This window comes from Aegilops tauschii, chromosome 5, assembly GCF_002575655.3.
Source record: "Aegilops tauschii subsp. strangulata cultivar AL8/78 chromosome 5, Aet v6.0, whole genome shotgun sequence".
Classification (NCBI taxonomy): domain Eukaryota; kingdom Viridiplantae; phylum Streptophyta; class Magnoliopsida; order Poales; family Poaceae; genus Aegilops; species Aegilops tauschii.
Window position 1 is genome coordinate 215,750,271 of NC_053039.3, and position 288,358 is coordinate 216,038,628.

Genomic DNA, 288,358 nt, shown 5'->3' on the forward strand with positions numbered 1-288,358 from the left:
TTACCAGTATTGAAGCCCATGAAGACAAAGAAGATGGCGACTTATGAAGGAGACTTAATAAGAAAGCCCAAAGCCCAGAGGCGGGTTAGGGCCCATAGACATAAACCGCCATAGGCGTATGACTTGTATTGTAAGACAGGAAAGAGTAGATACCGGGCCGGACACGTTTATGAGCCGGCTGGGATTCTGTGAACCGCGGGGCATCAACCTGTGTATATAAAGGGACGACCCGGCGGCGGTTTAGGGACAAGAAACAACAGATCGAGAGCCAGGTTAAGCGTATTCGCTCCCTGGTTATCGAAACCCTAGCAATACCACCTCAAATTGGATTAGGCCTTTACCTTCATCGCAAGGGGCCGAACCAGTATAAACTCCTCGTGTCCTTTGTCCTGTTTAACCCCTTTAAGCTAACTTCGTTGCGATGGCTCCACAACTAAGTCCTCACACTAGGACATCTGCCGTGACAATTCACGACAGTTGGCGCCCACCGTGGGGCTATCGCACGATGGTTTCAGGTTCTTAGAGGGCAACTTCGAAGGGCTCAAGGGATATGCCGTGGGCCGGATGACCAAGAGTCGTCGCGGCAAGCTCTACATCGACGACGCAGGCTGGGGCCCCGAGGCTGGCTCAATCGAGTACGGGTACCGGGTCCCCTTCGGCGGAATTCACGTCTTCATTGGCAAGATCGGCGAACCGGGCCCTGAGCCGGACATCTGCACCGACATCATCGAGACGGCTCAGTGTGCAAGACCTGCCCGAGTTCAGCCCGCCATGAAGCGTGCCTTCGTGGGATTAATTAACAGTGCGGAATCTGAATTGGTATCTAACGGTGAGACGGTTGTCTATTTCGATGGCGAGTCATCCACCGGTGAGACCAAGTCATTGTACCAACTGCAAGATGGCCGGCTTGGGGGTTATTCTGATGGCGACAGTATTCCGGACCCCTGCGAGCCGCCGAACCGGGTTGCGATCTTCATGGCCGGTACACAGCCGGTACAACATTCTTCAACTGCAGCGGCATTGATTTCCGGATCAGCAGTGGCGATAGCAGCCGGGCAGGAGGCCCTGTGCGTCCGCCGGCTCAGGCCTTAACTGATTTGTTGGATAAACTGACAGCGTTGTTAACAACGGTGGTTAACCCGGCGGAACAGGATTAGCATAATGCGGCGGTTGCAAAATTGCGTGATGAGATAGCACAGGCCAAGGAGGAGCTAAGCGCAGAAAACACTAGGATGGCCGAGGAGCGGGCCACTTTGGATGCTCAGGCACAACGGATTCAGTCGGAGTCTTACCAGCTCATGCTAGATCAAAACGCTTCAAACGATGTCATGAGAAGGAGGCATCGGAGTCATCTGCCCCCGGTTTACGAGGCAAGAAATCTCTTTAACACACCAGGAGCAGGAACCAGTAACCCAGCAGTGGTAAACCGGGTCGAAACGCCTGGTACGGGTACGCCGGTTCAGCCACGCACGATGGACCCTCCTCGTCAGAACAAGAACCCGCCGCAGCACGTGCAAACGCCACCGGGTCATTACTCTAACCCTTTGGATAACATGATCGCTGCAGCGTCATGATTGGCGGCTCTCCCGGTTGAAGGAGAGTCTCCAACGGCGGTTGAAACAAGGAGGGCTAGAGAGCTCCTTCAGATAGCTTTGGTTCAGCAGCAGGCTTATTCTTACAGCCGCGACAGGATTCAATCCACCCCTCGCCCAAGCCGGAGTTATAGCAGGCGTACCGATGAGCCGGCTGTGTCAAGCAGTGGACAGAATCATAACCCTCCACGCGGACATAACCCGGCGGGTGGAGGTGCTGATGCTCAAAACATGGTGGATCAAGGTAGAGCATGTCGGGAGGCCGAGCTGGCGGCTCAGTATGCAGCCCGTCAACCTACTCCGGTTCGTTCAACAACTTTTGTGGAGCCAGGTGTAACCTTTAGGAATTTGGGCGTGCCATGTTTAGTGCCAGCTCTACGTAATGAGCGTCTGCCCAAGGATTTCAAAGGTCCTCGCAAAGTGCCTAACTACATAGTCGACTTACCTCCTGAGGCATGGATTGAGAGTTATGAGATGGCCATGGAATTGCTGGATGTTAGCGAAGCTGCGTGTGCTACGTATTTCCCCCTGATGTTGGAAGGGACGGCCCGTACTTGGTTAAAGGGGCTCCCTGCCAACTCCATCGGGTCATGGGCCAAGTTAAAGGCCCGGTTTATCCAGAATTTTAAAGACACATGCAGGCAGCCCGTGTCAATTGTGGATTTAGCCGCCTGTGTCCAAGAAGAAGGTGAATCGATGACTCATTGGGTGCACCAGGTCTCAACAATTCTGCACTCGTCGGATCGCATCAATGCCGACTTAGCAGTCTTAATGTTGGAAAGCAATTGTCGTTTCACGCCCCTGAAGCAGAAATTGGGGCGGCTCAAACGCCACTGCAATGACGTGGGGACCCTCATGGCGGCTCTGGTTAAGTATGCTGACTCTGATGGTACCAAGGACCCCGAGTTTGATGAGGAAAAGCCGGGAAAGGGAAAGAAGAGCAGCAACACCAAGGGGCAACAGCATACACTACAAAAAAATACACTTCCATGATGATACGTGTTTGTCACAGTAGGTCACGTTTTCTGTCATGCATGTACATCCATGACAAATTTATGACAGAATCAAGATAGTCATACCTGTGCTGTCGTAGAAGTGTTCCATGACATTACCAAAATTATCATCACGGAAGTGTCCACTTCCATGACGATAAATCGCGCGTCACAGAAGTGCTTTCGTCAAGGGTGACCATCATGTGGCTTCCACCGTAACGGAACGCCGTTAAGCTATCGGGTCCGGTTTTGGATCCAATAACCCGTTAACAGCCCCGACCAATGGGGATTTTCCACGTGTAAAATCATCATTGGCTGGAGGAAACACGTGTCGGCTCACCGTTGGGACAGATGTCATCCACTCATTGGACCCAAAGCGCCTATGATACGTTGACACATGGCACGGCCCAACAGAGGCCCATTCCTGTGAAAAGGCCGGCTCGTTTGACTTGGTCAAAAGGTGGCAGGCCGGCCCACGGCAAGCCTGTTAACGACCTGTTCGCATATAGCCCATTTACAGCCCGCTAACCCAGGGCCCGTTTACGGCCTATCCGAATTAGGCCCAGTAGCGTCATCTGGGCCGTCCAATATAATTCCAGCCCGTTTTAACTTCCGACCCATGTATGGCCCATGACGTCTTTTGGCCCATATAAGGCCCTTAGTAACCCTCGGCCCATTAACGGCCCGTGGTAAAACTGGCCCTAATGAACAGTGTATCACTTTATACCCATTAACGGCTCATTATTCTGTTGGGCCGTTTCCAGCCCATGTTATCTTTCGGCCTTCTCAGGGCCCATTTATTCTTGGGCTCATTTCCAGCATTCGTTTACTTTCGGCCCGTTACTGTCATTTTCTGCTTGTGGGCCAAATACAGCCCGTGGTTACAGTCGGCCCGTTTGTGGCCCGCTAATACGTTGGGCCGTTTTCATAGCGTCATCAAATACGGCCTATTAACGACGGCCCGTTATGGTCGGCCCATGAACGGACGATTTCAACTCTAGCCCATTTAAGGCCATAATGTGGTCTGTTATTGGCCCATGTTTGGCCAACCGATCATACGGCCCGTAGAAGGCCCATTGATGATACGGCCCGTAGAAGGCCCATTGGTGATACGGCCCGTAGAAGGCCCATTGTGTCTACGCCCCGTAGAAGGCCCATTGTTTCTACGGCCCTTAGAAGGCCCATTGTTTCTACGGCCCGTAGGAGGCCATGTTAACTACAGTAAATATGTAGCCCATTGTTAATGTGGCCTAGTTTTAAAAAATAGGTTATTGCGGCCACTAGCAAACCGCGGAAAAAGAACTGCACTGACTACAAGAAAACAAATAAACATGACAACGGAAATAAATAAGCAAGCAACTTACACTAGGCTATCACGGCTATTACACATATTACATCCACTGGGCATCAAAGTTCGCCACAAGTGCAAATATAGGGAACAAAGCAGCATATAAACGCCGCAGCAAAACAAGTCTAGAACTGAAACCACTTCAGAAGAGCTCAAGAAACAATATCCTGGGTACCCATAATGCTGGCAAGATGCTTAGCAAGCTTATTAACTTTCTCTTGTTTGGCGCTTAAATCCTCCAGCACTTGTTGTTGCACCAGAAAGTATGCATCTGAATTCTGCAGGGACTTCCTCAGTCCTTCGGCTTCCTGTCGCATAACATCTGATCGATGTCTTTCAACTTGAAGTTGGGACTCAAGAAGCCGAACTGATTCAGGCAGCGAGTTCGAAGAGCTGGTGCCAGCAGTAGTAGCCAGTAACTCGAACACTACATCAAGATAGGACTTTGGGGTTGTCTCAGTGTCTTCAATATAGTTTTTATCAACTTTCCTGGAGAACAACAGGGATGTCTCACTATCTTGAACCTGATCTGCATTACTTCCTTTACCATTGCATAACGGGGTACTCTTCTCCAATATTTTATCCGCGTTCTAAAGGAGAAACAAACAAACACATCACAGGTTTACAATGTAGTATATGAAACTCATTCTGGTAAACCAGTTCAGTAGTAAGGTGGACAGGATAACAGCATGAAACAAACATATATCTATGTAGTATGGTCACTGTATGGTCTATATCATTCTAGTTTATGTTGCCAAATCAAGATAGATACGGTTCGAATCATATCTATTTAAGACAAAGCAGCATAGACATAATATAAGTGTGGGAAACTACACAGCAATAACAACACTTGTAATGTGCATGGCATGAGAACATAACTGTTTATTCAATTGAAACTGAAATCAACATAGAGAAAGTTACAATAGCAAACACGTTAAAGAAACAGGTTTAAAACATACCTGTTGCGCCATTGGAGTTTCAATTGCATCCTTCAAATTTGAAATTAGTTGGTATGAGTAAATACAGTGATGCAAGAGTAAAGTAGTATGAACCATAGCTACGGAACCTGACCTGAGAACAATTCTTCTTCTGCTTTAAGCGTTGACTTGGGGTTCGGAGTGGTGGTTCTCGTGCTTTGGGCACTGCAGTTGCCTTACTAACTGCTCGTGTCACTACAAAAAAAATACACTTCCGTGATGATACGTGTTTGTCACAGTAGGTCACGTTTTCTGTCATGCATGTACATCCATGACAAATTTATGACAGAATCAAGATAGTCATACCTGTGCTGTCGTAGAAGTGTTCCATGACATTACCAAAATTATCATCACGGAAGTGTCCACTTCCATGACGATAAATCGCGCGTCACAGAAGTGCTTTCGTCAAGGGTGACCGACACGTGGCATCCACCGTAACGGAACGCCGTTAAGCTATCGGGTCCGGTTTTGGATCTGATTTCCCGTTAACAGCCCCGACCAATGGGGATTTTCCACGTGTAAAATCATCATTGGCTGGAGGAAACACGTGTTGGCTCACCGTTGGGACAGATGTCATCCACTCATTGGACCAAAAGCGCCTATGATACGCCGACACGTGTCACGGCCCAACAGAGGCCCATTCCTGTGAAAAGGCCGACCCGTTTGACTTGGTCAAAAGGTGGCGGGCCAGCCCACGGTAAGCCTGTTAACGGCTTGTTCGCATATAGCCCATTTACAGCCCGCTATCCCAGGGCCCGTTTACGGCCTATCCGATTTAGGCCCAGTAGCGTCATCTAGGCCGTCCAATATAATTCCAGCCTGTTTTAACTTCTGGCCCATGTATGGCCCATGAAGTCTTTCGGCCCATATGAGGCCCTTAGTAACCCTCGGCCCCTTAATGGCCCGTGGTAAAGCTGGCCCGTAATGAACAGTGTATCACTTTATACCCATTAACGGCCCATTATTCCGTTGGGCCGTTTCCTGCCCATGATATCTTTCGGCCTTCTCAGGGCCATTTATTCTTGGGCTCATTTCCAGCATTCGGTTACTTACGGCCCGTTACTGTCATTTTCTGCTTGTGGGCCAAATTCAGCCCGTGGTTACGGTCGGCCCGTTTGCGACCCGTTAATACGTTGGGCCGTTTTCATGTCGAAAAAAACCCGTTGGGCTGTTTTCATAGAGTTATCAAATACGGCCAATAAACGGCCCGTTATTGTCCACGAATAGTACGGCCCATGATTGGCGTAATGATGATACGCCCCGTAGAAGGCCCATGGATCCTACGGCCCGTAAAAGGCCCATGGATCGTACAGCCCGTAGAAGGCCCATGGATCCTACGGCCCGTATAGACGGCCAATGGATCCTACGGCCCGTAGAAGGCCCATGGACCATACGGCCCGCAGGAGGCCCATGGTACAACAATCCGTGTGTTGCCATAATTATTTTGGCCTTATTTCCAAAAATAGGTTATTGTGGCCACTTGAAAAACACAGAAAAAGAACTGCAGTGACTACAAGCAAACAACTAAACAAGACAATAAGGAAATAAATAAGCAAGCAATTAACGCTAGCCTATTACCGCTATTACACATATTACATCCACTGGGCATCAAAGTTCGCCACCAGTGCAAATATAGGGAACAAAGCGGCATATTACATACACTGGCCGTCAAAATTGGCCACCAGTGCAAATAAACGCGGCAGCAAAACAAGAGCATAACTGAAACAACTTCATAAGAGCTCAAGAAACGTGGTATCCACCATGCTGGCAATAAGCTTAGCAAGATTATTAGCTTTGTCCTATTTGGCGCTAAAATCCTCCAACGCTTGCTGTTGCACCAGAAAGTATGCATCCGAATGCTCCAGGGACTTCCGCAGTCCTTCCGCTTCTTGTCGCAGCACAGCTGATCGATGTCTTTCAGCTTGTAGTTGAGACTCAAGAAACCGAACTGATTCAGACAATGAGTTTGAATAGCTTGTGCAAGCGGTAGTGGCCAGTAACTCCAACACTAAACCAAGACAGGACTTTGGGGTTGTCTCACTGTCTTCGAGATAGTCTTCCTTAGCTGTTTTATCAGCTTTGTTGGAGACCAACAAGGATGTGTCACTATCCTGAACCTTATCTGCATTACTTCCTTTACCATTGCTTAATAAGGCACTCTTCCCCAATATTCTGTCAGCATTCTAAAAGAAGAAACAAGCAGACACATAACAGTTTAGCATGTACTAGTATATGAAACTCATTTCGGTGAACCAGTTCATTAGTAAGGTGGACAGGATTAAACTACCAAGTCTTCTATTGCCAAGTACTAGTACATAATAAAAGCATCAAACAAACATATATCTATGTCCTATGGTCACTGCATTGTCTTGCCAAATCAAAATAGAGACACAGTTCAAATCATATCAGTTCAAGACAAAGCAGGAGTGAAAGAATACAAAGTGTGAGAAGCTACACGGCACAACAAGATTTCAGATGGGTACCACGGGTCTACATGTACAACAACACTATTGGCTTTGCTGTGATGCTAGTAATGTGCATGATATGAGAAGTCAACTGTATACACAATTGAAATTGAAATCAACAGAGCTATTGATAAGAGCAAGCCTGAAAGAAACATGCGTGAACATATCTGCTATGCCATTGAAGTTTCGATTGGATCCTTCAATTTAAAAATAAGTGTGTATGAGTAAATACAGTGATACAAGAGCAAAGCAGTATGCACGATAGCAATCATAGTTAAAAAAGGCGCGCCTAAGCGAGCGCTTAAGTGCGCCTAGGCTCTAGGCGTTGGCGAAACGCATTGCGCATAACTACGCTTAATCTGTGCATAACTGCGCATAAGCATGCACTTTGGTCAGTAAAGCGCAAGGCGGTGGCAAAACGCGCAATTAATGCCTAGCGCTTTTTTGAACTATGATAGCAATGGAATCTTAAATTAGAACAGTTGTTCTTCAGGTTTAGGCACTTGTTCTACATGAACAGAGTACAGTAAGACACAAGAATATAGTACTTAAAAATAGAAAATGAGCTCATATACCTTACCACATTCTTGGTTCGGGACTAGTACAGAACAAGGCGTCCCCAGTCATCGTCCAGTAAATGTGTCTCAGGAGAATGTAAGGGAATTTGATGAGTTTCTTTGCCGGTAAAGTACGTTTTCTTCAGGTAATTCCGATACTGCCACCAAGCATTCTTGAAGATAGCAGAGGTATTAGCACAGGTTACCTCATCCTGAGTTTCCAAATCGGTCCTTCTCTATAGAGAAAAATGGGAAAATTTGTTGTATTATAACCATCATGGAGGTAGGATGTATGGGACAAAGCAAAGTAATTGCCATGAATAACATTACTTACACATAACTCCTGGACAAACACCTGCAACTGGCATTTTCCTTCATCTTCAGTATAATATTTCCAAGATGGGAAGATACGCACATATGATTTAACAACATCAAATGCGATAGATGCTAAACTACGACTAGCTGGTTGTGCTTCCTCCACAGGAATAGGCGTACTAACTGGTGGAGTTGGGGTTCGCCGTGGTAGTACTGGCCCTTTGGGCACTGGAGCTGCCTTACTAACTGCTCTTGTTTGGGAGCTCTGTGGTGGAGATGGTGCTGTGTCAACATGAACTGGGTTACTATCTGCTGGGGTTGGGGTTAGATTGGGTGAAGCTGGTTCTCTGTCCATCGCAGTAGGGGTACAATCTGCGGAGTTTGGGTTATGTGTGGTAGGGCTGGTTCTCGTGCATGTACAACCGGGCAATGGCGGAGCCAGGAAAATTGTATCAACAGGGCCGAATGATGTTAAAACTGCTTGGGCAGGGCCAAGCCAATGGAAAACATGCAGTTGACAGGAATTAATCACTAATTTTAGCACTATTCATCAGCAAATTAGCACTACATCTCTCCTGTTAGGGGGGGGGGGCCAGGGCCCCTGCTGGCCTCCTGTCTCCGCCACTGCAACCGGGGTGCTATCTCCACCAAGAGGTAGCACTATTTTATTTGAAGACCGTGTTTTTAGTCCGCTAGATGCTGGCATCACCCGCTCCAATTCAAATGGCTGATAAACAGGAAACATAGTTGAATGTACAGACATTGTATGAGAGACATATGCAATAGATAGTGTGGAAAAAAGAGGGCATGAAATAGTTGACATGTATATTGTTTAACTAAAACAGATAGCATGACATAATTTCACATATATGATGTCTATCTAAACTGGATAGCATAGCATAACATAATTCAAAGATATGATGAATAACTAAACAGGATCGCATGACATAATTCACCTACATGTTATCTAAGTAATTAGGATCGCATCATTTAATTCATATATGTGATTTATATGCTAAACAGAGGGCATTAGATATGATGTATGAACTAAGAACATGGTGTTGAATATTGTGTATATGATGTCTAATCTATGCAATGCAATACACCATATGCATGATATGAGCAGTATAACCGTGCCAAGTTAGAGCATACACCTCGGTGGGGGAATAGGACTGGTCATCTGTCTCTGAATCCATCTCTGAGGAGCTATCGGGACCCAACAAGAGATCTACTTCGACAGGTAGCACTGTCTGCGTTGAAGGCCTTGTTTTCACTCCAGATTTTTCAATCTCCCACCCAAATGGCTGATTCACAGGAAGAGTAGTTTAATGTACAAACATTGTCGACAAATGGAAATGTAATGAAGAAAAGGATGGGCAAGATATCATTCAAATATATGATGCCTGGTTAAACAGGATGACATTGCACATTTCACATATATTATGGCTGGCTAAAAGACACGAGACTGCACAATTCCCATATATGATATAGAAACTAAACAGGTGGCATTACAGAACATGTCTAAACTAAGCAGATGACATATATGATGTCAAAAGTAGGCACTGCAAGGCAACATATGCATGATATGACTAACATCATCATGCCAAGGTAGAGCAAACACCTTGGGGGGTAAATAGGAGTGGTCAGCGGCGTCTGAATCCGCCTCAGAACAAATATCTTCCTCTGGATTACAATCTGGAGAGGGGTGGGGAGGGTTTTCCATTGAACCAACCATGGAGCGATGTCTGCATGACATTGTATTGCCGCGCAAAACTCTTCTCTTTTTCTCTACATGTTCAGCATGACTGTGTACAATATCTGACATGCATACGGAAAAAATATGGTGAGATTATGTAAGGAGAGCATGCAGAAATTTAGAGTGATGGTAACAACCAGTGGATGGATCCAAAAATAATGATAGCAGGTTGATGATTGCTTTAATTTAATAAAAAGACAGATGATGCTTGCTTTACTATTTGTTTCCCACCCAAGATGAACAACATAGGCATACCCTAGGTGAACCAGATATTAGACAGAGATACTATTCATTGCTTCCTCGATATGTGCCCCATAACTAATTTAGAACTCAAGTTTGAACATTAATTTGGACCTGACTTGGAGTCCAAGAGGTGAACAGGACGATAAAGTAGCAGGTAATTTTAAGCAATGCATAACATAAGCAGAATCAAAAGAGTGCGGCCTCTCTTGTGGACCCGTGTACTCCTCAGGTTCATCTGCTGAGTCGATGATGGTGATGCCGTTGCGGTGGGTGCCAGCGGCAGGGAAGGAGATCTGAGGCGGCGAAAGACGGTCAGGAGTTGTGATGTCTGGTTTGGTGGATGTTTCTGTCGATGGAGCACCTCAGGTGAGGTGGACGACATCGCGGCAGGAGCAGGACAAACCACACAAAGTTCCCTTCGACACCTACCTATAACTGAAGTAATTCTGTAAGGGCTCATTTGGCTTGCATGATTCTAAAAATGCAGGGATAGGAAAAACACCGGAATAGGATAGGAATGCACATGGTAAACAGAGCATTTGTAAACACAGGATTTCTGTCAACTTGGGTGTTTGGTTTACAGGAATTGGAAGAGCAGAGGAATGCAAATAAACATGGCCAAAATAAAGTGAAACCATATGAAAGCGTGTACAGTTAGAATGTTACTCTGCCACTAATGCACTTGGTCTTGTTTTCATGCATAGGATTTTGAAAAGTAGGTCCAGGTGGATGTTTTGCTTCATTCCTTTCAACAAAATGCATGAATAATTGAATAGTAGAGTGCCATTGGAAAATTCCCTATTGATATGTTTTTCCTTCGAACCAAAATAGCCCTAATGGATCGACATGAATGTATAGTAATAAGTGATGCAACAAGTGTACAACCTCTTTGCCGTAGCCGTGTCGACCTCAACATCATTGGGTTGGTCGCTGAAGCAGTTGAGACAGAGGTGGCTGTCGGAGGTGTGGAGGAAGATATGAGGAATCTATAGACGGCGTCCAGGGCACTGCTCTGTTGTGATGGATCGTTCTGTCGTTGGAGCAGCCCCGGTGAGCCGTAAGACGTCAAGGCTGAAGCAGCACAAGACAGACATCATCAATCTCAAGTGGGATTCTAATAGCATCTCCAATAGATGATGTAAAATAGATGTAAAATTTACATCACCAAAAACCACCTGACTACAACAGATGAGGTAAAAACTGTTGACTCTGAACTTAACTGTCGAAACTGAAATTTACTGTGGAATCTGAATGTTACTGTCGTAACTGAACGCAATGGTAGCAGAGAGGCACTTGACATGTAGTTTAGGGAGGGCCTGCAGTTCATCTTCAACCTGCACCCCCCTGAGCCGCCAGCCACCACCGGCCGAACCGCCGGCCCCAGCGCCGCCTCGCCGCCTCGAAACAACTCCCCACCGCCGGTCCGCCGCCGCCCCGGCCAGCCCTATAGGCCCCCCGCCCCCACCCTGAACCCTAAGGTAGATAGTGGGGTACCTCCCCGGCGAGCCCCCGTCCCCGCTGTGGGTGGTTCTTCCTTAACTCCGGCGAGCCCCCCCACCCCCTGAAAATCGACTGACCCAAAAGTTGATTCAGTCGACTGAAGTGTAGCTAAATCGAAACAGAGCAGCAGCACGAGCGAGGGGGAGAGCAGCAGCAGCGCGAGCGAGCGAGAGCCGGAGCAGCAGCAGCTGGGCAAGCGAGCGATCGAGCGAGAGCCGGAGCAGCAACAGCAGTGCAAGCGAGCCAGCGAGAGCCGGAGCAGCAGCAGCTGGGCGAGCGAGCGATCGAGCGAGAGCCGGAGCAGCAGCAGCAGATCCGGCTGGTATGGACGCCGCCGCCGAAGGGGCCTCGCACTGGGGGAGAGCCGCCATGGAGATGTCGCCCGCGGCGCCGGCTTCAAGGTAGCCGCTCCATGGGGGTGCGGGATGGAGCACCGTCGGCGCCGGGAGGTCGAGCTAAGGAGAAGGTGCGATGCGATGAGTGTACAACCTCTTTGGTGGCGCCGAGTAGTCATCGACTTCGTCTGAGGAGTCGGTGAGGATGCTGTGGTTCTGGTGGAGCAGGTTAAGTCGGCGCTGTGGGGATGGAGCAGCCGCGATAGACGAGGCGATCGTCGGAGCAGCTCCTTGGAGGTGGAGGATGGGGCGGCTGAACCGGCGGGACGACGAGATGGACGACGGATCCTCATCCGGGGAGGTGGACGAGGGACGTCGAGCTGTTGCGGTGGACGATGTCGTCGGGGAAGAGGCTCCGGCTGGGCAGTGGTGAGGTGGCGGATGGAGGAGGGTGGGGTTTCGCGGCTGGAGCGGAGAGGTTATGGCGGCCTGGGATTTCGAATGGCAAAAAGGAGGCGATGGGAGTGGGTGAACCATGACTTAGGGACGCGCTTGTCCAAAATGTAGGGTGTGTTACAGAAGTACCCCGCACCAATTTGAACTAGCGGCCCTTTCGGCTCAGGGTTAGAAGGGGGATTTCGCGTGTCGGGATTTGGCAGCTGGAGGGAGTTTTCGCGCGCGTTGTAATTTCGGGATAGCAAGGCGCGGGTTGTGAAGGCGCCAGTTTTGGGAGCACGATATCTGAATTTTCGGGATATAACAAGGCGCGGGTTGAATTTTAGGGACAAGCCTAACGTGTAATATTGTACTTGTACGTACCAAATCAATTCACACTTCCGTCAACCAAAAAGAAAACAAAAAAATAAAACTATTCACACCACACAAAGAGAGTCTTGCCCCGTTTTACTATAAAAATGCTATTTAAAGCTACTCATACCAACAATTTAGTGCAATTAAATGCTATTCGGTAGTATGAATCCATGTTATGTCCAATTAAATTTTTTCGCTTGCTGTATAATGCATGTAACCTACTCATACCAACATTTTAGTGCATTCCAAATGTCTATACTACCACTGCAATTCAAACTGAATTTGAATTCGTTTCTCTATTTCAATAACAAATCTACAATCATGATTGTTGCCAACTTCAACCATCATTCGTGTATTACCTTAATAACACACCACATGATTACTATAGAGATAGATATGAACTATGTGTACTACATGAACTCGAATTATATTTTTTGAATACACTTGATGTTGATTCCAAATAATAGTACTAACTATATATTCATAATCTAAACCATGTTCCATACGTGTACACCGTGTTTATCACACATAGTATAGTGCCCCGCCCCCTACATTATGACAAGTATTTAGACCTGAGCTGCAAAAGCCACACATTAGCCCAAATTATGATCAATGTTCTATATGTTATACGTAGTACTAGCCAGATGCCCATGCATTCCACAGAACATCAACATGATCAAGGGGAGGCCTAATTTGCAAATATGGAGAGGGGTGTGGGTATCTTTTTTCAAAATTGCCATAGTTTCCTTCCTATTCGTCAGATATAAATCGGACGGCCTATATTGCAGGATGGCACCATAGAGATAAAATATATTATATGTAGTATAACATTTTCATAACCACACCATGTGTATCACCGTTATATATATTCACGCATGCGTCGGTTTAAAACACTATGATAAATTCTTCAAATATCCGAATCGCTTTTTATAATGAAGTATGATCTCTATTCGTCTTTTAAACCCACACAATCCTCTTATATTTGTACCTAGCTAGCGCTAACTTTCTCTCGTGCATGCAGACGCCTGCATCCCTCTAACCCTCCCTCATCATTCTCTAGCTCCATCGCGCAAATTCGTCTTTTCACTTTAGGTCGTTCACCCACGGTGTGTGTAGGCCCCCCAGCTCCTTCTTTACGGCACACATCGATCGATATGCCTCTCTAGCCAGGTGTGCCTAGCACAAAACACAAGCTTCCCCTCTTCTCTTATCACCGTCCATGCCTCACTCCCACCACTCTTTTCATCGATCTCGTACTCGCACACTTCTCCCCCTCGATATAGTATGACTCTCGCACCACCTCCTAGATGCATCCCTCTCTCTCTATCCTTCTCCTCGTGCCTCATTTGCTTCTAACACACACATGCATGTATACCGATCGATCTCCCAACATCTACCTAGGTCGACTTTAACTATTCCCCCCATCGATCGACGTATGTCACAAGTTATGTCTCTCCTTTCTCTGACAAAGGACGATTGATCTTCCTATGTAGTTATGTATGCTTACCACATCCATATCGCCCCCCTCATCATTTGTGCATGCCTCCTGACCCGTCTCTCACACGCACGTGCACAGACAGGCAGCCATCCCCTCTCTTATTGATATTGCAGGCGTGCCCTCCGGTTGTCTAGCAAGCCTGTCCCACCATTTGTTAGAAGCAACTCCACTACCACCCCCTCCAACACTCTAGCTCTGTCTCTCTCCCAACCTTATTCCTCTCCTACACATATGCATGGATGACGATCGATCTCCCTTAATACACGAGGTAGATCGATCTCCCTTAATACATGAGGTAGGCCTCTCTCCCCGCTGTGGGTGGTTCTTCCTTAACTCCGGCGAGCCCCCCCCCTGAAAATCGACTGACCCAAAAGTTGATTCAGTCGACTGAAGTGTAGCTAAATCGGAACAGAGTAGCAGCACGAGCGAGGGGGAGAACAGCAGTAGCGCGAGCGAGCGAGAGCCGGAGCAGCAGCAGCTGGGCAAGCGAGCGATCGAGCGAGAGCCGGAGCAGCAGCAGCAGTGCAAACGAGCCAGCGAGAGCCGGAGCAGCAGCAGCTGGGCGAGCGAGCGATCGAGCGAGAGCCGGAGCAGCAGCAGATCCGGCTGGTATGGACGCTGCCGCCGAAGGGGCCTCGCACTTGGGGAGAGCCGCCATGGAGATGTCGCTCGCGGCGCCGGCTTCAAGGTAGCCGCTCCATGGGGGTGCGGGATGGAGCACCGTCGGCGCCGAGAGGTCGAGCTAAGGAGAAGGTGTGATGCGATGAGTGTACAACCTCTTTGGTGGCGCCGAGTAGTCATCGGCTTCGTCTGAGGAGTCGGTGAGGATGCTGTGGTTCTGGTGGAGCAGGTTAAGTCGGCGCTGTGGGGATGGAGCAGCCGCGATAGACGAGGCGATCATCGGAGCAGCTCCTTGGAGGTGGAGGATGGGGCGGCTGAACCGGCGGGACGACGAGATGAACGACGGATCCTCATCCGGGGAGGTGGACGAGGGACGTCGAGCTGTTGCGGTGGACGATGTCGTCGGGGAAGAGGCTCCGGCTGGGCAGTGGTGAGGTGGCGGATGGAGGAGGGTGGGGTTTCGCGGCTGGAGCGGAGAGGTTATGGCGGCCTGGGATTTCGAATGGCAAAAAGGAGGCGATGGGAGTGGGTGAACCATGACTTAGGGACGCGCTTGTCCAAAATGTAGGGTGTGTTACAGAAGTACCCCGCACCAATTTGAACTAGCGGCCCTTTCGGCTCAGGGTTAGAAGGGGGATTTCGCGTGTCGGGATTTGGCAGCTGGAGGGAGTTTTCGCGCGCGTTGTAATTTCGGGATAGCAAGGCGCGGGTTGTGAAGGCGCCAGTTTTGGGAGCACGATATCTGAATTTTCGGGATATAACAAGGCGCGGGTTGAATTTTAGGGACAAGCCTAACGTGTAATATTGTACTTGTACGTACCAAATCAATTCACACTTCCGTCAACCAAAAAGAAAACAAAAAAATAAAACTATTCACACCACACAAAGAGAGAGTCTTGCCCCGTTTTACTATAAAAAATGCTATTTAAAGCTACTCATACCAACAATTTAGTGCAATTAAATGCTATTCGGTAGTATGAATCCATGTTATGTCCAATTAAATTTTTTCGCTTGCTGTATAATGCATGTAACCTACTCATACCAACATTTTAGTGCATTCCAAATGTCTATACTACCACTGCAATTCAAACTGAATTTGAATTCGTTTCTCTATTTCAATAACAAATCTACAATCATGATTGTTGCCAACTTCAACCATCATTCGTGTATTACCTTAATAACACACCACATGATTACTATAGAGATAGATATGAACTATGTGTACTACATGAACTCGAATTATATTTTTTGAATACACTTGATGTTGATTCCAAATAATAGTACTAACTATATATTCATAATCTAAACCATGTTCCATACGTGTACACCGTGTTTATCACACATAGTATAGTGCCCCGCCCCCTACATTATGACAAGTATTTAGACCTGAGCTGCAAAAGCCACACATTAGCCCAAATTATGATCAGTGTTCTATATGTTATACGTAGTACTAGCCAGATGCCCATGCATTCCACAGAACATCAACATGATCAAGGGGAGGCCTAATTTGCAAATATGGAGAGGGGTGTGGGTATCTTTTTTCAAAATTGCCATAGTTTCCTTCCTATTCGTCAGATATAAATCGGACGGCCTATATTGCAGGATGGCACCATAGAGATAAAATATATTATATGTAGTATAACATTTTCATAACCACACCATGTGTATCACCGTTATATATATTCACGCATGCGTCGGTTTAAAACACTATGATAAATTCTTCAAATATCCGAATCGCTTTTTATAATGAAGTATGATCTCTATTCGTCTTTTACACCCACACAATCCTCTTATATTTGTACCTAGCTAGCGCTAACTTTCTCTCGTGCATGCAGACGCCTGCATCCCTCTAACCCTCCCTCATCATTCTCTAGCTCCATCGCGCAAATTCGTCTTTTCACTTTAGGTCGTTCACCCACGGTGTGTGTAGGCCCCCCAGCTCCTTCTTTACGGCACACATCGATCGATATGCCTCTCTAGCCAGGTGTGCCTAGCACAAAACACAAGCTTCCCCTCTTCTCTTATCACCGTCCATGCCTCACTCCCACCACTCTTTTCATCGATCTCGTACTCGCACACTTCTCCCCCTCGATATAGTATGACTCTCGCACCACCTCCTAGATGCATCCCTCTCTCTCTATCCTTCTCCTCGTGCCTCATTTGCTTCTAACACACACATGCATGTATACCGATCGATCTCCCAACATCTACCTAGGTCGACTTTAACTATTCCCCCCATCGATCGACGTATGTCACAAGTTATGTCTCTCCTTTCTCTGACAAAGGACGATTGATCTCCTATGTAGTTATGTATGCTTACCACATCCATATCGCCCCCCTCATCATTTGTGCATGCCTCCTGACCCGTCTCTCACACGCACGTGCACAGACAGGCAGCCATCCCCTCTCTTATTGATATTGCAGGCGTGCCCTCCGGTTGTCTAGCAAGCCTGTCCCACCATTTGTTAGAAGCAACTCCACTACCACCCCCTCCAACACTCTAGCTCTGTCTCTCTCCCAACCTTATTCCTCTCCTACACATATGCATGGATGACGATCGATCTCCCTTAATACACGAGGTAGATCGATCTCCCTTAATACATGAGGTAGGCCTCTCTCCCCGCTGTGGGTGGTTCTTCCTTAACTCCGGCGAGCCCCCCCCTGAAAATCGACTGACCCAAAAGTTGATTCAGTCGACTGAAGTGTAGCTAAATCGGAACAGAGCAGCAGCACGAGCGAGGGGGAGAGCAGCAGCAGCGCGAGCGAGCGAGAGCCGGAGCAGCAGCAGCTGGGCAAGCGAGCGATCGAGCGAGAGCCGGAGCAGCAGCAGCAGTGCAAGCGAGCCAGCGAGAGCCGGAGCAGCAGCAGCTGTGCGAGCGAGCGATCGAGCGAGAGCCGGAGCAGCAGCAGCAGATCCGGCTGGTATGGCCGCCGCCGTCGAAGGGGCCTCGCACTGGGGGAGAGCCGCCATGGAGATGTCGCCCGCGGCGCCGGCTTCAAGGTAGCCGCTCCATGGGGGTGCGGGATGGAGCACCGTCGGCGCCGGGAGGTCGAGCTAAGGAGAAGGTGCGATGCGATGAGTGTACAACCTCTTTGGTGGCGCCGAGTAGTCATCGGCTTCGTCTGAGGAGTCGGTGAGGATGCTGTGGTTCTGGTGGAGCAGGTTAAGTCGGCGCTGTGGGGATGGAGCAGCCGCGATAGACGAGGCGATCGTCGGAGCAGCTCCTTGGAGGTGGAGGATGGGGCGGCTGAACCGGCGGGACGACGAGATGGACGACGGATCCTCATCCGGGGAGGTGGACGAGGGACGTCGAGCTGTTGCGGTGGACGATGTCGTCGGGGAAGAGGCTCCGGCTGGGCAGTGGTGAGGTGGCGGATGGAGGAGGGTGGGGTTTCGCGGCTGGAGCGGAGAGGTTATGGCGGCCTGGGATTTCGAATGGCAAAAAGGAGGCGATGGGAGTGGGTGAACCATGACTTAGGGACGCGCTTGTCCAAAATGTAGGGTGTGTTACAGAAGTACCCCGCACCAATTTGAACTAGCGGCCCTTTCGGCTCAGGGTTAGAAGGGGGATTTCGCGTGTCGGGATTTGGCAGCTGGAGGGAGTTTTCGCGCGCGTTGTAATTTCGGGATAGCAAGGCGCGGGTTGTGAAGGCGCCAGTTTTGGGAGCACGATATCTGAATTTTCGGGATATAACAAGGCGCGGGTTGAATTTTAGGGACAAGCCTAACGTGTAATATTGTACTTGTACGTACCAAATCAATTCACACTTCCGTCAACCAAAAAGAAAACAAAAAAATAAAACTATTCACACCACACAAAGAGAGAGTCTTGCCCCGTTTTACTATAAAAATGCTATTTAAAGCTACTCATACCAACAATTTAGTGCAATTAAATGCTATTCGGTAGTATGAATCCATGTTATGTCCAATTAAATTTTTTCGCTTGCTGTATAATGCATGTAACCTACTCATACCAACATTTTAGTGCATTCCAAATGTCTATACTACCACTGCAATTCAAACTGAATTTGAATTCGTTTCTCTATTTCAATAACAAATCTACAATCATGATTGTTGCCAACTTCAACCATCATTCGTGTATTACCTTAATAACACACCACATGATTACTATAGAGATAGATATGAACTATGTGTACTACATGAACTCGAATTATATTTTTTGAATACACTTGATGTTGATTCCAAATAATAGTACTAACTATATATTCATAATCTAAACCATGTTCCATACGTGTACACCGTGTTTATCACACATAGTATAGTGCCCCGCCCCCTACATTATGACAAGTATTTAGACCTGAGCTGCAAAAGCCACACATTAGCCCAAATTATGATCAATGTTCTATATGTTATACGTAGTACTAGCCAGATGCCCATGCATTCCACAGAACATCAACATGATCAAGGGGAGGCCTAATTTGCAAATATGGAGAGGGGTGTGGGTATCTTTTTTCAAAATTGCCATAGTTTCCTTCCTATTCGTCAGATATAAATCGGACGGCCTATATTGCAGGATGGCACCATAGAGATAAAATATATTATATGTAGTATAACATTTTCATAACCACACCATGTGTATCACCGTTATATATATTCACGCATGCGTCGGTTTAAAACACTATGATAAATTCTTCAAATATCCGAATCGCTTTTTATAATGAAGTATGATCTCTATTCGTCTTTTACACCCACACAATCCTCTTATATTTGTACCTAGCTAGCGCTAACTTTCTCTCGTGCATGCAGACGCCTGCATCCCTCTAACCCTCCCTCATCATTCTCTAGCTCCATCGCGCAAATTCGTCTTTTCACTTTAGGTCGTTCACCCACGGTGTGTGTAGGCCCCCCAGCTCCTTCTTTACGGCACACATCGATCGATATGCCTCTCTAGCCAGGTGTGCCTAGCACAAAACACAAGCTTCCCCTCTTCTCTTATCACCGTCCATGCCTCACTCCCACCACTCTTTTCATCGATCTCGTACTCGCACACTTCTCCCCCCTCGATATAGTATGACTCTCGCACCACCTCCTAGATGCATCCCTCTCTCTCTATCCTTCTCCTCGCGCCTCATTTTCTTCTAACACACACATGCATGTATACCGATCGATCTCCCAACATCTACCTAGGTCGACTTTAACTATTCCCCCCCATCGATCGACGTATGTCACAAGTTATGTCTCTCCTTTCTCTGACAAAGGACGATTGATCTTCCTATGTAGTTATGTCTGCTTACCACATCCATATCGCCCCCCTCATCATTCGTGCATGCCTCCTGACCCGTCTCTCACACGCACGTGCACAAACAGGCAGCCATCCCCTCTCTTATTGATATTGCAGGCGTGCCCTCCGGTTGTCTAGCAAGCCTGTCCCACCATTTGTTAGAAGCAACTCCACTACCACCCCCTCCAACACTCTAGCTCTGTCTCTCTCCCAACCTTATTCCTCTCCTACACATATGCATGGATGACGATCGATCTCCCTTAATACATGAGGTAGATCGATCTCCCTTAATACATGAGGTAGGCCTCTCTCCTCCTCCACACATATACCAGCCATTGTACCTCTATAGTTAATTAGGCCTCCCTCCCCCCCCCCCACCACACACCGATAGTTGAGCGCTATAGGTAGGTATCCATGCCACAGAGACAAACTGCACCTGTCCCCTCTTACGTTCCAGTAGGCCAGCCACTCTATATCTTTGACGTGGGCACACTCAAATTCGATGGCACTCTTTATCGATCACGCGCGCACACACACACACCATCCCTCTCTTCGATTCTATGGACACCTCAAGCCGATGATACCTCCACTCTCTTCTCGTGGATCGCCCCCTCTATATATGATATATCCAGGACTCTATTTCACACACATTGCATATGTTACATTTTTTGATTGACCCCACCCCCCCAAAAAAAAACTCTCACGAACCCACACACTATATCTCTCTATGTTTGTATCTCTCTCACACAACCCCACGTAGGTGGTGTACATATACAAGAAGAGAATAGGTGCACCGTGCACGTACTCACGCTTCATGCCCAGCCACACCCGCGCGGGTACACGGTGGAGCTCATTTCTGTACGAAATGGCAGCCCACGTGCTAATTTGAACGCGTGTAGCGGTTGTTTACCTACGGAGGTCGTGTACCACGCGTGCACGAAACAAAGTTCGACTTGATGCGTTGGCGCGTTATTTTTAAATAAAGTTATATCGCTCAATGGCACGTACACAGAATATAAAACGATTTTTATGGAGAAAAAGGTAGTCCGCTCCACTATATACAATGGAGCCTGCCTGCCTGGTTTGTCTCTCTTCAGAGTATCTCACACAAGGCTGCGGTGGCCTCTCTCTCTCTCTCTCTCTCTCTCACCGTTGGTCACTGATCCGGCCACATCCCGTCCGCCGGCGGAAAGGGAGGGCATGCATCGTTTCTCTGTTCGACGGCGCCGAGGTAGCACGTCCCGATCTGCGGTACACGCCGTTCTCTCTGACCAAGCTCCGGCATGGTAGGGCCTACGTCACCTGCTCGCTACCGCAGTATGGGCAGATTCCGCCCACCGCCGCTCACCTAGTTACATCCCGACGACCTCCAGGTATCCCCTTCGGCCTTGCTCCACTGCCCGTCTTCTCACGTCGCTGCATGTGGATCTTCCATAGTTCTTTGCCCAAAACGTAGCTCGTCCGACGTACTTTCCATATTGCAATCTCGTCCTCACACCGTTTTAGACAAACACAACCGTGTTGTTATCTTCCCTTAGGACAAGGAATACGCTTCTTTTTTGTCGTCGCATGTGTCATCAACTGTTATTGGCCAGTAATTGTTTCCTTTCTACCTCTTTTTTTGCAAACAGGGCTATCCATTTCACCTCGTTGCTATTGCGACCTTTTGGTGAACTGCACAAATCACTTTTTTCTTAAGAGTGTTTTGAGCAGTTCTGCCAAAATGTCACACGGGCAACGTCTCTACATTTCATTGCGACTGCACAAAGGGAGATTGGTTTTGCTCTATCCTCCTCATCCAACTCCGAGCCTAATTTTCTCCAACTAGTTAGTCTTAAGAGAGACTGCAAAGGTGACCGGCTTCTATTTGTGTGTTTATTGTTTCATCAGCAGTCCTCTATTATCGTAATCACACTTAATATCTTTGGAACAGGGACGCTCGGCTCTATTTTAGTGGAACTGCACAAAATGATCGGAATGTTGCATGCTCCAGACAACTACTTTTTTCCCAACATGCCTTGTTGATTTAGACAGAGCTGGGGGGGGGGGGGGGCGTTCCTGCCAATGAAAGCATGGATCAATTTTAATTTAACACCTTCTCACAACTTTGTCTTCAGTTGTGATGTAAATATTAGCTCTGATTAGCAAGGAAGTTAGTTTTTTATTGTTTCCGAAAGAGCATTGATGGCAAGACACACGAAACAAAAGCTGAAAGCTCACACCATTCTACAATTTCATGTCGCTGGAAAATTATTTGCATAGTACGTCAATTATGTAAACAAATGCTGGAAGCTTTATAGCATTGCCAGAAGCCTCTTCGGCATCCGGGTCCATGTGCCATGCACAAAATTATACTCCTTCATTCCTAAATATTTGTCCTTTTACAAATTTCAAATGGGCATATTTTAGAGTGTAGATTCACTCATTTTGCTTCGTATGTGTACTCCCTCCGTTCCTAAACATTTGTCTTTCTAGAGATTTCAACAAGTGACTACATACGGAGCAAAATGAGTGAATCTACACTCTAAACTATGTCTATATACATCCGTATGTAGTAGTCCATTTGAATATCTAAAAAGACAAATATTTGAGTAGTCACTCGTTGAAATCTCTAGAAAGACAAATACTCCGGAGTATATTTAAGAACCGAGGGGGTAGTGCACAACCGCATGGGAGACTCAGACCGGTCGTTGCGCCGCATTAATAGTGAGTAATGAGCAGTCAAATCATAAGCCCCACCTTTCCCACTGTAAGTTGCTCGGAAGAAGCAACCATCAATACGCTCTTCTTTGAATCCGCTCATACTACTCCATCCGTCACTGTTTATAGAGCGCGCTTCAGAAAAAGAGAAAATCTCTGGGACCAAGGCGACTAGCGATCGGCCTGAAAAATAGCATTGGTAGTTATAGCACGGCGTCTATTACTAGAGGAAATAATGCGTACACACATGCATGCAGTGCTTCCACCCCAGGTAGACACATGCATGCACTTAGTCCACTCCGTAGTACTACATCGAGAGAAATTGCGGTTACCACGCCCTAATTAATTGAGCATTAAACCAAACGCATCTAAAGTCTCTCTGGTGGTGGAAATGCATTGAGAGAAATGCATCATAATGAAGCGCGCCCTGTAAACTGTGACAAAGGGAGGAGTAGTATGAAGGTGCAAAACCAAGTACGCGTATGGCCAGTCGGTCAACGCACCTCCTCTTGGCATATCACTGACATGTGGGACCGGAGTGTGAGCAAACCGATCTCAATTGACGGCAAAATGGCCAACCCGCTGTTCCTTGAGAGAGACGAGGAGCGAGAACACACAGACGGGCTCGCACGGAGGCCAAGATATATTCGAGCATGGTTGATCAATATCATCATTACATGTTGGGCTGCCGTTTTCCGCCCTTCTCCAGAATAAATGTGTACTTTATCAAAGATACTTCTATAAAAGACTCAGTTGGTGATGATGGTGTGTCTACCATCTGTCACTTCTGACCATTAGATCTGCATCTAACGTCTGTGAGGTAAGTTGTGATGTTTTTGCAACAAGACCCCTCTTCTCTGCTATAATTTGCAGAAAACCCTGTAGTATCCAGAAACCAATCACACCCCCCTCACCTCATCGAAACAGCCATGAGGAATATATTTTGCGTGAAACCTAATATACTTTGAGTGATATATATACATCAAAACTTGAAAGTGCGTTATATCGACTAGAGGGGGGGGGGTGAATAGGCGATTTTTATGAATTCTTCACTGAGGAATTTGCGGGTGAGGAAATTCCTGTAACGCCCACGATGCGGCTATATCTCCCACGTGTCGAGGCACGACTTAGAGGCATAACCGCATTGTGGTTTTGTCGCAAGAAGGGTCATCTTCACACAATCCCATGTAATGAACAAGAATGGGATAACGAGAGTTGGCTTACAATCGCCACCTCACACAATACATAAATATAATTCATACATCATCCAAAATACACACATAGACCGACTACGGCCAAGATCCAAATGAAAATAAGATAACCCCAAATGCTAGATCCCCGATCGTCCCAGCTGGGCTCCACTACTAATCATCAGGAAAAGACACATAGTAACGACCACGTTCCTCATCGAACTCCCACTTGAGGTCGATCCCATCATCTGCACTGGCATCGTCGGCACCTGCAACTGTTTTGGTAGAATCTGTGAGTCACACCCGTGAGATCGAGACTATTTAAGCTTATAGGAAAGGATGGTGTAATGAGGTGGAGCTGCAGCAGGCAGTAAGTCTACATGGTGGCTAACATACTCAAAAGAGAGCGAGAAGAGAAGCAACGGAACGGTCGTCATCTAGCAATGACCAAGAAGTGATCCTGATCTCCTACTTACGTCATACATAACTCAAACCGTGTTCACTTCCCGGACTCCACCGAGAAGAGACCATCACGGCTACACGCACAGTTGATGTATTTTAACTGGGTCAAGTGACAAGTTCTCTACAACCGGACATTAACAAATTCCCATCTGCCTCATAACCGTGGGCACGGCTTTCGAAAGATAATACCCTGCAGGGGTGTCCCAACTTAGCCCATCATAAGCTCTCGCGGTCAACGAAGGATAAACCTTCTCCCGGAAAGACCCGATCAGTCTCGGAATCCCGGTTTACAAGACATTTCGACAATGGTAAAACAAGACCAGCAAAGCCACCCGAATGTGCCGACAAATCCCGGTAGGAGCTGCACATATCTCATTCTCAGGGCACACCGGATAAGCGAAGCGTACAGGTACCAACATAACCCAAGTTGCCAAGGGACGGTCCCACACGGTGCTCTAGTTTGGACCGGCACTCAGAGGAACACTGGCCCGGGGGTTAAAATAAGATGACCCTCGGGCTCGCGAAAACCCGGGGGAAAGGCTTAGGTGGCAAATGGTAAAACCAAAGTTGGGCCTTGCTGGAGGAGTTTTATTCAAGGCGAACTGTCAAGGGGGTCCCATAAATCACCCAATCGCGTAAGGAACGCAAACTCAAGGAACATAATACCGGTATGACAGAAACTAGGACGGCAAGAGTGGAACAAAACACCAGGCATAAGGCCGAGCCTTCCACCCTTTACCCAATATATAGATGCATTAATTAAATAAGAGATATTGTGATATCCCAACATATCCATGTTCCAACATGGAACCAACTTCAACTTCACCTGCAACTAGCAACGCTATAAGAAGGGCTGAGCAAAAGCGGTAACTTAGCCAAACAACGGTTTGCTAGGAAAGGATGGTTAGAGGCTGACATGGCAATATGGGAGACATGATATAGCAAGTGGTAGGTAGCGCAGCATGGCAAAGAACGAACAACTAGCAAAGCAAAGATAGAAGTGATTTCGAGGGGTGGTCATCTTGCCTGCAAGGTTCTCAGAGTTGTCGAAAGCTTGATCCTCGTAAGCGTACTCAACAGGTTCCCTGTTCACGAACTCGTCTCCCGGCTCTACCCAAGACAAGAACACAAGCAATGGAACCACAATCAACCACGGGAAAAGCACAAGCATGTAGCGACCAGACCTCAAATGGTCTGTGCTGCTGTGCACCAGTGTCATCCCTGGATCAGTAATGCTGACACGCACAATACAAACGGAGGATTTATAACAGAGTAGCAATCACACACTTATTACATCAAATATCTCCAAAGAGAATAAGTATGAAAAATATGGCTTAAGGCCATATTAATACGATAACAGCGGAAGACTTGGAAGATAAGTGAGTCCATCAACTCCAACGGCATCACTGAGTATAAGACCACGACCTAAGGCACCTTACTCGTCGTCTGAAAAGTCTGCAACATGAAACGTTGCAGCCCGAAAACGGGTCAGCACATGGAATATGCTGGCGATGTAACACATAGAGAATAATGAACAATAATAATGCTATACTACATGCATATATGGCTGGTGGAAAGCTCTATGGTTAAAGTTTTTGCTGAAAGCCAATTTTTCCCTACTGCAAAGGAATACATTTTATTTAACTATCATGGTGGTTGTGAAACATTGAGATGGTTGATAGCATCTCAATCCCAATTAAGTATCATCATTAACCCAACAAAATTAATTAAAGTAACATGGTGATGAGATTCACATGATAATCCAGGTACTAGATACTCAAGCTGTCCATAACCGGGGACACGGCTAATCATGATTAGTTTGTACACTCTGCAGAGGTTTGCGCACTTTTCCCACAAGACTCGATCGCCTCCGCTTGATTCTCGCACTGCATGATGTTTGAGAAATGGATGACCGAGACAAAGTCTTTCAGAAGCGTTAACTCTCTACTCTGGGTAGACCGTGCCACCTACATCCCCTACATCTGCTAGTCTACCTCTTCAAGAGCTCACACAACTTAATCAACTATGCTAGAGCCCATAATAGCTTGTGGCTGCACACGAAAGTTTCTAGCATGAATAATCTCATGATCCCTTTGAGCCTGGGTGGCGGTCCTTATACAAACAGACAACACTGGGTTCTCCAGGTGCCTCAATCCACCCAGATGTGAGTTTTAGTTGCCACCTTAAGTAAACCATTATTAACAATCTCACATCTGTCATGAATATCACTCAAACCCAATCCACGTCTACGAGCATAGCATGGCAGTATAAGCAAACGTGAAGTAACTCCCAAGGGTTTGATAAAAGAACAGGTAATAGGTACTACCTCAACTACTTCCCAATACCCACAATTTAATTAGATCCTAATCATGCAATGTTTGAGGAATAGATCTAATGCAATAAAAACTGGGTATGGAAGGGTATGATCAAAGTGTTACTTGCCTTGCTGATGATCCGCGAAACCTAGCGATTCAAAGTAACAAGCGGCACACTCCGGGTACTCTATCGCAAACAAACAAGCAAACAATAAGTACTCATCTAATGCATAGGTAAAACTCGAATGAAAGATCCAACCAGAAAGTTCAACTTAAGAACTCCGGTTTGCAAAAAGAATCAACTCGAACGAAGCAACGAAAGTCAAACGGCGAAAGAAACAAACTTCGTTTACTAATTTGGATCTAGGTCAAATTTTACAGTAACAAAAACTTTTTTGAGTAGGTTAAACGGAAAGGGAATTTCGAGACGAAACTCTAGGCGCTTGAATCGCCTGATTCCGATAAACGAGCGAAAAGTTAAACAGAATCGAAGATTCGATCAGAAATCGAGATCTAAGATAATCGCGGAAAAATCCGATGAAAAAGAAAACTGACGAACGGTTAAAGAACGGACGTTCGTTAACAGAGAAAATCCGACGAACACGTTCGTTGAAACGAACGGGTCGGTGAACGTTCACAAAATAACAAAACCGAAGAAATAAACCGATCTAGGGTTTTTTTTAAAACGAACGGGTTTTTTTTAAAACAAACCGGCAAACGGCGGCGAGGTGGTACCTCGTCGGGACGGGGCTCCGGCGGGGTCGGCGGGGGCTCGGCGAGGGGTGGCGAGGGCGGCGAGGCTCAGGCGCTCGGGGTGGTGAGGGGCGGCTCCGGCGGCGGGGTTCGGCGAGCGGCGGCGGCGGCTCCTCGAGCTTCGGCTCCGGCGGCGGGTGCGGGTCGAGGCGGGGCTCGGGGTGAGAGGAGGGGCGGCGACGGGGTATATAAGGAGGGGGGGCTGCTTGGAGGAGGGGGCAAGGCGGCGGGGCTCCGGCGTGTCCGAGCCGGACACGGGCGCGGCGGCGCTGGCGTACGCGGGGAGGAGACGGCGCGGCTGGGCCGGCCGCTCGGCTGGGCCTCGGCCCGGTCGGGCGCGGCGCGTTTTAAAAAAAAACATTCCGCCGAGAAAAAGTCGTAGATAAATAAATAAAATCCAAAAAAGATAAAACAAAATTTCCCCGTCTAGTTAGAATATTTAGAACAGGGTGAACATTTTTTTTTGACACAAAATGCAGTTTTGAAAACGTGCAATATTTTTTTAATACAATTAAAATTGCAAATAAAATCCGAATAAAATCCAATAAATGATTTTAACCTTTTTCCTCCAATATTTCAATTGTTTTGGAGAAGTCATATTTTCTCCTCTCATTAAATTTTTAATGAAATACTTTTCTGGAGAGAAAAATAATTAAAACCAAAAGTCCTCGTTTTATTATTTGATGAAGATCAAATATGAAAATTCGAGAAAATCCCCAACTCTCTCCGAGGGTCCTTGAGTTGCTTAGAATTTATCGAGGATTTGTCGAAATGCAATAAAATATGATATGCAATGATGATCTATGTATAACATACCAAATTGAAAATTTGGGATGTTACAAAGCAACATGGTGCAAAACATGAATGATATGCAAGATATGATATGCGATGCATATGCGTGCCCCGGGAGGAAAATGATGAACAAGGCAGTAACTTGGCAAAACAAGCATGCCACTGGAAAGATGAGATGATTTCGGTCGAAATCGATATAAAGATCACCGGAAACGGATGCACGGTTTGCAAATGGCAAGCAAAACAAGGAAGACACGAATCTGCGATTAACAGAATGATAGCACTTAGAATGCAACAAGTAACAATGCTACAACACTCCAACATAGCAACAAAGCATATGGCAGTAATCTACAGGAGATGCTTGACAAAAGATGAACACTGAGCTACGGCTAGATCACAACATAACAAGCTCAAACAAGCATGGCAAAAGTGCAAAAGAAATCAGGTTCACAGACTTAGTGAAATTACTGGACATGCCTGAAACAACATCAGGTAGCAATGTTCAGAGCACTAAAACAACATGCTACAGGAACTTAACATGGCAAAACAAGGCACGGAAGTATTCTAATAAATCTATATGCCAAAAGTCCCTTACTGACCATAAGCCAAAAAGGACCAGAAGATATGATGGCAACCATGTAAACACAGTAAGATGGCATGTTTATGAAGCTATCCATGGCAAGAGTAAGTACATAGCATGAGTGAATCAACTACAACAAGCTTGGCAAAATTGAATATCATGTTAAGAATCTGCCAAAAATATTTTATAGCAAAAGTAGAGCAAGATTGAGTCATGCTATGGTACTCCATAATTGCAAACAAGGGCAGGAAAGGATCAATTACAACAATATCTACAAAACATCCTTACTGAACATCACCAAAATAAGCATGGATCTCTTTGTAGCATCAAGTTTACATGGCAACAAAATAACAACAGACAACGACTTAGAGAAAACACTAAGTCCCTGAAATCAGAAACATTACGGAGCCTAGTTTGCATGCTTGTGCTAGTCACCACAGAGATCACAAAAATACATGGCATACACCTCTGTAAAGATGGCATGGCATACAACAAAATACATGTAGAGCTCATGCCCATAAGATGCACAGATTAAATGATACAAAAATAACAAATCTCCAAGTTCTGCTAAGTAACAGCGGATAATAGCAACTAGCACTATTGCACCAGAGATTTGGGCATCAAGATGGACTCAAATGAACATGGTGCAATGTAACAAAATGAAGAGCATCACAAGGCGAACATTTCAATATATTACACGCGCGAAACGGAGCTATATGCAGAGAGTTATGATGCTATGAACATGGGCACATGCTGTAAAAATATTGAAGACTTAAGAGAAATTTTCGGGGGATACGAAGTCAACCGTGGGTGCTTCACTGGATCTGGATCGGGACTTGCTCACCGGAGCTAGGGGAGGCACGACGGTCGGTGCCGGGCGCGGCGGCGCCGGCGACGGGGCGCTGGAGGGGACATGCGGCGGGCGCCGGCGCGGGATCTGGCCTGGGGCGCGGCTCGGGCGGGCTCCCGGTGGGCCTGCGGCGGTGGACGGCGGCGGGGGGGGGGGGCACGTGGTGCAGCGTGATTGGCTGCGGGGGCGGCGGCGGCTTCGTCCGGCCGGAGCGGACGCGTCCGGCGGCGACGGGAGGAGATTTTTAGGGTTGGACTGCGAATGATTTCGGGAGGGGTGCAAATATATAGGTAGAAGGAGCTAGGAGAGTCCAAATGAGGTGCAGTTTTCGCCCACACGATCGTGATCGAATGACCTACAGCATGGAAGTGACTTAGAGGAGTCTGGGGCTGGTTTTGAGGTTTTTTTTGCTGCACACATAAAAGGCATCTGCGGTTACCCGGTTAACCGTTGGAGTACCAAACGACCTCCAAATGGAACGAAACTTGACCGGTGGTCTACCGGTGGTATACCAAGGCCACTTGACAAGCCTCGGTCCATTCCGAGAATGTTCAACACCCACTCACGAAAGAAAAACCAGAGGGGTGCGCCGGAGGAGGTGGGAGCGCCGGATTGCAAAACGGACAACGGGGAAAATGCTCGGATGCATGAGACGAACACGTATGCAAATGCAATGCGCATGATGACATGATATGAAATGCATGACATGAACAAAATGCAAAACGAAAAAGAAAACGCGACCACGGAGGGAATATCATAACACATAGCCGAAAATGGCAAGAGTTGGAGTTACAAATATGGAAAGTTACATCCGGGGTGTTACAATTCCTTAGCGAAGAACTACTTGCAGCGGAATAAGTACTCAAAAGTAAACATAACAGAACACAAGCATGGTCATCATGATAAAATGAAGACAAGAACAGAGTACAAAAAGCGTAAACACAGGATAACACAGGATGAAGACAAACAGACTAAAGAAATTGAACTGAGGAAATTGAGAAAGTCTTCAGTCAAAGTCTTCAAACACAGATATGAACAAGTGCACAACACAGTTATGAGGAAATGAAAGAGTTGAGGAAATAGAACCAGTAAGCTTGGTGAAGACAATGATTTGGTAGACCAGTTCCAACTGCTGTCTCAGTTGTACGTCTGGTTGGAGCGGCTGGTATTTAAACCTGAGGACACACAGTCCCGGACACACAGTCCTCACCGTATTCTCCTTGAGCTAAGGTCACACAGACCTCGCCCAATCACTCGTGGTAAGTGTTCAGGTGACTTCCAAACCTTCACAGACTCGGTCACTCGGTGTTCCACAATTCCTCTTGGATGCTCTAGACCATGATGCCTAACCGTCTGGAAGAAGCACAGTCTTCAAAGGTAACAAGTGTCGGATCCACACAGGATCAATCTCTTCAGTGATGCTCAATCACTTTGGGTTTGTAGGTGTTTGGGTTTGGGTTTCCTCACTCGACGATTTTCGCTCAAAGTCCTCGGAGGATGGGATGCTCTCAAATGACAAGTGTCAGTTTCTCTCAGAGCAGCCAACCAGCTAGTGGTTGTAGGGGGCGACTATTTATAGCCTAGGGAGCAGCCCGACATGATAAGACATAAAGGCCCTCCAATGATATGACCGTTAGGAGGATAGATATTTTGGGACAGCTGGCGCGTAGCACAACAACGATCGGATATTTGAGGCTCAAATTCCTCAGGGCTATCATGTACCTCACTGTGTAGGCAATCCGCAGTGGTGAATTCCTAACTCCTCAGTCAGAACAAATTCCTCAGAGACCAGAAGAACTTTGTCTCTGTCACTGAAGAATATGATTGAACTGTATGAGATTTCCAATGGCTTCACTCGAAGGGATTGGTAGGTGTAGGATTTTCAGTTGAGCATCACATGGAAATTTTTCCTTAGTATTTCCTCGACCCCCTTTAGCAGTACGGTGTTTCCTATGAATCAAGAAAGAGAAAATGAAACTACGAAAACAAAAGTCTTCACGCTTCATGTTCCTCGTATGAATACCAAGTCTTCAGGGTTACACCAATTTCTTCACTTTCAAAGTCTTCAGAAAGTCTTCAGAAATCCAAAGTCTTCAGACGAAGAACTTCATTTTTAGGGGTCGACTTTCTCTGTAAATATCAAACTCCTCATAGACTTATAGACCTGTGTACACTCATAAACACATTAGTCCCTTAACCTATAAGTCTTCAATACACCAAAATCACTAAGGGGCACTAGATGCACTTACAAAACTAGAATGTTTTTCTTTGAAGTTCGTGAACATGCATTATTCTATTTTGGATCCGTTGCAACGGGCGGGCACATTTCTAGTCAAAGATTAAGAAAAATAAGAGTACAGAGGCTCCACCATGCGGTTCTAGTAGTAGTACTACTTGTACTACTAAACCTTGCGCTTGGCTCTTCGCCTCTTCGTGAAGTCGAACAATGATGGTACTCCGCATGTTCGGTACTACAGTGTATGCCTCTGGCAATCTGACACCGAATGAACTGATGCATGTCCACCGCCTGGGCGAGGGTACGTTGCATTAGTCAAAAGGCGTAAGCGAGCATCACCTTGTCCTGCAAGCTTCTCCTCGTTCTGCGAGTTGACGGGACACACCAACAAGTAGTGCTAGTCCATACTCCCTCCTTTCCAGTTAATATGGATTAATCTTTTTTGCGGGTAAATGAGAGAGCTTTATTCATATATAAGCATTCTTAGGACGATCAGCCAAGACACTGGTCACTAGGAAGTGAGGTACCCCGCAAAAAAGAAGTAGGAAGCGAGGTGTTTCATCAAGCCAGCTCTCGGCCACATTCAAAGTGCAGCAAGCACGGTTCGCACAAAGATGCGCCGCAAGGTTTGCTGACCTGTTTACATGCTGAATAACAAAAAAAAAGAGGAAATATTACCGAGCGCTCCTATTTGTAACAGGATATGAGCCAGATTAAGCGAGAATTGTGGCGAGTGTTCCATGCAATCAACTTCCATTATCACATGCGAGAACCCTCGAAGAGAACCAAATGTGTTGAATATTGCTTTATCACATTTTAAAAATATAATAAGAGTGCAGATGCTCCTCCATCCGGTTCCTAGTACTAGTATAGTACCTCTATAGACTATAGTAGTAGTACTAGTAAACTTTGCGCTTGGCTGTTCGCCTCTTCGGGAAGTGCAACAATAATAGTACTAGTATAGTGTATGCTTCTGGCAATCTGACACCGAATTAACTGTTGCACGTCCACCACCTGAGCGAAGGACAGCTTGCATTAGTCAAAAGTTTCTCCTTGTCCTGCGAGCCACCGCGCGCAAGCTTCTCCCGTCCTGCAAGCTTCCCCTTGTTCGGCAAGTTGACGGGACACAGCAAAGTAATGCTAGTCCATACTGCCTCCTCTCCGGTTAATATGGCTTAATTTCAAACGAGATAAATACACTGTTTGTCACTGTATATTTGTAAAAATACGGTCAGTGGACATCATAATACGCTCATTGCGCTCAATATATACATTTTCCGGTGTTTATACGGTCACTAGCTCACCCTGGCTGAGTATGTGTGTGCATGCACGTGTAGGTTGAGCACTTGAGCGTGACCGTGTGTGTTCCGTCGTGTGCTCGGACATGCATGCATTAGGGCGTCGCGCGCGTTTTTGCGTCCATGCGTACGTGTGACTGTTGCATACACGTAGGGGGAGTACGTGTAGGGGCCACTAAAGGAGCAGTCAAATCACACAGTAAGTTAGTCGGAAGAAGAAACCATCATTTCACTCTTCAATGACACGTACGCAATATAAAATGGTTGATATGGAGAGAAAAAGAAAACCACTATATATACACTAGCAGGAGCCTAAGCTACAAGCCTGCTTGCTTGGGTTGCTCTCTTCACAAGCATAGAACGACGGTGGCCACACCGCTGGTCACATATCCGGCCTGATCCCGCAGCTGGGGGAAGGGAACAATGTTCTGCGTAGACGCGGTCGACATCGGCGAGGGAGAAAATCCACAGTCGGTGCGTCCCAATCGGGGGTCACCGCGGTATGGGCCGATGCCGCGTCCCAACCGCCCTTCTAGCTACAGCCCGACGTCCCAGGTAGTCCATCTTCCTTTTGGAGCCGGCTTGCTCCACTGCCGCAGCTCCCCACATAGCTCCATCTCCATGTCGATCTTTCTCTACTTCTACCGGCTTCTACTTGTGATGAGTTTATGTCTCATGAACTAGTGCCAGTACTATTATTCTAATCACACTTCTTCAATATCTTTGCCATCAGGGATGCTCAGCTCGATTTTAGTGGAACTGCACAAAAGCATCGTATGATCCGAGGGTGCCAGTCGTCTTTCCTTCGACAGGTTCTACCTGGCCAGGAAATTAAATCCTGTTTAGGGTTTAGGGTTTGAGTGATAGTGACCCCATCAGTAGTTTTTCTTTCGTACACGCTCTCACAACTTTTGTCTTTAGTTGTGAAGTAAATATTGGCTATGATCTGTGAATCATTGAGATGCATCAGCATGCGTGTTAGTTTTCCTTTGTATTTGATGGAATGTTGTAACGGGGCAACCTTGGAGTAGGAATGAAAATGGAGTGGAAAGTTTCCAGTTTTTCGGAGAAAAAATGGAAACGGAGAGAAATCAACGTTTCGTTTCGTTGGATCGCGCCATCGAGCAAACCAATGTTTAAATCACGTCTGTCGCGTTCGTGTCTCACCCTCCTCCATGGCTCGACCCCACACGATCGCTCGGCATGCCACTCACCGCAAACCGAGTATACGATAACTTCCCCGCCTGCTTGTCGATGGATCGCGCCATGGAGTACTAGTACTACTGGAAGAGATTGACGAGTTGGGGAGGACATTTAGCTGTAGCACGGACTCCCAAGAACTTTTTACATGCATGTTGTGGCCGGCTATTGCGACCTTTGAACGCGGAGCAGTCGCGTGCACCAGGAAGAGGCGCAGGCGACGCTCTCTCGGCCGGCGTGCGGCTTCAATGCCGGCGCCAGTGAGAGGTCGCGTCCGCTCTGGCCGGGCATGAATGCGGCATTGACCGTTTCAGGCGGGAAGCACGCGCGGGTGATGAAGAGGGTTCGGGTTGGTCAGGAGCGGCCGTGGCAGCGGTCCGGACGCTCGCAAACAAGAGATGTTGTACGTTAATATTGTCGTTTATATAATTAACAAAGTAAATAATGTGTCAGTTGGACAAATATGATTGGAGATGGAGATGGAAATGGAACTTTACGTAAACATGGATATGCATGTCTATGTCTATGTGTGTGTGCGCGACGACTCTCGCGACCTGGAAGCGGGGGTGTGTTTTTTATCGAGTTTTCTTTCTTGGTACGTTAAAAAATTGTCTGCCAGTTTTCGTTTCTTTTTTCCGGGAACGCGCGTATTCTATTTAAAACCACTGCTATGGAGAGATTGTTTTACTCCATTATAGCCTCTTGTTTGATAGAGTTTCTCGCGTGTCGCTCTCTCACCCTCTCCATATCAAAACAAGATGACAGTGTCCACACTATCTCTCTCCTCACCGGTGGTCACGGATCCGGCCGAATCCCGTCCGCTGCGGGAGGTGAGGAGGTGTAGCATTGACGTTGTCGCCGTCAGTGATGGAGGAAGCTGACGTGCACCGTCCTCTCGGAACCGGCGATGGCGCGGGCGAAGGTCCTCCGCGCCCTTGTTCGCTGCCATCGTGTGGGCAGATCCCGCCCGACCGCCTAAGCAACATCTCGCCCACCTGAGGTATAACTTCTTGTACTGGTCCAGCTCCCCAGGTCGCTGCATGCGGGTTTTCTTCTATGCGACTACTCCCCAGCTCCCCATGTATAGTAGCTAGGGTTCGTCGGCTGGTCCAACATCACCTACTATTATAGAGGAAATGCCACTCGGAAAGTTGTCCTGATTTATGCCTCGGTGGAGGTATACATTTTGTTTCGACAAAAAGTACATGGTGGTTGTGCGGTCATTGTCCATATGCTCCTATTGCTGCTGGTATTAAATGAAGAAATGCTTTTTTTCTCGGGTATCCTGGTTTAGTTCCCATCAAGATAATCATGATGCTTCTGTTTGTTGGTGTACTTTTCATAATTCTTATTGACAATTGAGATGTCGTTGTTAATCTTGTAAAACAAAGTAACAACACTATATCCCTTTTTTATATTTTTGGAAACAGCGATGCGTATCTCCATACCCGGGCATTTCTTCCTCAATTTTAGTGGAACTGCACAAAATTGGATGGCCATTGTTGTTCCGCCTCACTGTCCTCTGCCACGTGGTTCTTCCTTCCTCGAGCTTGACTACTGAGAAGAAACAGACCACAGTGAGGATTTGTCAAACTTCATAGGTGCCTCACCCAAACTTGATGCCAAATGGATGATGCATCACCATGATGACCTATTGATGCTCATGGTTGCGCCTCATGGTTGCGTCGGCTGGTGAAGCTGATCGATTTTCAATGAAAAACAAGCTGTCTTCCATCAGTGCTCTTTGCTTGTTACCCACAAAGATGATATCCTTCGTCAGTTCACCTTGGTTGCGTTGGAGATACAGTCGTCTTTCACGTTGGTGCAATTTTATCACACAATTGGCTATGAACCAAATGTTTCCTCGAAGAAGGATCGACGTTGGTACTAAGAGCATAAGTTTTGTATTGATTTCTAAGCCTTCTCACAACTTTGTCTCCAGCTTCCCTGTAATTTTATTTGTCCAGCTATTAACTTTGATTAAAAAATGGTGTGGACTAAAAACCCGGATGGACGTAGTAGCCCTCCATTTTTATTTACGCCGCATATTAGATTTGACTGAATTCAAACTTTGTAAAGTTTGACCAAGTTTAGGCCGAACACAACAAACCATAATTATTAGAGAGGGCAAACTGTACATACTCTCAAACCTTTCTGATAATTGAAATTAAAATTCTTTATTTGTACACACTCTCACACGTTTCCGATAATTTTGCGCATGTGTGGTTGTTCACTTAAGGGAGGGAAGTGTACCGCACGTGAAGGACAGGAAGTGCGACCAGGACGCGTGGATCGTTAGTTCATCGGAAGTACTCCCTCCGTTCCTAAATATTTGTCTTTCAAGTGGTTTGCAATGGACTACCACATACAGATGTATATAGACATTTTTTACAGTGTAGATTCACTCATTTTGCTCCGTATGTAGTCATTTGTTGAAATCTCTAGAAAGACAAATATTTAGGAACAGAGGGAGTAGTAGTTTTCTTCACTGGTACGTTAAATAAAGAGTTCCGTTTCGTACTTACACAATTTAAAACAATTGTTATGGAGAGAATAAGAAAACCACTCCACTATATATTAGTCGTATACACGAGTACTATATGGACGTAGCTTCATTGACTTTAGTGCACCTGCCTTTGGGTTTATGATAGGTGGGCCCAAAATGTGGCTGGCCCACCTGTCATATAGCCAAAAGCAGGTGCAGTTAAGGCACCGGAGCTTAGCCCGTACTACAGTATATATATAAGCTGGAGCCTCAGCGCTTGTTCGCTAGGGTTTGCACTCTCCACACTCTCGCCGCACTACATATATATATATATATATATACACGCTGGAGGCTCAGCGTTCCTTTGCTAGGGTTTGCTATATTCATTGTCTCTCACCCTCTTCACCAAATCTAAACAAAACTGCGTTGTGGCCTCTGTCTCTCTCACCCCCCTCACAGACAGCTGGCAAAGGAGGCGTCCGGATCCCGTCGCACCGGGAAGGGGAGGAGGTGCAACGTTCACTCTATCGCCTTCGATGAGGGAGGCAATCCATTGCCGGCTGCGCTTTTCTCTTTCACCCAGCGCCTGTGCAGGAGGGCCACTGACCCCTTCTTCCTCGCTGCCGTACGTAGTGTGAGCAAATCTGACCTCCCGCCGCACGCCTTGCCACATCCCGACGACCCTAAGGTATAAGTTTCTTTGAAACCGTCATTGGTCTAGCTGCATGCTGATCTTTTTCGATTCTGTAGTCGAATCTAGGTCTTGGTTCAAAGAGGAAAGAAGGGTGCGGTGGGGTGGAGCATGAATCTAGGACGTGGTTCAATGAGGAAAGGAGGGAGGGAAAGTAGTATAGACTAGCTATCCAGCCGCTTTGTTGGTCAAAAAGGAAAAAGGGGGTAACCCAGTACACACATCTGTAAGGAACCCAACTCTTTGTTGAAAAGGGAAAGAAACTGGGGGGTCGGGTCGTTTGTGCAGGACTAGATTTGCTGCCCTCACATCGGAAAAAGTTTCAAAGAGAACAAATATGGGACCAACGCAGATATGCTGCTTGGCTACATACTATGCATCACCCATTTATACGTGCGGACGCACATGGTGCTGGCATGTCCCATGTCCCATCCACATGATCGTGCAGTGTGTTTTGAGATGTTGTGATACTTGTATTGGTACTGTTTTAAATAAATGTTGAATTGAAGCCATTGTATTTTAAGCAATGCCACTCTCAGAATTAACTACTGAACTATTTTAAGAGAATTTCTCTGTTAATATGAATCAATGCAACCGTTTTAGAAATGCTACTGTCCTATACTTTGTTTTCCATCAAGATAAGGTAGATGCTTCTTTTTGTGGCTGCATGTTTCATCCTCCTTTATTGGCAGTAATTGTTTCCTTTCTTGCCTCTGTTAAATCAGGGATATCTATTCAACTTGTTGCTATAGCAAACTTAAATGTCTCACCGGCGACTTTACTTGATTTCAGAGTAACTGCACAAAACGAGATTGGATTTCCTATTCGTGTTGGCAGATTCGTATGTGATCTTGTGTGCATCATGACAGGTTGGTACTTGCCTTCATGCACATGATCGTGCAGTGTATTTTGAGATGCTGTGCTACTTGTATTGGTACTGTTTTAAATAAATGTTGAATTGAAGCTATTGTATTGCTGTCTTTTCCCATTAAGTAATGAACAAAAATGGGACCAACCCAGACATTATGCTTGTTGCTTTGTTACAACAAACTCTGCATCACCCCCTTTATAAGTAGATGGAAGCACATGTTGTTGTTGCGCCCACTCTCCCCTGGAACTGTTTATGCTTTTTGTTAATCTAATGCCGTTGGTAAAATTAAGCAATGCCACTCTCAGAATTAACTACTGAATCTTATTTCAAAACTGCAACACTTGTTAGGGATTGGTGGGATTACCAATTTTGTGGCCGCATGTTTCATCCTCCTTTATTGGCCAGTAATTGATTCCTTTTTTGCCTCTGTTAAAACAGGGATATCTATTCAACTTGTTGCTATTGCGACATTTTGCTTCGCTTAATTTTGGTGGAACTGCACAATGAGACCGGATTTCCATATATGTGTTGAGATCTCTTTTAGATCCACCTCGGGCGTTGTTTCAAATCTTGGTCTTGAAAGGTCAGTACCTACTTTCCTCAGAATTAACTACTGAATCTTAGTTCAAAACTGCAACACTTGTTAGGGATCGGCGGGAGTACCATTTCTGTTAGGGATCGGCCGGAGTACATGTTTAAGAAATGTATTGTTCAGATAATGTCTCTGTTATTATATATTAGTTACAGTGTTTCACAAATGGTACTATCCCGCTTTGTAGTTCTTTCTACATGTTTAACCAAGGTATTGTTAAGATAATGTCTCTGTTAAAATGAATCAGTCACATTGTTTTAGGAATGATACTTTTCTGCTTTGTCGTTCTTTATACATGTAGAAACAAGGCATTGTTAAGATAATGTCTCAGTTACTATGAATGAATCACACTGATTGAGAATTGCTACTCTCCTGCTTTGTTTCCCATTAAGATAAGGTTGATCAGTAGATGTTTTTCTTCTGGGAGTACAAGTCATCAACCGTTATTTCTCAGTAATTGTTTCCCTTATACCTTTTGTTGCTTACAAGGATATCAAAATTAAAGCTCGGTTTTATTCCGACTTTGATTTTAGTTGAACTGCACAAAAGGAGCCAATGTGTCTAAGGCAAACTGCTGCATTAGTGGGTCTAGTTGGTCTTACCACTTTGCAGAAAGAAGCAGTCACTGTTTGCGCTACATTACACAAGGAATGATCGAGAAGCTTTACGGAGTATTAGTAGACGCTGGTGACATGACTAGTCTCCAGAGATGGCTGCTTTACTTGTGGTTCGGAGGAACACTAGGCAAACAAGTGCCCAAACAAGTACCAAGAAGCCAGGACAGGACTCCAAGTCTGTCAATGTCACTCTAAGCAACAATGATGGGGCATCTGGGTATGGTAATCTGTTTACCGTACTTTCAGTTTGTTAGTCCACCGATTGGTGGGTTGACACTGGGGCCAATATTCATGTGTGTGCTGATGTGTCTTTGTTTTCTGGCAGCATATAAATACGAAATCCACAGGGATGCTCAGCTTGATTTTAGTGGAACTGCATAAAATATTCAGATGGTTCGTGTCCTCCATAATAATACTTCATCATGCACAATACATTGAATGGTTCTCTAATCATTCGTCGTCACCTTGAGCCACCGGACTATCAGATGACCATCTCATGACAAACCCTGCCCATTCCACAATCATAGGCATTACATATTTTGAATGGGAAAAGCTTGTCAAAGTTGACATTAGTTTAATATATTGGAATTGGAAAACCTTGTCAATTTTTGCCGATTGATGTTAGCCAGAAGACATGCATTTGATATTTTTGAGTGGGACGCCCTTTGCTGTGAGCAACGTCGATCGTTTTTTCCTATTCCTGTCTTCAGTTCAGAAGTAAATATTTACTCTGCTAAGATGCATAGTCACATGAATTTCGCGAAAAAAACGTTCCCCCCGCTGTCAGCTCGGACCCACCGGAAGTGCCTCCTTGTTACACACAAAAAATATGAATACTCCCCTGCTAGTTGGGACCCACCTTGGTGGGAGGCTGACTTGTGGGCCTACTAAGTTGACGGGGACGGAGTGCTTTGTCAACTTAGTCAATATGAACGATTCTAGCTCCAGTGACCGTACGATGTCCATCCAACGGCCGTAGTGCTTCTTCAACCTCTGGTCTTGTTGCTCCAGCCGCCCAAAGCAGCGCCGGTCGTGCCGCATGCTCCTGCCTCCCGTGGCCGGCTGTGCTGCCGCGGAGGCCTCACCGCCCCCTACTATTCCCACTTCTGGCCAGGCCCTGCAGCGACGGCAGCCTCACACCGCAGCCGAACCAGTGAACCCTCGTACTCCTCTCCGCGCGGGCTTCCACTCCCGCGTCTTCCCCAGCTCCGCGTCGTCCCCTTCCTAGGCCTCGCCGTCGTCCACCACCCTGGTGCTCTCGGCGCGGCATGGTCAACGTGGTCAAGGAACGACTTCCATCGAAAGAGTACTGTACGTGGAGAGGCTGACAGCTGGGTCCACGGCCGCAGCAAGGAAGTGCCTCCTTATTACGTGCAAAATAATTATTCCTCCACCTGACAGCGGGGAACCACCGGATGGGCCACCGTATTTCGCGAAAAAAACGTTCCCCCTGACTGTTGGGACCCACCAGCTACATCTTCGCACGCAAGGAAGTGCGTCCGGGCAAAAAAAACGATTCGCCCCCCTGACTGCTGGGACCCACCAGCTACATCTTCGCAAGCAAGGAAGTGCCTGACAGTCGGGACCCACCTGGTCGAAGCGTACGTAGCGTTGTCATTCTGGTCGCGAACGTGTATGTACATACTGGTCGATGTAGAGGCGCGCACGTAGCATGTACACGTACGTACAGCGGCCAGGGTGCAAGAAAGTAAATACGGCCACGTACGTACATACGGGTGGGGTCTCGAACGCCTACTCGCGCGTATGTATGGCCAGGGCTCGTGTACATGGCTGGGTCGGAACAGAGAAACAGCGTCGTCGTCGTGTTCATGGGGAGCCAACCGGCTGGGTCGGAGTGGAATGCATCGTCGTGTTCGTCGGGAGGCAACGGAACGCGTGGGAGCCAACCGGCTTGGACGGGACACCCGATCGAAACGAGGCCTGGCATACCGCAGAACGGAGGAAACGGCCTTGTGTTCGACCGGCCACGTTTGAAACGGGATCCTGTTCATCGGGAGGGGTCTGGCGTACCGCAAAACGGAGGAAACGGACCTTCTGCGGTCGAAACAGGGGTCCTGTTGATCGGGAGGGGTGTGGCGTACCGCAAAACGGAGGAACCGGACTTGTGTTGGAGCGCTACGGTCGAAACGGGGGTCCTGTTCATCGGGAGGGGTGTGGCGTACTGCAAAACGGGACTCCAAGGGATACTGTTCATCTCCACCGTCGACCCCCTCCAGCCTCCATGGGCTACTGTTCATCCACCGTAGACCTCCTCCAGCCTCCACCTGCGACTGTTCATCCACGGGCTCCTGTTCATCCAGCCTCCACTGCGCGCTACTCCACCGGCTACTGTTCAACCAGCCCTCTCCACGGGCTCCTGTTCAACCACCCCTCCACGGGCTACTATTCATCCAGCCCTCCACCGTCTACTGTTCATCCTGCCCTCCACGGGATGGTCCTGTTCATCCTGCCCTCCACGGGGTCCTGTTCATCTAACCCCAACCGGCTCGATCGATCGGGGTCCTGTTCATCCAGAGGCAACACCACGGGGTCCTGTTCATCCACCCCCACCGGGAACTGTTCATCCAAACCCCAACGCTCACTGTTCATCCAGAGGCAGCATTGATCGGCTTCAGTTAGCAGCAGTAGCGAAGGAATCGCTCGATCGGGTTCAGTTAACAACCATCGATCGATCGCTCGGGTTCAGTAACGCCTAGCCTGCAGTGCAATCGCTCGGGTTCAGTTAGAGCCCAACGCCTCGCACCCACGCGCTGCGTGTATGAGAGAAACGTGCATCGCTCCACCCCGACCACCTACCGTAACCGGGAACACCCCGATATTTTCCTCACCCTCGCTTCTACCACGGTTTTTTCCGTCATGGACGGCCCAAAGAATGTCATGCAGCTACGTCTCCGGCCCGCCCAGGACGAAAAGCCCATTTTCTGTCATGATTTTTTGTCATAGAAGTAGGACCCCACCACATCTATGATGATACCGTGTTTTGTCATAATTATTGTCATAGAAGTGTCATAAGTATGACATAAAAAAAATTCGTTCGGCCGAAAATGTCACGGATGTGTCTTTTTTTTTGTAGTGTGTTTGGGTGCTCTGTGGTGGAGACGGTGCTGTGTCAACGGGAACTGGGTGACTATCTGATGGGGTTGGGGTTAGAAGGGGTGTAGCTGGTTCTCTGTCCAACTTGGTAGGGGTACAATCTGCGTGAGTCTGGGTTATGTGTGGTGGGGCTGGTTCTTGGGCAAGTACAACCATGGTTCTATCTCCATCGATAGGTAGCACGATCTTTTCTGAAGACCGTGTTTTTACTCCCACAGATACTGCCATCACCCCCTGCAATTGAAATGGCTGATAAACAAGAAAAGTAATTGAATGTACAGACATTGTAAGATAGACAGGTGCAATGGATAGCAGGGAAGAAAACAGGGCATGGAATAATTCACATTTATGTTGTCTAACCAAACAGAATAGCGGGACATAATTTCAAATATATGATGGCTAATTAAACAGGATAGCATGACACAATTTCACATGTATGATGGCTAACTAAACAGGATAGAATGACATACTTCAAAATATGATGACTATGTAAACAAGATGACATGATATAACAATACGATGTGTCTATTAAAGTGGTTGGCATGCCATAAATCACAAACATGCCGTCGATGGAAACATGATGGCATGATATAATTCACGAATAGAATGACATAATTCAAAATATGATGACTATGTGAACAGGATGAGATGATATAACTATATTATGTCTTTAGAAAATGGGTTGGCATGCCATAATTCAGATACATGCTGTCTATGTAAACATCATGGCATGATATAATTCAAATATATGATTTATATACTAAGGAAGTGAGCAGAGGGCAATCGCATATATGATGTGTCAACTAAGGAGATGGCATTCAATATCGTGTATATGATGTAAAAACTAAGCATTGCAATACAACATGTGCATGATATGAGTAATATAAACCTGCCAAGTTTGAGCATACACCTCAGGGGGATAATAGGACTGGTCATCTGCCTCTGAATCCTCCTCTGAAGAGCTATCTGTAACCAGTAACATATCTACTTCACCAGGTAGCATTGTCTGCTCTGAAGACCTTGTTTTCACTCCAGATTTCTCCATCACCAATTCAAATGGCTGATGCACAGGAAGAGCAGTTGAATATACAAACATTGTCGACAAAAGCAATGAGAAATACAAAAAAAAGGACGGCATGATATAATTCACATATATGACGCTTGGCTAAACAGCATGGCATTGCATAATTCACATATATAATGCCTTGCAACAAGATAGCATTGCATAATTCACATATATAATGTCTTGCAAAAAGATGGCATTGCATAATTCACATATATGGTAATTAGACACTAAACAGGTGGCATTCACACAAATCATGTCTAAACTAAGCAAATGACATAGCAATGCAAGATACCATACGCACGATATGAGCAACATAACCCTGCCAAGTTAGAGCATGCACCTCGGGGGTGAATAGGACTGGTCATCTGTCTCTGAATCCTCCTCTGAGGAGCTATCTGTAACCAGCAAGACATGTGCTTCGTCAGATAGCATTGTCTGCTCTGAAGACCTTGTTTCCACTCCGGATTTTTCCATGACCGTGCCGAATGGCTGATGCACAGGAAGAGTAATTGAATGTACTGAAATTGTTGACAAATTTAACACGTAATAAAAAAATGATGTCATGATATAATTCACATATAAGATGACTGGCTAACCAGGGTGGCATTGCAAAATTCACATATATGATGCCTGGCTAAACAAGATGTCATTGCATGATTCACATATACGATAAAGAAACTAAACATATGGCATTGACACAAAGCATGTCTAAACTAAGCAGATGACATCTTTGATGTATACAGTAAGCAATGCAAGGCACCATATGCATTATATTACCAACATCAGCATGCCAAGTTAGAGCGAAGACCTCATGGGGTAAATAGGAGTGGTCTTCTGCTTCTGAATCCCCCTCAGAACAATTATCTTCCTCTTGATTATGATCTGAAATGGGTGGAGGGGGGGGGGCTGCCTTTGCGCCCACCATGGAGCAACGTCTGCATGAAATTTTATTGCCACGCAAGGCTCGTCTCTTTTTCTCTACATGTTCAGTTCCATTGTGTACAATAACTGACATGCATAGGAATAAAACATAGTGAGATTATGTAAGGAGTGCATGCACAAATCCAGAGTGAAGGTAGCAAACTGTGGATAGACCCAAAACCAATGATAGCAGGCAGATAATGGCTCCTTTAATGTTTGTTTGCACCCAACATGAAACTCATAGTAGACACCCGAGATTAACCAGATAGTAGACAGATAGTACTGATTGCTGCCCCAATATGTACCCCACAACCATTTAAAAACTCAAGTTTCAACATAAGTTTGGACCTGAGTCGGAGTCTAATAGGTGAACACGACGATAAAGTAGCATGTCATCATATTAAGCGATGCATAACGTAAGCATACACGAAAGAGTGCGACCTCTCTTGCGGACCCATGTAGTCCTCAAGGTCATCTGCTTAGTTGATGATGGTAATGCAGTTGTCGTGGCTGCCGGCGGCGGGGAAGAAGATCTGAGGCGGCGAAAGACAGTCTGGAGAGCGGATCCCTGTTGTGGTGAACCCTTCCGTTGTTGGAGCAGCTGAGCTGGGGTGGAACACAGCACCGCAGGAGCAGGACAAACCACACAAGGTTTTCTTTGACACATATCTGTAACAGAAGTAATTGTGTAAGGGCTTGTTTGAATTTGAGGATTCTAACAATGCAGGGATAGGAAATAGACAGGAATAGGATAGGAATGCACGTGCAAAACAGAGAATTTAAAAACACAGGATTTCTGCCAATCTGGGTGGTTGGTTCACAAGAATTGGAAGATCACTAGATGCAAAGAAGCATGTTGAGATTAAGTCAAACCACAAGAAGTGTACAACCTCTTTGGCGAAGCCATGTCGATCTCAGCGTGATTGGGTTGGCTGGTGAGGATGCTCCGGCTGACTTGGCTGTCGGAGGAGGGGAAGAAGATCTTAGGCGTCTGGAGATGGAGCCCGAGGTACTGCTCCGCTGTGATGGGGGGTTTCGTCGTTGGAGCAGCTCCGGTGAGTTGTACGACGCCGAGGCTGAAGCAGGACAAGAGAGACAACGTTAACCTGAGTGGAATTCTAATAGCATCTCCAGTAGATGACGTAAAATACATAACCACAAAGTGCTAGATGTATACATCAGCCGCTCATCTTTGAACTTAACTGTCGAAACTGAATTTAATCGTCGAAACTGAACTTAACTGTCGAAACTGAATTTTGCTGTCAAAACTGAATTTTACTGTCGAAACTGAACGCACTAGAGGTGAGGCTACAAGTCAGTCGACTGACTTTTTCATCTCTGGTCAGTCGATTTTGCAGCCGTTGGATACGAAATCAAGAGCCTGCAGTTCATCTTCAACCTCCACCCCCCTGAGCCGCCAGCCACCACCGGCCAAACAGCCGCCCCCCGCCACCCGCAGCCGGTGGTGCGCCACCCCGCCCGCCCTGAAAACACTCCCCACCGCCGGTCCGCCACCGCCCCGGCCATCCCTGTAGGCCCCCCGTGCCAAGCTTTTTCTCCGGCGATCCCCACGCCACCGCCCCACCACCGCCGGCGACCACCGCGCCCACCCTGAACCCTAAGATAGATAGTGGGGTACCTCTCCGGCGAGCCCCCCTCCCCGCTGCGGCTGGTTCTTCCTTAACTCCGGCGAGCCCCCCCCCCCCCCCACCCCCTGAAAATCGACTGACCCAAAAGTCGATTCAGTCGACTGAAGTGTAGCTAAATCGGAGCAGCATCGCAAGCAAGAGCAAGAGCGAGAGCAGCAGCGCGAGCAAGAGCAAGAGCAAGAGCAGACCAGGCAGGGGACCGAGAGCAAGAGCACAGCAGCAGCGCGAGCGAGAGCTAAAGCAGCAGCAGCTCCTACTGATGTGGATGTCGCCGCCGAGGGAGCGACGTCGTGGAGGAAGTGGTCGGCGACACCGCCGTGGATGGAGCCGCGCCGTGTCAGCTCGAGACCGAGCGCCGGCAGCACTGTGAGATCGAATCAAGAAGAAGATGCGGCGATTAGTGTACAACATCTTTGGTGGCACCGATTAGGCCGCAGCTTCATCCGAGGAAACGGTGATGATGATGCTCTTCCGGTGGTGCAGGTGAAGACGGCGGTGTGGGAATGGAGGTGGCACGAAAGACGAGGGGAACGTCGGGGCAGCTCCTTGGAGGTGGAGGACGGGGTGGCTAAACCGGCGGGACGACCAGATCGACGACGGATCCTCATCCGGTACGGTGGATGAGGGACGTCGAGGTGTTGCTGTGGACGACGTCGTCGGGGAAGAGGCTCTGGCTGGGTGGCGGACGGAGGAGGGTGTGGGGCTTCGCGGGTTTTGCCGGCCTCGATGTACGAATGGGTGGGCGGATGGGATGGGAGTGGGGAACCATGGCTTAGGGACGCGCTTGTCCGAAATGTGGGGTAAGTTACAAAATTACCCCCACCGATTTGAGGAAGTTCTTTCGGTTCAGGGGTATCACGGGCATTTCGCGTGTCGGGATTTCACAGGAGGTGGGAGTTTTCGCGCACATTGTAATTTTGGAATAGCAAGGCGTGGGTTGAGATGGAGGGAGTTGTCGGAGCACAACGAGACAAAGATATATCTTAAATATTTCGGGCTAACAAGGCGCGGGTTGAAATTTCCGGACAAGCCTAACGTGTACTGTACCAAATCAATTCGCACTACAAATGTCATTCAAAACTTTGAATTCATGTTATGTTCAATTAAAATATTTCGCTACGTGTATAATGCATGCAACCTAATACTCAAATGAACGTTTTAGTGCATTCCAAACGTATATACTACCGCTTCAATATGAACTAAATTTGAATTCGTTTCTCTATTTGAATAAGATCTACAATAATGATTGTTGTGAAGTCAAAGCATTTGAATTCGTTTATCTATTTTAATAAGATCTACAATCGTCATTATTGTCAAGTTAAACCATCGTTTGTGTATTATCTTCACAACACACCACATGATTAGTCTCGAGTTACATATGAACTATGTGTACTATATGAACTCGAACTCGATTTTTTGAATCCACTTTATGTTGATTTCGAATCATAGTACATTTCAAGCTCTAGCTAGATCTTCACAAACTAAACCATGTCTCATATGTATAATGTGTTTATCACATTATGTATGGTGCCCCGCCCCCTACGCCTACAAGTATTTAGATGTGAGTTGCAAACACCACACATTACCACAAATTCAAATAAAATGTGAGAATGTTCGATATATAGTATTGTTTAGATTGTTCGATATTTAGTTGTAAGCTGCAAACGCCACACATTATCACAAATTCAAATAAAATGTGAGATTGTTCGATGTATAGTATGGTTTAGATTGTTCGACATTTAGCTGTGAGTTGCAAACGCCATGCATTATCACATTATGTTATAACATGTGCAAAACCACAACACGTGTATCACCGCTATATTCATGCATGCATATGTTTAAAACACTATGATGTCCTATTCAAATATATGAATCCACTTTCATATCAAATTATGATCTTTGTTAGTCTCTTACACCCACACAATCCTCTAACCTTTGTAGCTACCACTAACTTTCTCTCGTGCATGCACACGCCCACCTCGCCCTCCCCCTCCCTCATCATTCTATCCATCGCGCACATTCATTTTTTTTCTTTAGGTCCTTCTCCCACAGTCTCCACAACTCCTTTCCGAGACACACCGAATGATAAACCTCTCCAGCGATGTCTGCCTACAATATACACACGCACCTTCAATCTCCTCCTTTATGTGAACTTGCCTTGTGTCTCTCATACGGTCCCACACACGTGTAAAGTCTCGCCCCTCTTTTCATCGATCTCACAACCGCACACTCCTCCCCCTATCTAGCTTGTAGCTGGGCCTCTCGCACCACCTCCTAGCTCCATTCTCTCTGTCTATCCGTCTCGCCGGGCCTTATTTGCCTCTAACAAATGGACGTACACTGACCGATCTACCGCTATACATATAGCTAGCTAGGTCCTTATAACTCGCTTTTCCCCACGCGTCGATCGATCTACCTCATTAGTTATGTCTCTTCCTTCCTCCGACAAACAATGATTGATCTACCGATCTAGTTAGGTTTGCTTACCAAACACATGGTTCCCCTTCATCATGCATGGATGTGTCCCGACAGATCTGTCACGCACAGGCATACACAGAAACACATCCCCACTCTTATTGATAATATTGCAGCTCCACCCTCAGTTTGTCTAGTAGGCCTCTCCCACCATCTTCGAGAAGCAACTCCATCACCCATCCAGCACTCTACCCCTCTCCCTCCCCCTCTCTCTCTCCTCTCTCTCTGTCCCATCCTATTTCCCGTCCTTCGGTTATGTATGGATGTCGACCGATCTCCCTCAAGACATAGCTGGGTCTCTCCTTCTCAACACATATACGAGTCGTTCTACCTCTATAGTTAGGCCTCTGCCTCCCCCTCCCCCCACCCCCTCCCACACACACACACACTGATACATCGAGCGCTCTAGTCATGTCTCCCTGCCACACACAAACTTGACCTGTGCCCTCTGATGTTCCGGTAGCTAGGTCAGTCACACTATATCTTTGACTTGCACACACACACAATTTCGATGGCTCTCTTCATCGGTCTCGCACCCACCCACTTGATCCTCTCTTCGACTCTATCGATATCTATGACCCCTCCCTCTCTTCTCATGGATCGCCCGACCCTCTATATATGATATGGATAGGCCTCCATTTCACACACATTGCATGCAAAATTTTGTTTGAGATGTCATCGACACATATTCCCACAAATACATTCACGAAATCAACCTCCCCCTCAAAACAAAAAACACTCACGAACCGCACAAGGCATTTGTCTAGGTTTGTATCTCTCACACACACCCACGTAGGTGGGGGACGTGCACGAAGAGAAGAGGTGCACACACGACGAACGTACTCCCATCTCTTTCCCAACCACACCCGCGCGGGTACACGGTGGAGCTCATTTCTGTACGAAAAGGCAGCCCACGTGGTAATTTGACACGTGTACTGGTTGTCCACTAGATGGAGGGAGGATCATCTACCACGGGTGAACAAACAAATTGTGACTTGACGCGTTATGTTAAAAAAGAGGCAAACCATGTGGGGCCTACCTTAGAGGCAAGGCTCTATACACTGGAGTACTTTTGATGTGTCCCGTCAACTCGCAGAACGAGGAGAAGCTTGCTTAGTACGCCGTCTCCCCCGCCCACGGGCGCGGTGGCTCGCAGGATGAGGTGAAGCTTGCTTACTACGCCTTACGCCCGCTCCCTCGCCCACGCGCGCAGTGGCTCGCATGACGAGGAGAAAATTTTACTAGTACTCCCTCCGTTTACTCCTCGTCCCTACCTTGGTTAGAGAGATTATCATATTGTTTGGAATATATGTCCTTTAGTAGATTTCAGTATGAACTACTAGTACATACTCCAAACACTGATGTATATAGACGTATTTTAGAGTGTAGATTCACTCATTTTGCTCCGTATGTAGTCCATATTGAAACAAACGTAATAGTACGCACTCTCTCTCGCCCCTCGACCCTCGCCACGTGGTGGAAGTGCAGCAATTCATTCGGTCTCATATAGCCAAAACGATATATACTGCAGTACCATTATTGCTCGACTTCCCGAAGAGGCGACGAGCCAATCGCAAGGTTAATAGTTTGGAGATGCCAAGCGCAAGGTTTATAGGAGAACGAGTAGTAGGTGCCGCGTCATTTATAAATAAAGTTTTTTTTCTTCAGTGGCACGTACGCAATATAAATAGGTTCATATGGAGAGAAAAGGAAACCGCTCCACTATATACATAGGCAGGACGAGCCTACACGATTGCTTGCTGGGGTTGCTCTCTTCAGTTTCACACTCTCTCGCACAAAACAACTGTGGCCACATCTCTAACATCCTGGCGGATCACGTCCGCCGGGGGAAGGGGTGGATGCTTAGTGTAGATGCGATCGCCGTCGCCGACGGCGAAAACCCACTGTCGGCACGTGCCGATCAGGGATCCCCGCCATTCTCTCTCACAAAGCCGGTGAGGTTGGCTTCGTCCATTGCTCACTGCCGCGACGTGGGTAGTTGCCTCCTCCCGCCGCCCTCCTCTAGGTTGAGCTACGTCCCGACATCCCTCAGGTACAACTCCCTTTACAGCCGGCTTGCACCACTGCTCCAGCTGCCCACATCACTCTATGTGGATATTTCTCTACTTCTTTCCCCCGCACATACCTCTACTGGCTTCTACGTACTGTATTTGTGATGAGTTTATGTCTCATCAACTAGTCCCAGTAATCTTATTCTAATCACGCTTCTTCAATTTCTTTGCCACAAGGATGCTCATCTCGATTTTGGTGAAACTGCACAAAATGATCCGATGGTCAAAGGGTTGCAAACTTCATTTCTTAGGAAGCGCCGACGTTGCCAGCAAATTAAAGCCTGGTTAGGGTTTACGGTTCAAGGGCTAGGGACTGCATGGATCGTTTTTTTCTTTAGTTGTCTCTGTTTCAATGGCTAGGGACTGCATGAGTAGTAGTAGTACTGTACGCCTTACGCCCGCTCCCTCGCCCACGCGCGTGGTGGCTCGCAGGACAAGGAGAAAATTTTACTACTCCCTCTGTTTACTCCTCGTCCCTACTACCTTGGTTAGAGAGATTATCATATTGTTTGGAATATATATGTCCTTTAGTAGATTTCAATATGAACTACTAGTACATACTCCAAACACTAATGTATATAGACGTATTTTAGAGTGTAGATTCACTCATTTTGCTCCGTATGTAGCATAAAGTTGAGACACTTATTTTGGAACGGAGGGAGTACATATTTTCTATGATCTCTCAATCATTGAGATGCAATAGCATGCATGTTAGTCGCCTTTGTATTTGATGAAATGTTGCAACGGGCAACCTTGGACGCAAGATACATGTAACAGAAGCTGTAAGCTTCATAGCATTGTACTATCTCGCTGATAAATTACAGTACGTACTATACAAGTACTTCCTCCGTTCCTAAATATAAGTCTTTGTAGAGATTTCACCATGAACCACATACATATGTATATAGATGCATTTTAAGTGTAGATTCATTCATTTTGTTCCGTATGTAGTCCACCTAGTGGAATCTCTACAAAGACTTATATTTAGGAACGGAGGGAGTACTATGTAAAGAGTTAGGTGTCGCACGGTGTCCAGAAAATATGGTGATAGTGTGAGGTGGGCCATGTAATCACTGAGCCTGCATGTTTTCACTACTCTTGCACTCCTCCGCCGTAAGAATGGAGAAAATTGTAATCTAGTAGTACCTCCTTTCGCCGAAAGCGTGAGACATACAGCAGTCCTACCACCTCAGTAATAATGACCAATGAGCCGTCAAATCACATAGACCCAGCAGTAAGTTGGACGGACGAAGCAACCATCACTCTTGAATCCACTTCTCCCTTCAACGCAGGCGCCAGTGAGAGGTCGCGTCCGCTCTGCCCGGGCATGAATGCGGCACCGATTCTTTGGAGCGGCGCTGACCGTTTCGGGCGGGAAGCACGCACGGGCGATGGAGGGGCTTTGGGTGGGCCAGGCTGGTCAGGAGCGGGCATGGCAGCTGTCCACCTGTCCCTACCAGACGCCCGGAAACGAGAGGATGCACCGACTCTCGCGGCTAAATCGTACACTACACACTATCTCTCTGTAGGAGTAGGTCGATCTGTCGCTCTCTCTAACACACACATGTTGTTAAACACACACACGCACACGCACACACAGGTTCATAGAATAGGAAAATCGTGCGAGTGCGAAGCCACTGGAAGTGAGATACAAATGGAGTACGTACAAGAAGAGAAGAGGTGACGAATATTCCATCAAACCTGGACTGAGGAGTAGTACTCCCTCCGTCTAGGTGTTAAGTCATCCTACGGAAATCAGATATTCCCAAAATGTTTAGGCGTCGTCCATTAACTTCGCATCTCAATCCCCTCCTGGCCTCGTTGCTAGCGAGCATTGTTACTTAGGGAGCGTTTGGATCCTTAGCAAGAACAGTTTATAGCATAGCCGGGCAAGGTTAGGCGTTTGGAACTATTAAAATATGTTAGCTTTTGTGGGCCAGCTAGCTTGGGTGGGCTAGAAAAACCTTGCTAGCTCAGGAGAGCCAGATCGGCTCGCTTCCGACGGCAAACTTCGCGTAGTAATAACATAGACTAGTAACATATGCATGTTGTACTAGTCCAAGTTACTCACCACTATGACCAGCCTAAGCAATGTAACCAAACGCTCCTTACTCTGCCTTGTTATCTCCCCCGGAAACCCAATGCATGGAGCGCAACTACGCGTTGATCAGTCAAGAAATCAAAGTCAGCTTGCATGCGAGTTAATATGTGGCCCTGCATGGTAGCTAAAACGTCATCTCTTAGTTGTTTGGATTAATTGTTGCGTTTAGAGACAGAAATCAGGGCTTTGATTGGAGGAATGACCGGTCAAGTTTATCATTCTCCTCCAATCTGCTTGCACCTTGGTCCCGCTGCACCTTCTAACGTGACTTACTACACCTAGACGGAGGGAGTCGTACGAGATACGGTGGCACACTGACTTAGGTCGAATACAAGTGCCCAAAATTGTGTGCATGTTATAATAAGGATTCACTTAAAATAGTACGTGAGCGAACAGAGGCATCAATTGGACAGTGTTCCCGAGCAGTAGCAAGATGTGTGAGGTAAGATACACCGCTGGCGCTTATAATTTTTCTTATTAATTTGTTTGTTTCACCCTCTGACTGGTGGGACCCAACGTACTACGTGGAGAGAGGTAAGGTGACTAAGGCTGCATTATTTCTGCACCACTGTGGATAGTCTTACTACCAAAGCCACATGACACGATTATGATTTAAATCCCAATGACTCCCACACACAAAAAAACACGGCATGCTTGTCACACGAATGCAGGAATGTATAAAAGGTTATTTTCCTCTCATTGAACATAACGGGAGGGTTGTGTAGCTGGTTAGCCAGTTCGCTCGTCAAACTTGAGGTCTCGGGTTCGATAACTACACTTGAGCATAATTCGTGCCAGGAGGATTCTTTGACTGGTCAAAATGGATGGATACGGAGCTATACGATCTCGTAGTGACCGTATAATCACCTCATCACGTATAAGCTGCAGCCTCGGCGCTTGTTTTCTAGGGTTTGCACTCTTCACACTCTCTCCAGTATATATATACACGCTGGAGCCTCAGCGCTTGTAGTTGCTCTCTTCACACTCTCTCACCCTCTCCAGATCTAAACAAGACTTTGTTGGCCTCTCCCTCTCCCCTCACTGCTGGTCTGCTTGTAGTTGCTCTCTTCACACTCTCTCACCCTCTCCAGATCTAAACAAGACTTTGTTGGCCTCTCTCTCTCCCCTCACTGCTGGTCAAAGAGCCGGCAGGATCCGTTCGCCGGGAAGGGAGGAGGCTTAACGCTGTCGCTGTCGGCGAGGGAGGGAATCCACTACCGGCGCATCTGTTCACCTTCACCCAGCAGCGGTACGGGAGGGCCTCCGACCCCTTCTTCTTCGCCGCCGTACATAGTGTGGGTCGAACGGCCTCCAGTCGCCCACCGAACCACACCCCGAGAACCTTAAGGTATAATTTACTTATCCCACATGCATTGCTCTAGCTGCATGTGGGCTTTTTCTGCTTCTGCATTCAAATCTAGGTGTTGGATCAAACAGGAAAGTAGTGGGGAAAGTTGTATACCATGAATCTAGGACGTGGTTCAAAGAGGAAAGGAATGGGGGAAAGTAGTGGGAAAAGTTGTATAGCATGAATCTAGGACGTGGTTCAAAAAGGAAAGGAAGGGGGAAAGTAGTGGGGAAAGTTGTATCGCATGAATCTAAGACGTGGTTCAAAGAGGACAGGAATGGGGGAAAGTAGTGGGGAAAGTTGTATAACATAAATCTAGGACGTGGTTCACAGAGGAAAGGAAGTGGGGAAAGTACTAGTACAGACTAGCTATCCAGCACCTACGTTGGTCGAAAAGGGAAAACATTGACAAACGCAGTACACACATCTGTAACGAACTGATCTTTTGTTTTGGGGGACAAGGCTGTAGAGTTTGAGTAGGACTAGATTTGCTGCGCTCACATAGGGAAAGGTGTCTAAAGATAACAAAACTGGGACCAACACAAATATGCTCCTTGGTTGTTTGTTCTTTGTTGCAACAGACTGTGCATCACCCCAGTACATCGGTAGATGCACATGGTGCTGGTGCGTCCACTGTCCCGTGCAACTCTTTAGCTGTTGTTAATCTAAGGCCCTGTTTGGTTAAAAACTCCCTAGTCCCTACCTGCTTGGTTCCAGGGACTAAACATGGACTAGATGTTATTAAATGACATGCTAAAAGACCATGTTACCCCTAGTAATGAACTAATAGAGACAAGGTGCGATGCGTGGCAGGGGCAACTGTTGGAAAAAGTCCCAAAAAGACTCTCCCTCGGGGTCTTCTTTATTTAGTCCCAAATGCCCACTTTTAGTCCCTAAAAGTCCCTCTTGTTTGGTTTAGATGGGACTGACATGGAGTTTTTTTAGTCCCTCCACCAAAATGTCCCTGTAAACAAGCACCCTCTAATAATGCCGCTGGAAAATTGATGCAATGCCATAGTTAAAAGAAAATTACATGTTTAACGAATTTTATTGTTTATATAATCTCTCTGTTAATATTAATCAATGCCACCGTTTGAGAAATGCTACTGTCTTGCTTTCTTTCCCATTTAGATAAGGTAGATGCTTCTTTTTGTTGGCTTCTGTGTCATCCACCGTTATTGACCACTAGTTGTTTCCTTTGCACCTTTGTGTAAACAGGGTTATCTACTTCACCTCGTTGCCATTGTGACCTTTTGTTGCACTGCACAAAACACTTTTGTTTTAAGAGTGTTTTGTGCAGTTCAACCAAAATGTCATACCGACAATGTTGCTTGATTGCTTGATCTTAGTGGAACTGCACAAGAGGAGATCTTACTTCCTATCCGTGTTGGCAAATTTGGTTCAGATCTTCTTCTTGTGAGTTGTTTGAATTCCGCGTCATGAGAGGTCAGTACTAGCCTTCTTTCACATGATTCTGCAGTGTGCTTTCATATGTTGTGCTACTTGTACGGTAATGTTGCTTGATTTTAGTGAACTGCACAAATGGAGACAAGACTTCCAATCTGTATGTGCACCGCAATATCCCATTGAGGTAAGATAAGGATATTTCACAACTGTTGGCCTGCATTTTGCCACTTTCATCAGAAAATTAATGTCATTGTTTAGTGCTATACTTGTGCAACCTAATTGACATGCCAAATCTTACATTGAAGGCGAAGCTTGTCTGTTATTGAACCAAGTGATGAAGGGGAAGAACAAGCGGAAGAAAAACAAAAATCAACTCCTGGTGTTGTAATGAAGCACTGGAACTGTGATGACACAAGTAATGATATAGTTTTGCATCTTAATTTATTGCTATGGCTGGAACGAGCAATTGTTTTGCCACTGATTTGATGCCACTCTTAATGTAATACGTAATTACTCTACTTATGCAAACAGGGATCTTCTTTGAAGATACCATATATTTTAGTGGAACTGCACAAGAAGATGTTGGAAACATTAATCTAATCAAGGAGTATATAGTAAGCATGGCCACCATAGTAGATAGCAACAGATGGTTCCGGAGAAGTGCTTCATCTGTATGCTCTACACAATAAGCCTCCTGACAAAGGTTGGTACTCGCCCACTGATTTCATCCATATGATTGAGCTTTGTCATCTCTATTGGTGTTGTGCTACTTTTTAGATACCCTCATCAAAAAGTGGTATTGTCCTTGAGAAGTGCTTCATCTGTGCTATTTTAAATATTTCCTTTCCTTTTTTTCGAGCAAACAGGGATGCTAGCATTTAGTTATCCTCTTGTCTTTGCACAACAGGATCATCCTCCTCTGAAGAAGAATATGGAGTACGTGAAGTGACTAGTTCCGATTATGCCAAGATGAAGAAGCCCTGTCTATCTTCTCATCAGAAGGAGCAGTTGAAGGATGGTTACATTACCCCCCAGAAGACCAAACTAACTTCAGCTCAGAAGGACTGACAAATCTCAATTTTCTTGTTGTGATGCGCGAGTACAATGTTGTTCTAGGATTCTTTCCGGTGAGTTCCATTTTTCTAAAAGTGTGCTCTACATGGACCATGTAGGTGCCTGTTTAAACTGTCAATTCATAGTAAAGTTTGCTTTATACTAATCACTTTTTTTGTATTTGTGCAAACAGGGGTGCTCAGCTTGATTTCAATGGGAACTGCACAAAATGTTCATGAATACATCGAATCATTCATTTCCACCACAAGAAAGGAGGTGCCGATAAGTTCAAGGTGTTGCAACATATAAGGGCGAAATCATACAAGCTACGCGCGAATTTGGTTGATTTCGGTGGAACTACACAAAAAGAACAGCTGGTTTATTTAGCACGAGGTGCCATGTCAATGTCTGAACTGATGGCAAACCCTGCCCATTCCACAATCGTAGGCATTTGATATTTTGGAATGGGAAAACCTTGCCAAATTTTGTTCATTGATTTTAGCAAGAAGACATGCGTTTGATATTTTCGAATGGGACACCCTTTGTTGTCAGCAGTGTCGATCCATTTTTTCTTTATTCTTTAGTTGTGAAGTAAATATTGGCTCTGACATGTGAATCGCCGAGATGCATAATCATCGATTGTTTTGAATGTTCTCTATGAATTGCCAGGCCTGTGTGTTTGATTGCAATGTACATGAACGCTAAAAAGTTGCTCAAACTCTTTGTACTCCTTCTGTTCCTTTTTACTTCGCACATTGTGAAAGTGCATACTTTTTTCTATAAGATTGGTCAAAGTGGAGGTACTTTGACTGCAGACAAAACTTGTATGCAGACTAGAAAGGACCAAAGGGAGTACATGTGAAACTGCTGCAAACGAGGTGATCACCCTGGGAATAATGCTAGTACGTATTGTTTTGCATGTTCATCCAATGCCAGTGATACAAGAATTCGAACTAACCAAAATAAATTCATTCATACACGGTCGGATTTCATATAAACATGCCGGGTTTCATTACATTTCATACATTCTTCAACTAAAAAGGAGTGCGCTGGAGGTATAATTAATTAACCGAAGCTACCCACCTGTGTCCGGTTGAGCTGAACAGAAGCTTCAGTGACTTAACTGCAGGTGCAGTTGCATAACTGACATGTGGCCTAGATTCCTGTTGGGCCCACGTGTCAGTCAGCCAACTGCACCAGCAGTTAAGTAGAAGCAGCGTCCTTCTGCAACATAGCTCTCTGACTCCACGTCGCCGCCAAGAAGCTAACCGGCAGTCAGTGGTCAACCCGCCTAGCTTGGCTTCAACCGAGGGTAGCAGCAGTGGCCTTACTTGGACCCGAGCGGCGGAGACCTACCGTGTTCTACTCTTCCTCGTTTCTGTGTGGCGCGGTCTCGTTGGCAGCGGGACGGGGCCTCGGCGGAGCCGGCGATGTCCTCTGTCTCATTGCCGGCGGGCGGCGCCTCGGCGGAGCGGGGAAATCCTCCCCCTCGTTGCCAGCAGGGTGGGGCCTCGGCGGAGCCGGTGGTGTCCTCTGCCTTGTTGTTGGCGCCGCGGGGCCTCGTTGATGCCAGCAGAACAGGGACTCATCGGAGCCGGCATTGTCCTCTACCTCGTCCTCGGTCTCGCCAAACAGCGCCTCGCCTGCTTCATCGCCCTCTTTGTAGGCGGCCGCAGCCTCCACCACCCGCATGCGGTACCACCAGCGCTCGAGGCGGCCCTCGCGGGCGGAGTGGTACGAGTCGAGCAGCGCCTCCTGCTCCGCCCGCTCCGCGGCGATCTGCTCCTCCGCCTGCAGGTGCTCCTGGAGGAGATGGTGGTTGTAGGCAGCGTCGGCCTGCGCCTCCCGGAACTGCTCCTTACGCTTCTGCCTCACCGTGTCCATATATTGGGCACGGGCCTTGCCGATGGTCATGGTGCAATGCACCGGCGAGGATGGCGCGGAGGAGGGGGTTGGCGCCGGATCGTCGACTACCATGTTCTCCATTGGGACATCGTCGTCCTTCGGCTGCCTATCGGCCAGCCAGTCGGCAGCAATGGCTGCCATCTCCTTGTGGTCCGTCGTCCGCCCGTCCCGAAGAGCGCTGGAGCGCGAGGAAGCCATGGTGGGTAGTAGTGGTGTGGACAGGAGAATAGGAATGGATGCGGATGAATCCGGCTATGGCCGGTGCAGCAGTTTATATAGCAATGGTGGGCGGCGAAGGGACGGACGTGTGGCGCCAGAGTAGCCGCCTCGGCAACCGCTTATCATTAATGTGGGCGGCAGAAGGATGGACGGACGACACTTGTGTCGTTTGAAGGCGGAGCAACCGCATGCACCGGGAAGCGGGGCGGGCGGCGCTGACCGTTTCGGGTGAAAAGCGCGCGCGGGCGAGGAATGCGGTCTGGGTGGGCCAGGGCAGTCAGACTCGTGCTTGGCAGCGAGTCGGTCCAGCAGCCGGACATGCTGACTCGCCAGCTACCTCGCCGAGCTAAGCGACGACAATCAGACGATGGACGTAGCTTCCGACCAGGAGTCGGCGCCACTGTCCAAGCCGGTTCATGCTGTGTTCATCATAGAGCAGGTGCGGCCGCACTTCGACGCCCTAATGGCGGAGAGCTACCAGTGCAGGAGGACCTGTGCTGCAACCTCCGTCTCCTCAACGAGCACGGGTGAACAAGCGAACGACAATGCCGTCGCGGACATGTGGCCCTATGATCCTGGCTTCCCGAATGAGCAGCGGGCACTGTATCAGACCATCCGTAGGGCCCGCGAGGCCCTCTCCGTCGTCCTTCGAGTTATTGCGCTCGACGTGGCGCCGCCGTCTCGCGTTGTCAACATGGTCAACAGACATGAGGATGAGGAGATGACTTTACTTGGAGAGGATGACAGTGGGGACCCACCAGGGCCATAGCCGCACGTACGCAAGTGCCTCCTTATTAGTATATAAAACTATAATTTTTTTTGCTTCCTCCTGGTTTCCTGACATCACGGTCCCACACCATTATCAACCTATATAGTCAATAAACGAGAGAATTGCACAAGAAGCGGCCTACAGCTGGGACCAAGCAGCTCGAGCAGTATTTGTGTTTTTGAGGTGTGGGCACTGCAGAGTTTTTCTTGAGCGATGTTTAGCCCAGATATTAATTTTTCTCCTCTGAACAACAACGAAAACATCGCTGCAGCTATTAACTGGGCGGGCTGTGGCCCGTCTAGCCCAGGCCAGATATCCAACCCGGATATTAATTTTTTTCAAGCTGAAAATGGCTAGCCCAGCTATACTTTTTTTAGGAATACCCAGGCAAGGTCAAGTTGTTATTCTCCACCCCGCTGGGCTGCAAATCTTTCCTAGGAGGGATGCATTAGGCTTAACAAGAAAATGGGCTTTAAGAAATAATAAATGGGATGTAATTATAAAAACAGGGCAGTAACTATAAAAAATGCACCAAACACGTAATTACTTTATAAAATATTATTTTTGGATATTGAAAATTTTAATTTCATTAATTGTTGCGAGCGCAATGTTTCGTTCGATTTTTACGTAATATAAATTTATATTGAAATTGTATTTAATCTAACTAGAAATTTTTGGATAAAAATATTTCGGATCTCATCAAAATGTGGGAAATTTTATTGAATTCTGTTTTGAACGGTTGGTTGAAATGGGCTGTACTTTTAACAAACTGTAAATGGGCTGTAGTAAATTCCATTAGAATTCAAAAATTGGTTGCACATTCTTACAAATCTCAAATGGGCTATAAGTTCTCTGCCACACACTTGTGGCCTTACTAAGTTGACGCGTCCCCTAAAAAAAGAGAGTTGACGCGTATGCAAGGCTTTGTCAACTTATAGTGAACACACGGTTCTAGCAGCAGTGGCCGTTGGATGTCCATCCAACGGATACCATGCTTCTTCTTCAATCTCGGATATTCTAGCTTCACCCACCCAAAAAATGATCCTCCCCCTGACATTTGGGGCGCACCATTTCGGAAGCTAACATGTGGGCCTACTAAGTTGATGCGTACCAAGGGCTTTGTCAACTTACTCAATATAAACGATTCTAGCTGCAGTGACCGTACGATGTCCATCCAACGGCCGTCGTGCTTCTTCCACCTCTGGTCTTCTTGCTCCAGCCGCCCAAAGCAGCGCCGGTCGTGCCGCCTGCTCCTGCCTCCCGTGGCCGGCTGTTCTACCGCGCAGGCCTCACCGCCCCTACTACTCCCACCGCTGGCCAGGGCATCCCTCCACTCACCCACACCCCATGTTATTCTGCGGCGACGGCAGCCTCACACCGCAGCCGAACCAGTGAACCCTCTTACTCCTCTCCGCTTGGGCATCTACTGCCGCGTCTTCCCCGGCTCCGCGTCGTCCCCTTCCTAGGCCTCGCCGTCATCCACCGCCCTGGTGCTCTCGGCGCGGCATGGTCAACGTGGTCAAGGAACGACTTCCATCGAAAGAGTACTGTACATGGAGAGGCTGACAGCTGGGTCCACGGCAGCCGCAAGGAAGTGCCTCCTTATTATGCGGAAAATAATTATTCCTCCACCTGACAGCAGGGACCCACCGAACGGGCCACCGTATTTGGCGAAAAAATGTTTTCCCCCTGACTGCTGGGACCCACCGGAGGGGCCAACGTATTTCGCGGAAAAAACGTTCCCCCCGCTGTCAGCTCGGACCCACCGGAGGTGCCTCCTTATTACGCACAAAAAATATGAATACTCCCCCTGCTAGTTGGGACCCACCTTGGTGGGAGGCTGACTTGTGGGCCTACTAAGTTGACGGGGACGGAGTGCTTTGTCAACTTAGTCAATATGAACGATTCTAGCTCCAGTGACCGTACGATGTCCATCCAATGGCCATAGTGCTTCTTCAACCTCTGGTCTTGTTGCTCCAGCCGCCCAAAGCAGCGCCGGTCGTGATGCATGCTCCTGCCTCCCGTGGTCGGCTGTGCTACCGCGGAGGCCTCACCGCCCCCTATATTCCTACCGCTGGCCAGGCCCTGTGGCGACGGCAGCCTCACACCGCAGCCGAACCAGTGAACCCTCGTACTCCTCTCCGCGCGGGCTTCCACTGCCGCGTCTTCCCCGGCTCCGCATCGTCCCCTTACTAGGCCCCGCCGTCGTGCACCGCCCTGGTGCTCTCGGCGCAGCATGGTCAACGTGGTCAAGGAACGACTTCCATCGGAAGAGTACTGTACGTGGAGAGGCTGACAGCTGGGTCCACTGCCGCAGCAAGGAAGTGCCTCCTTATTACGCGCAAAATAATTATTCCTCCACCTGACAGCGGGGACCCACCGGACGGGCCACCGTATTTCGCGAAAAAAACGTTTCCCCCTGACTGCTGGGACCCACCAGCTACATCTTCGCACGCAAGGAAGTGTGTCCGGGCAAAAAAAAAACGATTCGCCCCCGTGACTGCTGGGACCCACCAGCTACATCTTCACACGCAAGGAAGTGCGTGACAGTCGGGACCCACCTGGTCGAAGCGTACATAGCGTTGTCATTCTGGTCGCGAACATGTACGTACATACTGGTCGATGTAGAGGCGCGCACGTGTCATAGTAGAGGCGCGCACGTAGCATGTACACGTACGTACAGCGGCCATGGTGCAAGAAAGTAAATACGGCCACGTACGTACATACAGGCGGGGTCTCGAACGCCTACTCGCACGTACGGCCAGGGCTCGTGTACATGGCTGGGTCGAAACAGAGAAATAGCGTCGGCGTCGTGTTCATGGGGAGCCAACCGGCTGGGTCGGAACGGAATGCGTCGTCGTGTTCATCGGGAGGGCTTGGACGGAACAACCGATGGAAACGAGGCCTGGCGTATCGCAGAACGGAGGAAACGGCCTTGTGTTCGACCGGCCACATTCAAAACGGGATCCTGTTCATCGGGAGGGGTCTGGCGTACCGCAAAATGGAGGAAACGGACCTCCTACGATCGAAACGGGGGTCCTGTTGATCGGGAGGGGTGTGGCGTACCGCAAAACGGAGGAACCGGACTTGTGTTGGAGCGCTATGGTCGAAACGGGGGTCCTGTTCATCGGGAGGGGTGTGGCGTACCGCAAAACGGGACTCCACGGGATACTGTTCATCTCCACCATCGACCCCCTCCAACCTCCACGGGCTACTGTTCATCCACCGTCGACCTCCTCCAGCCTCCACCTGCGACTGTTCATCCACGGACTCCTGTTCATCCAGCCTCCACCGTGCGCTACTCCACCGGCTATTGTTCAACCAGCCCTCTCCACGGGCTCCTGTTCAACCACCCCTCCACGGGCTACTGTTCATCCAGCCCTCCACCGTCTACTGTTCATCCAGCCCTCCACGGGGTGGCCCTGTTCATCCTGCCCTCCACGGGCTACTGTTCATCCAGTCCTCCACCGTCTACTGTTCATCCAGCCCTCCACAGGGTGGTCCTGTTCATCCTGGCCTCCACGGGGTCCTGTTCATCCAGCCCCAACCGGCTCGATCGATCGGGGTCCTGCTCATCCAGAGGCAACACCACGGGGTCCTGTTCATCCACCCCCATCGGGAACTATTCATCCAACCCCCCCCCCAACAATGCTCACTGTTCATCCAGAGGCAGCATCGATCGGCTTCAGTTAGCAGCAGTAGAGAAGGAATCGCTCGATCGGGTTCAGTTAACAGCCATCGATCGATCGCTCGGGTTCAGCAACGCGTAGCCTGCAGTGCAATCGCTCGGGTTCAGTTAGAGCACAACGCCTCACTCGGGTTCAGTTAGAGCACAACGCCTCACTTGGGTTTAGTTAGAGCCCAACGCCTCGCACCCACGCGCGTGCGTGTATGAGAGAAACGCGCATCGCTCGGCCCCGACCACCCACTCTAACCGGGAACACCCCGATATTTCCCTCGCCCTCGCTTCTACCACGGTTTTTTCCATCATGGACGGCCCAAAGAATGTCATGCAGCTGCGTCTCCGGCCCGCCCAGGACGAAAAGCCCATTTTCTGTCATGATTTTTTGTCATAGAAGTAGGACCCCACCACATCTATGATGATACCGGGTTTTGTCACAATTATCGTCATAGAAGTTTCATAAGTATGACAGGAAAAAATTTCGTTCGGCCTGTCACGGATGTGTCTTTTTTTCCGTAGTGATAACCCGGCGAACCAGGGAGGCAACGGTAAGCGCAAGGCTGATAATAGTTTTGACTTTGTGGCTAACACCAATGCACAGAATAATGGTCAGCGTCATAAGGGTAAGCCGCCCCCGCAGACTGGAGGGTCAGGCATCAATCTTGAGCAGCTGTTAAATCAGCCCTGCCCAAGACACGGGACGCGAGAGAGGTCGTCTGGGCACCTCTGGAAGGATTTCTTCATTATGAAGGCGTTCAAAAATTCGAATCTTTTCCAAGACAGTCATGGGCCGGGTGGCGGTTCAGGATCCGGTTTCCATGGACCGGGTTATGGCGGAGGCGTCTCTAGCTAAGGGTTCCAAGGAAATCAAGGCAGTCATGGCAACCAGGGTGGTTATAATCAGTAGAATAATCAGGGGAATCAACAGCAGCAACAGTCTGGTTATCAGAGCAACCCGAAGCAGTTGAATAGCGGACAGTATCATGTCTTTACCACTAGCTTATGTAAGTGCGACCAGAAGCTTCATAAGAGGGCGGTGAACACTATTGAACCGGCAGTCCCCCGTTACTTGCGCTGGTCTGAGCAGCCCATTGTGTGGAGTTGGGAAGATCACCCGCCCCGGGTTGATAATCCGGGTCACTTGGCTTTGGTGGTCGCACCTCAGGTTGGAGGATATAAGTTCACCAAGGTGCTCATGGACGGAGGAGCAGCATCAATATCCTTTATTATGAAACTTTCCGTCGCATGGGGTTGATAGATAAAAATCTTAAACCGTCGAACACTGTGTTCCATGGTGTGGTGCCTGGTAAGTCGGCGTACCCAGTTGGTAAGATAGCTCTGGAAGTGGATTTTGGAGATCATGACTCTAGGTCAGAGACATTGACCTTTGAAGTGGTGAAAATCAAGAGCCCTTGTCATGCCCTGTTTGGATGGCCGGCTTATGCTAAATTCATGGCAAGGCCCTGTTATGTTTATTTGCAGCTCAAGATGCCAGGTCACAAGGGAACCATCACAGTATACGGGAGCCGGAAGATAGCTTTGGAGTGTGAAGAGGACGATGCAGCTTATGCTGAGTCGGTTTGTGCAGCGGAGGAGTTAAAATTTTATAAGGACAATGTTGATCTGACAGATATGACTTCTTTGAAAAAGCCAACTACTGAGCATGATCCGGCCTTGAAGTTTAAATTGGCTGATGATACTAAGATGGTTGATTTTGTTCCTGGCGACTCATCAAAGCAGTTCAGTATCAGTGCTAATCTGGATCCGAAATAGGAAAGCGCGCTCATCGAGTTCATCAGTGAGGACCGGGACATCTTTGCATGGAAATCTTCTGACATGCCAGGTGTACTGAGGGAACTCGCTGAGCACACTCTCAATATTGATCCCAAGTTTAAACCAATCAAGAAGTTTCTTCATCGCTTTAACGAAGAAAGGCGTAAGGCCATTGGTGAGGAGGTAGCCCGGCTTTTGGCAGCCGGGTTTATTGTTGAGGTTTTTCATCCTGAGTGGTTGGCTAACCCGGTGCTGGTGCTTAAGAAGAACGGCACCTAGCGTATGTGTGTGGACTACACAGATTTAAACAAGGCTTGTCCGACTGATCCTTTTGCTCTCCCTCATATCGATCAGATTATTGATGCTACGGCGGGTTGTGAGCGGTTGAGTTTTTTGGATGCATATTCTGGTTATCATCAGATCAAGATGGCAGTTAAGGACCAGGAGAAGATAGCTTTTATAACCCCCTTTGGAGCCTTCTGTTATGTGTCTATGCCTTTTGGGCTCAAGAGTGCCCAGGCGACTTACCAGCGATGTGTGCAGAATTGTCTTCATAATCAGATTGGGCGCAATGTTCATGCCTATATGGATGACATTGTGGTGAAGTCCAGAAAGAAGGAGACGTTGATAGACGATTTGAAGGAGACCTTTGATAATCTCCGGGTCTATAAGATGATGCTTAACCCGGCCAAGTGTGTTTTTGGTGTACCGGCAGGCAAACTCTTGGGCTTTCTGGTGTCTAACAGGGGTATTGAAGCTAACCCGGAGAAAATCAAGGCCATTATTTCATTGGCTAAACCGGCATGTGTTAACGATGTTCAGCGTCTGGCGGGTCGTATTGCGGCTCTGAGCCGGTTCATAAGCCGGCTAGGTGAGAAGGCCTTGAAGAAGTAGTTAGCCGAGCCACCTGTTCTTGCTGCCCTTGTTGATAAAGAGCCATTGTTGTTATATGTGGCTGCCAATGCCCGGGCTATCAGCGTGGCCATTGTGGTGGAACGAAAGAAGGCAGGCAAGGAATATCCGGTTCAACGGCCGGTTTATTATATCAGCGAGGTGCTTATTGAGTCCAAGCAGAGATACCCACATTGGCAGAAGCTTGTGTATGGAGTTTTCATGGCAAGCCGGAAGCTTAAGCAATATTTTCATGGTCATCCCATCACTGTGGTCAGCTCTGCTCCCTTGGGAGATATCATTCAAAACAGGGAAGCAACTGGCCAGGTTGTTAAGTGGGCCATTGAGCTTGGACCTCACGGGTTAAAATATATGCCTCGTACGGCTATCAAGTCTCAAGCACTTGTGGATTTCATCAATGACTGGACAGAGTTGCAGGCACCGGAGGAAAAGCCGAATAACACATATTGGACTATTCAGTTTGATGGGTCCAGGCAATTGGAGGGCTCGGGGGCTGGAGTTGTGCTTGCTTCCCCTCAAGGTGATAAATTTTGTTATGTTCTCTGTTTAATGTTCCTTGCACTAACAATGCAGCTGAATATGAGGCCTTGTTGCACGGTCTTCGGATGGCTAAGGAGATGAACTTAAGCCGGGTAAGGTGTTTTGGTGACTCAGACTTGGTGGCTCAACAAGTCTCTGGTACTTGGGATTCCAAGGATCCACTCATGGCGGCTTATCGACGAGAGGTGGATGTTATTGCTGGTCACTTCAAGGGTTATCAGGTCGAGCATGTCGATCGGCGCAAAAATAAAGCGGCGGACACTTTAAGCCGGTTGGGTTCTCAACGTAAACCGGTGCCGCCCAATGTCTTTCTTGACCTTTTGCATAACCCGTCGGTCAAGTTACCTACATAGGAGGATTTGGCTATTCCTGACCCGTAAGCACAGTTGGTGGCAGCTCTTCATGTAATCCATGATTGGACGGTTCCATATTTGGCTTATATGACCCCGGGCGAGTTACCTAAGGATGAAACTTTGGCCAGGCAAATAACCCGGCGGTCCAAGTCGATGACTATTGTCAACGGGGAGTTACATCATTGCAGTGTCACAGGGGCGTTTCAATGTTGCGTTTCTCCTGAAGAAGGTTGTGTGATTTTGCGTGAGATCCACGAAGGAGATTGTGGACATCATGTTGGTTCTAAATCTCTAGTAGCCAAGGCTTTTCGTCACGGTTTCTATTGGCTGACGCTGAATACTTGGTCAGAAAATGTGACGGTTGTCAGAAGTTTCACGACGCGCTCATGTTCCAGCTCAGGAGTCGAGGATGATCCCAATCACTTGGTCGTTTGCAACTTGGGGGCTTGATATGGTTGGACCTTTTAAGAGGTCCAAGGATAAGAAGACCCACCTTTTGGTGGCGGTTGATAAGTTCACTAAGTGGGTCGAGGCAGAGCCGGTCAGTAAATGTGATGCAACCATGGCGGTTCAATTTATGAAGAAGGTGATCTTCCGTTTTGGCTTTCCACACAGCATTATACCATACAATGGCACTAATCTCTCCAAGGGTGCTATGAAGGAATTCTTTCAACGTGAGCATATCCGGCTTGATGTATCATCCGTGGCTCACACCCAATCTAATGGTCAAGCTGAGAAAGCCAATCAAGAGATCTTGAGAGGCATCAAGCCCCGGCTTATGGTTCCCTTGCAAAGGACGCCGGGTTATTGGGCGGAGGAGTTACCTTCCGTGTTATGGAGCATTAATACCACCCCAACAGGTCTACAGGTTACACGCCTTTCTTCATGGTTTACGGAGCAGAGGCAGTTCTCCCTAGTGACATCCGTCATGACTCACCTCGGGTGGCGGCTTATGTTGAAGCGGACAACAAACAAGCACGTCGGGAAGCACTGGACTTGTTGGATGAGAAGTGTGACATCGCAGCGGCTCGTTCGGTGATTTATCAGCAAGATTTGCGCCGTTACCACAGCCGCTGGGTTAAAACCAGAACTTTTCAAGAAGGCGATCTGGTGCTCCGGCTTATCCAGGATCAAACTGATATGCACAAGTTATCCCCACCTTGGGAAGGACCTTTTGTGGCCAGTAAGAATCTCAACAATGGGTTCTACTACCTTATCGATGTTCGAGAGCACAAAGACTCACGTAAGTCAGAGGAGGAGACCCACCGGCCGTGGAATATTGCTTATCTTCGGCCCTACTATACCTGAGCCACTAGCTCTTCTGATGTACATATTTTGACAAATGTATATATTATGATCAATATAATAAAACCGGCATCCCTGTTAAAGCAGGGCCTTTGTCGTTTTCTCTTAAATAATGAGTTTTTGGTCACTTGGGGGCTTCTGCTTTATAGAGCAAAGTTATGATTACCCTTTGATCCAGCTTATCGGCCACACAAAAAAACTTAGGGGCTTGCTACCCAGATTAAAGGGACCAAAGAGATTTTGTTGCAAAAGCACAACTCAAACATAGGTGCCCATTGAGCATAGCTTAGAAATATTGCTTGGGGGCTCTTTTGTTCTAAAGAACCAGAGTTGCTATAACCCTTGTGATAGGCTTAAAAGCCAGGATTGGAAGCCAGGTGTATTCACCTAAAACCCCGGGTTATCCTGCCTTTTTAAGTAAGCCACTCTGCCCAGGTGTTCCTGGAATGACCCGTCGAACGTTTGACAAGTCAATCTTATGCAGACCCTGAACTTGTCAAAGGTAAAACGACGACATCTTATAAGGTTTGTAAAACGGTTTAACTCAGTGGCCTGGTAGCCCGTGAAAAGCCTCGATTTTTCGGCCTGGCAGCCCATGAAAAGCCTCGTTTTTTGTTTGTCTTTATTTGACAGGTTTTTTGAGGTTTATTTGATGAAGCTTATAAAGTTTTTATTATCATAATTCGCCGGTGTTTATTAACTCGGCTTGGCTTTCGATTATAAGTCGTCAGTACATGATAAATTAAAATCCGGTGTTTATTAACCCGGCCTGGTTTTTGACTATAAGTCGCTAGTATGAGGTAACAAAATATCCGGTGTTTATTAACCCGGCCTGGTTTATTTCATAAGCCGGCAATATAATTACCAGTGCTCAAATTTGGGGTTATCACCCTTATACTGGCTTGGTAAACCAACAGTGTGATCAAATATCACAGGTATGCTATATGCTCAATTATATATGGTTATTCTTAAGTCCAGCTTTGGTTATAACCTAGGATTAATTATCCACGGTGTTATATTGAGCATTATAACCTGTCCAGCGGTAAACCGCAAGGATACTTTTTACACTGTTGAATGCAGAGACAAATTCAAATTGCTCATATCATAAGCATATGTGGCATGTCTTAACATGGCGGATCAGCAGTATCATGCAAAAGTAAATATGCACGATGGCATAGCAGATCAAGAGTTTAAGCTAGCCTATTACAAAGGCGTTCGGTGCCCAAAAGAATAATTGTTCTCAACAAGTCTTACAGAAAAGCGGACGTTGGAGGTCAATGGTTTATGCCCGGTTAATGAATCTTGGCCGGGCTGACTTGAAGGTTCCGAATCATCCTGCGTCGGTTCATCTTCCTCTTCTCTACCCAGTGGCTGGAAGTCAATGGTTGTCCAGTCGATCCCAGTTAAGGCTTTGAATACAGCTTCATCACTTATAAGTGGGGAGGGATCAACATCAGGGGCATAGGTATGCTTACGGATTGGAGGAATAAGAGTTGGAGCATCATAGGTTGGCGCATTAACTCTCTCGTTGTTGGCATCATAAATCGACTGATAATGAGAAAGATTGGTCTCTTCAGCAAATTTGCTAGCCAATGGGTGCATTTCCTTCGTCAAGGCTCTAGGGTCTTCATTATCAAAGTCTGACCCATCCTCCTTTATGCTCGGATAGCCATTTCCCACGTCAGCCGGATCAAGATCAGGTATCCATGCTTTGGCCCGAGTTAGTGCGGTAAGAGCACCTGCCCTTGCAGCTGATCTCTTTAGCTCTTCAAACCGGGCAGGCATCATCGACAGCGTCTCTAATGTTTCCTTGATCAAAGTTGGGGCGGCTTGTTATGAGAAGCTGTGCAGATGATCCGTTGTGCGCCGGTATATAATTGCTCTATAAGTGTATAGGCAGCCTTCAGTTTCTTCCGCATATCCGAGCCAAGATGAGCAATGCGAGATCCTGCATCATCACAAATGTCGGTAAACCGGCAGTTTATGGGATAATACATGTTTAAAGATTATGAAGAAGTTATTTACCAAAAATGGCAGCAGTCATAGCATTTATTTGCTGTTTCAAGCCAGTTAGCTCCTCTGCCACCGGATTAAGGGCTGCTTCAGCGTCCTCAGCCCTCTTTAGCAGAGTTGTCTTTTCTGCATCCCAGCCTGCCCGCTCGCTCTTGAAGTTCTCCTTCAGTTTTTCCATGGCTGCTAAAGCACTGGTCAGCTCTTCCTTGGCCTTGGAAGTTTCTGCTTGTTGAGATTTGATAGTTTCTTGAAGGTCGGCGATTTGGGATTCTTTTTTGCTAAGCTCAGCCTGCAAGAGACATGCAAGTTATGAGTTGGCAGTGTATATTTGAAGTCCCAAGCACATAACAAGTCATACACTTGGCACTTGGGGGCTAATGTCTATTGCTTCTTATCAAAAAAAATTACAAGTCCCAAGCTCAATACAAGTATTATTCTTGGCACTTGGGGGGCTAATGCATATTTTCTCAAGTTAAAACTATGGATTTTTTTCTTCCATCAATGAGCTTGGTGGTCAATCGGTTTACAAAAGTGTTCAACAAGAATTTTGAGCCTTACAGCATAAAAGTCCCAGTTTATCTTGGAAAGATAAACCGGCCCTTGGGGGCTACACAGGCAAAATTGAAGTATTATTATTTCACAAGTCCCGGTTCATATTGGTATTATAAACCGGCCCTTGGGGGCTACTGGAGTTGATATTCTAAACCAGTCATAAGGGAAGAATACTTATGCAGAGTTAACAACATTTACCTCATATCACTCCTTCATCATGTTCACTAAACCGGCTTTATAATCACGGCTTGTGTACAAACGGTTTAAAAACCAGAATGGATATCTTGGGCGCTAAGGTGAGCATAGCTTTCCAAGTCTGTTTTCCACTTGCCCTTATCAACAGCAGAGATTTCTTCCTTAGCACTGTGTTTGGACAGAGCAATGGGGTTGCCAGGGGATGTGTAACCAAGGCCAGTAACCACAACATCGTCAGCTTTGTCATCTGCAGCTTTAATTGTACTTGGCGGTTTATCATCCTGAATCATTGGATCAACTTCCATATGTTCATCTCAGTTTCTTGATCTTGCGGTGGCGGGTCATCAGGAATGTTTTCAGCATTTGGGTTAGACGATTCAGGGGTCTTTTCCGGTTCAGATGGAATGGGGTCTTCAGCCGGTTTATTCACTTTGGCCCTTTTACTGGCTCTGGCTTGGGCCCTGAAAATAATAAGTGTAGATTAGATCAGTATAAGGATCAAGTATAAGATATGAAGGGTTAGTTAAATATGCTCACCCAGGTACTGTTTTGAGGGTTGGAATTTGCGTCCCTGTTGATTCTCCAGAGGAAGAATGGGAAGTTCCCTGATAATTTGAAACAGACGGATTAAGAGGATGTCGGAAATAACCCGCCTTGGGATAACGTGTGTCAGAAGTATAAGAGACCTTTGGGCGGCGATTACGAACCGGTGTGTTCGGTAAACCAGAGGAAGCAACCACCTGGCCACTATGCCAGGTTGTGCGGCGAGCTTCGTGTTGTTGTTTCTTCAAAAGAAAGTTTGGATCCAAGTAAGCTAGAGGGTGTGAAAATCTTACTTTCCGATTTGCTTGACGGGTTTTCTGTGTTGGCAGAGGATCTGAGCCGGAGGAAAGAATAATTACCTCTACATCACTAGCATGGCTAGCCTCAGCGTCATCCTGATAATGACCATTGTCAATGATGTGTGTGAAAAAGGAACCAAGAGAATCAAGTTCTACCTCTGACTCCGGGTTATCAATGTCATCATCGATGTTCAACTCAGTGGATTCGGCGGTTTTCTTCTTGGCAGGCTTCTTGTGGACCTTGGTCTTGGGGCGAGCTGTTTTGGCCGGTTTATCCTGCGGCTTCTTTTTCCAGAATGGATCATCACCCTGTTAAAAGTTGAAAAGATCATAAGGGAGTATTAAGAATATGGAGTAAGCAGGAGTTGAGTAGTTCTTAAAGCTGGCGGTTTATTTGTAGCACAGAAAGGACTAAGTCCTGTTTTGTTGCACTCAGCCATCGGTATATCCAGCATTTTCTTGACAGCTTTAGTAACTTCAACGTCAGTCAGCTGAATGTCAATGTGGCGTTGAGGATCTTTCAAGTCCCCTGTATATTCACACATTAAACCGGGGCGACGGCTTAAAGGTAAAATACTCCAGGACACCCAGCAACGGACGAAATCAACGTCTGTTAAACCGTTTGCCACAAAGGCTCTGAGCTTTGAGAGTTGTGGCGCATATTTGGCTCGTTCCTTTGCGCTGAGTCTTTGGGGGGGTGGATGTGTACTGCTAAGCCGGTGAGCACGATAACCCAACAGAGGATTTTCATCAGCTGGAGATGTATCTCGGTAGTAGAACCAAGTTTGATTCCAGTCTTTAGGATGGCTATGATGATTGGCATGAGGGAAGCTGACATCTTTTCTCTTTTGGATGGATACCCCGCCAAGTTCAGTGTTGGGCCCGTCCACAAATTCTGTGCGGCGGTTTAAATAGTAGAAATCTCTGAACAATTCGACCGTGGGCTCCTCTTGTAGGTAAGCTTCACAGAACACTTGAAAATTGCAAACATTGGATATGGAGTTTGGTCCAAATATCTTGAGGGTGAAGCTGGAGGAAATGAAGCACATCACGGAAATTTTTTGAGCCGGGAGGGCTAAATCCTCGACTTAGATGATCAGCAAAAACGACCACTTCTCCTTCCTTGGGCTCAGGAGGACATTCAGAACCAGGGACTCTTCAGTGGATGACTTCCTTTTTGGCCAAAGAGCCAGTAGCAACAAACCCGTTCAGCCTTTCTTCTGTAACCCGGGATTGAACCCAGTTGCAGGAATAAAAGGATTTGGCCATTTATTCGATAACCTGGAAGAAGGTTTGTGCCGGTTTAAGATTCATGGTTAATCCGTTAAAAGTTAAGAGGTAGAAAGTGTTGAAGCGTGCTAAAGTGTTAAACCGGAGATTGATGTTATCAAGTTGCATACATGAGCAATTGGCGGTTTAAGAGGGGACTAATGGTACCTAGCGGATTATGATTTTCTGAGTTAAACCGCCTATACAGATATTCAAAGTATAGATCTGAAGACTAAGTGATGAAAAACAGTTTTCGCAGATTGATATCGCAATTTTGGATCTACCGTGTGTCAGAAAAAGAAAAATATTCAGACCTAAATATTGGTACTTGAATAGTTTATGAAGTTCCAGGTTTGGTTTTCTATATAAAAGAGATGATCTGATGCAAAAGGAATGGCTATTACTGCTACCACACGTGAATATATCAAGTTTGAATTTGCCATTTATGCTACGGTGAAGAACAGGCGAAGAACAGTGTCGAACCTCCATGAGCTAGTGCGAACCCTAAATAGATCTACGGAGAGGAGGAAGAAGAACTTACTGAAGCTGTTGAATGGCGGAGGTGCGTGAGCGGAGTCTGGTCCGAACAGGTTGATGCAGCGGCCAACGTTGAAGCAGAAGCGAAGTTCAGCGGCGGCGGAGGAGCTCGAAGCGCTAGGGCGATGCAAGGAAGACGATGAGGCGAAGAGGCATGGGGCGGGGAAGTGAAAGGAACCCCCGGTCCTATTTATAAGGCGAATGGATAAGTGGCAAGCGCGGGAATCGAGGAGGCCAAAAAAGGATACGTAGACGTGCAGACGCCTCGATTTTCGGAGATTCATTAAAGAAAAAGGGGATACATTAAAAGATTTGGGCTCTGTGTAAAGTTAATGGCAAGTGACGTCACGGCGGGTTATCATGATTCCCGAAGATGACGTCATGGCGAGTTATAAGTTTCGCGAAGGTAATGAAGGAGGGATTTTTCTAAGTGTTGAAGATTGATGTGAACAAGTTCAAATCAACCTGGGGCCTAATGTTGGGGATATAACTATTGAGTATAAACCGCCCAGGAGGGGCCGGATTATACTCATGATGATTACCAGTTTTGAAGCCCATGAAGACATAGAAGATGACGACTTATGAAGGAGACTTAATAAGAAAGCCCAAAGCCCGGAGGCGAGTTAGGGCCCATAGACATAAACCGCCATAGGCATATGACTTGTATTGTAAGATAGGAAAGAGTAGATACTGAGTCGGACACGTTTATGAGCCGGCCGGGATTCTGTGAACCGCGGGGCGTCAACCTGTGTATATAAAGGGACGACCCGGCGGCGGTTTAGGGACAAGAAACAACAGATCAAGAGCCAGGTTAAGCGTATTCGCTCCCTGGTCATCGAAACCCTAGCAATACCACCTCAAACTGGATTAGGCCTTTACCTTCATCGCAAGGGGCCGAACCAGTATAAACTCCTCGTGTCCTTTGTCCTGTTTAACCCCTTTAAGCTAACTTCGTTGCGATGGCTCCATGACTAAGTCCTCACACTAGGACATCTGCCGTGACAATTCCACGACAGTCACCAAATCACATAACTCATATAATACTAAATCGTCATCGAACGTTAAGCGTGCAAACCCTACGGGTTCTAGAACTATGTAGACATGACCGAGACACCTCTCCGGTCAATAACCAATAGCGGAACCTAGATGCTCATATTGGCTCGTACATATTCTATGGAGATCTTTATCGGTCGAACCGTTATGACAACATACGTTATTCTCTTTGTCCATCGGTGTGTTACTTGCCCGAGATTCGATCGTCGGTATCCACATACCTAGTTCAATCTCGTTACCGGCAAGTCTCTTTACTCATTCTGTAATACATCATCGTGTAACTAACTCATTAGTTACTTTGCTTGCAAGGCTTCTTATGATGTGTATTACCGAGAGTACCTCTCCGATACTCGGAGTGACAAATCCTAATCTCAATGTATGCCAACCCAACAAACACCTTCGGAGATACCTGTAGGGCATCTTTATAATCACCCAGTTACGTTGTGACGTTTGATAGCACACGAGGTATTCCTCTGGTATCCGGGAGTTGCATAATCTCATAGTCGAAGGAATATGTATTTGACATGAAGAAAGCAATAGCAATAAAACTGAACGATCAATATGCTAAGCTAACGAATGGGTCTTGTCCATCACATCATTCTCCTAATGATGTGTTCCTATTCACAAATGACAACACATGTCTATGGTTAGGAAACTTAACCATCTTTGATTAACGAGCTAGTCTAGTAGAGACTTACTTGGGACACGGTGTTTTGTCTATGTATCCACACATGTATCAAGTTTCCGGTTAATACAATTCTAGCACGAATAATAAACATTTATCATGATATAAGGAAATAGAAAATAACAACTTTATTATTGCCTCTAGGGCATATTTCCTTCACGAGATTGGCCACTTCTTGAAAAACTTGATTTGTGCTTCACATCTGAAGCTTGGACCCTGAATTACCCATCAAGTTTGGCATATCCTCTGGCCAAAACTACATCTGACCATGTCCCTTTTATGGTCAACATTGGCACATCTATCCCCAAATCTCACATTTTTAGATTTGAGAATTTCTGGCTTGAGCACAATGAATTTCATTCAGTGACGAATAACATTTGGTCTCAAGAGGTGATGGAAGAAGATAGTGCAAAGATCATTGCTACTAAGTTCAAAAGGTTGAGAAAGGGTCTTAAAAACTGGGCTAGAAATTTATCTTACCTCAAGAAGATTATTGAGAACACCAACTTCATGATCCTATGTTATGACTTTATTAAAGAAGCCAGAGAACTTACCAATGTGGAAGCTAATGGAAGAAGGATTCTGAAAGCTCACTTAGAAAATATCCTTAAACACCAGAGGTTATATTGGAAACAAAGGGCCACCATCAGGAAAATTAGAGTAGGAGAGCCAATACAAAGTACTTCCAAGCTACGGCCACCATCAAGCACAGAAACAATTGTATTGATGTGCTTAGAGATGATAATGGTATGGAGCATCACAACCACCATGCAAAGGAAGCTATTTTATATAGGGCTTTCAAAGAAAGATTGGGGACAACTGTCAACACTCAAAACCCACTCCTTCTACAACATCTCCTTTCCCAGGAGGCAACTTGGCAGAACTTGAGGTTCCTCTTACCAAATCAGAGATAGATCAAGTGGTTCTTAAAATGCCATCAGATAAGTCACCTGAACCTGATGGATTTAATGCCACCTTCTTAAAAGCATGCTGGTCCATCATTGCACCTTATTTCTATAGACTAATTGAAGATTTCTACCATGGTAAAGTAAACCTCCAAAGCATCGACCACTCTTTCATCACCTTGATCCCTAAAACAGAATCAACATCCACTCATGCAGAGTTCAGACCCATTTCCCTTCTCAACTGCACTCTCAAAATCATTACCAAACTGCTAGCAAATAGGCTTCAAAAGGTTATCTTGAAACTAGTCCACAAAAATCATTATGGCTTTCTCAACAACAGATGTATCCAGGTTCCAGGACTGCCTTGCTTGGTCTTATGAATATATTCACCAATGTCATCAATCCAAGAAAGATATTATCTTGCTCAAATTGGATTTTGAAAAGCTTTTGACATGCTAAACCATGATACAATTATTGAGATTATGCAAGCTAAGGGTTTTGGGACCAAGTGGATTAATTGGATCATGATGATTTGTGGTACTGGATTTTCCTCAATTCTTCTTAATGGAATTCCAGGTAAACAATTTCTCTGCAAGAAAGGAGTCAGACAAGGGGACCCACTCGCCCCCTCATTTTTGTCCTGGCAGCTGATCTGCTACAATCCATGTTCAATGAGGCCATGCATCATTCCCTGGTCAGCTCCCCGGTCAATCACACTTCATGTCCAGATTACCCAATCATTCAATATACAGATGACAATTCTTGTGGCTAATGCTGACAGTGGGCAACTGAACCAAATCAAGAATCTGCTCCTACACTATGCAGCCTATACTGGACTCAAAGTAAACTATGCTAAATCCATCATGATTCCCATCAACACTCCACCTGATAAGATGAGTGCTCTCTCTGCCATCCTTGCTTGCAGAATTAGCACTCTGCCCCATGCATATCTGGGATTACCTTTAAGTATCAACAGGCCAAGAATTGTGGACTTTATGCCTATGAAAAGAATTGAAAGTAGACTCTTCAGCTGCGCCACCTTGTTATCCACTGTTGATAAACTTACTTTGATCAAATTAGTTTTTGCCAGCATGCCAGTATTCTTTATGTGCTCCTTGCTGTTACCCAAAGCAGTGGTTAATCAGATTGGTGGCTATTTAAGAAACTGCTTCTGGAGAAAATATGGCACCTCAGAAACTAGGTCAGCCTTGATTGCTTGGGATACAGTTTGTAAACCTAAATCTCAGGGTGGATTAGGCATTCTGGATATTACTGTTCACAATAAAGCTCTATTGATGAAATTTCTCCACATGTTTCTGAATAAAGAAGACACTCCATGGGTGCACATCATATGGGAAACTTACTACCAAAATGCCCCTCCTGGAGACAAGCTAGTGGGCTCTTTCTGGTGGAAAACCCTTCTGAAACTCCTTCCTCTATACAAAACCCATGCTATTTGTCAAGCTGGAATTGGAGACACTACCCTCTTTTGGGCAGATAATTGGGCTGGTCTACCTCTACAAAGTAGATTTCTAGAACTGTACTCCATTGTAATCAACAAGGATATTACACTGCAGAACATGATTCATCAGGAGGATTTTAGCTCTCTCTTCCACAGACCCCTTTCATTACAAGATTTCCCAATATAACAGGGTACAAGAGATGATTGACACCAGAGCACATACGGACAACAAGGATATTTGGATTGGCCTTCAGGACATTATTCCTCTATGAAAATGTACAAGCGCATCATGGGAACCTACACTGCCCCTGGTATCTTCAAAAACCTCTGGGGTACTTCTTGTAGGCTGAAACACAAGATTTTTTGCTGGCTCCTACTACATGACAGGCTCAACACCAGAAATATGCTTGACAGAAGAAGTATGCACCTCCCAGATTATCACTGTGCTTTATGTTCTGATGCTGTGGATGAAACTTTTGTCCATTTGTTCTGGAATTGCCCATTTGCACTCTCATGTTGGGATATTATAGCACCGGGAAGAGCCAGAGGCATCTCTACATTTGATGAATTCCTTCTCATTGCAAATCAGTTGCCCAAAGACTTTGCAATGGATATCATCATTATGAGTTGTTAGAGCATTTGGTCAGTGATAAATGACAAGATCTTCAGATCGGCACCTTCCAATACAGATACTTGGAGATTTTATTTGGAGGAAGGACTATGGGTTGTTCAACTCAGGGCAAAAGAAGACAAGGCAAGCAAGATAAAAGAGTGGTCTGATTTGGTTTTATAATGACAACACTTTTATTTCCTAAAACTGGGATAGGCTAAGAGGTCTATGCTCTCATGTAATATATCTGTATTTTGTAGCTTTTTTACTTTTATTAATGAAAATACCGTAGAACGATTGTTCTATGGTCAGGGCTCAAAATAACCCCTTGTGACGATCGCCCGCCCATCCTTCACCGCCTTCATGAAGATTTCTAGAGCATTACCATGGTAGCATGAATTATATACTTTAACCTTAGTTGCCTCCACTCCAGTCATGTAGTTTGCAAAGTAGTCATCAGTAAATAGCTTCAGAAACCACTGAAAAGAGAAAAATTTCAGATACTCAGGTCTAATAGAGTAACTTGTTGTGGGCAGGGGGAAAAGGCAACACATTACTTACCATCCCAAAGTTCACTGTTGTCTTGGACAAAGTGTAAATAAAGAGCTTAATTCCCATCACCCGTTTCTGTAACGACCCGGACCTGATAAGATTCGATGTCTCTGTGCTTACTGTGCTAGTCCCTAGATCGACTCGCTAGCACACACAGTACATATGAATATCAAATAACAAGTGCATCATTTACTATAACGTATGATCCATAATTCATAAAGTATTACAAACGGAATAACACATAGCTAGCTTTATGTAATAACAACAGCGGAAATGTATCATAGTAGACGATGAGTCCATCAATGCCCACTGGAGAACATGTTGAGTGAAGACTCGCGACCCTACTGTATCTCACTGATCATATGAAAATCCTGCAACATGATAAGTTGCAGCCACAAAGGGTCAATACATTGAATGTATTGGCAAATCACACAATATGATATAGCAAACCTACATCCACAAAGCAATGTATGACAAAAAAAACACACAAGTTAGTTTGCAGAAGAATGTCTTCACCTACCTCCACTACCTGAACTCACAACCGTCTCTAATTTATTCGCCCAAGATAACCCCAAAGATTCTAAGTAAACATGACAAGAACTTCAAAACTCTCTCAAGTGCGCTCTGTCAGTGGCGCATTCTCTAGGAACAATAGAGCACCCTGCCAAGGATGCATTCACTTGATTTATGTTCCAAAAACTATACCTCGCCTCAAGTGCGCTCTGTCAATGGCACATTCTCTAGGGACAATAGAGCGCTCTGCCAGTGACGCATTCACTTGGTTAATAATCCCGAGCCTACGGCTATAAACACTCACCACTTTCATGGATCACTCGACACATGCCCACGTCTACCATAGCAAGTTCATCAACCATCACATAATACAATCAATATCAGAATATGACAACAGAGAACATACATATCAAACCAAGCACATGTCATAGCATAAAAACCACACATGCATAGAAAAATATAGGATGAGCAAAATCAAATGTGCAAACTTGCCTTGAATGCTGTTCAAGTATTCTAACGATTAATTCCGATCCGCTTCACAATCCGGACAATCTATATGATTAACGAAGGCAATGATAAATAAACCGTACTCACTCACATAACCCCACAATAAAGTCAACAACAAGGAATTCAAATAAACACTTAATTAACTGTCGGGTGGTAGGTGCGACATATGCCAACGGGTGGCTTATCATTGTGGGAGCCAGTAAGACGTCACCGGTGCCTGGAAACGGGATGAGGCGAAGACATGCACGCCGGCGAATCTTACCCAGGTTCGGGGCTCTCCGTGGAGATAACACCCCTAGTCCTGCTCTGCGGGGTCTCCGCATGATCACTAGATCAACACAAGTGGCTACAAGTGGCTCCTTGAGCTGTTTGGCTAGAGGAAGAAGAAGGGCAAGGCTAGCTCTCCTTTTCTCTCTACGTGGTGTCTAAAACTCTAAGAGATCCACCTTTGCATGGGTGCCCTAAGGGGTTTATATAGGCCTACCCCCCAGGGGTACAATGGTAATCCGGCTGGACGCGGGTCCTAGCCGTCAGTGTCTGTATTCGCCGGCTTCTCCGCCGATCGCTGGGGCCCGCCGACTGGTGGATCCCGCCGGCTGCCGGCCTCTTGGCCGACAGGCCGGCCCCACCGCCTGGGGGTCTTGTCGGTGGCTGGTTACTGTAGCCTCGCCCCTGATGACAAGGGCTTTGTCGAGGTAAACATGGCTACAGTGCCGCCGCCTGGCAGGCTCTCACTGTAGCCTTACCTCGTCTTGTCTCTGTGACGCCCGGATAATTAGACTACAGTAATTCCCTGCTATTGATGCCACGTCACCTCTGACACTGTAGTTAATCCCGCGTTAGTGCAAAAACCAATTCAAACTCAAAATTGAGTAAAAGGCAAACAACAAAAGTTTTCAAACTTTAAAACTAAAATGTTCGGGTTGTGCTAAATAATGCGTAGATAATTATGGTGGAGAACCACACTTTTATAAAATGTTCAAATATACAAATGGTAATAAAACAGTAGCAAAACTATTATTCAAATACTTTAAATACTCAACAATTACAAAATATTTTATTTTGGGTGCCAAGTTAATTGTGACAGTTGACTAATTAGTAATACTAATTTAGGTGCTCATTTGGCATTTTACAAAACTAAAATAAAATGTAACTAAAATAAAACAGAAAAGAAACACACAAAAAAATGAAAAGAAAACCCCCGGCCAATTGGGCTTTGGCCCACCAGGCCGCAACCCACCGGGCCGCCTGGCCGGCCCACCCTGCCGCGCACCTCCCCCCCACTCCCCCTTATCCACTCCCTCCCCCAAACCCTAACCAACCCCACGCACCCGATCCCCCCCCCACTTTCCTTGGCGCCCCCCTCTCCCCGATCTGGACGCGCCGCTCCCGATCCCGTCGTCATCGCCAACGGCCGGCGCCGCCTCGCCGAGCCTGACGCCGCCCAGTGCCGCCCCGCGCCCCTGACGCCGGCGCTCGTCCCCGGCGCCACCCCGACGCCCCACCTCGTCGCTCGCTGGACTGCCCCGCCCCGCCTCTCCATCGCCGGACGACCCCGGACCTCACCGCCGTCCGCCTCGTCCTCCTCCCCGTCGGCGCCATCGCGCCTCGCCGCCAAACTCCCCTGCAACGGGGGTGAGAACCCCATTCCCCCTGCTTCCCTTTCCCCGCCGTCCCGCACATCCACCGTCGCGTCGCCGCGCCCCTGTGCACTTCGCCGGGCCGCCGCCCACTCGCCGTACGCGCCCTTCCCCGCGCGCGCCCCGCTGCTGCACTGCCGCTGCTGCTTTCCGCGGCATCGCCCGCCACTGACGTCGCAGCCCGACGCGCGGCAGCGCTCACCGCCGCCCCGCACCGCTCTACCGCACCGGCCCACGAGCCCCGCCGAGGCCACGGCCTCGCCCCGCCGTGCCGGGCTACGGCCACCGCCGGCGCCCCCTGTTGCCCCGTTCGGGTGCACGGGCGCCCACGCCCACACCCCGCGCTCGTTAACCCTGTTGGCCACATGGGCCTATGACAAGTGGGGCCCGCCCCTGAGAACAAAAAAAAGGAATTAAAAAGAAAATATAAATAATAAAAATAAAAATAATATATTAAAAATAATTAATTAATTAAAGAATTAATTAACCTAATTAATTTTTGATTAATAAAACTAATCTAATAACTAAACTAATTAAACTGTTAGTTAATTAATTAATTAGTCAATGACAGGTGGGTCCCGCACATCAGTTTGACCCAGTCAACGCCCTGTTGACTGCTGACGTCATGATGACGTCAGCAGGCACTATTCTGGATAATGTTGAGTTAAATAAATTAAATAAATTCTAAAATGATTTAAAACTTTAGAAAATCATATAAAATAAACCGTAGCTCAGATGAAAATACTTTCTACATGAAAGTTGCGGAGAACGACGAGACGAATCCGAATACGTAGCCCGTTCGTCCACCACACCTCCCTAACCTATCGAACACGCAACTTTCCCCCTCCGTTTCATTTGTCCGAAAATGCGAAACATCGGGAATACTTTCCCGGATGTGCCCCCCTTCGCCGGTACCACCTACTGCCGCGTTAGGACATACCTAGCACCGCGTTTTGCCTCCTTATGTTTTGTGATGCTTTGTTTGCTTTGTATTTACTATTTCCTCCCCCTCTCCTTCTCCGGTAGACTACGAGACCGACGCTGCTGCTGCCCAGTTCGACTACGGAGTTGACGACCCCTCCTTCTTGCCAGAGCAACCAGGCAAGCCTCCCCCCCTTGATCACCAGATATCGCCTATTCTTCTCTATACTGCTTGCATTAGAGTAGTGTAGCATGTTACTGCTTTCCGATATCCTATCCTGATGCATAGCCTATCCTTGCTACTACTGTTGTTACCTTTACCTGCAATCCTACATGCTTAGTATAGGATGCTAGTTTTCCATCAGTGGCCCTACATTCTTGTCCGTCTGCTGTGCTATACTATCGGGCCGTGATCACCTGGGCGGTGATCACGGGTATATACTTATATACTATATACATGACACATGTGATGACTAAAGTCAGGTCGGCTCGTAGGAGTACCCGCAAGTGGATTTTTGTGGCGGAGCGACAGGGCAGGTTGAGACCGCCTAGGTGAGAGGTGGGCCTGGCCCTGGTCGGCGTTCGCGGATACTTAACACGCTTAACGAGATCTTGGTATTTGATCTGAGTCTGGCCATTTGGTCTATACGCACTAACCATCTACGCGGGAGTAGTTATGGGTATCCCGGCGTCGTGGTATCAGCCGAAGCCTTCGTGACGTCAGCGACTAAGTGGCGCGCGCCGTGTTGGACCGCTTTGACGTAACCGCCGTGATCGTGTGGGTTGCTAGGTCTGCTCGCGGCCGCGTTCGCAACGTGCAGGTGTGCATAGGGCGATGGGCCCAGACCCCTGCGCGCTTAGGATTAGACCGGCGTGCTGACCGCTCTGTTGTGCTTAGGTAGGGCTGCGACGTGTTGATCTTCCAAGGCCGGGCATGACCCAGAAAAGTGTGTCCGGCCAAATGGGATCGAGCGTGTTGGGTTATGTGGTGCACCCCTGCAGGGAAGTTTATCTATTCGAATAGCCGTGTCCCTCGGTAAAAGGACGACGCGGAGTTGTACCTTGACCTTATGACAACTAGAACCGGATACTGAATAAAATACACCCTTCCAAGTGCCAGATACAACCCGGTGATCGCTCTCTAATAGGGCGACGAGGAGGGGATCGCCGGGTAGGATTATGCTATGCGATGCTACTTGGAGGACTTCAATCTACTCTCTTCTACATGCTGCAAGATGGAGATGACCAGAAGCGTAGTCTTCGACAGGACTAGCTATCCCCCTTTTATTCTGGCATTCTGCAGTTCAGCCCACTGATATGCCCCTTTACACATATACCCATGCATATGTAGTGTAGCTCCTTGCTTGCGAGTACTTTGGATGAGTACTCACGGTTGCTTTTCTCCCTCTTTTCCCCTTTCTATACCTGATTGTCGCAACCAGATGCTGGAGTCCAGGAGCTAGAGATCCCGAGGATGATTCTACATGGAGTTCGGCTTCGAGGAGTAGTTAGGAGGTCCCAGGCAGGAGGCCTTGCCTTTTTGATCGTTGCTACTTTTGTGCTAGCCTTCTTAAGGCAGACTTGTTTAACTTATGTCCGTACTCAGATATTGTTGCTTCCGCTGACTCGTCTATGATCGAGCACTTGTATTTGAGCCCTCGAGGCCCCTGGCTTGTATTATGATGCTTGTATGACTTATTTATGTTGTAGAGTTGTGTTGTGATATCTTCCCGTGAGTCCCTGATCTTGATCGTACACATTTGCGTGCATGATTAGTGTACGGTCAAATCGGGGGCGTGACAAGTTGGTATCAGAGCCAACTGCCTGTAGGAATCCCCCTTTCCACACTCCTTGGCCGAAGTCGAGTCTAGACATTACAAAACTTTTACTAACATGGTTGTGTGTCTTACGGGCCCACGTCGCCATTGGGTGGTATTAGGATCTTTTACTCCCTGCCTATACTCTGGGACTCAGATCTCTCTTCTATTCGGGTTAAGTGAATTTTGCTAAATCTAACATTAGGATCTCGTTATCACTTTCACCCGGAGAGCCCCTTATTACTGATGATCGTCTGCTGCACGTGAAGACCCTGAAGATACTCTCCGCTGATAACCCGAGAACTTGTGTTCATCGCTTTTGCAATCCCCTTTCATCGATAAACTTCTATGGATAACCGCGTATACTCGCCATTCATACAATGTTTCCCAGTTGATCTTGTTATTACAAGATACCCCGAAATTATCTCTGTTGTTCCGAGAATCCTTGAACTTACTGCCTTGCTGTTCTTTGTCACCTGAATACCCCTACGGATAATTCTCGCACTTACCGAGTATCCTCTCATCCCCAGTGGATTCAAGTATATCACAAAAGTGTTCAGAATACCATTCGATCTTCCGAAAATCCTCAGGAGCCTATTGCTCTTGAAATTCTTGCTTACTAGCATTATGATTAATCCCATAAGTCTCGAAATCTTATTGGCACCCCTTGTCATTATCTTTTTTAGTCCATTGATTCAATATGTTGCGAATGCTCGCAATCCTCAATCAGATCCTAGAATTCATCCTTCCGGCTCAGACATCATTTTTAACATGAGCTGGATCTCGACCTATCAAATTGCCATCGATTGTAACCCTAAGCCTACTCAACTTATCCATCCTTGATCAGAGCGTTGCTTCTGACCCCCTGATTTGGAAATCATAAATTCTTTTGCATTTGAACTTTGAGTTAGTCAGTTGTTTCTATAATCAGATCTCCTTGCATTCTTCCTCCTCTGGTTGAGTACCGATGCTCACATCAGATCCCTTGTGGACCATCGGTTCCTTTGTTGGATTTTATCCGACAGTGTCCTTCCTATTGAATAACCTTGTGAGCCTTTCCATGGGTATATAATGCCTTTGGTAAATTGTATCATCTGCTTTTGAACAATGCTCTTCTTTCGAGCTTGTAATATTTACTCCGAAGTTTGTGGTATATGTCCTAAAATGCCCCGATGGGTTGAACCTATGCTTTTCATAATATGTGTGAACTCAAAAGTTTTCATGAGTCATACTCTTCTGGTATTTTGCCAGATAAAAATTTTCAACACTGCAACTTCATCAAACGCGAGAAGTGAATGAAAGTTTATGCATTGAAGAAGTGGGAGTCGACCTTGAACTTTGTGTTCATGCCCATAGACACGATGTAGATCTTATCATTAAAAGCTTCTCTTAAATTAATTATTCCCTTGGTCTAAGTTCATCTTATATCTGGGATCTGGCCTTTTGCAATCGTGGTTCCGACCATGTTCTCCTTTAAATACCATTTCTTGGACAAGTTAAATCACTTGTCTTCTGCATGTCAATACGCCTACCCAACCTCTATTATGATCTACCTTTGAGTATTACCCCTGGTATCTCGAGGATATCTTACCATTGCACTACATCTTATAAACTTTGATGAAGTACTACCTTACCTTGTCTTTGTCACTTCATGGGCTCTGGGTTGTTTGTCAACCGAGAACACCGAATAGTGAATCAAGTCCGCACTCCGATTCAATAACTCTAAGCAATTTTCGTTGCTTACGAGTTTAATAATCATTTAAGTCATTCCTAGCCTGATCGGCTATATCATTAGCGTGCTAAATTTTAACTGTGCTACCTGGTCCTTAACCCCGGAGCACAACCTTCGATGATGAGCTAAGCTTACGCCGATCTTCCTCTCATACCATTTCACGTTGAACAACAAGCTTGATTTCAAGTTTGTGTCCTACCCTTGGTTCCTATAACCGTCTGCTTCATCATTCCTTTGACTTGATGTCGTCGCTGATTGATTGCATCCTCTTGAAACCTCCCGGCAAATGTGTTGGATCACCTTCAACACTTTGACTTCTTCCGAGATGTCAACTGTGTTCATGATGAGAAATACCCTCCTTGCCCTCGATGATTTTTATTATCATCGTCAACACCCTTGACTTCCTTTTCATCGCGAACTTGTCCACATTATGAATACAACTTGCTCTCCAGCTAGTGTTGTGTTCTGCCTTGAAGTATTACCGTCTTTTCTGTCGAGAATGTTGTGGGGATTGCTCCACCTCTTAGTAATTCTCTATATGATGATACTTCTCACCATCAACATTCTTCCTTGGTCCCGGTGTTGCTTTTAACCAGGATACCAATATGCTAACGATGTTGTTTGAGTTATGTACTTCTATCAACCCTATTGCTTTGAAGTTAACGATCGAAAGTTCATTCTTAGACTGTTGGTTATTGATTCGTCACTCTAATGTTGATCTTGCTACCTAAGCCCATATCTCGCGTGCACCGTCAACCAATGTTTAATCGTGTATGTTTCCTCGAGCATACCTCATTATATCATTTGAACTGACAAAAGCTATCTCCTTGTTCACATAATTGTGGAAATCCATCTTCTGGAAATCTCGATGAATTGTCGCTGAGTCCATCAGCCACCTCCTAACCCTCCCCTTGAATTAATGATGAACTTTTGTTTCAGAACTAGCTTCCATGGTTCCTTTCCCGAGAAATCTTACGATGTCTTATCGTCAATTTGTGTCGCACCTTTTTCTTCTCAGGCATCCTAAGTCTGAGGTATCGTGACACCAATCAGATCTGAATCTCAGTCAGATATGATGGCTGGAACATATTTCCAAGAGTTATAACATTGGTCTCTACATAACCCGGTAAGGTGGTGTCTTTGCTTAGCACCCCTAGCCAGAGGACCTTTTGTTATAATTTCCTTTTTATCAAGGTTAACCATTCTTCCATGAGGAAATTGAAAGACTTATTCTATATGTTGTTCCTGATGAATCCTTGTGTATTCCAAGTCTGTCTTTTGCTTGAAGACCATGTCAATGCTATCTCGAAGCATGTCTGTGGTACTCCGAATTTCAATAAGAACAATTGAAGCATAATGCTAAACTTTCTTTATCAATTATCCAAACACCGTTGTATGGGTAATGGCATGAAATTTCTCTCCTCTTTCCTAAAGGGTTTTCTACGTTATATCCCAACATGGATATCATGCTCTGCTTACCCTTGGGAAGAATATACCCTTGAAATATGTGTTTAAACACATTTTCCTTTCCATTGTTCTGTTTAAATCTGATAATGATATTTTCCTTTCCATTATTTTGTTTAACCCTTCTTGAGTTCTATATGATCTAAGCAGCAATATTCTCCTGCTTATGTAAACACCTCGGTGTACAATTCTGTCAGTAAGACCCTGTTGCTTTTGTTGATGACATTCCGGTAACCACCGATGGATGAGAACCTTGCCTATTGGTCCGCCTCGTTCAACGAGCAGGAAAATGGTTCTCTTTGTCCCTCGCCCTTGGTAGCAACGTTGTTGCCAACATAACTGATAGGCTACCCTCTGACATGTCTTGCTATCATGACCGTGTAAGATGCCAACGGCCTTTCTACTTTTAACCCACATGGTGGGCCCATAACCCACAGTTCCACAGGATCGAAACCTGACTCTCCTGTACACCCCTGTTGCCAAAGCTATTTATTTTGCTTGACTTCGTAAGTAATTCACGGGTCACCTGCCTAGTGCTCAATTTTGGTATCAGACACAATACTTATTCCCGTTGCTCAGAACCCTTCAGGCATCAAACGATTGCCTGCCCGCTCGAAACTTCCCCACGATACCTCCTTACTTTGCTCTTGATATTGTCTTAAATTTCCATTCGAGAGTTACTTTCCGCCACCTTCCCCGATGTTATCAACCAGATAGTCAACCGTTCAGAGGCCTATTATTCCGAAGTTACCCCTTGTCCTTCGTAAGTACGATGGAGTTCCCGAAGGAAGGATGCCAGCTTCATCATGATGACCTGAAGCAGGAAAATGAAGACATCAACGTAATGGATCAACCGCTTCGAGAAGAGCAACCAAGATCGAGAATGCTCGTTAGAATTTCGTGGCCAAATCCCTTTTCCGTCACTTCCCCTCTTAAATCTCGGGACGAGATTTCTTGTAGTGGAGGAGAATTGTGACGCCCGGATAATTAGACTACAGTAATTCCCTGCTATTGATGCCACGTCACCTCTGACACTGTAGTTAATCCCGCGTTAGTGCAAAAAACCAATTCAAACTCAAAATTGAGTAAAAGGCAAACAACAAAAGTTTTCAAACTTTAAAACTAAAATGTTCGGGTTGTGCCAAATAATGCGTAGATAATTATGGTGGAGAACCACACTTTTATAAAATGTTCAAATATACAAATGGTAATAAAACAGTAGCAAAACTATTATTTAAATACTTTAAATACTCAACAATTACAAAATATTTTATTTTGGGTGCCAAGTTAATTGTGGCAGTGGACTAATTAGTAATACTAATTTAGGTGCTCATTTGGCATTTTACAAAACTAAAATAAAATGTAACTAAAATAAAACAGAAAAGAAACACAAAAAAATGAAAAGAAAACCCCCGGCCAATTGGGCTTTGGCCCACCAGGCCGCAACCCACCGGGCCGCCTGGCCGGCCCACCCTGCCGTGCACCTCCCCCCACTCCCCCTTATCCACTCCCTCCCCCAAACCCTAACCTACCCCACGCACCCGATCCCCCCCCCCCACTTTCCTTGGCGCCCCCCCCTCTCCCCGATCTGGACGCGCCGCTCCCGATCCCGTCGTCATCGCCGACGGCCGGCGCCGCCTCGCCGAGCCTGACGCCACCCGGTGCCGCCCCGCGCCCCTGACGCCGGCGCTCGTCCCCGGCGCCACCCCGACGCCCCACTTCGTCGCTCGCTGGACTGCCCCGCCCCGCCTCTCCATCGCCGGACGACCCCGGACCTCACCGCCGTCCGCCTCGTCCTCCTCCCCGTCGGCGCCATCGCGCCTCGCCGCCAAACTCCCCTGCAACGGGGGTGAGAACCCCATTCCCCCTGCTTCCCTTTCCCCACCGTCCCGCACATCCACCGTCATGCGTCGCCGCGCCCCTGTGCACTTCGCCGGGCCGCCGCCCACTCGCCGTACGCGCCCTTCCCCGATCGCGCCCCGCTGCTGCACTGCCGCTGCTGACGTCGCCCGCCGCTGATGTCGCAGCCCGACGCGCGGCCGCGCTCACCGCCGCCCCGCACCGCTCTACCGCACCGGCCCACGAGCCCCGCCGAGGCCACGGCCTCGCCCCGCCGTGCCGGGCTACGGCCACCGCCGGCGCCCCCTGTTGCCCCGTTCGGGTGCACGGGCGCCCACGCCCACACCCCGCGCCCGTTAACCCTGTTGGCCACATGGGCCTATGACAAGTGGGGCCCGCCCCTGAGAACAAAAAAAAAGAATTAAAAAGAAAATAATAATAATAATAATAATATATTAAAAATAATTAATTAATTAAAGAATTAATTAACCTAATTAATTTTTGATTAATTAAACTAATCTAATAACTAAACTAATTAAACTGTTAGTTAATTAATTAATCAATCAATGACAGGTGGGTCCCGCACATCAGTTTGACCCAGTCAACGCCCTGTTGACTGCTGACGTCATGCTGACGGCATGATGACGTCAGCAGGCACTATTCTGGATAATGTTGAGTTAAATAAATTAAATAAATTCTAAAATGATTTAAAACTTTAGAAAATCATATAAAATAAACCGTAGCTCAGATGAAAATACTTTCTACATGAAAGTTGCTGAGAATGACGAGACGAATCCGAATACGTAGCCCGTTCGTCCACCACACCTCCCTAACCTATCGAACAAGCAACTTTCCCCCTCCGTTTCATTTGTCCGGAAATGCGAAACATCGGGAATACTTTCCCGGATGTCCCCCCCCTTCGCCGGTACCACCTACTGCCGCGTTAGGACATACCTAGCACCGCGTTTTGCCTCCTTATGTTTTGTGATGCTTTGTTTGCTTTGTATTTACTGTTTCCTCCCCCTCTCCTTCTCCGGTAGACTACGAGACCGATGCTGCTGCTGCCCAGTTCGACTACGGAGTTGACGACCCCTCCTTCTTGCCAGAGCAACCAGGCAAGCCCCCCCCCCCCTTGATCACCAGATATCGCCTATTCTTCTCTATACTGCTTGCATTAGAGTAGTGTAGCATGTTACTGCTTTCCGATATCCTATCCTGATGCATAGCCTATCCTTGCTACTACTGTTGTTACCTTTACCTGCAATCCTACATGCTTAGTATAGGATGCTAGTTTTCCATCAGTGGCCCTACATTCTTGTCCGTCTGCTGTGCTATACTATCGGGCCGTGATCACCTGGGCGGTGATCACGGGTATATACTTATATACTATATACATGACACATGTGATGACTAAAGTCGGGTCGGCTCGTAGGAGTACCCGCAAGTGGATTTTTGTGGCGGAGCGACAGGGCAGGTTGAGACCGCCTAGGTGAGAGGTGGGCCTGGCCCTAGTCGGCGTTCGCGGATACTTAACACGCTTAACGAGATCTTGGTATTTGATCTGAGTCTGGCCATTTGGTCTATACGCACTAACCATCTACGCGGGAGTAGTTATGGGTATCCCGGCGTCGTGGTATCAGCCGAAGCCTTCGTGACGTCAGCGACTGAGTGGAGCGCGCCGTGTTGGACCGCTTTGACGTAACCGCCGTGATCGTGTGGGTTGCTAGGTCTGCTCGCGGCCGCGTTCGCAACGTGCAGGTGTGCATAGGGCGATGGGCCCAGACCCCTGCGCGCTTAGGATTAGACCGGCGTGCTGCCGCTCTGTTGTGCTTAGGTAGGGCTGCGACGTGTTGATCTTCCAAGGCCGGGCATGACCCAGAAAAGTGTGTCCGGCCAAATGGGATCGAGCGTGTTGGGTTATGTGGTGCACCCCTGCAGGGAAGTTTATCTATTCGAATAGCCGTGTCCCTCGGTAAAAGGACGACCCGGAGTTGTACCTTGACCTTATGACAACTAGAACCGGATACTGAGTAAAATACACCCTTCCAAGTGCCAGGTACAACCCGGTGATCGCTCTCTAATAGGGCGACAAGGAGGGGATCGCCGGGTAGGATTATGCTATGCGATGCTACTTGGAGGACTTCAATCTACTCTCTTCTACATGCTGCAAGATGGAGATGACCAGAAGCGTAGTCTTCGACAGGACTAGCTATCCCCCTTTTATTCTGGCATTCTGCAGTTCAGCCCACTGATATGCCCCTTTACACATATACCCATGCATATGTAGTGTAGCTCCTTGCTTGCGAGTACTTTGGATGAGTACTCACGGTTGCTTTTCTCCCTCTTTTCCCCTTTCTATACCTGATTGTCGCAACCAGATGCTGGAGTCCAGGAGCTAGAGATCCCGAGGATGATTCTACATGGAGTTCGGCTTCGAGGAGTAGTTAGGAGGTCCCAGGCAGGAGGCCTTGCCTTTTCGATCGTTGCTACTTTTGTGCTAGCCTTCTTAAGGCAGACTTGTTTAACTTATGTCTGTACTCAGATATTGTTGCTTCCGCTGACTCGTCTATGATCGAGCACTTGTATTTGAGCCCTCGAGGCCCCTGGCTTGTATTATGATGCTTGTATGACTTATTTATGTTGTAGAGTTGTGTTGTGATATCTTCCCGTGAGTCCCTGATCTTGATCGTACACATTTGCGTGCATGATTAGTGTATGGTCAAATCGGGGGCGTCACAGTCTCCTTAATGATGCGCATACTTCGAGGAAGGGAGGCAGCCGACCATTGGGAGCCGGCTACGCCCCAGGCCGACTGGGGGAGGCTTGGCCGCCTTCGAGCGTCTCTCTGCTGAAGGGGCCCGCCGCTCGCGGGCCATACTGGCGCCTGTCGTGGGTGGCGTCATGGTCAACATGGCAACAGTGCCGCACCAGACGGGGGATGGCCGACCCGTACGGCGCACTGTGGCCACGCGTGCTCCGGGATTCGGGGGTGGCAGGCTGTACTGTAGCCACGCCCCGTCTCGTCACTGTTATGTGGGTGCAGCCCTTGAGAGTGCAGTCTTGGCCGGCTTCTGGGAGTTGGTCCTCTTGTGGCCGGCTTCTGGGAGTCGGTCCTCTCGTGGCCGGCTTCTTAGAGTCGGCCATCTTGTGGTCCTCTTCGGGAAGGTTTTTAGGGCCGGGTCGCCTTCCAGTAGTCGGCCGGTGAGATAGCCGGCCAGGGGAAGGCGGCCATGTGCATTGGATGCTTGAAGGCTTGATCGGCCCGATAATTTTTGAAGAGCCAGGGGGAGTCGGTTAGGCTACCCGTGGCCATTTACTCCGACAGTAGTCCCCGAAGCTGGTTGGGCTTCGAGACTGAAAGGAGGACGAGAAGCTCAATCAGCTTCCTATCTTGGAGAGTCAGCAGCTAGGAGCCGGCTCTGATCAGGTACGCCATCTTGGTGAGGTCTTGAAGTCTAAAGGCGGGAGCCAGCTGGTGCACACGCCGGGCTGCGGGCCGGCCGCTTGCCGCCCGCGTGCCACGTGGCATCCTCCGGCTGGAAAAGCCTGCCAGCCCACGCGCGTGACGGGACGCCGCCGCAGGCCGGGGCCCACCACTCCCATGCCAAGGCCTAGGCGTGGATTTTCTGTGGCCCAAAACGGGCCGCTCGCCTTCCAACGGCAGTTTCCGCACGCTGTTAGGGCGCAATAATCGCGGGACGTGGGGGAGTGGGCGCAGTTAATCCCACGTCGCCCCCCACGCCTCGCCTCCTCGGCTTCGCTGCACGAGGCTATAAATAGGGGGAGGATGGGGAGCGGCAGACGCTCGCACTCACCCTCGCTCCGCCATCTTCTTCTTCTTCCTCTCCGTCGCTGCAGCCCCTCGCCGCCGCGCCGTCCCTCTAGTCTTCGCACTACCCCGCAGCTTCGCCGCCGCGGGGCCGTGGTTTCGCCGTCACCGCGCCCTTTCTCATCAGCTTCTTGTCGTCATGTTGCACGGCAGAGACTGGGACGGCTCCAACATCCACGCGGACCACATCGACTTCCTCCGCAAGACGCGGCGGTTGCCCGGCGAGGACCAGGTGCGGGTCCGTCTTGCACCGAAGAAGGAGATCTCGCCGGCGCCGGAGGAAGGCGAGCGGGTAATCTTCCGCTCGCACTTCCTGCGCGGCCTTGGCCTGCCTGCGAGCGCCTTCTTTCGATCCTTCCTCGAATTCTACCAGCTCATGCCGCACCACCTCACTCCAAACACGGTGGTGCTGATGTCTGCCTTCGTCACTCTGTGCGAGGGCTTCCTTGGCGTTCTTCCCACCCTCGAGCTCTGGGGGGAATTCTTCTAGTCCAAGCTCGGCACCCGCATGCAGGGCGTGCCGGCTCAGAGCGGCGCCTTCATCGCGGTGCGGATGTCGGTAGCCGACAACCCCTTCCCTGCCATCACGCTGATCCAGTCGGTGAAGCTCCGGCAGAAATCCTACTTCTACATGAAGAACGTCGCCCCGCAAGGCGACTTCGTCAACTTGCCGGCTTATGTAGCCGGCTCGCCGGCTGGGAGGCGGCCCAAGTGGTCCTATCGGGCCAGAACACTGTCGCCGGCTGGAGCCGTCGCCGTCGCCCGACTCCGGGTAATGATCCAGTCGGAGGGCCTGACCGGGTCCGACCTGCTGGCCGCCTTCGTGGTACGTCGGGTGCTCCCGCTTCAAGGCCGCCCTCATATGATTTGTCAAATGAGCGGCAAACTCGATCCGAGTCGGATGTGCACCAAGGAGATGCCTCATGACGAGGTAGCTCTCATGGTGAACTACCTCGCGAACTGCAAGCTCACCAAGGAGTGGCAGTTTGGCAAGGAGTCGTACTCCCGTGCCAATCCCCCGCCTATGGTAAGCTTTCTTTATCTTCTCTTCTTTACTTTTGTCACCAAATTTCTCTTGGCTGACTCTGACCAGTCGGTTTGTCTTGACAGAGCCCCCTCCTTCGACCGGCGGCTGGGGCAGCGGGGGCGGAGCGCCAATTTCTTCCCGACCGGGCGACGCACGACTTGGACGACCCCGACTTGGGGGCAGCCGCTATGGACGACAACGTCGAGGGGGGAGGCGGCGTGGCAGGCGGCGAAGCAGGCGGCTGCGGGCTTGGAGCCAGCTTCGACGACTGGACGGATGATGACGAGACGGAAATCGTCCCGTGCCGCCAGCCGGCGTCCGATCATGGCGCGGGCTCATCTGCCGCGCCGCCTGCCCGAGGCGGCGCGCAGAAGCGCCGGGCCGCGTCGGGCCTATTCGGCAGTCGGCCGAAGAAGCCCAAGAGTACGACGGCGGTGACCAAGCGGGACGAGGCAGCCGCGAAGGCGGCCCGCTTCCGCAAGGTGGTGAAGCAGCCACAAAAGGTTTCAGCGTAAGTGTCAATCTTCTCGCGTATTCCTTCTTTTTTGTCGATATTCTTCTTCTAAGTCCTTCTCTTGATTCATCAATCAGGGCTCTGCTTTCTCTTGAGAGGACCGCTGCCGCCTCCGTGGTTGGATCGACGGAAGGATCCGCAAGCACCCGCCGCGTGGACCCCCATGCCGAGCTTCAAGCGGCGACGGAGAGGAACGCGCGGGGGGCGCGGGAGGAGCGGGAGGCGGAGGAGCTGAGGGCGGCCGCTGCCAAGGCAGCCCAGGATCTGGCGAAGGAGTCGGCGAAGGCACAAGCCGACGCGGCGACCAAGGCACAGGCGGAGGCTGCAGCCGCAGAGACAGCGGCGGAGGCCTTGATTGTCGTCCCTGTTGGTAATCGTAGCATAATTTAAAATTTTCCTACGCTCACCAAGATGCATCTATGGAGTGTACTAGCAACGAGGGGAAGGGAGTGCATCTACATACCCTTGTAGATCGCGAGCGGAAGCGTTCCAATGAACGTGGATGACGGAGTCGTACTCGCCGTGATCCAAATCATCGATGACCGAGTGCCGAACGGACGGCACCTCCGCGTTCAACACACGTACGGTGCAGCGACGTCTCCTCCTTCTTGATCCAGCAAGGGGAAGGAGAGGTTGATGGAGATCCCACAGCACGACGGCGTGGTGGTGGATGTAGCGGTTCTCCGGCAGGGCTTCGCCGAGCTTCTGCGCGAGAGAGAGAGGTGTTGCAGGGGAGGAGGGAGGCGCCCAAGGCTGTAGGTTGCTTCCCTCCCTCCCCCCTTTATATAGGCCCCTGGGGGGGTGCGCCAGCCCTGGGAGATGGGATCTCCAAGGGGGGGCGGCGGCCAAGGGGGGAAGGGGTTGCCTTGCCCCCCAAGGCAAGGGGGAAGCTCCCCCCCCTAGGGTTCCCAACCCTAGGCGCATGGGGGGAGGCCCAAGGGGGGCGCCCCAGCCCACTAAGGGCTGGTTCCCTTCCACTTTCAGCCCACGGGGCCCTCCGGGATAGGTGGCCCCACCCGGTGGACCCCCGGGACCCTTCCGGTGGTCCCGGTACAATACCGGTAACCCCCAAAACTTTCCCGGTGGCCGAAACTTGACTTCCTATATATAATTCTTCACCTCCGGACCATTCCGGAACCTCTCCTGACGTCCGGGATCTCATCCGGGACTCCGAACAACTTTCGGGTTTCCGCATACATATATCTCTACAACCCTAGCGTCACCGGACCTTAAGTGTGTAGACCCTACGGGTTCGGGAGACATGCAGACATGACCGAGACGCCTCTCCGGTCAATAACCAACAACGGGATCTGGATACCCATGTTGGCTCCCACATGTTCCACGATGATCCCATCGGATGAACCACGGTGTCGAGGATTCAATCAATCCGTATGCAATTCCCTTTGTCAATCGATATGTTACTTGCCCGAGATTCGGTCGTCGGTATCCCAATACCTTGTTCAATCTCGTTACCGGCAAGTCTCTTTACTCGTACCGCAATGCATGATCCCGTGACTAACGCCTTAGTCACATTGAGCTCATTATGATGATGCATTACCGAGTGGGCCCAGATATACCTCTCCGTCACACGGAGTGACAAATCCCAGTCTCGATCCGTGCCAACCCAACAGACACTTTCGGAGATACCCGTAATGCACCTTTATAGTCACCCAGTTACGTTGTGACGTTTGGCACACCCAAAGCACTCCTACGGTATCCGGGAGTTGCACGATCTCATGGTCTAAGGAAAAGATACTTGACATTGGAAAAGCTCTAGCAAACGAAACTACACGATCTTTTATGCTATGCTTAGGATTGGGTCTTGTCCATCACATCATTCTCCTAATGATGTGATCCCGTTATCAATGACATCCAATGTCCATAGTCAGGAAACCATGACTATCTGTTGATCAACGAGCTAGTCAACTAGAGGCTTACTAGGGACACGTTGTGGTCTATGTATTCACACATGTATTACGATTTCCGGACAATACAATTATAGCATGAATAATAGACGATTATCATGAACAAAGAAATATAATAATAACCTTTTATTATTGCCTCTAGGGCATATTTCCAACAGTCTCCCACTTGCACTAGAGTCAATAATCTAGTTACATTGTGATGAATCGAACACCCATTGCGTCCTGGTGTTGATCATGTTTTTCCCTAGGGAGAGGTTTAGTCAACGGATCTGCTACATTCAGGTCCGTATGTACTTTACAAATATCTATGTCTCCATTTTGAACACTTTCACGAATGGAGTTGAAGCGACGCTTGATATGCCTGGTCTTCCTGTGAAACCTGGGCTCCTTCGCAAGGGCAATAGCTCCAGTGTTGTCACAGAAGAGAGTCATTGGGCCCGACGCATTGGGAATCACCCCTAGGTCGGTAATGAACTCCTTCATCCAGACTGCTTCCTGTGCTGCCTCCGAGGCTGCGATGTACTCCGCTTCACATGTAGATCCCGCCACGACGCTTTGCTTGCAACTGCACCAGCTTACTGCTCCTCCATTCAAAATATACACGTATCCAGTCTGTGACTTCGAGTCATCCAGATCTGTGTCGAAGCTAGCGTCGACGTAACCCTTTACGACGAGCTCTTCGTCACCTCCATAAACGAGAAACATATCCTTAGTCCTCTTCAGGTACTTCAGGATATTCTTGACCGCTGTCCAGTGTTCCTTGCCGGGATTACTTTGGTACCTTCCTACCAAACTTACGGCAAGGTTACATCAGGTCTGGTACACAGCATGGCATACATAATAGACCCTATGGCCGAGGCATAGGGGATGACACTCATCTCTTCTATATCTTCTGCCGTGGTCGGGCATTGAGCCGTGCTCAATTGCACACCTTGCAATACAGGCAAGAACCCCTTCTTGGACTGATCCATACTGAACTTCTTCAATATCTTGTCAAGGTATGTACTCTGTGAAAGACCAATGAGGCGTCTTGATCTATCTCTATAGATCTTGATGCCTAATATATAAGCAGCTTCTCCAAGGTCCTTCATTGAAAAACACTTATTCAAATAGGCCTTTATACTTTCCAAGAATTCTATATCATTTCCCAACAATAGTATGTCATCCACATATAATATGAGAAATGCTACGGAGCTCCCACTCACTTTCTTGTAAACACAGGCTTCTCCATAAGTCTGTGTAAACCCAAACGCTTTGATCATCTCATCAAAGCGAATGTTCCAACTCCGAGATGCTTGCACCAGCCCATAGATTGAGCGCTGGAGCTTGCATACTTTGTTAGCATTTTTAGGATCGACAAAACCTTCCGGCTGCATCATATACAACTCTTCCTTAAGGAAGCCATTAAGGAATGCCGTTTTGACGTCCATCTGCCATATCTCATAATCATAGTATGCGGCAATTGCTAACATGATTCGGACGGACTTCAGCTTCGCTACGGGTGAGAAAGTCTCATCGTAGTCAACCCCTTGAACTTGTCGATAACCCTTAGCGACAAGTCGAGCTTTGTAGATGGTCACATTACCATCCGCGTCCATCTTCTTCTTAAAGATCCATTTGTTTTCTATGGCTCGCCGCTCATCGGGCAAGTCAGTCAAAGTCCATACTTTGTTTTCATACATGGATTCTATCTCGGATTTCATGGCTTCTAGCCATTTGTCGGAATTCGGGCCCGCCATCGCTTCTTCATAGTTCGAAGGTTCACCGTTGTCTAACAACATGATTTCCAGGACAGGGTTGCCGTACCACTCTGGTGCGGAACGTGTCCTTGTGGACCTACGAAGTTCAGTAACTTGATCCGAAGCTTCATGATCATCATCATTAACTTCCTCCCCAGTCGGTGTAGGCACCACAGGAACACTTTCCCGCGCTGCGCTACTTTCCGGTTCGGAAGGGGTGACTATCACCTCATCAAGTTCCACTTTCCTCCCACTCAATTCTTTCGAGAGAAACTCCTTCTCTAGAAAGGACCCGTTCTTGGCAATGAAGATCTTGCCTTCGGATCTGAGGTAGAAGGTATACCCAATAGTTTCCTTAGGGTATCCTATGAAGACGCATTTTTCCGATTTGGGTTCGAGCTTTTCAGGTTGAAGTTTCTTGACATAAGCATCGCATCCCCAAACTTTTAGAAACGACAGCTTAGGTTTCTTCCCAAACCATAATTCATACGGTGTCGTCTCAACGGATTTCGACGGAGCCCTATTTAAAGTGAATGCGGCAGTCTCTAAAGCATAACCCCAAAATGAGAGCGGTAAATCGGTAAGAGACATCATAGATCGCACCATATCCAATAGAGTGCGATTACGATGTTCGGACACACCGTTTCTCTGAGGTGTTCCAGGCGGCGTGAGTTGTGAAACTATTCCACATTTCCTTAGGTGTGTACCAAATTCGTGACTTAAATATTCTCCACCACGATCTGATCGTAAGAATTTTATTTTCCTGTCACGTTGATTCTCAACTTCACTCTAAAATTCCTTGAACTTTTCAAAGGTTTCAGACTTGTGTTTCATTAGGTAGACATATCCATATCTACTTAAATCATCAGTGAGAGTGAGAACATAACGATATCCTCCGCGAGCCTCAACACTCATTGGACCACACACATCGGTATGTATGATTTCCAATAAGTTGGTTGCTCGCTCCATTGTTCCGGAGAACGGAGTGTTGGTCATCTTACCCATGAGGCATGGTTCGCACGTGTCAAATGATTCGTAATCAAGAGACTCCAAAAGTCCATCTGCATGGAGCTTCTTCATGCGCTTGACACCAATGTGACCAAGGCGGCAGTGCCACAAGTATGTGAGACTATCGTTATCAACTTTACATCTTTTGGTATTCACACTATGAACATGTGTAACATCACGTTCGAGATTCATCAAAAATAAATCATTGACCAGCGGGGCATGACCATAAAACATATCTCTCAAATAAATAGAACAACCATTATTCTTGGATTTAAATGAGTAGCCATCTCGAATTAAACGAGATCCAGATACAATGTTCATGCTCAAAGCTGGCACTAAATAACAATTATTGAGGTTTAAAACTAATCCCGTGGGTAGATGCAGAGGTAGCGTGCCGACGGCGATCACATCGACCTTGGAACCATTCCCGACGCGCATCGTCACCTCGTCCTTCGCCAGTCTCCGTTTATTCCGTAGTTCCTATTTTGAGTTACAAATATGAGCAACCGCACCGGTATCAAATACCCAGGAGCTACTACGAGTACTGGTAAGGTACACATCAATTACATGTATATCACATATACCTTTGGTGTTGCCGGCCTTCTTCTTGTCCGCTAAGTATTTGGGGCAGTTCCGCTTCCAGTGACCACTTCCCTTGCAATAAAAGCACTCAGTCTCGGGCTTGGGTCCATTCTTTGACTTCTTCCCGGTAACTGGTTTACCGGGCGCGGCAACTCCCTTGCCGTCCTTCTTGAAGTTCTTCTTACCCTTGCCCTTCTTGAACTTAGTGGTTTTATTCACCATCAACACTTGATGTTCTTTTCTGATCTCTACCTCAGCTGATTTCAGCATTGAATATACCTTAGGAATGGTCTTTTCCATCCCCTGCATATTGAAGTTCATCACAAAGCTCTTGTAGCTTGGTGGAAGCGACTGGAGGATTCTGTCAATGACCGCGTCATCCGGGAGATTAACTCCCAGCTGAGACAAGCGGTTGTGCAACCCAGACATTCTGAGTATGTGCTCACTAACAGAACTGTTCTCCTCCATTTTACAGCTCAAGAACTTGTCGGAGACATCATATCTCTCGACCCGGGCATGAGCTTGAAAAACTAATTTCAGCTCCTCGAACATCTCATATGCTCCATGTTTCTCAAAACGCTTTTGGAGACCCGGTTCTAGGCTGTAAAGCATGCCGCACTGAACGAGGGAGTAATCATCAGCACGTGATTGCCAAGCGTTCATAACGTCTTGGTTCTCTGGGATTAGTGCTTCACCTAGCGGTGCTTCTAAGACATAATCTTTCTTGGCTACTATGAGGATGAGCCTCAGGTTCCGGACCCAGTCCGTATAGTTGCTGCCATCATCTTTCAGCTTGGTTTTCTCTAGGAACGCGTTGAAATTGAGGACAACGTTGGCCATTTGATCTACAATACATAGTGTAAAGATTTTAGACTAAGTTCATGATAATTAAGTTCATCTAATCAAATTATTTAATGAACTCCCACTCAGATAGACATCCCTCTAGTCATCTAATTGAAACATGATCCGAGTTTAACTAGGCCGTGTCCGATCATCACGTGAGACGGACTAGTCAAGATCGGTGAACATCTCCATGTTGATCGTATCTTCTATACGACTCATGCTCGACCTTTCGGTCCTCCGTGTTCCGAGGCCATGTCTGTACATGCTAGGCTCGTCAAGTCAACCTAAGTGTATTGTGTGTGTTCCGAGGCCATGTCTGTACATGCTAGGCTCGTCAACACCCGTTGTATTCGAACGTTAGAATCTATCACACCCGATCATCACGTGGTGCTTCGAAACAACGAACCTTCGCAACGGTGCACAGTTAGGGTGAACACTTTCTTGAAATTATTATAAGGGATCATCCTACTTGCTACCGTCGTTCTAAGCAAATAAGATGCAAAAAACATGATAAACATCACATGCAATCAAATAGTGACATGATATGGCCAATATCATTATGCTCCTTTGATCTCCATCTTCGGGGCACCATGATCATCTTCGTCACCGGCATGACACCATGATCTCCATCATCATGATCTCCATCATTGTGTCTTCATGAAGTCGTCACGCCAACGATTACTTCTACTTCTATGGCTAACGCGTTTAGCAACAAAGTAAAGTAATTTACATGGCGTTATTCAATGACACGCAGGTCATGCAAAATAATAAAGACAACTCCTATGGCTCCTGCCGGTTGTCATACTCATCGACATGCAAGTCATGATTCCTATTACAAGAATATGATCAATCTCATACATCACATATATCATTCATCACATCTTCTGGCCATATCACATCACATAGCACTTGCTGCAAAAACAAGTTAGACGTCCTCTAATTGTTGTTGCAAGTTTTTACGTGGTTTGTAGGTTTCTAGCAAGAACGTTTTCTTACCTACGTATGACCACAACGTGATTTGCCAATTTCTATTTACCCTTCATAAGGACCCTTTTCATCGAATCCGTTCCGACTAAAGTAGGAGAGACAGACACCCGCTAGCCACCTTATGCAACTAGTGCATGTCAATCGGTGGAACCTGTCTCACGTAAGCGTACGTGTAAGGTCGGTCCGGGCCGCTTCATCCTACAATGCCGCCGAAACAAGAAAAGACTAGTAGCGGCAAGAAGAATTGGCAAACTCAACGCCCACAACTGCTTTGTGTTCTACTCGTGCATAGTAACTACGCATAGGCCTAGCTCATGATGCCACTGTTGGTAATCGTAGCATAATTTAAAATTTTCCTACGCTCACCAAGATGCATCTATGGAGTGTACTAGCAACGAGGGGAAGGGAGTGCATCTACATACCCTTGTAGATCGCGAGCGGAAGCGTTCCAATGAACGTGGATGATGGAGTCGTACTCGCCGTGATCCAAATCACCGATGACCGAGTGCCGAACGGACGGCACCTCCGCGTTCAACACACGTACGGTGCAGCGACGTCTCCTCCTTCTTGATCCAGCAAGGGGAAGGAGAGGTTGATGGAGATCCAACAGCACGACGGCGTGGTGGTGGATGTAGCGGTTCTCCGGCAGGGCTTCGCCGAGCTTCTGCGAGAGAGAGAGAGAGGTGTTGCAGGGGAGGAGGGAGGCGCCCAAGGCTGTAGGTTGCTGCCCTCCCTCCCCCCCCTTTATATAGGCCCCTGGGGGGGTGCGCCAGCCCTGGGAGATGGGATCTCCAAGGGGGGCGGCGGCCAAGGGGGGAAGGGGTTGCCTTGCCCCCCAAGGCAAGGGGGAAGCTCCCCCCTAGGGTTCCCAACCCTAGGCGCATGGGGGGAGGCCCAAGGGGGGCGCCCCAGCCCACTAAGGGCTGGTTCCCTTCCACTTTCAGCCCATGGGGCCCTCCGGGATAGGTGGCCCCACCCGGTGGACCCCCGGGACCCTTCCGGTGGTCCCGGTACAATACCGGTAACCCCCGAAACTTTCCCGGTGGCCGAAACTTGACTTCCTATATATAATTCTTCACCTCCGGACCATTCCGGAACCTCTCCTGACGTCCGGGATCTCATCCGGGACTCCGAACAACTTTCGGGTTTCCGCATACATATATCTCTACAACCCTAGCGTCACCGGACCTTAAGTGTGTAGACCCTACGGGTTCGGGAGACATGCAGACATGACCGAGACGCCTCTCCGGTCAATAACCAACAGCGGGATCTGGATACCCATGTTGGCTCCCACATGTTCCATGATGATCTCATCGGATGAACCACGGTGTCGAGGATTCAATCAATCCGTATGCATTTCCCTTTGTCAATCGGTATGTTACTTGCCCGAGATTCGATCGTCGGTATCCCAATACCTTGTTCAATCTCGTTACCGGCAAGTCTCTTTACTCGTACCGCAATGCATGATCCCGTGACTAACGCCTTAGTCACATTGAGCTCATTATGATGATGCATTATCGAGTGGGCCCAGATATACCTCTCCGTCACACGGAGTGACAAATCCCAGTCTCGATCCGTGCCAACCCAACAGACACTTTCGGAGATACCCGTAATGCACCTTTATAGTCACCCAGTTACGTTGTGACGTTTGGCACACCCAAAGCACTCCTACGGTATCCGGGAGTTGCACGATCTCATGGTCTAAGGAAAAGATACTTGACATTGGAAAAGCTCTAGCAAACGAAACTACACGATCTTTTATGCTATGCTTAGGATTGGGTCTTGTCCATCACATCATTCTCCTAATGATGTGATCCCGTTATCAATGACATCCAATGTTCATAGTCAGGAAACCATGACTATCTGTTGATCAACGAGCTAGTCAACTAGAGGCTTACTAGGGACACGTTGTGGTCTATGTATTCACACATGTATTACGATTTCCGGACAATACAATTATAGCATGAATAATAGACGATTATCATGAACAAAGAAATATAATAATAACCTTTTATTATTGCCTCTAGGGCATATTTCCAACAGTCCCCCTGCGCGCCGTGGCGCCCGATATCCCGGAGCCCCCGCCGGAGGAAGCCGGTGGCGACTTGCCGGGGATGGAGAGGGAGGAGGACGACGTCGTCATCCGGGAGAGGGAGGCGTCACTGCCATCGCCGACTGGGGCGGACCAAGGCAGCCGGCCTAGCGCGCCGCCCGTGCAACCGGCTGGAGGCGAGCCGGCTGCGAGGACAGACCTGGTGGTCCGGTCGCCATCGCGCCAGCGCGCAGGGAAGGCGACTTCGGCGCCGGACCCGCAGAAGGCCGCGGGCTCTAGCTCGTCGGCCCAGGATCTAGAGGCGGCCAGCGCCAGCTCGGGGTGGACGCCGGGTGGTGGGACAGCCGTGGTGAACGTGGCGGCGCAAGAAGTCCGGAGTGCTGCGTGCTGGGGACGTGGCTGATGACCAGCACCTCAGTGACAGCGCTGCTGCCACTGTCGGCTCGAGGAAGAGGGTCGTCGATGATCACCATGTTGGTGGGGAAGGCGTCAAGCGATGCCGTGTCGGAGTCGACAAGCATCGGGTCGGTGGAGCCGACCGACTTCAACTCCACAGCAAGCTCGCTGGAGACGTGAAGTTGGTCGAGGAGGCTAACGAGGCGGCTCTCGGGGCAGTCTATGCCCGCGTCGGACGCAGGCTCGTCGGAGATGCGAGCCTCGCCAAGAAGATCGACGAGGCAGCTCGCCGCGCAGGCGTCGTCGACGCCTTGCAGCACGTCGGGGCAAGCGCCATCGGACGTGCCGGGCTGGCTACGCTCGCTGGGAAGGAAAAGGGTTCCCGTCCGGAACAGGTCTCCGGACGACGGTGCACCTGGCCCCACGGTGGGCGCCAAATGTCGGGTGGTAGGTGCGACATATGCCAACGGGTGGCTTATCGTTGTGGGAGCCAGTAAGACGTCGCCGGTGCCTGGAAACGGGATGAGGCGAAGACATGCACGCCGGCGAATCTTACCCAGGTTCGGGGTTCTCCGTGGAGATAACACCCCTAGTCCTGCTCTGCGGGGTCTCCGCATGATCACTAGATCAACACAAGTGGCTACAAGTGGCTCCTTGAGCTGTTTGGCTAGAGGAAGAAGAAGGGCAAGGCTAGCTCTCCTTTTCTCTCTACGTGGTGTCTAAAACTCTAAGAGATCCACCTTTGCATGGGTGCCCTGGGGGGTTTATATAGGCCTACCCCCCAGGGGTACAATGGTAATCCGGCTGGACGCGGGTCGTAGCCGTCAATGTTTGTATTCGCTGGCTTCTCCGCCGACCGCTGGGGCCCGCCGACTGGTGGGTCCCGCCGGCTGCCGGCCTCTTGGCCGACAGGCCGGCCCCACCGCCTGGGGGTCTTGTCGGTGGCTGGTTACTGTAGCCTCGCCCCTGATGACGAGGGCTTTGTCGAGGTAAACATGGCTACAGTGCCGCCGCCTGGCGGGCTCTCACTGTAGCCTTACCTCGTCTTGTCTCCTTAATGATGCGCATACTTCGAGGGGAGGAGGTAGCCGGCCATTGGGAGCCGGCTACGCCCCAGGCCGACTGGGGGAGGCTTGGCCGCCTTCAAGCGTCTCTCTGCTGAAGGGGACCGCCACCCGCGGGCCATACTGGCGCCTATCGTGGGGGGCGTCATGGTCAACATGGCAACAGTGCCGCGCCGGACGGGGGATGGCCGACCCGTACGGCGCACAGTGGCCACGCGTGCTCCGGGATTCGGGGGTGGCAGGCTGTACTGTAGCCACGCACCGTCTCGTCACCGTTATGTGGGTGCAGCCCTTGAGAGTGCAGTCTTGGCCGGCTTCTGGGAATCGGTCCTCTTGTGGCCGGCTTTTTGGAGTCGGTCCTCTCATGGCCGGCTTCTTAGAGTCGGCCATCTTATGGTCCTATTCGGGAAGGTTTTTAGGGCCGGGTCGCCTTTCAGTAGTCGGCCGGTGAGATAGCCGGCCAGGGGAAGGCGGCCCTGTGCATTGGATGCTTGAAGGCTTGATCGGCCCGATAATTTTTGAAGAGTCAGGGGGAGTCGGTTAGGCTACCCGTGGCCATTTATTCCGACATTAACATAACATATCAGTAGTTATATAATATCTACATGCTAGTAGAATCACAATGCAAAAAGAATCAACTAAATTGGATAAGCGGTTTGAAAGATACGGCCTCCGGAAGTTTGAATTCAAATTTGAGCAAATAAAAATTTAAACAGTTTAAAAATGTGAAGTTTTGGTTCTAAGGTATTCTCCTGGTCTCTACGAGTACACAGGAAAAAGAATCGATGAATTTGAAGTTACGGATCTTAAGATATACCTAAACGCAAATATGATATGGAATCTGCAAAGAAAAATTATGCCATAATAGCGTTATGGGAAGAACTGCCGCGGCTGCTAGGGCGTTGCCACGTGGCGCAACGTGAGTGGCCAGATGGTGTTTTCTGCTAGGCTTAAACGACAGTCGGTCGCTATTTAGTGCATACCACTTCGAAAAAAAACAAAACATGATATAATCTGGGTTGTCCATCTTAGATCAGACGGACGGGGATGGCTCACCGGAAGGGCGTCACCGGAGTTGGAGAAGACGGTGCGCGGCGAGGCTCGGCTACGGGAAATCCCCGACTACGTAGAGATGCCCGGCGTGTGCAAAGCGCGATGGAGATGAAGTAGTTGACCTCCAGGATGATGGAGCTTGCTCCTTTGCTGCTGTGCCGGTGGTTCCACGGACGAACTTCCAGCGCGCCGTAGTTTGCTCGTAAGCTCAACTCATTGTTGTTTTGGCCAGGAAAAACAAGTCAAGGATGATCTGTGAATTTTGGAAGAGAGAATAGAGCAACCGGGAGGACTCGGGGTTCACTTACAGTGACAGAATCAACTGATGAAAGAGCTTCAGGGGCGGCGCAAGTGCTCCTGGCAGCGGAACTCCGGCGAGATCGCTACGGCGTTCTAGGGCACGGGAGAGAGGGATTTTGCAAAAAAACTGGAGAGACGGACGTGGGGAGTATTTATAGAGTAATCTCCGTGCGAGAGGAACGAGATCCAAGCCGAATCGACGAGGATTTGGATCGGGAAGGTCTCTAGGAAGAACACGGGATACATGCGAGATTTCGTCCTGAGGACGGAGACGACTTGGCGGGCCCCATGTGTCAGCGGGTGAGAGGAGAAGTAAAAGAAAAGAAAAAAGAACTGGGTGGGCTGCCCGCAGAGTGGAAATGGGCCGGCCTGCTATCGCTGTTGCTGCTGCGTAGCGCGGGCGGGCGACGGTTAGCTAGGCCGCTGTGCAGCCCAACTGCACAGTGCGCCAGTTTGTTTTTTCTTTTTAGAAAAAAACTCTGCTACAGGCATTAAATAAAGCTAAATAAATAGGAATTTAAATCCTAGAAAATAGACAGAACACAAAATAAAACATTAATGCTACTTTATAAAATAGTGTACATTTTTAACAACACAAATGCGTTTTTGGGAAATAATTTTATGCAACAAAAGCACATAAAGAGCATTATAATAACAACTATCAACTAATCTGAGTTTCTAAAATTCTCAAAGTAGTTTCTGTAAACTCCAAATAATATGATTAACATTCTCTAAATATAATTAATAGGGGAGAGTCATATTATCTGAACTCCAAATATATTGGCTTGAGTTGAAAAACTCTTTAAATAATCAGAACATTCAAATATGCACATAAATCATGATAAAAAGTAATGATCCTATTAACATTCCAATTTTTGAAAATTTGGGATGTTACAAATCTACCACCCTTAAAATGAATCTCATCCTCGAGATTCGAAAAAGCTAGAAAGAAAAGACTAGGGTTGGGGTCTCCTTGAATATCCATTGTTCGTCCGAGAGTGTGGAGTACTACCACCCTTAGAATAAGAGTCATCGGTCTTCAAAAATCTTACTCCTTCGAGGAGATCCTTCAGACATATGCCTTACACTCCTTCGAAATTCTGGATCCCTTATCAAAAGAGCAGTCTTTTGTAAACTGAAAACTTCATGGCTCACAGGTCTTGCACCAATACTAAATATCGATGCTCTCATGATGGTCATCAAGAATGGTTCCTGCAGAAAAGAGTCTTGGTTTATCCTCACGTACAACCTACTATTGGCAACGGTTGCCTTTACAAGAAATCAAACGTCATACCATTCTAAGATTCAGGCTTAACAACAACGTCTCTCTACTATAGGTAAGTCACTCTAGATTGACTATCCCACATAGCAATAGCGAATAATAAGAGTAAGTCGGCATGGTGATCAATCCATTCCGCACCCAAATCATTACCTTGTATATGGTTTAGAAAATCTCGTATTCTAACGCTCGGACATTCTCACAAGCATTGTAGAAATTTCTCTTGTTCACGAACTGGTTCGGATTAATCCATCCATTCTGCATGCCAAACAAAACAACTATCGTTCCTGTGAACTATTAGGTTTATGTCAGCTACTGCAAAACATATACTAATGAACTATAGCTTCCTCCAGGGCAAAACATATACTAATGAACTATAGCTTCCTGCAGGTTTCTTCCTTCAGCAAGATTGTGCTTGCTTCTTGTCAGATCTTGGCGCATGTGCTAAAACTTGAACTCATCACTGGGTTGCAGCATGTCTTAGGATATAGACAAAATAAAAACCTAAGGGGAAAACACTACCCATATACTCATGCTAGCAATAAAAACTCCAACAAAAAAAAACAAACACTAAATTCACACAATTCACACCACACAAGCAAAACCTACAAGTAAGGTCATATCCACAAGAGATATGATCTCATCATACTACCGCAAATCGTTTATCAGGCACAATTTAGTAATGGTGGTTTGTCAACTAAAACTCCTTAAATGACACTAATAATAATACCAGGGGTCGTCTATACTTTGAAAAGAAAAGATATGAGTACAAGAGTATGAACTAACAAGTAGACAATAAGTTGTAAAGTAAGTTTTTCACTCCTATGGCTTTTCTAATCCATTTTCTAAGGTCACGACCTATAGTCAACACACTGCTCTGACACCATCTGTAACGACCCGAACCTGATAAGATTCGATGTCTCTGTACTTACTGTGCTAGTCCCTGGATCGACTCGCTAGCACACACAGTACATATGAATATCAAATAACAAGTGCATCATTTACTATAACGTATGATCCATAATTCATAAAGTATTACAAACGGAATAGCACATAGCTAGCTTTATTCAATAACAACAGCGGAAATGTAGCATAATAGACGATGAGTCCATCAATGCCCACTTGAGAACATGTTGAGTGAAGACTCGCGACCCTACTGTATCTCACTGATCATCTGAAAATCCTGCAACATGATAAGTTGCAGCCACAAAGGGTCAATACATTGATTGTATTGACAAATCACACAATATGATATAGTAAACATACATCCACAAAGAAATGTATGACAAACAAAACACAAGTTAGTTTGGAGAAGAATGTCTTCACCTACCGCCACTACCTGAACTCACAACCGTCTCTAATTTATTCACCCAAGATAACCCCAAAGATTCTAAGTAAACACGATAAAAACTTCAGAAGTCTCTCAAGTGCGCTCTGTCAGTGGCACATTCTCTAGGAACAATAGAGCGCTCTGCCAAGGACGCATTCACCTGATTTATGTTCCAAAAACTATACCTCGCCTCAAGTGCGCTCTGTCAATGGCGCATTCTCTAGGGACAATAGAGCGCTCTGCCAGTGACGCATTCACCTGGTTAATAATCCCGAGCCTACGGCTATAAACACTCACCACTTTCATGGATCACTCGACACATCCAACGTCTACCATAGCAAGTTGATCAACCATCACATAATACAATCAATACCAGAATATGACAACAGAGAACATACATATCAAACCAAGCACATGTCATAGCATAAAAACCACACATGCATAGCAGAATATAGGATGAGCAAAATCAAATGTGCAAACTTGCCTTGAATGCTGTTGAAGTATTCTAACGATTAATTCCGATCCGCTTCACAATCCGGACAATCTATATGATTAACAAAGGCAACGATAAATAAACCGTACTCACTCACATAACCCCACAATAAAGTCAACAACAAGGAATTCAAATAAAAACTTAATTAACATAACATATCAGTAGTTATATAATATCTACATGCTAGTAGAATCACAATGCAAAAAGAATCAACTAAATTGGATAAGCGGTTTGAAAGATATGGCCTCCGAAAGTTTGAATTCAAATTTGAGAAAATTCAAATTTAAACAGTTCAAAAATGTGAAGTTTTGGTTCTAAGGTATTCTCCTGGTCTCTACGAGTACACAGGAAAAAGAATCAATGAATTTGGAGTTACGGATCTCAAGTTATACCTGAACGAAAATATGAAATGGAATCTGCAAAGAAAAATTATGCCATAATAGCGTTCTGGGAAGAACTGCGGCGGCTGCTGTGGCGTTGCCACGTGGCTCGACGTGAGTGGCCAGATGGTGTTTGCTGCTAGGCTTAAAAGACAGTCAGCCGCTATATAGTGCGGACCGCTTCGAAAAAACAAAACATGATCTAATATGGGCTGTCCATCTTAGATCAGACGGACGGGGATGACTCACCGGAAAACAGAGGGCGGGTGTCACCGGAGTTGGAGAAGACGGCGCGCGGCGAGGCTCCGGACGACGGTGGCGACGGCTACGGGAAATCCCCGGCTACGTAGAGATGCCCGGCGTGTGCAGAGCGCGATGGAGATGAATTAGTTGACCTCGAGGACGATGGAGCTTGCTCCTTTGCTGCTGCGCCCGGTGGTTCCACGGACGAACTTCCAGCGAGCCGTACTTTGCTCGTAAGCTCAACTCGTTGTTGTTTTGGCTAGGAAAAACAAGTCATGGATGATCTGTGAATTTTGGAAGAGAGAATAGAGCAACCGGGAGGACTCGGGGTTCACTTACAGTGACAGAATCAACTGATGAAAGAGCTTCAGGGGCGGCGCAAGTGCTCCTGGCAGCGGAACTCCGGCGAGATGACTACGGCGTTCTAGGGCACGTGAGAGGGATTTTGCAAAAAAAAATCGGCAGAGACGGACGTGGGGAGTATTTATAGAGTAATCTCCGTGCGAGAGGAACGAGATCCAAGCCGAATCGACGAGGATTTGGATCGGGAAGGTCTCCAGGAAGAACACGGGATACATGCGAGATTTCGTCCTGAGGACGGAGACGACTTGGCGGGCCCCATGTGTCAGCGGGTGAGAGGAGAAGTAAAAGAAAAAAAAAAGAACTGGGTGGGCTGCCCGCGGAGTGGAAATGGGCCGGCCTGCTGTCGCTGTTGCTGCTGCGTAGCGCGGGCGGGCGACAGTTAGCTAGGACAGTGTGCAGCCCGACTGCACAGTACGCCAGTTTTTTTTTTCTTTTTAGAAAAAAACCCTCTGCTATAGGCATTAAATAAAGCTAAATAAATAGTAATTTAAATCCTAGAAAATAGTCAGAACACAAAATAAATCATTACTGCTACTTTACAAAATAGTGAACATTTTTAACAACAGAAATGCATTTTTGGAAAATAATTTTATGCAACAAAAGCACATAAAGAGCATTATAATAACAACTATCATCTAATCTGAGTTTCTAAAATTCCCAAAATAGTTTCTGTAAACTCCAAATAATATTATTAACATTCTCCAAATATAATTAATAGGGGAGAAGTCATAGTATCTCCACTCCAAATATATTGGCTTGAGTTGAAAAACTCTTTAAATAATCAGAACATTCAAATATGCACAGAAATCATGATGAAAAGTAATGATCCTATTAACATTCCAATTTTTGAAAATTTGGGATGTTATAGTTTATTTCGCCTAACAATCTTTCTTAGTTTCCTCACTTGAAGCTTGTTCATGAATATCTCATTGCCCCATACGCAAAAGGGATCAAAGTGTGGATCGGTACCGCTAATATATGTACATACAAGCAACCAGTAAATGTTAGAAGCTAAACTGAGATTGCACATATGATGTAAAATACAACTACCTACATTCCTAAGTACAAGTACTTTTAGAGATTTCAATATGAACTACATACGGATATATATAGAATTACAAACATAGTTTAGATTAGAATCTATATTGGAATATCTAAAAATACTTATATTTAGGAACAAATGGTGTATAAGAATGGGATGCAGCTAACCTCGACTGCAAACAACAACATCGCCCATTGTACCCTTGTGTAAGTACATGAAAAGCCAATGTTAACTACAACAAGGTTAACATTCACCAAAAATAGCAAATGGTAATAAAACGACAGCATATGTGTTAGGACTGAGAGTATATTGACCAGAGGGAGTGAATGGGAGATTCAAATTTTCTTTAGAAAGCTTTGAAACAAAACCCAATCACAGCAGCGGAATAGAGTATCAAAGAAAATATACTAAATCAATCTTCTTCATCATAAGCATATTCATCGAGAAAAAGCATTGACAACAGTACGATCTTGATAAATCACATGTTTAACTACAATGAGAGTGATGCAACATGCAAACAGATGTAACAGAATGAGGCACAACATGATCGGTGTTGAACACAATGTTGTAGAACAATTTCACAAGAGATCTAAAATACAAGCTGATAACGAAAGAGTACAGGCGAAGATAATGATAGGGATGAACACAGATCACATGATGATGACAGCAGAACAAAAAGGAACACGTAAACTATCGGCACAGATCATGAATAATAACTGCTGAATGCGATGCAGTAAAGAAGATGTAACAAGTGGTGCTCGATGGCGACAAAAGGATTCGGTAGACCAGTTCACCCTTCTGCCAAAGGGCTACGTCTGGTTGAAGGGGCTGTGACTTAACACGGAAGATAAACTCTCTTCACCCTATTCTCCTTCAACACAGAGCTGATCAGACCGAGGTTGAATTCACTCATGGTAGATCCTTGTCGACGATCTCCAAACCTTCGGTCGACCTTCACGAACCACAATCACTTTTGGTTGCTGAAGATCGGGCTCGGTGAAGACAACAACTCTTCAACACTCGAAGCCAAAACCTATCCGTCTAGAGAGTGTGCAGCTCTCAAGAGTAATAGGTACAAGAACTCTGACTCAGAACTACTGTGATGCTAAACCACTGTCTAAGTTTGGGTTCTTGGTTTTTCTCTCGTGGATCTTAAACTCAAATCACTCAGAGAGGGGTTGCTCAAATCAGTCTTCTCAGAAATCTCAAGCGGAGCAACCATCGGTCAAAGTTGGAGCGGGGTGGCTATTTATAGCCACAACCTCCCAGATGGGAAATGACCAAATTGGACATCGGCCTCAGCCAATGGCCGAACGACACGATTCCAGCGGTCGAATTTGAGCATGACGGTAACATTTCTTATGGAGCAAGAAATGCTAACTCCTCGGTCCGAGGCAAATCTCTTGCAGCAAAGAAGATCACAGTCTCTTGATGGCAAGTATTTGCTCGGAGCACAAAGAGATTTCTCTCGCATCTTTCATAGGTTATGGCTAAGCATCACAACGGATCTAAGCATCGAGAACCTATACCCCTCTTTATAGTATGGAGGTCCTATGATTCGAAAGACTAAAAGAAGAAAAATGAAATGAATGTCATGTCTTCACTTAGTCGTCGACTTCAATCGTTGCAGTCAATTTCTTCGGACGACAGTACCGAAACAAAAGCTTCGCTTCAGCAGTAATCTTTCGAGGAGTCAATTTCTTCACATCAATCTTTTTGACTCTATCTCTTCAACAAATACAACTTCTTCTTCTCTGCAACGCAGATGTACTTTGGTGAAGTTCCTCGAACTCAACACCGGAGACATCATTCTCTTCGGTTGTGTATGGACTTTTTCTCTATGTATGCACTAGCAAACAAATGAGTCCATACATGTTTCTGTCAATAATCTCCAAAACACAAGGTAGGCAGATATTGCACCAACAATCTCCCCTTTTTTGGATGATTGTTGACAAAACAGATCACATCGAATGATAGGTAAAGAATGGAGTGTAATGCGAAGAATAATGAAAGTCGAGAGATAACTACGAAGATAAGATATTATCCCCCTTAATATGTGCTTTACATCATGATGAGCCAGAGAAACAATATTTCTCTTCGTCTAAGTGACATTGACTGAATATCTTATACATAAACTCTTTGAATGCACTCGGCGGTGTCTAAGGTGATTCCTGTCACAAAATCTTCAAAGAAGGTTAGAAGTGAAATAAGCGTTGATTGATTTTCAACTAGGATATATCATGAAGGTTTTCTTAGAGCACAATTTGAATCCACACGAGATGAAGTTTTCCTGCATGTTATATGTACTATATGATCAAAACAAGATAAAATATGTTGCTTGGAGTGGATATGCTTTGGAGGTGGTTTTCCTGCAAAATAGATGGTGCAAAGGATATCTATGAGGAAAAACACTTTGTCAGTCACATAGATATCCTTCAATAAGGCACTTGTGCATAGGCTGACTTTATCTTCCTGCAAGGTTAGATAATGAGAGATAGCAATCAGAGCATATCCAATCACAACAGTTATGGTTCATTTAGTACTTGGGGTACTTCTTCTCTGTTCTTCTTCGAGAAGCAGATGTGTGTTCACAGATGTGGGTTCCTGTGAAATAGATAATTGCCGAAGATAATCATTCACCAAACAAACACAATCGAAGGTACCTGCAGACAATATAGTGTGAAGCAAATGATATTGCAGGCGGGGGTTATTAATGTTACATGACGACCGAGTGTTTCAGCACAACATGCAGTGTGATAAGTTCTTGAAGCAAATTGTTCGAGGGAAGACCAAATGACAAAAGTAAACACCCTGCAAACCTCGAAAAACTATCACTCGATGTAATTCTCCCCCTTTTGTCAACAAGTGTCAAAAAGGAAGGTGTAACATCCCAAATTTTCAATTTAGAATGTTATACATTAGATCATCATGCATATCATATTTTATTGCATTTTGATTTGCGATCCTAGAAATTTCACGCAACTCAAGGACCCACGGAGAGAGTTGGGGATTTCGTTATTTTCATATTTGGGTTTTCTCAAATTTTGAAAATAGGATCATTTGTTTTAATTATTTTTCTCTCCGAAAATATTTCATATCAAAATATATGAGAGGGGATAAAATGACTTCTCCACAAATAATGAAATATTGGAGGAAAAATATTTTAAAAAAATATTTGATTTTATTTGGATTTTATTTGATTTTATTCGAATTAGGAAAAATACGCGTTTTTCAAAATTGCATTTTAGGCCCAAATAAATGTTCATCTTGTCCGGCTTATTTTTAGAGGACGGGGAAAATTTATTTCGAGATTTTTGGAGTCCGTTTAGTATTTCTTTCTGCACGTCCGATTTTTTTTTAAAAGTCAACCGCCTTACGGGCCGTGTCTGACCCGGACACCTCAGCCCGGCCGGCCTTTAAAGCCGCGGCCCGAGCCTCGCCTCAGCCCAAGTCGCCGCCGCCCCGAAACCCTAGCCGCCACCGCCGCCCGCGTCGCCCCGCCGCCCGACCCGCCGTCCGCCGCCGCCCGCCGCCTCTCGCCCGACGCCGCCACCCGCCGGAGCCGCTCACCGCCGCCGCCGTCACGCGAATCGAGGTAGCCGCCGTTTTTTCTCGAAAAACCGTTTGATTTTATTTCGAAACCGAGATACGCTTTTTTTTATATTAGATCGGTTTATTTTTTTCCGGTTTAGTTAAATAGCGAACGCCCGTTCGTTCGTTCGTTTTAACGAACGGTTTTTGTTTTTTTTTTACAGACAGCGAACGTTCGATCGTTAGCCTGTTCGTCAGTTTTTCTTTTTCTCGGATTTTCCGCGATTATTCCTGATCGTGAGTTCCGATCTGTTTTTCGTTTTAGTATAACTTTTCGCTCGTTTATCGGAATCAGACGATTCAAGCCCTAGAGTTTCGTCTCGAAATTCTCTTTCCGTTTAGCCAACTCAAACAAGTTTTTGCTACTGTAAAATTTGACTTAGATCCAGATTAGTAAACGAAGCTTGTTTCTTTCGCCGTTTGACCTTCGTTGCTTCGTTTGAATTGATTCTTTTTGCAAACCGGAGTTCTTAAGTTGAACTTTCTGGTTAGATCTCTTATTTTGAGTTTTATTTCGTGGACCCTTGCTTGATTGCTCATGTATGTATTGTTTGTTTGCGATAGAGTACCCGGAGTGCGAAGCGTGCTACTACGAGTCTCTAGGTTTCACGGATCATCAGCAAGGCAAGTAACACTTTGATCATACTTTTCATCACCCAGTTTTATTGCATTAGATCAATCCTCAAACAGTTGCATGATTAGGATCTGATTAATATGTGGGTTTTGGGAAGTAGATGAGGTAGTACCTATTGTCCTGTTTACCATCAAACCTTTGGGAGTTACTTCTACGTTTGCTTATATTGCTATGCTATGCTCGTAGACGTGGATTGGGTTTGAGTGAATTTCTTCATGACAGATGTGAGATTATTAATTTATGGTTCAACTTAAGGTGGCTACTTTAATTTACATCTGGGTGGATTGAGGCACCTGGAGAAACCAGTGTTGCCTGTATTTTTGGATATCCCGGAGTACCCGTGTGATCATCCTATGGACCGCCACCCAGACTCAAAGGGATCATGAGATTATTCATGCTAGAAACTTCCGTGTGCAGCCACAAGCTATTATGGGATCTAGCATAGTTGAGTAGGTTACATGACCTCTTGAAGAGGTGGGCTAGCAGATGTAGGGGAAAGTAGGTGTAACTGTCCACCCGGAGTAAAGAGTAGTGTTTCTGAAAGACTGTGTCTCGGTCATCCATTTCTCAAACACCATGTAGTGCGAGAAATCAAGCGGAGGCGATCGAGTCTTGTGGGGAAAAGTGCACAAACCTCTGCAGAGTGTACAAACTAATCATGATTAGCCGTGTCCCCGGTTATGGACATCATGAGTATCTAGTTCTTGGATTATCATGTGAATCTCATCATCATGTTACTTAATTTAATTTGATTGGGTTAATCACGTTCTTAATTGGGATTGAGTTGGAGGTACCTTCTCAATGTTTAACAACCACCATGATAGTTAAATAAAATTTATTCCTTTGTGGTAGGGAAAAATTGGCTTTTCGCAAAACTGTAACCATAGAGCTTTCCACCTGCCAAATATGCATGTAGTGATAGCATTATTCTGTTCATTACTCTCTATGTGTTACTTTGCCAGCATATTCCATGTGCTGACCCGTTTTCGGGCTACAACGTATCATGTTGCAGACGTTTCAGATGACGAGTAAGGAGCCTTAGGTCGTGGTCTTATACTCAGTGATGCCGTTGGAGTTGATGGACTCACTTTATCTTCCAAGCCTTCCGCTGTTATCGTATTTTAGATGGCCTTAAGCCATATTTATTGTATTGAGTTCTCTTGAACTATTCGATGTAATAAGTGTGTGATTGCTACTCTGTTATAAATCCTTCAAAGTACTGTGCGTGTCAGCATTACCGATCCAGGGATGACACTGATGCACAGAGACTAGAATGTTTGAGGTCTGGTCGCTACAGAAGGAGAAGTCATACGAGGAATTACGCCGTGTGAGTATCTTCCAATCCGAATTAAAACCACTCGAGGAATCAGAATCTGAAGAGTGCGGAAGAGTCGAGGCAGATGCTGGAGTAGTAGCCTTGCCTTGGAAGACTTGGAGCGATGTATATCTGGCTTGTAGATAAGAGTGCCGGCAGTGTCTGCAATTTCATCATCATGATTGACAAACAACAGATCCGTTGAAGCAGAACACTGTGGGAGCTCTAGAGTTTGTCTTCGGATGCGCGAAATTGCAAGCAAGTCAAGGTAATTATATTCCTTGAAGAGGCCCTTCTTAGTTAGATCCTTGCGAGAGTAATGCTCCCTCAGCAAGGTCCATGAGCGCTTCCTTGCATCCTTCTCATGTAGAAGAATTTGACGAGTGTGATTATGAATCAAATTCAGCTCAGTCATCAATTCCACCTTTTCCTTCCTGTCCATCTTGATGTGTCTTTCTAGGGTCTGCTACGTGCAAATGCAAATCTAATAGAGTGATGGATTTTCCTCACAAGGAATTTCAATCTTGGCTTCTTTAACCTTTGGAGCATTTCCAGACGCAGAAGCTGTTGCAGCAGCATCAATAGGTTCCTTTCCTTTTTTGTTATCCTTCACGATGCGCAGAGTGTCACGAACTGGTGGCATGAATACCTTCGGTATGTAAGCCTAGAAGAATTTTTCATGTGTAAGCTGCTCGATGGCGAACATTATCCAAGGAGCATAGGGCTTTAAAGTCCGAGGGCTATCTACTGCACATGCCAGGTTTTGAATGAAAAGATCTGGAATGTCAAACTTGATTCCTTGAGATATTGCCACAAGTGCATTTCCCATAATGCCTTTGATGGAGTTTGGCCTATTGGTTGGCATGATGGTATTGCACAGAATGTGAAATAGCACCTTGTTATCATAGGCCAACTTCTTCTGATCAACATCAATGCCTTCGTTGCCCACCATGGTGGGATCCATCAAGACGTGGAGTTGTGCTTTAGAAACTTCCCGGAAATGCAGTCGATGTTCTCTATCATTCTCAAATTCACATTGAGGCAAATTTATCAAGGCCAGAAAGTGATCTGCCGAGCATTTGATTCTCTGTCTGCCAGTCATCCAGTCTAGCATCCAGGTTGAGTTATTTTCCATTTCTCCTATGAGTTACAACATGGCATAGAACTGAAGAATAAGTTCTTTGTTCCAGCCATGATTGAAGCGCATGAAACCCTTCAGAAGAGCATGTTCAATGTGATCAATTGCATTTAGGAAGCAAGGCATTTCTTCGAGCTTGGCAAAGTTCAACATCTTATGATTGAAAATTATGTGCTTGCCAAACAAGATCTAAGCATAATAGACTGCATGTTGCTCTGTCCAGAACCTCGATGATAATGAAGTTCTTTCACCTTGATAGGGGCTCACCCCAAAGAATGCAAGCCTCGATGAATTAAGTTGTTCATTGAATGCCAGGTCATTGGGGCCATACTCAGCTGAAAATAGCGGAAGTGATTCCTGAGGATTTTTCTGATATTCTTCCTTGCTAATTTCCATCAGCTGAACATCATCAAAGGCTGGTGCATTCTCATCGGTGGGCTTCAATGAAGCATGAGGCATTACAGCCTTTTCTGAAGCAGACAACATGGATCACTAGACTGACTTTCATTTTCCTTGACTGGAACTCCTTCAACGGCTTTCTCAGATTCAGGCACAAGGGCCTTTTCTTCCGTTGAAGTTTCAACTATGGGTAGCACAACAACTTTCTCAGACTCTTGAATCACAAATTGATCTCCTTCAGTCTGCCGCGACAACACATGTGGTACAACTTGGTGTTCTTTCTCTTCAGGAGCCATGGGCTCTTCAAGTTTCTTCTCTTCCTGTTCTGGCTGTGAAGCCAAAGAACCAGGATCAGGGTCAACCTCCATCAGGGTAGGAGCACTAGATGAGGAGACTGTAGAGGTATTTCCTTGGGCAGCGACTTGCTCCCCCTCAACCTTCTCACCCTCCTTGGTGGACCCGGAGGGTTCAGCTTGAATTTCTTTCAAAGGCGATGGTATTGCCTTTTCCATCTCAATCTCCTCGTCAATTCTTTCTTCAGAAACATTTTGCTCGGGCACGACATTTGCTTCATCAGGATTAACCAGATAAATGTCCACGACATCAGCTTCCTGTGCCGCTGAGGGAGGAATAATGACTACTACAGGCACAATTTGTTGTTTGGCAACTTCCTCGGGACGAGGGGATGGTGGAATCTGTTGCAGTGGGACACTTGAATCAACATGAGCATCGGTAGACACTGATTGGATGCGACGATCCTTGATCTCTTTCGGCTTATTGGCTCCAGCCTGAGCTCTCTGACGTTTCTCTTCTTTCTCTGTGCGTTGAGCAAGATCTGCTTAACGCTTAATCTCATCATTCCTACGATCGCAGAGTTGAGAATTATCGATTTTCAACTTAGAGTGCCACTCAATCTTGTTATTCCTCATCACGGTGAGGGCTTTGGTGATCTCAAGGATCCCTTTGTTCACATCTTTTCTTTCAGACTCAGAGAGGGCTTCATTCCTCATTTTCTCTAGTAGCTGTTTGTCCTCTACAGCCTGGTTCAATTCCTTCATGATTCCATTCAGCTCTGTGAAATTTTTCATTACCATCTTGGTAACATGATCCGGCAAACCTAGACTACTTAGCTCAGATGGATCAGCATCATAAGAGGCAACTTCAATGATGTCGAACATCGGATCAAAATCATATTTCTCTGTGGGAACATGAATGGTTTTCTTTGCCTTCTTGGCAGCAGTAGTAGCTTTATCATCAATAATCAACTTTCTTTTCACCACAGGGGCAGCAGAGCCCGAAGGTTTATCTAAGGGGACAGGAGCAAGCCTTGGAGAAGATCTCACTGGTGGCGAAATCTTTGCTGGGGAAGGAGTCTGGTAGGTCTTATCAAGCAGTGCTCTTTGGTCATACATTGGTATTTCTGCGCCAGCATTATCATCAGAAGAGTCCTCATTAGACGAGGTAGATGCAACCTTCCTTGATTTATTGGCAACTGACTTCTTCTTCGAAGCTCGAGGAGAAACAGACTTCCTCTTCCTCTTTTCCTTTCGGGAAGAGGCCCTTTCCTTCTTCTCAAGCACATCCTGTTGAGTTAACTCAACATTTCTCTATTCTACTTGATTTTTCTTCGCCTCTTTGGCGTCACGCTTGGCCTTGGCCTTTGCACATTTCTCAACTTCCTCGGGAAAATCAGCCATTGTCTTCGACGAGTCTACATGAGCATTGGTGGGAGGAGCTGGTCTGACTTTTTCATCATTAGGACCTAGGCAGCCCTCCGCAATGCAGTCATTCCACGGAGGAGTGAATGCAAACAGAATCTGGTACTTTCTTCGGGCGATCTCATGGTTAAACCATTTCTTCGCCCAGTGGCGATTAATCTTTTGCAGTCTGTTATTCCTCTCTTGAGCAGTTTCTACTCCAGGTGGAGTCTTGTAGGTTTCTGGATCAGACATCTCAGCCGCAGTGTTTCTCTCTCTACCGCGACACCCCTTCTTGGGATTTCCATCGGAGAACAAGGTTTTGGAGTTGGTGACTAGCTCATCTTTCGGCTGACTGTGTGCTGAGGGAATATCATCATCTTCTTCAGCAGATTCAGTTCGGCCTTTTTCTTCTGTGCTCTTGGTGGCTTTGCTAATTTCTTTTCAGCCACCTTTGGTTGCTGAGGAACTTCTTCCTCGGACCCAGAATGCTGATCCAAGCTATTTGCCATGACCACTCCTGAGAGAAAAAACACAATTTTGAAAGAAAACACGGGAGGAAGTCACAAACATGCACAGACGAATTTTACCTAAAAACAGACAAGTTTTCGGAAGAAGCAAGGGATACATGGCATACACTTGCAAGATATCATCGAGTGAATTGCACTATGCCTTAAAGAAAACATAATCATTCCTCTAATCTTTTGATGTATACACAGTGAACTCTAGATCCAAAAAACTGGTACGAAGAACTACTACAAACCGTACAAGCCATGACATAGTGAATCCTAAATATCTACCGCAAGAAAAATAACTCAAGATAAATGGCATCGGGGTGAACTGCCCTAGAATAGGAAGGGAATGGTGCAAGTTCTGGATCTGAACACCCTAACTTGGCAAATCAGATCGACTATGATAGCATAGGAGAGGAGAGTTACCGCACTGGCGCGACCAACGGTGACGGAGCTTCGCCGGAGTTGCACAACAAGGTTTGACGTCGACGCTGCTTCGAGCTCGGGCTCGGACGAAGAGCGAGAGGAGAGGTACGAGGCCGAACGAAGAAAGAGCTAAGGAAGAAGAGACCCAGAGAGGGGGGGGGGTTATATAGCCTGAGAGAGAAACCACCCTCTCCGAAATCTACGCACGAAAATCTCGGGATGTTCCACATTCAATGGACGGGATCTCAATCGTGAGATCGTGGGCACGTGTCAGTCGTTTCCTGCAAAAATCTCGGTAACTAAACTGGATGCCGAAAGGTTTGAGGAAGCACAAGCGCCAAAATAGATGAAATTTTGAATCAGATTCCATTCATCATCAAGGACATCAGAGTGAAATCCTCTTCAGATCAAGTTGCATGTTTATGACACGAAGAACCAAGTAAAATTCTAGAAAAAGAACTGACTCAAAACACAAACCAAACGAAGGAAAAAACATAGACACTACGAATGAAAACCCAGAAAGAGTGAGTGAGGGAGTCCTGGATTAGGGGGTCCTCGGGTGTCCGGGCTGTGTGATATGGGCTGGACTGATGGGCCGTGAAGATACAAGGCAGAAGACCTTCCCCCATGTCCGGATAAGACTCTCCTATGCGTGGATGACAAGATTGGTGTCCGGATATGTAATTTCCTTCCTCTGCAAGCCGACTCTATACAAACCTAGGCCCCTCCGGTGTCTATATAGACCGGAGGGTTTAGTCTGTAGAGGACATCAGAATTCACATAGGCTAGACAACTAGGGTTTAGCCATTACGATCTCGAGGTAGATCAACTCTTTTAACCCCTATACTCATCAAAGACAATCAAGGAGGAAGTAGGGTTTTACCTCCATCAAGAGGGCCCGAACCTAGGTAAACATCATGTCCCCTTTTTCTCGTGCTACCTACGATCCTCAGACGCACAGTTCGGGACCCCCTACCCGAGATCGGCCGGTTTTCACACCGACATTGGTGCTTTCATTGAGAGTTCCACTATGTCATCGGCAGAAGGTTCGATGGCTTGTTCGATCGTGAACAACGATGCTGTTTCCGGGGAAACGTTCTTCCCTGGTCAAATTTTTATGTTTGGCGGCTTCGCTCTGCGTGCCAATTCAATTGGCCACCTTGAACAGATCGACAGCTACGCCCCTGGTCATCAGATCAGGTTTGGAAGCCTGAATTACATCGTTGATATCCGAGGAGACTTGATCTTCGAAGGATTCTCGACCCCGACCGCTCCTCATCTACAAGAAGGAAACCTGTCGGATCCACCATCAGGCTCCATTCAAGGATTAACTATCGTCCCTGCCCTGGCCTTAGATCCAGAGCAGACCACCTTATCTGAAGATTGGAGTTTGAAACCCACCGGACTCTCTCCTACTACGGAGCTCCCAGCCGGACGCCCAGAGGCGATTATATTATCGGCAAGCCTGGAATCAAATAGGACTCTCCCTATCATCGGGGAGCCGAACCCACCTCTAGATGCTAACTCCGAACTCTCGAGGTCTGCGTCCATTGAGCACGGCCAGGTGGCGTTTACCATGCCCAGCTCCGCAGGCCCTCGGTTCCCCGTCCAGCCTTCGCTCCTAAACGAGGCCCTGGACTTAATGTGATCTCTCGCCATTACGGAAGTATCACCTCCGAACTACACCCAGCCCGGACTAGGGGCTGAGAGCGGGTAATTTTGTGTCCGACCCACCACCCACTTAATAGCCACTGTCGAGGACTTGACCGACATGCTAGACTACGCCTCCGAAGACATCGATGGTATGGACGACGATGTCGGAGCCGACCCAGGACAACACCCGCCTATCACCGGGCGTTGGACTACCACCTCTACATACGACGTGTATATGGTAGATACACCTAAAAAGGACAACGACAACGCTAAAAACCTGACTGAGGACAAGCCTGTCGATGCACCATCAAAACACTGACGTTAGAAGCGCCGCTCAAAATCGCGTGGCGAAAAGGAAAGCGATAGAGGCACCGGCGACAAGAACACTCCGGATGACGCTGAAGACCCCGTCGAACCTGCATCCGAGCAGGTTGAGTGGGAGGAGGGACAAGTTAACCCCGATGAACCAGTCGGAAATGAGGATTCGGATGATAGTAACTATCTACCGGTCTTTGAGGAGGATGTCAGCCTCGGCAACGAAGATTTCATCGTGCCAGAGGAACCCCTCGAGCAAGAGCGCTTCAAGCGACAGCTAATCGCCACTGCGAGGAGCCTAAAGAAGAAACATCAATAGCTTCAAGCCGAACAGGATACGCTCAACGACAGATGGACCCAGGTCCTAGCTGCCAAAGAATACAGCCTTGAGCGCCCAATAAAGAGTTATCCAAAGTGTCGGCTACTGCCACAATTTGACGACGAGGCCCTTGAGCCAATACCGTCAAGATATAATCACGCTGACGAACCGAACCGACCACCACATGGACGGGACAAAGCGGCTGCTTATGCCGAACACCAGCCCGCGCTACCTCGCCATCGAGGCAACGAGGTCGCGGCTCCGGGCTACACCTACGACTTACGAGCCGGTAAGACTAGATAAATCTACGGATGAAGGGGACACACTCCAGCAAGAGACGACGACCATCAAGCTTGGCGCAATAAGTACAACCAAACTCGGGCTGAAAACCAAACATGGATGTCATCCGAACTACGTTGTGACATTGCCCGATACAGTGGCGCCGCACACCCCTTGTGCTTTACCGATGAGGTAATGCAGCACCAGTTTCCAGAAGGGTTTAAACCCGTAAACATTGAAGCATATGATGGAACGACAAATCATGCTGTATGGATTGAAGACTTTCTTCTCCACATTCACATGGCCTGCGGTGATGATCTCCACGCCATCAAATACCTCCCCCTAAAGCTAAAGGAACCAACACGACACTGGTTAAACAACCTCCTAGAGAACTCTATTGGCAGCGGGGAAGATTTGGAGGATGCCTTTCGAGACAACTTCCAAGGTACTTATGTCCGGCCACCCGACGCCAATGACCTTAGCCATATAGTCCAGCAACTCGGAGAGTCAGCCCGCAAACTCTGGTCTCGGTTCTTAATTAAAAAGAACCAAATCGTCGACTGTCTAGATGCCGAAGCCCTAGCGGCCTTTGAACATAGTGTCCGCGATGAATGGCTTGCCCGACACCTCGGTCAAGAAAAGCCAAAGTCTATGGCAGCCCTTACCGCACTCATGACCCACTTCCGCGCGGGAGAAGATAGCTGGTTAGCTCATAGAATCAAGAGTACCAGCGACCCTGGCACCTCCGAAGCCAGGGATGGCAACAGACGGCCACGACGTAACAAACATAAGCGTCAGAACAACAATGAAGAAACTAAGGATACGACAGTCAATGCCGGATTCAGTGGCTCTAAACCCGGTCAGCAGAAGAAGCCATTCAAAGGAAATAGGGACACTCCATCTAATTTGGACAAAAAACTCGACTGACCTTGCCAGATTCATGGCACCCCCCACAAGCCTGCAAATCATTCCAACAGAAACTGCTGGGTCTTTAAACATGCCGGTAAGATAAATACCAAACATAAGGGGAAAGGGCCGCCAAGCGAGGACGATGATGAGCCCCGCCCACCGAACACAGGGGGACAGAAGAAATTTCCCCCTGAGGTGAAAATAGTGAATATGATATATCCCACGCATATCCCTAATAGGCAGCGCAAGCACGCACTAAGGGACGTCTACGCCGTAGAGCCTGTCGCCCCAAAATTCAACCCATGGTCGGCTTGTCCGATCACCTTCGATCGCAGGGACCACCCGACTAGTATCCGTCTTGGAGGTTCGGCAGCCCTGGTCCTCGATCCAATCATTGATGGATACCATCTCACTCGAGTCCTTATGGATGGCGGTAGTAGTCTTAACCTGATTTATCATGACACTGTTCGTAAAATGGGTATTGACCCATCAAGAATCAAGCCTAGTAACACCACCTTTAAAGGAGTGATACTAGGCGTAGAGGCCCGCTGCACGGGTTCATTAACATTGGAAGTAGTCTTAGGTTCACTGAATAACTTCCGAAGTGAAGAATTGATCTTCGACATTGTCCCCTTCCGCAGTGGTTATCACGCACTACTCGGACGAACTGCCTTCACCCGTTTCAACGCAGTCCCGCACTATGCTTACTTAAAACTCAAGATGGCCGGACCGCGTGGCGTTATCACAGTCAATGGATACATGGAGCGCTCCCTCCGTACTGAGGAGCATACCGCAGCCCTTGCAGCCGAGGTGCAGAGCGGCCTCATCAAGCCGAACACTTCATCGGCCATCAAGACCCCGGACACTGTTAAATGAGTCTGGCCTACTCTGCAGAACGACAACTCGGTGGACCCAGAGCTGGACTAGCATTTCCGCCTCCGTCGAGCGCCCCATCTAACCGCGGCATATGTACCGCGTGTGCATAACTACGCACTTAAAATACCTTGGGCAACGACGGAGGAACACGGAGGACAAGGGCGATAGTGCGGCTCGACCCTATTCAGACCTTAACCTCCCCCCCTTTTCTTTTCTCTTATATTACAGGTTCGTTAAAACCTAGTCACCTTACGGTCATATAAGGGCTCTTTTCCAGGCCCCTTTTGTATAAACGATAGTCGCTTGCTGCTCTCAAAGGATCTTTCACCAAGGCGAAAGCGGAGCAGACGTGCGACATGGTGTCAATGGGATCTTCAAGACTACCTTTTCTTTTTAGGCCCTGTATACAGATTCCCCTTGTTTACAAATTATCGGCATGTAAAATAGCCTTGATATTTATGGCATTATCTGTAATAGCACGTTTTGACATATCAATCAGATTATAATGGAAACAGTTTTTCGCCAACCCCTGTCCGGTATTGGTTTATTTCATAATCTGTATTCCCTCTTTTGCTTCAGATTGCCATGTATACTTTGGTACGGCTTAAATGCTGGGGGCTCTATTCGGCCACATATATTTTCAAAAGGCTGAACACTTCTAGAGTATACTTTGGCGTCCCGAATATTGCATTATATGCATCAGCTCCGAATCATGTCTTTGGTCAATAGTTGGGTTGCCCGGCTCCTGTGATTACCACCTTATTTTCCACTCGTTCGGCTAAGGTAGTAAAGGGAGAACTACTACGATTGTGTTTCTGGTTCGTCCGGTCAAACACCTCAGTAGAGAAAGCCGAAAATTGACTAACATGATATGGCAAGAGCTGGTTGGCGATTCGGCGACTTGCTATAAATCTTTTGCGATTTACTCCGTATTGTATGAAGGACTGGCTGTCGGTGTCAAAACCGGCGGATCTCGGGTAGGGGGTCCCGAACTGTGCGTCTAAGGCGGATGGTAACAAGAGGCGGGGGACACGATGTTTACCCAGGTTCGGGCCCTCTCGATGGAGGTAATACCCTACTTCCTGCTTGATTGATCTTGATGATATGAGTATTACAAGAGTTGATCTACCACGAGATCGTAGAGGCTAAACCCTAGAAGCTAGCCTATGGTATGATTGTTGTTGTCCTACGGACTAAACCCTCTGGTTTATATAGACACCGGAGGGGGCTAGGGTTACACAGAGTCGGTTACAAGGGAGGAGATCTACATATCCGTATTGCCAAGCTTGCCTTCCACGCCAAGGAGAGTCCCATCCGGACACGGGACAAACTCTTCAATCTTGTATCTTCATAGTCCAACAGTCCGGCTAAAGTATATAGTCCGGCTGTCCGAGGACCCCCTAATCCAGGACTCCCTCAGTAGCCCCTGAACCAGGCTTCAATGACGATGAGTCCGACGCGCAGATTGTCTTCGGCATTGCAAGGCGGGTTCCTCCTCCGAATACTCCATAGAAGATTTTGAAGACAAGGATAGTGTCCGGCTCTGCAAAACAAATTCCACATACCACCGTAGAGAGAATAATATTTCCACAAATCTAATCTGCAGCATGACATCATACTAAGGCCCGGTCATTATTTGAACCGTTTTTCTCAACCAACCACTGCACATATTGCGAGGCGGTTTTCTTGGCACGTCTTGTCGAAGCAGAGATCGTGTCCCCTTATCACGGGATTCTCATCAATACGGGTGTGGGTAACCCAACCACGCCATCAATTACGGTGCTTGGGGAATAAGCGGTTTTACTAGGCAAGTGGGGAGGCGCAGAATCCCTGCTGCCTTTATAAGGGGATAAGGACTCCCTTTCGCACCCACGCTTTCTACTTCCCTATTCATTCCCCTCCGCCCAAGCTCCAGTGCCCAAGCGTTTATCTTCTCTGCCCACAAAAGGCCTTCCGAAGATGTCCGGATCCGGAGCAGGAGGCAAATGGATGGCCTCTACCGTCCGAGAGAAGGATATCAAAAAGCTTCGGGAAGCCGGGTACCTGGCCAAGAAAATCAGCCACCGTCTCTCGACGGCGGGACAGCTCGTCCCTACTCCGGAACCCCATGAGAGGGTGGTTTTTCTTACCCACTTCGTCCGCGGACTGGGATTTTCTCTCCACCCGTTTGTCCGCGGGCTCATGTTCTACTACGGGCTGGACTTTCACGATCTGGCCCCCAATTTCATCCTCAACATCTCGGCGTTTATCGTCGTGTGCGAGGCCTTCCTCCGCATCAAGCCCCACTTCGGCCTGTGGTTGAAGACCTTCAATGTTAAACCGAAGGTGGTGGTCGGCCAGCAAGCGGAGTGCGGAGGCACCATGGTGGGCAAAATGCCCAACGTCACCTGGCTCGAAGGCTCCTATGTGGAGACCATAAAGGGGTGGAAATCAGGGTGGTTCTACATCATCGAGCCGCGCGACACCAACTGGGTGGCGGCCCCCTGAATTTCGATCCGGAATCCCCATGCGGCTCACCTCCTAGAAAAAGAAGGGCCTGTCCTGGGGTTCCTTGGTAGAGCTGACCGGACTCCAGACATGCATCAAAAACATGATGAGCAAGAAAATCAAGCTCGTCAACGTGGTCCAAGTCATGCTCTTCCGCCGGATCCTCCCGTGTCAAAGACGGACATTCAATTTGTGGGAGTTCGACCCGGCCGAGCACCAGACGCCGCGAGAGCTCTTTGACACGACGCACAAGGACGTCTGGAAGGTGCTGTTCAAGGGCGCCGAGGTACCTCCTCCCCTCACTGAGGACCGCAAACTCAGCGCAAAGCGCCCTGCCAATCCGGTAAGTCTTTTACATCTCATAAGATGTTCTTTTCCCCAGTATAACCACACGCGGGATCTAAGCCTCCACACCATTTAACAGGACTGGGTAGCGACAGCGGAGCAAATCGATTGTCCGGCTCCCCTGCCCGAAGATCCAGCAGATGCTCTCCTAACGGAGATGCTGGTTCCGGCGCCTTATGAGGTGCCGGAGAAGAAGGCCAAGAAGAAGGCCACGGGGACCAGGAAGGGTCTCCGGCGCAAGGTTATATTGGACTCATCGTCCGAAAACACCGACGCGCACTCCTCCCACGAAAACAAGGAGGAAGAAGAGGAAATCCCCCCCCCCCCAGCCGGGGGAGACAAGAAAAGGAAGGTCGCCCCGGCTGGGGTGGCCGAAGGGTCCAAGAAGGGAAGGACCCTCCTTCCGCACAACTCCACAACCGCCGCCTACAGCGACAACGAGTGGCTGCCCAGGGATAAGCCCCTGGCGAAGTCGTAAGTATCCGGATACCATAGTAATTCTGGTATGTTTCGTTTTGTTGCTTCTTATCATGCCGAACATGATCATACAACCCTTCCAAAGCTCATATCAGAGTATCCTCTTCGGAGGAGTCTTTGGGCGAGTCGGAGATGAACAGCGATTCGCTCCCGACCGCCTCCTCCCCCCACCCTACGGACAACGTCGAGGTGTTGTCTCAAAGGGCACCGAACCAAGGGGAGATAGTCCCGGAAGCGCCCAAGGAGACATTCCGAACACTGGGCGCGTGGGGAGCAAGACTCCCATGGGCCCACATGACGGGGGCGGCAAGCTTAGCCCCCAGCCGAATACGGCGCCGGACCCTCCAGTGGTTCCGGACTCTGTCAGGCGACCCCTCACTAAGGGGGGCGAGCCGTCTGTGCCGATGGTCTCTGTCCATCCAGAGGCATCAGACAACTTGCTAGAAGCGCTTCACAGCGCTTCCATTGATGAAGAGCACCGCACTATCATGAGTGCGGTGGTCAAGAGGGTTCAGTCTGCCAAAAGCGGATTGACTGAAGCCTATGCCAGCCTCCTAACAGGCTTTGAGGTAAATAATCAAATTAGAAGAAAATATTCCGGCATAGACAGTATCCCCTGATGCTCTGTTTGGCGTTCGCGAAGGAAGGCTGAATAGAGGATCAAATAATAATCACAGGAGCCTAATCAGAATATGTCTATGTGCATATGCAGGCTTCACTGCTGGCCGCTGCCGCACGTACTGCAGAGGTCGCCGCACTGAAGCGGGACCTTGACCGGTCCAAGGAAGAGCTCGACCTTACCAAGAGGCAGCTCGAAGAGAACAAAGGTAAGTGATACCCCGTCTGTATATAAAAAAATTGGTTTTGTAATAATAGGATCGTCACGAATTTTGCTAGGGGCCACGACCGAAGTGGCGGCCCTGCAGAAGGCGCTATCCGAGGCTGAAGACAAAGCGGCCAGGGAGCGCATGAGCGAGAGAAACAAGAGGCCTGAGTAGGCAAGGTGCAACAAGAGCTCCAGGCTCTCGTCAAGAAGCATGAGTCCTTGGAGCTTGACTCTAAGACGCAAGGGTCCGAGCTTGCGAAGGCCCTTGAAAGCGGACAACATGCCAAGGCCGAAGCCCAAAAGGCCCTCCAGGAAATTGAGGCGGTTAAGAAGATAGCGGCGGGTAAGGCATTCATTATGCAAAGCAAGCATGTGAAGGAAACTTTCTTTTTACTTACCCGAGTTCGGAGCTCTCCAGGAGCGTTCGCAGATCTGCCTCGTAGTGTGTCGGATGCCGCGGAGTTCTACCGGGCTGAGGAGGGGAGCTCGACGGAGAAGTTGTTCGGGTCTCAGTATACTGGGACCAAACACCCATTGCCCTTGAGCGACCAGCTGAAGCAACTGGTCGAGCTTCACAAGGCGGCCGAACAGGCCATGAAGGGTCTTATAGTCCGGATGTGGCCTGGCGAACCCCTGCCTGACAGCTACTTCGGTCTGGTGAGGCGGCTTGTGAATGCTTGCCCACGGTTTGAAGTCATAAAGCGGTCCGTCTGCATCGAGGGTGCGCGCAGGGCTTTTGCCCGGGCGAAGGTGCACTGGCCGAAGCTGGACGCCGAAAAGCTGGTGAAGGAGGGGCCGCCGGAGGGCAAGGAGCATCGCCACCCCGAAAAGTACTATGAAAGTGTCCTGAAGGGTGCCCGCCTTGTGGCGGAGGAATGTGCTAAGGATGTAATATTTGAATAAATGTACTCATGCGATCCTGTAATATGAAACGAGTTCATTTGCGCTATGCAACACTTGTGAATTTAAAATATTACCTTCTGTGCGGACGTTTATAAAATCTGAGAGTTGGCCAGTCGTCGGCTTCTGCCCCCATGTAACTAGTACTGAGGTGTTCGGGATAAATCTGAGCACTCTTTATCCCAATTTTGGGTCCTTCGAGGGAGGTGTTCAGCACAACGAACTAGGCAATCAGACTATATCACTCTCACTTAGCCATAGAAGTCTACAATTTTAAATTTTGGTGAAGCCCCTAGTATTTGGAAGGCTGAATTTGGGGCGCTATATACGCCTAAGTCGGGCAAGGCCAACTCCTCGCCCGAAGAGGAAAAAGTCTTTAAGGACTTGAGACCTCTCGAACAGCGACCAGCTCTCGCCTTATCATGACAGTCAGTTTTCGGCTTTATCTATTGAGGTGCTCGTCCGGAAGAACCGGGACACAATCGCAGTAGTTCTCCCAGTGCTACCTTAGCCGATATTGCGGAACGTAAGGTACCAAAACATGGGAGCCGGGCAAACCCAACTATTGACCCAAGACATGATTCGGAGCTGATGCATATAATGCTATAAGTTCGGGGTGCCGCACTGTCGAAAGTGTTCGGACTTCTCACGCCGTATTTATGGGGTATACTGAAGCCCCTGGCGTACTGGTCGTACCAGAATGTACGGGTGCAATTTGTCGTAAATAAACAGACAAGAGAGAAAAAGAAAGGGTAATACAGTAATAGACTAATGCTATGCATTAAATAATACGTCGAAGCGTACTGATACAAGTAGTGCAATAAGCAAAAGGAGGACTATTTGAAATGTCCTACCCAAGGGCAAGCTGTGTACGGGTATTTAAAACAAGTATTTCGATTGTTATCAGAGACCACCTGGGGATTCCCTTGTACGTCTTAGCTTCTTGCCTCCTTGGCATTTCCTTCCCGTAATGCGTCCAACAATCCGACTGCCGAAAAGGGCTTCCAGAGAATAAGGTCCTGAAAGAGAGAAAATGATGAAGGTATACAACCCCTGGGGTGGTTAAGCCGCATTGTGGGACGTGTCCTGGCCATGCCCCTGCCTATGCCCATGGTATTTTTAGTGCGTAATTATGTATGCGCGGAACAAATTTCGTCGCTTGATTGGGACTAGGATGGAGGCCGAATTGCTAGGCGAGCTCTGAACGTGCCAGGCCATCCTGTTGCAGATTACTCCAGACTCGCTTGAAGGTGTCCGGGGGTTTTATCACCAAATTGGCGGTTTGCCTTAAAAGGCTGCTTTGTGCTTCTGCTGCGAGGGCTGCAGTGTGCTCCTCCGTGCGGAACGAGCGTTCTGTGTTTCCATTAACTGTTATAACCCCACGAGGTCCTGGCATTTTGAGCTTGAGGTATGCATAATGCGGCACCGCATTGAATCTGGCAAATGCGGTTCGTCCGAGCAGTGCGTGGTAGCCGCTGCGGAACGGGACGATATCGAAGATTAACTCCTCCCTTCAGAAGTTGTCCGGAGATCCGAAGACCACTTCCAGTGTGATTGAGCCCGTGCAACGGGCCTCTACACCTGGGATGACAACTTTAAAGGTGGTTTTAGTGGGTTTGATCCTCGAGGGGTCTATACCCATTTTGCGCACTGTATCTTGATAAAGCAGGTTCAGGCTGCTGCCGCCGTCCATAAGGACTCGGGTGAGGTGAAATCCGTCAATGATGGGGTCAAGGACCAATGCGGCAGAACCGCCATGACGGATACTAGTGGGGTGGTCCCTACGATCGAAAGTGATCGGACAAGAAGACCATGGGTTGAACTTTGGGGCGACTGGCTCCATCGCATAGACGTCCCTTAGTGCACGCTTCCGTTCCTTCTTGGGAATATGGGTTGCATATATCATGTTCACCGTTTTCACTTGGGGAGGAAATTTCTTCTGTCCTCCTATGTTCGGCGGCCGGGACTCATCCTCATCGTCGCTATGCAGCCCCTTTTCCTTGTTTTCGGTATTCAACTTGCCGGCCTGCTTGAACACCCAGCATTCTTTGTTGGTGTGATTGGCTGGCTTCTCGGGGGTGCTGTGAATTTGACATGAGCGATCGAGTATGCGGTCCAAACTGGACGGGCCCGGGTTGCTTCTTTTGAACGGCTTCTTCCGCTGACCGGATTTAGAGCCACTGAATCCTGCATTGACTGCCGTGTCTTCGGCGTTGTCGCCGTTGTTGCGGCGCTTGTGTCTGTTGTGACGTGGTCTGCCGTTACTATCTTTGGCATCTGAATTGCCATGACTTCTTGATGTGTTGTTGCTGCGAGCCAGCCAGCTATCCTCGCCCGCGCAAAAGCGGGTCATGAGTGTCGTGAGGGCTGCCATAGACTTCGGCTTCTCCTGGACGAGGTGCCGGGCGAGCCACTCGTCATGGATGTTATGCTTAAATGCCGCTAAGGCCTCTGCATCCGGACAGTCGACAATTTGGTTTTTCTTAGTTAAGAACTGGGTCCAGAATTTCCTGGCCGATTCCCCTGGCTGCTGAGTTATATGGCTCAAGTCATCAGCATCCGGTGGTCGCACATAAGTGCCCTGGAAGTTGTCAAGGAATGCATCTTCCAAATCCTCCCAACTGCCAATGGAGTCTGCTGGCAAGCTATTCAGCCAATGCCGAGCTGGTCCTTTGAGTTTTAGTGGGAGGTACTTGATGGCATGTAGATCATCACCGCGAGCCATGTGGATGTGGAGGAGGAAATCCTCGATCCATACCGCGGGGTCTGTGGTACCATCATATGATTCAAAGTTTACGGGTTTAAAACCCTGGGAATTCGTGATCCATTACTTCATCAGTGAAGCATAGGGGGTGTGCGGCGCCTCTGTGCCGGGCTATATCACGAGGCAGTTCATACGAGTCTTGTCTGTTGTATTCGGCCCGGCCGGATTTGCTTTTAGTATATCCGGCGTGACCGTCATCGTCCCGCGTTGGCACGCGCCCCCGTGATCCATAGATCGATCTTGCATGTTTTGCTTTGTTTTCCAATACGTCTCGCAGGTCCTGCGTGTTGCCCCGGGCCTTGGTATTTTTGTTTGAATGGCGGCGGGGTGCCGGCTGGACTTCGGGCTGATATGCCTCTCTGTCTCGGCCACGAGGTGGCCGATCAGCCGCATCATACGCTGGTGATGTAGGTTTCAATGCTTCCTCCTCGAGTTGGGGTAGCAACCTGCGCTTTGGGTAACTCTTGGTTGGGCGCTCGAGTTCGTATTCCTCGGCCGCCAGGACTTCAGTCCATCTATCCGCTAGCAGATCTTGATCAGCTCGAAGCTGTTGTTGCTTTTTCTTCAGGCTGTTTGCTGTGGCTATAAGCCGGCGCTTGAAGCGCTCCTGCTCGACGGGATCCTCAGGCACGATAAATTCTTCGTCGCCGAGGCTCACCTCATCTTCGGAGAGAGGCATGTAATTGTCATCCTCTGATTCTCCGTCTGCTGCCTGTTCCGGAGGGCTAGCTTGTTCATCCTCCCGCTCAAGCTCTGGCTGGAGGGGATTATCGTCTTCTTCGGCACTATCCGGAGTGTTATTGTCTCTTGTGCCGGTATCGCTGCTTTTGCTATGGCGGGACTTAGAGCGGCGCCGCTGACGTCGGTGCTTGGATTGCTTCTTGGAGGGATTATCCTCCGTTGTCTTATCGCCATCCCCTTCTTTGGGGGTGTCCACCATGTATATGTCATACGATGAGGTGGCAGTCCAGCGCCCTGTGGGCGGTGGTTCTTGTTCGTCTCCTGCATCGTCGTCCATACCGTCGATGTCTTCGGAGCCGAAGTCGAGCATGTCGGCTAAATCATCGACAGTGGCTACTAAGTGGGTGGTGGGTGGGGAGCGAATTTCTTCGTCGTCCGCATCCCATACTAGCCGGACATAGTTCGGCCAAGGGTCTCCTGACAGGGAGAGAGACCTCAATGAGTTTAGCACGTCGCCCATGGGTGAGTGCTGAAAGATATCCGCGGAGGAAAACTCCATGATCGGTGCCCAATCAGATTCGATAGGCATGGACGCAGGCGGTTCGAAGCCCGTGGCCGGGGACGAATCCAAGTGTCCGGCAACACGGGTCTCATAAGAGGTGAAGTCAGCATTCGGCTCTATCGCCGCTGAGTGTGTGGCCTCCGTGGCGGGGTCCATCCACCCGTCCTCAGATGGCGCAATTTGTTCCGGATTGAGGGCCGGAGTAGTTGCAGGTGTGATCTCCCGAACACTGTCCGACGACAAAGCTAAGTCATGCTCGTCGTGATTGTGCGGCGCACCTGACATGGACTCGAATCCGTCGAAGATCAAGTCTCCGCGGATGTCGGCGGTATATTTCAAGTTTCCAAACCTGACCTGATGGCCAGGGGCGTAGCTCTCGATCTGCTCCAGATGGCCAAGCGAGTTGGCCCGCAGTACGAAGCCATCGAATACGAAGATCTGTCCGGGGAGGAAAACCTCACCCTAGATCGCATCATTTCCGATGATCGAAGGAGCCATCAAGCCTTACGGTGATGGCACAGTGGAACTCTCAATGAAAGCACCAATGTCGGTGTCAAAACCGGTGGATCTCGGGCAGGGGGTCCCGAACTGTGCGTCTAAGGCGGATGGTAACAGGAGGCGGGGGACACGATGTTTACCCAGGTTCGGGCCCTCTCGATGGAGGTAATACCCTACTTCCTGCTTGATTGATCTTGATGATATGAGTATTACAAGAGTTGATCTACCACAATATCGTAGAGGCTAAACCCTAGAAGCTAGCCTATGGTATGATTGTTGTTGTCCTGTGGACTAAACCCTCCGGTTTATATAGACACCGGAGGGGGCTAGGGTTACACAAAGTCGGTTACAAGGGAGGAGATCTACATATCCGTATTGCCAAGCTTGTCTTCCACGCCAAGGAGAGTCCCATCCGGACACGGGACGAAGTCTTCAATCTTGTATCTTCATAGTCCAACAGTCCGGCTAAAGTATATAGTCCGGCTGTCCGAGGACCCCCTAATCCAGGACTCCCTCACTGGCCTTCGCTCAGTCATGCGCGTAAGGCATCCTAGTTCGGATGGCCGCATACGCACCAGGGGCTAATACTTAGCCCCACCGTCAAACTCCTATGGCTAAGTGAAAGTAATAAAGCCGCATAGTCTGATTGCCTAGTTCGCTGCGCAGACACCTCCTTTATGGACCAAGACGTTGGGTCAAGTGTGATCGCGCGCTATCCTAAACACCCCCGTAGAATCTACGTGGGGGCTGAAGCCGACGGCTGGCAAAGTTTCAGAATTGTAACAGCCGCATAGGAGGAAAATAATTTCAGATAAAGGCATAAATATATTACAAGCCTTGGTTCCTAAAACAAAGTCTGGATAACCCTAATACACTCACTCAAACATGATATCCTTTGAGCATTGGCCCTCTACTATTTGGGCACCCGCCAGGACATCGTCAAAGTATCGCTCCGGCTTGCGGTGGTCCTTGCCTCTAGGCGGGCCTTCGGTTGCCATGATGGTGGCCTTCATCTTCGCCCAATGCATCTTGACACGGGCAAAGGCCATCCACGCACCCTCTATGCACGCCGAGCGCTTCACAGCTTCGACTCGGGGCAGCGCATCGGCGAGTCACCTCACCAAGCGGAAGTAGCTGCTAGGAATGGGTTCGGCTGGGCAAAGCCGGACTATGATGTCCTTCATGGCTAGGCCGGACATCCTATGCAGCTCCGACAGTTGCATCATCTGATTGTTCAACAGCGCCGGACGCTCCGGCGCCAGGAACTGTGACCAGAACAGCTTCTCTGTCGTGTTCCCCTCCTGGGCTCCAAAGAACTGCGCGGCGTCGGCAGCACTCCTCGGAAGATCCGCAAAGGCGCCTGGAGAACTCCAGAGTCGAGTGAGCAAGGCATATCTTTGACCCCCAAATATACTGTGTAAAAGAAAGGCCTTACCAGCTGCTATCTATTCGGCCTGCCGGATCTCTTCACGAGCACCCCTGGACTCAGTCCTTGCCTCCTTGGGCTCATTGAGGGCTTTGGCGAGTTCAGTCGCTTGCGCCATAGTCTTCTCCTCCAAAGCCTCGCATTTGCCGATGGCGTCCTTCAGCTCTTGCTCCACTTCGGCCACCCTCTCCTCGTGTTGGCGGCAGGCGACCTATTCGGTCTTCAGTTCTGCAGCCGCTTTATCAACGGCTGCTTTATTTGCCCTCGCCTTCTCCTTGGCCTATGCAAGGGCGCTCTTGAGGGTCTCGACCTCGGCTGTGCTACCTGCACTCATAATCACAGCAGTGCATGAGTTACACTCTTTTAAAAAATACCTTGTGCCTCATCGAACCGCTTCTTCACGCGGTCGATCTGATCATGAGCCAGCTACAGTTTCCGATTGAGTTCGGAAACTTCAGCGGCCTGGGCGGTTGCCGCCAACAGGGAAGCCTGTCATAAAAAAGAAAAGTACGTCACCTCTTCCGAACACTATGTGATCCTCTGTTTAGCTTTTTTCACAAACCAGACAGAGTTTCAGGGGCTACTATCTATATACAGGTATATTTCCTTCATATGAAAAGCGTCTAAGAGTATTACGTCGCATACCTCGAAGCATGTTAGCAGGCTGGTGAAGGCTTCGTTCAACCCGCTCTTGGTAGACTGAACCTTCTCAACCACCACACCCATCAAGGTGCGGTGCTCCTCCACGATGGAAGCACGTCGTATTGCTTCCACTAGAGCATTCGGCGCCTCCGGATTAGTGGAGGTCGCCATCAGAGCCGATGCTCCCCCCCCTTCAAAGGGGGCTGCTTGCTCGATTCCGGAGCCATATGGGTCTCCGAAATAATGTTCGGCTGGGGGCCGGACTGGTCAGGCCCCCCACCGTCGGTCACCATGGGGGTTGCACACCCCATGTTTTCGGCAGCCGAGGTATCACCCTCAAGCGCCATCTCGGCAGCCTCACTCCCCCTTCCGTGGCCTGGAGAGGTCCTTCGGGACAACACCTCGGTGTCATCCGCGACGATTGGCGGAGAGGCTCACGGAGGCGTCTCGATCTCTGCCATCTCTGGTGGCAGAGAACTCCCCTCAAATAGTGATGGGTTGGGGAGGTCATGAGCAGGGCTGAAATACACACAATATCATATGTTATATTAAAAACACAAAGGACTGAATACTTGTATGAATCCTTTGGTACTTACGATTCGGCTAGGGGAGTCGCCCTGGGAAGCCTCTTGGGGATGGGTTCGGCCTCTGAATTCGAACCATGGGAGAGGGTCACCTTCCCCCTCTTGGACGCCCCCTCCTCCGGGTCTGTGGAGGCTGCCCTCTTCTTCTTCCTCCCCTTGAGAGGGTTGTCACTTTCCGTCTCCTCCTCCTCTTCGTCTTCATCTCCCTCATGGGAGGAGGGGATTTCGGTCTCTCCGGACACTGCGTCCAAAGTACCCTTATGGCGAAGACCGCCCCTGGCCTCCTTGCTCTTTGTTGGTGTCAAAACGGGCCGATCTTGGGTAGGGGGTCCCGAACTGTGCGTCTGGGGATCGAAGGTAACAAGGGACATAGGGAACACGATGTTTTACCCAGGTTCGGGCCCTCTTGATGGAGGTAAAACCCTACGTCTTGCTTGATTGTATTTGATGAGTGTAGGGGTTACAAGAGTCGATCTACCTCGAGATCGTAATAGCTAAACCCTAGATGTCGAGCCTATATGAATTCTGATAGCCTCTACCGACTAAACCCTCCGGTTTATATACACACCGGAGGGGCCTAGGGTTGTATAGAGTTGGCTTGCAGAAGAAGGAAATTACATATCCGGACGCCAATCTTGCCATCCACGCATAGGAGAGTGAAGGAAATATGCCCTAGAGGCAATAATAAAGTATTATTTATTTCCTTATATCATGATAAATGTTTATTATTCATGCTAGAATTGTATTAACCGGAAACATAATACATGTGTGAATACATAGACAAACAGAGTGTCACTAGTATGCCTCTACTTGACTAGCTCGTTAATCAAAGATGGTTATGTTTCCTAGCCATAGACATGAGTTGTCATTTGATTAACGGGATCACCTCATTAGGAGAATGACGTGATTGACTTGACCCATTCCGTTAGCTTAGCACTCGATCGTTTAGTATGTTGCTATTGCTTTCTTCATGACTTATACATGTTCCTATGACTATGAGATTATGCAACTCCCGTTTACCGGAGGAACACTTTGTGTGCTACCAAACGTCACAACGTAACTGGGTGATTATAAAGGTGCTCTACAGGTGTCTCCGAAGGTACTTGTTGGGTTGGCGTATTTCGAGATTAGGATTTGTCACTCCGATTGTCGGAGAGGTATCTCTGGGCCCACTCAGTAATGCACATCACTATAAGCCTTGCAAGCATTGTAACTAATGAGTTAGTTGCGGGATGATGTATTACGGAACAAGTAAAGAGACTTGCTGGTAACGAGATTGAACTAGGTATCGAGATACCGACGATCGAATCTCGGGCAAGTAACATACCGATGACAAAGGGAACAACGTATGTTGTTATGCGGTCTGACCGACAAAGATCTTCGTAGAATATGTGGGAGCCAATATGAGCATCCAGGTTCTGCTATTGGTTATTGACCGGAGAGGTGTCTCGGTCATGTCTACATAGTTCTCGAACCCGTAGGGTCCGCACGCTTAACATTACGATGACAATTTTATTATGAGTTTATGTATGTTGATGTACCGAAGGAGTTCGGAGTCCCGGATGAGATCGGGGACATGACGAGGTGTCTCGAAATGGCTGAGACGTAAAGATCGATATATTGGACGACTATATTCGGTCTTCGGAAAGGTTCCGAGTGATTCGGGTATTTTTCGGAGTACCGGATAGTTACGGGAATTCGTATTGGGCCTTAATGGGCCATACGGGAAAGGAGAGAAAGGCCCCAAAGGGTGGCCGCACCCCTCCCAATGGACTAGTCCGAATTGGACTAGGGAGGGGGGGGGGGCGCCCCCTTCCTTCTTTCTCCTTCTCCCTTCCCTTCTCCTATTCCAACAAGGAAAGGAGGAGTCCTACTCCCGGTGGGAGTAGGACTCCCCCCTTTGGCGCGCCCTCCTCCTTGGTCGGCGGCCTCCCCCTTGCTCCTTTATATACGGGGGCAGGGGGGCACCCCATAGACACAACAATTGATCTATTGATCTCTTAGCCGTGTGCGGTGCCCCCCTCCACCATATTACACCTCGATAATATCGTAGCGGTGCTTAGGCAAAGCCCTGCGTCGGTAGAACATCATCATCGTCACCACGCCGTCGTGCTGACGAAACTCTCCCTCAACACTCGACTGGATCGGAGTTCGTGGGACGTCATCGAGCTGAACGTGTGCTGAACTCGGAGGTGCCGTGCGTTCGGTACTTGATCGGTCGGATCGTGAAGACGTACGACTACATCAACCGCGTTGTGATAACGCTTCCGCTTTCGGTCTACGAGGGTACGTGGACAACACTCTCCCCTCTCGTTGCTATGCATCACCATGATCATGCGTGTGCGTAGGAAAATTTTGAAATTACTACGTTCCCCAACAGTGGCATCCGAGCCTGGTTTTATGCGTTGATGCTAGGCACGAGTAGAACACAAGTGAGTTGTGGGCGATATAAGTCATACTGCTTACCAGCATGTCATACTTTGGTTCAGCGGTATTGTGAGATGAAGCGGCCTGAATCGACATTACGCGTACGCTTACGCGAGACTGGTTTCACCGTTGCGAGCACTCGTTGCTTAAAGGTGACCGGCGGGTGTCTGTCTCTCTCACTTTAGTTGAACCGAGTGTGGCTACGCCCGGTCCTTGCGAAGGTTAAAACAGCACCAACTTGACAAACTATCGTTGTGGTTTTGATGCGTAGGTAAGAACGGTTCTTGCTAAGCCCGTAGCAGCCACGTAAAACTTGCAACAACAAAGTAGAGGACGTCTAACTTGTTTTTGCAGGGCATGTTGTGATGTGATATGGTCAAGACATGATGTGATATAATTTGTTGTATGAGATGATCATGTTTTGTAACCGAGTTATCGGCAACTGGCAGGAGCCATATGGTTGTCGCTTTATTGTATGAAATGCAATCGCCATGTAATTGTTTTACTTTATCACTAAGCGGTAGCGATAGTCGTAGAAGCAATAGTTGGCGAGACGACAACGATGCTGCGATGGAGATCAAGGTGTCGAGCCGGTGACGATGGTGATCATGACGGTGCTTCGGAGATGGAGATCACAAGCACAAGATGATGATGGCCATATCATATCACTTATATTGATTGCATGTGATGTTAATCCTTTATGCATCTTATCTTGCTTTGATTGACGGTAGCATTATAAGATGATCTCTCACTAAAATTTCAAGATAAAAGTGTTCTCCCTGAGTATGCACCGTTGCGAAAGTTCTTCGTGCTGAGACACCACGTGATGATCGGGTGTGATAGGATCTACGTTCAAATACAACGGGTGCAAAACAGTTGCACACGCGGAATACTCAGGTTAAACTTGACGAGCCTAGCATATGCAGATATGGCCTCGGAACACGGAGACCGAAAGGTCGAGCGTGAATCATATAGTAGATATGATCAACATAGTGATGTTCACCATTGAAACTACTCCATCTCACGTGATGATCGGACATGGTTTAGTTGATTTGGATCACGTAATCACTTAGATGATGAGAGGGATGTCTATCTAAGTGGGAGTTCTTAAGTAATATGATTAATTGAACTTAAATTTATCATGAACTTAGTCCTGATAGTATTTTGCAAATTATGTTGTAGATCAATAGCTCGCGTTGTTGCTTCCCTGTGTTTATTTTTGATATGTTCCTAGAGAAAAATTATGTTGAAAGATGTTAGTAGCAAAGATGCGGATTGGATCCGTGATCTGAGGATTATCCTCATTGCTGCACAGAAGAATTATGTCCTTGATGCACCGCTAGGTGACAGACCTATTGCAGGAGCAGATGCAGACGTTATGAACGTTTGGCTAGCTCAATATGATGACTACTTGATAGTTTAGTGCACCATGCTTAACGGCTTAGAATCGGGACTTCAAAGACGTTTTGAACGTCATGGACCATATGAGATGTTCCAGGAGTTGAAGTTAATATTTCAAGCAAATACCCGAGTTGAGAGATATGAAGTCTCCAACAAGTTCTATAGCTAAAAGATGGAGGAGAATCGCTCAACTAGTGAGCATGTGCTTAGATTGTCTGGGTACTACAATCGCTTGAATCAAGTGGGAGTTAATCTTCCAGATAAAATAGTGATTGACAGAATTCTCTAGTCACCATCACCAAGTTAGTAGAACTTCGTGATGAACTATAGTATGCAAGGGATGACGAAAGTAATTCCCGAGCTCTTCGTGATGCTGAAATCGACGAAGGTAGAAATCAAGAAAAACATCAAGTGTTGATGGTTGACGAGACCACTAGTTTCAAGAAAAGGGCAAAGGGAAGAAGGGGAACTTCAAGAAGAACGGCAAGCAAGTTGCTGCTCAAGTGAAGAAGCCTAAGTCTGGTCCTAAGCCTGAGACCAAGTGCTTCTACTGCAAAGGGACTGGTCACTGGAAGCGAAACTACCCCAAGTATTTGGTGGATAAGAAGGATGGCAAAGTGAACAAAGGTATATTGGATATACATGTTATTGATGTGTACTTACTAGTGTTTATAGCAACCCCTCAGTATTTGATACTGGTTCAGTTGGTAAAAAGTAGTAACTCGAAACGGGAGTTGCAGAATAAACAGAGACTAGTAAAAGGCGAGGTGACGATGTGTGTTGGAAGTAGTTCCAAGATTGATATGATCATCATCGCACACTCCCCATACTTTCGGGATTAGTGTTGAAACTAAATAAGTGTTATTTGGTGTTTGCGTTGAGCATGAATATGATTTGATCATGTTTGTTGCAATATGGTTATTCATTTAAATTAGAGAATAATTGTTGTTTTGTTTACATGAATAAAACCTTCTATGGTCATACACCCAATAAAATGGTTTGTTGGATCTCGATCGTAGTAATACACATATTCATAATAATGAAGCCAAAAGATGCAAAGTTAATAATGATAGTGCAACTTATTTGTGGCACTGCCGTTTAGGTCATATTGGTGTAAAGCCCATGGGGAAACTCCATACTGATGGGATTTTGGAATCACTTGATTATGAATCACTTGATACTTGCGAACCATGCCTCATGGGCAAGATGACTAAAACGCCGTTCTCCGGAACTATGGAGAGAGCAACAGATTTGTTGGAAATCATACATACAGATGTATGTGGTCCGATGAAAATTAAGGCTCGTAGCAGGTATCATTATTTTTTGACCTTCACAGATGATTTGAGCAGATATGGGTATATCTACTTGATGAAACATAAGTCTGAAGCATTTGAAAAGTTCATAGAATTTCAGAGTGAAGCGGAAAATCATCGTAACAAGAAAATAAAGTTTCTACGATCTGATCGTGGAGAAGAGTATTTGAGTTACGAGTTTGGCCTTCAGTTAAAACAATGTGAAATAGTTTCACTACTCACGCCACCTGGAACACCACGGTGTAATGGTGTGTCCGAACATCGTAACAGTACTTTATTAGATATGGTGCGAAATATGATGTCTCTTACCGATCTACCACTATCGTTTTGGGATTATGCATTAGAGACAGCTGCATTCACGTTAAATAGGGTACCATCTAAATCCGTTGAGACGACATCTTATGAAATGTGGTTTGGCAAGAAACCAAAGTTGTCGTTTCTTAAAGTTTGGGGTTGCGATGCTTATGTGAAAAAGTTTCATCCTGATAAGCTCAAACCCAAATCGGAGAAATGTGTCTTCATAGGATACCCAAAGGAGACAGTTGGGTACACCTTCTATCACAGATCCGAAGGCAAGACATTCGTTGCTAAGAATGTATCCTTTCTAGAGAAGGAGTTTCTCTCGAAAGAAGTGAGTGGGAGGAAAGTAGAACTTGATGAGGTAACTGTACCTGCTCCCTTATTGGAAAGTAGTTCACCACAGAAATCTGTTCCTGTGACTCCTACACCAATTAGTGAGGAAGTTAATGATAATGATCATGAAACTTCAGACCAAGTTATTACTGAACCTCGTAGGTCAACTAGATCAAGATCCGCACCAGAGTGGCACGGTAATCCTGTTCTAGAGGTTATGTTACTAGACCATGATGAACCTACGAACTATGAAGAAGCGATGGTGAGCCCAGATTCCGCAAAATGGCTTGAAGCCATGAAATCTGAGATGAGATCCATGTATGAGAACAAAGTATGGACTTTGATTGACTTGCCCAATGATCGGCGAGCCATTGAGATTAAATGGATTTTCAAGAGGAAGACGGACGCTGATAGTAGTGTTACTATCTACAAAGCTAGAATTGTCGCAAAAGGTTTTCGACAAGTTTAAGGTGTTGACTACGATGAGAGTTTCTCACTCGTATCTATGCTTAAGTCTGTCTGAATCATGTTAGCAATTGCCGCATTTTATGAAATATGGCAAATGGATAAACAAAACTGCATTCCTTAATGGATTTATTAAAGAAGAGTTGTATATGATGCAACCAGGAGGTTTTATCAATCCTAAAAGTGCTAACAAAATATGCAAGCTCCAGCGATCCATCTATGGACTGGTGCAAGCATCTCGGAGTTGGAATATACGCTTTGATAAGTTGATCAAAGGATATAGTTTTATATAGACTTGCGGTGAAGCCTGTATTTACAAGAAAGTGAGTGGGAGCACTACAACATTTCTGATAAGTATATGTGAGTGACATATTGTTGATCGGAAATAATGTAGAATTATTCTGCAAAGCATAAAGGAGTGTTTGAATTTTTTTTCAAAGAAAGACCTTGGTGAAGCTGCGTACATATTGAGCATCAAGATCTATAGAGATAGATCAAGACGCTTGATAAGTTTTTCAATGAGTACATACCTTAACAAGATTTTGAAGTAGTTCAAAATAGAACAGTCAAAGAAAGAGTTCTTGCCTGTGTTACAAGGTGTGAAATTGAGTAAGACTCAAAACCCGACCACGGCAGAAGATAGAAAGAGAATGAAAGTCATTCCCTATGCCTTGGCCATAGGTTCTATAAAGTATGCCATGCTGTGTACCAGATCTATTGTATACCCAATAGTGATCTAGGAGTAGATCACTGGAGACAGTGGTCAAAATTATCCTTAGTGGAATAAGGATATGTTTCTCGATTATGGAAGTGACAAAAGGTTCGTCGTAAAGGGTTACGTCCATGCAAGTTTTGACACTAATCTAGATGACTCTAAGTCTCGGTCTAGATACATATTGAAAGTGGGAGCAATTAGCTAGAGTAGCTCCGTGCAGAGCATTGCAGACATAGAAATTTGCAAAATACTTACGGATCTGAATGTGACAGACCCGTTGACTAAAATTATCTCACAATCAAAACATGATCACACCTTAGTACTCTTTGGGTGTTAATCACATAGCGATGTGAACTAGATTACTGACTCTAGTAAACCCTTTGGGTGTTGGTCACATGACGATGTGAACTATGGGTGTTAATCACATGGTGATGTGAACTATTGATGTTAAATCACATGGCGATGTGAACTAGATTATTGACTCTAGTGCAAGTGGGAGACTGAAGGAAATATGCCCTAGAGGCAATAATAAAGTATTATTTATTTCCTTATATCATGATAAATGTTTATTATTCATGCTAGAATTGTATTAACCGGAAACATAATACATGTGTGAATACATAGACAAACAGAGTGTCACTAGTATGCCTCTACTTGACTAGCTCGTTAATCAAAGATGGTTATGTTTCCTAGCCATAGACATGAGTTGTCATTTGATTAACGGGATCACCTCATTAGGAGAATGACGTGATTGACTTGACCCATTCCGTTAGCTTAGCACTCGATCGTTTAGTATGTTGCTATTGCTTTCTTCATGACTTATACATGTTCCTATGACTATGAGATTATGCAACTCCCGTTTACCGGAGGAACACTTTGTGTGCTACCAAACGTCACAACGTAACTGGGTGATTATAAAGGTGCTCTACAGGTGTCTCCGAAGGTACTTGTTGGGTTGGCGTATTTCGAGATTAGGATTTGTCACTCCGATTGTCGGAGAGGTATCTCTGGGCCCACTCAGTAATGCACATCACTATAAGCCTTGCAAGCATTGTAACTAATGAGTTAGTTGCGGGATGATGTATTATGGAACGAGTAAAGAGACTTGCCGGTAACGAGATTGAACTAGGTATCGAGATACCGACGATCGAATCTCGGGCAAGTAACATACCGATGACAAAGGGAACAACGTATGTTGTTATGCGGTCTGACCGATAAAGATCTTCGTAGAATATGTGGGAGCCAATATGAGCATCTAGGTTCTGCTATTGGTTATTGACCGGAGAGGTGTCTCGGTCATGTCTACATAGTTCTCGAACCCGTAGGGTCCGCATGCTTAACGTTACGATGACAGTTTTATTATGAGTTTATGTATGTTGATGTACCGAAGGAGTTCGGAGTCCCGGATGAGATCGGGGACATGACGAGGAGTCTCGAAATGGCCGAGACGTAAACATCGATATATTGGACGACTATATTCGGTCTTCGGAAAGGTTCCGAGTGATTCGGGTATTTTTCGGAGTACCGGATAGTTATGGGAATTCGTATTGGGCCTTAATGGGCCATACGGGAAAGGAGAGAAAGGCCCCAAAGGGTGGCCGCACCCCTCCCAATGGACTAGTCCGAATTGGACTAGGGAGGGGGGGCGCCCCCTTCCTTCTTTCTCCTTCTCCCTTCCCTTCTCCTATTCCAACAAGGAAAGGAGGAGTCCTACTCCCGGTGGGAGTAGGACTCCCCCCTTTGGCGCGCCCTCCTCCTTGGCCGGCGGCCTCCCCCTTGCTCCTTTATATACGGGGGCAGGGGGCACCCCATAGACACAACAATTGATCTATTGATCTCTTAGCCATGTGCGGTGCCCCCCTCCACCATATTACACCTCGATAATATCGTAGCGGTGCTTAGGCGAAGCCCTGCGTCGGTAGAACATCATCATCGTCACCACGCCGTCGTGCTGACGAAACTCTCCCTCAACACTCGGCTGGATCGGAGTTCGAGGGACGTCATCGAGCTGAACGTGTGCTGAACTCGGAGGTGCCGTGCGTTCGGTACTTGATCGGTCGGATCGTGAAGACGTACGACTACATCAACCGCGTTGTGATAACGCTTCCGCTTTCGGTCTACGAGGGTACGTGGACAACACTCTCCCCTCTCGTTGCTATGCATCACCATGATCTTGCGTGTGCGTAGGAAAATTTTGAAATTACTGCGTTCCCCAACAGAGAGTCCTATCCGGACACGGGGGAAGGCCTTCTACCTTGTATCTTCATGTCCCATCAGTCCGGCCCATATCACACAACCCGGACACCCGAGGACCCCCAAATCCAGGACTCCCTCAGTAGCCCCTGAACCAGTCTTCAATGACGATATGTTCGGCACACAGATTGTCTTCGGCATTGCAAGGCGGGTTCCTCCTCCCGAATACTTCAAAGCAATCTTCTGAACAAAAGAACCGTATCCGGCTTTGCATGATAGTCACAACCCTCAACCACGAAGGAAAAATATTTAATCAAGATAATGTCTGTCAACTGACAACTTTTCGGCGAAACATTACATCGGGCCCCTTTACTATTTTGAACCATTTTTTTCACCTCCCGCTTCACGTTTCGAGGCACAACCTCTATTGACACGTCGTGTCAAAACAGAGATCGTGTCCGCTTATCACGGGACCCTCATCAATGCGGGTTTGGGTAATCCAACCGTGCCATTCGCACAACCCCTTGGGAACATGCGAGTTTAAGGCTTGAGGGGGGGGCGCTTGATATTCATTGCCTATATAAGTGGATAAAGATCCCTCTTTTCTCCCCACGCCTTCTTCCTTCTCCTATTTCCCCATCCTCAAGCTCCAGCGCCCAGCTTCAATCTTTTCCACCACCACCAACCTCTCCAGCCATGTCCGGATCTGGTTTGAAGGGCAAGTGGGAGGTCTCCTCCGTCACGGAGAATGACGTCAAGGAGCTCCGGGAGGCGGGATACCTGTCTGCGAACATCGCACACAGGCTCCCTGCCAAGGAGCAAGTCATCCCCACCACGGAGCCCGGCGAAAGGGTTGTGTTCATCCCTCACTTCCTCCACGGGCTAGGGTTTCCCCTCCACCCCTTTGTCCGCGGCCTCATGTTCTACTACGGGCTAGATTTCCATGATCTAGCCCCTATGCGGCTTGCGTCATGGACCAACAAGGGTCTAGATTGGGGATCCACGGCGGAAGTGTTGATGTTGCAAAAGCGCATCACAAACATGATAAGCAAGAACACTAGTCTCAGAAACGTGATTCGGGTGATGCTCTTCCGCCGGATCCTTCCCTGCCAACTCTGGCCCTCCCACATTTTGGAGTTCAATCCAGAAGATCCACGGACCCTGAAGCACTTCTTCGGCACAACGCACGAATATATCTGGAAGCTTCTCTTCAAGGCCCAGAAAGCGTGGCCGAAGAAGACCGAAGACATCGGCCTCGACAGCGAGAACCCGGCCACACGGTAAGTGTGTTATTCCCGAACATACATTCAGTCCATAAGTTATTGGGCATAATGAGTTTTCGGTCCCTCATTCAGGACTGGATAGCGAAGGCGGAGCGGATCAAGTGTCTGGCTCCGCTGCCCGAAGATCCGGCCACTCCCCTGCTAACGAAGATGCTGGTCCCGGCGCCCTATCAGGTGCCGGAGAAGAAGGCCAAGAAGAAGGGCAAGGAGGCCAAGGGCGGCCTCCGCCATAAGGGTACTTCGGACGCAGTGTCCGGAGAGACCGAAGTCCCCTCCTGCCACGAGGGAGATGAAGACGAAGAGGAGGAGGAGGCGGAAAGTGACTCCCCTCTCAAGGGGAGGAAGAAGAAAAGGGCAGCCTCCACAGACCCGGAGGAGGGGGCGTCCAAGAGGGGGAAAGTGACCCTCTCGGATGGTTCGGATTCAGAGGCCAAACCCATCCCCAAGAGGCTCCCCAGGGCAAAGCCCTTGGCCGAATCGTAAGTACCAAAGGATTCATTACAAGTATTTGGCCTTCCAAGTTTTTAATATAACATATTACATAGTATGTATTTCAGCCATGCTCGCGACCTCCCCAGCCCATCGCTATCTAAGGGGAGTTCTCTGGCACCAGAGATGGCAGAGAGCGAGACGCCTCCGCAAGCCTCTCCGGCAACCATCGCGGATGACACTGAGGTGTTGTCCCGAAGGGCCTCTCCAGGCCGCGGATGGGTGAGTAAGGCTGCCGAGAAGGCACCCGAGGGTGATGTCTCGGCTGCCGAAAACATGGGGGGTGCAACCCCCATGGCGACCGACACGGGGGCCCTGACCAATCCGGCCCCCAACTGAACATTATTCTGGAGACCCATATGGCCCCGGAATCGAGCGAGTAGCCCCCTTTGAAGGAGGGGGGGGGGGGTGCGTCGGCTCCGACGGCGACCTCCACTAATCTGGAGGCGCCGAATACTCTGGTAGAAGCACTACAACATGCTGCCATCATGGAGGAGCACTGCACCCTGATGGGTGTGGTAGTTGAGAAGGTTCAGTTTGCCAAGAGCGGGCTAAACGAAGCCTTCACCAGCCTGCTAACGGGCTTCGAGGTATGCGACGTAATACTCTTAGACGCTTTTCATATAAAGGAAATACACCTGTATATAGATAGTAGCCCCTGAGACTCTGTTCAGTTTGAAAAAGGCCGAACAGAGGATCACGTAGGATTCGGAAGAGGTGACGTACTTTTCTATTGGATAACAGGCTTCCCTGTTGGCCGCGACCGCCCAGACCGCTGAAGTTTCCGAACTCAATCGGAAGCTGAAGCTGGCTGATGATGAGATCGACCGCATTAACAAGCGGTTCGATGAGGCGCAAGGTATGTGTGTACTTTTAAAGGAGCTTGATCATACACCTGAGGTGATATGCAAACTCAGAGTGTGACTTATGTACCGCTGTGTGTATGAATGCAGGTAGCCCGGCCGAGGTCGAGGCCCTCAAGAGTGCCCTTGCACAGGCCTAGGAGGAGGCGAGGGCAAATAAAGCGGCCGCTGATAAAGCAGCTGCAGAACTGAAGACCGAACAGGTCGCCCGCCACCAACACGAGGAGAGGGTGGCCGAGGAGGAGCAAGAGCTGAAGGACGCCATCGGCAAGTGCGAGACTTTGGAGGAGAAGAGTACGACCCAAGCAGCCGATCTCGCCAAAGCCCTCCAAGAGGCCAAAGAGGCGCGGACCGAGTCCCGGAGTGCTCGGGAGGAGATTCGGCAGGCTGAACAGATAGCGGCCGGTAAGCCCTTTCTCTTGCAGAGTATATTTGGGGGTCAGAGATATGCCTTGCTCACTCGACTATGGAATTCTCCAGACGCCTTTGCCGATCTTCCGAGGAGTGCGACCGATGCCGCGCGGTGCTTCCGAGCCCAGGAGGGGAGCACAACGGAGAAGCTCTTCTAGTCACAGTTCCTGGCGCCAGAACACCCGGTGTTGTTGAACAAGATGAAGCAACTGGCGGAGCTGCATAGGATGTCCGGTGATGTCTACTACGCAACCTTCTTCTTGTAGGCGTTGTTGGGCCTCCAAGTGCAGAGGTTTGTAGGACAGTAGCAAATTCCCTCAAGTGGATGACCTAAGGTTTATCAATCCGTGGGAGGCGTAGGATGAAGATGGTCTCTCTCAATCAACCCTGTAACCAAATAACAAAGAGTCTCTTGTGTCCCCAACACACCCAATACAATGGTAAATTGTATAGGTGCACTAGTTCGGCGAAGAGATGGTGATACAAGTGCAATATGGATGGTAGATAAAGGTTTTTGTAATCTGAAAATATAAAAACAGCAAGGTAACTATTGATCAAAGTGAGCGAAAACGGTATTGCAATGCGTTGAAACAAGGCCTAGGGTTCATACTTTCACTAGTGCAAGTTCTCTCAACAATAATAACATAATTGGATCATATAACTATCCCTCAACATGCAACAAAGAGTCACTCCAAAGTCACTAATAGCGGAGAACAAACGAAGAGATTATTGTAGGGTACGAAACCACCTCAAAGTTATTCTTTCGGATCGATCTATTCAAGAGTTTGTACTAGAATAACACCTTAAGACACAAATCAACCAAAACCCTAATGTCACCTAGATACTCCAATGTCACCTCAAGTATCCATGGGTATGATTATACGATATGCATCACACAATCTAAGATTCATCTATTCAAACCAACACAAAGAACTTCAAAGAGTGCCCCAAAGTTTCTACCGGAGAGTCAAGACGAAAACGTGTGCCAACCCCTATGCATAGGTTCAGGGGCGGAACCCGCAAGTTGATCACCAAAACATACATCAAGTGGATCACGTGATATCCCATTGTCACCACAGATACGCACGGCAAGACATACATCAAGTGTTCTCAAATCCTTAAAGACTCAATCCGATAAGATAACTTCAAAGGGAAAACTCAATCCATTACAAGAGAGTAGAGGGGGAGAAACATCATAAGATCCAACTATAATAGAAAAGCTCGCGGTACATCAAATCGTACCATCTCAAGAACACGAGAGAGAGAGAGAGATCAAACACATAGCTACTGGTACATACCCTCAGCCCCGAGGGTGAACTACTCCCTCCTCGTCATGGAGAGCGTCGGGATGATGAAGATGGCCACCGGTGAGGGATCCCCCCTCCGGCAGGGTGCCGAAACGGGTCTAGATTGGTTTTCAGTGGATATAGGGGCTTGCGGCGGCGGAACTCCCGATCTATTCTGTTCCCCAATGGTTTTAGGGTATATGGATATATATATATAGGCGAAAGAAGCGGTCAGGGGAGCCACGAGGGGCCCACGAGGGTGGAGGGCGCGCCTGGGGGGGGGGGGGGGGTAGGCGCGCCCCCTACCTCGTGCCCTCCTGGTTGATGTCTTGACGTAGGGTCCAAGTCCTCTGGATCACGCTCGTTCCGAAAATCACGTTCCCGAAGGTTTCATTCCGTTTGGACTCCGTTTGATATTCTTTTTCTGCGAAACTCTAAAATAGGCAAAAACAGCGAATCTGGGCTGGGCCTCCGGTTAATAGGTTACTCCCAAAAATAATATAAAATTTTATAATAAAGCCCATTAATGTCCAAAAACAGAATATAATATAGCTTGGAACAATCAAAAATTATAGATACGTTGGAGACGTATCAAGCATCCCCAAGCTTAATTCCTGCTCGTGCTCGAGTAGGTAAATGATAAAAACAGAATTTTTGATGTGGAATGCTACTTGGCATAATTTCAAGGTAATTCTCTTAATTGTGGTATGAATATTCTGATTCGAAAGATTCAAGATAAAAGTTTAATATTGACATAAAAGTAATAATACTTCAAGCATACTAACTAAGCAATTATGTCCTCTCAAAATAACATGGCCAAAGAAAGTTCATCCCTACAAAATCATATAGTTTAGTCATGCTCCATTTTCGTCACACAAGAATGCTCTCATCATGCACAACCCCGATCACAAGCCAAGCAATTGTTTCATACTTTAGTAATCTCAAACTTTTTCAACCTTCACGCAATACATGAGCATGAGCCATGGATATAGCACTATGGGTGGAATAGAATATAATGATGGGGGTTATGTGGAGAAGACAAAAAAGGAGAAAGTCTCACATCAACGCGGCTAATCAATGAGCTATGGAGATGAACATCCATTGATGTTAATGCAAAGAGTAGGGATTGCCATGCAACAGATGCACTAGAGCTATAAATGCATGAAAGCTCAACAAAAGAAACTAAGTGGGTGTGCATCCAACTTGCTTGCTCACGAAGACCTAGGGCATTTGAGGAAGCCCATTGTTGGAATATACAAGCCAAGTTCTATAATTAAAAATTCCCACTAGTATATGAAAGTGACAAAACAAGAGACTCTCTATCATGAAGATCATGGTGCTACTTTGAAGCACAAGTGTGGAAAAAGGATAGTAGCATTGTCCCCCTTTTTTTTGGGCCTTCTTTTTTTATTTGGCCTTTCTCTCTTTTTTTATTGGGACAATGCTCTATGAATGATGATCATCACACTTCTATTTATTTACAACTCAATGATTACAACTCGATATTAGAACAAAGTATGACTCTATATGAATGCCTCCGGCGGTATACCGGGATAGAAATGAATCAAGAGTGACATGTATAAAAAATTATGAACGGTGGTTTGCCACAAATACGATGTCAACTACATGATCATGCAAAGCAATATGACAATGATGAACATGTCATGATAAACGGAACGGTGGAAAGTTGCATGGCAATATATCTCGGAATGGCTATGGAAATGCCATAATAGGTAGGTATGGTGGCTGTTTTGAGGAGGATATAAGGAGGTTTATGTGTGAAAGAGCGTATCATATCACGGGGTTTGGATGCACCGGCGAAGTTTGCACCAACTCTCAATGTGAGAAAGGGCAATGCACGATACCGAAGAGGCTAGCAATGATGGAAGGGTAAGAGTGCGTATAATCCATGGACTCAACATTAGTCATAGAGAACTCACATACTTATTGCAAAAATCTACAAGTCATCAAAAACCAAGCACTACGTGCATGCTCCTAGGGGGATAGATTGGTAGGAAAAGACCATCGCTCGTCCCCGACCGCCACTCATAAGGAGGACAATCAAAGAACACCTCATGTTTCAAATTTGTTACATAACGTTTACCATACGTGCATGCTACGGGACTTGCAAACTTCAACACAAGTATTTCTCAAATTCACAACTACTCAACTAGCACAACTTTAATATCACTACCTCCATATCTCAAAACAATCATCAAATATCAAACTTCTCTTAGCATTCAGCGCACTCATAAGAAAGTTTTTTACTAGTCTTGAATACCTAACATATTAGGATTAATTTCCCAATTTAAGCAAATTACCATGCTGTTTAAGACTCTCAAAATAATATAAGTGAAGCATGAGAGAATAATAGTTTCTATAAAACAAAACCACCGCCGTGCTCTAAAAGATATAAGTGAAGCACTAGAGCAAAAACTATATAGCTCAAAAGATATAAGTGAAGCGCATAGAGTATTCTAATAAATTCCGAATCATGTGTATCTCTCTCAAAAGGTGTGTACAGCAAGGATGATTGTGGTAAACTAAAAAGCAAAGACTCAAATCATACAAGACGCTCCAAGCAAAACACATATCATGTGGTGAATAAAAATATAGCTCCAAGTAAAGTTACCGATGGAAGTAGACGAAAGAGGGGATGCCTTCCTGGGCATCCCCAAGCTTTGGCTTTTTGGTGTCCTTAGATTATCTTGGGGTGCCATGGGCATCCCCAAGCTTAGGCTCTTGCCACTCCTTGTTCCATAATCCATCAAATCTTTTACCCAAAACTTGAAAACTTCACAACACAAAACTTAACAGAAAATCTCGTGAGCTCCGTTAGCGAAAGAAAACAAAACACCACTTCAAGGTACTGTAATGAACTCATTCTTTATTTATATTGGTGTTAAACCTACTGTATTCCAACTTCTCTATGGTTTATAAACTATTTTACTAGCCATAGATTCATCAAAATAAGCAAACAACACACGAAAAACAGAATCTGTCAAAAACAGAACAGTCTGTAGTAATCTGTAACTAACGCAAACTTCTGGAACTCCAAAAATTCATCCAAAATAGGAAGACCTAGATAATTTTTTATTGATCAGCAGCAATTGGAATAAATATTTTATCACGTTCTGGTGATTTTTAACAATTATTTTCATGAACAGAAAGTTTCTGGAATTTTCAGCAAGATCAAATAACTATCATCCAAGAAGATCCTATAGGTAAAACTTGGCACAAACACTAATTAAAACATAAAAACACATCTAACCAGAGGCTAGATCAAATATTTATTCCTCAACGGAAGGAAAAAGCAAAAAAATAAAAATAAAATTGGGTTGCCTCCCAACAAGCGCTATCGTTTAACGCCCCTAGCTAGGCATAATGATTTCAATGATGCTCACATAAAAGATAGGAATTGAAACATAAAGAGAGCATCATGAAGAATATGAATAGCACATTTAAGTCTAACCCACTTCCTATGCATAGGGATTTTGTGAGCAAACAACTTATGGGAACAATAATCAACTAGCATAGGAAGGCAAAACAACATAACTTCAAAACTTTAAGCACATAGAGAGGAAACTTGATATTATTGCAATTCCTACAAGCATATATTCCTCCCTCATAATAATTTTCAGTAGCATCATGAATGAGTTCAACAATATAACCAGCACCTAAAGCATTCTTTTCATGATCTACAAGCATAGAAAATTTACTACTCTCCACATAAGCAAAATTCTTCTCATTTGGGATAGTGGGAGTATCATAAGAAACTTGAATACTATAAATTGTTTCCACATTAAAAGAGTAATGTTCAGAAAAAGGGGAATCATAATCATGACAAGTTTTATAAATATAGTCATCACTACTTTTTATAGCATAAGTTTCATCACAATAATCATCATAAGTAGCAACTTTGTTCTCATCATAATCGATTGAAACCTCTTCCAAGATAGTGGAATCATCACTAAATAAAGTCATGACCTCTCCAAATCCACTTTCATAAATATTATAAGATTCAACATCCTCCAAAATAGTGGGATCATTACTTCCTAAAGTTGACACTCATCCAAACCCACTTTCATCAATATAATCATCATAAGTAGGAGGCATGCTATCATCATAACAAATTTGCATATCAAAACTTGGGAGGCTAAAAATATCATCTTCATTAAACATAGCATCCCCAAGCTTGGGACAAACATTAATTTCAGCAAATATATTCTCAAAAACATCATCTTCATCAAACATAGCATCCCCAAGCTTGGGCCTTTTCATATCATAAGCATAATCACTCTCATCATTAATAGTATGGATAGCACCAATAATATGTTGGGGAACGTAGTAATTTCAAAAAAAATCCTACGCACACACAGGATCATGGTGATGCATAGCAACGAGAGGGGAGAGTGTGTCCACGTACCCTCATAGACCGAAAGCGGAAGCGTTAGCACAACACAGTTGATGTAGTCGTACGTCTTCACGATCTGACCGGTCAAGTACCGAACGTACGACACCTCCGAGTTCAGCACACGTTCAACTCGGTGACGTCCCTCGAACTCCGATCCAGCCGAGTGTTGAGGGAGAGTTTCGTCAGCACGACGGCGTGGTGACGATGATGATGTTCTCCCGATGCAGGGCTTCGCCTAAGCACCGCTACGATATTATCAAGGTGGACTATGGTGGAGGGGGGCACCGCACACGGCTAAAAGATCAATGATCAATTGTTGTGTCTATGGGGTGCCCCCTACCCCCGTATATAAAGGAGCAAGGGGGGAGAGGCGGCCGGCCAGGAGGAGGCGCGCCAGGAGGAGTCCTACTCCCACCGGGAGTAGGACTCCCTCCCTTCCTTGTTGGATTAGGAGAAGGGGGAAAGGAGGACGGAGAGAGGAAGGAAAGGGGGTGCCGGCCCCCCTCCTTGTCCAATTCGGACTAGAGGGGGAAGGGGCGCACGGCCTGCCCTGGCCGCCCCACCTCTTCTCCACTAAGGCCCATGTAGGCCCATCAAACCCCCCCGGGGGGGGGTTCCGGTAACCCCCGGTACTCCGGTATATATCCGATAACCCCCGGAACCATTCCGGTGTCCGAATATAGTCGTCCAATATATCAATCTTCATGTCTCGACCATTTCGAGACTCCTCGTCATGTCCGTGATCACATCCGGGACTCAGAACTACCTTCGGTATATCAAATCATATAAACTCATAATATAACTGTCATCGAAACTTTAAGCGTGCGGACCCTACGGGTTCGAGAACTATGTAGGCATGACCGAGACACGTCTTTGGTCAATAACCAATAGCGGAACCTGGACGCTCATATTGGCTCCCACATATTCTACGAAGATCTTTATCGGTCAAACCGCATAACAACATACGTTGTTTCCTTTGTCATCGGTATGTTACTTGCCCGAGATTCGATCGTCGGTATCTCAATACCTAGTTCAATCTCGTTACCGGCAAGTCTCTTTACTCGTTCCGTAATACATCATCCTACAACTAACTCATTAGTTACAATGCTTGCAAGGCTTATAGTGATGTGCATTACTGAGTGGGCCCAGAGATACCTCTCCGACAATCGGAGTGACAAATCCTAATCTCGAAATACGCCAACCCAACAAGTACCTTCGGAGACACCTGTAGAGCACCTTTATAATCACCCAATTACGTTGTGATGTTTGGTAGCACACAAAGTGTTCCTCCGGTAAATGGGAGTTGCATAATCTCATAGTCATAGGAACATGTATAAGTCATGAAGAATGCAATAGCAGAATACTAAATGATCGTGTGCTAAGCTAACGGAATGGGTCAAGTCAATCACATCATTCTCCTAATGATGTGATCCCGTTAATCAAATGACAACTCATGTCTATGGCTAGAGAACATAACCATCTTTGATCAACGAGCTAGTCAAGTAGAGGCATACTAGTGACACTCTGTTTGTCTATGTATTCACACAAGTATTATGTTTCCGTTTAATACAATTCTAGCATGAATAATAAACATTTATCATGAAATAAGGAAATAAATAATAACTTTATTATTGCCTCTAGGGCATATTTCCTTCATAATATAGCAAACATTATTATCATATTCTTCCAAGCAAGTGCCAAAAAGATTTTCAAGATCATAAGAAGTATCATTATCTTCCCAATCATAATCGTCACAACAAGCAATAGGCATAACGAGATCATCATGAAGTGCATCATCTTCCACAATTATTTTTGATTCATTTTCATGAGGCACAACAATAATAGGAGCAAAATTATTTGGGAGAGATACCTTTTTACCTCTCTTCCTTTTTCTTTTCTTCTTCTTCACCACATCATGTGTGGGTTCATCCTCTTTTTGGAGCTCCTTATTAATGAGATTGGTTGAATAGAAGGCTCCTCCTCGTTACCTGATTCATCATAAGAAATAATAGGAGGATATTGGGAAGTCTCTTCCCTTTCATTAGTATTCTCTTCATCCTCTATTTGTTTTCTTGTCTTTATGCAATTGGCAATATAAGGATTTCAATGCAATTCACCGCACAATACATATAAATTTCTTCTAGATCAAAATTAAGAACTCTATCAAGGGCAAATTCTGGAATAATCTTAGTTATACGTTTCATTTCTTCATAACCCAAGAGCAAACTAAGTTCATTATGATGTGCAAGGGAAATCAAGTCATCACAATTTTTGGACACGATACGATCATGAAACAATTTGCATTGGGTACTGAAATGATCACGTTCATTGCAAAGTTCACAAGTACGGCTAAGAAAATTTAAATTTTCAGCACAAACATCTAGCCTTTCTTGCAACCATTTAGTTTCCAAATACTTATGCCTCTTGCAAAATCTATTTTCCCTAATTGGTATGTACTTGCAAACTCAATGCACTCCACAAAAATCGACATGCTTATAAGAGACATTCTCATCATGACTAGTGCAATCATCATTAGTACTATGGATATTCAAAGAGTTCATACTGATAACATTGCAATCATGCTCGTCATTCAAAGATTTAGTGCCAAACATTTTATAGACTTCTTCTTCTAGCACTTGAGCACAATTTTCCTTTCCATCATTCTCACGAAAGATATTAAAAAGATGAAGCGTATGAGGTAAACTCAATTCCATTTTTTTGTAGTTTTCTTTTATAAACTAAACTAGTGATAAAACAAGAAACAAAAAGATTCGATTGCAAGATCTAAAGATATACCTTCAAGCACTCACCTCCCCGGCAACGGCACCAGAAAAGAGCTTGATGTCTACTACACAACCTTCTTCTTGTAGACGTTGTTGGGCCTCCAAGTGCAGAGGTTTGTAGGACAGTAGCAAATTTCCCTCAAGTGGATGACCTAAGGTTTATCAATCCGTGGGAGGCGTAGGATGAAGATGGTCTCTCTCAAGCAACCCTGCAACCAAATAACAAAGAGTCTCTTGTGTCCCCAACACACCCAATACAATGGTAAATTGTATAGGTGCACTAGTTCGGCGAAGAGATGGTGATACAAGTGCAATATGGATGGTAGATAAAGGTTTTTGTAATCTGAAAATATAAAAACAGCAAGGTAACTATTGATCAAAGTGAGCGAAAACGGTATTGCAATGCGTTGAAACAAGGCCTAGGGTTCATACTTTCACTAGTGCAAGTTCTCTCAACAATAATAACATAATTGGATCATATAACTATCCCTCAACATGCAACAAAGAGTCACTCCAAAGTCACTAATAGCGGAGAACAAACGAAGAGATTATTGTAGGGTACGAAACCACCTCAAAGTTATTCTTTCGGATCGATCTATTCAAGAGTTCGTACTAGAATAACACCTTAAGACACAAATCAACCAAAACCCTAATGTCACCTAGATACTCCAATGTCACCTCAAGTATCCATGGGTATGATTATACGATATGCATCACACAATCTCAGATTCATCTATTCAAACCAACACAAAGAACTTCAAAGAGTGCCCCAAAGTTTCTACTAGAGAGTCAAGACGAAAACATGTGCCAACCCCTATGCATAGGTTCAGGGGCGGAACCCGCAAGTTGATCACCAAAACATACATCAAGTGGATCACGTGATATCCCATTGTCACCACAGATACGCACGGCAAGACATACATCAAGTGTTCTCAAATCCTTAAAGACTCAATCCGATCAGATAACTTCAAAGGGAAAACTCAATCCATTACAAGAGAGTAGAAGGGGAGAAACATCATAAGATCCAACTATAATAGAAAAGCTCGCGGTACATCAAATCGTACCATCTCAAGAACACGAGAGAGAGAGATCAAACACATAGCTACTGGCACGTACCCTCAGCCCCGAGGGTGAACTACTCCCTCCTTGTCATGGAGAGCGCCGGGATGATGAAGATGGCCACCGGTGAGGGATCCCCCCTCCGGCAGGGTGCCGAAACGGGTCTAGATTGGTTTTCGGTGGATATAGAGGCTTGTGGCAGCGGAACTCCCGATCTATTCTGTTCCCCGATGGTTTTAGGATATATGGATATATATAGGCGAAAGAAGTCGATTAGGGGAGCCACGAGGGGCCCACGAGGGTGGAGGGCGCGCCTGGGGGGGGGGTAGGCGCGCCCCCTACCTCGTGCCCTCCTAGTTGATGTCTTGACGTAGGGTCCAAGTCCTCTGGATCACGTTTGTTCCGAAAATCACGTTCCTGAAGGTTTCGAAATAGGCAAAAAACAGCAAATCTTGGCTAGGCCTCCGGTTAATAGTTTAGTCCCAAAAATAATATAAAAGTGTATAATAAAGCCCATTAATGTCCAAAAACAGAATATAATATAGCATGGAACAATCAAAAATTATAGATACGTTGGACACGTATCATCCGGCTTGGCCATGAAGGACATCATAGTCCGGCTTTGGCCAGCCGAACCCATTCCGAGCAGCTACTTCGGCTTGGTGAGGCGACTCGCCGATGCGTTGCCCCGAGTTGAAGCTGTGAAGCGCTCGGCGTGCATATAGGGTGCACGGATGGCCTTTGCCCGTGTCAAGATGCAGTGGGCGAAGATGAAGGCCACCGTCTTGGCAACTGAAGGCCCACCCGAAGGCTAGGACCACCGCAAGCCGGAGCGGTATTTTGACGATGTCCTGGCGGGTGCCCGAATAGTAGAGGGCCAATGCTCAAAGGATATCATGTTTGAGTGAATGTATTATGTTTATTCAGACTTTGTGTTATGAACCAAGGCCTGTAATATATTTATGCTTTTATCTAAAATTATTTTCCTCCTGTGCGGCCATTTTTAGTTCTGAAAGTTTGCTAGTCATCAGCTGCAGCCCCCACGTAGATGCTACAGGGGTGTTCGGGATAGCGCGCGATCACACTTGACCCAACGTCTTGGTCCGTAAAGGAGGTGCCTGTGCAGCGAACCAGGCAATCAGACTATGCGGCTTTATTACTTTCACTTTTCCATAGGAGTTTGACGGTGGGGCGAAGTATTAGCCCCAGGTGCGTATGCGGCCACCGAACTGGGATGCCTTAGACGCATGAGTCGGAGAAGGCCAGTCCTTCGTATAATACGGAGTAAATCGCGAAAGATTTGTAGCAAGTCGCCGAATCGCTGACCAGCTCTCGCCATATCATGATAGTCAGTTTTCGGCTTTCTCTACTGAGGTGTTTGACCGGACGAACCAGCAACACAATCGTAGTAGTTCTCCCTTTACTACCTTAGCCGAACGAGCGGAACGTAAGGTGTTAATCACAGGAGCCGGGCAGCCCAACTATTGACCAAAGACATGATTCGGAGCTGATGCATATTATGCAATATTCGGGATGCCGAAGCATACTCTAGAAGTGTTCAGACTTTTGAAAATATACGTGGCCGAATAGAGCCCCCGGCATTTAAGCCGTACCAAAGTATATATGGCAATCTGAAGCGAAGAGGAAATGCAGATTATGAAATAAACAAACACCGAACAAGGGTTGGCGGCCAAAAAAACTGTTTCCATTATAATCTGTTTGATACGTCAAAACGTGATATTACAGATAATGCCTAAACATCAAGGCTGTTTTACATGCCAAGAATTTGTAAACAAGGGGAAGCTGTATACAGGGCCTAAAAAGAAAAAGGTATTCTTGAAGATCCCCTTGACACCCTGTCGCACGTCTGCGCCGCTATCGCCTTGGTGCAAGATCCTTTGAGAGGAGAAATCGACGATCATTTATATATAAAAGGGGCCTGGGAAAGAGCCCTTGTACGACCGTAAGGTGATTAGATTTTAACGAACCTGTAATACGAGGAAGAAAAGAAGAAGAAGAAGAAGTTGAGGTCAAAATAGGGTCGAGCCGCAGTATAGACCCTATCCGCAATGTGCCTTCATCGTTGCCCAAGGTATTTTAAGTGTGTAGTTATGCAAACGCGGTACATATGTTGCAGTTAGATGGGGCAATCGACGAAGGCATAACTGCTAGTCCAGCTCTAGATTCACCGAGCTGTCGTTCTACAGAGTAGGCCGGACTCGTTTAACAGTGTCCGGGGGCTTGATGGCTGATGAAGTGTTCGGCTTGACGAGGCCGTTCTATACCTCGGCTGTGAGGGCCGCGGTATGCTCCTCGGTACGGAGGGAGCGCTCCATATTTCCATTGACTGTGATAACGCCGTGCGGTCCTGGCATCTTGAGCTTTAAGTAAGCATAGTGCGGGACTGCATTGAAGCGGGCGAAGGTAGTGCGTCTGAGCGGTGCGTGATAACCACTGCGGAAGGGGACAATGTCGAAGATCAAGTCTTCGCTTCAGAAGTTATCTGGTGAACCGAAGACTACTTACATTGTTAATGAACCCGTGCAGCGGGCCTCTACGCCGGGTATCACTCCTTTAAAGGTTGTGTTACTAGGCTTGATTCTTGACGGATCAATACCCATTTTACGGACAGTGTCTTGATAGATCAGGTTAAGATTGATGCTCCCGTCCATAAGGACTCAAGTGAGATGGAATCCATCAATGATTGGATCGAGGACCAGGGCCGTCGAATCTCCGTGACGGATACTGGTCGGGTGGTCCCTGCGATCGAAGGTGACCGGACAAGCCGACCATGGGTTGCATTTTGGGGCGACCGGCTTTACGGTGTAGACGTCCCTTAATGCGTGTTTGCGCTCCCTCTTGGGGATATGAGTGACGTATATCATATTCACTGTTTTTACCTTAGGGGGAAATTTCTTCTGTCCCCTTGTGTTCGGTGGGCGGGGCTCATCATCGTCCTCGCTTGGCGGCCCTTTCCCCTTATGTTCGGTATTTAGCTTACCGGCCTGTTTCAAGACCCAATAGTTTCTGTTGGAATGATTTGCAGGCTTGTCGGGGGTACCATGAATCTGGTAAGACTGGTCGAGTATTTTGTCGAAATTGGATGGGCCGTCCCTGTTTCCTTTGAATGGCTTCTTCGGCTAACCGGGTTTACAGCTGCTGAATCTGGCGTTGACCGTTGTATCTTCGGTTTCTTCATTATTGTTCCGACGCTTGTGCTTGTTACCTCGCAGCCGTCCGTTGCCATCCCTGGCTTCGGAGGTGCCGGGATCGCTGATACTATTGTTTCTACGAGCTAACCAGCTATCTTCTCCCATGTAGAAGCGGGCCATGAGTGCGGTAAGAGCTGCCATAAACTTCGGCTTTTCTTGACCGAGGTGTCGGGCAAGCCATTCGTCGCGGACGCTATGTTTAAAGGCCGATAAGGCTTTAGCGTCCGGACAGTCGACGATTTCGTTCTTTTTAATTAAGAACAGAGTCTAGAGTTTGCGGGCTAACTCGGGTTGCTGGACTATGTGACTGAGGTCGTTGGTGTCCGGTGGCCGGACGTAAGTACCTTGGAATTTGTCTCGGAAGGAGAGGGAGTCCTGGATTAAGGGGTTCTCGAGTGTCCGGGCTATGTGACATGGGCCGGACTGGTGGGCCGTGAAGATACAAGGCAGAAGGCCTTCCTCCGTGTCCGGATGGGACTCTCCTTTGCGTGGATGCCAAGCTTGACGTCCGGATGTGTAGTTTCCTTTCTCTGTAAACCGACTCTGTACAACCCTAGGCCCCTCCGGTGTCTATATAAACCGGAGGGTTTAGTCCGTAGAGGCTATCAGAATTTACGTAGGCTAGACAAATAGGGTTTAGCCATTACGATCTCGAGGTAGATTGACTCCTGTAACCCCTATACTCATCAAAGTCAATCAAGCAGGAAGACGGGTATTACCTCCATTAAGAGGGCCCGAACCTGGGTAAACATCATGTCCCCTTTGTCTCCTATTACCTTCGATCCTCAGACGCATAGTTCAGGACCCCCTACCCGAGATCGGCCGGTTTTGACACCGACATTGGTGCTATCATTGAGAGTTCCACTGTGCCATCGACAGAAGGTTTGATGGCTCGTTCGATCATCAACAATGATGCTGTTTCTGGGGAAACTTTCCTCCCTGGTCAAATTTCTGTGTTCGGAAGTTTCGCTCTGCATGCCAATCAAATTTCTTTCCCGGCGGTTTCGAACAGATCGACAGCTACGCCCCTGGTCATCAGATCAGTTTTGGGAACCTCAATTATGTCGCTGATATCCGAGGAGACTTGATCTTCGAAGGGTTCGCGGCCTCGACCATTGCTCTGGCCATAGATCCGAAGCAAACTGTCAGGCCCGAAGATGGGAGTTTAGAGCCCACCGGACTCTCTGCTATTACGAAGCTCACTACCGGAGATCCGGAGGCGACTGTGTCATCGGCAAGCCCGGAGTCAAACTGGGCTCCCCTTATCGTTGAAAAGCTGGACTCGCCCCCGGACGCTAGCTCCGAACTCTCGAGGTCCACACCAAGTAAGCATGGCCAGGAGGCTTTTGCCCTGATTAGCTCCGCGGACTCACGCTTCCCTGTCCAATCCTCGCTCTTAAACGAGGCTCTGGACTTAATGTGATCCCTCGCCATTACAGAGCAATCACCTCCGAACTACGCCAAGCCCGGATTAGGGGCTGAGAGCAGGGAATTTTACGTCCCACCCACCACCCACTTCATAGCCACTGTCGAAGACCTAACCGACATGCTGGATTACGCCTTCGAAGACATCGACGGCATGGACGATGATGCCGGAGACAAACAAAGCCAAGACCCGCCATTTACCAAACGTTGGACGGCCACCTCCACATACGACGTGTATATGGTGGATACACCCAAAGAGGATGACGGCGAAGGCAGGAAGGATCCGGTTGAGGACAAGCCTACCGAGGCACCACTGAAACGTCGACACCAGCGACGCCGCTCAAAATCGCATCGTGAAAAGGACAGCAATACCGGCACTGGAGACAATAACACTTCGGAGAACACCAAAGACCCCGAAGCCCCCGTAGAGCCCACATCCGAACATGACGATTGGGAGGAGGGGCAAGTTAACCCCGACGATCCGCTCGGGAACAAGGACTCGGAGGATAGTAACTATCTACTGATCTCTGAGGATGATGTGAGCCTCTGCGACAAAGACTTCATCGTGCCAGAGGAAACCCTCGAGCAAGAGCGCTTTAAGCGCCAGCTAATCGCAACAGCGAGAAGCCTAAAAAAGAAGCAGCAGTAGCTCCAAGCCGAGCAGGATACACTCAATGACAGATGGACCCAGGTCCTAGCCGCCGAAGAATATGGCCTTCAACGACCAACAAAGAGCTATCCAAAGCGGCGGCTACTGCCACAATTCGATGATGAGGCCCTTGAGCCAATACCATCACCATATAATCATGCTGATGAACCAGATCGACCAACACGCGGGCGAGATAAAGTAGCTACCTACGCCGAACACCAGCCCGCACCACCTCGCCATCGAGGCAAAGAGGCAACAGTTCCGGGCTACACCTACGACCTACGCCAAGACCTGGACAATAGAGTTGGTCAGGCAAGATCAATCTATGGATCAAGGGGGCATGCTCCAACGCGAGACGACGACCATCAAGCATGGCGCGATAGGCATAACCTAACCCGGGTCGAAAACCGAATACGAATGTCATCCGAACTCCGTCGTGACGTTGCCCGATACAGAGGCGTCGCACACCCCTTATGCTTTACCGATGAGGTAATGCAGCACTAGTTCTCAGAAGGGTTTAAACCCGTCAATATTGAAGCATACGATGGAACAACCGATCCCGCGGTATGGATTGAAGATTTTCTTCTCCATATCCACATGGCTTGTGGCGACGATCTCCATGCCATCAAATACCTCCCCTTAAAGCTAAAAGGACCAGCACGACACTGGTTAAACAGCCTCCCAGAGAACTCCATCGGTAGCTGGGAAGATCTGGAGGACGCCTTTAGAGACAACTTCCAAGGTACCTATGTCCAGCCTCCGGACGCCGATGACCTTAGTCATATAGTCCAGCAACCCGGAGAGTCAGCCCGCAAACTATGGACTAGGTTCTTAATTAAAAAGAACCAAATTGTCAATTGTCCGGATGTCGAAGCTCTTGCGGCCTTTAAACATAGCGTTTATGACGAATGGCTAGGCCGACACCTCAGCCAAGAAAAGCCGAAGTCCATGGCAGCCCTTACCGCACACATGAACCGCTTTTGCGCGGGAGAAGACAGCTGGTTGGCTCGTAGAAGTAACAGTACCAGCGACCCTGGCACCTCCGAACCCAGAGATGGCAACGGCAGACCACGACGTAACAAACACAAGCGTCGAGCATCAAATGAAGATACTAAAGACATGGTGGTCAACACCGGATTCAGCAGTTCCAAACCCGGTCAGCGGAAGAAGCCATTCAATGGAAATAGGACGGGCCATCCAATTTAGAAAAAATACTCGACCGGCCTTGCCAGATCCATGGTACCCCGGATAAGCCTGCAAACCACTCCAACAGAAACTGTTGGGTCTTCAAACAGGCAGGTAAGTTAAATACCGAACATAAGGGGAAGGAGCCACCTGGCGAGGATGACGTTGAGCCCCGCCCACCGAACACGGGGGGGGGGGGCAAAAGAAATTCCCCCCTGAGGTAAAAACAGTGAATATGATCTACGTCACTCATATCCCCAAGCGGGAGTGCAAGCGTGCACTAAGGGACGTCTACGCCATAGAGCCAGTCGCCCCAAAATTCAACCCGTGGCCGGCTTGTCCGATCACCTTTGATCGCAGGGACCATCCGACTAGTATCCGTCATGGAGGTTCGGCAGCCTTGGTCCTCGATCCAATCATCGATGGATTCCATCTCACGTGAGTCATGGACAGCGGCCACAGTCTTAACCTGCTTTATCAGGACACCGTCCGTAAAATGGGTATCGATCCGTCAAGGATCAAGCCCACTAAAACCACCTTTAAAGGAGTAATACCCGGCGTGGAGGCCTGATGCACAGGTTCAATAATGCTGGAAGTAGCCTTTGGCTCACCGGATAATTTTCTAAGCGAAGACTTGATCTTCGACATCGTCCCCTTCTGTAGTGGTTATCACACACTGCTCGGACGAACCGCCTTCACTCACTTCAATGCGGTCCTGCATTATGCTTACTTAAAGCTCAAAATGCCTGGACCCCGCGGCGTCATCACGGTTAATGGAAACATGGAGCGCTCCCTCCGTATAGTGGAGCACACCGCAGCCCTCGCAGCCGAGGTACAGAGCGGCCCTATCAAGCCGCACACTTCATCGGCCATCAAGCCCCCGGACAATGTTAAACGAGTCCGGTCCACACTGCAGAACGACAACTCGGTTCATCCAGAGCAGGACTAGCAATTCGGCCTCCGTCAAAACCCCCATCTAATCGTGGCATACGTACCGCGCGTGCATAACTACACAGTAAAAATACCTTGGGCAAGGACGGAGGCACACCAAGGACAAGGTCCACAATACAGCTCGGCCCTATTCGGACCTTAATCTTCTTCTTTTTCTTCTCCTTTTCTATATTTTCTCTCTTATTTCAGGCTCTTTAAAACCTAAAATTACTTTTAAGGTGGTACAAGGGCCCTTTCCCAGGCCCCTTCTATATACACGATCGTTGATCCTCTCAAAGGATCGTACACCAAGGTGAAAGGCGGCACATACGTGCGGCAGGGTGTCCAAAGGATCTTCTAGACGACCTTTTCTTTTTAGGACCTGTATACAGCTTTCCCTTGTTCACAAATTCTTGGCATGTAAAATAGCCTTGATGCTTATGGCATTCTCTGTAAGGGCACGTTTTGACGTATCAATCAGACTATGATGGAAACAATTTTGTCCAACCCTATTCGGTATTGGATTATTTCATAATATGTATTCGCTCTTCATGTCAGGTTGGCATATACACCTCGGCATGATTTAAATTGCCAGGGGCTCTATTCAGCCACATATATGTTTAAAAAAAGTCCAAACACTTTTATAGTATACTTCGGTGTCCCGAATACTACATTATATGCATCGGCTCCAAATCATGTCTTTGGTCAATAGTTGGGTTGCCCGGCTCCTGTGGTTACCACCTTACGTTCCGCTTGTTCGGCTAAGGTAGTAAAGGGAGAACTATTGCGATTGTGTTTCTGGTTCGTCCGGTCAAACACCTCAGTAGAGAAAGCCGAAAACTGACTGTCATGATATAGCGAGAGCTGGTCAGCGGTTCGGTGACTTACTAAATCTCTTGCGATTTTTTCCGTATTATACGAAGGGCTAGCCTCCACCCAGTCACGCGCCTAAGGCATCCAAGTTCGGATAGCCGCACACGCACCAGGGGCCAGCTCATAGTCCCATTGTCAAACTCCTATGTCTAAGTGAGAGTGATAAAGCCGCATAGTCTAATTGCCTGGTTTGCTGCACAGACACCTCCTTTACGGACCAAGACGTTGGGTCAAGTGTGGTCATGTGCTATTCCGAACACCCCCATAGTATCTACGTGGGGGCTGAAGCCGACGACTGGTAAACTTTTAGAAATAAAAATGGCCGCACAGGAGGAAAATAATTTCAGATAAAGGCACAAATATATTACAAAGCCTTAGTTCATAAAACAATGTCTGGGTAGTTCGGATACATTCACTCAAACATGATATACTTTGAGCACTGGCCCTCTATTAACGGGCACCCTTAGGACGTCTTCAAAATACCGCTCCAGCTTGCGGTGGTTCTTGCCTTCGGGTGGGCCCTCCACCGCCACGATGGCGGCCTTCATCTTCGCCCAGTGCATCTTGACATGGGCAAAGGCCATCCGCGCACCCTCTATGCACGCCGAGCGCTTCACAGCTTCAACTCGGGGCAGGGGCATCGCCAAGCCGCTTGACCAGGCCGAAGTAGCTGCTAGGAATGGGTCCGGATGGCCACAACCGGACTATGATGTCCTTCATGGCCAAACAGGACATCCTATGCAGCTCGGCCAGCTGCATCATCTGGTTGTTCAGCAGCGCTGGCCGTTCTGGCGCCAGGTACTGTGACCAGAAGAGCTTCTCCGTGGTGTTCCCCTCCTGTGCCCGGAAGAATTGTGCGGTGTTGGCCGCACTCCTCGGAAGATCTGCAAAGGCATCTGGAGAACTCCATAATTGAGTGAGCAAGGCATATTTCTGACTGCCGAATTTACTCTACAAAAGAAAGGGCTTACTAGCCGCTATCCGTTCGGCCTGCTTGATCTCCTCAAGAGCCGCCTGGGACTTGGTCCGCGCCTCCTTGGCCCCCTGGAGAGCCTTGGGGAGATCTGCCGCTTGGGCCTTATTCTTCTCTTCCAAGGCCTCGCACTTTCCGGCAGCATCCTTGAGCTCTTGCTCCACTTCGGTCACCCGCTCCTCGCATCGGCGGAAGGCGACCTGCTCGGCCTTTAAATCCGCGGCCGCTTTGTCAGCAGCCGCTTGGCTCACCCGTGCCTGCTCCTTGGCTTGGGCAAGGGCAATCTTCAGGGTCTCGACCTCGGCTGCACTACCTGCAATAATGATCAGGGCAACACAGGAGATTAGACTCCGCACTGGCATATTACTTTAGGTGTGTAAACAATTTTTCAAAACATACCTTGCGCCTCATCAAGCCGCTTGTTGATGCGGACGAGATCCTCATCGGCCAGCTCTAGCTTCCGCTTGAGTTCGGATACTTCGGCAGCCTGGACGGTCACCACTAACAGTGAAGCTTGTTTATCAAAATAGACAAGTACGTTATCTCCTGCGAATATTACTTGATCCTCTGTTCGGCCTTTTTTCAAAAGCCGAACAGAGTCTCAGGGGATATTATCTATACACAGGCATATATTTTGCATAAGCGGCTAAGAATATTACATCGCATACCTCAAAGCGTGTTAATAGGTTGATGAAGGCTTCGTTCAGCCCGCTTTTGGCGGACTGAACCTTCTCAACCACCGTACCCATCAGGGTACGGTGCTCCTCCACAACGGAAGCATGTTGCAGTGCGTCCATCAGAGGGTTTGGCGCCTCCGGATTAGTGGAGGTCGCCGTCGGAGTGGGTGCTCCCCTCTCCTTTGAAGGGGTTGCTCGCTCGATTCCGGAGCCACATGGGTGTCTGGAATGGTGTTCGGCTGGGGGCTGGACTGGTCAGGGCCCCCGTCGTCAGTCTCCATGGGGGTTGTGCCCCCATGTTCTCGGCAGCCGAGGCATTACCCTCTGGCGCTGGCTTGGCGGCCTCCTGCACCTCTCCGTGGCCCGGAGAGGGCCTTTGGGACAACACATAGGTGTCGTCCGTGGCGGTTGGCAGAGAGGCTCGCGGGGGCGTCTCGCTCTCCACCATCCCCGGTTCCAGTGAGTTCCCCGAAGATGATGATAGTTGGCGAAGATCGCGGGCCGGACTGAAGCACACAATACAATGTGTTAAAACTACAATCATAAAGACCGGATATATGTACAGTATCCTGGGATACTTACGATGCGGCCAAGGGCTTCGACCTGAGGCGCCACTCAGGGATGGCTTCGGCATTCGAATCCAAGCCGTCCGAGAGGGATATCTTCCCCCTCTTGGACTCCTCCGCCTCTGGGTCTACGGAGGCCGCCCTCTTCTTCTTCCTCCCCCTCGAGGGAGAATCGCTTTCGGCCTCCTCCTCCTATTCGTCTTCATCTCGCTCGTGGGAGGAGGGAGCTTCAGTCTCCCCGGACACGGCGTCTGAAGTACCTTTACAGCGGAGGCCACCTTTGGCCTCCTTGCCCTTCTTCTTGGCCTTCTTCTCCGGCACCTGGTATGGCGCTGGGACCAGCATCTCGTTAGCAGAGGATCAGCTGGGTTTTTGGGCAGTGAAGCCGGACACTTGATCTGCTCCGCCTTCTTTGTCCAAACCTGATTAAAGGATGGAAGTCTCAGCATACCCCTTTGATTTGTGAACTAAGTTATGTTCGGAAACTAAACACTTACCGGGGTAGCCGGATGCGCGTTGTCGAGGCCTATGTCGTCGGTCGTCTCCAGCCACGTCTTTGGGCCTTGAAAAGCAGCTTCCAGATCTCTTCGTGCGTTGTGCCGGAGAATCGCTGCAGGGTACGCGGCCCTTCTGGATTGAACTCCCACATATGGAGAGGCCAGCGCTGGCAGGGAAGGGTCCGGCGGAATAGCATCACCTGGATCATGTCATTGAGGCTGGTGTTCTTTTCTATCATGTTTTTGATGCGCTTCTGCAGCATTAACACCTTGTCGGTCGACCCCCAGTCCAGACCCTTGTTGGTCCATGACGCGAGCCACATTAGGGGTCCGGATCTAAACTCAGGAATGGCCGCCCATGTGGCGCCGCGAGGTTCGGTGCTGTATAACCACTCCTCCTGCCATATCTTGACAGTCTCCACGAAGGCCCCTTTGGGCCAGGTGACATTGGGGAGCTTGCTCACCATGGCGCCACCGCAGTCGCGTGCTGCCCGTCGACCACCTTCGGCTTCACGTTGAAGACCTTGAGCCATAAGCCGAAGTGTGAGGGGATGCGGAGGAGCGCCTCGCACACGACGATGAACGCCAAGATGTGGAGGAAGGAATTCCATGCTAGATCGTAGAAATCTAGCCCCTAATAGAACATGACACCGCGGACAAAGGGATGGAGGGGAAATCCTAGTCCGCGGAGGAATTTGGGGATAAATACCACCCTTTCGCCAGGCTCCGGGGTGGGGATGACCTGCTTCTTGGTAGGGATCTTGTGCGCAACGTCCGCACTCAGGTAGCCCGCCTCCCGGAGCACCTTGATGTCCTTCTCCTTCATGGAGGAGGCCACCCACTTGCCTTGAGACCCAGATCCGGACACGGCTGAGAAGGTTGGTGGCGGTGGGGAAGATTGAAGCTTGGGCGTTGGAGCTCGAGGATGGGATGGCTGAGGAAGGAAGAAGGCATGGGGTGAAAAGAAGGGATCTTTATCCGTTTATATAGGCAGTGGATATCAAGCGCCCCATCAAGCCTTAAAACTCGCCTGTTCCCAAGGGGTCGTGCAAATGGCACGGTTGGATTACCCAAACCCGTATTGATGAGAATCCCGCAATAAGAGGGACACGATCTCTGCTTTGACAAGACGTGTCAATGGAGGCTGCGCCTCGAAACGCGAAGCGGGAGGCCAAATAACGGTTCGAAATAATAAAGAGGCCAGACGTAACGTTTCACCGAAAAAGTTGTCAGTAGACAAACCTTATTTTGGTTAAGTATTGTGCCCTTGTGGTTAGAGGTTGTGATTGTTATACAGAGCCGGATACAGTTCTCTTACTCAGAAGACTGCTTCAAAGTATTCGGAGGAGGAACCCGCCTTGCAATGCCGAAGACAATATGCGTGCCGAATACATCGCCATTGAAGACTGGTTCCGGGGCTATTGAGGGAGTCCTAGATTAAGGGGTCCTCGAGTGTCCGGGCTATGTGACATGGGCCGGACTAGCGGGCCGTGAAGATACAAGGCAGAAGGCCTTCCCCCGTGTTCGGATGAGACTCTCCTTTGCGTGGATGGCAAGCTTGACGTCCGGATGTGTAGTTCCCTTTCTCTGTAAACCGACTCTGTACAACCCTAGGCCCCTCCGGTGTCTATATAAACCGGAGGGTTTAGTCCATAGAGGCTATCAGAATTTACGTAGGCTAGACAGCTAGGGTTTAGCCATTACGATCTCGAGGTAGATCGACTCTTGTAACCCCTATACTCATCAAATTCAATCAAGCAGGAAGTAGGGTATTACCTCCATTAAGAGGGCCCGAACCTGGGTAAACATCGTGGCCCCTTTGTCTCCTGTTACCTTTGATCCTCAGACGCATAGTTCGGGACCCCCTACCCGAGATCGGCCGGTTTTGACACCGACAGAAGGCATCATCCAAATATTCCCAACTGCCAATAGAGTTCTCTGGAAGGCTATTTAGCCAGTGCCATGTTGGTCCCTTTAGCTTTAGGGGGAGGTATTTGATTGCGTGTAGATCATCACCACGAGCAATGTGATTATGGAGAAGAAAATCTTTGATCCATACCGCAGGATCTGTCATTCCATCGTATGCTTTGATGTTCACGGGTTTAAACCCTTCTGGAAACTAGTGTTGCATTACCTCATCGGTAAAGCACAAAGGGTGTGCGGCGCCTCTGTATCGGGCAACGTCATGACGGAGTTTGGATGACATCCGTGTTTGGTTTTCAGCCTGAGTGTGGTTATGCTTATCGCGCCAGGCTTGATGGCCGTCATCTCGCGTTGGAGCACGCCCCCTTGATCCATAGATTGATCTAGCCTGACCAGCTCTATTGTCCAGGTCCTAGCGTAAGTCGTATGTGTAGCCCAGAGCTGCTACCTCTCTGCCTCGACGGCGAGGTGGCGCAGGCTGGTGTTCGGTATAAGCAGCCACTTTGTCTCGTCCACATGGTGGTCGGTCTGGTTCGTCAGTGTGATTATATCTTGACGGTATTGGCTCAAGGGCCTCGTCGTCGAATTGTGACAGTAGCCGACGCTTTGGATAACTCTTTGTTGGGCGCTCGAGGCCGTACTCCTCGGCCGCTAGGACTTGTGTCCATCTGTCATTGAGTGTATCCTGTTCGGCTTGAAGTTGTTGCTATTTCTTTTTTAGGCCCCTCACAGTGGTGATTAGCTGTCGCTTGAAGCGCTCTTGCCTGAGGGGTTCCTCTGGCACGATGAAGTCTTCGTTGCCGAGGCTAACATCCTCCTCGGAGACCGGTAGATAGTTACTATCCTCCATGTCCTCATTCCCGACAGGTTCGTCGGGGTTAACTTGTCCCTCCTCCCATTCATCCTGCTCGGATGCAGGCTCGACGGGGTCTTCGGGGTCTTTGGCATCATCCAGAGTGTTGTTATCTCTGGTGCCGGTATTACTTTCCTTTTCGCGACGCGATTTTGAGCGGCGCCGCTGACATCGATGTTTTGATGGTGCCTCGGCGGGCTTGTCCTCAATCGGGTCTTGCCTGCCGTCGCCATCGTCTTTTTTAGGTGTATCTACCATATACACATCATAAGTGGAGGTGGCCTTCCAGTGCCCGGTAAATGGCGGGTTTTGGCCTGGTTTGTCTTCGGCATCGTCATCCATATCATCGATGTCTTCGGAGGCATAATCTAGCATGTCGGTTAAATCCATGACAGTGGCTATTAAGTGGGTGGTGGGTGGGATGCAAAATTCCCCGCTCTCAGCCCTATTCCGGGCTGGGCGTGATTCGGAGGTGATACCTCCGTAATGGTGAGAGATTGCATTAAGTCCAGGGCCTCGTTTAGGAGCAAAGGCTGGACGGGGAACCGAGGACCTGCGGAGCTGGGTATGGTAAATGCCACCTAGCCGTGCTCAATGGACGCATACCTCAGAAGTTCGGAGTTAGCATCCAGAGGTGAGTTCGGCTCCCCGATGATAGGGAGAGTCCTGCTTGATTCCAGGCTTGCCGATAATATAGCGGCCTCTGGGTCTCCGGCAGGGAGCTCCATAGTAGGAGAGAGTCTGGTGGGTTTCAAACTCCCATCTTCGGATGAGATGGTCTGCTCTGGATCTAAGGCCAGGGCAGGGATGACTGTTGACTCTTGAACGGAGCCAGATGGCGGATCCGATAGGTTTCCTTCTTGTGGATGAGGAGCGGTCGGGGCCGAGATCCCTTCGAAGATCAAGTCTCCTCGGACATCAGCGATGTAATTCAGGTTTCCGAACCTGATCTGATGACCAGGGGCGTAGCTATCGATCTGTTCGAGGTGGCCAATTGAATTGGCCCGCAGAGCGAAGCCGCCAAACACAAAAAGTTGAGCAGGGAGAAAATTTTCCCCGGAAACAGCATCGTTGTTGACGATCGAATGAGCCATCGAACCTTCTGCCGACGACACAGTGGAACTCTCAATGAAAGCACCAAGTTCGGTGTCAAAGCCGGCCGATCTTGGGTAGGGGGTCCCGAACTATGCGTCTGAGGATCGAAGGTAACAAGGGATATAGGGAACACGATGTTTTACCCAGGTTCGTTCCCTCTTGATGGAGGTAAACCCTACGTCCTGCTTGATTGTATTTGATGAGTGTAGGGGTTACAAGAGTCGATCTACCTCGAGATCGTAATAGCTAAACCCTAGATGTATAGCCTATATGAATTATGATAGCCACTACGGACTAAACCCTCCGGTTTATATACACACCAGAGGGGCCTAGGGTTGTACAGAGTAGGCTTGCAAAAGAAGGAAATTACATATCCGGACGCCAATCTTGCCATCCATGCATAGGAGAGTCCTATTCGGACATGGGGGAAGGTCTTCTACCTTGTATCTTCATGGCCCATCAGTCCGGCCCATATCACACAGCCCAGACACCCGAGGACCCCCTAATCTAGGACTCCCTCACTCTTCTTCTTCTTGGCCTTCTTCTCCGGTGCCCGATAGGGCGCTGGAACCAGCATCTTCACCAGCTGGGGTGTGGCTGGATCTTCAGGCAGCGGTGCCGGACACTTGATCCGCTCAGCCTTTGCTATCTAGCCCTGTACGAGGGACGGAAGACTCATTATGCCTAAGAATTTATGGACCGAATGTATGTTCGGGAATAACACACTTACCGGTGTGGCCGGATTCTCGTTGTCGAGACCGATTTCTTCGGTCTTCTTCGGCCATGCTTTCTGGGCCTTGAAGAGCAGCTTCCAAATTTTTTCGTGCATTGTGCCGAAGAAGTGCTTCAGGGTTCGAGGATCTTCCAGATTGAACTCCCACATGTGGGAGGGCCAGAGTTGGCAGGGAAGAACCGGGCGGAAGAGCATCACCTGAATCACGTTGGTGAGACTGGTGTTCTTGCCTATCATGTTTGAGATGCGCTTTTGTAGCATCAACACTTCCGTTGTGGATCCCCAGTCCAGACCCTTGTTGGTCCATGACGCGAGCCGCATAGGGGGTCCGGATCTGAACTCAGGAGTGGCCGCCCACTTGGCGTCGCGGGGTTCAATGATGTAGAACCACTCCTATTGCCACACCTTGACGGTCTCCACGAAGGCCCCTTTAGGCCAAGTGGTGTTGAGGAGCTTGCTCACCATGGCGCCGCCGCAGTCCGCATGCTGCCCGTCGACCACCTTCGGCTTCACATTGAAGACTTTTAGCCATAGGATGAAGTGTGGGGGGATGCGGAGTAGCGCCTCACACACGACGATAAACGCCGAGATGTGGAGGAAAGAATTTGGGGCTAGATCATGGAAATCTAGCCCATAGTAGAACATGAGGCTGCGGACAAAGCGGTGGAGAGGAAATTGTGGCCCACGGAGGAAGTGTGGGATGAATACAACCCTTTCGTCGGGCTCCGGGGTGGGGATGACTTGCTCCTTGGCAGGAAGCCTGTGCGCGATGTCCGCAGACAGATACCCTACCTCCCGGAGCTCCTTTACGTCCTTCTCCATGACAGAGGAGGCCTCCCACTTGCCTTTCGAACCAGATCCGGACATGGCTGGAGAGGTTGGTGGCGGTGGAAAGATTGAAGCTTGGGCGCTGGAGCTTGAGGATGGGAAAACAGGAGAAGGAAGAAGGCATGTGGGAGAAAATAGGGATCTTTATCCTCTTATATAGGCAATGAATATCAAACGCCCCCCCCCCTCAAGCCTTAAAACTCGCCTGTTCCCAAGGGGTCATGTGAATGGCACGGTTGGATTACCCAAAACCCTATTGATGAGAATCCCGCGATAAGCGGACATGATCTCTGTTTTGACAAGATGTGCCAATAGAGGTTGTGCCTCGAAACGCGAAGCGGGAGGTGAAAAAATGGTTCAAAATGTTAAAGAGGCCAGACGTGACGTTTCCCCGAGAAGTTGTCAGTTGACAGACATTGTTTTGATTAAGTATTTTGCCTTCGTGGCTGAGGGTTGTGACTATTATACAGAGCCGGATACAGTTCTTTTCGTTCAGAAGATTGCTATGAAGTATTCAGGAGGAGGAACCCGCCTTGCAATGCCGAAGACAACCCGCGTGCCGAACATATCGTCATTGAAGACTGGTTCAGGGGCTACTAAGGGAGTCCTGGATTAGGGGGTCCTCGGGTGTTCGGGTTGTGTGATATGGGCCGGACTGATGGGCCGTGAAGATACAAGGCAGAAGACCTTCCCCCGTGTTCGGATAGGACTGTCCTATGCGTAGATGACAAGATTTGTGTCCGGATATGTAATTTCCTTCCTTTGCAAGCCGACTCTGTACAACCCTAGGCCCCTCCGGTGTGTATATAAACCGGAGGGTTTAGTCCGTAGAGGACATCATAATTCACATCGGCTAGACAGCTAGGGTTTAGCCATTACGATCTCGAGGTAGATCAACTCTTGTAACCCCTATATCATCAAAGACAATCAAGCAGGAAGTAGGGTTTTACCTCCATCAAGAGGGCCCGAACCTGGCTAAACATCGTGTCCCCTTTTTCTCCTATTACCTATGACCCTCAGACGCACAGTTCGGGACCCCCTACCCGAGATCGGCCAGTTTTGACACCGACATTGGGCACCAACAAGGATTGAACTTAGGGCTTAACATAAGCATGATATATCCATGAGAGAATTTCCTGCAAGAAACGATTAGTTCTTCTTCACAACCCACACTTGCGTGGGAGGTGAGGATCTCATTTGCTTTGCCTGGCTAGGGATATTTCTTCGGCGTGTCCTGCGAGACACCAGTGTACTACGATGATAATGATATGAATATGCATTGAAGTTGTTTCCAGATGCATGAACGTAATGATTTGAAGCTGTGTGCATGTACTCCCTCTGACGCAGTTTAGGGTGATAATCATTCAAGATTGATATTCAAGTAGGCTGAGGATGATAGCCATTTCCTCGTCGATGATTATCCTGCATAGTTAGGTTAGCAGTAACAGATAAATTTTCAATGATGCGCTTCTTTACCCAAATTTGCTTCTTGGGTGAACGTGTCCTGTAGTTAGTTCCAACATATCGAGCGAAAAATTTACCATTATCTAGTTTGAAGAGTTTGTAATTTGAGTCATTCGACTTGTTAGTATCAACAGGAATGGGCGAAAGATAACCAGATAGGGTTTCAAGTTCGAGGGTTTTACTCTTTGCTCGAATCCAAGTCGTGCGAGGATATTGTTCAGGAGTCCAATACGATCCATCCACATTAAGTTTCTTTTCGAAACCTAATCCTTCCTTCTGAGGGTTTTTGTGAAGTATGGACATCTTGAGCACATCACATAAGGCTTGATGCCCTTTTAGGCTCCTTAGCATTCCAGTCTCAAGTAAGCCCTTTAACCTACAATTTTCTTCAGTAATAGCAGCAAAATCCTCGGAAGAGGGGTTAGTATTACCAACTTATGTAGTAGCGAAATTTTCTACGACAGTAGTAGAGGTTTCAGCATGAGAATCTGCATTGCTACGTTCTAGGCAAGTTAAGCATGGGGGTACAAAACTATCAAGAAGTTGAATAGATTGCTCGGCGAAGAGAGAAGCTTTCTCTAAAGCCAGTTCGTTATGAGACTCTTTCAGTGAAACGAGTTCTTGATTCCTATTAGAGTTCATTTTATAAGCTCTCATAGTCAACCGCAAGTGAATCATATCGATTGGTAAGATCTTCAATAGTTGATGAAAAAGCATCTTGCTCTTCGATCAACTTTTGATTCTTCTCCATCTCTTCGACTAGTAATCCTTCAGTTTTCCTGAGATTTCTCTCAAGCATTTCAAGTTCATCATGTTGAGATTTAGCAATTTTTACTAGCTTGGCATAAGATATATATTCAGGAGAATATTTGTTCATGGATATTTGGTGTTTTGTGGATAGCTGATCCTTAGAAGATTTTGCCATGAGACAGAAGGCGATCGGTTCATCATCGCTTGAATCATTGTAACTTGAAGCATCATCATCAGTATCTGATTCGCTGATATTCTTTGCTGTTTTAATGGCAACATAAGCATTGCTTTTTCCAATCTTTTTGTAGAATTCTTCATCATCTGATTCAGTGTCAGTGGCTTCTTCTTCAGAGTCCATTGTCAGATCAGTACACGCTCTGTTTAGTCGAGACATCCTCTTCATATTTCATTCAATGACAACTTTGGCTTTCACGTCAGTGACTCGTCTTGTCAAAGAAGATGACAGAGATGCAATTTCCTTCGAGAGCTTAGTATGATGATCCACTCAAGTAAAACCACTGCAGTGAAGGTATTTCCATCTGCTGCTAGGTTTTCCTTCCCAACCAGGGCAATCAACGATGACATGACCGTATAATTTGCACTTGAAGCACTTCATATCTTTCGGAGGCAATCTTCTTCTAGATGATTCTGGTGCGTCATGCTCGTCATCATTTATGAGACAGAGATTGTGCCTTTTTATATCACTTAGCTTTTGTGTGAGCATTTCAAGTTCTTGAGTGATGGTGTGTTTATTCTCGACATCTTCTTCTTCTTCGGAACTACCATAGTGTGAGAGAATTTCTCCTTCACTTTCCGAAGAAGATTCTTGATTGGCATTTTCAAGCTCCATCTTTTCTTCATGAATGGACAGTAGTGTCATGAGCTCAACATAGTGAAGCTCTTCATAGTCAGGTCTTTGTTTGATTTCAGACACAATAGTATCGAAGGATTCATCAAGTGTGCTCAGAAGCTTGTTGACTACATCTCTATCGGTGATATCAGTTACTCCACGCTGATGTAGTCTTTCAATGATGTTTGTCAATCGATCATTGAGTTCCATTACACTTTCCTTATGCAGGCTCCTGAATCCAGTGAACTAGCACGAAGCATTTAAATGTGAGGATTTGATCGGGCAACAAAATCTTCATGAGCACTGTTGAGAGCATCCCAAATTTGCTTTGTTGCGTTGAGCCTGTGAAACCGAAAGAAAATGTCCTTTGATAGACTGCCACAGATGATATCTTTTGCTTGAGCATCTAACTGCGGATTTGCTTTGTCATCGGAAGTCAGATTGTTTTGTTGCTGAATGGTGTAGCCATCTTCCACAATCTGCCACAAATCATAGTTGACAGCTTGAATTCTGATTCTCATTTGTTCCTTCCAACACAGATAGTCATTTCCATCGAAGATGGAAAACCTTTCAGAGTGCGAGGATCTACCTGCAAACGATATACTCAAAGCTCCAAGGATGTTACACCTTTAATAAACAGAGACAGGGAGAACCTGCTCTTATCTCAATTGTTAGGACCGAGAGTATATCGAACGGAGGGGGGTGAATGGGAGATTCAAATTTTCTTTCGAAAGCTTTGAAACAAAACCCAATCACATCAGCAAAATAGAGTATCGAAGGAAATATACTAAATCAATCTTCTTCGTCAGAAGCATATTCATCAAGAAAATCATTGACAACAGTACGAGCTTGATAAATCACAGGTTTAACTACAATGAGAGTGATGCAACATGCAAACAGATGTAACAGAATGAGGCACAACATGATCGGTGCTGAACACAATGCAGTAGAACGATTTCACATGAGAATCTAAAATACAAGGTGATAATGAAAGAGTACAGGCGAAGATAATGATAGGGATGAACACAGATACACAGGATGATGACAGCAGAACAAAAAGGAACACGTAAACTATCAGCACAGAGCACGAATAATAACTGATGAATGCAATGCTGTAAAGAAGATGTAACTAGTGGTGCTCGATGGCGACAAAGGATTTCATAGACCAGTTCACCTTTCTGCCAAAGGGCTACGTCTGGTTGGAGGGGCTGTGACTTAACACGGAAGATAAACTCTCTTCACCCTATTCTCCTTCAACACAGAGCTGATCAGACTCAGGTTGAATTCACTCATGGTAGATCCTTGTCAGGGATCTCCAAACCTTCGATCGATCTTCGCGAACCACAATAACTCTTGGTTGCTGAAGATCAGGCTCGGTGAAGACAACAACTCTTCAACACTCAAAGCTGAAACCTATCCGTGTAGAGAGTGTGCAGCTCTCAAGAGTAATAGGTACAAGAACTCTAACTCAGAACTACTATGATGCTAAACCAATGTCTAAGTTTGGGTTCTTGGTTTTTCTCTCGTGGACCTTAAACTCAAATCACTCAGTGAGGGATTGCTCAAATCAGTCTTCTCAAAAATCACAAGCGGAGCAGCCAACGGTCAAAGTTGGAGCGGGGTGGCTATTTATAGCCGCAGCCTCCCAGATGGGAAATGACCAAATAGTACATTGGCCTCAGCTAATGGCCAAACGATACGATTCCAACGGTCGGATTTGAGCACAACGGTAACATTTCTTGTGGAGCAAGAAATGCTAACTCCTCGATCCGAGGCAAATCTCTTGCACGAAGAAGATCACAGTCTCTTGCTGGCAAGTATTTGCTCGGAGCACAAAGAGACTTCTCTCGCATCTTTCATAGGTTATGGCTAAGCATCACAGCAGATCTAAGCATCGAGAACATGTACCCCACTTTATAGTACGGGGGTCCTATGATTCGAAAGACTGAAAGAAGAAAAACGAAATGAATGCTACGTCTTCACTTAGTTTTCGACTTCAATCGCTGTAGTCAATTTCTTCGAACGACAGTACCGAAACAAAAGCTTCGCTTCAGCAGTAATCTTTCGAGGGGTCGATTTATTCACATCAATCTTCTCGACTCTATCACTTCAACAAATACAGCTTGTTCTTCTTTGCAACACATATGTACTTCGGTGAAGTTCCTCGAACTCAGCACCGGACACAACATCCTCTTCGGTTGTGCATGGACTTTTTCTCCCTGTATGCACTAGCAAACAAATCAGTCCATACATGTTTCTGCCAACAATCTCCAAAACACAAGGTAGGCAGATATTGCACCAACAATCTGTAGTGATATCTTCATTGCAAAAGAGTAACACGGTAGCAAAGTGACGGATTAAAAAATGGATATAATTGTTTACTGCAATAGACAACCTAGTATAGCCATTGAAACTGGTACTGATAGAAATGAAATTGTCAGAGTTAAACATTGCAAGGCAGGTGCTACTAGAGCAGAGAATGGCCCTGTTGTCTATAAAAAGGTAGGGAAAATAGATAAGACGGGCTAGGCGTGTTTACTACAACATGCTTAATACATGAACCGTACAAAACATGGCCATTGCAACTGGTATTGGTAAGATTCAACTGGTGAGTTCATAGTTGGTAAGTCCTGAGGGGTAGTTGCTGGGGCACTTCATATGGACAAGAGGCCGCCCCAAGTTGGCCGCAGCGGAGGCGAGGTGTTCCTCCGGGTCGAAGAGTGGATCAGTGCCGCTGACATGTGTACCTACAAGAAGCAAGTAAATGTTAGAAGCCAAACAATTGCACAAATGATGTAAATTACTGTAAGACATGGGATGCAGCTACCCTCGACGGCAAACAACAACATCGCCCGTTATGGCCCTGCATAAGTACATGGAAAGGCATGTTAAGTACAATAGGGTTAGCATCCACTAAAAATAGCAAATGGGCAGCATCTCTAGTATATCTTTATTGTGGACAGTAGCACGGTAGCAAAGGGACAGATTAAAAAATGGATACAACTGTTAATTGCAACAGGCTTAACAACATCCTAAGTCATGTTTTGTAAGTTTGTAGTCATTGAAATACAACTGTTAAAAAAATGGATACAACTATTAATTGCAACAGGCTAAATATCCATTGAAACCGGTACTCATAAAAATGCAATTGGCAGAGTTAAACATCGCAAGGCAAGTGCTGCCAGAGCAGAGAATGGCCCAGTTGTCTATACAAAGGTAGGGAAAATAGCTAAAACGTGTTAGGCATGTTTACTACAACATGCTTAATACATCAACTGTACAAAACATGTGATAATTGCAACTGGTATTGGTAAGATTGAACTGGTGAGTTCATACTTGGTAAGTCCTGAGAGGTAGTTGGTGGGGCACTTCATCTTGGCCAGAGCCCGCCCAAAGTCAGCGACGGCGGAGGCGAGCTGTTGCTCCGGGTCGAAGCTTGGATCAGTGCCGCTTACATGTGTACCTACAGGCAACCAATAAGTGTTAGAAGTTAAACTGCAATTGCACAAATGATGTGAAATACTGTAAGACATGGGATGCAGCTAACCTCGATGGCAAACAATAGCATCGCCCGTTATGACCCTGCGGAAGTACATGGACGGGCATATTAAGTACAACAGGGTTAGCATCCACCAAAATAGCAAATGGGCAACATCTCTACTGATATCCTAAGTCATGTATTGTAAGTTTGTTGCTGGTATTGGTGAAATTGAGCTGAACAATTAATACTTGAACATCACACAGTGTGCAGTACTAAAATAAACAAGGCACGAACATGCTTAATACATCAACCGTATAGAACATAGTCATTGCTGTTGGGGAACGTAGTAATTTCAAAAAAATCCCACGCACACGCAAGATCATGGTGATGCATAGCAACGAGAGGGGAGAGTGTTGTCCACGTACCCTCGTAGACCGATAGCGGAAGCGTTAACACAACGCGGTTGATGTAGTCGTACGTCTTCACGATCCGACCGATCAAGTACCAAACGCACGGCACCTCCGAGTTCAGCACACGTTCAGCTCGATGACGTCCCTCGAACTCCGATCCAGCTGAGTGTTGAGGGAGAGTTTCGTCAGCATGATGGCGTGGTGACGATGATGATGTTCTACCGACGCAGGGCTTCGCCTAAGCACCGCTACGATATTATCAAGGTGTAATCTGGTGGAGGGGGGCACCGCACACGGCTAAAAGATCAATGATCAATTGTTGTGTCTATGAGGTGCCCCCCTGCCCCCGTATATAAAGGAGCAAGGGGGAGGCCGCCGGCCAAGGAGGAGGGCGCGCCAAGGGGGGAGTCCTACTCCCACCGGGAGTAGGACTCCTCGTTTCCTTGTTGGAATAGGAGAAGGGAAGGGAGAAGGAGAAAGAAGGAAGGGGGCGCCCCCCCTCCCTAGTCCAATTCGGACTAGTCCAAGGGGAGGGGTGCGGCCACCCTTTGGGACCTTTCTCTCCTTTCTCGTATGGCCCATTAAGGCCCAATACGAATTCCCGTAACTCTTCGGTACTCCGAAAAATACCCGAATCACTCGGAACCTTTCCGAAGTCCGAATATAGTCGTCCAATATATCGATCTTTATGTCTCGGCCATTTCAAGACTCCTCGTCATGTCCCCGATCTCATCTGGGACTCCGAACTCCTTCGGTACATCAAAACACATAAACTCATAATATAACCGTCATCGTAACGTTAAGCGTGCGGACCCTACGGGTTCGAGAACTATGTAGACATGACCGAGACACCTCTCCGGTCAATAACCAATAGCGGAACCTGGATGCTCATATTGGTTCCCACATATTCTACGAAGATCTTTATCGGTCAGACCGCATAACAACATACGTTGTTCCCTTTGTCATCGGTATGTTACTTGCCCGAGATTCGATCGTCGGTATCTCAATACCCTGTTCAATCTCGTTACCGGCAAGTCTCTTTACTCGTTCCGTAATACATCATCCCGCAACTAACTCATTAGTTACAATGCTTGCAAGGCTTATAGTGATGTGCATTACTGAGTGGGCCCAGAGATACCTCTCCGACATCGGAGTGACAAATCCTAATCTCGAAATACGCCAACCCAACAAGTAGCTTCGGAGACACCTGTAGAGCAACTTTATAATCACCCAGTTACGTTGTGACGTTTGGTAGCACACAAAGTGTTCCTCCGGTAAACGGGAGTTGCATAATCTCATAGTCATAGGAACATGTATAAGTCATGAAGAAAGCAATAGCAACATACTAAACGATCGAGTGCTAAGCTAACGGAATGGGTCAAGTCAATCACGTCATTCTCCTAATGAAGTGATCCCGTTAATCAAATGACAACTCATGTCTATGGCTAGGAAACATAACCATCTTTGATTAACGAGCTAGTCAAGTAGAGGCATACTAGTGACACTCTGTTTGTCTATGTATTCACACATGTATTATGTTTCCGATTAATATAATTCTAGCATGAATAATAAACATTTATCATGATATAAGGAAATAAATAATACTTTATTATTGCCTCTAGGGCATATTTCCTTCAATTGCAAGTGGTATTGGTAAGATTGAGCTCTTCAGATCATACCTGGTAAGTCCCGGGGGGTAATCGCTGGGGCACTTCATCTGGTCCAGAGCCTGCACCATGTCGGCGGCGGCGGAGGCGAGGTATTCCTCTGGGTCAACACACACAGCGGCCATCGCGCCATCGACTGCCATCAGCTCATCGACCTCCACATGACATGTGGTTGGGCTTGCGCGGCGATGCTTTGGAGGTAGGGGCAGTGGGGATTTGGAGTTATGAGGATGTTTCGCAGGCGCCATTTAAGCTATCAGGCTGGGGCCGTGATAGAGATCGGTGGGTTCCCTGACTGGATCGACGATGCTCGGGCAGAACGTGGATGTGGTTGAAGCTGTGGTTGCGGCGGCGGCGGTTTGAGGTGCCGGTAGGGGGGAGGGGGAGATACTGAGGAAATTTGATGGGTGGGGATGTGATGCGAAACTTGAAACTTGGGCGGGGAAACACACAACACAGACGAAGCGCGTAAAATACTCATGTGTGAGAAAAGAAAAAATTGGCAGATCGCGTCTCCAAAAAAATGTACACGTGTAGTTGATTTTTTGGGTCAATGGTATGCTTGCTTTATTAGGAAACATCGCACAGGTAACTAACTTATGGATCATTAACGCAAAAAACGCACAGGGGTACCCCATAGAAACCGTGTGTTTTGTGATCTTGTCATAATTCTTATATCTATCAGCATCTCCAACCGCACCTAATTTCAAAAATCTCTTTCATTGTATCATGATTATTCAATGTACATGAAAGAGGCAAGATGACACCCGATGAACAATCATCGGTTTATGAAATGCAATCAAGTGTCAACCTGCCTCACTTGCATAGCCAGATTTGCAGAATAATTCTACATTATTTCCGATCAACAATATGTCATTCACATATACTTATCGGAAATGCTGTAGTGCTCCCACTCACTTTCTTGTAAATACAGGCTTCACCGCAAGTCTGTATAAAACTATATCCTTTGATCAACTTATCAAAGCATATATTCCAACTCCGAGATGCTTGCACCAGTCCATAGATGGATTGCTGGAGCTTGCATATTTTGTTACCACTTTTAGGATTGACAAAAACCTTCTGGTTGCATCATATACAACTTTTCTTTAATGAATCCATTAAGGAATGCAGTTTTGTTTATCCATTTGCCAGATTTCATAAAATGCGGCAATTGCTAACATGATTCGGACAGACTTAAGCATAGATACGAGTGAGAAACTCTCATCGTATTCAACACTTTAAACTTGTCGAAAACCTTTTTGCGACAATTCTAGCTTTGTAGATAGTAACACTACTATCAGCGTCCGTCTTCCTCTTGAAGATCCATTTAATCTCAATGGCTCGCCGATCATTGGGCAAGTCAATCAAAGTCCATACTTTGTTCTCATACATGGATCCCATCTCAGATTTCATGGCCTCAAGCCATTTTGCGGAATCTGGGCTCATCATCGCTTCCTCATAGTTCGTAGGTTCGTCATGGTCAAATAACATGACCTCCAGAACAGGATTACTGTACCACTCTGGTGTGGATCTCACTCTGGTTTACCTACGAGGTTTGGTAGTAACTTGATCTAAAGTTGCATGATCATCATCATTAACTTCCTCACTAATTGGTGTAGGAGTCACAGGAACAGATTTCTGTGATGAACTACTTTTCAATAAGGGAGCAGGTACAGTTACCTCATCAAGTTCTACTTTCCTCCCACTCACTTCTTTCGAGAGAAACTCCGTCTCTAGAAAGGATCCACACTTAGCAACGAATGTCTTGCCTTCGGATCTGTGATAGAAGGTGTATCCAACTGTCTCCTTTGGGTATCCTATGAAGACACATTTCTCCAATTTGGGTTTGAGCTTATCAGGATGAAACTTTTTCACATAAGCATCGCAACCCCAAACTTTAAGAAATGACAACTTTGGTTTCTTTCCAAACCACAGTTCATAAGGTGTCATCTCAACGGATTTAGATGGTGCCCTTTTTAACGTGAATGCAGCTGTCTCTAATGCATAACCCCAAAACGATAGTGGTAGATTGGTAAGAAACATCATAGATCGCACCATATCTAATAAAGTGCGGTTATGACGTCTGGACACACCATTACGCTGTGGTGTTCCAGGTGGCGTGAGTTGCGAAACTATTCCGGATTGTTTCAAATGAAGACCAAACTCGTAACTCAAATATTCTCCTCCACGATCAGATCATAGAAACTTTATTTTCTTGTTACGATGATTTTCTACTTCACTCTGAAATTATATGAACTTTTCAAATGTTTCAGACCTTATGTTTCATCAAGTAGATATACCCATATCTGCTCAAATCATCTGTGAAGGTCAGAAAATAATGATACCTGCTACGAGCCTCAATATTCATCGGACCACATACATCTGTATGTATGATTTCCAACAAATCTGTTGCTCTCTCCATAGTTCCGGAGAACGGCGTTTTAGTCATCTTGCCCATGAGGCATGGTTCGCAAGCATCAAGTGATTCATAATCAAGTGATTCCAAAATCCCATCAGTATGGAGTTTCCCCATGCGCTTTACACCAATATGACCTAAACGGCAGTGCCACAAATAAGTTGCACTATCATTATTAACTTTGCATCTTTTGGCTTCATTATTATGAATATGTGTATTACTACGATCGAGATCCAACAAACCATTTTATTGGGTGTATGACCATAGAAGGTTTTATTCATGTAAACAGAACAACAATTATTCTCTAATTTAAATGAATAACCGTATTGCAACAAACATGATCAAATCATATTCATGCTCAACGCAAACATCAAATAACACTTATTTAGTTTCAACACTAATCCCGAAAGTATAGGGAGTGTGCGATGATGATCATATCAATCTTGGAACTACTTCCAACACACATCGTCACCTCGCCTTTTATTAGTCTCTGTTTATTCTGCAACTCCCGTTTCGAGTTACTACTCTTAGCAACTGAACCAGTATCAAATACCGAGGGGTTGCTATAAGCACTAGTAAAGTACACATCAATAACATGTATATCCAATATACCTTTGTTCACTTTGCCATCCTTCTTATCCACCAAATAGTTGGGGTAGTTCCGCTTCCAGTGACCAGTCCCTTTGCAGTAGAACCAGACTTAGGCTTCTTCACTTGAGCAGCAACTTGCTTGCCGTTCTTCTTGAAGTTCCCCTTCTTCCCTTTGCCCTTTTCATGAAACTAGTGGTCTCTTCAACCATCAACACTTGATGTTTTTCTTGATTTCTACCTTCGTCGATTTCAGCATTACGAAGAGCTCAGGAATTACTTTCGTCATCCCTTGCATACTATAGTTCATCACGAAGTTCTACTAACTTGGTGATGGTGACTAGAGAATTCTGTCAATCACTATTTTATCTGGAAGATTATCTCCCACTTGATTCAAGCGATTGTAGTACCCAGACAATTTGAGCACATGCTCGCTGCTTGAGCTATTCTCCTCCATCTATTTAGCTATAGAACTTGTTGGAGACTTTCATATCTCTCAACTCGGGTATTTGCTTGAAATATTAACTTCAACTCCTGGAACATCTCATATGGTTTATGACGTTAAAAACGTCTTTGAAGTCCCGATTCTAAGCCGTTAAGCATGGTGCACTAAACTATCAAGTAGTCATCATATTGAGCTAGCCAAACGTTCATAACGTCTGCATCTGCTCCTGCAATAGGTCTGTCACCTAGCGGTGCATCAAGGACATAATTCTTCTGTGCAGCAATGACTGTGCAGCAATGAGGATAATCCTGAGATCACGGATCCAATCCGCATCATTGCTACTAACATCTTTCAACATAATTTTTCTCTAGGAACATATCAAAATAAACATAGGGAAGCAACAACGCGAGCTATTGATCTACAACATAATTTGCAAAATACTATCAGGACTAAGTTCATGATAAATTTAAGTTCAATTAATCATATTACTTAAGAACTCCCACTTAGATAGACATCCCTCTAATCATCTAAGTGATTACGTGATCCAAATCAACTAAACCATGTCCGATCATCACGTGAGATGGAGTAGTTTCAATGGTGAACATCACTATGTTGATCATATCTACTATATGATTCACGCTCGACCTTTCGGTCTCCGTGTTCCGAGGCCATATCTGCATATGCTAGGCTCGTCAAGTTTAACCTGAGTATTCCGCCTGTGCAACTGTCTTGCACCCGTTGTATTTGAACGTAGAGCCTATCACACCCGATCATCACGTGGTGTCTCAGCACTAAGAACTTTCGCAACGGTGCATACTCAGGGAGAACACTTTTATCTTGAAATTTTAGTGAGAGATCATCTTATAATGCTATTGTCAATCAAAGCAAGATAAGATGCATAAAAGATAAACATCACATGCAATCAATATAAGTGATATGATATGGCCATCATCATCTTGTGCTTGTGATCTCCATCTCCGAAGCACCGTCATGATCACCATCGTCACCGGCGCGACACCTTGATCTCCATCGTAGCATCGTTGTCGTTTCACCAATCTTATGCGTCTACGACTATCGCTACCGCTTAGTGATAAAGTAAAGCATTACAGGGCGATTGCATTGCATACAATAAAGCGACAACCATATGGCTCCTGCCAGTTGCCGATAACTCGGTTACAAAACATGATCATCTCATATAATAAAATATAGCATCATGTCTTGACCATATCACATCACAACATGCCCTGCAAAAACAAGTTAGACGTCCTCTACTTTGTTGTTGCAAGTTTTACGTGGCTGCTACGGGCTTAGCAAGAACCATTCTTACCTACGCATCAAAACCACAACGATAGTTTGTCAAGTTGGTGCTGTTTTAACCTTCGCAAGGACCGGGCGTAGCCACACTCGGTTCAACTAAAATGAGAGAGACAGACACCCGCCAGTCACCTTTAAGCCACGAGTGCTCGCAATGGTGAAACCAGTCTCGCGTAAGCGTACGCGTAATGTCGGTCCGGGCCGCTTCATCTCACAATACTGCCGAACCAAAGTATGACATGCTGGTAAGCAGTATGACTTACATCGCCCACAACTCACTTGTGTTCTACTCGTGCATATGACATCTACACATAAAACCAGGCTCGGATGCCACTGTTGGGGAACGTAGTAACTTCAAAAAATTTCCTACGCACACGCAAGATCATGGTGATGCATATCAACGAGAGGGGAGAGTGTTGTCCACGTACCCTCGTAGACCGATAGCGGAAGCGTTAACACAACGCGGTTGATGTTGTCATACGTCTTCACGATCCGACCGATCAAGTACCGAACGCACGACACCTCCGAGTTCAGCACACGTTCAGCTTGATGACGTCCCTCGAACTCCGATCCAGCCGAGTGTTGAGGGAGAGTTTCGTCAGCACGACGGCGTGGTGACGATGATCATGTTCTACTGACGCAGGGCTTCGCCTAAGCACCGCTATGATATTATCGAGGTGTAATCTGGTGGAGGGGGCACCGCACACGGCTAAAAGATCAATGATCAATTGTTGTGTTTGTGAGGTGCCCCCTGCCCCCGTATATAAAGGAGCAAGGGGGAGGCCGCCGGCCAAGGAGGAGGGCGCGCCAAGGGGGGAGTCCTACTCCCACCGGGAGTAGGACTCCTCGTTTTCTTGTTGGAATAGGAGAAGGGAAGGGAGAAGGAGAAAGAAGGAAGGGGGCGCCCCCCTCCCTAGTCCAATTCGGACTAGTCCAAGGGGAGGGGTGCGGCCACCCTTTGGGACCTTTCTCTCCTTTCTCGTATGGCCCATTAAGGCCCAATACGAATTCCCGTAACTCTCCGGTACTCCGAAAAATACCCGAATCACTCGGAACCTTTCCGAAGTCCGAATATAGTCGTCCAATATATCGATCTTTATGTCTCGGCCATTTCGAGACTCCTCGTCATGTCCCCGATCTCATCCGGGACTCCGAACTCCTTCGGTACATCAAAACACATAAACTCATAATATAACCGTCATCGTAACGTTAAGCGTGCGGACCCTACGGGTTCGAGAACTATGTAGACATGACCGAGACACCTCTCCGGTCAATAACCAATAGCGGAACCTGGATGCTCATATTGGTTCCCACATATTCTACGAAGATATTTATCGGTCAGACCGCATAACAACATACGTTCTTCCCTTTGTCATCGGTATGTTACTTGCCCGAGATTCGATCGTCGGTATCTCAATACCCTGTTCAATCTCGTTACCGGCAAGTCTCTTTACTCGTTCCGTAATACATCATCCCGCAACTAACTCATTAGTTACAATGCTTGCAAGGCTTATAGTGATGTGCATTACTGAGTGGGCCCAGAGATACCTCTCCGACAATCGGAGTGACAAATCCTAATCTCGAAATACGCCAACCCAACAAGTACCTTCGGAGACACCTGTAGAGCACCTTTATAATCACCCAGTTACGTTGTGACGTTTGGTAGCACACAAAGTGTTCCTCCGGTAAACGGGAGTTGCATAATCTCATAGTCATAGGAACATGTATAAGTCATGAAGAAAGCAATAGCAACATACTAAACGATCGAGTGCTAAGCTAACGGAATGGGTCAAGTCAATCACGTCATTCTCCTAATGAAGTGATCCCGTTAATCAAATGACAACTCATGTCTATGGCTAGGAAACATAACCATCTTTGATTAACGAGCTATTCAAGTAGAGGCATACTAGTGACACTCTGTTTGTCTATGTATTCACACATGTATTATGTTTCCAGTTAATACAATTCTAGCATGAATAATAAACATTTATCATGATATAAGGAAATAAATAATACTTTATTATTGCCTCTAGGGCATATTTCCTTCAATTGCAAATGGTATTGGTAAGATTGAGCTCTTCAGATCATACCTGGTAAGTCCCGGGGGGTAATCGCTGGGGCACTTCATCTGGTCCAGAGCCTGCACCATGTCGGCGGCGGCGGAGGCGAGGTATTCCTCTGGGTCAACACACACAGCGGCCATCGCGCCATCGACCGCCATCAGCTCATCGACCTCCACATGACATGTGGTTGGGCTTGCGCGGCGATGCTCTGGAGGTAGGGGCAGTGGGGATTTGGAGTTATGAGGATGTTTTGCAGGCGCCATTTAAGCTATCAGGCTGGGGCCGTGATAGAGATCGGTGGGTTCCCTGACTGGATCGACGATGCTCGGGCAGAACGTGGATGTGGTTGAAGCTGTGGTTGCGGCAGCGGCGGTTTGAGCTGCCGGTAGGGGGGAGGGGGAGATACTGAGGAAATTTGATGGGTGGGGATGTGATGCGAAACTTGAAACTTGGGCGGGGAAACACACAACACAGACGAAGCGCGTAAAATACTCATGTGTGAGAAAAGAAAAAATTGGCAGATCGCGTCTCCAAAAAAATGTACACGTGTAGTTGATTTTTTGGGTCAATGGTATGCTTGCTTTATTAGGAAACATCGCACAGGTAACTAACTTATGGATCATTAACGCAAAAAAACGCACAGGGGTACCCCATAGAAACCGTGTGTTTTGTGATCTTCTCATAATTCTTATATCTATCAGCATCTCCAACCGCACCTAATTTCAAAAATCTCTTTCATTGTATCATGATTATTCAATGTACATGAAAGTGGCAAGATGACACCCGATGAACAATCATCGGTTTATGAAATGCAATCAAGTGTCAACCTGCCTCACTTGCATAGCCAGATTTGATCCTATGCAACAAGAGAGAAGGTTGCTGCCAACCGCCGGCGCGACAATTTAAGGATGTGTGCGGCCAACTCGCGCGGTGAGGTGGGACTAAAAACCAGCTGCGGTCAGCTCTAGTCTTCGGTGGCTGTGGGTGGACATTTCGGGAGTATTTAGGGCCGGGGTGCGGCTACAAAACTTCAGTGAACACATGCTAATCAACGCTCAAAGCCCTCAAAGGAGGCGCTTACCAACGTTGTACGTTAATAATAGATAGTACCAACTTAAAATACTACCGGTAATTTGCTCTAAAACTAGTACGTATGTAGTACTGGTAGATGCTCGTAATTAATTATACAAACATACGGGCGGCACACGCACTAACTACTTCTCACATGCTCGCATCAGGGCATGCTGGACATACGCCATCGTTCTCCTTCTCGGCCTTGTAGGCAGCAACCCACCGTGCTTCGATCTCCGCCAAGCTCTCCTCGACATGGCGTGCGGCCTCTTATTTCTTGCAGCGGTGGGACTCTCTTTTCTTGACTGCTTTCTGCCTTTTCCGCTCCTTCCGTGCAGCTTTGGCCGCCTCTAGATTCACCGCCCATTCGGCCATGGCAGCATCAAAGTCCGCCCACGTACTTGTGCGGACGCTGGCGGCGATGAACTCGGCATGGCCAGATGCCATGGCTTCCTTACCATGTGTGCGGCCGCGGGCAGCGAGGAATGCGGCGCGGTGGGATGCCATCGCTTCCTTACCAGCTACTGTGCGCCGCGGTGCCATGAACGACGCTTAGGTAGAGCTCTGGGACGGAGTGGTCGGACAGCCGTACAGTGTGGTGGTTTTTAAGAGCTCAATGACAAACGACGAAGGAAATCTGGCTTCCCTTATAATCTTGCTCATTCATTATCGCACACGGTTCATCTCCGTCACCTCCGGAAACAGTGTGCGCTGAACCTATTATGTGTTGCGTTATGATTGTCCGGAACCCCAGCCGTGCGGATCGTGCGTGTGCACCGTAGGATGTACTACGATCGAATGACAATCCACATCCCTCACATCACACCCGTGCAGCTGTAGCTGGATTGGATTTATATGCGCTAAATGATGAGAAAATGTAGATAATCCCCTCAATATGGTAAATGAGTCCGGAAAAGTGCCAAATTTGAACATGGTGATTTGCAGGGTGTATGTTCATCATAAAAAAAACTCAAGGGCAAAGAACAAAGAAAATTTGGATTCCCCTTCAATCTTGGTGGTTTCCCTCTCGAAAGCATGGAACTTCCTCGGTGATGGTTCGATTTATGAAGGGTGTGCATGACGACATAAGCCAAACCTTCTCAAAGTTTTACCAGGGCATGGTGAGGCCATACCATGGCACCATGCGAGGCGTCATGTTTTCCAAGAATTTATTTCATTTTTCTATAGTTGAAAACCCAATAAACAAACGTTTGTGGTTGACTATTGCCACACATTTCATCAAAATATCCGCCCATTCCTTGTAAAAGGCATGAGAATTTACTAAATAGCATGAGCATGGTTTTCCAGATCGTTCTTGTGCACCCTTTCATGCATCGATTGTTTGAACTTGAATTATATGCATTAATGCATAGAAAATGCCCACAATCCCCTAAATATGGTAAATGAACCCGGAAAAGTGCCAAATTTGAACAGGGTGATTTGCAGGGTGTATGTTCATCGTAGAAAAAAACTCATGGACAAAGGACAAAGGAAATTTGGATTCCCCTTCAATCTTGGTGATTTCCCCCTCGAAACCATGAAAGTTCCTCGATGATGGTTCGATTTATGAAAGGCGTGTATGATGACATAAGGAAAACATTCTCAAATTTTTACCAGGGCACGGTGAGGCCATACCATGGCACCACGCCAGGCATCATGTTTTCCAAGCATGCATTTCATTTTTCAATAGTTGATAACCCAGTAAACGATGTGTTTATGGTTGACTATTGCCGCACATTTCCTTGAAATCTCTGCCCATTCCTTGTAAAAGGCATGAGAATATAGTAAATAGCACGAGCATGGTTTTCTAGATTGTTCATGTGCACCTTTTCATGCACCAATTGTTTGAATTTGAATTATGTGCATTAATGCCTAGAAAATGCACATAATCCCCTAAATATGGTAAATGAGCCCGAAAAAATGTCAAATTTGAACACCTTGCATTGGAGGAGGTATCTTGATCGTTGGAAAAATATGAATGACAAACTAGGACGGAAGTTTGGATTCCCCTTCAATCTTGGTGCTTTTCCCCTCGAAACCATGAAACTTCCTCGACGATGGTTTGATTTTATGAAGGGCGTGCACGACGACATAAACCAATCCTTCTGAGCTTTTTACCAGGGCAAGGTGAGGCCATACCATGGCACCATGCCAGGCGACATGTTTCTCAAGCACGTATTTCATTTTTCTATAGTTGATAACCCAGTAAACGACGCGTTTGTGGTTGAATATTGCCACACATTCCCTTGAAATCTCTTTCCATTCCTTGTATAAGGCATGAGAATTTACTAAATACCACGAGCATGGTTTTCCAGACCGTTCTTATGCACCATTTCATGCACTGATTGTTCGAATTTGAATTATGTGGATTAATTCCAAGAAAATGCACAGTATCCCCTAAATATGGTAAATGAGCCCGGAAAAATGCCAAATTTGAACGCGTTGCATTGGAGGGGGTATGTTGATCATAGAAAACCAATTGAATGACAAACTAGGAAGGAAACTTGGATTCCCGGCCCCTTCAATGTTGGTGATTTCCCCCTCGAAACCATGAAACTTCATCGATGATGGTTCGATTTATGAAGGGTGTGCACGATGACATAAGCCAAATGTTCTCAAATTTTTACCAGGGCACAGTGATGCCATACCATGGCACCATGCCAGCCGTCATGTTTTTCAAGCATGCATTTCATTTTTCAACAGTTGAAAAACCAATAAACGACGCGTTTGTGGTTGACTACTGCCACATATTTCCATGAAATCTCTGCCCATTCCTTGTAAAAGGCATGAGAATATACTAAATAGCACGAGCATGGTTTTCCAGACCGTTCTCGTGCACCATTTCATGCACCGATTGTTTGAATTTGAATTATGTGCATTAATGCCTAGAAAATGCACATAATCCCCTAAATATGGTAAATGAACCCGGAAAAGTGCCAAATTTGAACACAGTGATTTGCAGGGTTTATGTTCATCGTAGAAAAAAAAACTCATGGAAGGACAAAGGAAACCTTCAATCTTGGTGATTTACTATCGCACACGATTCATCTCCGTCGCCTCTGCGAACCGTGTGCATTCACCCACACATGCAAAAGGAAAAAGGAAACCCTCGCCCACTTTGTCCCCACCCACTCACCGCGGACTCCTCCGCAACTTTGCACCTCATCAAGTTCTATGGCAGCGGCCACCCTAAGCTCGACGGCTGTCATCGGCGGGCAGAGGTCGCGCTCCAAACGGCACGGGATTTCACCCCTACCGCTTGCCGCCGCCTATCTGCACCGACTTGCACCGACATTCTAGACTCTGGTTGATTGGAGTTTTCTGCGAGATTGGGCCGGGGATTTTTCTCATGGAGAAGGTAATCAATTTAGCGAAATATTCACTCATCTCTTATCGCAGTCTGTCCGCTGCTGTTAATCAACCAGCGGAAATTGTCATGGATTCATTTTTCTTCTGACTGATGCGAGAGTTTTTATTCATGTGTCCATAGTGCGAGCACAAATCGGGCAAGTGTGGTCATGACCAGTCGGAAACGAAGTTCTATCTCACCATTTCAGATGACTTCAGGGAGCGCTCGGTATGTTCAATCTCACCCTACCACTGTCGGCATGGCCTAAATTTGTGAACATATACCGTCTATTGCTACATTTGGATAAAAGGTACGGTGCCGTGTGCATCCTAGATGTCGAAGCCGATTTCCCCCCTATATTAGGCAAATTTACGATGTATTGTTCATTCAGTTACTCTCATATTTGCATCAAATCTTTGTTACACTATATATTTTTATACTTTGCTTTCGGCTATATATTGATTTGTTCTATCAGTTACTCCCATATTTGCATCTTGCTCTGTTATTTCAATACATATAATTTAATCTTAATTTTCATTTCAAGCAGTACATCCCTTGCTTTGCAAGAACAAGAGTAGAAGGAAATCTTGGGTGTTACTTTGTTGATGACTCCATGGACGTCATATGGACAACGCAGCATGGATTTACAATGACAGTTAGCGTAAAAATTGATAAAGATGGTCACTCCTATTTTGATGCGGACCTTTGGAGATAAATGTTTAAGTGTTATGAACTGAAAGCTGGCAATAAAATTCTAGTGCGTGCACCACAACTTGGTCTAATTAACATGGATGTTTACTTCCCCAACGTTATCAGCCGATCAAAGTCTGATCGAGGTTAGTGGCCTTTCAAGTTTCTCCATGCTAGCATATTACTTAGCAAAATCGGGGTATTTGTTCTGACTAATTGATCACTATTTAAGCAACCAATTGTGATTTCATTTTCTGACTCCGTTCCTAGGCAGTAACAAATTCCATTTACCAATTTATGCGTACTATATATTCTTCTGCCATGTTCTAATAATAATACATTTTCACCTTTTAAGCAGGATATGTTGGATGCATAGTGACGATCTGTATGTTACTAAGCGTACCAAATTTCACTGGAAAGACTTGAAGCATGTCATAAAATTTGTTGATAATCTGACAGAGATAGCACAGCGTATGAACGCTGGATTTTGGATGGGATTAACTATACCTATGGTGCACACATTGAACAAGACCAATTGTGTGCACAAAACGCCAGTACAAAGTCTTATTTTTTATGTTGATGCTCATAAACTATATATATCTTCAACAATATGTTACAATTCGTTATTATTCTACATTTCAACAGAAATTGCCCGTTGTAGCTGTTCCTGGATCGATTTCCCGGTGTGGTCGAATTACACTTGTGCCTACTAATAACGCCAAAGTGATTGCAAGGTACTACATTTCCCGTAGAAATGGAACCAGTCAAATTAACAAGTTCTCGTTTGTCTTGGCAATGCATCCATATTGGAAAATTGGATACACTGTTCTACTCATGCTCTACCAAGGCATAAGGAGGGTTCTTCCTTTTCATTGACGGGATGCCGAGTTGCCGTGATCAAGCTGCTTTCAGCGGATAGTTGTGGTTGTTGGCCCTCAGCCTCTTAAAATGTGCTAGCTGTTACTATGTTAAGTATGTAGATATGGACCATATGGTTGTTGCCCCTCGGCCTCTTAAAATGTGATAGTTGTTACTATGTTAAGTATGTAGATATGGACCATATGGTTGTCAAAACCGTGTTACAAAGATCCTCCTTTTGTCGAATAGTGTAACCACTATATATATGTTACTCAAATGATATTAGTCAAGTTCTTAAATTTTCATGGAAAGTATTAGTATCGTACATAGTTCATTGAGTTTAAGCGTGTGCCCGGTAGAGCGGTAGAGTAGAGGACGTCCATGTTTTTGACATGGCGATCAACACCGATGTCCAGAAGGCATTTGCATATTAATTATCCATATTGGAAATTCACACACGTGTTAACATAAGGAAACGTATGTGTAACTTACTAATCGTCACACACGAGTACTCGCAGATGCATCGTGTACGATACTCCTAGCCACCGCAAGCAACTAGTTTGCATTTTTCAAAGTTTTTTGTACACACAGAATCACACACGAATTAACTCTAGTAACCGTCTGTGTTATAATTTCTCATCGCAAACAGTTCATCCGAGTGGGCTGTTTGCACGTACCACACACATCTTGTTTATACGAATCGTTTGTGTTCTTTTGGCTCATCGCAAACAATTCATCTGTATGAACTGTATCCCGCATATCACACACATCTTCTAAAGTTGAACCGTTTCTGTTGTGTTCCCTAATCGAAAACAGTTCGTCTGAGCGAACCGTATGTCGTATATCACACGCACTTTGATCTGGCTAACCATTTCTGTTGCATTCCCTAATAGCGAACAGTTCAGCTGAGCGACTGTATGTCGTAGATCGCACACACCTTGATATGGATGCCCGGTTCTGTTGTTTTGTCTCATCGCAAACATTTCGTATGCCCTACATCGCACACGCAACTAAAATCTGAACCGTGTTTGATGTCTCCGCCATCGCAAACGTTTTGCATCTTTTTTGACGGTTTTTTACATCACCGTTTGCGATTAATGCATCGCACACAGTTTCATCAAAGGGTCTCTGATCGTAGTGTCGCGTCAGCAGCATCCTGCAGTAGTGTATGCGGGCCCATAAGAGGATAGAACGGCGGATGTCGGTGTGCTGACGATTATTATTAGCACTCGGGAGTATATTTTTAGGATAAACATTTTGAATTGGACACAAAGGAAGATATAGTTTTAGTGATGCTTATAACTTTCCAAATTACTTATCTCGGGGATAATGTCAACAATAGTGAACCATGATCATGTATATTCAACTAGATATATGTGCCTAGATCTTTCCCCGACATACACGATTTACTAAGTGGAGAATAAATGAGGTTGAAATAAGAAGTTGACTCAACACAAAAGTAAAAGATAGGCTCTTCGCAGTGGGAACCAAAGGTCGTGATGCGCTTAAGTTTGGATGCCTAAGAATTTAATGAAAAGGAATATGACTTTAATACTCCCTCTTATGATGATGCTCATAGTGTTTTAATTTATGGTTTGCATCCCATCACAAGATCATAAAAAGTGTGCTTTCCTTTCAATGTTGAAATACTATATTTTACTTAATACTTTGAGATGCATGTTAGATAACGGTCTTGGGGTGGAGTATAAGTTATAGATGCAGATGGATAACGGTCTATAGATTTACAAACGTGATGCTCATATGCTAATTATGACATGAATAATCATACTCATAAATATTGCAATTTAATCATTGTCCAAATATAATTTGTTCACCACATCGTTGCTTTTTTTAGAGTGACCACTAGTGTACCTATGGATCCTTGTCCATCTTCATCCATAAAGCTTTTAACCTCTTTTAATTTCATTGCATTTATTTTCCTATTAATCTCCATACAATCTTTCCACTGTTGTGTTTAATTCCTTTTGTAACTAGCAGGCTAGTGAGATTGACAACCTCGCTAGTTTCGTTGGGGACAGAAGAGAGTTTTGCTTTGCGTGTGCAGGTACTGATCCTTGATTGTAATTGTGTAGCTCCTGTTGGTTCGATAAATCTTGAAGTCACTTGAGGGAAATTGTTGCTTGCTGCAAACCCTTACACTTGAAGGCCCAACACCTTTCTAGTTGAGAGAAAGCGGTGGGTTGCAGAAGTGGGTAGAAGCATTGTATGAAATAGGCTGGATCCCAAAATTATTGCTTGTCCCAAAGGGTTGTGAGTGTCTCATTGTCATGCACTTGATGCTTTTCGATCATCACCATCCAGCTTCTCTCAAATTCTTCTAGGGTCAACCTGTGGCTCACGCATAGCTCAAACGCTCTCTAGAGCTCTTAATGTTCAGCAAACAAGGGTCCAAGTGTTTCTTGGGCTTTCTACAAAATGTGCCATCGACGACGCCTCTGGATTGTTAATGGGAAAACCTTCTCGATGCCTCCACGCATCCCTAAATCTTGATATGTTATTATGTTGAGAGGCGCGACACCACCCATGCACTCAAAGAAAGTACTGATTAGCCATGTGTAGCTCACTATGTCTTTTCTGATGAATCCACAGCCAAAGCAGAGGGACTGATTGTGGTTGTATATCCCAATGAAAGAGGCGCAATGCACCTTGTCACTACTAGGGAAAACCTTATACACAGAACTTTTGCAGTAGCGCTTGTTAAAAAAGGGCGCTAGTGCTAAATAGAAGTAGCGCGTGCAGGATAAACATGCTACAGATACAAACGCAGTAGTAGCGCGTCTAACTTTAAACGCGCTACTACTAAAGTTCTCACTACTAAGCCAATAGGCTACACATAGTAGTAGCGTTCTTGTAAAAACCGCGCTACCGCTAATTTTATTGTAGCAGCGCGTTTACGTAGAAAGGCGCTACTGCTAACGAAGAGAAAATAAATCGAAAAACAAATAGAAAAGTAAAAGAAAATGAAAGAAATAGAAAAAGGAGAAAGGAAAAAATAAAATGTAAAGAAAAATAAATGAGAAAGGAAAAAAAAGAGAAAGGCTTAGCAGTAGCGTGTTATGTGAAACGCGCTATAGCTAACTTAGCCGTAGCACGTTTTCTGTAATGCGTTACCGCTATGTTTCACTTAACCGGCAGTTTTCCCTCCCCCCGGCCACCACTTCTCCCCCAAATCCCTCGCCCCACTTCGCCGCTGTGTCCCCAATTCGCCGTCACCGCACTTCGCCGCCGTCTCCTGCCGCCGCCGACGCCCCCGGAGCCACCAGAGCCGCGTGCCGTCGACGCCACCAGAGCCGCCCCCAACGCCACCGGAGCCACGCCGCCTCATCAACGCCACCGGAGCCACCCTCGACGCCCCTGCCTCCCTCGCCACAACTGCCTCCCTCGCCGTCACCGGAGACGCCCCTGCCTCCCTCGCCACCACTGCCTCCCTCGCTACCACCGGAGCAATCCTCTATAAGCACCCCTCCTCTCTCTCTCTCTCATGCATAGCACAAACATTGGACATACTAACTAGTTAGGTTAACTAGTTTAATTAGGTTAATTATCTAGGTTAGTGCAAAAATTTAGTTAGGGCTTGAGAGAGAACTAGTTAGGTTAACTAGTTTAATTAGGTTAATTATCTAGGTTAGTGCAAAAAATTAGTTGGGGCTTTGACAGAGAATTAGTTAGGTTAACTAGTTTAATTAGGTTAATTATCTAGGTTAAGAAAAAAAATTATTTACGGACAGAGAACTAGCTAGGTTAACTAGTTTAATTAGGTTAATTATCTAGATAAACTAGGTTAACAAGCTAGGTTAACTAACTAGCTAGGTTAATTAGGTTCGTTAGTTTAACAAGCTAGGTTAACTAGGTTCGCTAGGTTAGAGGAAAAATTTATTTTAGAGCATTAGGTCAGAAGGGTTAGAGAAATGGAGTTCCTTTGCAATTTAATTGGGTTCTGTCCTAGGCAGAGAAGGGTTAGAGAAAATAATATTTGTGTGTGTGTGTGTGAGAGAGAGAGAGTTAGAGAGGAATAGCTAGAACAGAATTTGGGTTATGTCCTAGGCAGAGAAGTGTTTAGTAAGATCATTTTGCAAAGGTTTTTGATTTTCGAAAAGACCACTCTTTTTCTAGGAAAAGAATTTAGGCAAGTTTTATTTTAAAGATGACCCCTTCCTAGACTATTATTGTTGATTATATCTTTTCATTGAAGTGGTCATGTTATATCTTTTCATTGAAGTGGTTCTATTGTGCCCAAGTGGCCTTTTATTGTTTCCAAGGAATGAAGCCGAGTGGCCTATGTTTTGCCGGAATGTTGATTCATTTCCGTTCCGGCAAATTTCAGGTGCTCGATTTGTCCACTTTTTAGCAAAGGTCATGCCGAAATTTTCCGGGAATTTCAGCATGACTTGTGCTACAAACTAGGAGATATCGAGTGCCCGGGATTTGCTGCACCGGGAAGGAGTCAACGTTCCTGCAAAACATAGGCCTTTTTATGTCATTATTCATTTTATTAGGTCTAGAATTAATTGACTAGATTTAACCGTAGGAAACATGGCTAGCAACGATGAAGGACAGGGTTCTGGTGATTGCGATGACGTCTACCTGGCGGCAGACGAATTTTTGAGCCTTGCCGACGATCAACGGATGTTGTTGCTGGGCCCACCTGTCACATCGGGGGCTGATACCGACATGCAGACCAGCGATGGGACTGAGACCGGCACCGACACCGGCGCCGAGACTAGCGGAGCTGGTCTAGAACCGAAAGCAAAGAGGCCACAACGCCCAAACCAGCTCATGACTACTAGACTGGTGGTCACGGAGATGGAAGATGGCATTTTGAGCCAATAGCGCCCGAGGAAGCGCGATCGTGCTACGACAATCAAATAGGCTGCATCGTACGGACAACCGCCACCATCAACGATGAGAAACTACAGAAGATAGATAATATGAGGCCCTCCCTCCTAAAGAAGCGGCACCAGATATTCTTGTTCCCAGGCCAGAATGAAAAGGATTATAAAGATCCAGATAAGGACCCGGCAATGAATAAGATAAACAAACACGCCATGACCAAGTTTAGCGACACGTTGGCCGCCTGGAAAACAAGGGTGAAACATCGGATCGTCAACAAAAAGGAACCCTACTCCGAGATTGTAAAGGATAATCCGACAATCACAGAAGAGCACTTTGAAATATTCAAGGCGTCTTGCGAGGACGAAGCTGCCAAAAAAAAGTCAAAGTACATGAAGGGGCTTCAACAGAGGAACTTGGGGTGCCACCACCTCGGAAGCCGTGGTTAGGAAGACACTCCATTAGTCGCTGGTGACGTCGCCATAGATGAGGATGAGGATGACGATGACACTCAACAGTATCTCAATACTGGCGCCTACTTAGGGTTTGAGCGTCATGAGTCGGTGCCTGAATTGCCACCTCCGGAGGCTGAACGTATTATAGACGACCTTCCGGTAGCAAAGAAGCCTAGGAAGAGACCGAGGAAAGGCAACAAAGCTACTTCTATGATCCAGCCGCCTCAGCAGCCTCGGGTTCAAGACCGTATAGATATCCCCGGTGCGGCAAAATGGCATATCCTCGGTGAACCAATCCTACCTAAAGCAGCGCTAGGGGCCAGATTCGGCGATCTAAGTGAAAGGCAACAAAGCTGCTTCTATGATCCAGCTTCTTCATGATGATGTGCTGCGGATAGAGAAAGGCCTCATCGCCTCAAAAAATCCAGGATACCCACTCTACATGGTTAATGTGTCGCGGCAATTGTCGTACATTAACACATTCCCCGCGGAGAAGTTCTTCCTTCAATTTGATTACATCTTCGACATGTTTCACTTGAAGAAGCTGGATTTTACGTTTGTCCGCCTTTATGCCTTGCACATGAACTACCTCATTGGGGTTGAGCAGATACCTCATATCTGTGTCGCTGACCCGTACTTCATGCACGAGGGCTTCTTGGGGGTCTGCGCAAAGCACCGCCAATACGCGAGGGAATACATCGTCAATTTCATGCTCGCCAATAAGGACAAGGAGGCGATTCTCGTGCCTTATCATCCCCTGTAAGTCATCCGCGCGGATATCCTTCCTTCGATTTCAATCATTCATTTGCATGATGGAGGCTAATTAATTTGAGGTGTACTTATTTTGCGCAGCAGCGGGCGCGCCGTCCTCATCATCCTCTACCCCCGATACTCCCACGCTCTTTACTTGGACTTGTCGAAGAACATTAACAAAAAGGATTACACCCACATCAAGTCTGTTCTCGACAGTGCTATGTTTTACTATGGCGCACGGGGTGGAGAGGTAAAGGACAAGAAGAAAAGGGACGGCAAGCCCGCCTTCGGCCATAAGACCGACTTCTGCTGCATCCAGCAACCGAGTGATTCTCTAAATGATGGATTCTATGTCCTACACCACATGCTGGAGTACAGACGGGATAGCAAGAACCTTCGCATGTCACCTAGATCCGGCAATGCCCATATTCTGCAATGGGCAAAGAACTTAGGAGATATCGAGGATCATCGACTTCGAGCTGAGTTCTATCACATCCAGCGCGAACTTGCCCAAATCATCATGAAGGAGGTCGTCGAAAAAACAGACATGTTCTACGAAGAAGGACAAATGTCGCGGGAAGACGTCCGAACACGCGTAGCCATTCAGCGTCTCGACCTGAAGCCTTTCACTAGGCTCGGGGACTATATCCCTGACTTGGATGGATGGCACGACATGTTGGACTGATTGTCGATATATGACAATGTGTCTGTTTAGTCCATACTTTCTGTATGACGAAACTTTGAGTTATGCACGACGAAACTTTATTTGTGATGTAATTAAACTGTCCTCCTCGACTAGCGAAGATCACTCTAGTTAGGGCATTTTGGGTAATTCCTCTTGCATCGCTTGAATCCACTCAGGCTCCAGAAATGCCTCATCTACTTCGGTGGGCTCTGTGATAGAGACGAAAGCAAAGTGCCCACAAAAGTTAGACAAATGTGAAGCCTTTGAGCGTGTGAGAGGACCTGGTGCGTTGATGTCGCTGATGATTTTCTCGATCTGCACTTCATTTGCAACGCGAGGATGAGCGGGTTGACGACGTTGAGTGGGCTCAGCATTTTCTTCAGGTGCACCAGCATGATGTTCTTCACGTTCTCGAATGACTTCTTCAGCGGATCCTTCGGTATTAATGACATCCTCAGTAGCCTTGAACTTAATGGATTCCTCAGGAGACATTTCATCTAGCACAGGAGGTAGGTGCTCTCTTTGCGAGCCGTTAGTCTCATCGAACCGCACATCTATAGTTTCAACAACCTTGTGGTGAACAGTGTTGAAGACTCTGTAGGTGTGCGAGTCCTTTTCGTAACCAAGCGTAAAACCTTCATGTGCTTTCGGTGCAAATTTAGAATTGTGATGAGGATCTCTAATCCAACATTTAGCATCGAAGACTTTGAAATAACTCACATTGGGTTTCTTGTCAGTGAGGAGTTCATATGAGGTCTTTTTGAAGAATTTGTGAAGATATACCCTGTTGATGATGTGGCACGCAGTATCAATTGCCTCAGGCCAGAAATGACGAGGCGTCTTGTATTCATCAAGCATAGTGCGAGCCATCTCAACAAGAGTCCTGTTCTTGCGGTTCACGATGCCATTCTGCTGAGGAGTATAAGCAGATAACTCATGAGTAATACCAAGTTCATCAAGATAGTCATCAAGATCAGTATTCTTGAACTCGGTCCCATTGTCACTTCTGGTGTGCTTGATCTTCACACCAAAGTTGGTTGAAGCCCTTGAGGAAAATCGTTTTAAGACTTCCTGCACTTCAGTTTTGTAAGTGAAGATATGCACCCATGTGTAACGAGATAGTCATCAACAATAACAAAGCCATATAGAGATGCAGCTTTAGTGAATGTGGCATAATGAGTAGGGCCAAAGAGATCCATGTGAAGCAATTCAAATGGACGAGTGGTAGTCATGATAGTCTTTGAAGGATGCTTGGCCTTGGTCATCTTTCCAGCTTCACAAGCTCCACACAGGTGATCCTTGAGGAATTTGACGCCCTTGATGCCAATGACATGCTTCTTCTTTGCGAGCGTGTGCAAGTTCCTCATGCCAGCATGACCAAGTCGTCGATCCCATAACCAGCCCTCTGAAGCTTTTGCAAGTAGACATGTGGCAGGTTGTGGTCCTGTAGAGAAATCAACAATATACAAGTCTCCTCTCCTAAAGCCTTCAAAGACTTTGGAATGGTCAGCTTCCATGATCACAACACAACGATACTTGCCAAAGACAACAACCATATCAAGATCACAAAGCATTGAGATAGACATGAGGTTGTGTCCTAGGGACTCGACAAGCATGACTTTGTCCATGTGTCGATCCTTTGAGATCGCCACCCTACCTAGACCCAATACCATGCTTTTGCCTTTGTCAGCGTAGGTGATATGCTTCAGATGCGATGGAGATAAAGCAGTGCCCATCAATAAGTTCTTGTCACTAGTCATGTGATTTGTGCATCCACTGTCGAGGACCCACTCAGTAGCTTTGGGTTGATCATCTTGTAGATGAATTAGTGCATCTTACGAACTCATAAACTTCATCAGTGAAGAATATGACATCAAATTCATCAGATCAATTTCATCAAGCAATGCAACAGTTAAAACAGTATGAGGACGTGAGAAATGAAAGTTCATTTCTTCATGATTAGTTTGCACCCTTTCAAGCGTATTCAGGTCTCCAGCAAATTCTTCGGACATTTAAGCTCCTCTGGAGACCTGACCCTGCATAAGAGATTAGTTCTTTTTCTTCACCACCCACATCTGGAGGGGTGGCAAAGAATTCATCATTCCGCGAGCTCCATAAGAAAAGGTGGCATAGAAGCCAGTCCACTTCGTTTCACAGAAGAGGGGTTAGAGTAAGCATATGAATAAGCAGAGAAATTCTTCGAGGACTTATGAACATAATGATTTGAAGAATAATGCTCATATTCATAGCCCTTAGGCTTTCCCTGCGAAACAGAAGTGTTAGCACGATGATGTTCATATGAGGATTTTGATCCATATGAGGAATTTGATCCACGTGAGGAATTTGGTCCATATGAAGACTTTGGTCCACATGAAGAATTTGATCTGGGGTTCCTATTCTTCACAGGTGGTGTCATGATGACATTCACCTGAAGACTTTCAAGGCACCTTTTGGGAACCCAGATTTTCTTCATAGGAGGACCATTCCTGCAATTAGTGCCAACATATCTAGCAAATACTTCACCATTCTGATTTTTGAACAGTTTATAGTTGGAGTCAAATGACGCATCAGAAGAATACGAAGATTCACATGTAAAGCCAGATAAAGTGGATGGATCTACGGGAGGTCCCTTTGCAGCAACCCACGAGGTTTTGGGATACTGCTTAGGTTTCTAGTAGGTCCCATCAGCATTGAGTTTCCTCTCAAAGGCAATACCCTCTTTCCTAGGGTTCCTGTTGAGGATCTGCTTTTTAAGCACATCACAAAGAGCCTGATGCCCTTTGAGGCTTCTGTACATGCCTGTTACATACAATTCCTTCAGCCCTGCATTGTCAGTGATACTAGTAGCATCCTTAGATGAGGAATTTGTGATAGCAGAGATAGTTGAAGAATTTGCAGCAATAAAAGCATTTGAACTTTCAGGTGTAGAATTAGCAGATTCACGTTCAATGCATTTCAAACATGGTGGAATGAATTCATCCTGAGCGGCACTGATCTGTTGAGCAAGCAATGAATCACGCTCCTTCCGAAGATCTTCATAACTCGCCCTTAGCTTTTCAAGATCCAACTTTCTTTGAAGAAATTCATAAGAAAGCTTCTCATGATCAAATAAGAGAGTGTTATGATGACTCTGAAGGTTAACAAACTTGGACTGAAGTCTCTGAAGATTATCAGTCAAGGTTTGAGTTTGATCCATTTCTTCACCCAACATATCATCGCTTTTGTCTAGCATATTTTGAACCTTTTCAAAAGTATTTTGTTGTTTCACAGCAATCTTAGCAAGTTTAGAATAACTAGGCTTGAGGTTTTCATCGGATTCATCCTCTGTCGGCGTCCTGGGAACGGGGGTGCCCAGACTTGCCTGCCAGTGGCCCGCGGCGTGGCTCCACCAACGGCCCGGTACGGCCCAGCTTCGGCAGCAACAACTCAAGACCCTCACGAGGGGCCAAGCCTCGCGAGGCGGACGACACCAAGACCTGCCTGGGGGCGGCCTCACTAGGCCGGCTCCCGAGGAGCGGAGATATCTATGCAGGGGGCACCTCGCGAGGTTCACATGACGTGAGCCGTGACGACCAAGGCTAGGCGGGCGCCAGTGGGTGCGATGCACCAGTTTCCTCTTTGGTGCTAAGGAGGCAAGTGCAGGCGCGGGGTCCCGAGGCATCAGGCAAAGGTTTCCATATCGGTGCAACAAGGCCAAGACCGCTAGGATGGCAGGACGGAGGTCACCGCAGAGCCCACAGCAGCATCACCACCATAGCCTTTGGCAGGCGAAGACTACTTTTGTCTGGATAGCTTGTACTAGTTGTCTCCCTTCAAAATTGGCCGTTGTGGGATCCCTTCCCACCTACATTAGGGAAGAGGACTAGGGCCTCTATAAATAGGACTAGCCACCACCATAGGAGCCAACTAATCTTGGATTGGATCCATTCCATCCTCACATCCACCAACTCATCGAGCTCAAGAACACCTCTCCTCCTGAGGCGGTTCATCCACTGTTCTAGTTCATCCTCATCCCTCGAGGCAATCCACCACACACTGGAGTAGGGTATTACACCGCAAGGCGGCCCGAACCAGTATAAACCCCCGTGTCTCTTGTTCTTTGGGTCCGCCGAGCTAGGCCGTGGGATTGTTGAGCGAGCGAGCTAGGGAGAGAGTGTTCTTCGTGCGCACCCCAGAGTTCGAAGCTCACAAGGGTTTGCCGGAACCCGTAATCCGACATCCTCACTTGATTCAGAGGAGGGATATTTGAGTACCTTGGCACCCTTTGCCATGAAGCAATAGGTGGGAGCATAGTCATCATCGTCGTCGTCAACAGTGTTGGGGAAGTCATTTTCCTCAAAGTTGAAGATAGACTTGCTGACGAACGCAGTAGCGAGGGCTAGGCTCGCCACACCAGAGTCTGACACCACAGATGCCTCCTCTTCCTCATTTTCCTCAGATTCAGCTTCAGAGTCCATTTCCTTGCCAATGAATGCCCGAGCCTATTTGGAGCTACTCTTCTTATGAGATGAAGACTTTGAAGATTTTGACGATGAAGACTTTGAAGATTTATTCTTCTTCTTTGCGTCATCAGAACTGTAATCCTTGTATTTATTCTTCTTTGATTCCTTCTCCCACTGAGGACAATCAGTAATGTAATGACCAGGTTTCTTGCATTTGTGGCAAGTTCTCTTCTTGTAGTCAATGGATGAGGAATCTAATCTCATGTCATCACTTCTTGAGGATTTACCAAAGCGACCACGCCTTGAGAACTTCTGGAATTTTCTCACGAGCATTGCTAGCCCCTGGCTCAGTTCTTTAGGATCACCAAGGCTGCTACCAGAATCCTCTCCTTCAGATTCAGAGACTGCCTTGGCCTTCAGAGCGCGTGATCTGCCATAGCTCGGTCCATAGATATCTCTCTTCTCAGCAAGTTGGGACTCACGAGGGTTTAGCATCTTGAGGATATCAGCGGGATCAAGTGACTTGCAGTCTCCACGTTCTTGTATCATCAGTGCAAGAGTGTCAAATGAGGAATCAAGCGATCTCAACAATTTGTTCACCACCTCATGGTTGGTGATTTCAGTGGCACCAAGTGCTTGAAGCTCATTTGAGATGTTAGTGAGGCGATCGAAGGTTTGCTTAACATTTTCATTGTCGAGTCCTTTTAAGCGGTTGAAGAGATAGTGAAGAACGTCAACACGAGAGTCACATTGAGTTGAGACAACTTCATTGACCTTTGACAGCCTGTCCCAGATGATCTTAGCTGTCTCCAAAGCACTCACTCTGCCATACTGCCCTTTGCTCAGATGGCCACATATGACGTTCTTCGCTTGAGAGTCAAGTTGCTTGAATCTCTTCACATCAGCAACGTTGATGGTAGGAGTGACAGAGGGAACGCCATTTTCCACAACGTACCAGAGATCATTGTCAATTGCCTCAAGATGCATTCACATCTTATTCTTCCAGTAGGGGTAGTCCGTCCCATCGAAGGTAGGACACCCAGCAGAGACCTTGATCATACCTGTAGTCGATATAACTAAAACTCCAAGCGGTTAAACCAAAATCACACAGAACAAGGGGGTACCTTGCTCTGATACTAATTGAAAGTGCGTTATATCGACTAGAGGGGGGTGAATAGGCGATTTTTATAAATTCGTCACTGAGTAATTTCAAGGTGAGGAAATTCCTAAGTCACGAACAACTAGCAGCGGAATAAGTACTCAGATGCAAGCATAAAAGAGCAGTAGCACAGTCATCATGATGAAATGAAAACAAGCACATAGTACAAGTAGCGTAAACACAGGATAAGCAGGCTTAGGACAAAGTGACTGAAGAATTAGAACTGAGCAAACTGAGAAAGTCTTCAGTCAAAGTCTTCAAACAGTAACGATCAAGTACAACAGTATATGAATGAGGAAATGGAAGGGTTGAGGAAATGGAACCAGTAGCTCGGTGAAGACAGTGATTTGGTAGACCAGTTCCAACTGCTGTAACAGTCGTATGTCTGGTTGGAGCGGCTAGATACTTAAACCTGAGGACACACAGTCCTCGCCGTATTCTCCTTGAGCGAAGGTCACACAGACCTTGCCCAATCACTCGTGGTAAGTCTTCAGGTGACTTCCAAACATTCACAGACTCGGTCACTCGGCGATCCACAATTTCCTCTTGGATGCTAGACCATGACGCCTAACCATCTAGAGGATGCACAGTCCTCAAAGGTAACAAGCGTCGGTTCCACACAGGAACAATCTCTCCAGTGATGCTCAATCACTTTGGGTTTGTAGGTGTTTGGGTTTGGGTTTTCCTCACTTGATTTTCGCACAAAGTCCTAGGAGGATGGGATGCTCTCAATGACAAGTGTCAGTTTCTCTCGGAGCAGCCAACCAACTAGTGGTTGTAGGGGGCGGCTATTTATAGCCTAGGGAGCAGCCCGACATGATAAGACATAAATGCCCTTCAATGATATGACCGTTAGGTGGGTAGATATTTTGGGACAACTGGCGCGTAGCACGGCAACGGTCGGATATTTGAGTATCAAATTCCTCAGGGCTATCATGTTCCTCACTTGTAGGCAATCTGCACTGGTGAATTCCTTACTCCTCAGTCATAACAAATTTCTCAGAGACCAGAAGATCTTCGTCTCTGTCACTGAAGAAATTGACTGAACTGTATGAGATTTCCAATGGCTTCACTCGAAAGGATTGGTAGGTGTAGGATTTTGAGATGAGCATCACTTGGAAACTTTTCCTTAGTTTTACCTCGACCCCCTTTAACAGTATGGTGTTTCCTATGACTCAAGAAAGAGAAAACGAAACTACGAAAACAAAAGTCTTCACGCTTCATGTTCCTCCCATGAATATCAAGTCTTCATGGTCACACCAATTTCTTCACTTTCAAAGTCTTCAGAAAGCCAAATCTTCAGTTGAAGACATTCATTTTTAGGGGCCGACTTTCTGTGTAAATATCAAACTCCTCATAGACTTATAGGCATGTGTACACTCACAAACGCATTAGTCCCTTAACCTATAAGTCTTCAATACACCAAAATAACTGAGGGGCACTAGATGCACTTACACTTCCGGCCTGTGCCCTCGCCCCGGCACCATCACCGGCGCCGCCCCATCTCCATCACCACCGCGCCGCCATCTCCATTGTCGTGGACTTGACACGGCAGATGTCCTAGCGGAAGGACTTAGTCATGGAGCCATCGCAACTAGGTTATCTTAAAGGGGTTAATCGGGACAAAGGGCACAAAGAGTTTATACTAGTTCGGCCCCTCGCGGTGGAGGTAAAAGGCCTACTCCAGTTTGGGGTTGTATTGCTTGGGTTACGATTACCAGGGAGCGAATACGCTTGACCTAGTTCTTGATCTGTTGTTTCCTGTCCCTAAACGGCCGCCGGGTCATCCCTTTATGTACACAGGTTGATGCCCGGTGGCTCAAGGAGTCCCGGCTGGCCCATACGCAGCGTGTCCGGCTCGGTGACTAACTACGCTTGCCTTACAAAACAAGTTATACACATATGGTGGTTCATCCTCTTGGGCCTCAAGTCGCCTCTGGGTCTTGGGTCGTCAATGGGCTTGTATGAGCCGCCATCTTCATTGATAAATCGCCAGTGGTATGTGATGACCCACAAGTATAGGGGGTCTATCTTAGTCCTTTCGATAAGTAAGAGTGTCGAACCCAACGAGGAGCATAAGGAAATGATAAGCGGTTTTCAGCAAGGTATTCTCTGCAAGCACTGAAATTATAGGTAACAGATAGTTTTGTGATAAGGTAATTTGTAACGGATAACAAGTAATGAAAGTAAATAAAGTGCAGCAAGATGGCCCAATCCTTTTTGTAGCAAAGGACAAGCCTGGACAAACTCTTATATAGAGAAAAGCGCTCCCGAGGACACATGGGAATTATTGTCAAGCTAGTTTTCATCACGTTCATATGATCCGTGTTCGGTACTTTGATAATTTGATATGTGGGTGGACCGGTGCTTGGGTGCTGTCCTTACATGGACAAGCATCCCACTTATGATTAACTCCTATTGCAAGAATCCGCAACTACAAAAGAAGTATTAAGGTAAACCTAACCATAGCATGAAACATATGGATCCAAATCAGCCCCTTACGAAGCAACGCATAAACTAGGGTTTAAGCTTCTGTCACTCTAGCAACCCATCATCTACTTATTACTTCCCAATGCCTTCCTCTAGGCCCAAATAATGGTGAACTGTCATGTAGTCGACGTTCACATAACACCACTAGAGGAGAGACAACATACATCTCATCAAAATATCGAACGAATACCAAATTCACATGACTACTAATAGCAAGACTTCTCCCATGTCCTCAGGAACAAACGTAACTACTCACAAAGCATATTCATGTTCGTAATCAAAGGAGTATTAATATGCATAATGGATCTGAACATATGATCTTCGACCAAATAAACCAACTAGCATCAACTACAAGGAGTAATCAACACTACTAGCAACCTACAGGTACCAATCTTAGACTTAGAGACAAGAATTGGATACAAGAGATGAACTAGGGTTTGAGAGGAGATGGTGCTGGTGAAGATGTTGATGGAGATTGGCCCCCTCCCGATGAGAGGAGCGTTGGTGATGACGATGGCGATGATTTCCCCCTCCCGGAGGGAAGTTTCCCCGGCAGAACAGCTCCGCCACAGCCTAGATTGGTTCCGCCAAGGTTGCGCCTCGTGGTGGCGAAGTCTCGTCCCGAAAGCTTGCTTATGATTCTTTCTCGGACGAAAGATTTCATATAGCAGAAGATGGGCACCGGAGGGCCAACAGGGGGCCCAGGAGGTAGGGGGCGCGCCCAGGGGGGTAGGGCGCGCCCCCCACCCTCGTGGCCAGGGTGTGGGCCCCCTCTAGTATTTTCTTCGCTTAGTATTTTTTTTTTATTTCCAAAAATAACTTCCGTGGAGTTTCAGGACTGTTGGAATCGTGCAGAATAGGTCTCTAATATTTGCTCCTTTTCCAGCCCAGAATTCCAGCTGCCAGCATTCTCCCTCTTCATGTAAACCTTGTAAAATAAGAGAGAATAGGCATGAGACCATAATGTGTAATAACAGCCCATAATGCAATAAATATCGATATAAAAGCATGATGCAAAATGGACGTATCAACTCCCCCAAGCTTAGACCTCGCTTGTCCTCAAGCAGAAGCCGATAACGATAAATATGTCCACATGTTTAGAGGTAGAGGTGTCGATAAAATAAAATACGGACATGAGGGCATCATGATCATTCTTATAACATCAACATATATATTTTGTCATATGGTCTCTTATGCTCAAGTAATAATCTATTCACAATGTCAAGTATGAATCAGAAACTTCAATGAGAACTAACAAACTATAATCTCAGTCATTGAAGCAATTGCAATTTATCATAACATCAGAAAGAGTCAATATAAGAGCTTTTCAGCAAGTCCACATACTCAACTATCATTTAGTCTTTCACAATTGCTAACACTCACGCAATACTTGTGGTTACGGAGTTTTAATCGGACACAGAGAAAGATAGGGGCTTATAGTTTTCGCCTCCCAACTTTTTACCTCAAGGGTAATGTCAACAATAATAGTTCATGCTAACTTACATCCAATTGGATATATATATATATATATATATATATATATATATATATATATATATATATATATATATATATATCAGGATCTTTCCAACACATTGTGCTTGCCAAAGGATAAAATGTAAAAAGGAAAGGTGAAGATCACCATGACTCTTGCATAAGGGTAAGAGATAAAAGTAAAAGATAGGCCCTTCGCAGAGGGGAGCACAAGTTGTCATGCGCTTTCATGGTTGGATGCACGAAATCTTAATGCAAAAGAACGTCACTTTATATTGCCACTTGTGATATGGACCTTTATTATGCAGTCCGTCGCTTTTATTTCTTCCATATCACAAGATCGTATAAAGCTTATTTCATCCACACAAATCAATCATACATATTTAGAGAGCAATTTTTATTTCTTGCACCGATGACAACTTACTTGAAGGATCTTACTCAATCCATAGGTAGGTATGGTGGACTCTCATGGCAAAACTGGGTTTAAGGGAATTCGGAAGCACAAGTAGTATCTCTACTTGGTGCAAAGAATTTGTCTAGCATGAGGGAGAAAGGCAAGCTCAACATGTTGGATGATCCATGACAATATACTTTATTTTAGATATAAGAAAACATAACCCATTACGTTGTCTTCCTTGTCCAACATCAACTCTTTAGCATGTCATATTTTAATGAGTGCTCACAATCATAAAAGATGTCCAAGATAGTATATTTATATGTGAAACCTCTCTTTCTTTATTACTTCCTATTAATTGCAACGATGACCAAAGCTATGTTTGTCAACTCTCAACAACGTTTAATCATCATACTCTTTATATGTGAAGTCATTACTCTCCATAAGATCAATATGATCTCTTTATTTCTTTTTATTCTTTCTTTTTCTTTTATTCACTCAAGATCATGGCAAAATAATCGAGCCCTTGACTCAACACTAATCTTTATTATATAGCTGACGGACTCGATTACATAGAGGGATCATAAAGCAAAACTCAAACCTAGATCATACCAAAACTTTATTCTACTAGATCAAGATATTACTAAAAGGATTGAACTAAGAAAAACGGTAAAGATAGAAATGTGATGGTGATACGATACCGGTGCACCTCCCCCAAGCTTGGCAGTTGCCAAGGGGAGTGCCCATACAAGATACTTAGTTTTCCCTTTTCGGAGGAGGTGATGATGGAGTTGTTGATGATGACCGTTGTGTCTTTAGCTTCTTCATACTGTAATTGAGAAGAGCAATTTCCTCCTTTAAATCATCGACCTCCGATTCCAGCTTCAAGATCTTGTCACATAAATCTCCTTTGCTTTTCTGCCAAAAACGAGAAGGAATAGATCGGTTGTTAGATAGTTTAGCCCTCTTAGGGAGACTAGATTTCTTAAACTTCACGTGCATATCCCCAGGTTGAGGTAGAGGGACATCCTCCTCCTCCGAACTTGAATCATTGATCCTCATCAAATGAGCATCCTCCTCCTCATCCGTAGTTCGACCGCAAGGAGATAGATCACCATAGATCTTTGGGTCAGCAATGAGGTGTGAGACATAGCTCTCTCTGTCGGAATCCTGAGATGACATCTTGCTCCAAATCTTCTACAGAAACAACTCGAAACAAAAACAGAGGATAATTGAGCAATACGGGAGTCAAAACCTTCGGGAGATTATATAATGAATTTTTACCGACCAAAATACGTAACGTGCAAGAAAACGGAGTCCGGAGAGCGCACGAGGTGCCCACGAGGCAGGCGGCACGTCCAGGGGGTAGGGCGCGCCCTCCACCCTCGTGGAGGCCTCGTGTACTTCCCGGACTACTTATTTTCCTATTTTTCTAAATATTCCAAAACGGAGAAAAATTGCCATTATAACTGTTTTGGAGTCGGTTTACTTACCGTACCACGTACCTATTCCTTTTCGGAGTCTGAAACGTTCTGGAAAGTGTCCCTTATGTATTCCTCCGGGGTTACGGTTTCAATAATATTAGTTTCAACATTTATAGGATTACCTGAGATATAATGTTTGATTCTTTAACCGTTCACCACCTTCGGATTTGTGCCTTCGAAGTTGTTGATTTTTATGGCACCGGAACGATAGACCTCCTCGATAACGTAAGGACCTTCCCATTTAGAGAGAAGTTTTCCTGCAAAAAATCTTAAACGAGAGTTGTATAGCAATACATAATCACCTACATTAAACTCACGCTTTTGTATCCTTTTGTCATGCCATCTTTTAACTTTTTCTTTAAACAACTTGGCATTCTCATAGGCTTGGGTTCTCCATTCATCAAGTGAACTAATGTCAAATAGCCTGTTCTCACTGGCAAGTTTGAAATCATAGTTGAGCTCTTTAATAGCCCAATATGCCTTATGTTCTAGTTCGAGAGGTAAATGACATGCTTTTCCATAAACCATTTTATACGGAGACATACCCATAGGATTTTTATATGCAGTTCTATAGGCCCATAATGCATCATCAAGTTTCTTGGACCAATTCTTTCTAGATCTATTAACAGTCTTTTGCAAAATTAATTTAAGCTCTCTATTACTCAATTCTACTTGACCACTAGACTGCGGATGATACAGAGATGCAATTCTATGATTAACATCATACTTGGTAAGCATTTTACGGAAAGCACCATGAATAAAATGTGAACCACCATCAGTCATTAAATATCTATGGACTCCAAACCTTGGAAAAATAACTTCTTTAAGCATCTTAATAGAAGTGTTATGATCAGCACTACTAGTTGGAATAGCTTCTACCCACTTAGTAACGTAATCAACAGCAACTAGAATATGTGTATACCCATTAGAGGCAGGAAACGGTCCCATATAATCAAAGCCCCAGACATCAAATGGTTCAATAACAAGTGAATAATTCATAGGCATTTCTTGACGTCTACTAATATTGCCAATTCTTTGACATTCATCACAAGATAAGACAAACTTACGGGCATCCTTGAAGAGAGTAGGCCAATAAAAACCATATTGCAATACCTTATGTGCAGTTCTATCTCCAGCGTGGTGCCCTCCATAAGCCTCGGAGTGACACTTGCGTAGGATCTGTTCCTGTTCATGCTCAGGTACACAACATCTAATAACACCATCTACTCCTTCTTTATAAAGATGTGGGTCATCCCAGAAGTAATGCCTTAAATCATAGAAAAACTTTTTCTTTTGCTAGTATGTGAAACTAGGTGGTATAAATTTGGCAACAATGTAATTAGCATAATCAGCATACCCTGGAGCAGTTCGAGAAGCATTTATGACATTTAATTGTTCATCAGGAAAGCTATCATCAATAGGTAGTGGGTCATCAAGAACATTCTCTAACCTAGACAAGTTGTCTGCAATGGGGTTCTCAGCTCCCTTTCTATCAATAATATGCAAATCAAATTCTTGTAGCAAGAGAACCCATCTAATAAGTCTAGGTTTAGCATCTTTCTTTTCCATAAGATATTTAATAGCAGCATGATCAGTGTGAATAGTTACTTTAGAATCAACAATATAAGGTCTGAACTTATCACAAGCAAATACAACTGCCAAGAATTCTTTTTCAGTAGTGGCATAATTTCTCTGGGCATTGTCTAGAGTTTTACTAGCATATTGAATAACATTTAATTTCTTATCAACTCTTTGCCCTAGAACAGCACCTACAGCATAATCGCTAGCATCACACATAATTTCAAAAGGTAAATTCCAATCAGGTGGCTGAACGATAGGTGCAGAGATTAATGCTTTCTTAAGTATTTCAAATGCTTCTACACAGTCATCATCAAAGACAAAAGGAATATCTTTTTGTAATAGATTAGTCAGAGGCCGAGAAATTTTTGAGAAGTCCTTAATGAACCTCCTATAAAAACCGGCATGACCAAGGAAACTTCTTATACCTTTGATGTCCTTGGGACATGGCATCTTTTCAATAGCATCAACTTTAGCTTTATCAACTTCAATGCCTCTTTCAGAAATTTTATGCCCCAAGACAATACCTTCATTAACCATAAAGTGGCACTTCTCCCAATTCAAGACAAGATTAGTTTCTTCACATCTCTGCAAAACTCGATCAAGGTTGCTCAAGCAATCATCAAAAGAGGAGCCATAAACGGAGAAATCGTCCATGAAAACCTCACATATCTTTTCACAAAAATCAGAGAATATAGCCATCATGCATCTTTGAAAGGTAGCAGGTGCATTACATAAACCAAAAGGCATACGTCTATAAGCAAAAGTACCGAAAGGGCAAGTAAAAGTGGTCTTTTCTTGATCATCAGCTGAGAGAGGTATTTGAGAGAAACCAGAGTAACCATCTAGAAAGAAAAAATGTATATGTTTGGATAATCTTTCTAGCATTTGATCAATAAAAGGTAAGGGGTAATGATCTTTTTTAGTAGCCTTATTTAATTTGCAGAAATCAATTACCATCCTATAACCTGTAATAATTCTTTGCGGAATCAATTCATCCTTATCATTAGGAACGACAGTAATACCTCCCTTCTTAGGGACACAATGGACAGGACTTACCCACTGACTATCAGCCACGGGATAAATTATACCTGCCTCAAGGAGCTTTAGTATTTCCTTTCTTACCACTTCTTTCATCTTAGGATTCAGCCGTCGTTGATGATCAATAACTGGTTTGGCATCTTTCTCCAAATTTATTTTGTGTTGACATAGAGTGGGACTAATGCCCTTAAGATCATCAAGAGTATATCCAATAGCAGCACGGTGCTTCTTCAGAGTTTTCAATAATTTTTCTTCCTCCTTCTCTAAAAGGTTAGCACTAATAATAACAGGATATATCTTCTTTTCATCAAGATAAGCATATTTAAGAGTATCAGGAAATGGTTTAAGCTCAAACACGGGATCGCCCTTGGGTGGAGGAGGATCCCCTAGGATTTCAACAGGCAAGTTGTGTTTCAGAATAGGTCCCTGTTTAAAGAATATTTCATCTATTTCCCTTCTTTCATTCATAAACATATAATTTTCATGGTCTAGCAAATATTGTTCTAAAGGATCACTAGGAGGTACGGCAATAGAAGCAAGACCAATAATTTCATCTTTACTAGGCAATTCCTCATCACGAGGTTGTCTACGAAATTTAGAGAAATTAAACTCATGAGACATATCATCCAAACCAATAGTAAAAATATCCTTTTCGCAGTCTATCTTAGCATTAACAGTATTCAAGAAGGGTCTACCAAATATAATGGGACAAAAGCTATCCTGTGGGGAACCAAGAACAAGAAAATCAGCAGGATATTTAACCTTTCCACACAAGACTTCAACATCTCTAACAATCCCAATTGGTGAATTAGTATCTCTATTGGCAAGCTTAATGGTGACATCAATTTCTTCTAACTCAGCGGGTGCAATATCATGCATAATTTCTTTGTATAAGTCAATAGGTATTGCACTAGCACTAGCACCCATATCACACAAGCCATGATAACAATGATCTCCTATTTTAACAGAAATAACAGGCATGCCTACCACAGGTCTATGTTTATCTTTAGCACTAGGTTTAGCAATTCTAGCAGTCTCATCACAGAAATAAATAACATGCCCATCAATATTATTAGCCAAGAGATCTTTAACCATAGCAATATTAGGTTCAACTTTAACCTGCTCAGGAGGTTTGTGTGTCCTAATATTACTTTTGTTGACTACAGTTGAAGCTTTAGCATGATCCTTAATTCTAACAGGGAAAGGTGGTTTCTCAACATAAGCAGTAGGAACAATACGATCATTATAAGTGATAGCCTTTTCTTCAACTTTAATAGGTGCAACTAATTTTACTTCAACGGGAGGATTATATTTAAACCACTTCTCCTTAGGGAGATCAACATGAGTAGCAAATGGTTCACAGAAAGAAGCTACTATCTCAGAGTCAAGTCCATATTTAGTGCTAAATTCACGGAAAACATCGGTATCCATAAAAGTTTTAACACAATCAAACTTAGGTCTTATACCTGACCCTTTACCTTCGTCGAGGTCCCAGTCTTCAGAGTTGCGTTTAATTATTTCCAATAAGTCCCATTTGAATTCAATAGTCTTCATCATAAAAGAACCAGTACAAGAAGTATCGAGCATGGTGCGATTGTTGTCAGAAAGCCGAGCATAAATTTTTTGAATAATCATTCTCTCGAGAGCTCATGATTGGGGCACGAATATAACATTGAATTAAGCCTCCCCCAAGCTTGAGCGATGCTTTCTCCTTCGCGAGGCCAAAAATTATATATATAATTACGATCACGATGAACAAGATGCATAGGATAAAACTTCTGATGAAATTCCAATTTCAATCGTTTGTAGTTCCATGATCCCATATCATCACATAGCCTATACCATGTCAATGCATCTCCCTTCAAAGATAAAGGGAAAAGACCTTCTTCTTGATAACATCATCGGGCATACCTGCAAGCTTAAATAATCCACAAACTGCATCCACATAGATTAGGTGCTCATCAGGACGTAATCTTCCGTCTCCTGCAAAAGGATTAGCTAGCAGTTTTTCTATCATACCCGAAGGAATTTCAAAGTAGAAATTTTAATTTCCAGTAGGTTCAGTAGGTTGAGGAGCAACTCTTTGCTCTACTGGTCGAGGTGAAGATACCCCGAACAAGCCCCTCAGAGGATTACTTTCCATAGTAACAAGTGACAGCAAATTTCAGCAAACTATATAAATTTTTCCTTACCAAATTCCATCTACCAAAGGCGCTTCACTCCCCGGCAACGGCGCCAGAAAAGAGTCTTGATGACCCACAAGTATAGGGGATCTATCGTATTCCTTCCAATAAGTAAGAGTGTCGAACCCAACAAGGAGCAGAAGGAAATGATAAGCGGTTTTCAGCAAGGTATTCTCTGCAAGCACTGAAATTATAGGTAACAGATAGTTTTGTGATAAGGTAATTTGTAACGGATAACAAGTAATGAAAGTAAATAAAGTGCAGCAAGATGGCCCAATCCTTTTTGTAGCAAAGGACAAGCCTGGAAAAACTCTTATATAGAGAAAAGCGCTCCCGAGGACACATGGGAATTATCGTCAAGCTAGTTTTCATCACGTTCATATGATTCGCGTTCGGTACTTTGATAATTTGATATGTGGGTGGACCGGTGCTTGGGTGCTGTCCTTACTTGGACAAGCATCCCACTTATGATTAACTCCTATTGAAAGCATCCGCAACTACAAAGGAAGTATTAAGGTAAACCTAACCATAGCATGAAATATATGGATCCAAATCAGCCCCTTACGAAGCAACGCATAAACTAGGGTTTAAGCTTCTATCACTCTAGCAACCCATCATCTACTTATTACTTCCCAATGCCTTCCTCTAGGCCCAAATAATGGTGAACTGTCATGTAGTCGACGTTCACATAACACCACTAGAGGAGAGACAACATACATCTCATCAAAATATCGAACGAATACCAAATTCACATGACTACTAATAGCAAGACTTCTCCCATGTCCTCAGGAACAAACGTAACTACTCACAAAGAATATTCATGTTCATAATCAGAGGAGTATTAATATGTGTAATTGATCTGAACATATGATCTTCCACCCAATAAACCAACTAGCATCAACTACAAGGAGTAGTCAACACTACTAGCAACCTACAGGTACCAATCTCAGACTTAGAGACAAGAATTGGATACAAGAGATGAACTAGGGTTTGAGAGGAGATGGTGCTGGTGAAGATGTTGATGGAGATTGGCCCCCTCTCGATGAGAGGAGCGTTGGTGATGACGATGGCGATGATTTCCCCCTCCCGGAGGGAAGTTTCCCCGGCAGAACAGCTCCGCCAGAGCCCTAGATTCGTTCCGCCAAGGTTCCCCCTCGTGGCGGCGGAGTCTTGTCCCGAAAGCTTGCTTATGATTTTTTCTCGGACGAAAGACTTCATATAGCAGAAGATGGGCACCGGAGGGCCAACATGGGGCCCCGAGGTAGGGGGGGCGCGCCCAGGGGGGTAGGGCGCGCCCCCACCCTCGTGGCCAGGGTGTGGGCCCCCTCTGGTATTTTCTTCGCTCAGTATTTTTTATTATTTCCAAAAATAACTTCCGTGGAGTTTCAGGACTTTTGGAGTTGTGCAGAATAGGTCTCTAATATTTGCTCCTTTTCCAGCCCAGAATTCCAGCTGCCGGCATTCTCCCTCTTCATGTAAACCTTGTAAAATAAGAGAGAATAGGCATAAGTATTGTGACATAATGTGTAATAACAGCCCATAATGCAATAAATATCGATATAAAAGCATGATGCAAAATGGACGTATCAGTATGACCCGGCCCCTCCTGGGCGGTTCATACCCAGTAGTTATTCCCCAACATTAGGCCCCAGGTTGATTTGAACTTGTTCATATCAATCTTCAATACCTGACTTGTCAAAATCTTGCATCGTTTGTTTGATAAACTTTGCTGTAACCCGCCATGGCGTCAGCTCACAGAATCTTCTTAAATTGCCATGACGTCCTTTCGCATTAATTTTGCACGAGGCCCAGAATATCTTTAACTGGTCCTTATCTTAATGACCATCCCGAAAGTCGAGGCATCCATATAGTCACATGATAATTTCAGCCTCCTCGATTCCCGCGCATGCCTTGTATCCATCCTCTTATAAATAGGGACGGGGGTCCTTTTCATTTTTTTCCTCGCTTCCTCGTCTCCGTCTTCCTCCTTTGAAAAGCCGCGCATGCACTCGAGCTCTGCCGCCGCCGTCTTCCGTCCGCTGCATTAACCCAGGCCGCTACATCAACCTGACGGGTCCAGAGAACGCCGGCGCTCCATCGCAGTCCATCTGCAACTGTAAGTGTTCATCTTCTTCAACCTTAGATCTGCATTAGGGTTAGCCTTGTTCATCGGTGTTCTTCACCGTTCTTCATCTTCTCCTTTAGTTCAAGCAGCCTTTGATCTGAACATGATATGAAACTTATGCGGTAGCAGTTTACCATTTGTTTTTATCATCAGAATACTTCCTTTTCATAGAAAATTCCATCGGAGCACACGAACTTTTCTGCTGCCGCCACCTTAGGTTTAGCATTTACTGTCTTTTCTGAATTGTTGTAGATCTAAACACATAGCCCCAGTCTGTGAAATCTGTTTCTGCATCACTTAGCAAAATTTTCACTGATAGATTTGAAGTACCATAACTACCATGGCGTCTTATATCATAAACCGTGATCCACCACACAACACTAGGCCCTGTTTAAACCGCCATCATATGCTTTATAGCTTGCATAACCCAGCAATACTTCTCCGGTTTAACCATGCTTGCTTATTTATCCTCATAATTTGGCTCTGCACAATACACTTGATTTTTAAACTCTGTCCGGCTTAACAGCAGAAACCTTAACCCGGTGGGTACCATTAGTCCCCTTTTAAGCCGCCAATATGAATATCCTCGTACTTCAATGTTCATCGCCTGGCTTAACCTGTCAGCCGTTTATAGTACCTTACCTTTGAATCCATGGTCTGGTCTAACAGTATAGTTTTAAACCGGTAATGTTTCTTTCTTTTAGGCTTTGAATCTCCAAATGGGCAAAACTATCACTGCTTGCAATTGGGTCGTTTCCCGGGTCACCGAGGAAGACTTGAACGAATATGTTCAGATAGGTGTTGATGCGGAGCATCTCTCGACTACCCACAATGACACTCCATCACCACCGCAAGCACTGAGAGGACAGATGACAAGAGCATGTGCACGCAACATCGAGAACAAGGTCACTTCTTTCCTCTCCGAGTTCCGTTTGGTTTCAGATGAGAATGAGATTCTACCTCAAAGAGATAAACGCGTTCTTAGGTACATCGAATATCATCGTGAGGAAGCAAGGATGAAGACCCAAGCACCCACAGAACAAGAGAAGGAAGAAGAGGTCAAGAAGAACGAAGGAGAGAAGTCCCTGGCACCCCGGGTGCCCGGACGGGAGGACCCCGGGTGCCCGGACTCGAAGACGAGGGGAGGACCAAACCCCCTGGACACCTCGGGTGCCCGGCCACTACCTGGGCTACGCCCAGCTGGCCCCGGGTGCCCGGCCCCCTACTGGGCCTCGCAGCCCACCTCGGGTGCCCGGCCAACCGGCCCCGGGTGCCCGGCTAGCCACCTGGGCCGCGCCCAGCTCCACTCTGGGTGCCCGGGCCCTCAACCCCGGCTGCCCGGCCTGCATCGCCCCAGCCACCTGCGGCCACCATGGGTGCCCGGTCCTCCTACTCCCAGCGCTCCTGACCAGTCCGGGTGCCCGGCCGGTTTCACCCCGGGTGCCCGGACCCCACCGGAGCAGCCCGTGTGCTTTTTGACTTTTGGCCCTTGTACCCCTCTCTCCCTCTTGTCTCGTCCCTAAGCTTTATATACTCATCTCCTAGCTCATTTGGAAGGTTGATTCACATCTTGGAGTCCCATCCCCCCATTTGCTAGCTTGATTTTGTTGTTTTTCGTCCAAATTCGAAAATTCCCCACACGAATAGCCCCAAAAAAATTTCTTGCAATTTGTTGGATCTTGTGAGATTTGGTTGTTTTGGTCCATGGATTTGATGTTTGGCAAGTGGATCTAGCCCCTCCCCAATAATCCCCACCCTTCCAACCACGAAATCCACGAAATCTTGCAAATCCCCAAAATTTTCCGCCCAAATCGGCCACCACCGGGCGCCCACACCTCGAACCACCGGGCACCCGCACCCCCGGGCCATTCCCTCCTAACCACCCCGGACACCCGCACCTCCCACCCCCGGGTGCCCGCGCCCCTCCCCGAATTAGTCCAACTACACCACCAATTTGACCATAACTTCCAACTCCCAAGCCCGTTTTTTGTGTGTTCTTTAGCTCGTTTGAAAGCTCTTGACATCCCCCATCCACTCATATCATTACCACCACCATTAGCCTCCATCCAAAAAATCATCACAAAAACACCCACCTTCCGCATTTGACCGATTTTGAGTTGCAATTTCCGTTTCCTAAGGTGTTTCGGCTACTTAGGAGCGTGTGACATCGACATCACCGCCAATCATCATCACCTCGGAGTCTTCACCGCTAACCGTAAGAAAGTACGGTAACCTAGACGACACACACCTTTGCTTTTGCTTCATCAAGCATAGAAAAAAAGAAAGAAAGAAAAGCTTTTAAGCAAAAGAGGAGAAACAAAGAGCTTGTAAGCAATAGCATTGAGCCATTTTGCATAGTCATATCATCTTGGTCACCGCATACAAAGCATAGTTGGGATTGAAGACGGCACGTTTCTCTCATAGGTTGGTGCACAAGCGTATCTTGCCCATTTGAGCAATCGAGCTAGCGTCTCTCTAGCATTCGCACAACAAGAGCATTTTCCATGGTTGCACATATTGAGCTCACCCTTGGTTGTGCGGATCCCATCTATCTTCCGTGTGTGTGTTCCTAGTGATACTCTTGGCTTTGATATATTTGCTTTACTTGCATTTTTGTGAACCTTCTCAACCTTATCGATATCTTGACTAACATTTGCTTGAAATTTTTGCCACCATCCTAACCGAGCTACTCCATAAGCCTTTTATTTGTAGGTGTGAGAAACATACCCGGTTCCAATTCTACTATTGTGGCATTACATTGAGTGACACTTGTTACATCCTCAATCCTCAGAAAAGGTAACTTCGGTATTGTTATCTCATTTTCCTACTCACCCCACTTGGTTATGATGGATAGGCCAAGTTCGTCGGTGAACCCGCTTTTCGAGGAGCAAGGTGATGATACCGGCTACATCACCAAGAGCCACTTCTTCATCGCGCAACGAGCTCTCCATCAAGAAAGTGAGCCTTGGGTGAACACCTTGACCAACTCACCGCCGACCTTCGTCAATCAGAAGCAAGGAACCGTGACTACATCAATGACAAGTTCTCTACACAAATGGAAGAACTCCGCAACATGATCGTGCGGCGCCCATCTTCCTCATCCTCGTCATCAAGATGGCGCCACTCAAGCCGCCGCTCAAGTCGGCAATCTTCGGACTACTCCTCTTATGATGCAAGTCCACCACGAGCTCGAGTCCCTCGACGTGATGATCCTCAAGATCGCCAAGCTCAAGAAAATCCTTTCCATGGCAATGGCTTACAAGACCGAGTCCGAGCACGTGAAAGGGCGCGACAACAAGCGCAAGAACCAAAGGAGCAAGAGCAAATACCTCCACAAGTGCCTCGTCAAGAACATCAAGATGACGACGCCATCCGTCAAGCACAAGCACTCAAAGCACAACGTGCACTCCGCGATTCCACTAGAGCCGTTGAAGAGCGCAACGACCAAGTGCGAGAACAAGAGGAAGCTCTTCATCGGGAGATCCAAGAAGAAGCCGCGCATCGCGAAGAACAACAAGAAAGGCGCAACCAAGCGCATATTCCTCGTCCTCCTCCACGACAAGAACGACACCAAGTGGACCAAGTGCTTCAAGACCCTCCTCCACGCCAAGAGGGACATCTCGAGGAACGAGCATTTGAGGACCTTCCCCCATGGCAAGAGCGACATCAAAACCGCTACTATGATGAAGAACTTTGCTACGGCAAGCTCAAGTTTACCATGCCCAAGTTCTTCGGAAGCAATGATCCCAAAGAAGATCTCTCATGGGCCTTGAAGGTGGACAAGATATTCCGTCTTCACAACTACGACGAGGAAAAGAAGATAGCCATGGCCTCCCTCGAGTTCCAAGACTACGTCCTCATTTGGTGGGAACAAGTGATCGAGCAACGACATACAAGAGGCGAACCACCAATCACAACTTGGACAGAAATGAAGGATGTCATGAGAGCTCGCTTCGTGCCTACACACTACACCTGTGATCTCTTCAAGAAGTTGCAACTCCTCAAGCAAGGCACGAAGACGGTGGAAGAATACTACCAAGAAATGGAGATTGCCATGATACGAGCCAATGTCAAGGAAGACGACGTGCAAACAATGGCACGCTTCTTGAACGGCCTCAACCACCCAATCAAGCGGATTGCCGACTTCCAACCATACCCAAGCCTTCTCGAGCTAGTTCATCAAGCAACCAAGGCCGAGTGACAAGTGCAAGATGACTTCAAATACGCCAAGTACTCGTCCAAGACCTACGGCTCCTACTCTCAAGCTCCCGCGACTTCGGCAACTCCTACCCCAACTAGAGCATCACCAAGTACCGGTGACAAGGCAAGTTCCAAGCAAGCTACGCCTTCCTCGACTCGTCCTCCGGCAAGCACCTACAAATCCAAGACTTCCTCATCTTTGGCACCACCGAACGACCCCGTCAATACAAGTTCATTCAAGTGCTTCACATGTGGTGGCCGAGGTCACAAGTCCTTCGAATGCACCAACAAGCGGACAATGATCTTCAACGATGATGGCACATATGACTCGATGAGTGAAGAAGAATGCAAGCCCTTAAGAACGTGGCCACGCACCGGTGCGTGAACGAAGATGAAGATGATCAAGTCTTTTGTGACAACGATTCAAGTCCCTCTCTCGTGGTCTCCAAGGTCTTGATGCTCCAACACCATCAAGATGAAGACCAACGGTGCCGCATCTTCCACACCAAGGCCGGCATCAACGGGCGTTCCGTGAAGGTCATCATCGACGGAGGAAGTTGTCACAACTTGGCAAGCGAAGAGTTATGTTCCAAGATGCAATTGGTCAAGAAGAAGCACCCTCGTCCCTACAAGGTGCAATGGCTAAGCGACTCCGGCACTATTCAAGTGGAGCATACGGTGCAAGTTTCTTTCAAGATCGGCGCCTACGAGGACACCTTGGAGTGTGATGTAGTTCCTATGTCGGTGCGCCACCTTCTCTTGGGACGACCTTGGCAATTTGACCGCGGAGTCATCCACAACAGAAGAACCAACCACTATAGCTTCAAGATGAAAGGCAAGGAATATGTGCTTCGACCAATGTCACCAAGCCAAGTGATCGCCGACAAGCAAGCATCCACCCATCGTGGAGATCCTAGTGAGAGAGTGAACCACCAAAAAGAAACTGAGCGCCACAAGCTAACATTGAGCGACTCTTCGCCAGGAGAGAAAAACTTAGTCCTCCTAGCCACAGAAAGAGAGATGAGAGAAGTGTGTGAGAACCCATCAAGTGTCATCCACTTTGTCCTACTTTGCAAAGATGAGGTGGCAAAAACTAATACTCCTAATCATCTACCTCTAGTGTTTTCTAACTTGTTGCGGGAATTCGAGGATGTCTTCCCCGATGAGCTACCTCCCGGTCTTCCTCTCTACGTGGCATTGAACATAGGATCGACCTCATCCCCGGAGCGCCTCTTCCAAACAAGAATCCCTACCACGTCAACACCGAAGAAACTAAGGAGATCCAATGGCAAGTACAACAACTCATCGACAACGGCCATGTACGTGAAAGCTTAAGCCCTTGTGTCGTTCTGGTTATACTTGTGCCCAAGCAAGATGGTAGTTTTCGCATGTGCTCCGATTATAGACCCATCAATGCTATCACCGTTAGATATAGGCATCCCATACCTCGCCTTGATGATATGCTAGATGAACTTAGCGGTGCCACCATTTTCTCAAAAATTGATCTTAAAAGTGGCTATTATCAAATCCGCATACAAGAAGGTGATGAATGGAAAACCGCTTTCAAAACTAAATTTGGCTTGTACGAGTGGTTAGTTATGCCTATGGGTTTATCGGAAGCTCCCGGTACTTTCATGCGACTTATGCATTTTGTGCTTCGTCCTTACATTGGAGTGTTTGTTGTGGTCTACTTCGATGAGTAACAAAAATGCTCCTTTTGTTTGGGGAGTGTTTGTTGTGGTCTACTTGCGGGTTTCTATCGTTGCTTTGTGAAAGATTTTACAAACACTCCTTTCACAAAGCGATTTTAGCACTATTGCTGCACCTTTGCATGCCTTGAGTAAGAAAAATGCTCCTTTTGTTTGGGGACCTTTGCAATCAACCGCTTTTGATGAGCTCAAATCCTTGCTTACTCATGCTCCGATTCTTGCTTTGCCTAACTTCGACAAAACTTTTGAGGTCCATTGTGATGCTAGTGGTAATGGAATTGGTGGAGTTTTGATGCAAGAAAAGCGAGCTATTGCATATTTTAGTGAAAAACTCGCTGGTGCTCAACTTAACTATCCCATCTATGACAAATAATTGTATGCTTTAGTGCGTGTGTTACATGTTTGGGAACATTATCTTAGACCGCATGAGTTTGTCATACACACCAATCACGAGACACTTAAGTACCTTAAAGGTCAAACCAAGTTGAATAAACAACATGCTAAATGGAGTGAATTTATTGAATCTTTTCCCTATGTGATCAAATACATTAAGGCAAAGAGAATGTTGTGGCGGATGCCCTTTCCCGCAAATGCATGTTACTTACTCAACTTGAATTGAATGTTGTTGGATTTGATCATATCAAAGATTTGTATGAGCATGATGTGACTTTTGCTACTCCTTATGCTAAGTGTGTGACGCATACTTCTTGGGAACGATACTATATCAAAGATTGTTATCTTATGAGAGCTAACAAACTATGCATTCCCGAGTCTTCTCTTCGTTTGTTACTTTTGCAAGAGGCTCATGGAGGTGGACTCATGGGACATTTTGGACGCGACAGGAATTTTGCCACGCTCTCCAAGAACTATTTTTAGCCCAAGATGTTTCGCAATGTCGCCCGTTTCACCAACCGGTGCTCTACATGTTGCAAAGCTAAGTCACAATCTCAATCCCATGGTTTACATATGCCACTACCTATTCCACATCAACCTTGGGAAGATATTAGCATGGATTTTGTGCTTGGATTACCTAGGACTCAAAATGGCAAGGACTCTGTATTTGTTGTAGTGGACCGCTTCTCTAAAATGGCTCATTTTATCCCATGCAATAAGATAGACGATGCTTCACATGTTGCAAATTTCTTTTGTAGGGAAATCTTGAGGTTGCACGGCGTGCCAAAGACAATTGTGTCGGACCGAGACGTCAAGTTCTTAAGCTACTTTTGGAAGATGCTTTGCGCCAAGCTTGGAATCAAGCTACTCTTCTCCATGGCGTATCATCCTCAAACCGATGGCCAAATGGAAGTCACCAACCGAAAACTTACCACTCTCCTACGCGTGTTGATAAAGAAGAACATCAAGGAGTGGGAGGAGTGCTTACCCATCGCCGAGTACGCCTACAACCGTGCAAGACACTCTACCACCTGCAAGTCCCCCTTCGAGGTTGTCTATGGCTTCAATCCATTGTCACCGTTGGACATCCTTCCTCTACCACTTCAAGAACGAGCAAACATGGACGCCAGTGCAAGAGCCACCTACCTCAAGAAGATGCATGAAGAAACACGTTCCACGATCGAGCGCCAAGTACAATGACTCGCCTCCAAGCTCAACATCCACAAGTCTCCGATGGTGTTCCAACCGGGTGATCTAGTATGGATAAATCTCCGCAAGGACCGCTTCCCCAAGGAGCGCAAGTACAAGCTACTCCTGAGAGTTGACGGACCATTCAAGGTGCTCGCATGCTACAATGACAACACCTACAAAGTCGACATCCCACGCGACAAGTACAACGTAAGTGACATCTTCAACGTCAAACACTTGGCCAAGTACCATGGTGATGAAGAGCACGATCCGTGGACGGATCTCTCCCAAGGGGGGGAGATGATGCGGAGCATCCCTCGACTACCCACAACGACACTCCATCACCACCGCAAGCACCGAGAGGACCGATGACAAGAGCACGTGCATGCAATATCGAGAACGAGGTCACTTCTTTCCTCTCCGAGTTCCGTTTGGTTTCACATGAGAATGAGATTCTACCTCAAAGAGATACACTATGCGTTCTTAGGTACATCGGAGATCATCATGAGGAAGAAAGGATGAAGACTCAAGCACCCACGGAACAAGAGAAGGAAGAAGAGGTCGAGAAGAACGAAGGAGAGAAGTCCGTGGACACCCCGGGTGCCCGGACGGGAGGACCCCGGGTGCCCGGACTCGAAGACAAGGGGAGGACCAAACCCCCTGGACACCCCGGGTGCCCGGCCAACTCGGCTCAGGGTGCCCGACCACTGCCTGGGCTGCGCCCCGGCCGGCCCCGGGTGCCCGGCCCCCTACTGGGCCTCGCCCAGCCCACCCCGGGTGCCCGGCCAATCGGCCCCGGGTGCCTGGCCCGCCACCTGGGCCGCGCCCAGCTCCACCCCGGGTGCCCGATCCCTCAACCCCGGGTGCCCGGCCTGCACCGCCCCGGCCACCTGCGGCCACCCTGGGTGCCTGGGCCTAGGACCCCGGGTGCCCGTTCCTCCTACTCCCAGCGCCCCTGACCGGTCCGGGTGCCCGGCCGGTTTCACCCCGGGTGCCCGGACCCCTCCGGAGCAGCCCGTGTGCTTTTGGCCTTTTGGCCCTTGTACCCCTCTCTCCCTCTTGTCTCGTCCCTAAGCTTTATATACTCATCTCCTAGCTCATTTGGAAGGTTAGCAAAGTATTAGATAAAACATTGTGAGCTTTGCTCCTTGTATCCCCTCCTCTTGGAGATCAAGCCCCCTCTTGGGAAGAATCCTTGTGGATTACAAGACCTCCCAAGGGAGTAGATCATCATCAAGACCTCACCTCCTCTAGGAGTGGGAAGAACTTTACCTAGTGCTTGTTTCCTTGGATTGATCTTGTAATCTTGTGGATCTCATGTATGCTACTCTAGTGGATGTGATATTTGGGTTTGTTTGAGTGATTTGTGCCTTGTGTTATTGAGTGTTTTCCTCTTTCCCCCCTCCAAGTGTGAAAAGATCCCCTCTAGGGTTTCACCCTACAACAGGTGTCCTGGCCAAAAAGGACGTCATCCATTGGAGGGTCCCAGGCACCAAAACTACTCCCGAGCCCAAGGATGGTGAAGTAGTTGTCTTTATTGATCATATGCTTCGGGGCTTCAGCCCTCCCGGCTCAAAATTCTTTCGCGACATGTTGCATTTCTTCAAGCTCCATCCACAAGATATTGGCCCAAACTCCGTTTCAAACATCTGCAACTTCCAAGTATTCTGTGAGGTGTACCTTCAACAGGAGCCCAACATAGAATTATTCAGGGAGTTTTATTATTTAAACCGGCAGAACGAATTCATAGATGGGCCCAGCCTAGAGCTAGGTGGCATTTCCATACAGCGACGGAAAGAAGCCACTTTCCCAGCCGCCACCTTGCCGAGTCATCCCAAAGACTGGAACCATACTTGGTTTTATTGCAAGGACACTTCTCCCAAAGGGGAAAATCCTCTGTCGGGTTATCGCGGCAGCCGACTTAGCAACAGGCATCCCCATGCCAGTTTTTTCAAAGATCCGGGCCTTGATGGCCAACGGCTTGACTAGAATTGATCTAGTTCGATGCTGGGTCGCCTGGAGAGTATTACCTCTAAGCCAGCGTCCCGGTTTAATGCATGAATATACCGGCGAGTTATCAGATCCTCAACGCCACTGTCAAATTGAATTGACTGATGAAGACATTAATGACATGACCAAGTCTCTATTAAATGAGAGCTTGGAAGATTGCAGTAAAGTCGGATTAAATCCTTTCTGCGTTCTGAACAAGCCGCCAGCTATAAGATTTTAATCAAGTTCACACTTGAATCATGTTTTTCACTTGTACTGCTTGTTCATACTCATTCAATTTTTGCAGGCTGATTCACCTTTTTGGACCAAGAAACTGCAGGATAAACCGGTCAAGAAGACCTGGACAAAGAGCAAAGCTATCAAAAAGCCTGCCAAAAAGAAGACCAATCCCGCCGAGTTATTTAACTTGGATGATAACGATGATGATGAGTCGGAGGTAGAACTTGATTCCCTTGGCTCGTTTTTTGTACATCTTATTGACAATGACCATTATCAGGATGATGCAGAGGCCAGCCGTGTAGATGATGAAGAGGTAATTACTCTTTCCTCCGGCTCAGAACCTCTGCCAACACAGAAAACCTGACAAGCAAGCCGGAAAGTAAGATTTTCTCACCCTTTAGCTTACTTGGATCCCAACTTTATTTTGAAGAAGCAGAAACATGAAGCTCGCCGCACAACCCGGAATAGCGGCGGTGGAGTTTTATCCTCCGGCTTACCGAACACCCCAGCACCTCGCAAACGTCGACCGGAGGTTTCAAATATTTCTGACTTATGTTATCCAAAGGCGGGTCTTTTTCGACAACCTCTTAACCCGTCCGATTCAAACTATCAGGGAACGTCTCATTCTTCCTCCGGCAACTCAACTGCGACTCAAATCCCGACCTTCAAAACTGTGCCTGGGTGAGCACATTAAATCTTATCCACTTTGCATCATGCCCTTAATTGTCATATTAACTCTGTCTCATGCTTCCTTTTCAGCGCTATGGCCAAGCCCAGCAAGAAACAAAAATTCGACAAACCGGCTGAAGAGCCCAAAAATGTTGACCCGGAGCAACATGCTAGGACTGAGACAGAAGACCACCCCGTCACTCAAGACGCCATGGACGTTGATCCAGAAAATGATAAGCCGCCCAGTCCTCCTCAACCGGCTCATGACACTGATGATATAATGATTACTGGGACGGCTTATCAGGCCCCAGGCAACCCCATCGCCATGTCCGAACACAGCGCCAAGGAGGAGTTCTCTATTGTTGACAAGGGAAAATGGAAAGTTGATTTGGAAGGCTATGCTCAATTTAATGCTCAAGAAATTCACTCTGGTTATTTGAATCGCGTTCACACCAGCCGTGACTTCGAAGCTGGCTTGGTCAACCTGATGAAGGAGCGTTTTGAGGTAATCCAACACAATCCTCTTCATAAATATATCTCTATCAGCCGCCAAGTCTTATAGGATATGATAGAATTGAATACACTTTAGACTTTCAGATAGTCACAAATAGATGAACATCATCACTTGTAGCCCCCAAGGGCCAGCTTAAACTGTCAAGTTAAGCCGGGACTTCAATTAGCAGTGGTCAACTTTGCATCTGTAGCCCCCAAGGGCCAGTTTAATCAGTATGAATAAACTGGGACTTGTCACCATGGCTGAATAAAATCCAATTATGTAGCTTTTATAACCCGGGTCTTACCATTTTGCCCGGGCCATCATATAAACTTGTCTTGAAAAGAGCAATAGGCATTAGCCCCCAAGTGCCAAGAAAAATACTTGTATTGTGCTTGGGACTTTAAAAAATAATCATGATCATAATACCTTCCATGTTGTTCATGTCGCAGGCTGAACTAAATGAGAAGGAATCCCAAGTCAAAGATCTGAGGGCCAATATTCAAACTCAGCAATCTGAGACTACAAAAGCTAAATCAGAACTAAAGACTGCATTGGAAAATATTGAGCAGATGAAACAAAACTTCAGCAATGATAGAACCGGCTGGGAGACCAAAAAGGCAGCACTATTAAAGAGAGAAGAGGATGCCGAGGCGGCCCTTAAACCGTTAACTGATGATTTGTCCGGTTTAAAGCATCAGATCAACAGCATGACATCAGCCATCTTCGGTAAGTAGAAAAAATGACTCTCCTTTGCACCAACATGCATATCATAATCATCTGTCGGTTTATCAATAATTTTCCTGATGCAGGCTCCCGAAGTGTCAAGTTGGGCTCAGACATGCGCATCAAGCTTAAGGCTGTCTATACTCTTGTAGAACAGCTATACACTGGTGCTCAACGGACAATTGCTGCTGCTATTCATAAGAAACATCCGCCCACCCTCATCAAGGAAACATTGGAGAAATTATCGGTGCTGCCCCAAAGGATCAACGAGTTAAAATGAGCATCTGCCAGAGCCGGCGCCATGACTGCCTTAAGCCGAGCAAAGGCATGGCAAGTAGATCTTGATCCAGAAGACTTAGCCAATGGTTTCCCTGGTGTAAAAGAAGACGGGTCTCCCTTCAGTGCTGATGATTTTGCACAAATAGCAAGGGAAATGCGTCCATTAGCAAGCTAGCTAGCCGAAGAAACAAATCTATCTAAATACCAGGCGGCTTATGATGCTGAGAACAAGAAGATAAAGGCGTCGGTTCATCAAGAGGTGGATCTCATCCCATCGACGCATAAGCACACCTTCGCTCCTAACATTGATCCATCAAATCTTATTGATGATGAGGCTGTGTTTAGAGCTTTGACTGGTATCAACTGGGCTACGCCTGACTTCCAGCCAATGGATAACCAAGGAGATGAAGATGAAGCGGCGCAGAATGATCCAGAGTCTTCAACCCGCCAAGACTAAAAGTCTTAATTCATGAGCCGGTTTAAAAAAGATTTATCCTTTTGGGCCGTCAGATGCCTTGTAATAGGCTAGTCAAAAACAATGATCTGCTGTGCCATCGTGCACGTTTATTTACATAGCACTATTGATCCGTTATCCGAAGATCTGCCACTTATGCTTATAATATCATCAATTATACAGATCATACTTATCATTTTTTCTGCACATAAGCAGATAATAGGTGCCTTGGCGGTTTACCCCAGGGCGGGTCATAATACCCTATATAAAGACCACTGATGACTAAATAGCCCATAACCAGGGCCGGTTTATCAAAAAAACTCAGATAATCATAACAGAATGAATATCATACCTGTGATATTTGTTCACACTGCCGGCTTATCATGCATCGTGCAGTAAGGGTCACAGCCCAAATATGAGAGCACAACACCTTCTTCAATTTATTCATACCGTCGGCTTATCATGCCATATGCAGCAAGCACTGGTACGCATCGGTCCTAAACAAACGGTTTTTAACCCCTTTCCGCGACGGCATTTGGAACCGTCGCCAAGTGAGTGTGGCCGATAGGGGGGTCCTTCCCACACGACCCAGAAACCATCGGGGATATGCCCTCCTAGCACACACGCTCCGCAAAATGAGGTCGTGTGCGACCGGCGAGCGCTCAAATACGGAAATACATACAGTAGAGCTTAAAAAATACAATTATACAGGCAAAATTGTTTCCGGTCGCAAGTACATCCCACACAGTCAGTCCCCGCTAAACGTTTCCGTTCGTATGTACATCCCACACAATCGCTCCAAGGAAAACGTTTTCGTTCACAGGTACATCACACACAATTTTCCCCGTTAAATCGTTTGTGATAGCGTTGCCATTGCACAGGATATTAATAATTGTATCGTTTGCGTTATTGAATGCATCACACACGGTGCGTAGAACAAACTGTGTGGCAACGGATGTCCATCATACATAGTTTTAATGTGGTAAACGTTTGCGCAAGGTGGCCTAATGCAAACAGCTTTCAAGAGAAAGTCGTGTGTGTAGTGGAGATTGATCGCACATGTGGTGGATCCTAGAAACGTTTCTGATCTCCACGTATATCGCAGATGTTTCGCTTTCGCAAACCGTGTGCAGTGTAATCCCTAATTAATCCCAAATTTAAAAATCACATGTTTTGAATTTGAAAGTAGGCAATCACTTATTTCATATCCAACCATGTTTATTACAAATATAGGTTCAACAATGAATGCGTAATTCGATGCACAGGTACATACACTGAAGAACTACAGAAGCACCAAGTAAAGAATGATGAACCACAGTTGTACTAAAGACAGTAAAGAGAGAGGCGAAAGACATTCTGGTTGCTGGAGAAGGTAAAGCGGAATGCCCATATTGTGCCCTCCTCCATGCGTAATGCATGCACGACTCTAGGCCAACCCCTTGTGATGGCTGCCCGTCCATCCTTCACTGTCTTCATTAGGACTTCTCGATGCTCATTGTAGTCTGGATGAAATACTTTAACCTTCATTGTGTGTCCACCAATCATGTACTTTGCGAGGTAATCTTGAGTGAACTGCTTCGGGAACCACTGGGAACGAAAAAGATTCACACATTGTTGTCTAACAACTCATTATGGGCAGTAAAAAGAGAAGGCTGCAGAGTTTGTAGTTACCATCCTACAGCTCACTGTTGTGTTGGGTAGAGCATAAACAAATAATTTGCTTGCCACCATTCGTATCTTTTTGCTAATAATCCTTATCAGTTTCCTCACTTGATGCTTGTTCATCAATATCTCATTGCCCCATACGCAAAAAGGGTCGATGCGTGGATCCTTGCCAAGGGCATATGCACCTACAAGAAACAAGTCAATATTAGAAGCTAACTAGTGTCCAGGCCTGGATCTATATGAACTACATTATGGAACGATGAGGGGGGGTACAAGCCGAGGGATGAAGCTAACCTCGGCGGAAAATGGTGGCCACTCCCATTGTTGTCCTGCATAAGTAGTGGAAATGCATGATAAGTAAAGCAACCTTAACATCAAACAAATATAGCAAAGGTAAACAACATCATCTCCAAATGATAGCTTGAATGTGTTGGTTTCAGCATGCTATTAAAGCAGATATAAAATGGAAGGCAATGTTACCGACAGCAGGCTTAACAGCCATCAAACATTGCAATTGAAACTGGTATTGTTGAAAATGAATAGGACGTAGGTAATGCTTAAACATCACACTAGATAAATGTGTAAAACTGAAATAAAGGGCATGTGTTAACTACACCAGGAATAATTGGAACCAAATATAGCCGTTCAAACTGGTATTGATGAGGTCGAGCGGCACAGTTCCGACTTGCACATAATGAACAACACATTGTGACTGACTGAAATAAACAAGGCATAAATGACCAGTATAACAACCAAATATAGCCATTGAAAACTGGACAGAGTCTCACTGCAACCAACCTAACAAGCAAATACAGATAAATAGGGCATATGCTTGAAAACTGGACAAATGCTCACTGCAACCAACCTAACAAGCAGATAAAGATAAACAAGGCATCTGCTTGATAACTGGACAAATGCTAAAAAAGCAACCTAACAACCAAATACAGATAAACAAGGCATCTGCTTGATAACTGGACAAATGCTAAAAAACAACCTAACAACCAAATACAGATAAACAAGGCATCTGCTTGATAACTGGACAAATGCTCACTGCAACCAAATTAAGAACCAAATACAGATAAACAAGGCATCTGCACGATAACTAGAAAAATGCTCACTCCAACCAACCTAACAACCAAATACAGATAACCAAGGCATCTACTCACTATAAACAACCAAATATAGCCATTCGTGAAACTAAAGTGGACAATTCATACTAAACATCACATAGACCTACTGAACAATACATTTTTGCATAACTGAAATAATTAAACACGGCACAGTTAAAGCACCGCATGGCAAATGCTACTACAACAAAGGGTACGGGTTGGCAAGTTAGAAAAGGTAAGATTTGCTGATAGGATGTTGCCTCACATTTCATGGACGGGATCCTTCCAGTTGGAAGAGCACAGACCCATGGTGCGCTCTCTGATGTCACTAATGGGATGATTCACCTTGGAATCGTGGGTGCCCTCCTCGTGGTCGTAGTCGTGGTCGATGAGATCTGACTTGGCAATTGAGGATCCCAAGCCGCCGCCGTAGAACGTGTCCTTTAGAAGTGACAAAATGGGCTCGATGGCGTATAAAGCTCGCAAATCCTTGACTGCTTGCCGGAGAAGATCAGTGGCAGGGCGTCGAAGAGATCGAACCAGAGGGGTTGGGGATGGACCACTTAACCTGTGACATGGCCCACGTGAACCCGTCAGTGTGGACGAGCTTGATGTCGTAGCCAGCTTTCCCGAGATACAGTAATACGCTCGCCCGCTGACATGAAGCCTTCGGCATGGCAACGTAGTCAACGTCTTCGCCGGCTTCCGCGGCGACGTGTTGCTCTGGGATCGACAGGTCGGGGCGAACGGCGGCCACCTCGCCAACGTCTTCCGAAGAGGCCATGATAAACCTCTTCTTGGCCAAACGCTCGTCGGGCTCCTCGGGATACGTGGTCGAGCTTAGCCTGCGACATTCTGGAGCAGGGGATGTGGAACTGGCGGGGAGGGACACCGCATGCCTCATCTAAAAACTCAAGGGAGTGGGGCAACGGTATGGGAATCGCTGGGTAACCTGAACTTTATTATCTAAGCTAGGACGAACGGGCAGACCGGGAGGGGTTGGCGGCGGCCGCGAGCTAGGGTTCGAGGGGGAGGGGGCGGGTGGGGGACTGTGGAGGTGGGTGGTGTTTGAGGATCTACTGAAAATTTTAGTAATGGTGGGTGGAGATGGTGGTGGACGAGGGAGGGCGACGGTTCAAATGCCTCGGCTACTGCAATTTTACTATAAGGTCGGTGCTGGAGGAGTGTGGGCGGCGGTTCAAGTACGGCGGCTACTAAAATTTGGGTAAAGGAATTGATGCAGGGCGGGAGTGCCTAAGATCGCGCACGGTCCAATAACAATATGCGTGTATGATAATAAGGAAAAGTGGCGCGGATCCGCCGATTTTTGCAGCGCTCAAGGCGGGTAGTTTGTTTTTTATATTTCTAGCTAGTTGGTCTATCGCACACGGTTCGTCCTAATTTCCAAATAAACTTACCCGTGTTTAGCTTGCACAAGTGGTGGTTTTACAGTGCACTTGCATCGCACACGGTTAAGCCAGTACTGAAAGTGCGTTATATCGACTAGAGGGGGGTGAATAGGCGATTTTTATGAATTCTTCACTGAGGAATTTGCGGGTGAGGAAATTCCTTAGCGAAGAACTACTTGCAGCGGAATAAGTACTCAAGAGTAAGCATAGCAGAACATAGGCATGGTCATCATGATGAAATGAAGACAAACACAGAGTACAGAAAGCGTAAACACAGGATAGCACAGGATGAAGACAAACAGACTGAAGAAATTGAACTGAGGAAATTGAGAAAGTCTTCAGTCAAAGTCTTCAAACACAGATATTGCAAGCACACAACATAGTAATGAGGAAATGAAAGAGTTGAGGAAATAGAACCAGTAAGCTTGGTGAAGACAATGATTTGGTAGACCAGTTCCAACTGTTGTCTCAGTTGTACATCTGGTTGGAGCGGCTAGGTATTTAAACCTGAGGACACACAGTCCCGGACACACAGTCCCGGACACACAGTCCTCACCGTATTCTCCTTGAACTAAGGTCACACAGACCTCGTCCAGTCACTCGTGGTAAGTCTTCAGGTGACTTCCGAACCTTCACAAACTCGGTCACTCGACGATCCACAATTCCTCTTGGATGCTCTAGACCATGACGCCTAACCGTCTGGAAGAAGCACAGTCTTCAAAGGTAACAAGTGTCGGATCCACGCAGGATCAATCTCTTCAGTGATGCTCAATCACTTTGGGTTTGTAGGTGTTTGGGTTTGGGTTTTCCTCACTTGATGATTTTCGCTCAAAGTCCTCGGAGGATGGGATGCTCTCAAATGACAAATGTCAGTTTCTCTTGCAGCAGTCAACCAGCTAGTGGTTGTAGGGGGCGGCTATTTATAGCCTAGGGAGCAGCCCGACATGATAAGACATAAATGCCCTTCAATGATATGACCGTTAGGTGGGTAGATATTTTGGGACAGCTGGCGCATAGCACAATAACGGTCGGAAATTTGAGTATCAAATTCCGCAGGGCTATCATGTTCCTCACTATGCAGGCAATCCGCACTGGCGAATTCCTAACTCCTCAGTCAGAACAAATTCCTCAGAGACCAGAAGAACTTCGTCTCTGTCACTGAAGAATATGACTGAACTGTATGAGATTTCCAATGGCTTCACTCGAAGGGATTGGTAGGTGTAGGATTTTGAGTTGAGCATCACATGGAAATTTTTCCTTAGTATTTCCTCGACCCCCTTTAACAGTACGGTGTTTCCTATGACTCAAGAAAGAGAAAATGAAACTACGAAAACAAAAGTCTTCACGCTTCATGTTCCTCAAATGAATACCAAGTCTTCAAGGTCACACCAATTTCTTCACTGTCAAAGTCTTCATAAATCCAAAGTCTTCAGTCGAAGAACTTCATTTTTAGGGGTCGACTTTCTCTGTAAATATCAAACTCCTCATAGACTTATAGACTTGTGTACACTCATAAACACATTAGTCCCTTAACCTATAAGTCTTCAATACTCCAAAATCACTAAGGGGCACTAGATGCACTTACAATATCCCCCTTTTTGGTGATTGATGACAATATAGGTTACGTTTTCAACAGGGATAAACATATGGAGTGTAAATACTGATATTGAGGAATTTGATTGCAAGATATAGAAGAACTCCCCCTGAAGATGTGCATAGTGAGGAATTTGCTTTTGAAGCAATGCACACTTGAAGAGTTGAATCATGGAGATCTCCCCCTATATCTTGTAATTCATACACGCATTTGACATAATATATGAAGAATTTGAAATGCATGATGAAATATGGTGACTGATGTAATTCAGCATGCGTGCAATAACATTAACGAGGAATAAGCATGCAGAAAAAACAGCAAAAGTATCATGCCACCATAGAGTTTTAAGTTTACAACTCGATCCAACAAAGTCATCAGAAGAACGAGAGTTGTAACTTAGAAAAAAAACGCCCATAAAAGATTGACCCGCTTGAAGACTAACTCAAATTTCTCCCCCTTTGTCATCGAATGACCAAAAGGTTCGAAAATGAGGACTAACGCCGCTGAAGAATATCAAGTTGATGAAGGAGCGCCAACGTTGTTGGGGTCGTTTTTTGATGTAGGGCCTGCCGCAGTGTCGTCCAAGTCTTCATGCTCATCAGTTTCGCGCGATGAAGAATAGGAGCTGGCCACCAAGGAAGGAACCTTGACCTTCTTGTATTTCTTTGGTGGAGGTGCAGACTAGTCAAAGTCCTCCTTGAGACCCATGTTCTTCAGATCTTCTTCGCTGTAAATGTGAGACAGAACAGCCCAGGTGCGACCGAAGACTTCATGGAGGTAGTAATGGTTTTTCTTCACTGCATTATGTGTAGCAGTCATGTTGTGAAGAATTGAACCAAACTGACGCTTAACCCATTTATGGTTTCGATCCACCTTCTGGTGAAGACTTAGCAGAAGTTCACGGTCAGTCATCACACGAGGAGCAGTAGCTTGAGAATTTGGCTCGGAGGCATGGGCAGCAGAATCATGAGTGGCAGAGTCATCATTGGTGGAATAAGATGCAGCCTTGCGAAATTGACCATCCAATGGACAAATGCCTTCATCTATAACAGCAGAAGCCTTGCCCTTGTCATCAGCTGAGGAAAATGTCCGTTTGAGGACTTCAATTGGGGGCAAGTAGCTGCAATGGTTCAGTGTATCAGCTTTGTAGTTGAGTGAAGACCTTATTCTAATGAATCTCATAATCCACGGAGCATAAGGCTTCAACTCAAACGGTGACATTGCGACATTGGCTAGAGTCCTCATCAAGAAATCATGGAAGTTGACGGGAATGCCATGAATGATATTGAAAAGCAGATTCTTCATGATGCCAACGACTTCTTCTTCATTCGAGTCGTGGCCCTTGATAGGACTCAATGTCTTCGTCAGAATGCGATAGACAGTCCAAGGCACATATAGCAATTCCTTCACAAGGAATTTAATTCTTGGGGCCTGACCTGGCTTCAATGGCTTCATCAGCACTTGCATACAGTGATCCGTAAGCTCAGGTTCACTGTAGACGCAATGAGCAGCTTCAAGGGGATGACTGAGAGGCAAAGCACGAAGCAATTCAGTAGCTGGTGCCTTGTAGTGAGTATTTTCAGACATCCAGTCCAGCACACATGAATTCACATCTTCAGAGTCTCCGGTGATGTGCAGAGTTGCATAAAATTGAAGAATGAGCTCTTCATTCCAATCACATATATCCGTGCAGAAATTTAACAGCCCAGCGTCGTGAAGAACACTGAGGACTGGCACGAAGCACGGCAGCGATTCCATATCCACGTGAGGAATGTGCTCGTGATCGAAGACTTTGTCCTTATTGAAAAGTAGTGAAGAATAGAAGTTGGCCTGGCTGGCGGTCCAAAAGCGCTTCCTTCTATGACGAGCAAAATCATAGGGATTGTAGTCAGTGAAGAACACGTGCTCGCCAAAGAAATCATCAGCCTTGAATTTCTGCTTCTTTGAGAATGGATCCTTTGGCTCGGGCTGAGGAGTGTCAGTCCATTGCATTATCACCTCAGGAATCGCAATCTCAGGTTCTTCAGGCTGAGGAATTTCAACTTCTACTCCAGTGACAGCCTGGGTCTTCAATTCTTCATGTACATTTTCTTCAGCACTAGCGGCTGGAATTTCTTCATGGACAGATGGGGTTGCACGAGGTTCTTCAGATCCCATTTGTACTTCAGTAGCAACAGGGGACTGAGGAATTTGCTGTAAAGGTGTGAAGAGTGGAGAGTTGGGGTGCTGACTTTCCCAAAAGTCATCATTCATCACTTGTGTGGTACATCCAATGTCCACGTCTTCATCTTCTATTTCTTCAACGCCGGCCTCTTTAGCAGTAAACTGAGGCATAGGCGAGGAAACGCTGGAGTTGAAGGGATTTCATCCACTTCAATTTCTTCATCCATCTGCTCTGACGAAGCAGCAGAAGGATTTTCTTCATCAGATCCGCTAGGGATCACATATTCTTCATCAAAAGGAACAAGGTCCTTTGATGGCATGGTTGAGATCGGAACAGCATCAATGGGGTTTGCCACTGAGCTGGTCAATTTCTTCATCTTCTTCGGAGCTGAAGAATCTGATGAAGCTGATGCTTTCCTTTTCTTCACTGCTGCACGCTCTGCAACCTTGGTCTTCTTCACATCTGATGCAGATGGAAGAATTGGAGTTGGGGTAGGTGCAGGAGGAGCAGAGGAATGTGGTTGATTTTCTTCAGGCACAACTGATGTAGTTGCCCTGGCCTCTTCATTTTCTTTAGGCGCACCACTAGTGGATGCCCTGGCAATTTCATCAGCGGCTGGAATGCAGTCATCAGCCCTGGAACTCACATTTTCTTCAGCAGCCTGAATGTCATCAGCGGTGCTGGCATGTTCTTCAGTTGGCTGAGCAGATGCTTCAGTCTGAGGAATTTCTTGTTGCGATGGGGCTGCAACATTGGAGGTGAACTTCTCAGTCAGTTTAACAAACCTGACCTTGGCTCCTTGCCAATCAGCATAGTAAGCATTGAAATCATCGCTGAGGACATTGATTTCAGACTGGATCTTCACAAGATCATCAGTTGTCATAGAGACAACGTTGTTCTTCAGGAATTTCTCCTTCCTGTACTGCGCTTTCTTGATCTGCCTGGCCTTCTCAAATTTCCATTTCTCTTCTTGGATGAAGGCAGTCAGCATATGATTTTGGCCAGGAGTCAGCTTGAAGTCACGCATAGGAGTGTTTGGGTCCTTGTGCGAGAGATCAATGTAATCGAGGATCAACTTTGGATCCAAAAGCAGAGGCACATTTGTGCCCTTGGCTCTAGCGGCCCTGACTTGCCTATCTCTGATGATTTCAGCAAGTTCTTCATCATCAGCTTCGTCTTCTTCAGACGGCACTTGTAAGGCAACTTGCTTCTTGTGAGGACTTGGGCGAGAACCTCGTCCAGCAGTGGTCTTTGTCTTCAGCAGAGAGGGTCCTGTTGAAGAATTTGGAGCAGCTGAGGAACTAGCTGAAGCTCCTGAGGCAATAGAGATGCCTGTAGTCCTTTGGCACGTGGCAAGATGCACAGGTGCTGAGGATTTGGTCGGAGCAGCTGAGGACTTATGCGGAGGAGCTGAGGATTTTGTAGGAGCAGGAGCAGCGTGAGGAATTGGCCGTGAGGGCTTTGAGGATTCTGGCTGTGACGGCATTGCTGAGGAACTTGGACTTGAGGGCATTGAAGGTGAAGCACTTGGCTTACGCGCAGGCTTCTTTGCCATGGATTTCTTCGGCTTGACAGAGGCCTCAGCGGCAGCAGCAGCAGCAGAGTCTTCATTGAATTTCCTCACTGCTTCTCTGGCTTGTCTAGCCAGCTTGGCCTGGCGCTTGGCCCATTCATCAGGATAATCCTCACCACGCTTGAGGCTGGTGGGATCAGCTTCTTGGCTAGGTGCCAACGGAGGTCTTGGGCATGGAGGATTGAGTGCGAATTTCTTCATGTACTTGGGAGTCACATACCTGTACTCCCTCCACTCTCTTGCCCATCTCCTCTCTATCTTCTGAATGTGCACCTTGCGCTGATTTTTATCTTCCTCAGGGGGTGTGCAGTACCCAGCATAGATGTCCTCGGGGATTTCAAATGCAGTGTTGACCTCAGGCCTCTTTCCGCCTTTCTGTGGTTTCTTTCCATCAGCCATTTTCTTCAGATGAGGAATTTGAACAATTGAATTCTCTGAAGAAGTATGCAACTTTTCTTCGAGGAACGCTGCAAATGAGTTAAGTTGATGAGAACCTAGAGATTCAGCAGCGGACATGAGTACCTGTGAACAGAGTATAGTTGCGAGGAATTTGGAGAGGTCATATGTGTTCTCAGAAGGTTTCTCAAAAAGAACAAGTTTGAGGAATTTGACCAGATGAGTCTTGAAGAATTTCACTAAGCGTTCTTTGTCTTAGGTTCCAGAGTTGTATAGATCGAAGATCCACACAATTGAGGAATCTTGAAGAAAAATTATTGCTTAGAGAAACGAATCAAGAACAGATGACATGTGAGGTGTTTAGTGTATGAAGAATTTGAAGAATAAACACCTTTGAAGATTTTGTAGAAATCATTTGAATCAAAGAGGGCAGTAAAAGTAACTTTTAATTACCCTGAACGAAGAACACGACGAACTGGGATGTGGAGATGTGAAGTTCGTCAGTGCAGATCTTCCACGCCCTAACTTGGCGGAGGAAGACAGCTACGGCGGCAGCGGAGTGAAGAAATCCGCGGTCGGCGCGAGTACGACGGCGACGAGGTCCAGGCAGTGAAGCTCTTCCTCACCGGCGACGATGAAGTAGCGGCGGCGCTAGGGTTTGAGAAGCTCGAGCTGGAGAGAGGTCGAGCAGAGTAAAGGAAGTGAGGAAGGGGAGAGGGGGTATTTATAGCCACGGTGAAAAACTATTCGCCCAAAGATTTTGGACGAACGTGCCCCTGACCCTTCTCATTCGCTTGACATGTGTCACCCATGTACTGAGAAGTGGAGATCGTGCTAGATCGTGGGTGAATAGATAAGTATTTCGTGGGATGCGGAACGGTTTGAGCGGCAAAGCCGAAAATTTGGATAAGATAAGTTAAAAGTTCTGTTCGCAAATTCTTCAGCTGACAAGGACACAGTGAAGATTTTGAACGAGTTTCAAATAGAACGCACATGAAGAATTTGTGAATAGATTGGGTTGAGTATAGCATAGAGGGCGAAGGGTCCGATCACATTCACTTAGCAGAAAAACCAACTTGAAGAATTAGCCATAAGTGAATGCTGTAGAGGAAATAAACATATATATATATAGCCAATGAAGAAAAACGACGGAAACAGTGAAGACAATGCAAAGTTGAAGAAAATGAACAACTGAGGAATTTCACTGAGGAAAAACTCAAATTGAAGATTTTCAACTTTTGGTGGTGGCGTGACCCACCGTATAAGAATGATGATTTCAGACACCGCGTACAATTGTCGTAGGGTTCTGAGAATAAAATTCTTCGCTAATTTCTTCACACTTAGAGTGTTATTCTTCATTGATTGAAGAAAAACATTTCTTCATGTGTTGCACATCTAAGTCATCAATTTTGCATAAGTGTTAGGATGAGTGTCCTTTTCAAAGAACATTCGAAGATTCTAAGATATTTAGCTCACACCGCAACTTGCTAAATCTCTTCTCATCCAAGGGCTTTGTGAAGATATCGGCTAGCTGTTCTTCAGTCTTCACATGCTCAATAGAAATGTCGCCCTTCAACACATGATCACGAAGAAAATGATGACGAATCTGAATGTGCTTTGTCTTCGAGTGCTGAACTGGGTTGTGAGCAATCTTGATGGCACTCTCATTGTCACAGTAGAGAGGCACATTCTTCATGTTGACGCCGTAGTCCTTGAGAGTTTGCTTCATCCACATCAATTGAGCACAGCAAGAACCAGCAGCAATGTACTCAGCTTCAGCAGTAGACAGTGATACACAGTTCTGTTTCTTCGAGGACCAACAAACCGAAGATCATCCGAGGAAATGACATGTGCCAGATGTTGACTTGCGGTCCACACGATCACCAGCATAGTCAGAGTCGGAATATCCAATGAGATCAAAAGCCGAGCCCTTGGGGTACCATAATCCAAGTGTTGGTGTGTGAGCTAGATATCGAAGAATATGCTTCACAGCCTTATGGTGTGATTCCTTCGGTGTAGCTTGAAATCGGCACACATGCAAACACTAAGCATAATATCTGGCCTAGATGCACATAAATACAATAAAGAACCAATCATGGAGCAGTATACCTTTTGATCGAAGTCAATACCATTTTCATCAGGGCACAGATGGCCATTTGTGGGCATCGGAATTTTGACGCCTTTGCAATCTTGCATGCCGAATTTCCTCAGTACATCCTTGAGGTATTTCTCCTGAGATATGAATATGCCATTGCGCTGTTGACGAATTTGAAGACCTAAGAAGAATTTCAATTCTCCCATCATAGACATTTGATATTCTTCACTCATCATATAGGCAAATTCATCACTATAACGTTGGTCAGTACAGCCAAAGATAATATCATCAACATATATTTGGCACACAAACAATTCACCATCATAAGATTTAGTGAACAGAGTAGGGTCGAGTGAACCGGGTTTGAAGCCTTTCTTCATGAGGAATTCCTTCAAAGTATCATACCATGCCCGAGGGGCCTGCTTGAGGCCATAGAGGGCCTTATTGAGTCTGAAGACTTTGTCAGGATGCTTTGGATCTTCAAAACCTGGGGGTTGAGCAACATATACTTCTTCCTCAAGCTTACCATTGAGGAATGCATTTTTCACATCCATTTGATATAAAGTGATATCATGATGGTTAGCATAAGCAAGTAATATGCGAATAGCCTCAAGTCTAGCTACAGGTGCAAAAGTTTCATCGAAATCAATTCCTTCAACCTGTGTGTAGCCTTGAGCTACTAGTCGTGCCTTATTCCTCACCACAAGGCCATTTTCATCTTGCTTGTTGCGATAGATCCACTTTGTGCCAATGATATTGTGCTTGCGAGGATCTGGACGTTTAACCAGTTCCCAGACGTTGTTGAGCTCGAATTGATGTAATTCTTCTTGCATGGCCTGAATCCACTCAGGCTCCAGAAATGCTTCATCTACCTTAGTGGGCTCTGTGATAGAGACAAAAGCATAGTGCCCACAAAAGTTAGATAAATGTGAAGCTTTTGAGCATGTGAGAGGACCTGGTGCTTCAATGTCATCGATGATCTTTTCAACTTGCACTTCTTTTGCAACGCGAGGATGAGCTGGTTGTCGTCGAGGAATTTGATCAGCATTTTCTTCAGCACCATTTTCTTCAGCATTTTCTTCAGGTGCATTAGCTCGACGTTCTTCACGTTCTGGAATGAATTCTTCAGCAGATTCTTCGGTAGGAATGACATCCTCAGTAGCCTTGAACTTGATAGTTTCCTCAGGTGCTGGTTCATCTATCATAGAGGGTAGGTGCTCTCTTTGCGAGCCATTAATTTCATCAAACCGCACATCTACAGTTTCAACAACCTTGTGAAGAACGTTGTTGAAGACTCTGTAGGTGTGCGAGTCCTTTTCGTAACCAAGCATAAAATCTTCATGTGCTTTCGGTGCAAATTTAGCATTGTGATGAGGATCTCTAATCCAACATTTAGCACCGAAGACTTTGAAATAACTCACATTGGGTTTCTTGTCAGTGAGGAGTTCATAGGCAGTCTTCTTGAAGAATTTGTGAAGATATACCCTGTTGATGATGTGGCATGCAGTATAAATTGCCTCAATCCAGAAGTGACGAGGCGTCTTGTACTCATCAAGCATAGTGCGAGCCATCTCAACAAGAGTTCTGTTCTTGCGCTCCACGACGCCATTCTGCTGAGTGTAAGGAGCAGATAACTCATGAGTAATACCAAGTTCATCAAGATAGTCATCAAGACCAGAATTCTTGAACTCAGTTCCATTTTCACTTCTGATGTGCTTGATTTTCACACTGAAGTTGGTTGAAGCCCTCAAGGAAAATTGTTTCAAGACTTCCTGCACTTCATGTTTGTAAGTGACAATATATACCCAAGTGTAGCGAGAGTAATCATCAACAATAACAAAGCCATAGAGAGATGCATCATTTGTGACTGCTGAGTAATGGTTAGGACTGAAGAGATCCATATGAAGCAATTCAAATGGTCGAGTAGTGGTCATGATAGTCTTTGCTGGATGCTTAGCCTTGGTCATCTTTCCAGCTTCACAGGCTCCGCATAAGTGATCCTTGAGGAATTTGACATTCTCAATGCCAATGATGTGCTTCTTCTTCGCAAGCATGTGCAAATTCCTCATGCCTGCATGACCAAGTCGTCGATGCCATAGCCAGCCTTCTGAAGCTTTTGCAAGTAGGCACACGGCTGGTTGCGGTCCTGTAGAGAAATCAACAATATACAAGTCTCCTCTCCTAAAGCCTTCGAAGACATTGGAATTGTCAGCTTCCATAACCACAACACAATGATACTTGGCAAAGACAACAACCATATCAAGATCACAAAGCATTGAGACAGACATGAGGTTGTATCCTAAGGACTCGACAAGCATGACTTTGTCCATGTGTCGATCCTTTGTGATCGCAACCTTACCTAGACCCAATACCTGACTTTTGCCTTTGTCAGCGAAGATGATATGTTTCAGATGCGATGGTGATAAGGGAGCATCCATCAATAGATTCTTGTCACCAGTCATGTGATTTGTACATCCACTATCGAGGACCCACTCAGTGGCTTTGGGTTGATGATCCTGCAGATGAATTAGTGCAGCTTACGAACTTCATATACTTCATCAGTGAAGAATATGACATCACAATTCATCAGACCAATTTCATCAAGCAATGCAACAGTTAAAACAGTATGAGGACGTGAGAAATGAAAGTTCATTTCTTCATGATTAGTCTGCGTCCTTTCAGGCACTTTACAGGTCTCCAGCAAATTCTTCAGACGTTTGAGCACGTCTGGAGACCTGACCCTGCATAAGAGATTAGTCATTTTTCTTCACCCCCCACATCTGAAGGGGTGGCAAAGAGTTCATCACTCTGCGAGCTCCATACGAGAAAGGTGGCATAGAAGCCAATCCATTTCGTTTCACATAAGAGGAGTTAGGGTAAGCATATGAATAAGCAGAGAAATTCTTCGAGGACTTATGAACATAATGATTAGAAGAATAATGCTCATATTCATAGCCCTTAGCTCTTCCCTGCGAAACAGAGTTGGTAGCACGATGATGTTCATATGAGGACTTTGATCCTTTTGAGGAATATGATCCATGTGAGGAATTCGATCCGTATGAGGACTTGGATCCATATGAAGAATTTGGTCCATATGAAGAATTTGATCTGGGGTTCCTATTCTTCATAGGTGGTGTCATGAGGACATTCACCTGAAGACTTTGAAGGCACCTTTTGGGAACCCATATTTTCTTCATAGGAGAACCGTTCCTGCAGTTAGTGCCAACATATCTAGCAAATACTTCACCATTCTGATTTTTAAACAGTTTATAGTTGGAGTCAAATGACTCATCAGAAGAATGAGAAGATTCACATGTAAAGCCAGATAAATTAGATGGATCAACTGGAGGTCCCTTTGCAGCAACCCATGAGGTTTTGGGGTACTGCTCAGGCTTCCAATATGTGCCATCAGCATTGAGTTTCCTCTCAAAGGCAATACCCTCTTTCCTAGGGTTCTTGTTGAGGATCTGCTTTTTAAGCACATCACAAAGAGTCTAATGCCCTTTGAGGCTTTTGTTCATGCCTGTCATGTACAATTCCTTCAGCCCTGCATCGTCAGTGATACTAGCAATGTCCTCAGATGAGGAATTAGTGATAGCAGAGACAGTTGAAGAATTTGTAGCATTAGAAGCATTTGAACATTCAGGTGAAGAATTAGCAGATTCACGTTCAATGCATTTCAAACATGGAGGAACAAATTCTTCGTAAGCAGCGCTGATTTGTTGAGCAAGTAATGAATCGTGCTCCTTCTGAAGATCTTCATAACTCACTCTTAGCTTCTCAAGATCTTGCTTTTTTGAAGAAATTCATAAGAAAGCTTCTCATGATCAGATAAGAGAGTGTTATGATGACCTTGAAGGTTGTCAAACCTAGTCTGAAGTCTCTGAAGATTTTCAGTCAAGGTTTTAGTGCGATCCATTTCTTCACCCAACATATCATCACTTTTGTCTAGCATGTTTTGAACCTTTTCAAAAGCCCTTTGTTGTTTCACAGCAATCTTAGCAAGTTTAGAGTAGCTGGGCTTGAGGTTTTCATCAGATTCATTCTCACTAGATTCAGTGGAGGTATATTTGAGTACCTTGGCACCCTTTGCCATGAAGCAATAGGTGGGAGCGTAGTCATCATTGCCTTCATCAGCCTTTTTGGTGAAGCCATTTTCTCCAGAGTTGAAGATAGACTTGCTGACGAATGCAGTAGCGAGAGCTAGACTCGCTACTCCAGACTCGGACTCCTCAAATGCCTCCTCTTCCTCATGTTCCTCAGATTCAGCTTCAGAGTCCATTTCCGTGCCAATGAATGCCCGAGCCTTCTTGGAGCTGCTCTTCTTGTGAGATGAAGACTTTGAGGATTTTGATGATGAAGATTTTGAGGATTTCTTCTTTTTCTTCGCGTCATCAGAACTGTAATCCTTGTATTTCTTCTTCTTTGATTCCTTTTCCCACTGAGGACAATCTTGAATGTAGTGTCCAGGTTTCTTGCATTTGTGACAAAGCCTCTTCTTGTAGTCACTGGATGAGGAATCATTGCTCCTTGAGGATCTTCCAAAGCGACCACGTCTTGAGAACTTTTGAAATTTCTTCACGAGCAGTGCTAGCTCCTGGCTCAGTTCTTCAGGATCACCAAGGCTACTGCCAGAGTCTTCATCTTCAGACTCAGAAACTGCCTTGGCCTTCAGTGCACGTGATCTGCCATAGCTCAAACCATAGAGGTCTCTCTTTTCATCAAGTTGGAACTCATGAGTATTTAGCCTTTCGAGGATATCAGCGGGGTCAAGTGACTTGTAATCAGCACGTTCTTGTATCATCAATGCCAGAGTATAAAATGAGGAATCAAGCGATCACAACAATTTGTTCACCACCTCATGGTCGGTGATGTCAGTGGCACCAAGCGCTTGAAGCTCATTTGAGATGTCAGTGATGCGATCGAAGGTTTGTTGAACATTTTCATTGTCGAGTCTTTTGAAGCGGTTGAAGAGATTGCGAAGAACATCAACACAAGAGTCACGCTGAGTTGAGACTCCTTCATTCACTTTGGACAACCTATCCCAGATAAGCTTAGCAGTTTCCAAAGCACTCACTCTTCCATACTGTCCTTTGCTCAGATGGCCACATATGATATTCTTCGCTTGAGAATCGAGTTGCTTGAATCTCTTCACATCGGTAGCGTTCAGTGAGGGTGAGACAGAGGGAACACCATTTTCCACAACATACCAGAGATCGTTATCAATTGCCTCAAGATGCATTCGCATCTTATTCTTCCAGTAGGGGTAGTCCATCCCATCGAAGGTAGGACACCCAGCAGAGACCTTGATCATACCTGCGGTCGACATAACTAAAACTCCAGGCGGTTAAACCAAAATCACACAGAACAAGGAAGTACCTTGCTCTAATACCAATTGAAAGTGCGTTATATCAACTAGAGGGGGGTGAATAGGTGATTTTTATAAATTCTTCACTGAGGAATTTGCGGGTGAGGAAATTCCTTAGCGAAGAACTACTTGCAGCGGAATAAGTACTCAAGAGTAAGCATAGCAGAACATAGGCATGGTCATCATGATGAAATGAAGACAAACACAGAGTACAGAAAGCGTAAACACAGGATAGCACAGGATGAAGACAAACAGACTGAAGAAATTGAACTGAGGAAATTGAGAAAGTCTTCAGTCAAAGTCTTCAAACACAGATATGACAAGCACACAACACAGTAATGAGGAAATGAAAGAGTTGAGGAAATAGAACCAGTAAGCTTGGTGAAGACAATGATTTGGTAGACCAGTTCCAACTGCTGTCTCAGTTGTACATCTGGTTAGAGCGGCTACGTATTTAAACCTGAGGACACACAGTCCCGGACACACAGTCCTCACCGTATTCTCCTTGAACTAAGGTCACACAGACCTCGTCCAATCACTCGTGGTAAGTCTTCAGGTGACTTCCGAACCTTCACAAACTCGGTCACTCGGCGATCCACAATTCCTCTTGGATGCTCTAGACCATGATGCCTAACCGTCTGGAAGAAGCACAATCTTCAAAGGTAACAAGCGTCGGATCCACGCAGGATCAATCTCTTCAGTGATGCTCAATCACTTTGGGTTTGTAGGTGTTTGGGTTTGGGTTTTCCTCACTTGATGATTTTCCCTCAAAGTCCTCGGAGGATGGGATGCTCTCAAATGACAAATTTCAGTTTCTCTCAGAGCAGCCAACCAGCTAGTGATTGTAGGGGGGCGGCTATTTATAGCCTAGGGAGCAGCCCGACATGATAAGACATAAATGCCCTTCAATGATATGACCGGGGTGGGTAGATATTTTGGGACAGCTGGCGCATAGCACAGCAACAGTCGGAAATTTGAGTATCAAATTCCTCAGGGCTATCATGTTCCTCACTGTGTAGGCAATCCGCACTGGCGAATTCCTAACTCCTCAATCAGAACAAATTCCTCAGAGACCAGAAAAACTTCGTCTTTGTCACTAAAGAATATGACTGAACTGTATGAGATTTCCAATGGCTTCACTCGAAGGGATTGGTAGGTGTAGGATTTTGAGTTGAGCATCACATGGAAATTTTTCCTTAGTATTTCCTCGACCCCCTTTAACAGTACGGTGTTTCCTATGACTCAAGTAAGAGAAAATGAAACTACGAAAACAAAAGTCTTCACGCTTCATGTTCCTCAAATGAATACCAAGTCTTCAAGGTCACACCAATTTCTTCACTGTCAAAGTCTTCAGAAATCCAAAGTCTTCAGTCGAAGAACTTCATTTTTAGGGGTCGACTTTCTCTGTAAATATCAAACTCCTCATAGACTTATAGACCTGTGTACACTCATAAACACATTAGTCCCTTAACCTATAAGTCTTCAATACACCAAAATCACTAAGGGGCACTAGATGCACTTACAAGTACCTCCACCCTTTGCTCACGCTTGCGCGGTCGTGGTGATTTCAGCGCACTTGCATCGCACGTTGTTGAGCCAGTACCTCCACCTTAATTTGCTCGCGTTTGCGCAGTCGTGGTGATTTCAGCGCACTTGCATCGCACACGGTTGAGCCAGTACCTCCACCTTAATTTGCTCGCGCTTGCGCGGTCCTGGTGATTTCAGCGCACTTGCATTGCACACGGTTGAGCCAGTACCTCCACCTTAATTTGATCGCGCTTGCGCAGGCGTGGTGATTCACATCGCACTTGTATCGCACACGGTTAAGATATTATACCCCGTGTCCGTTGAGCGCCATCAGAGTATTTGCAGCAAAAAAATAACGTTAGAGAGGGTCAAAAGACAGCCACACCAGCATGTGGCCCAAATATATATGAGTGAAAAGGGTGGTCTGTGATGTTCAAAATTCCAATGCACAACTTTGACCGCGCAGGCCCACGGTTGGGCGCGTCGTTGAAGAGCGATGAGAGGGGCCAGAAGTCAAGAACCACCTGGAAGTGGCCAAATATATGTACGAATATTGGGGATGTTTAAAACTTTAAATACACAATGCATAACTCTGGTGGCACCTGCCTCGCAAACCCGAAAGCACCCTAACAACCACCTAGCTAGGATATATATAATGACATAATGTCGTACCTAGCTAGGATGCTTGGCCCACCACCTCCCACTTCGTGTCAGTGGGGCGGATGCACGTAATGATCGATACTTTGGTCATACATGCATGTCGCCATGACCTACCATAAGACGAACCAATGAATCTATCGTTTGGTCAAATGACAGTTGTTGTTGTAGATAAACCGCTTGGGCCAATAGATTGAACCATCATAAAAATTGCACGAGAGGGACCACAAAACCAGCACCTCTTGCATGCGGCCCAAAATGATGTACGTTGGGAAGGGGTGATGTGTGTTTTCAATATAGAATAATGTACAATTTAGATGTGGTGCCTACCTCTCGATACAGACAACAACCATGAAGGCAAGGTAGTTAAGGACGAGATACGCAGGGTTTGATGTAGGTCGAACCCAGCAATCCGAGCATGTGGGAGGGAATCCTGACAACGCATGAGCTCGAGCTTTGGTTGAGCGACATGTGACGGTGACTAGCCCTAACACGAACTAGGAGGAATCCATTCATGGCCAACACATAATACCCCTCATTGTCGGTCAAAGGGATGATATATATACACTCGGGGAGCCCACATATATGCGTGTCGTCACAAAAAACTGCACAAGGGAGACGTGGTCGATCAGAAGACCCCGTATACACTGCACGCGGCCCGAAAATATGTATGGGTACGGTGCTGTGTGATGTGTTTAAATCCCAAATGCACAACTTTGATGGGCCACCAACTACATTACAAACCAAACACCATACCCTACTCCAAGCCTGGTTCAATACGTACGATGTCAGTTTCCCAACTTCGAGGCGGCGGCGGGGGGGGGGTCGTCCCACGCATGCGCTCAAACTTTATTTGGTCTAGCATGGGACACACACACACACATATATATATATACACATCTATACACCTATATAGTGTGTGAATAACTTCGAAAGTTGGTCGTTGGATGAAGCCAATCCGACGGTACAGAGATGGCAAATCCGAGCACTACTGGTCGTTGGATATCATCTACATTCCACCAGATTCTGCCACATGCATGTACAATCTAGAAGACTCCATGGTTGAACTTAAGCATAATGCACAAACCTCAAACACACAAGCACTTCTCCTTTGTTCTCTAGAATCTTCCATATCTTAATTGCCCAAACCTTTTTTTCCAAATGAATTGTCACTTTTTGTTTTTACCTTACAATGCACAATTCCATGAATCTTAAAATAGATTTTTTTTATAAAACTAATGGATTTTGGATGAGATGAACTATAAGAATTAAATGAACATCTACATCATGCATATATGACTCAAAGCTTACATGCTATAGTGTGGTATTTACTAATAATTTGGTTACCAAATCTCATGCGTGCAATGCACGCGTACCTTACTAGTATCAATAGGAAACCATCATGGTCAAACCCTTCTCGTTCTGGGTCAAAGGGATAGATTGTGTGGGGCTCCCTAATTGTCGATAAAGGATAGTATATATACCTCGGCGAGCGCACAGATATGTGCCGCGTCTATAAGCCGCATAAGGGAGACATGCTCGAGAAGAACACCCTACCCCCTATACCCTGCATGCAACCTGAAAAAGGTTTATATAATCGCCATACAGGTCAAGTCAATATTTCTTTATTTTTTTAGAGGAAAAAACAACCCATAAAAACATAGTAGGTTTATATAATCGCCATGACAAGTCTGGTCAATCATTCTTTAATTTTTTAGAGCAAAAAATAACCCATGAAAACATAGTCTACAAATGAGCAAAACAAGGATCCCAAGGTTTATATAATTGCCATGATAGGTCATCACAAAGATATATTAATATATCTCTATAATGATATTTAGCACGCTTAACTTCTGCATTCTATTCGACTAGGCTAGCAGATGGGAAGCTGGCCCTTGCTGATAAGAATTGCCTCCTTGCCATTAAGGCGTTTCACGCTGTCGAAAGGGCTCGGGGTTGCCGTTAGATGTGGGAGCATCCAACGGTGCGCACGAATGATCCGTGTGGTTTAGGTTCTGGCCAATCAAAACGCACGACTCAGATCGCGCGCGCAGCAAAGGGGGGGCATCGGCCATGGTTTGGTAGGCACACGGCTTTCGTGTGTGAACCGTGTGCTATTTGAAAACAATTTTTTTGGAGGGGCTATTTGAAAACATTTACATGTGATGTCAAAAGGGATGAGGATTGCCGTTCGATCAAGGAGAATCCAACGGTGCAAACGTATGATCCATGGGGTTTGGGTTCTGATGAGGACATCAATACCATTGCTGCACCCACAGCCCCTGCTGCTGTACATACTAGACAAATTACTAGAGCTCGCGCACACCAATTAAATTATCAGGTACTTTTGTTTCTTGGTAATGATTCTAATGTTCATGAGAATATGATGCTGCCTAAATTGGATACATTTGTTTTGCTTACAAATGAAGGGCCTGGCATGGATAAGAGGGATGAACACTGGAGCAAGACCAAGCATGGAGATGATGCCATGCGCAAGGAGAACAAGAACAGAGTTACAAGTGATGATTTCAGGACTTTCAAGCCACCAGAAGGAGTGCAAGAAGCCTTGGACGAAATATACAAGATGCCACTTCATAAATTTCGTCCAGAGGCTATTCTAGGTGCTGTGTCACCTTATTATTTGGCCAGGCCCATGTAATTTCGAAATACTTAAGTATAGGCTGTTTTTAGAGTGCGTATGTGTGGGGAAACAAGAGTTAGGGTTGGTTTCAGACCCCTCCTCCAAGGGCCACGAAATTCCCCTCTATTCCTCCATATATATAGCCCTTAGGGCGTCGTTTAGACTTTGGAATTCATTTAGTTAAAAGTTAGCCATTGCAACTTCGTTTACTTTGTTTGTGTCCAACGACCAGACCAAGACCGCTTCCGGATCCCCACCTTTATCAATACTTCATCTATATTCACAGTATTCAGATTGCATTATCATATTGTTGCTTGTTCTTCGATTGCATGCAGGAATAGACCTTCATGGTGAGGCTGATCGTGCTTCTAGCATCGTCGGTAACCTTAGGAGATTGGTTTAGCGAATGCTAAGGCGCAACGTGATGTCTACTAAACAACCTTCTTCTTGTAGACGTTGTTGGGCCTCCAAGTGCAGAGGTTTGTAGGACAGTAGCAAATTTCCCTCAAGTGGATGACCTAAGGTTTATCAATCCGTGGGAGGCGTAGGATGAAGATGGTCTCTCTCAAACAACCCTGCAACCAGATAACAAAGAGTCTCTTGTGTCCCCAACACACCCAATACAATGGTAAATTGTATAGGTGCACTAGTTCGGCGAAGAGATGGTGATAGAAAGGCAATATGGATGGTAGATATAGGTTTTTGTAATCTGAAAATATACAAACAGCAAGGTAGCAAGCGATAAAAGTGAGCGTAAACGATATTGCAATGCGTTGAAACAAGGCCTAGGGTTCATACTTTCACTAGTGCAAGTTCTCTCAACAATAATAAAATAATTGGATCACATAACTATCCCTCAACATGCAACAAAGAGTCACTCCAAAGTCACTAATAGCGGAGAACAAACGAAGAGATTATGGTAGGGTACGAAACCACCTCAAAGTTATTCTTTCCAATCAATCCATTGGGCTATTCCTATAAGTGTCACAAACAGCCCTAGAGTTCGTACTAGAATAACACCTTAAGACACAAATCAACCAAAACCCTAATGTCACCTACATACTCCAATGTCACCTCAAGTATCCGTGGGTATGATTATACGATATGCATCACACAATCTCAGATTCATCTATTCAACCAACACATAGAACCTCAAAGAGTGCCCCAAAGTTTCTACCGGAGAATCAAGACGAAAACGTGTGCCAACCCCTATGCATAGGTTCATGGGCGGAACCCGCAAGTTGATCACCAAAACATACATCAAGTGAATCACGTGATATCCCATTGTCACCACAGATACGCACGGCAAGACATACATCAAGTGTTCTCAAGGCATTAAAGACTCAATCCAATAAGATAACTTCAAAGGGAAAACTCAATCCATTACAAGAGAGTAGAGGGGGAGAAGCAACATAAGATCTAACTATAATAGCAAAGCTCGCGATACATCAAGATCGTGCCAAATCAAGAACACGAGAGAGAGAGAGATCAAACACATAGCTACTGGTACATACCCTCAGCCCCGAGGGTGAACTACTCCCTCCTCGTCATGGAGAGCGCCGAGATGATGAAGATGGCCACCGGTGAGGGTTCCCCCCTCCGGCAGGGTGCCGGAATAGGGTCCCGATTGGTTTTTGGTGGCTACAGAGGCTTGCGGCAGCGGAACTCCCGATCTCTTATGTTCCCCGATCGTTTTAGGGTATATGGGTATATATAGGAGGAAGAAGTACGTCAGGGGAGCCACGAGGGGCCCACGAGGGTGGAGGGCGCGCCCTAGGGGGTGGGCGCGCCCCCCTACCTCCTGGCTCCCTCGTTTCTTTCCTGACGTGCACTCCAAGTCTACCAGGTTGCTTTCCTTCCAAAAATAACTTCTCCAGAAGGTTTCATTCCATTTCGACTCCGTTTGATATTCCTTTTCTTCGAAACACTGAAACAAGGGAAAAAACAGGAACTGGCACCGGGCTCTGGGTCAATAGGTTAGTCCCAAAAATAATATAAAAGTGTTTAGTAAAGCCCATAAACATCCAAAACAGATAATATAATAGCATGAATACTTCATAAATTATAGATACGTTGGAGACGTATCAGCATCCCCAAGCTTAATTCATGCTCGTCCTCGAGTAGGTAAATGATGAAAGAAATGATTTATGAAGTGTGAATGCTAGCAGGTGCATAAGTTTGATGTTGATAATTTCAATCACCTTTTCTAGCATCACAATATGTCATAACAGTAGCTCAACTCATAGAACTTTTCATGATCAAGCAACAAACTATTCACATGTTAAAGTATAGGTCGTAAACTTTCTTGAAAACTAACAAACTATGTTCTCAGTCATCAAACAATTGCAATTCATCTTATTTTCAGGAAAAGTCTATGTCAGAGCTTTGATTCAGCAAACTTCACATACTCAACTATCATTTAGTCTTCCATGATTGCTACCACTCAAAGCATATTTTTAGAACAAAGAGCATTCATCGAACACAGAGAAAGATAGGGGCTTAATGTTTCGCCTCCCAACCTTTTACCTCAAGGGTAATGTCAACACTAATAATTCATGCTCAAATATATTTGAATGGCCATATATGCTTAGATCTTTCCATCACATGATGCTTGCCAACTAAAGAGTAGGTTGGAATGAGAAGGAATATTACTGACTCTTGCATAAAAGTAAAAGATAGACCCTTCGCAGAGGGAGGCAGGGATTTGCAGAGGTGCCAGAGCTCGAAGCAAAAACAGAGATGAAAATAATTTTGAGAGGTATGCTTTCATTGTCAACATAACGACCAAGAGTTCCCAATATCTTCCATACTACATACATTATAGGCAGTTCCCAAACAGAAAGGTAAAGATTTTTAGTCCCCCTCCACCAACAATCATCAATCCATGGCTTGCCCGAAACAACGGGTGCCTCCAACTAACATCAAACCTGGGGGAGTTTTGTTTGCATTTATTTTTGATTTGATTTTGATCTTTTGATAATGGGACTAGGCATCCTAGTTACCAGCCATTTTCTCGTGAATGATGAGCGGAGTCCACTCATCGTGAGAATAACCCACCTAGCATGGAAGATACTGCTAGCCCCTAGTCGCTACATGAGCGATTCGGGCATACAAAACAGATTATTATTTGAAGGTTTAGAGTTTGGCACATGCAAATTTACTTGGAACGGCAGGTAAATAACGCATATAGGTAGATATGGTGGACACTCATGGAAGAAACTTGGTTCAAGGGATTTGGATGCACAAGCAGTATTCCCGCTTAGTACAGATATTTTGGCTAGCAAAGGATTCTAAATAGCTAGCACCACATGTTAGAGGATCCAAAACAATATAACTTATACAAATATACCCAAGCATAACTCATTATGTTGTCTTCCTTGTCCAACTTCAACTAATTTGCTCAGGTTTGGAAATAATTAATGGGGATCACAATCATAGAAGATGTCCAAGATAGTATTATATGTGACATCTCTCTTCCTTCAATATTCTTTCATGAATTGTTCAAGTGACCAATACAAAGTTTGTTAACCTTCAATAAATTTACCACCTCTACTTCTTATATGTAAAATCATTACCCCCCATGGGATAAGAATATGAAACACATATAATTTCAGATTTATGACATTCAACTCATTCGACTATTTACTCATAGGATATAAGTGAAGCACACGAGTAAATGACAAACTACTCCAAAAAGATATGAGTGAAGATCAATGAGTAGTTAAATAATTATGTAGCTTTGTGAAGACTCTCTCTCATTTAAGAATTTCAGATCTTGGTATTTTATTCAAACAGCAAGTAAGTCTGAAGAAAATAAAATGACGCTCCAAGCAAAACACATATCATGTGGTGAATAAAAATATAGCTCCAAGTAAAGTTACCGATGAACGAAGACGAAAGAGGGGATGCCTTCCGGGGCATCCCCAAGCTTAGGCTCTTGGTTATCATTGAATATTACCTTGGGGTGCCTTGGTCATCCCCAAGCTTAGGAACTTGCCACTCCTTGTTCCATAGTCCATCGAATCTTTACCCAAAACTTGAAAACTTCACAACACAAAACTTAACAGAAAACTCGTAAGCTCCGTTAGCGAAAGAAAACAAAACACCACTTCAAGGTACTGTAATGAACTCATTCTTTCTTTTTATTAGTGTTAAATATACTGTATTCCAACTTCTCTATGGTTTATAAACTATTTTACTAGCCATAGATTCATCAAAATAAGCAAGCAACACAATAAAAACAGAATCTGTCAAAAACAGAACAGTCTGTAGTAATCTGTATCAAACGTATACCTCTGGAACTCCAAAAATTCTAAAATAAATTGGTGGAGCTTAGGAATTTGTATAGTAATCATCTGCAAAAAGAATCAACTAAATAGCACTCTCCAGTAAAAAGTTGAAGCTGATCTCGTGAGCGCTAAAGTTTCTGTTTTTTACAGCATGATCATAAAGACTTCACCCAAGTCTTCCCAAAGGTTCTACTTGGCACAACCACTAATTAAAACACAAAACCACATCTAAACAGAAGCTAGATGGATTATTTATTCCTAAACAGAACAAAAAAGCAAGAAACTAAAATAAAATTGGGTTGCCTCCCAACAAGCGCTAACGTTTAATGCCCCTAGCTAGGCACGATGATTTCAATGATGCTCACATAAAAGATAAGAATTGAAACATAAAGAGAGCATCATGAAGAATATGACTAGAAAATTTAAGTCTAACCCACTTCCTATGCATAGGGACTTTGTGAGCAAACAACTTATGGGAACAATAATCAACTTGCATAGGAAGGTAAAACAAGCATAACTTCAAGATTTTAAGCATATAGAGAGGAAACTTGATATTATTGCAATTCCTACAAGCATATATTCCTCCCTCATAATAATTTTCAGTAGCATAATGAATGAATTCAACAATATAACCAGCACCTAAAGCATTCTTTTCATGATCTACTTGCATAGAAATTTTACTACTCTCCACATCAGCAAAATTCTTCTCATTCGGAATAGTGGGAGTATCATAAGAGACTTGAATACTATAAATTGTTTCCACATTAAAAGAGTAATGTTCCGAAAAAGGGTAATCATAATCATGACAAATTTTATAAATATAATCATCACTACTTTTTATAGCATAACTTTCATCACAATAATCATCATAAGTAGCAACTTCGTTCTCATCATAATCGATTGAAACCTCTTCCAAGATAGTGGAATCATTGCTAAATAAAGTCATGACCTCTCCAAATCCACTTTCATCACTATAATCATCATAAGTAGGAGGCATGCTATCATTATTATAAATTTTCATATCAAAACTTGGGAGACTAAAAATGTCATCTTCATTAAACGTAGCATCCCCAAGCTTGGGACAAACATTAATTGCAGCAAATATATTCTCAAAAACATCATCTTCATCAAACATAGCATCCCCAAGCTTGGGCCTTTTCATATCATAAGCATAATCACTCTCATCATTAATAGTATGGATAGCACCAATAGTATAGCAATTATCATATTCTTCCAAGCAAGTGCCAAAAAGATTTTCAAGATCATAAGAAGTATCATTATCTTCCCAATCATAATCATCACAACAAGCAATAGGCATAACGAGATCATCATCAAATGCATCATCTTCCACAATTATTTTTGATTCATTTTCATGGGGCACAACAATAATAGGAGCAACATTATTTGGGAGAGATATCTTTTTACCTCTCTTCCTCTTTGTTTTCTTCTTCTTCACCTCATGTGTGGGTTCAATCTTCTTTTCGGAGCTCCTTATTAAAGAGATTGGTCGAATAGAAGGCTCCTCCTCGTTACCTGATTCATCATAAGAAATAATAGGAGAATATTGGGAGGTCTCTTCCCTTTCGTTAGCATTCTCTTCATCTTCTATTTGTTTTATTTTCTTTATGTAATTGGCAATATAAGGATTTTCAATGCAATTCACCGCACAATACATATAAATCTCTTCTAGATCAAAACCAAGAAGTTTATAATGGGCAAATTCTGGAAGATGACTAGTTATATGTTTCATTTCTTCACAACCCATAAGCAAGCTAAGTTCATTATAATGTGCAAGGGAAATCAACTCATCACAATTTTTGGACACGATTAGATCATGAAACAATTTGCATCGGATAGCTAAATGACCACTTTCATTGCAAAGTTCACAAGTACGGCCAAGAAAATTTAAATCTTCAGCACAAACATCTAGCCTTTCTTGCAACAATTTAGTTTCTAAATGCTTATGCCTCTTGCAATATCTATCTTCCCTATTTGGTGTGTACTTAAAAACCCAATGCACTCCACAAAAATTGACATGTTTATAGGAGGCATTTTCATCATAACTAGTGCAATCATCATTAATACTATGGATATTCAAGGAGTTCATACTAACAATATTGCAACCATGCTCATCATTCAAAGATTTAGTGCCAAACATTTTAATGCATTCTTCTTCTAACACTTTGGCACAATTTTCCTTTCCATCATACTCACAAAAGATACTAAAAAGATGAAGCGTATGAGACAAACTCAATTCCATTTTTTTTGTAGTTTTCTTTGATAAACTAAACTAGTGCTAAAACAAGAAACAAAAAGATTCGATTGCAAGATCTAAAGATATACCTTCAAGCACTCACCTCCCCGGCAATGGCGCCAGAAACTGCTTGATGTCTACTACACAACCTTCTTCTTGTAGACGTTGTTGGGCCTCCAAGTGCAGAGGTTTGTAGGACAGTAGCAAATTTCCCTCAAGTGGATGACCTAAGGTTTATCAATCCGTGGAAGGCGTAGGATGAAGATGGTCTCTCTCAAACAACCCTGCAACCAAATAACAAAGAGTCTCTTGTGTCCCCAACACACCCAATACAATGGTAAATTGTATAGGTGCACTAGTTCGGCGAACAGATGGTGATAGAAGTGCAATATGGATGGTAGATATAGGTTTTTGTAATCTGAAAATATAAAAACAGCAAGGTAGCAAGTGATAAAAGTGAGCGTAAACGATATTGCAATGCGTTGAAACAAGGCCTAGGGTTCATACTTTCACTAGTGCAAGTTCTCTCAACAATAATAACATAATTGGATCACATAACTATCCCTCAACATGCAACAAAGAGTCACTCCAAATTCACTAATAGCAGAGAACAAACGAAGAGATTATGGTAGGGTACGAAACCACCTCAAAGTTATTCTTTCCAATCAATCCATTGGGCTATTCCTATAAGTGTCACAAACAGCCCTAGAGTTTGTACTAGAATAACACCTTAAGACACAAATCAACCAAAACCCTAATGTCACCTAGATACTCCAATGTCACCTCAAGTATCTGTGGGTATGATTATACGATATGCATCACACAATCTCAGATTCATCTATTCAACCAACACATAGAACCTCAAAGAGTGCCCCAAAGTTTCTACCGGAGAATCAAGACGAAAACGTGTGCCAACCCCTATGCATAGGTTCATGGGCGGAACCCGCAAGTTGATCACCAAAACATACATCAAGTGAATCACGTGATATCCCATTGTCACCACAGATACTCACGGCAAGACATACATCAAGTGTTCTCAAGTCATTAAAGACTCAATCCGATAAGATAACTTCAAAGGGAAAACTCAATCCATTACAAGAGAGTAGAGGGGGAGAAGCAACATAAGATCCAACTATAATAGCAAAGCTCGTGATACATCAAGATCGTGCCAAATCAAGAACACGGGAGAGAGAGATCAAACACATAGCTACTGGTACATACCCTCAGCCCTGAGGGTGAACTACTCCCTCCTCGTCATGGAGAGCGCCGGGATGATGAAGATGGCCACCGGTGAGGGTTCCCCCCTCCGGCAGGGTGCCGGAACAGGGTCCCGATTGGTTTTTGGTGGCTACAGAGGCTTGCGGCGGCGGAACTCCCGATCTCTTCTGTTCCCCGATCGTTTTAGGGTATATGGGTATATATAGGAGGAAGAAGTACGTCAGGGGACCACGAGGGGCCCATGAGGGTGGAGGGCATGCCCTAGGGGGTGGGCTCGCCCCCCTACCTCCTGGCTCCCTCGTTTCTTTCCTGACGTGCACTCCAAGTCTATCAGGCTGCTTTCCTTCCAAAAATAACTTCTCCAGAAGGATTCATTCCGTTTCGACTCCGTTTGATATTCGTTTTCTTCGAAACACTGAAACAAGGGAAAAAACAGAAACTGGCACTGGGCTCTGGGTCAATAGGTTAGTCCCAAAAATAATATAAAAGTGTTTAGTAAAGCCCATAAACATCCAAAATAGATAATATAATAGCATGAATACTTCATAAATTATAGATACGTTGGAGACATATCACAACGTCGTGCACGTTCGTAGTCGGATCGTCAAAGTCGGCTCCACCAAATCGATAGTTATCATCTCATCGAAAGATCAGGACACCCCGCCTCTATCAAGTGGTATCAGATTTCCAGGTTGCTCGGTGAGATTTTACAGTTTTTCATTGTTTAGATCGAGTCTGTTCTTCATACCTAAAGTCCACGAAAAAGCCAAAAAAATTAGGGTTAGTTCATCATATTCGAACCAGTCTGAGCCTTTGCATAGTCTTTTCAGTATTTTGCTTTGTTGAATTTGCGGTTGCATCGTCATGTCAAGTTGTTGGTCTTAGCGTCTAGTTTCCCTTAGAGTTTTGAGTTCTGTTCACAAGTTGTCACGCCACCGCCGCACCATCGTCATCGCTCCTGCCATCTACCACCGCCGCTTATCCGCCACCAATCCGTATCCATATACCACCACCGCTGCCATATCTTACCATCATATATCCACCACCAATCCGAGTTCTTCTCATATTATGTTTGTTTTCGAGATCCATCTAATTTCCGATTCGTGTTTTCTTGCCTGAGTAGGTTTTGAAAAAAAAGAGTCTAGAGACCCCCGGGCAGTTTTTAGGCCAAAATTTCGGCGACCAAAAATATTTTTCCCTATCCTATTTTTAGGTCCCAGGGAGCGTTTTGAGATACTCGCCATCAGTGATTTTTTGTCGCACTTTTTCGTCGTCGTTGCCCTGATTTCCGAAAAAAAATTGTGAAAAAAAATTTCGTGCCTATCCTGTTAGTTTGACTTGGGAAGAGTTTTGAGACACTCATCATTATAGTGATTTTTCGCAAAAAAAAAGAGGAGTGCAAAAAAAGAGCAAAAAAAAATTCAGAGTGTGCTTTTCCCTTGTTTACGTGTCGCGCCGTGATTTTGTTCGTGTGTAGGCTCGCGTCTCTAGTACGGTCTAGCCTAGGACCAGCACAGTACCGTCGTTGAGCGTTTATTCAACTTTGCATCTCCGAATTGAGTATTGCTGACCCTTTTTGCTACCATATTATAAGCCTTCCCAGCTCCACATACATCTACGTCGTGCGTTTGACTCTCCCTGGTAATCGCTCTATCCAAGCTTTGAGAGTTTTGACTACAACGGTTGCCGATCACCACCTGGTGCTTGGTAAGAACTGGTAAGAATTTGAGATTTGCTTGACGGATTTGTGACGCCCCACCACCACCATTTTCTAGTAGTTTGTAGGATCATATTCTTGTGTGTTTCTACTGCTGCTAACCATGGCAGGATCACAAGTCGATGAGACTGACTGGGAGAACATGACGAATAAGCAGTTGCATGATAAATTTCAGCAAGTGATGACTGAACAGGTGCAAGATGTGCTGAACAATTTTGAAGAAGCCATGAATAAGATAACCGGCCTTGAGAAGACATTCGAAACAAAGCTCGATAACAAATTTAATGAACTACTTACGCGTCTTCCACAACCACCACCGGCTGCACCTGCCGCACCTCTGCCACAACAACGACGACGACGACTACCTCCACGTCGCGAAACAGCCCTCAGCCGAGCGAGCCGTGTCCCTCTTCAGCCTGGCCAAACTGTTGGTGTTGTTGTTGATACTTTTCTGGCTCCTGCTGCTGATGAGAAGTAGGATGATTATGCGGGAGATTACGAGGATGAGGTTGATCAAAATCAGAACTACGTGCAACCACCAGCACCACAACCACCAGGTCGTCCACATGCAAATAATCGCAATGGTTGGGCTGCACCACCCCCTCAGGTACGAGATCATGACCATCTCCCTAAACTAAAATTGAATATTCCACCATTTGAGGGTAGATACGTTCCTGATATATATCTTACTTGGGAGTTACAAACCGAATAACGTTTTACATGTTTAGAATATCCTGAGGAGAGACGTGTTGCTGCTGCACTTTGTGCTTTCACTAGTTTTGCTTGTGTGTGGTGGTCTGAACATCATAGATTATATTTGGATAATATTCCAACTACTTGGGCTCCTTTGAAAACTGCTATGCATACTCGTTGGGTTCCACCATATTATCAACGTGAATTACTTCAAAAATTGCAGCGTTTAAGACAAGGAAAAAATTCTGTAGAGGAATATTATCAGGAATTACAAACTAGCATGATTAGATGTGGTATTGTTGAGGATAATGAAGCTATGCTTGCACGTATTATGGGTGGATTAAATAGAGAGATTCAGACAATTCTAGAGTATAAGGAGTATAATAATATCACTCGTTTATTCCATCTTGCTTGTAAAGCTGAACGTGAAGTGCAGGATCGACAGGCATTGGCACGAACTAACTTTTCTGCAGGTCAACCTTCCTCATGGACACCGCATGCATCCTCTACTTCCACACATTCTACTGCATCGGCACCTCCATCAGCTGCCACCTCCAGTCGTGATACAAGAAAGCAGGCACAACCACCACTATCTACCAAGAGCACACCTGTCGGGCATGTACAGAGCTCTTCTTCTTCCATGGCATCAACAGGGCACACAAGTTATATTATTTGTCGTCGTTGTAAGGGAAGAGGTCATTATGCGAGAGAATGCAAATCTCAGCGTGTGATGATTGCTACTGAGGATGGTGGTTATGAGTCCGCTAGTGACTATGATGAGGAGACTTTGGCTCTTATTACACGTGAAGAACACAGTGAAGATGATTCTGAAAATGAGACGCAATACATGGCTCCAGAAGATGCTAACAGGTATGAATGTTTAGTTGCTCAACGTGTTTTGAGTGTGGAGGTTACACAAGCTAAGCAAAATCAGAGGCATAATTTGTTCCATACAAAGGGAGTTGTGAAGGAACGTTTTGTTCGCGTCATCATAGATGGAGGGAGATGCAACAACTTGGCTAGCATGGAGATGGTGGAGAAGCTATCTATCACCACAAGACCACATCCACATCCTTACTACATCCAATGGTTCAACAACAGCGGCAAGGTTAAGGTAACACGTACTGTTCGGGTGCATTTTAGTATCTCTACATATGCTGATTATGTTGATTGTGATGTGGTACCTATGCAAGCATGTTCCTTATTACTTGGTAGACCATGGCAATTTGATAAAAAATTGTACACCATGGTAGAAACAATCAGTATACTCTTGTTCATAAGGATACAAATATTACTTTGCTTCCTATGACTCCTGATTCCATTTTGAAAGATGATATTCATAGAGCTAATAAAGCAAAACAGGAGAAAAATAAGAGTGAAAATCAGATTGTGGCAAAAGAATTTGAGCAACAAATGAAGCCTAATAATAAACCATCTAGTGTTGCTTCTGAAATTAAATTGAAAAGTGCATGTTTATTTGCCACCAAATCTGATATTGATGAGCTAGATTTTAGCAAATCTGTTTGTTATGCTTTTGTGTGCAAAGAGGCATTATTTTCATTCGAGGACGTGCCTTCCTCTTTGCCTCCTGCCGTCGCTAACATTTTGCAGGAATGCCACCGGGATTACCACCTTTTTGTGGGATTGAGCATCAAATTGACTTAATTCCCGGTGCATCGCTACCCAACCGTGCACCATACCGTACCAATCCAGAGGAGACGAAGGAGATTATGCGTCAAGTCCAGGAGCTGCTCGACAAAGGTTATATTCGTGAATCCCTTAGTCCTTGTGTTGTTCCTATTATTCTAGTGCTGAAAAAGGATGGTACATTGCGTATGTGTGTTGATTGTAGAGGCATTAATAATATTACTATTTGTTATCGTCATCCTATTCCTAGGCTAGATGGTATGCTTGATGAATTGAGTGGCTCTACAATATTCTCCAAAATTGATTTGCGTAGTGGATACCATCAAATTCGTATGAAATTGGGAGATGAATGGAAAACTGCATTTAAAACTAAGTTTGGTTTATATGAGTGGTTAGTCATGCCTTTTGGGTTAAGTAATGCACCTAGTACTTTCATGAGATTAATGAACGAAGTTTTACGTGCTTTCATTGGACGATTTGTGGTAGTCTATTTTGATGATATGCGGATTTATAGTAAATCTTTGGAGGATCATTTGGACCATTTACATGTTGTTTTTATTTCTCTACGTGATGCACGTTTGTTTGGTAACCTTGGAAAGTGCACCTTTTGCACCGACCGAGTATCTTTTCTTGGCTATGTTGTTACTCCACAGGGAATTGAAGTTGATAAAGCCAAGATTGAAGCTATTGAGAGTTGGCCGCAGCCCAAAATGGTCACACAAGTGAGGAGTTTCCTTGGCCTCGCTGGTTTCTATAGGCGTTTTGTGAGAGATTTCTGCACCATTGATGCACTTCTCAACAAGCTTACAAAGAAGGATGTGCCTTTTGTTTGGGGTACCGCACAGGAAGAAGCCTTCACGGTATTGAAAGATAAGTTGACACATGCTCCTTTACTCCAACTTCCTAATTTTAATAAGACTTTTGAGCTTGAATGTGATGCTAGTGGAATTGGATTAGGAGGTGTGTTATTACAAGATGGCAAACCTGTTGCATACTTTTCTGAAAAATTGAGTGGGCCTAGTCTGAACTATTCTACTTATGATAAAGAATTATATGCTCTTGTTCGGACCTTAGAAACATGGCAACATTATTTATGGCCCAAGGAATTTGTTATACATTCTGATCATGAATCTTTGAAACACATTAAAAGTCGAGTAAAACCGAACCGTATACATGCTAAATGGGTTGAATTCATTGAGACTTTCCCTTATGTCATTAAACACAAGAAGGGTAAAGAAAATGTTACTGCTGATGCATTGTCTCGTCGTTATACTATGCTTTCACAACTTGCCTTTAAAATATTTGGTTTGGAGACCATCAAAGATCAATATGTGCATGATGCTGAATTTAAAGATGTATTGCAGAATTGTAAGGAAGGGAGAACTTGGAACAAGTTCGTCGTTAACAATGGATTTGTGTTTCGTGCTAACAAGCTATGCATTCCAGCTAGCTCCGTTCGTCTTTTGTTGTTGCAGGAGGCGCATGGAGGAGGATTAATGGGACACTTTGGCGTGAAGAAGATGGAGGATATACTTGCTACACATTTCTTTTGGCCAAAGATGAGACGGGATGTTGAGCGTTTTGTTGCTCGCTGCACTACATGTCAAAAAGCTAAGTCACGACTCAATCCTCATGGTTTATATATGCCTTTGCATGTACCTAGTGTTCCTTGGGAGGATATATCTATGGACTTTGTTTTAGGTTTACCTCGAACAAAGAAGGGGAGGGATAGCATATTTGTTGTCGTGGATAGGTTCTCGAAAATGGCACACTTTATACCATGTCATAAAAGCGATGATGTTGTTAATGTTGCTGATTTGTTCTTTTGTGAAATTATTCGCTTGCATGGTGTGCCAAATACTATTGTTTTAGATCGTGATACTAAATTTCTTAGCCACTTTTGGAGATGTTTATGGGCTAAGTTGGGGACTAAACTGCTTTTTAGTACTACATGTCATCCCCAAACTGATGGACAAACTGAAGTAGTCAATAGAACATTGTCTACCATGCTTAGGGCTGTTTTGAAGAATAACAAGAAAATGTGGGAAGAATGCTTGCCTCATATTGAGTTTGCTTATAATTGGTCACTGCATTCTACTACTAAGATGTGCCCTTTTGAAATTGTGTATGGTTTCCTACCTCGTGCACCTATTGATTTGTTGCCTCTTCCATCTTTGGAGAAGGTTAATTTTGATGCTAAATAACGTGCTGAATTGATCTTAAAATTGCATGAGTTAACTAAGGAAAATATTGAGCGCATGAATGCTAAATATAAACTAGTTGGAGATAAGGGTAGAAAACATGTTGTCTTTGCACCTGGAGATCTTGTTTGGTTACATTTGCATAAGGATAGGTTTCCTAATTTGCGCAAATCAAAGCTAATGCCACGTGCTGATGGTCCTTTTAAGGTGTTAGAGAAAATAAATGATAATGCATATAAACTTGAGCTGCCTGCAGATTTTGGGGTTAGTTCCACTTTTAACATTGCAGATTTGAAGCCTTATTTGGGTGAGGAAGATGAGCTTCCGTCGAGGACGACTTCATTTCAAGAAGGGATGATGATGAGGACATCAATACCATTGTTACACCCACAGCCCCTACTGCTATACATACTGGGCCAATTACTAGAGCTCGCGCACGCTAATTAAATTATCAGGTACTTTCGTTTCTTGGTAATGATTCTAATGTTCATGAGAATATGATGCTGCCTAAATTGGATACATTTGTTTTGCTTACAAATGAAGGGCCTGGCATGGATAAGAGGGCTGAACACTGGAGCAAGACCAAGCATGGAGATGATGGCATGCGCAAGGAGAACAAGAACGGAGTTACAAGTGATGATTTCAGGACTTTCAAGCCACCATAAGGAGTGCAAGAAGCCTTGGACGAAATATACAAAATGCCACTTAATAAATTTCGTCCAGAGGCTATTCTAGGTGCTGCGTCACCTTATTATTCGGCCAGGCCCATGTAATTTCGAAATAATTAAGTATAGGCTGTTTTTAGAGTCCGTATGTGTGGGGGAACAAGAGTCAGGGTTGGCTTCGGACCCCTCCTCCAAGGGCGACGAAATTCCCCCCTCTTCCTCCATATATACAGCCTTTAGGGCGTTGTTTAGACTTTGGGATTCGTTTAGTTAAAAGTTAGCCATTGCAACTTCGTGTACTTTGTTTGTGTCCAATGACCAGACCAAGACCGCTTCCGGATCCCCACCTTTATCAATACTTCATCTATATTCGCAATATTCAGATTGCATTATCATATTCTTTCTTGTTCTTCGATGGCATGCAAGAATAAACCTTCGTGGTCAGGCTAATCGTGCTTCTAGCATCGTCGGTAACCTCAGGAGATTGGTTTAGCGATTGCTAAGGTGCAAGATCGTGCACGTTCGTAGTCTGATCGTCAAAGTCGGCTCCACCAAATTGATAGTTATCATCTCATTGAAAGATCGGGACACCCCGCCTCTATCAGGTTCTGGCCAATCAGAACACACGACTCAGATCGCGCGCGCAGCAGGGGGATATCATACGAAAACAAACATTCGATGGAAACCGGTGAAAACAACGAGAAAAAGATGTTTTGAAGTTTCAAAAAAAATAAAAAAATGCGGGATGTTAAGAGGATGATGTTTTATTGCCACACAAAATTTCAAGTTGAAACACATTACGAGATGTGAGCTATGAAAAAGACAAAATCAGCGTTGAATAGTGCCGAATAGTAATGTCACTATTCAGGGCTGAATTTGTCTTTTTCATAGCTCACATCTCGTAATGTTTTTCAACTTGAAATTTTGTGTCGCAATATAACATCACCTTCTTAACATCCCACATTTTTTTAGATTTTTATGAAATTTAAAATATGGTTTCCGTGAAGTTTTCATTGAACATCGGCTTTCGTGAGTGAACCGTCTGCTATTTGAAAACATTTCGTGAGAAGAATCTCAGTTTTTAAATCCCCGTAAATCCAAAACTAAGACGAAAATCGTGAAACCTGGCATGGTGTCATGACATGGCACTTATATGTCGAGGAATTTTTTCCGTCCATTGTGGCGCAAGTTTTATTACAAGCCTCTTACAAACCGGAGCTTCTCTCAAAGAAGCCTCGTGGTTCCGATAGGGAAATGTGTCCCCCTTGTGGGCGAAACGTAATCACTGCCTCTTTTCGCCTTGTATTTTCTTCTACGGGCAACATGGAACGACATGATATCCGTGTTGAAATTAAACTTATTCAGGGTTTGTTTGGCCTTTTTATACACTAATTAATTGAGTTTCCTAGGCATTTAATGCCCATAATTCAAATCTGAACTACAAATACATGATCCAGTTGACCAAAATGGCTAGAAAAATTATACATGTGTCCTTGGGTGCATGTTTAGGTCTCATGCCAGGAATGGGAACGAATTACAACCGTACCGGTGTCATGGCTCGTCCTCAAACATTTCGAATCTCGGTTTTTAAGTCCCCATAAATCCTAAACTCACCAGAAAGTCATCAAAGGTGGCATGGTGTCACGTCATGGCACATATATGTCGTGGTAAAAACATTGCCAATTTGGGCCAAGCTTTATTACAAACCGGAGCATGTCGCAAGAACCCTCGTGGTTTCGATAGGGAAACGTGTCCCCTTGTGGGCCAAACGATAATCACTCCCTCTTCTAGCCTCGTATTTTCTTCTACACGTGACATGGAACAACTGGATATTCGCGCTGAACATTGAAATTATTCAGGGTTCGTTTGACCTTTTTTATTCATTAATTGAGTTTTCTAGCAATTTCAATGTCCATAATTCAAATCCGAACTACAAATACATGCTCCAGTGCACCAAAATGGCTAGAAAAAAATGTACATGTTTCCTTGGGGTGCATGTTTAGGTCCCATGGAACGAATGGGAATGAATTTAACCGTCTCGTCGTCCTGGCTTGGCCACAAACATTGCGAATCTCGGTTTTTAAATCTCTGTAAATCCAAAACTCACCAGGAAATCATGAAACTTGGCATGGTGTCACTACATGGTACATATAATTGTCCAATTTGGGCGAAGCTATATTACAAGCCTTTTACAAACCGGAGCCTGTCGCAACCCTCGTGGTTCCGGTAGGGAAACATGCCCCTCTTGTGGGCGAAACGATAATCGTTGCCTCTTCTCACCTTGAACTTTGTTTTCTACAGGCAACATAGAATAACAGGAGTGTCGGGCTGAAATTTTTGAAACTGTTCAGGGTTCGTTTGGCCATTGTATATATATTACTAATTACTAAGTTTTCTATGCATTTAATGTAGTCCATAATTCAAATTTGAACTACAACCACATGCTCCAGTGAAGCAAAATGGGTGGGAAATCGTACATGTGTCATCGGGTGCATGTTTAGGTCTCATTTCAGGAATGGGAATGAATTACAAACTTGTCGTCGTCCTGAAAAATTGAGAATCTCGGTTTTTAAATCCCAGTAAATCAAAAAGTAACCCAAAAACATGAAACTTGGCATGGTTTCATGACATGGCACATATATGCCGTGGTAAAAAAATCATCTAGTTTGAGAAGAGGCGCACACATTAGTAGCCAAGGAAGTCCTTTTTGAAACAAAAAGCTGACACGTTAATATCGCAAACGGTTGTATTATATTAACCGTGTCGAAATTTAACCATACTCGGTCGCATGCGTGCAACTGTTTGATTAGACGGGACGAGCGCGAGAAGTTCGCCATGCAGGCTCGACGGGACGCGTGCGAGCAGTCCGCCGCGTAGGCTCGACGGTACGCGTGCATCCTGTCCACCTCGCAGGTTCGACAGGACACGTGCGAGCAGCAAGGCCGCCCATGCTCACCGGGAAGCGAGCTCTTTGACCTCCATGTACCAGCCGCCGCCCGCCTCGCTCACAACTTCTCCATTAATGGGTTAATTAAAGCACCTGGACGGAGGGTGTTTGCTTGTGATCCCATGGTAGCATTTGCTTTGTTCGTGTTTTCAACTCGTATTCCGCCCTAATTTAAATTGCCATATAGGGCAACGGATAATACGACCACAAATAAAATGGCAACGGATAATACGACGACAAATTTACAACGGCGCAGATAATAATTGTCTTACATATTCCGGATAATTTAAAATGCCACATGCGGCAAAGCCCGGAAGACACAGGGGCAAGAGAAGAAGGAAATTGCAGACAACGATCTGGGCCGCCACTATCTCTACTTGTCGATGGATCGCCGGGCGGCGAAATCCTCCAACTCCTTCTTCAATTCCTCACGACTTTGCTTGAAAGCAGCCACAGATTCCTCCACCTCCTGCTTGCGCTCGATCCGGAGCTTCCTTATGCCACCCATCAATTCCTCGACGACCGCTTTCAGCGTCATCTCCAAGGCACTTCTCTGCTCATGCAGCATCTTCCAGCCGGCGGCCTCCTCCTCCTTATCGGCGACCAACTTGAGGAGCTTCGCATTGTTACCCATGAGTTGCTCGACGAGGTCGGTCGCCTTGTCAACCAAGGCATCACTGATCTTGATCAGCTTCATCAAGCCGTCGACCAGCTCCTGCTGCTTACTGACGCCAGCGAGAATGTCATCATTGCCGGCGAAGGACTTCAGGAATGCCGGCTCGTCGCGGTGGCCAACGCCACGAATGCGCTTGTGAGAGCCCTCGCTTGCCCGTGAGAGCTCGTTCGAGGGCTCCGCGGCGCGTCGGGACATCTCTGCTGCGGCTGCGGCTTCGCGGCGGGACCTCTCTAGTGCTTCCGCGGCCTTGGTCTTTGCTGCCCGGTTATATGTCCATCCTAAACTCCTCCTACTGGTCATGGCGGAAGGACTTGACATAAAAAACCAGTTTTGTGGGTGATGAGGAGAGGAACTATGAAGTAATTTCAGAGTGGGTGGTTTTTATAGCCCGGTGCTAAGTGTGAACACATATTAGTTTGATAGTTGTGAACATATTTGTAATTACTTATTGCATTGTAATCAGCAATGTGACGAGAAACAAGGTCAAAATTTGTTGATGGTTGAAGGTTGACCACGTGGTTGCTCGCCGTTGAGGCGGCCGCGGCACCCTCCGCTCCGGCGTCCCTGCGCGCGCTCTGCTCGCCATTGAGGCAAAGTTACAATGGCAATGGTTAACAGTTCTTAATAATTGTCTTACATATTCAGGATAATTTAAAATGTCAAATGCGGCAAGGCCCAAAACACTCACGACCTACATATGCATACAATTATAATAAAATATAAGCTAAAAGGCTGAGCTGGCGGCCTTCCAACGATGGTCTTCTCGGACTCCATGATCAGCATAGCACCCTTGCGGTCGTTCACTCCAAGTGTCCCGACCCGCCTCCGTCTACGGAGCTGCTGGCGCTGGGAGGCTCTTGGGGCTGCTGGGCCACTTCCAGAAGAGCTTGACAGCGTGCAATCGCGTGCATGACAACTCCGCGGAACCGCTCCATTTCCATGTCTCTGGCCTGGTAGCAAATTCCGTCGATCACCTACATCCTCAAGATATCACGTTGGCGATGTTCTACTTCATCGGGGACGTCAACTCTGCCAAGGATGCGCTCGAGCCTCGCCACCACATCATCGGGATCGAGATTGACAAGGCCGCCGCGGACAATGATGAAGACGCAGGCTGCCTTTGTCTTGACTGAATCGCAGAGGTCCTCTGTCCATTCCTTGCGGGGCATCAGGCTTTCGATGAGCACTGGTGACGGCGGCTCTTCGGGTGGGTCGTCGATCATGCCGCCGAGCAGCTCTGGATCTTTTGCACGGTGGATGGCGAACTGCTCATCACACCTCCTCTGCAATATGTCGATTGTGCTCCCAAGGACTGTGATGCCGATATCGCTGCTGATGGGCCATGGTGCCTACACCGGCCGATGAAGCTCTTGCTCCCCGACCTGCTCCGGCTCATTCTCCTCGCCGAAGATGTAACGCAGGTAGGCGTTGACGTCGAAGCTTTGGTCGTTGCCTGGGATGCTTGGAATAACTAATGGTAGATGGGTGAGGACTAGATCTTCGTAGAGTGTCGCTGCGGTGCGTTGCCGCCTGGGTTATATGCAGCAAGCCGTTAGCTGGTGGCAGGAAACCGGTGAGGGAATAGGCGTGGATTTTACAATTCACCCATGTGGAGTGCGGGAAGCATTCGCTGGAGCGCGGGAAGCATTCGCTGGAGCGCGGGAAGACTAAGTGGAGCACACACACAACCAGAATACCATATCCGGTGCCACGTGTTATTTATCACACAAGAACATAAGGAAACGTATGTGTAACTTACTAATCATCGCACACGAGTACTCGCAGACGCATCGTGTGTGATACTCCTAGCCACCACAAGCAACTAGTTTGCATTTTTCAAATTTTTTTGTACACACAGAACACGCGAACTAATTGTATTAACCGTCTGTGTTGTAATTTCTCATGGCAAACAGTTCATCCGAGTGGGTTGTTTGCCACGTATCACACACATCTTCTTAAGTTGAACCATTTCTGTTGCGTTCGCTAATCGAGAATAGTTCGTCCGAGTGAACCGTATGCCCTATATCACACACACCTTGATTTCGCTAACCGTTTATGTTGCACTACCTAATAGAAAACGGTTCATCGGAGCGAACTGTATGTCGTATATCGCACACACATTGATATGGCTGCCCGTTTTTGTTGTTCTGCCTCATCGCAAACAGTTCGAATGGGTTAACCGTGTGCCCTGAATCGCACACGCAACTAAAATCTGAACCGTGTTTGATGGCTCCGCCATCGCAAACGTTTTGCACCTTTTTGACGGGTTTTTTACATCCCCATAAGTGATTAATGCATCACACACAGTTTCATCAAAGGGTCTCTGATCGTAGTGTCGCGTTAGCAGCATCCTACAGTAGTGAAGGGGTAACATCCCAAAGCTTAGAGCCAGAACTCCAAGCACAAGATCATCATATACTGGCGACTTAAAGTCCAAAGCCAGGCCGGGTTAAAAAAACTCCGAATAGATTCATATATGAACCGTAAGGCAACATGGCCCTAATCAGTGTTCGACCATATAGCAAATGGCAACAAAAGATGAATCTCAAAAAATAGTCAAAGCAAATATAAGGCAGAAAAAACCAAGGCATTCATAGGCTGCCAGGCCTCAATTTCAAGTGCTATTCAAGGGCCGCACAACCACTGAGTTAAACCTTAATTCAAACCCGTAAGCCGGACCTCACATGACCAATCGCGTTTTAACTTTGACAAATTCAAGGTCTTCATAACATTGATTGTCAAGAGTACGGCGAGTCATTCCAGGATTACCTGGTCGGAGTGGCACGCAAACAAAGGCAGGATAACCCAGATTTTCGGTGAATACACCTGGCGTCCAAGCCTATTACAAGGGACAACAAAGCTCTTGTTCATTAACAAGGAGCCCCCAAGTAATATTTTATTCTAGGCGTATAAGCCGGAATAGTAGGGTAGTGATACGTCTCCAACGTATCTATAATTTATGAAGTATTCATGTTGTTATTTTATCATTCTTGGATGTTTTACAATCATTCTATAGCAACTTTATATCATTTTTGGGACTAACCTATTGACCCAGTGCCCAGTGCCAGTTGCTGTTTTTTTCTTGTTTTTTACATTGTAGGAAATCACTATCAAACGGAGTCCAAACATCGCGAAACGTCTTGTGGATTTATTTGGACCAGAAGACCACCATTGGGCCAGAGCTGCACCTGGGGGGTGCCCCGATGGGGGCACAACCCACCAGGGCGCGCCTGGGCCCCTAGGCACACCTGGTGGGTTGTGCTCACCTCGGTGGCCTCCTGTACCCCTTCTTTCTACTATAAATTCCCAACTATACCGAAACCCCTCGGGGTTAACCTAGATTAGAAGTTCTGCTGCCGCAAGGCTCTGTAGCCACCGAAAACCAATCTAGACCCTTTCCGGCACCCTGCCGGAGAGGGAATCATCTCCCGTGGCCATCCTCATCAGCCCGGCAACCACCACGATGAGGAGGGAGTAGTCCACCCTCGGGGCTGATGGTTTGTACCAGTAGCTATGTGTTTAATCTCTCTCTCGTGATCTATATCATGGGATTTGTTAATATAGTCGGATCATATGATGTTTCTCCCCTCTATACTCTTGTTGTGATGAATTGAGTCTTTACCCTTTGAAGTTTTGTCTTGTCGGATTGAATATTTAGAGATGAGAACACATGATGTAAGTCTTGTGTATGAATACTTGAGGTGACAATTGGGGTATCATATTGATTCACTTGATATGTGTCTTGGCATTCAACTCGCGGATTCCCGCGGTGATATTGGGGTAATCTATGCATAGGGGTTGATGCACGTTTTTATTATCTTTTCTCCGATAGAAACTTTGGGGTCTCTCTGTAGTTCTTTGTGTGGATTGAGTATTATGAATATGAATTTGCTTTGGTGTTATCTTAGTACGAACTCTTGATTAGATCGATCGGAAAGAATAGCTTGCGTTATTTTAGTACGAACTCTAGGATAGATCGATCGGAAAGAATAGCTTTGAGGTGGTTTCGTACCCTACAAACAATTTCTATCTTTTGTTCTTCGCTAATAGGACTCGGGAGTGATTCTCTATTACACTTTGAGGGATAATCAAGCTCTTTTATGGCGCCATTGCCGGGGAGGTGAGTGCTTGAAGGTATATCTTTAGATCTTGCAATTGAATCTTTTAGTTTCCTGTTTTATCACTAGTTTGGTTTATAAAAATAAAACTACAAAAAATGGAATTTAGGTTGCATCCTATTATTGATCATCTTTATAATATCTTTCTTGAAAATGATGGTTCGGAAAATTGTGCTCAATTGTTAGAAGAAGTCAATAAAATGCTTGGCACAAAATATTTGAATGATGAGCATGATTGCAATGTTGTTAGTATGAATTGTTTGAATATCCAAAATGCTAATGATGATTGCACAAGTCATGACAAAAATGTTTCTTATAAGCATGTCACTTTTTGCGGAGTGAATTGGGAGTGCAATTGCACACACAAAAAGGGAAGATAGATTTTGTAAGAAGCATAAATATTTAGAAACAAAAAATTTGCAAGAGAGGCTAGATGATTGTGCTGAAAGATGTAATTTTTTTCGCCATCCTTGTGAACTTTGCAATGAACGTGGTCATTTAAATCTCCAATGCAAATTATTTCATGATCAAATCATGTCGAAAAATTGTGGTAGCTTGATTACCCTTGAGCATCATAAAAAGCTTAGTCTTCTTTTGGGGTATGAAGAAAAGAAATGTATAACTAAGGGTTTTCCAAATCCTGAGAGATTTCTTGATTTTGATCTAGAAGAAATTTATATGTTTTGTGCGGGAAATTGCATTGAGAATCCTTATATTGCCAACTATATAAAGACAAGAAAACAAATAGAATATGAAGAGAGTACTAATGAAAGGGAAAATATTTCCCAATACCCTCCTAGTGTTTATTATGATGAATCAGGTAATGAGGAGGAGCTTCCTATCCAATCAATCTCTTCAACAAGAAGCTTGAAAAATTTAATTAAACCCACACATGTGTGGTGAAGAAGAAGAAAAGAAGAAGAAAGAATAAAGGTAGAAAGGTATCTCTCCCAAATAATGTTGCTCCTATCACCATTATGCCTCATGAAAGTGAATCAAATATGTTGATGGAGGATGATGATATTGAGTATGATTTTGTGATACCTACTACTTGTTGTAATGATTATCATTGGGAAGACAACGATATCCTTTATGATCTTGAAAATCTTTTTAGAACTTGCTTGGAATAATATGATAATAATGGTTGCTATACTATTGGTGCCATTCATGCTATTGATAAGAATGATTGTGATGATATGCAAAACCACAAGCTTGGGGATGCTATGTTTAATGAGTATGAAATGTTTGAAGATTTATTTGCTGGAAATAATGCTTGTCCTAAGCTTGGGGATGCTTTGCTTAATGAATATGATCCTTTGATTCCTTCTACTTTCGATAAGAAAATTTATTATGATGATAGCATGCCTCCTATTTATGATGATTACATTGATAAAAGTGGGTTTGGAAGAGTGTCAACTCTAGGTAGTAGTGATCCCACTACTTTGGAGGGTGTTGAATCTTATTACAATATTGATGAAAGTGGACTTGGAGAGGCCATGACTTTATTTAGTGATACATCCACTATTTTGGGAGAGGTTTCAATTGATTATGACAATAAAGTTGCTATCTATGATGATTATTCTGATGACATGTATGCCATAAAGAGTGATATATCTTCTATGCTTGTGCATCATGAAAAGAGTGTTGTATGTGATAGTTATATTGTTGAATCCAGTCAAGATGTTTCTGAAAATTATTATGAGGAAGAAACTTATGCTCTTACTTATCTCAATAATATCAAGTTTCTTCTCTATGCGTTGATTGTTTTGAAGTTGCACTTGTTTTGCCTTCCTATGCTAGTTGATTCTTGTTCCCATAAGTTGTTTGCTCACAAAATCCCCATGCATAGGAAGTGGGTTAGGCTTAAATGTGATAGGCATATGCTTCGTGGTGCTCTTTTTCATGTTTCAATTCTTATCTTTTATGCGAGCATCGTTGAGCTCATCATGCCTAGCTAAAAGGCATTAAAGAAAAGTGCTTGTTGGGAGACAACCCAGCATTTACATCTACTGTTTTTGTGTGTTCACATGATTATGCTACTGTATTGATCATTTTTTATTGCTTTTGTTTCAATAAAGTGCCAAGTAAAGCCTTTGGGATCATGTTGGGTGATACTTGATTTGATCTTGCTGAAAAACTGAAACTTTTGCGCTCACGAAAATAATTCTTATTTTTAACAGAAGAGGATTTTGAGTTGATTCTTTTTTCTGAAGTTTAATATACAAATTTCTCACGTGGTCCTAATTTGTTCATAATTTTTGGAGTAGCAGAAGTATGGTTTGAGTACAGATTACTACATACTGTTCTGTTTTTGACAGATTTTGTTTTCAATGCATAGTTTGCTTGTTTTCTAGTTTCTATGGCTTATATTTGATGCGGAGCATCCCAAGGTCATCCCCATGGACCTACCTATGTCTCCCGCGACACCACTTGGACCAATGACAAGAGCACGAGCAAAGGCTGTCGAAGATAAGGTGAACTCGCTCCTCTCCGAACTACCACTTGCTATACATGAGACATGGCTACTACCTCAAGCGGAAACACTATGTGTGATCAAGTACTTGGAGGAAGGCCACAGAGCAGCTACATCCAACGAACAAGACGGCAAGGACACCAAGTGGGAAGGACAAGAAGAAGAGCTGCCACGGAAGCTACAACCACCGGACGACCTGTCGGGACCGGACATCGGTCACCTGAAGCCCAGCCTGCCCAAGTCCCAGCCGACGCAAGCTACAGCGAGCGGACGTCCGGCCAGGACCGAACGACCGGCCACACCCCCAGCGAGCGGATGACCGGCCAGGACCGGACATCCGGCGCCACCACACCGGAGCCAAAATTAGCGGAAGTCCAAAATCACCGGATGTCCGGCGTCACCTTCACAGAACGAAAATAGCGGAAGTCCAGCGACCACCGGACGTCCGGAAGCCCACGAGCCACCGGACGACCGGTCCCCAGCGGACGTCTGGTACCTGTCTGCGTACAGAGATCGGGCCCGAAGCCCATGTATCCCTCTCCCACTTACGCCTTCATGGACCTAGACTATATATACTCCTCCACCTCCTCCTAGTTAGGGTTAGCATTGTGTTAGCTCATATGTGAGATAGAGCTTCGCTCATCCATCCGGATCCACTCCATTGTGAGGGACCGTCACCTCTTCGGAGAAGATCCACTTGGATTCAAGACCCCTAACGGGAAGACCTCAAGACCTCCTCTCGGAGAAGAACCGGTTACCGTATGTATCGTCTCTTGTTGGATTTGGACCTTGTGATCTCTATGTGTACTCGGATCTAGCATATGTGTGACCTAATCTCATTGGTTTGAGTGTTTCTCTTGTGTTTCCTGATGTCTACTACGCAACCTTCTTCTTGTAGACGTTGTTGGGCCTCCAAGTGCAGAGGTTTGTAGGACAGTAGCAAATTTTCCTCAAGTGGATGACCTAAGGTTTATCAATCCGTGGGAGGCGTAGGATGAAGATGGTCTCTCTCAAGCAACCCTGCAACCAAATAACAAAGAGTCTCTTGTGTCCCCAACACACCCAATACAATGGTAAATTGTATAGGTGCACTAGTTCGGCGAAGAGATGGTGATAGAAGTGCAATATGGATGGTAGATATAGGTTTTTGTAATCTGAAAATATAAAAACAGCAAGGTAGCAAGCGATAAAAGTGAGCGTAAATGGTATTGCAATGCGTTGAAACAAGGCCTAGGGTTCATACTTTCACTAGTGCAAGTTCTCTCAATGATAATAACATAATTGGATCATATAACTATCCCTCAACATGCAACAAAGAGTCACTCCAAAGTCACTAATAGCGGAGAACAAACGAAGAGATTATGGTAGGGTACGAAACCACCTCAAAGTTATTCTTTCCAATCAATCTGTTGGGCTATTCCTATAAGTGTCACAAACAGCCCTAGAGTTCGTACTAGAATAACACCTTAAGACACAAATCAACCAAAACCCTAATGTCACCTAGATACTCCAATGTCACCTCAAGTATCCGTGGGTATGATTATACGATATGCATCACACAATCTCAGATTCATCTATTCACCCAACACATAGAATCTCAAAGAGTGCCCCAAAGTTTCTACCGGAGAATCAAGACGAAAATGTGTGCCAACCCCTATGCATAAGTTCATGGGCGGAACCCGCAAGTTGGTCACCAAAATATACATCAAGTGAATCACGTGATATCCCATTGTCACCACAGATACGCACGGCAAGACATACATCAAGTGTTCTCAAATCATTAAAGACTCAATCCGATAAGATTACTTCAAAGGGAAAACTCAATCCATTACAAGAGAGTAGAGGGGGAGAAGCAACATAAGATCCAACTATAATAGCAAAGCTCGTGATACATCAAGATCGAATCACCTCAAGAACACGAGAGAGAGAGATCAAACACATAGCTACTGGTACATACCCTCAGCCCCGAGGGTGAACTACTCCCTCCTCGTCATGGAGATCGCCGAGATGATGAAGATGGCCACCGGTGAGGGTTCCCCCCTCCGGCAGGGTGCCGGAACAGGGTCCCGATTGGTTTTTGGTGGTTACAGAGGCTTGCGGCGGCAGAACTCCCGATCTATTCTGTTCCTCGAAGGTTTTAGGGTATATGGGTATATATATAGGTGAAAGAAGTACGTCAGGGGAGCCACGCGGGGCCCACGAGGGTGGAGGGCGCGCCCAAGGGGGTGGGCGCGCCCCCTGCCTCATGCCTCCCTCGTTGCTTTCTTGACGTGGAATCCAAGTCTCCCGGGTTGCTTTCCTTCCAAAAATAACTTCTCCAGAAGGTTTCATTCCGTTTCGACTCCGTTTGATATTCCTTTTCTTCGAGACACTAAAACAAGGAAAAAAACAGGAACTGGCACTGGGCTCTGGGTCAATAGGTTAGTCCCAAAAATAATATAAAAGTGTTTAATAAAGCCCATAAACATCCAAAACAGATAATATAATAGCATGGAACAATCAAAAATTATAGATATGTTGGAGACGTATCATTTCCCTTCATGATTTCCCCTTGTGTTCTTCGTGTTCATCGCGGGATCCGCTCCTTTCATGAAATATCAGCCGTATAGGGTTCCACCCTACATCATCTTGGTATCATGAGCCACGTTGATCATGATTTCGGAGCCCCCCCTCTTCGTTTTCTAGCTTGATTTTGTTGTGTTCTTACCCAATTTCGAAATTCCCCACCAAAAATAGCCCCAATTTTTTTTTGTGATTTGTTGGTGTGATGAAGTTTTGTTGGATTTGATCCATGGATTTGATTTGCCACGAGTGGATCTAGCTTTCCCCCATCATCCCCACCATTTCCATCCACAAAATTGCTCGGATTTGACCAATTTCGCCACTTCCACCTCGAACCCTAGCTGTTCATCCCGTGCCCGAAATCGCCCAGGCATCGGACGTCCGCCAGCCACCGGACGTCCGTTTCTTGACGAAACTGAGAAAGTTCAGTTCGGCCACCACCACATCTCCACCGCCACCTCTGCATACAACCCCGATACACATTCCACCTCCACATACGCACTCCGATACCTCCACCACTTGCCACAACAACCACCGACTACTCATTTCCAACTCCGACAAAATTTTGATACGTTTTGGTCTTTGAGAAGTTGAGTGTGGTTTCTCCATTTCCTTGGGTGTTTAGGCTAACTTGGAACGGAACAACTTCGACGACACCACCGCTCATCTTCGCCACAGACTCGTCATCAACAACGACCACTCCACCATGTTGACACCATACCGTAAGCAACAACGGTAACCTCATCTTGGTATCGTGATACCATTGTACATTATTGCCATTGCATTGATAACCACCATAGCCCAATTTTGCGTATCTTACCCATCATGACTAGACTTTGAGTATTGCTGGCAACATGACTTGTGCACATTAGTGATCATACTTCCCATAGCCTACATACCATACCATCGTGGTGCATATCTTGGTATCATCTCTTGTGTCACAAGGTTGTCATCGCATATACACAATTGCTATCTTGGTTCGTGAAGTTTTGCATGAGAAAAGAGCTCAAATGACAAAGATCCAAACAAGCTTTTAAGCAAAAGGGAAAGATAAGCAAAGAGCTTATAAGCAAGAACCATAGCATCATACTACATTAAGATTGTCATACTCGATCATCTTGGATCATATCATTGGAATACCATACATATAGCATACTTGGGAAAGAAGTCGTTGCATTTTTGCTTAGTAGGTTGTGCACAAGTTTCATATCCGCCTATTGTGCAATCGTGCTAGCGTCTCTCTAGTGTTGTGCAACAAGAGCATTTTCGTGGATTCCACATTTTGGCTCATTCCTTGGTTGCACGACCCCACATATCTATTTGCGTGTGTGTTTTCGTGTACCATATCTTGCTATTGGTCTACTTGTTGCATTTGCAAATTTGTCAATACTTTCCAACATTATTGAGGCTCACTAACAATTGCATCAAATTTTGTGCCACCATCCTAACCAAGCTCCACCATAAGCTTTTATTTGTGTAGGTGTGAGAAACTGACAAGAATTGGTACCAATCGTGCTATTTCCTTGTTACACATTTGAGTGATCATTGATCCATCTTCAACATCGGTCAAGGTACATTTGGTATAAGTTCTTCTCTTTCTACCACTCACATATTTCACTTGGAATGATGGATACGCCAAGTACTTCTACCAACCCAGTCTTCATCGAGCAAGACGACGACATGTCCTCCTACGTCACAAAGATCCACCTCTTTGGTGCATAACGAGCTTTGCATCAAGAGCAACAAGCAATGAGCGACCGCATCGACCATCTCACCACCGACTTGCGACTATCCGAGCAACGTACAAGAGACTACTTCGACAACAAGCTCGACGAACACAAACAAGAGAATGATGCAAGAATGGACGAGATTCGTCCTTGTTGGTCAACCTCTCTTCAACCACTTCGCCCTACTCAAGACGGAGCCGCTCGAGTCGACACTCCAACGACACTATCTCTGGCTCAAGTACTCCGACATCAAACACTCTTCGTCGTGCCGCGCGTCAAGATTGTCAAGCAAACCACAATCCTCTACACGTCAACGACTCTCAAGACCAAGCTCGCGCGCAAGAACATCGACACCGTCAAAACCAAGCTACCTTCGCGCAAGCACAAGAACGACAACGTCAACGACAACAACAAGAGGAAGAGCGTGCACGACAACACCAAGATGCACAAGATGCCAAGGCACAACGCCAAGAACAACAACTACGTGAAGCTCAAGCACTTGAGGCGCAACGTGCACTCCGAGATTCAAGTCGAGCCATAGCCACGCGCAACCGACAAGCTCGTGAGCAACAAGAAGCGCTTTGTGATGAAGTTCAAGAACGAATATTTCAAGCTCGCGTGCATCGTCAAGCTCCTCCACAAGCTCGACAAGAAAATCAAGTTCACCAAGAGCAAGACGACAATGGAAATCCTCCAAGACAAGAGCAAGTTGAGGGAGACAATCCTCCTCGTCAAGGACGTCATCATCCCCGACCCAAACACAATGAAGAGCAATGCTACGGCAAGCTAAAGTTCACGATGCCCAAGTTTTCCGGAAGCAGTGATCCCGAAGAGTACCTTTCATGGGCATTGAAGGTTGACAAAATCTTCCGCTTGCACAACTATGAAGAAGAGAAGAAGATCGCGATGGCATCCCTTGAGTTCCAAGACTACGTGCTCATTTGGTGGGAACAAGTCATCGAGCGCCGAGTGGCAAGAGGTGAACCACCCATCACAACTTGGGCACAAATGAAGGATGTCATGAGAGCACGTTTTGTGCCAACCTACTACAATCGCGACCTTTTCAAGAAACTCCAACTCCTCAAACAAGGAACCAAGAGCGTTGAAGAGTACTACAAGGAGATGGAGATTGCCATGATACGAGCCAATGTCACGGAAGATGATGAGCAAACTATGGCACGTTTCTTGAATGGACTCAATCATCCTATCAATAAGATCGCCGACTTCCAACCATACTCGAACCTCATCGAGCTAGTGCATCAAGCTACCAAAGCGGAACGTCAAGTGCAAGATGACTTCAAGTACGCCAAGTTCTCATCCAAATCCTATGGTTTCTCCAACTCTCAAGCTTCAACGACTCCAACACCTTCTACCTCAACCAAGCCATCTACAAGCAACGGCGACAAGCCAAGTTACAAGAAAACTTCGACAACCTCAAGTCGTCCTCCTACTACAAGCAACTTCAAGCCGAGAGCTTCATCATCCTCTACCCCAACCGATGAGACCATCAAGACAAGTTCCTTCAAATGCTTCACATGCGGCGGACAAGGCCACAAGTCCTTTGAGTG

At 46.1% G+C, this 288,358-nt stretch overlaps 1 long non-coding RNA gene across 1 annotated transcript; it reads right to left on the minus strand.

The window, feature by feature from the left end:
• Window positions 1-109,234: 109,234 nt before the first annotated feature.
• LOC120964473 (uncharacterized) lies at window positions 109,235-111,334 on the minus strand. The gene is made up of 4 exons (XR_005756880.2): window positions 111,041-111,334; window positions 110,708-110,960; window positions 110,070-110,129; window positions 109,235-109,438 (listed from the first exon to the last, which is right to left on the minus strand). It is a non-coding gene; the product is annotated as an uncharacterized lncRNA (long non-coding RNA).
• Between the last annotated feature and the right edge of the window lie 177,024 nt (window positions 111,335-288,358).